Below are 288,358 nucleotides of genomic sequence, written 5' to 3'. Positions count from 1 at the left end.
TGGTCAAGTCTTCTTTTTGCTCTCCTATCAAGTTTTATAGTTTTCTTAATGTACACCTTACACTTTCTTATTTTACCTGGCATTTTTAATTTTTATTGTTTTTTATTACTGGCAATTACGTGTATGATAAACGGGTGATGTTTGTATGTTTATTGTGTATCCAGTCTTCAATTTGAGCCCTTTTATTCATTTTTTGGTGATTATCTATGTGCTTACCCAAAATGAATTTCTAATCATGTTACCCATCTGCCTAAAAATCCTTAAATAGCCCTCAGGACAAAGTCCAAATTTCTGGACCTGACATACATTCATTTTTCATGTAAAACAAAAAAATATCATGTGCCTCCCCTGCGCCAGGCGTGTGGAGCACCAGGGATACATCAATTAAGAGACAAAAGTCTCTACCATTAAGAAGCTTACATTCAGGAGGAAATTGTGCTTTGTTTTAGCTCATGCCCATGGACTCATCCCCATCTCCTTTGCTTCTTTATAGGTGCTATGTACTTTAGCGATACTGAATTCATTGTAATTGTGCTGAAATGCTATCCTGTTGGGTGCCTCTTTGCCTTGTTCTTTTTCCACGTGTCATCCTGAGAAGCTCCCTTCAATCTTCCTGACTCATGTCAAGTTCAGTCTCCTCTTAGCAGCCCTCCCTGTTTCCCCACAGAGAGTTAGGAGGTCTCTCTTCCATGTCCCACGCAGCTCAGTGATGGCGTCTTCATTTACATATGACTGTTACTCTACTGGTCCGTGAGTTCCTAGAGGGCAGGAATGGGGTCTTGATCATCTTTTTGCCACCTGGTAACATGGTCTCAAGGAGGTATCTGATAAATGTGTGTCGAAAGCATAAATGTATTGAGTTCGTTGGGGGCATAGCCCAACCGAACATGTCCAGGCAAGTAGCCAAACAGGCTCTGGGCAGGTAGACCACAGGAGTTCAGGGGAGTGGGTAGGCATGGCTGCCTGGGGGAAATGGACCTTGGGGTGGATATTGAAGGAGCTTGAGACTTCCCTCCACTATTCCCACCAATCCCATCTCCTCCTCTCCACCAAAGGGCCTATGCTGGAGGATAAGACCTCCCACCCACACTTCAGAAAGGGGGAGCGAGGGATGGGTCCAGTCTGAGGTTACTGACCAGGCCATGTTGTGTAGGGATGAAGCCCGAGGACAAAGGGCATCTTCAAAACTACGTCGAGGAAACACAGTCCCTGCTCTTGCCAGGCTTCTCCTCCTTGTGGGGGCTGATGTGGTCTGTCTGGGCCTCTTCAGGTGTGACCTTTTGGCAGAAGGAGGCAAAGCAAGCCCCTCAAGGTTTCTCATCAGGAGAAACCTTGTTCTCCGTGAACAGCTTGGTTCAGTTAAGCTCAGCACTGGGGCTTGGGTCAAGATCTTAGTGGCAATAAAGGATCCATCACCCCAGCCTCACTTCAGAGAGGCAGTCTAGCAAATGCCTGGCCTCAGGATCCAGACTCTGATTCCACCACTTATTAGCTGTGTGAGATCTTGAACGTTAAGTCGAGTTGAAAGTGAGTGGCCCAAAAGAGGGGAATCTTTGATCGAGACCAAAAAGTCATTCCAAGAAGATCACTGTGTTGTTAACACCTTGCAGAGCCCTTGGTATAGCATCCTCAGGGTTTAAGGGAGATGGACCAGGTTCACATAACAGCTCTGTGGACTTGGACAAGTGAACTGGCCTCTGTAGGTCTCAGTTTCTGTATCTGTAAAGCAGGGATGCTAATAGCACCTACTACATAGAGTAATTGTGAGGATTAAACGAGCTAATGCATGCTAAGGGCTTGGATCAGTGCCTGGCACACAGTGAGCACTTACATATTTGTTAGCTATCACGACATTATTATAGTTCTGGTATCACATTGTATCTGCTACTATTTTGACGGACCAAGAGAGTATGCAGATAGTCTTGCCACTTTAGGGGCAAAGTTCCATGTGGACAGCATAAAACTTCTGCACTGGGAAAGGCCTCTAGAATCCAGGCTTTATGAAATTAGCACCACTGAAGACTGGTCAAACAACATCGCAGAGAGTTGCAGGATATGGCTTCCTTTTGGGGTCAAGGCAGGTTCTGAAAGGACATCAAACCACAAGGGCGACTTCAGGCTTGCTGAGTAACGTATTGCCTGGAGTCTGTAGAGATCTAGTGTTAGCAAGGACAGGGATTTATTTCTGGAGACTGAGGAACCTCACCCTGCAGGAACAACAGCCCTCCACGTGCATGTCATCCTAGAGGGAGAGGAGAAAGGTGGCACTGGCCTCTCATCGGTGTGTTGGGGTGTTGGGGGTGGGGATGATCTGGGACTGGTATTAGTTCTAAATTCACTTCCAGAGCTCTGGCAGGCAGGTGTTTAGATTGCTGGAGCCACCCTCAACAGCACGAGTTTTGCTATTGTACTTCCTTTAAGCCAGGACCCATGGGTTGGGTGAAATTAGAACTGGAACCTGGTAGTTTGACTTTGAAGGGCTCTAGATAGAACTCTGCAGAAGATAGATGTTTGAGCAGACCAGTGCGTCAAGTGGAGAGGACTTCTGCAGGGGAAAATATGGTATTCCAGAAATATGTTTGCAAACATCACTGAGGGCCAGATTGTGAAGGCCTGAAATGCGAGATGAAGGATTTTAAAATTTAAAATGGATGTATGTGTTTATGTATTTGTAAGAGTTCATATGGCTCAAGAATCAAAAGGTATCAATATATATTATAGTGAAAACACCCCCCGACTCCTATCCCCTAGACACACAACTCCCCACTCCAGGGGCAACTAATGTTACTTATGTTGCTTCCAGGAATAGTAAATGCATACAGAAGGAAAAATGTGCATGTATGTATGAATGCATGTGTATCCTTTTTTGTTTTACAAATGTTAACTTTTTCCATTTTACAGTATAGTTTAGAGATCACTACCATTAGTATATAAAAAATTTCCTGATTTATACCTGCATGGTAATCTACTGTATGAATGAATCATAATTTACTTAATCAGTCCCTAATTAATGGACATTTTACATCATTCCCTATCTTTTGCTATTACATATAATGCTCTGACAAATGACTTTTGCAAACAGGTGATTTTGCATGTGTGTGACTATATTTATAAGATTAGTTCCTAGAAGTGTTAATCACTGGGTCAAACAGTAGGCTTAATGTATTGGATTCTAATTTGTAATAGGGATTCAGTGAAACTTACTGACTGAAGAATGCATGTGCAAACAGTATTTAAAGAAACTGACTTCATATATAACTAATTAGTTATGCTAGGTGACGGAAGAGGAAGGAGCCAAGGGTTACTCCAAGTTCATTAATAAAAAGGACAGGGCAGCCAACACTTTGGGCATAATTTCCTCACCCATAAAGACTATCTCCTTCCCATCTCCAATGCCATATAGGCTTTCAGGGAGGTCTCAACCAGACAATGGAGAAAGAACAGAGGGGAAGACAAGTTTCCTGGGTTAGAAATTACTTTAAAGATTCAGAGAGACTAGAGACACCAGTGGATAATGTCATTAATAGAAACAGAAAATTCTAGAGATGGAGTTGGCTTATTAACTAATGGGGATCCAAAATATATTGCCCCCCTAATGGAGATCTCTGGTCTCCTAATTATCTGAGAAAATTTTAACAACAGCAAAAACAAAACAAAACAAAACAAAAACCCTGGGGGAAATGATAAGGTGGAAAGATATAGGGTACATTTGCGTTCACTTTGTTTGGAGTTGGGAGACCTGGAGTTAGAATATTCTGACAATGAATTAAAATGAAAGAGTTTCCAATAGAAAGTGATCCCTGCAGGCTTTGTCCTCAGAACCTGCCATCTCAGATGTGAACCATGACCTCCGCTGCTCCCCTGTCATCCAGCAATGACTGTGTGAAGGCAGATCAAGGTCTTGCTGATGCCACTGCAGCATGAGCTCAGCCTGCAGATGCCCAGCTCCTCAGTAATGTAAGACAGATGCCAAGCCAGCTCAGCTTACTGATTAGCTGGGAACTCCCTTATGGGAAGCATACTTTGGCTAGAATCCTGTAATTCAACCATCCAGTTAACCTTTTAAATGAATAAAAGACAAATACAACAACAGGGCCAAAGCAATATGTCGGTGGTGATGACAGGCAATCCTTTGGGAGGATGAAGAATCTTGGCCCAGTAAAAATAAAGGCCCATCCACATTCTGCTCTACCTCTTGGGGAACAGGCTCTGAAGTACTTAGTGGTGTGTGTGTGTGTGTGAGTGTGTGTGTGGTGTGGTGTAGCGTACGCCACAATACAACTCCACCCAGGAAGGGATTTGACCTGTTTGGCTCACTGTTGGATCCCTAATGGTGAGAGTAACTCCAGGTACATTGTCAGCACTCAGGAAACATTGATGGAAAGAATGGATGCATTTACTGTGAACGAGTGAATGAACGAACACATCCATCATCCATCATACATGTATGCTCTTGCTTATATTTATATATGCCATTACATAACACAAATCGTATCGACACATGGATATCAATTTGTCTTGAGGTTTTCACTCATGACATTAAACCACTTTATAAGTAGCTCTGAATGTGCCCTATACATTTTGCTAGCTCCTTCTCCTTGTCAACCCCTTAAATATTAGTGTTCCCCTGAGGCCATCCTTGGCTTTTCTTCATTCTTTCAGAGGAATCTCGTCCATGGCTTCAAGTATCATCTATACCAGCTAATGACTTCCAAAACACTCTGTAGCCCAGACTTCCCTCATGCCTTCCAGATCTGGGTATCCACCTCACCACATCTCAACATCTGAACCAGATGTCTACCTCAGAGTCTGTGTGTCACTAACTGAATTTATTATCTCACCCCTTTCAATGTGTTCCCTCTCTTTCATTCTGGAATTTGTTTTATAAAAACTAAAGAATAAAAATTAAAAAGAGCATTATTTTTAGTAGCTATCATGTTTATTGTGTAAACCATCACTCTCCATTCTGTAGTAAGTTCTGTTTTCTAGTCCGGAACTTCCTGAATGACGCGCTAGGATTTGCCATGACTAGGTTACGGGTTGATACGCAGGATGACAGTCTTCCTAGCCCTTGGGGCATCTAGGAAGAGCCTGGGACAGCTAAGCACTATGGTCAGGGGACGTAGGATTGTTTACTGCAGTTTTCCAGGCATGCTGCATCATTAAGAGGATGCAGAGGCTCTAATCTTGCCTTCAGTCCTCAAAATCTCCATTCATTCTCACTTAACACATTTCATCGACATCACAGCTAACATTCATGTTGGGTGCCCTTCTCCACAGCAAGATCCTAAAGGTCAAGTGAATCACAAGATTATACTACTCAAATGCCTTAGTGCTGAGGGAATTTGAGTTTGTGGTGGCATCTAGAATTTGGGAAAAAATCTTACCTATCTCTCTGTCTTAGTCCATTTGCAATACTATAACAAGAACACCATCAACTGGATAGTTCTAAACAGCAGAATTTTAGTTCTCACACTTCTGGAGGCTGGGAAGTTCAAGATCAAGGCACAGGCAGATCTGGTGTCTGGTAAAGGCTGCTTCCTGACAGACAGCCGCCTTCTCACTATAACCTCACATGGCAGAAGGGACACGGAAGCCTTTTCTGGCCACTTCTCTAATCCCGTTCATCAGGGCTCTGCCTTCATGACCTAATCACCTTCCAAAGGCCCCATCTCCTAATACCATCACTGTGGTTTAAATCTATGAATTTCAGGGGGACACATTCAGACCACAGCACCAACTCTAAGTAACTCTCATTTATAGATCTGAGTATCCACCGGGACCTGAGGCTAAGCTACTCGCCTTAGATGATACAAATCAGCCCAAGAAGCCGGAAGTGGATTCCACAGTCCTGAGCTCTCCTGCTTTCAGCATTACACCTCGCTGACCCACTGGGGCCTTCTTTGAAACAGAACTTCTCTGTAAACACACAGCGATTGTCTATTAACCTAAGCACTGAAACTAAACATGCTTTGGCCTTTCCAGGCTAACTGAGTTTACTGTCGTGGGTCCTTGATACCTAATTTCCAGACAGAATCAGTGATGAATTAAGTAATTTTCAAATGGTTTATTTTTAGGAGATGATGAAATTCCAGACCTTGGCTTTGATTTTGGAAAATGAATGTTTTTATTTTGCCCCCGGTTGGGTATTTTTCCTTGCCAGAACAATGCATGTCTGCCTCAGTTAAAAGGCCAGCTGGGTGAAAAATTATTTGGAAAGAGTTTATTTTACATTTAAGAATGTAAATAGAGACGTGGTAAATACAAGAATCAAGTGAGAGGAAATACCATTTGGACAGGGACCACCTTGATACCAAGGACTAGAATGGGAAAGTTCAGGCTTACGGGGCGAGGGAAAATATGAATTTGAAGGGAACATTTCTCAAATGCTGAATACGTGGGTGCTTAGAAGCATACTAAGAAGTATTTAGAGCCAACACTGCCCACATCCAGGCAGTGATGTTTTCAATATTTTTATGTAAATCAGCTTAGTAGAAAGCAACACAGGCAAGGAATGTCTTAGAGAAGCTGGTAATCACATGGCAAACATTTTTGTGTAAAATCAAACTTAAATATGAAAAAATAAGGTAACAAAGTCTAGCAAAGAATCATCTTTAGAACGTTCGGTCAAAAATACGTAAATCAGTGCTACTAAAGGCAAAGAACGTCCGCATGTCTGTCTGGCCTCTTTCTCTCTTTCTGTATCTTGTCTTTTATCTCCCCGACTCTCTCTCTTTTAATCTTTCATTCACTTCCCCAAAACTCTGGTCTCTGTCAGCTTTGATGCACCAAGTGCATTTGGATTTATTTCTGTGACTTTGCACAAGGCATTAAATGCAATTCATCGATTGAGACCTCAGACCTAACGGAAACAGGGGCCTTTCTGCTGAGGGCTGAGGCTGCTCAACGTGCCAGCTCTCCCCAGCCAAAGCCTCCTTAGGACAGGTTCCTGCTGAGCGTGGGAGCCTAGCCAGAGATCACACGCAGCCTACAAAGCTTATTCCCGCCTTTTGAGAATTGTGTCTGTTTTTCAAAGGAAGAAGACCTCAGTGGCTTCCAGTGCTATCTTTACATGATGACTCACCTGCCTTTTTGGCCTCTACTTTCCTGTTTCAATCAGTCCTGCATCTCCAACTGTTTCTGCTGCTTCTTCAAATGGTGTCTGGTACCCAGTCTGCTTTCTACCCTGCACACATTCCCGGCACAAACCAAGGCAAATCTGTGGCTGTTCCCCTAGGCTCCCCTGAGCCATTCAGATCTCGGCTCTTCCTTCAGTCTCCTGGGCCGGGCACCTCCTGGCCAGCCTGACCAAGCAAACAGGACACAAGCTGCCTCAGCTCCACTCTCGAACAGACCCAGAATCACGCAGGCCACCCCAGCAGGGGCGTTTCAGTGTCGAGAGGAGTCCAGGAGTCCAAAAGCCTCAAGCTGCTGTCTTCATGAACACCCCTTCTCTAGCCTCCAGCTTCTTTCTGCACTCCCTGCCGTGCTTTCCAGGTCCCCACTGGGACATGAGTCCTGACTCTTATCTGAACCCTTGCCAACCCTCTGTCCTCAGGAAGCAGGCCTTTCTCTCATGACTGGCCTGCCGAATTGGATCTCATTGGGTTTTATTCCCAGCCCAAACGAAGGGCAAGTTTGGTATGTCACTTCAAATACTGGATATTAGACCATCAGACATCCCATCAGGAGCCTGCCCTTCAGTCCAGCCAGCTCTGCCGTCCTGACTCCCCACAATCTTATCCTTCTTCCCTCCCCAGCCTATGGTCAGGATGCCAGCACCACCCAGGGGTTAATCTGTCCACATTAGCTGACTGGTTTTCTAGATGTACACAGATGGGGTCACCGGTCTCATTCTTCACCTCCCACAGTCCATTGTTTATGCCCATCTTTCCAAAATGCTTCTGCTTTTCAAAGGGAGACTCCATTTTGATGGGGATTACTTTGACCTTCTTGGCAACCACTAAAAACATGCTCCTTCCCCCTTGTTCTCACTAAAACCTTCCCCCACGACCTGGTTTTCTCCTTGGAGAAAGAAAGCAGTCTCCCCAGGTTCCTACAGTTGCCAGATTTAGCAAGTAAAAATGCAGAATGCCCATTAATATTTGACTTTCAGTTAAACAACAAATAACTTTTTAGTATAAGTATGCTCCACACAGTATTTGGGACCTATTTACACTGAAAAATTATTTGTTGTTTATCTGAAAGTCAAATGTAAGTAGGCTTCCTGATTTTGCCTGGCAACCCCTATGCCATCTTAAGTGGGAGACAGGCGACAGACAACCAAAATATCCTCAGTGGGTCTTGACGTGGAATTCATGTGTCCAGTGGGGACTGAATGGCTAATGGGAATCACACGGTCATATGCTGCTTCATGTGTTTTTAATCCTCGATAATATCGTAAATACAGGAAGACACAGTAAGACTTTCTTGGGAGTGATGGGACATAAAGGGGAGAGACTTATGACAGAGTTTTCACAACGGAAACCTTTACTTCTTTGCATTTTCACACAGTTCTCACTCCTGGAATGACATCATGGAACAGTTTGGGCCTATTTAAAATCTTACTTCTGCCTTGGCTGACATACGAATCGCTCACATAGGAAAATATTCAGACAGTTCAATGACTTCTCAGCTGCAGATGATAAAAGGTTCTAGCCATTCCAGCCAACCTGGCAGAAAAGTCCAGACCCAACAGCATCCAAAAACTATGTAGAAATCACATGGGCACCATGGGTGTGGTAATAAACAGAGAAGAGAATATCTGCTTCACAATTTTGGCTGCAAGGGACATTCTGGGGCCTACTCTTCTAAGGAGCACTGCTGTCACATGACAGTGATATGTAGTGATGCCACGCGTGAGGCACTTATCTTCTGAGCAAGGGCACAGGAGAAGAGGGGGGAGAGGTCTGCTGCCCTCCAGGAGCTTACATTCCAGTTGACTCAGCAGAACCCGCATCAACTCAAGGCGGATGGGGACGGGAGGGCAGTGTACCCCATTCCTCATATGTCCATAGAAGAGGGAGGCCATCCCCTATCTCCCCATAAGGACACAGTGTTGAAGGAACGTTTCAGGGTGCCGTCCCCCTCTCACTGCCCTGGCTCCTCCTCCTGCCTGGTGAGACTGAATTAGTCTGCTCTCTTCCTCTCTTCTGGACTTGCCAGAACTTAGAGCCTGGGATCTTGCTCTGCTCCTATCCTCTGTGATAACTGTACAGGCATCAGGCCCCAGAGACCAGATTTGGGGGAATGGATAGGAAACCAGAGCTCCTTCCTATAAACTAGTATCCCAAATCTGAATTTTGGCATACCAAATTTAGTATTATATTTAGCTTCTTGTGCCTTTTCTTGATTAATTCAGGACAAAAGTGAGATTAGAGCTTCCACCGGAACCAAAACTTCAAAGTCATCAAAAGAAGCTTTCCGGACTCTAAGGGCAACCTCCTATAAGAAATGACAGGATAAAACAACTATAACCACACTGAGGATTTAAGTACTTGGGGAAGGCAAATTCTTTATCTAGGAGTAGAATTAGGAAAGCCTTTTTGAAGATTTTAAAATTATTTTTTTAAAAATTGAAGTATAGTTGATTTATAATGTTGTTTTAGTTTAGGGTATACTGAAAAGTGATTCAGATATACATACATACATATATATATATATATATATATATATATTTTTTTTTTTCTTTTTCAGATTCTTTTCCATTATAAGTTATTACAAGATAAGGAATATAGTTCCCTGTGCTACACAGTAGATCCTTGTTGTTTATCTCTTTTATACAAGGTAGTATGTATCTGTTAATCCCAAACTGAAGGAGAAACATTTTTAACAAACTGAAATGGATACATGACATGGGTTGATGAAGGACATTTCTGAAGAGGAAACCAGACAGAGACAAAAGTCAGGTGCTGAGCTGGGTTACATTTAGTAAAAGGGATGGAGAACAAAGAAGCTGGCTTGGAGTGGAGGGCTCCCATGAAGGAGAAGAAGGAGAGTGAGTGAGGTTGTGGCCCTGGGACGAGAGACAGCCATGGGCTGGTTGTGTGGGACAATAGTCCAGCCCTCCTGGCCCTACTTAGCCTCCGTCTCCTGGCACCAAACTTGTCCCGGGTGGGAAGGAGAAAATGAGAATTCAGCACCAAGCCACTCGTGCTCTAAGCTGTCATTTTGCCTCCCTGCTACCACTTACTGGGCTTCGCTGAGTCCAAACACACTTCCGACTGGACTATTTCTACATGTTCTCAAGTTTTTTAATTCTTAGTACCCTCATCTAGCAAGCAAGCCTATGTCCCAGGATTTATGCAGAGTGGACTTACATAAACAAAATATCCTAATACAGCAACTGGAACCTAGAAGGCATTCAAATGCCTGGTATTTGCCCCTCACACCCACCTATTTTGGAAAGATAGTGTATATCACTGGAACAGCACAGACTTAAGGTTTAATTAGACCTATTCCTCCTGAATTTACTGCACAGTTTATTATTAACTCCTGCTGTCCTGCACCCCCCACCTCCTCCTCTTTCTCTCTCTGGAATCTCAGTTCTGTTCAGTTTATACAACTCCTGCCATGGACTAGGAGCTCTCATCTCTACAAGCCTGGGCTACTTTGACAGCCCCTTGGGTAGTCGTCTTATCTTTAATTTCTCCTCCATCCCGAGATCACCCACCAACATTTGTTAAAGTAATGTGATAATGTCAATTTCTGCCTGTTCGCCTCTGCTTGAGAATTTACAAGTCTCTGTCCCCAACCATTCTAAGGGTTGGAATGGTCAAAAACATGGATATTACATGTGCTCACTGGGTCAGAATAGGGAACCAGATGAAGACTGGCCACTAGCTGGTCCAACAAAGATTATTAACAAGGATAATTATAAGCACGTAGTGAACACCTGTAGTGGATCCTGGGGTGTGTGCCCAGGCTGAGGGTCTCATTCCCCCAACCACTGCTGGGAAGATTGGTGGCTGGCAGCTCTCAGGTGAGTCTGTCTCTAGGAACTGCTCTCACCTGAAGACAGCCACCTCCCAGGGCCAGACTGTACCCAGTGACTGGTGAAAAAGGAGGTATCCAGACCCTACCTCCTTGCCTTGAAGCAGGACATTTCAGAAGAGCCATCCACACACTAGAGCCCACCCCCAGCCCTGGGATGGGCTGCCTGTGTTGGGACTGCATCACAGTTCAGTTCTTCTCTACCTCCCCACAGCTCTTGCCTCCCGTGCATCATCCAATAAACTTCCTGCACACAAGTTTCCATCTTGGCATCTGCTTTGTAGGGAACCACAGCAATGACAGCATCCAAGGTTAATTAGACTTTAGAGGTTGGCAATGGGTGGTAACTGAGTAGCAGCACCATTATGGGGAGAAATGTGATTAATTTGGCTTTTGACATGAAATACATCCTCTAGACAAATGGAGATACGGTAGTGAATAAACAGGCTGGTGATCTGTCTAGCTAACGAGATTTTCTTTTAAATTAATAGATTTTTGGAGCAGTTTTAGGCTCACAGAAAGACTGACAAAAAAAACCAGAGAGTTTCCATATACAACTTCACTTCCCCACCCCTCAACTTCCCATTATTAACATCTTGCATTAATGTGTACACTTGTTACAACTGATGAGCCAATATTGATACATTATTATTAACTAACATCCATAGCCTACACTAGGGTTCACTCTTTGTGTGGTACCTCCTATGGGCTTTGACAACTGTATAATGACATCTATCTATCATTAGTGTTACCCAGAATAGTTTCACTGCCCTAAAAATCCCCTGTGCTCCATCTATTCATCCCTCCCTCTCCCTGAACCTATGGCAACCACTGATCTTTTTACTGTCTCCACAGTTTCGCCTTCTCCAGAATATCATACAGTTGGAACCACAGAGTATCTAGTCTTTTCAGATTGGCTTGGTAATGAGATTCAGAATCAGCCAGATTTTGATTTGTTTGGATTTGATTTAAACTTCATTTGACTTTAAACAAGATAATAAGAGCTTGGGGGGGGGGCGGTACTTGATTTGCCTTTATTCTTAAATAAACTTATTTTTAAAGCAAACTTTATTATCATTATCATACCAGGGAAAACGGTATCACCTGCTGCAATAGAAGACAATGAGGAAACATCATCTAAATAGATAGATTTAAATTTAAATTGTAAAACGATCATCCATGTGCTATCCAAAATAATCCTTCTCACCGCCTGTTGATGCCAACACTTTACCAAACACTGATTTAGCTATTTCCCAGGGCCCCTTCTCCTCTCCAGCCCCAACCTTCAACTCCACCCTCTTTGATCTGTAGTTTAGTGGCTGGGAAAAGAGACCGAAGGGAAACAAATGTGCTGACTTTAAGTGTCTGAATAGCTGCCGAGGAGAAGGCAGAGGGGAACACTCAATGAATGCTAAGGATATGCCAGGCATTGTGATAGGTGGTTAAAAGACATTATTTGGTCCAAAACCTGTAATTGCCCAGGTGATTGGGATTCTGATCTTCATCTAAGAAATCAGGAAGCCAAGGTTCTGAGGGATTCTAAATTGCCCAGCTAGTTAAGTGATGGAGCAGGGTCCAACCCTGGATCTCTCCCCATCTGTCTAGACCATGCAGTTCATCATGGGGAATGAGATTTGTTCTTTGTTGCTTCAGAAAGCAAAACTAGGACCAAATGTCGCATAAACATTTTCCAGCTCAACAGGAGAACCTTCCCTGTGCTGTTGTGGCCTCACAGTAGAAATAGACTGCCTTGGAAAGTGGTGAGCATCCTTTTCCCTGAGTGTGCAGAGACCACAACTGGAGACCACCTAGAGGGAAAGCCACAGAAGATATGGCTCACTAAATGGGAGGCGGACATAGGAACTCTAAGTCCCTCTGGGGCAAGCATTCCATAACTCCAAGCCTCTGCGGTTCTTTGCGTTAACACATAAACTTCCGAAGAGGAAGGTGTTGACTTGTTTGAATGTCAGCAGAGCATTAAATACTACTTTGGGACACCTCACTCTTTCTTCAAACTATATTCTTTCTGTACCCTTCATTAGGGGTCACATGAAAGATACATGGCATCAAAACAACTGTTTCCAGATGGCCCTGACTAGCCGAATTATTTGGAAAAAATGTCACTGGAAGGCTGACAAGCTTCTGGAGAACGAGAAAACTTATTCCATAAGTCTATCAATACCACCTTGGATAGAGATAAAACAGCCTCCCTGCAAAGAAGTATGTTGAGATGTGACTGGGGCCTTGGTTTACAGTTTAGCAAAAGGCTCTGAGATTAATCTTCTCTTTTGTCGGTAGATATGGGCACTAACTCCAGGATAACACATGGTTAATGTTTTAGCTAACCTTTTAGCATCTTTATTTAACTACCCTTTAAGCAATGAACTTCTGCCTGAGAGTTCCTAGTAATGCTGAGATGGGGCATAAAAAACAGAAGATTCTTACATTACCCCTGTTTTATTGGGTGAACAAGTTCATAGTCGCAATGTATATGCATCTGTCAGATCAGAAAGAAGAACTAAGCCTTTTAGAGCAGACATTTTATGTGATTTGCTCACACACATGCACACACTCAAGCATGCAAATGCATTAAGGACATCCATGGCGATAGCTCAGTTAAGTCACCATTTATTTGAAATAAGTCTTCATTAATAAGTATATACATAAAGATAAGTAAAACCATGATTTTCCTATCCCCTGCTCGGAAAGAACAAGATTCCAGCCATTGGATAACCTAATGCCGTCTCATTATGAGCCCTGATGAATCCAACAGAAATGTGCTCAGATTTCTCTAGGGATTGACCTGGGACATGGGGTTGGGAGGATGAGCAGGAGGTGTGGGGGCCATTGTACAATTAGCTCTCTCCTCAGCCCCGCTTTGCTCCACCAGAGATGGGGCACAAGCTTTAGTAAGGCAGCTTTCAAAGGGATACAGGGTGCAACCATCCCTTTGTCCTAATCGTCCCTGTGAGACAGGATGGAAGAGGGAAGGGCACAGCCATTCAAGGAATGCTACAGCAGTTAACATCAAAATGGTGAAAGATTCAACCCTCAGTAGGCCTTGAGGCCCAAGATGATGAGAAATTTAACTTCTAGCAGATCTTGAGCTTCATTACACGCTCATTGTAATATATTAACATGGTGAAAAACACACTCACAGGCACCATGGCAGTCCCAAGGCTAGCCACAAAAGGTCAAAGAGTGGGAAATGGCCAGCTTCCTGGAAATCCCAGCCCCTTCCCCAGGCTACTTAGACTGGTCCTTCCACTTATTAGCATATGAAGCCACCAAGCCCATAAAAACTAGCAACACGGTGCCTCACAGCTGCCCCTCTCCCTCCCTCTTCGGAGACGGCCCACATTCGGTCTCTGGAGTGTGTACCTACTTTTAATCTGAGCACCCAACCCCCACACCTCGTGGCCTTTCTCTTGCCTTTCAGTGTATCTCTCTGAATAAATCTACCTTCACTCAACTGTGGCTCGCTCTTGAATTCTTTCCTGCGTGAAGCCAACCGAGGCCTGGGACACGGCCCTCCTCACGCCCCACATCCGTTCTCCTGCATCACCTGGACTCAGCGTACTGCAATGCTGGGCACTTCTATAACCAAAGCACTCAGGACCAACCTTGGGACTCTCATAATTTCCTAACTCGGACTCACAAAACACCCTCCAATGTCACACTAGAAGTATTATTCCTTGCTAAAAATAGAGACTTTGACTCCCTTCATCCATCAAATATCTATAATACAACACCGAAAATGTAATCAGATGAAAAACGTGCAAGTTGTGTGTATCTTATTACTTGAGCTATGGAGCCCCTTTGGTAACTCACATACACGATTCACAAGGATTTTATAAACCAGCAAAATCCGCTTAATAGTGCACATTAATATTGTTGACATTGATTCAACAAAGTCTTCTGTTGAGCTTCAGAAGAAGCAGAGAGTCCCTATGCTTCAGAATAAACCAGAGAGACTCCACTCGGGGGAAAAGTGAATCCATTCTCCTCTAACCAATGGCTAACACCATCTCTCTTTTTTTAAATGAAAACAAAGGCAATCCACCCCTCTGCCTGGCAAAAGCAACAACATCCAAATAAGGGTATACTGTAATTAAAAAAAAAAAAAACCACTTTCCCACTTGAATTCCTATTGAGAACCAAATGTGGTTAAAATGCTTATGTTCATCGTGGAGATTGTCTTAAATCAGTTTTGTATGTACATAGTACTACATATGAAGTAAATATGCAGGGTAGATTTCAAATTATGGCTGTGCTGGGGAGACAGTTTTTATAAACTGTAGTTCTTGCTCTGTCCCTTCCCCTGCCTTTCCAGCAGGCACTGTCATTTCATTCTCCCTGCAAGGCCCAAGGAGCCAAGGCTAGATACCACCGGCTGCCCTTTGAAGAGGTCCCAAACATTCCTGAGCTGAAGCAAAGCTGTAGCAGTACTCCAAGCAGCCTTCTTGCTCCTACAATACTGATACCAGTGACCCAAGGTGGGAAGAGGAAAGGAGATAAGTATCTACTGGGGAAGGATGGGCCACCGAGCACAGTACATTGTCATCCAAAGCTGACAGCCATCCAGTGAAGTCAAGAGGAATAATTACTCTCAGCCCGTGACCAATAAATGCCCTTTCCCTCCTCATCCCCACCTTGCAGATGAGAAATGATGCTCCAAGACACATTTGTGACAGTGTCAGAATCCCAGCCTGCTATCTGCCTCTAGAATTCATTCCCTTCCCACCACCATATGCTGACTCTATTTAAATTCTGTAGATTTGGGCCGTGCTCAGCGAAACCAGGCTGAGGGGCAAGAAGGGGTTCAAGCCATGGTCTCCTTCCTGGAGTGTATCTTAGTTCCTAGGGCTGCTGTAACAAATTACCACAAACTGAGTGACTTGACACCCTGGAAATGTATTCTCTCATTGTTCTGGAGGCCAAAAGTCTGAAATAGCAGCATCAGCAAGGCTGGTTCCTTCTGGAAGCTTGGAGGGAGAATTCCTTCACACCATCTCCTAGCTTCTGGTGGCTCCCAGTATCCTTGGCGTCCCTTGGCTTGCAACTGCATGACCCTGACCTCTGCCTCCATCACCATGTGGCCTTCTCTCTGTGTCACCTCTGTGGTTCTCCGTGACTGGTGTCTGAAGTACAAAGAGCGGGTTGTGAAACCTCCAACCTATAGACAATGGATCAGAAGCACAGGTGCGACTAGCATCTGAAGGGGAGGTGGGGGTGGAGTCTTACGGGACTTAACCTATGGAGTTTGACGCTATTTCTGGATAGATAGTGTCAGAATTGAGTCGAATCCTCAGACACTCTGTTGGTGTCCAAGAATTGCTTGATGTGTGGAGGAAACCACCTCCCTCCACCTTAGAATTAGGGGCAGAACCACAAATACCACCCTAGACTTTGCCCTGGTTCCAGGCTCCAACTACCCAATGGCAATGGGAAAGGGAAAGGAGAATTTACAAAGCACATGAGTTTCCTTGGAAGATTTCCAGTGCAACTAAAGCAGGAAGCAGGCAGAACCTCATGACGATTTTATTTGGGGACTTTCTGCCACCAGTATAAGTGAGTAAGAATAAGGCGTTTAAAGACTTTCTAAGAAGGCTCATGTATAAAAAAGACTTGCCTGGATTGATTTCAGAAAGTAAACCTAAATTCCATTCCAGGAATTGTATAGCCTTACTAGTTCTGCAGCTTCTAAATAAAAATCCCTGGGACTCTAATAATAAAGTCTTGGTGGTACACATGTCTTTGCAGTGTTTATATTTAGCAAACATTTTCCACTCAGGAGTGATATCCTGCCAAGAATATCACATTCCAATAGACTTGGTCATCTGATGCTTGATGCTTATTTTATTGTTCCCTAAATCATCATTGCCATAGAATCTGGGGCTTGCGATGGAGAAGTGCATTCAATATTTCATCTTTAGTCTGTCTCCAGATTAAAGAGATTGACTGAGGGCCTACTGTCCGCAGTCAATTGAGCCAGACTAAATGAAAACAGGACTTGACCTTTTGGCATGAGATGGGCTTGTTCAGAGTTAGTGAGAGGTATGAGCAGAGAACAAGAAAATGTGGGGTGTCAGCAGTAAAGCCTTTCCGAGGCCTGAGCATCAAGACAATAGGGAATAGGCATAGCTTCTTGTCCAGACAGATCAGCAATACTCTTACGAAGAGATCTGACAGTGACGCCCACAATGATTCAAAGAAGGAAAGAATACAGGGAGGAAGAGGGTGGGGCCTTTTGTTCTGTAGGTGATCGGGGAGATGTGGTAGTGAAAATGAAAGGACCAGGAAGATCTAAAGGATAAAGGACCCTAGGCTCGGCCTGGGTTTGCGTCTACAAGTTGTTCATTCCAATGAGCTCGTTTCCTCATTTATGGAAGAGGGACTCACAGTGTCTGTGTCACTAAGTTATTATGAAGAATAGATGAGATAATGAATGGCACAAAGTAGGCACTGAATAAATGCCTCCAGAGTCTGAAGGCTGCCTCCCAGAGACCCTTTGGGATGAAATCATCCTGCCCTGCTGATTGTATCAAACAGGATTCTGAGTTGCAAGCAGAGAAACTGATCACGGGAGGCAAGGAACTGGCTACAGGAATATTCATCTGCTAATACCATTGCCCAGAAGGTTGAAGAACCAGGCTTGGAAAACAGGCAGGACCAGAAGATGAAGCAGCATTCAGTCACAGCCAAAAATCAATCCAGCGAGATCGCCCCTTGCTCCTGTGCACGGCGGGTCATGCCTTGAACGGCGTCCACTGCCTGGCACTGGACACAGACACCGCCCCTGGAAACCGGTGGTTGCCACTGCTCTCACCCTCATTCTGAATGGACTCCCCACTGTCCCTGCTTCTTCACCTCTATCCCTACTGCCTGATGACAGGTCTGGGGCAAGCTGGCCAAGCCTAGGTTTGATGCCTCTGTCCTTTGGCAAGGATCTGACGTTTTCCATTTCTAGAATGAGAAGTGGCTGATGCACCCAGCCAAGCCTCATAAATGAGGGTTTCCCCAAACTTGGAAATGGATGCAAATGCTGGGAAGCCAGAAAAATGACAAATGTCTATTACAATCACTGACTGGTAAGTGGAGCCATGTGGAGAAAAAAGGTAAAGGTTATTTATTTAGGCGTAAAGCCCAAGGCAAGGGAAATTGTGGTTCTATTTTCAAAAGCTGGAGAAAATAAACAGTTTTTTTTTTTACAGCATTATTGAGATACAATTTACAAGCCATAAAGCTCACCCATTTAAAGTGCTCAGTTCAATGTTGTTGTTGTTTTTTTTAATCATATTTGCAGAATTATGCAGTCATGGCCATAATCTAAATTTAGAATATTTGTGTCACTCCAAAAGGAAACCTCGTACCCATTAGCAGTCACTTCCCACCCCACCCTACGCTCAGCTCTAGGAACTCACTAATCTACTTGCTGTCTTTCTAGATTTACCTATTCTGGACATTTCATATAAATGGGACTATACAATATTTAGGCTTTGTGTCTTGCTTCTTTCACTGAGCATAATGTTTTTGAGGCTCATCCATGTGGTAGCATGGACTAGCACATCATTCCCTTTATGGCTGAATAATAGTCCATTCCAGGGCTATCACATTTTGTTCACCCATTCATCAGTTGATGGACATTTGGGTTGTTTCTACATTTTGGCTATTATGAATAATGTTGCTGTGAACACCTGTGGACCAGTTTTTGTGTGGACATACGTTTTCATTTCTCTTGGGGAGATACCTAGGAATAGAACGGCTAGGTCACGTGGTAAGTCTACGCTTAACATTTTGAGGAGCTGCCAAACTATTTTCCAAAGTGGCTGCACCATTTTATGTTCTCACCAGTAATGTGTGAGTATTCCAGTTTCTTCACATCCTCACCAATAACTGTTATTGTCTGTATTTCTAATTATAGCCATCCTGGTGGGCATGAAGTAATACGCAAATTTTCAAGCTTAGTAATTTGCCACAGATAACCATGAAGCCCTATCCTGATGCACTTAGCCATCACCCACCACCATCATCACCACCACCAGCATCATCATCACTGAGGAATCAAGTTGGTAAAGTTAAAAAATGTGAATTTTTTCCCTCCACAACCGCAATAAGCTTTAAAAAAAAAAAAAGTCTTAATTACATCTTGGACAGATTCTATAGCTTTCCAGACATTTTCTAACAAGATATTAAAAGTCCAGGTCACTTAAACATTTCAATCTCAAATGCGACTTAAATTTCATCTCCTCCCCACCCTACTCTTCTGTTCACATTTGACCCCTCTGCTGGGGACATCTGAAGTGAGGAGAGAAATGGAGATTAAGCAGACACAGAGAGTGATGTGTGGAAATCATAATCAAGTAGCTGAAGGAGGATATGCAAAGGGCACTTCATCTTCCAAGTAAAGGAGGAATGAGGTTGTTCACTCATTTGGAGGGAGGTTACCCACCATCACAGATGACATTCACAGGGCCCTGTCCTCATACACTAAGAGCTTTCCAGGTAGTCTCCTTTTAGACTAGATGCTCAGAGGTTAAGCTCTATTTATTGTCATCTTTGTTTTCTGGATACAGTTAAGAAACTTGGCGAAGGTCCTACAGCTGGTGAGTGCCGAGCTATTGATGCCCACATCTGTGTTCTCACACTCTAAGTACGTAGGACGGCGGAGCTAAGGAGAGAGTAGTAGTTTAAAACAGCCCTTTTGGAGACCTGCCAAGAAGAAATGGATAGAAGTCTTGTCAAGCACTGATGAGAGCCAAGCTGAAGTGAATGGCAGGTCATGGAGGGGGAGGGGGTGGGTCTTTATTGTTATGTGTTGTCTCAGATTCTCTGGGGCAGAAGGGCAGGGATGAGGAAAGTTCATGGTGGCAGAGGTAGGTTTGGAGATTGTTACAGGTGTGTAAGGAGAACAATGGCTGAGACACTTGAGGTGATGGAAAAGGAAGCCCTGAAACAGTGACCAGAGGCCACTTGCTGAATCCCCACTAAGCTCCCTGTGGTCTTGGTGGCCTCCCTAAAGATGACTTACGGTGCATCCAGGCATTTAAAAGCTGTGAAGGCACAGATGTTTCCTATCAGACTCCCCATTCTGCAGTGTCCCCACTCTGAAACTTTTTCTCCCTGCAAGGAGGTACCAAGGACTACATTTTGCTGTCTTTCCTCATTTGATTGAACTATGTCAATAATTTACACATTTATATGAATGAAATCACAGCCATGGCTCAAATGATTTCACTCACTTACACATTGTGCCTAGGGAGGCCATTCAGAGCCAGGGGCTGGTTTAGCAATGGCTTTATGGGCTAAAAAACTGAGAAACTTGGAAATAAATCTGAGGGCATCACAGTCATGGTCTAGAATCTGCCACATCTGAGCACGAGGCCTCCTGGCCAACTGGTGACTCCCTCCCTAAGGCTCCTCCCTAGGAAGGACATCTTCTGTTCTTCCTTTCAGCCCCTGGGAACTTGCTTTTTCTGCCCTAAGTGCCATCTCAGGCTCCCATAGCCAGGAAGCCATTTATCTGTTCTCTCAGAGATGTCCCCTCACCATTGTCTGAAAGCTGGAAGGCTCCCAGGGTAAGTTCCAAGACACAAAGTCTGGCCCAGGAAAATTTCAGAAATGGTCAGTGTGGGCTGAAGATGAGCAAACCCTTTCCCCATGATGTTGGACTACTTACGACCCCTGAATATTTGCACGACCCTTAGTCTGAGATTGAATTTCCCCAAACATGAGTGTAGAGGCTCAGAGAAGATGAAAACTTCCTGGGAAATAAAAGAATATGAGTTTTCTGGTGTCTAAGGGTTATCTAGCCAAATTAATATCCTCCATAGATTAATTAACTAAAATACTTTCAAGTTATCATCCAAATAAAGAATACTTTTTTTTATCTCTTCAACTGTTATGAAAGATCTTCACTGTCCACCACCCTGAACCATTTATGAATATTTAATTTATACATCTAAGGTTTCTGTTCCATGAAACACAACCACACAGCATAGTCTTTCATACTAACACAAACCATCCTCCTTTCTTTCAGATAATGTTTTATTTCTTATTTGATAAATAAGCAAATTATTTCCAGGGGTTAATCAGCCATAAAATTCACCAGAGGATTTGTCCAATTCCTACTTTCTTTATATAGAACAAAGATGCTATTTTGAAAAAAAGTACATACCTATGAACTTTTCCAAAAATGCTGCCATTACAAAATACCATTTAAGGCATTTTCAGGACACAACGGAATTATCAGAAAAATATATTGCCTGAAACATACTGGGTATGCAATAAAAATGTTCGGAATGAATGAGACTACTCCATGATCTCATATATTGAAAACTTAGGTAATGAGAAAAATACCTCTTTTTAGTCACAACACAAACACACACCTGCTCCTGAAACTGTTCTTGCCAGATGAAGTCTGAAAAATATTTTTATGATGAGTTACATAATGCAGAATAATTTTCCCTGGGAATACTGACCTGAAAACCCACAGCATTGCAAGAGTTATAAATACGCATACATACATTTGAATTTCTAAATTCAACCAAATGAGAAGTGTTTTTAAGAAATGATTTTTTTAAGTTCCATTATCATGCCCAAGGATTTATTTTATAGCCAGAAAATGTGGTAGATTTTTCTGTTGTCGCCAACTATCATGTTTATATCCCAATCTTATATTAGCTCATAAAATTTAATACTTACTGCAAAATCTTTTAAACATTCCCCTTCCCGGCTATAAAAAGTTGCATTTCAGCCTAATTTTCCATGTCTACCATATGTGATTTCCTATACTTTGTCTTTGTTACAATTCCAGTCATATTATTGACTTACTGCGTTTTTGCCAAACACGTTCATGTTTTTATTGTCCAATGAAAGGATAATCTCATCTGGTATTAAATCGCACAGACTGAAAATATAAGATGGCAGAGGTGGACAAAAAGAAAATAGGAAATAATGCTCCTCCTTTCCTGGCTTTTCTTTGCTCTACATCTTTAATGAACCCCAGGTGTGACAAAGACATCCAGCAAAAATTTTCAAATACATATTTGAGGAAGATGAGAACTTTTTAAGTAACCTCTTAGAAATAGCCCAAACTCTCCAACGAGACACTGGAGGTGTAACTGTGAACAAGATATATCGTAGCAGAACTTTGAGAGGTTGTGAGACAGCTGAACACCGGAGATTGATACAACATTATAAACTGACTACACTTCAATAAAAATAAATAAACAAAAGACATAAAAATTTTTTTAATTATATATGAACAAGAACAAAAAAGAAGGACATTGAGAATCTTTAAAGGGTTTGAACAAACAGTCATTTAAAACACATTCATCTGTAAATATCTAGGTTGGGTGCAGAATGAATTGGGTCATATTTACATCTCTTCCTTAACATTCGAAACAATCTTGTAATATATTATAAAAGTAATGCTTGTTCACAGCTGAGATTGGAAAATACAGAGAAAAAGCAAAATGGATATAAACATCACTCCTTTATTCCATCACCTAGAAATAACCACTCATTGTTTTGACTTATTCCTTTCTGGCTATGTGCACATCACTGACTCACTTGAGTTCTTACTGTGCATACTTGCTTTCTTTCTTGCTATCTTAAGTGTTTTCTCAAATGTTTCTTCTTTGAAAGTATGAATTTTAATAGTGGAATAATATTCCACTCTATGATTTCTTTAATAGATTTAATCATCTAATTTTGGAATAGGTTGTTTGCAATTTTTTATGACTATAAGTAATGCTACAATAAACATCCTTGTACAAGAATCTTTATTTACATCTCTGACTAATTCCTCAAGATAAAATTCTGAAAAGTGACAGTACAGATTCAAGCAGCATAAACTGGTTTCAGGTTTTTTATTTATACAGTCTAATTGTCCATCAGACCATTTATACCACTAATTTCTGTGTGTGAGTCTTTCTAACCTCATTCTTGCCTCATGAAGTTCTATAGTTAAAATATTTTGCTAGTTTAGTTGGTGAAAATGGTATCTCATTGTTGATTTGATGGGCTCATTCTTTTAAGAATTGTCTGTTGGGGTTTTTTCCCCATTTTTCTATTGAGCTATTTGTCCGTTATTAATTTGTAAGAGCAGTCCACCCTTTTCTGTCATACATGCCACCATCAAGCTGTCATCTGTAGCCTTTCCATTTTTCTTGTGCTATTTCTAGTGCACAGTTTTCAAATTTTGTGTCGTCAAATAATATAAACATGCATATACAATATATAATGTTACTTTTTACACACACACACACACACACACACACACACACATTGTTTCTCCCTTCCCTTTTTGTACATTAAAAGGACATTTGCTTACTATGTGACTCTCATTTGCTTACTGTCTTGCTTCAGAATGAGTCAAAACTCCATGGGGCTAGGTACTACACTCACCACTGTGTGCCCTGATGTTTAGCACGGAGCCTAGCACGTAATAAGGATTCATTAAATGTTCACTGAATGAATGGAAGATCTCTGGCCACCTCAACAAGATGCATTCACACCAATCCTCCCATCCTGTGTTTCCTGAGTGGACATTACAAATGTGGCAGGAGTGAGAGGGGGAGGGGAGCTGGTAGGGTGAAGCACTTTGAAAGAACACTTTGCCTGTCTCCAAAGGCAGCACTCATTCAATTAAAGGCTAAAAGCAAAATTTTTTGGTTGTTATACATCCTGGTCTTAGGGATGAACAGGGAGAGAGGCATGAGATATCTTCTATTATGTTTTAGCTGCAAAAAGTTACTTTATCCAGTCACAGCCACTGTTCTATGAGGCAGAGATGATGCGTGGTCTCAGGTTTCAGGCCTGTGCACTGTCATCAGTTTCTGTGTTGAAGCCCTAAGTCCAAGCATGCTTGATCTTTAATGTAATGTATGCTTGACAGCAAACATGTGTGTGTAATTTGTAACCGAAGGCCAAGTATAACTAATAATAGTGTGATGTCTATGTGATCATAGGCATAAAGGAGGCAGGAAATCCGTCATAATGAATGCAGTAAAATGAATGGTAATTAAGTTCAAGTTCAGAAAAAGCACACTCATTTGTATGAAGAGACTTGGCAATTTGAGATAATTTGGAAAGGGCCAGGTGGAAGTTACCATAGCATTACTTATAAGAAAAGCATTTACTAAGTAAATTAACAAAATTGCAGAGAGAATCCTTAAGATACAGATAATTAGATAATTTTTAAGCATTCACCAAAGACTTCAAAAACGTATGTTTCTATTTAGAACACTGACATGCTGATTTTTAAAAATGTAATCTATTTTTGAGGGCAAGAGAAAAGACTTCTGATGAATAACATTCTCCTAAACCTAAGTTACTTGGTAGCACTAATGGTTTTTGCTTTAACATTGTTGACATAATATAATTTAATTTATTTACACGGTGGAATATTAAAAAGATGGAAGAGTGTATGTAGTACATGGTACACTCTTTCTTCTTTCTTCCTACCTCACAGACCCCATCTGGTTTGGAGATCATTCCGTATCAGTATACAGAGAGTTTTGCTTCCCTCTACTTAATGCCTAGGTCATACTCCATTATATGGGATGCTACCATTTAATTAGCCAGTCCCTGTTAATGAATTTCTTAGACTGGATTCTCTAGAAGCCAAGCCCAACCAACATGGGAATTTGTGTGCAAGCGATTTCTTGAGAAGTGCTTTTGGAAGAAACCCATACAGAAGCCAGGGAGAAAAGATAGGGCTGGGGAAGAAGCTAAGATGTGATTTTAGTCACGTCCAACTTCAGCCTGATCCCATGGGGAGCTCTGAAGTGCGCATGGCACCAGGAAAGAATGTTGAGCTTTTGTCCTGCCATGTGTGTGAGACATTGGCTCTGGGCTACATCCAGGAGTAGCCTCCCAGCCATTTCCAGGGAACAAGGGTCCTTGTCAGTTGTGGATAGTTCTCTGGAGAAGGATGCAGCTTTAAGGCATTAATAGCCAACACTTGCAGCAACTAAAGATGGATGTTCTAGCTTAGAAAAAGAAATCTAGGTGGAGCACCACAACAGACATTGGGTCCTTTCCCATTTTGCAAGGACATGCAATGCTGATACTCTCATAGACATATGTCTTTGTATATGTGCCAGGACCACTGAAGTGATCAATGCCTAGAAGTGGATTACCTGAGTCAAAAGCTATAAATGTTTATAATTTCGGTGGGTATTGTCGAGTTGCTCTCCAATTGACTCTCCTTCCCAAAGCAAGAGAGAGTTTCTATCTTCTCCCACCCTTGCTGAAAATGTGTTACCAAATATTTCAGTCTTTGTCAATCTGACAGAAAATTGTTGCAGCTTTAATTCACATTTTTCTTACTATGAGAAGTTCTGAATATCTTTTAGTATGTTTCAAAGCTATTTTTATTTATTTTTCTGAGAACTGCCTATTTATGCCCTTTGCCCATTTTTCTATTTGGCCATTTTTTTTTTAACTGAATTCTGAATGCTCTTTATACTAATGCTATTAGCCCTTTTGTGGGGGGGCGGGAACAAAACTACATGCATAGTTGACTTTTGACTTTGCTTATGGTATTTTGCAAGAAAATAAAAAATATTAAAAAAAATAAATGCATCATTCTTTTTAATAGCATTTCAATTTTGTGTCACATTTCTCAAGGTTCCATGCTTTTAAAAAATTCTCTAGTAATTTTTTTTAAATTGACATTTATGGTTTTATTTTTTACATTTAAACCTTTGATCCAGCTGGAGTTTATGATGGTGTAAGGAGTAAAGTAAGAATCTAACTTTAAAAAAAATTTTTTTCCAGGTGGCACGCACTTGTCCTGATGCTATGCATTAATTAATTAATCATTTCTTCACTAAAATGAAATGGTGCCTTTATGATAGAGTAAGTTTCTTTATTTGTCAGGGTGTATTTCTACACTTTCTTTTTTCACTTATGTTTTCATTGCCTAAGTTTGTCTCAGTAATAGACACTTTAAATTAAGGTTGTTTTATAATATCTTTTAATATGTGGAGAGTTAGTCGCTGATTATTGCCCTTCTGTTTTTAGACTCCTCCTCTCTACTCTGGTAGATTTATTTTTCCTTTTACACTTGAGAAATCTTTAGTGCTTCTTTTGGCATTACTTTAAATTTATCGATTAATTTAGGGAGGATCTGGTAATATTGAGTATTCCTTTCTAAGAAAAGGCATTTGTTCAATTAAAATTTTGCATCCCTTAATCATGTTTTGAAGATATATATATATATATATATATCTTAAATATTCTTGTTAAGTTTATTACTAGATATTTTATTTATCACGTTGCTGTTGCAAATGGGATTATTTTTCCATTATACTTTCTAGCTGATTGTTGGTCTGTGTTTCTTCTTTGTAATTCCATAAATAAATGTCTATAAATGAGGTAGATTGTCAGTTTCCTGAATTCTGAATTAAAGAGCAATTGTGTGTGACACATAAGAAAATCATTTGGAAGTAATTTAAGAAGCAACTGTGTGCGATATGTAAAAATTATTTTTCTTAGAGGCCCATTTTTTTCTTCAGGGAAATGTACATGACAGAAATTTTCACATTTTTTTATTTTAACCAAACAGAAAAAGTGTTAAAGTATCCATCTGAGCACAATGGTCCAGACTATACATAGCTTCTAGCATTTAAATTCTCTTGGTGTTTTGAGGAAAGTTTCATGAATTCATTTCTTTGTTTACTTAATCATTCATCCAACCAATAACTGAATACCTACTAAGTGTTACAAACTGGGAATACTGAACAAAACAGTCAAACTCCTCTTCTTATAGGTGATGTAGTCCAGTTGTGGGGTAGGGGTCGAAAATAAGTAAGTAAACAAATACATCTACAATAAAATATCTTATAGTGTAAGTATTATGGAACAGTTAAAAGACATTGTTGTGGTAAAGGGTGGAATGAAGAGGGGATGGAGGGGAAGTGGGATCCTTTAGATTACAAGGTGAAGGAAGACTCTTTGAAGAAGTGATATTTGAGCTGAAGCTTGAATAATATGAAGGTGTCAACTATCTCAGGACAGAGCTTCCAGGTAGAGGACCCAGCATGTGCAAAGGCCCTAAGTCATGAAAAAGATTGGGTACCTGAGGACAGAAAGGCCACTGCAGCTGGAGTCAGTGAAGGAGAGAAGGGTGAAATGATGCGTGTTGGAGTCAGAGACATGGGGGCCAGATCACAAAGGCCCTTAAAGGCCATGCAGAGTACACACTGTTAGTTTCTTACCCAACATCCAACCCTCATCCCCCCATTTGGAAAGAATTTCAGGTGTCTACACCAATTCCAGCTCCAGCAAAGCATCCTCATCTCAGCCCATCTACACACAGCATTTCCCTGGTGGCAGCCACTAGTCCCAGATGCTCACATGTCTTATGTTGGACTGACAGGTTCTCTCTCTCCTCCTTACTGAGGATAGAAGCATGCAGCCCAGTGGTTGGCACCTATCTCCTGATAAGGAAGTAAGTCAGCTTTAAAACAAAGCTAACCCTGATGAAGGCAGACCCCAGAGACAGCAAGACCCTGGATCTTAGAAGACATCCTAGGGCTGTCATTGTACCAAGCCTGACCCACCTATGGACTTCCAGATTTATGACAATGCATTTTCCTATCACTTAAAGCTCTGTTAGTCAACTTTTTATTTACTTGCAGCCAAAAGCATGGATTTTATCTATGTACAGTGGAAAATCATGAGATAATTTTAAGGATAATGTCATGATCTTACCTATATTTTTTTTTTTTAAATCACTCTAGCTACTGTGTAGAAAATGGATTACAGATGGACAAGAGTGGAAGAAGAGAGGTTAGTTATACAGACAGGAGGTTAGGTGAACTAGTGTGGTAGCTATAGAGACTGACAGAAGTAAACAAACAGAACCAGGATATATATCTTCTTCATGCTTTATTGAAGGACACTTCTAGTGTTTATTAAAGCAGTATGTAACACCAAGCAAGGGATTCCGGCCAAGCCACGGAAGCTTCAGTTTCCTCATTCATAAAAGAGGGATGATGCCCTACATATCGCCCCATTAAGAATTATACACACTAAGGAATAATAAACCTATACCAAATAGTACTTAAATTATCTAAAAGGGTTAAAGAAATATACAAAGGCTGGTGACCATCAGTACAGAGTTATACAGTCCTTAGTTACACCCTTACATAAACTGAGGGTCCATTTGGCACTTAATGTATATCTGTTTCTTTGTTCAGCAACTGTTAAATTTTTTAACTCATTTGTACCTAATATAATGCACTATTTAAAAGATTACAATATACCTTACTTTTTATTAGTGTAACAAGAACCAGCCAATGCTATTTTCCCCTGGACTTTTTTTTCCTATTTTAATTTTAAAACATTCGTCTTAAAATTGGAGACCATTTCAATGATACATGTCTCTAGAAATAATGGCTCAGTCTCCCAATTAAAGAAAAATTGGCACATTGTTTATACCATTCTCTGTAAGTAAAAGCTCTTCTTCATGCTGTTTCACATATTACTTTATCCCTGTTTGAGGACTCAGGTTCACATAAAAATTGGTTTACAAGCTAAGTAACCAGAGAAACCAAGAGAGGTTCTATCTTTACAAGCTAAGTAACCAGAGAAAAGTATAGCACAAATATATCCAAGAGCTGAATACAATTCTACCTTCAGGGCAGCAAAGCCATGAGAATTAAAGCATTAGAGGGAGTAAGGGAATTATAATGAAGGAAAGTAAATTAACTGAGATTGAAATGACTAGTCATTTGCCACTGTCACCATGATATTTCAGGTTTCAAAATGAGAAAAACTACTGCAAAATAGACCTTTGTATTTGACTGTAATCAAAAGAACTATATAGATTTAATTTCAGGAGCATTAAGAAGTCCAACCTACTTGATCCAGATAAAAATAGGAATGGTGCTGAGAAAAGAGAGGAAGAGAATGTTCAGGGGGAAAAAAGTTTAATCATAGTTAAGATGTTATAGATATGTTTCTTGTCTTCAGATTTAAAAATTATTTCTGAGACAAGTAGGTCTGGTTAAAATGGAACTTATGAATTTTAGATTAATAAAATGGGGTGGGAGTTACTCAAAAAACAACACATCTTCACAGGATGAGGGAGACAGCAGCCAAGCTGAATTAGGGTAAAGAAAAGGAAGAAAGTTTGATGCGGTGACAAAATTATTAAAGTTTAAATATTGAAGAGTAAGTTTTGCTTTGATCCAAGATATGATCTGATGGGGACCAGATTTGCTCTTCTTCCTTAAACAACTAGAAAATCAGACAATGTGTATGAAACAAGTTTTCATACATTGACAATAGGGAGAACAGACTGTGCTCTCTTAGGGAAGGACAGCAAAGAAGGCAAGCCTTACTATTGCATCAGCTAACTGACTGAAAGCAGAACCCAAACAGAGCCTGAAGGTCTCACTGAGTTAAGGGGCCCAGGAGATTCAAAAGGTATGCAGAATTTGCTGAGTACAGTGCCATAGAAAAGGGAGCTGCATAGATAGTCAGCACCAAAGATCTGCAGAGAGGTCACCTTGACTCTTCGACTTAATGCTTGTCTGGCTTTCCCAGCAGAAAACTACCCTAGACTAGGAAAAAGAATCACCAGAAAGGAATAGGGAGAATTGTTCCTGGAGATCACACAAGGCTATTGAATAGTTTGTTCCCAACAGACAGTAGAAAGACCTTGTAATATAAGGGTCTTGGGTAGCTTGCTCAGAAAGGTATTGCCTTAGCTGTGGGGCCAAATTAGTTCTAGACAAAATGCTGTTCTAGACACACTCATAAAAATCTTAAAGCCAAGACTTCATATGAGGCTTGGAATAGAATACCAACTTATTCCATGTAACTTAATTATCAACACTATTTCAAGGAATACAACAAAATGCAGGAACCAACAACAGAAAATTTGTAATGCCTGGCAGCCAATCAAAAATTACTAGGTAAACTAAGATGCAGTAATATATAACCCAAAACTAGAAGAAAAATCAACCAATAGACCCAATCTAGAAATGTCAGAGATTATGCAAGTAGCAGACAAGAAAGTTAAAACAGCATTATAAATACATTTCATATTTTTCAAGAAAGCAGAGAAAATTTTAACCAAAATGAAGAGAAAAATGGATAATATTAAAGAGACCCAAATGGAATTTCTAGTGATTAAAAATACAATGTTTAAAATGAAAAAATTTCACCATATGGGTTGAAGAGTAGACTAGACACTCTAGCAGTAAAAACTATCCAAAACAAAGCTCAGAAAGAAAAAGTCTGGGAAAAAAAATTAACAGGTCCTCAGTGATATGTAAGATAACACACATACAATTAGAATTCCAAAAAGAAGAGGTGGAGTATGGGAAGAAAATTTACTTTAAAAATAAAGACCAACTTTTTGTCAAATTTGATAAAGTGCTAATCCTATCGATTCACAAAGCTCAGTGAACCTGAAGCAGTATAAAATTTAGTAACAAAACAAACAAAAACAAACAAAAAACAGACCAGGATACATCATAATCAAGTTGCTAAAAAACAATAAGATTTTTAAGATAAAATGCAGCCATAGAAATGAGACATATTACATACAAAAGATCAAAGATATGACTAACATTTCATCAGAACTATGATGGGAAAAGACAATGGAATTAAATCTTTAAAGTACTAAAAGGCAAAAAAAATGGTCAATCTAGAATTCTTTATTGTTGGACATATCTTCCACAACTGAAGGTGAAATACTTTTCAGACATACAAAAGCTAAGAGAATTCATCATCAACAGATCTGCTCTACAAGAAATACTAAAGGAACTTCTCAGGTGGAAAGAATATACATTAGATAGATATTTGGAACTTTAGACAGCAATGAAAAACAACAGAAATGGGCAACATGTGGATAAATATAATTTTTTCTCATTTTAATAATCTTTTAAAAATAATTGGCTATTTAGAGGAAAATAATAACAATGTATTATGGAGATTATATCAAATACAGAAGTCAAATGAAAGACAACAGTGCAAAGATTAGGAGGGTAAGACTATAGTATAGTGTTCTAAAGTGTTACATTATTTGTGAAGTGGTATAATAGGATTTGAAAGTAGAATGTGATAAGTTAAAAAATGTATGTTGCAAACACTATGGCAATCACACACACAAAAATTAAAGAAAAATGTATATAGCCAATAAAGGATGTGAAATAGAATAACAAAAATATCAATTAATCCAAAAGAATGCAGGAAAAGAGAAAAATTAAAAAATACAGATCAGATAGAAAACAAGTATCAAGATAGTAGATTTACCCCAAACCATACTGATAATTACATTAAATACTAACAATCTAAATACCCCAATTAAACTACAGGGTTTACCTCATCACTTTATAAAAAGTAAGAACCAAGTTTGTGCTGTTTACCATCTCCCCCACTCAAAAAAACTAGTTTAAATATAAAAACACAGGTTAAATGTAAAGTAATGGAAAAGATGTAATCTGGAAACACTAAAGAAAACTGGAATGACTATATATTTTTTTAACATTTTTTATTGATTTATAATCATTTTACAATGTTGTGTCAAATTCCAGTGTTCAGCACAATTTTTCAGTTATTCATGGACATATACACACTCATTGTCACATTTTTTTCTCTGTGAGTTATCATAACATTTTGTGTATATTTCCCTGTGCTATACAGTGTAGTCTATTCTACAATTTTGAAATCCCAGTCTATCCCTTCTCACCCTCCACCCCCCTAGTAACCACAAGTCTGTATTCTCTGTCTGTGAGTCTATTTCTGTCCTTTATTTACGCTTTGTTTTTGTTTGTTTGTTTGTTTTTGTTTTTGTTTTTTAGATTCCACATATGAGCGATCTCATATGGTATTTTTCTTTCTCTTTCTGGCTTACTTCACTTAGAATGACATTCTCCAGGAGCATCCATGTTGCTGCAAATGGCATTATGTTGTCGGTTTTTATGGCTGAGTAGTATTCCATTGTATAAATATACCACCTCTTCTTTATCCAGTCACCTGTTGATGGACATTTAGGCTGTTTCCATGTTTTGGCTATTGTAAATAGTGCTGCTATGAACATTGGGGTGCAGGTGTCATCCTGAAGTAGATTTCCTTCTGGATACAAGCCCAGGAGTGGGATTCCTGGGTCATATGGTAAGTCTGTTCCTAGTCTTTTGAGGAATCTCCACACTGTTTTCCATAGTGGCTGCACCAAACTGCATTCCCACCAGCAGTGTAGGAGGGTTCCCCTTTCTCCACAGCCTCTCCAGCACTTGTCATTTGTGGATTTTTGAATGACGGCCATTCTGACTGGTGTGAGGTGATACCTCATTGTAGTTTTGATTTGCATTTCTCTGATAATTAGTGATATTGAGCATTTTTTCATGTGCTTTTTGATCATTTGTATGTCTTCCTTGGAGAATTGCTTGTTTAGGTCTTCTGCCCGTTTTTGGATTGGGTTGTTTATTTTTTTCTTATTGAGTCATATGAGCTGCTTATATATTCTGGAGATCAAGCCTTTGTCGGTTTCACTTGCAAAAATTTTCTCCCATTCCGTAGGTTTTCTTCTTGTTTTACTTCTGGTTTCCTTTGCTGTGCAGAAGCTTGTAAGTTTCATTAGGTCCCATTTGTTTATTCTTGCTTTTATTTCTTCTAGGAGAAAATTTTTGAGATGTATGTCAGATAATGTTTTGCCTATGTTTTCCTCTAGGAGGTTTATTGTATCTTGTCTTATGTTTAAGTCTTTAATCCATTTTGAGTTGATTTTTGTATATGGTGTAAGGGAGTGTTCTAGCTTCATTGTTTTACATGCTGCTGTCCAGTTTTCCCAACACCATTTGCTGAAGACACTGTCTTTATTCCATTGTATATTCTTGCCTCCTTTGTCGAAGATGAGTTGACCAAAAGTTTGTGGGTTCATTTCTGGGCTCTCTATTCTGTTCCATTGGTCCAAATGTCTGTTTCTGTACAATACCATGCTGTCTTGATGACTGTAGCTCTATAGTATTGTCTGAAGTCTGGGAGAGTTATTCCTCCAGCCTCTTTCTTTCTCTTCAGTAATGCTTTGGCAATTCTAGGTCTTTGATGGTTCCATATGAATTTTATTATGATTTTTTCTAGTTCTGTGAAATATGTCCTGGGTAATTGGATAGGGATTGCATTAAATCTGTAGATTGCCTTGGGCGCTGTGACCATTTTAACAATATTGATTCTTCCAATCCAAGAGCATGGAATATCTTTCCATTTTTTAAAGTCTTCTTTAATTTCCTTCATCAATGGTTTATAGTTTTCTGTGTATAATTCTTTCACCTCCTTGGTTAGATTTATTCCCAGATATTTTATTACTTTGGGTGCTACTTTAAAGGGGATTGTTTCCTTACTTTCTTCTTCTGTTGATTTATCGTTAGTGTAAAGAAATGCAACTGATTTTTGAACGTTAATTTTGTAACCTGCTACCTTGCTGAATTCTTCAATCAGCTCTAGTAGCTTTTGTGTGGACCTTTTAGGGTTTTCTATATATAGTAACATGTCATCAGCATATAATGACAGTTTTACCTCCTCTTTTCCAATTTGGATCCCTTTTATTTCTTTCTCTTGCCTGACTGCTGTGGCTAGGACTTCCAGGACTATATTGAATAGGAGTGGTGATAGTGGGCATCCTTGTCTTGTCCCAGATTTTAGTGGGAAGCTTTTGAGTTTTTCACCGTTGAGTACTATGCTGGCTGTAGGTTTGTCATATATAGCTTTTATTATGTTGAGATATGTTTCCTCTATACCCACTTTGGCGAGAGTTTTTATCACAAATGGGTGTTGAATTTTATCAAATGCTTTTTCTGCATCTATTGAGATGATCATGTGGTTTTTGTCCTTTCTCTTGTTGATGTGATGTATTACACTGATTGATTTGCGTATGTTGAACCAGCCTTGTGTCCCTGGGATGAACCCCACTTGGTCATGATGTATAATCTTTTTTATGTGTTGTTGGATTCTATTTGCTAAAATTTTGGTGAGGATTTTGGCGTCTATGTTCATCAGTGATATTGGCCTATAATTCTCTTTTTTTGTAGTGTCTTTGCCTGGTTTTGGTATCAGGGTGATGGTGGCTTCATAGAATGAGTTTGGGAGTATTCCCTCCTTTTCAATCGTCTGGAAGAGTTTGAGAAGGACTGGTATGAGTTCTTCTTTGTATGTTTGGTAGAATTCCCCGGTGAAGCCGTCCGGTCCTGGACTTTTATTTGTAGGGAGGTTTTTAATTGCTATTTCTATTTCCTTTCTAGTGATCGGATTGTTCAAGTGTTCAGATTCTTCTTGATTCAGTTTTGGTGGACGGTATGTTTCCAGAAACTTGTCCATCTCCTCTAGGTTATCCAGTTTGGTTCCATATAGTTTTTCATAATATTCTCGTATGATATTCTGTATTTCTATTTTGTTTGTTGTAATTTCTCCATTTTCCTTTCTTATTTTGCTAATTTGTGCTCTCTCTTTTTTCTTCTTTGTGAGTTTGGCCAGAGGTTTGTTGATTTTATTTACTTTTTCAAAAAACCAGCTTTTGGTTTGGTTGATTTTTTCTATGGTCTTGTTAATCTCTATTGTATTTAATTCCTCTCTGATCTTTATTATTTCCTTCCTTCTGCTGCTTTTTGGGGCTTTTTGTTCTTCTTTTTCTAATTCATTCAGGTGGTGGGTTAAATTGTTTATTTGAGATTGTTCTTCTTTTTTGAGGAAGGCCTGTATCGCTATAAACTTCCCTCTTAGCACTGCCTTTGCTGTGTCCCATAGGTTTTGAGTGGTTGTGCTTTCATTATCATTTGTCTCAAGGTATTTTTTAATTTCAGCTTTGATTTCCTCATTGATCCATTGTTTTTTCAATAACATATTGTTTAATTTCCATGCTTTCCTTTTTTTCTCCTTTGTTTCTCTGTTGTTGATTTCCAGTTTCATGGCATTGTGGTCAGTAAAGATGCTTGAGATACTTTCTATCTTCTTAAAATTGTTGAGGTTTCTTTTGTGCCCAAGTACATGATTGATCCTGGAAAATGTTCCATGTGCACTTGGAAAGAATGTATATCCTATTTTTTGGGGGTGTAATGCTCTGAAAATATCCACCAAATCTAGTTTTTCTATTGTAGTATTTAATTTCTCTGTTGCCTTGTTTATTTTCTGTCTGGAAGATCTGTCTAGTGATGTTAATGCAGTGTTAAAATCTCCAACTATGATTGTATTCCCATCAATATCCCCCTTTATCTCTGTTAGTAATTCTTGTATGTACTTAGGTGCTCCTATATTGGGTGCATATATATTAAAGAGTGTAATATCCTCATCTTCTATCACTCCTTTAATCATTATAAAATGTCCTTCTTTATCTTTCTTTATGGCCTTTGTTTTAAAGTCTATTTTGTCTGAAATCAGTACTGCAACACCTGCTTTTTTGGCTTTTCCATTTGCATGGAATATCCTTTTCCATCCTTTCACTCTCAATCTATATGTATCCTTCTCCCTAAAGTGGGTCTCTTGTATGCAGCATATTGAAGGTTCTTGCTTTATCATCCAGTCTGCCACTCTGTGTCTTTTGACTGGAGCATTTAGTCCATTAACATTTACAGTAATTAATGATAGATGTGTGTTTATTGCCATTTTGAACTTATCTTTGCAGTTGAATTGGTATATCCTCTTTGTTCCTTTCTTCTTCCTTTTGTGGTTTGGTAATTTTCCTTTGTATTATCATGGATTTTATTTAATTTTTGTGACTCCTTTGTAAATTTTTGGCTTGTGGTTACCCTTTTTTGTAAATCTATCAACCCATTACTATAACTGTTTTTATTAAACTGATGGTAACATGATCTCAAACCCATCCTACTGTTAAAAAAATTTAAAAAAGAAAGAAAAAAATATTCTATATTTCCCTGCCTCCCTCTCCCACTCTCAGTGATTTGTATGCCTTCTTTTATAACTTCATGTTTACTTTATTTGTAATTCATGAGTTATCACCTTTCCAGTTGTGTGTTTCTCATTTCTGTAGCATCCTGCTGCTTTTCTATTTAGAATAGCCCTTTCAGTATTTCTTTTAGCATGGGTTTAGTGTTGCTAAACTCCTGCAGCTTTTTTTTGTCTGTGAAACTCTTTATTTCTCCTTCTATCCTCAAGGATAGCCTTGCTGGATAAAGGATCCTAGGCTGCATCTTTTTTTCATTCAGGGCTTTGAATATATCTTGCCACTCCCTTCTGGCCTGCAGTGTTTGTGTAGAGAAATCAGCTGAGAGCCTTATGGGGGTTCCCTTGTAACTTACTCTTTGCTTTTCTCTTGCTGCCTTTAGAATCATTTCTTTATCCTTGACTCTGGCCATCTTGATTATGATATGTCTTGGTGTGGGTCTATTTGGGTTCTTCCTGTTTGGGACCCTCTGAGCTTCCTGTACTTGGATATCTGATTCCTTCTTTAAGTTTGGGAAGTTTTCAGTCATGATTTCTTCAAAAACCTTTTCAATCCCCTTTGATCTTTCTTCTCCTTCTGGGACCTCTATTATGTGAAGATTGGGACGCTTTATATTATCCCATAGGTCCCTTATGCTATTTTCATTATTTTTTATTTGCTTCTCTTGTAGTTCTTCTGAATGGGTGCTTTCTATTGCCCTGTCTTCTAGATCACTAATTCGTTCCTCTGCATTATCTAGTCGGCTTTGCACAGCTATTAGATCATTCTTCATCTCTGTCAATGAGTTTACCCATTCTACTTGGCTCTTCTTTAGAGCTTCAATTTCATTTTTGACATATTTTATATCTCTAAACACTCTTTTAATTCCTTCAGCAATTCGATCACTCCTTTTTTGAAATCTTGATCTAGTAGGCTATCGATGTCTATTTCGTTGATCTTTCTTTCAGGGGATTTCTCTTGTTCTTTTAATTGGGAAAGGTTTTTCTGCTTCTTCATCTTGCTCATACCTCTTTGGCACTGTGGTTTATGGAGTATCAGTTGTTTATTTTGGTCCTTAAGGATTTTATCTATCTGATGCCTATTTAGGAATAGAACTTAGGAAAAAAAGAAAAAAAAAAGAGAGAGAGAGAGAAAGAATTTTAAAAGAAGGGAGAAAGAGGGTTTGAAAACAGTGTATAATGAATAATAGAAGAGTGAGTTGAAGCAGAGTATTAATCGGGTTGAGACGTCCTTTTGAAACCTTTACAAAAAAAGGGGGGGGAGATGAATAGATGTATTTGAAACCTGTGTCTAGTCAATAGCAGGACATCAAAACCCAAGAGAAATAGAAATGAATTAAGAAGTAAAGATTAAGAGAGTAATAGAAAATAGAACAGGTAAAAACAGATTTAAAAAAAAAAGGGGGGGGGGTTGTCGGTGTTCTCCTGGAGTCTGTGTGCTTTTAATGTGAAGTCTTTCTGTCTTTGTCCTGTTTTGGAAGCTCAGCTTGCTGTTTTCAGAGGCCCTCCATTGGCGCCCTCTTCTGTGCTGCTCCCAGCACCTGTCGGCAAGCAGATCTGGAATGACTATATTAATAACAGACAACGTACACTTTCCAACAAAGACTATTATCAGGAAGAAAAAAGGGACACTTTATAAGGATAAAGGGGTGAATTCAACAAAAGCAGTAAATGTGTATACACCAAATAATAGAGCTTCAAAATACATGAACCTCAAAATTATAGAAATAAAAGGAGAAATAGACAAGTCTACAGTTGTATTGGTGATTTCAATACTCTTCTATCAATAGTTGATAGAAAAGGTAAACAAAAGCAGGAAGGATATAGAATTCCTGAACACACTATTAATCACCTTGACCTAAACGTCACTTACAGAACATACTACCCGAAAGTGGCAGCTATAGATTGAATGTTTGCATCCCCCACAAATTCATATGTTGAAATCTACCCACCAAAGTGATAGTATTAGGAGGTGGGTCACTGGGGATGTGATCAGGTCATGAGAGCAGAGTCAATATGAATTGAATCAGTGACCTTATAAAAAAGGTCTGAGAAAGCTTCCTTGTCCCTTCTACCAGTGTGAGGACACAGTAAGAAGTTGGATATCTGTAACCTGAAGAGAGCCTTTACTGAACCCAACGATGCCAGCACCCAGATCTTGGATTTTCAGTCCCCAGAACCGTGAGAAATAAATTTTTCTTGTTTATAATTCACCCAGTCTGTGGTGTTTTGTTGTAACAGCCTGAACCAATTTAAGATACACATTCTTTTCAAATGCACATGAAACATTCACTGAAGATGCTAAATTCTGGTCCATAAACACACCTCAATAAATTTAAAGACTGAAATTTGACCATAATAAAATTAAATTAGAAATCATTATTAAAAGAATATCTTTAAGAATCCCAAATATTTGGAAATTAAGCAGTACATTTCTAAATAACTGAGTCAAAAAAATAATCACAAAGGAAATTAGAAAATATTTAATTCTTTCATTTCAGAAATGAAATGAAATGAAAACACAACACATCAAAATTAGTGAGAGGTGGTAGCTAAAGCAGTAATTAGAGGGAATTCATCAAACAAAATTAGAGAAGATAAGTTTAAAATCAATGTTCTAAGCTTCTACTTTAAGGGAATATGAAAAAAAAAAACTAAACCTAACTAAACAAGGATATGAAATAGAAAAGATAAAATAAAAAAATCAGTGAAATAAAAAACAGGAAAACAATAAAGCAAACTAATGATAGCTTTTTGAAAAAGTCAGTAAAATTGATAAAACACTCGCTAGACTGAGAAAAAGAGAAGACACAAATTACCAACATTAGTAACAAAAGAGGGGAAATTTCTCAGAGATCCTACAGACTTTAAAATAATTAGGGAATATTTAGAAAACTTTATGGCAATGAATTTGACAATTTAGATGAAATGGGTAAAGTATTTGAAAGACACAAATCATCAAAGATCACTCAAGAAAAAATAACTAGCTGTATAGCACTATAGCTATTAAATAATTTGAATTCATAGTTGAAAACATTCCTACAAAGAAAATACCAGGCCTAGATGGCTACTCTGGGTAAATTCTACTAAACATTTAAAGGACTATAAAGCAAATTCTACATGAATCTTCCAGAAAATAGAAAAAGAAGTAACACTTTCAAGCTCACTTTATGAGACCAGCATTACTCTGTTAACAAAACAATCTTAAGACATTGTTTCAAGAAGGAAACCACAGACCTTTGTGCACATGGATGCAAAACTCCTTTTACAGTGTTTAGCAAATTAAATCAACAAATACAGAAAAAGAGTAATATATCATGATCAAATGGGGTTCATTCCATTGGGTTCAAGTGGGGAGAAAGGCAAGGCTTAACATTCTTAAATTAATTAATTAATGTAATACATCATATTAACATGTTCTATAAAGAAAACCAAAGGATAATCCCAATAGATGCAGAAAAATAATTTGACAAAATTCAATACTCATTCATGAAACTAATTCTCAGTAAACTGAAAGTTGAAGGACACTCTACAGTTCAATACAGGGCACCTATCAAAACCCTATAACCACATCATACCTAATGGTGAAAAACTGAATGCTTTCTCCTATGATCAGGAACAAGGCAAGGGTATCTGCTCTCACTACCGCTATTCACCAGTTTACTGGAAGTTTAGTAGTAATGAAACGTAAAGAGGTAAAGGATAGAAATAGGAAAAGAAGAATTAAAACTGCCTTTTTCAAAGATGCCATGACTGTTTATGTAGAAAAAACTATGGAATCTACACAGTTGGTGGGAATGTAGTTTGGTGCAGCCATTATGGAAAACAGTATGGAGATTCCTTAAAAAGCTAAAAACAGAGTTACCATACGATCCAGCAATCCCATTCCTGGGCATGTATCCAGAGGAAACTCCAATTTGAAAAGATATATGCACTCCAATGTTCATAGCAGCACTATTTACAGTAGCCAAGACATGGAATCAAATGTTCATCAACAAATGATTGGATAAAGAAGTTGTGCTATCCTTATACAATGGAATACTACTCAACCATAAAAAAGAATAAAATAATACCATTTGCAGCAACATGGATGGACCTGGAGACTGTTATGCTAAGCGGAGTGTAAATTATAATCTCAATTTAAGAAATCTATGAAATACAGATAAATTTAACAATATATGCAAAACCTACATGCTGAAAAAATTTAAAAGTTTCACTGAGAGATGTCAAAGAATACTGAGATAAACAGAAAGGTATACCTTCTTTAAGGATTGGAAGACTCAATACTGTTAAGATATTAGTTCTCTCCGGAAATGCCACTTCTTGTGATGTACAAGACTTGGATGTAAGTTAGAAAAAAGACATTGCAATAGAAGAGATTTCTTCCAACATCTTAAAGAATGTTACAAGGAGGGTGTATTTCTTAGTTCCAAAGGACTGAACGAAAAGCAAAGGATGAATATGACCAGGAGAGGAAAGTCATCTCAGATACAAGAGTTTTTTAATGGCCAGCACTGACTGCACAGAGCACGAGGGTCTTATGATTTCAGAGTACTGCACACTTAGACCTCTTCAAATAGAAGTAGGAAGACCAGAATTTGGAATGGTAGGGAGAAAATTCCTAAATTCGGTGGGAGATTTTACCAGTTCCTTTCTAAGCAAGTTTTTTTCCCTCATCTTCCAGGATCCATGAGGCTATGTGGTAAATAAATATAATTAAAGTTTTTAAGGAGGAAAGAAAATCAAAGGAGAGGAATTTTTCTACTCCACTATTCAATTAGATCCTGATCCAATCTCATTTTCCCCACTGTCTCAGCTTTTGCCCTGAGTTTATAGTTAGGGGCAGAGCATATGAAGCACTGTGTGTGTGTGTGTGTGTGTGTGTGTGTGTGTGTGTGTGTGTGTGTGTGTGTGTGTGTGTGTGTGTGTGTCTGTCTGTCTGTCTGTGCTGTGCCTAAAATTCAAAGTGATACAACATTCACGCATCTCAGAGATCTAAGTGCTTTGGAGGAAAACATTTATATATTTTATATTGTGGTTATATTTTAACCTCCTCTGATTTTATGCCAATAGCAAATTTTTCCAACTACTCCTTCAACTTTTCCCCCTTCAAGATTTTCCAGGCCCCTCTGAAGGCACTTAAAAGCCATTTTTATAGCTTTTGTTCTACAACACACACATTCATTCTTAATTCTGAGAAGCAGCCAGTGTTCTCATGCTGAAATCGGGAGAGATACCTCAGACAGGCCGAACTGCTGCTGCAGAACACATAACACATAAAACTAAGATCTTGTTTTATCTCACAATTGTACAGGACATGTTCATAACCCTGTAACCAGGTCCAGTGTGTGTTGGGTGCCCACAAAGGGAGAGAGTCTTTGCAATGTACACAGTTGTAAGTTTCACTTGTTAAGCAACTGTGTACTTAGCTATTTAGAGCATTTAATTCTGGGTCTCCATGTACCCAGTGTAATTTTATCTTTGAATTCGGTTTGGGGGAGAAAAATCGTAAATTTATATATGAGAACAGTGGCAATGGCATATCTATTACAACCTGTGAACATGATGTGTTCTGCCTGATTATGCAGTATTAAGCTGTAATGACTAAAGGAACACAGAAAACCATTTCAAAATTATGAAGAATTTTAAAGCCAACTGGACTCATTGAGATTGAGAGACGTAAGTTTAGAGCAGAGATCAGATGGGCCTTTGCAGGAACATATGACAGGGAAAAGAAAAGAGAGTTTCAATCTTCCTTTTAAGCCAGCATCCAGAAAAGAAAATGATTTATTCCTCCAACTTCATAATTACCAGGATATAATTTACCTGTAGCTGGTTTCTTTTGAGGTCTTTTGCCAAATATCACATATTTTTAAAGTACATGTTTCTAGATTGTGAACTAAATTAACTAAATTGGACACAAGCCAAGGCAGGAGGGAGTGCTGGTGTGCAGTGGGCTGGTATGGGGAACGGTCTTGTGAGGATAAAAATAGGACTGTCCTGCTGACCAGGGATCTCCCTCCCGCTGGGGGAAGCCTGCTCCCTGGCTGAGCCCAGGCTCAGCGCTACTGGATTAAGAAAACAGTAAGATACTCCTAATGCCTCCACTCATGTGGAAGAAGCTCTATTTCCATGACACTCCTGGCCTCAGTCCACCTCTCACTCACTCTCCCCCTGGGAGTCACTGGGTTGAGTAGTGAATTTGGTGGCGGGAATTTGACATGCATGACCTTGCCTCTTTCAGAAGTGGGCTGGGCCATAGGGAGGCTGTGGCTTGCTCAGCAGCCCCGGGGACAGCCTCTGTCCCCACAGCAGGGTCCGGTGTAGCCTGAGACTGGAAGGTTAAGGGATTTAGCTGTCTCACACTAAGCCACGGATTCCATCTTAGCCTTTACTAGGAGTCACGAAGGTGATATTTTCGGTTTCTATCTATGGATTATTTTGTCTCATTTCTCAATTTGCTCAGGACTCAGCAAATCGTAGAGGTGCTATTTAATGTCCCCTCTTAAAGACATATATCATACCTATCTCATGTCATGACCTCAGAAAGACTTCGAGGAAGGTAGAATTTTTGTTCATCTTCACAGATGAAAAGCTGAGGATCAGAAGGATGAAGGGACCCAGAGTCAACCACTGCCCTTGTTTAGTGAGTTTTACCACTGCTGGCCCTCTGGTGAGAATGTGATTCTGCAGAGCCTACAGGAACCCTGAGGGAGGGACAGAACCGTGAGGTCTTTCAAAGGTGATCATAGCAACTCGAGTCTCAGATGCACACAACTGATGATGACAGAAGGATGCATTTGGCTTCACAAAAGCCACCAGGGAATTTGCCTCTCCTAGAGCATTTCTATCATTATGTATTATCCTCCCTGCAGTGCCTCATTTCTTGGCAGCCTGTTGAGTTGGGCCATTACAGACTTTTTCAAAGTAAACATTTATTCGCCTTTTATTCCACCCATGAATTTTTGTTAGCACCTGCTTTGGTTCCTTTTGGAGGTTCTGAGGGGGAATTGGTTCCATGCCTCTCTCCTGGTTTCTGGTGGCTGCTGGCAGCCTGTGGCATGTTCCTTGTTTCTTGACTTGTAGCTGCAAAAGCTCCAAGCTCTGCCTCCTTCTTGACATGACCTTCTCCCATGTTTCTCTGTGTCTCAACTCTCCCTCTGCCTTTTTCTTCTAAGGACACCCAATATTGCATCTGGATCTCACCCTACGTTTGGGATGATCTCTTCTTGCGATCCTTAACTTAATTACATCTGTGAAGACCCCTTTTCCAAAGAAGGTGATTTTCATAGGGTCTCGGGGTTAGGACATGGGTGTATCTTTTGCAAGAACTGCCAGTCATCCTGTTACAAGAAGGAAGTTCAGAAATAAAGTCAAGATATCAGAGGAGAAGGAAGGGCACTTCACCAATAACAGAACTTCTCCATTTAGTGCAAAGTACAAAATGGTACTTGGTCAGAAGACCCCAGGAACCTGGCAGGGGAAAAACGTACTGATGCAGCATAAGATACTCCAAATAAAGCTCAAGGGCCCTAAAAACTACCCACACGTGACAGCAGTCTTGAGTGGGGCAAAGACAATGACCCGGATCCTATCCAGGCCATAAAGTCTTATGAAGTCAACTGACCTTAGGCCAAGCTTTTCTCTCTCTCTCTCTCTCTCTCTCTCTCTCTCTCTCTCTCTCTCTCTCTCTCGGTCTGGAAGTCTTCATTTATAAAGTAAGCTAACTGGACTAGAACACTTTTAAGCCCTATTGATGCCAATATTCCATTATTCTGTACATTCAAAGGCCAAAGATGTACTTAAATATGTGATTATATGGAAAATATGTGTTTGATAGATGTAACTCTAATGAACCCTGTACAAAGCAATATTTTTCCTAGAGTGAGCAGAGCAACGTGACCGAGAAACATCAAAACAGTACACATTCTGAGAAAGGGTTCTATTCATACCACTCTGATAGCTAGCATTCTGGTCATTAAAGTTTACAAATTATGTTTTGAGCTACATTAAACTCCCCACCTTCACGATAAATCAGGGTGCAGTTCATGAGGATAAACAGAGGCATGGCACGGGTGACAGCTCCTTAATTGCCTTGACTAGTCTAAGAGAACAAATTTGGATCAAATTTCTATGTGTTATTAACCCTCTTAAGTTTGTGATTTGGGAAAATTACTGTGAACCACTACGATTATGCTTAACAAGACTCTGACAGCAAAGCACTGCTTCAGATGAGCACTGTTAGGTTGGTCACAGACAGCATTTAGATGCCTCTGTCCCGGTTAGAAATTCAGAGTCACCTGAATTCTTTGAACAATACTTCCACTGGGGATGCGGAGAGGAGGGTTGATTAAACGTAACTTTAAAAACTCAAGATTCATTAGGCTGTTCTGAGAGGCTTCTCCAACATCCCTACCATCTAGTGTTCAGGGACTGGGATGAGGCACACCATTGGTATGTAGCTTGAAGGCAGCAGTGGTATATTTTTTTTATTATGATTTATTGAAATGCCTTCCAATTTCCAAGTGTACCTTTTTACTGATGTGTAGTTGGTTTACAATGTTGTGTTAATTTCTGGTATACAGCATAGTCATTCAGTTACACATGAATATATTCCTTTTCATATTTTTTTCATTATAGGCTATCACAAGGTATCGAATACAGTTCCCTGTGCTATAGAGTAGGACCTTGTTGTTTATCTATTTTATGTATAGGAGTTAGTATGTGCAAATCCCGAGCTCCCAATTTATCCCTCCAGCTGCCTTTCCCCTCTGGTAACCCTAAGTTTGTTTTCTATGTCTGTGAGTCTCTTTCTGTTTTGTAAATAAGTTCATTTGTGTCCTTTTCTTAGATTCCACATATAAGTGATATCATATGGTACTTTTCTTTCTCTTTCTGGCTTACTTCACCCAGTATGACGATCTCCAGGTCCATCCATATTGTTGCAAATGGTATTATTTTATTATTTTTTACAGTTGAGTAGTATTCCATTATATACATTACAATTTCTTTTAATCACTTGTTGATGGACATTTAGGTTGTTTCCGCATCTTGGCCACTGTAAATAGTGAGCAGTAGTATTTGTGAACTATGCATATAATAAGTCTAAAACACTTAGCTCTGTAATTGAATTCTCAACCTGTCTTTTCTGCCTTCTCTTTTGCTGCTCCCCTTCCTTCTGTCCTCAAGCTCAAGTCCCTCTGAAAAATCCACCCTTCCCAGAAAAAACACACTCCATTCGCCCCAGTGCCCTTTGCCATGCTGACACTTTAGTCTGCCTTTCTTGACCTTGTCTCATGATTAGACCTGTACGTATCTTCCCACCTGACTGGACTGTAAGCCGTCTGCAGGCAGGAGCTGCTATCTGTTTCATCTCTATATCACCCACTGTGCCATCGAGTTCTGTGCGATGCCCGTCATGACTTATTATGCATAAACTCTCAACGACATTTAAATTGCATTGTTGAATGTGGGTAACGTACACCTGAAAGCTTATTGTATTAAATGACATTATATCCGTGGCATACCATAAATACGAAAGGGGGGCTATTAGATAGAATTCTGCCAGAAATTAGTAATGACTCTCTCTCTTTTCTATTTGATAGAATATTACAAAGCTAAGCAGATGATATATTGAAGATGTTTTGACTTAATCAAGGCATTATATTATATTATATCATATAAACTTTTTAATTTAACATTTACTCGGCTCCTGTATCGTGGGGAAGCTAGTGTGCCCTCAAAGAGTTCACAGTCCACTGCAGGAAGAAGAGACAGTAGGTGTATGAATACAAAGCATTGTTTTTGCTCATTTCTTCAAACCAACAGATATTAAGTAGGGACAATGTAGGCAAAAAACTGCGCTAATCAGCAAACTAAAGCACATTGATTATTAGTGGTTTGAAATGTACTTAATATTCATATAACTGTATATTGAAATTTTTCCGTTTCCATTTTTCTTATGTTTATCTTTTCTTCTGCTCTCAACATTGATGAAATCTAATTTTCCTTCACTCTTCATGAACTTGTATAGGGAAAAAAATTACATACTTATTTTCACTAATCTCTAACTGAAATTTAGTTTTTTTTTCCAGTTATGAATGTTGGTCATAAGCCACAGGCGGATAAGCAGTCCCTGTGACTTTGTCACCAACGGAAATCACAGGTATGTTCATGCTATATCACAACTGTTGCAGTCATGTTGAAACAACTGGTAACATTCATCACAACTTTGAAATCAATTGTGGTTATTTGATCTGCTTTGGGCTTGGCATTTAATGCATGAATAAAAAGTACATGCCTTACTATATCACAAATTTAAAAAAAAAAATTTTAATGGCTATATTTCAGTACAAATGTTTTTTAATTTTGTAATCATACACATTTTATATGATTCTTTTAAGGAATCCATAGGCTTAATCAAAGTACCAAAAAGATCTGTGGTACCAAAAAAAAAAGTTTAAGGACCTTGATCTATGCTCTGATAGTAGTTATTCCTAACACACATCTGAGATCTTTCTCTGAGGTGATGTTCAAAGGCGGGGCTGAGCTTTGGAGCATAACTGCACATGGACTATTCTCCTGCTATGGAACAGTGACAGCAACAGGTGTGAGAGCACAGTCTGTGATCCCCCATGTGACTGTCCTGCCCTGATCGCCCATGAGAGAAATCAGACCCATCTGCAAGTGAGTCTGGGCCTGTCTGTGTGTGTGTTTTGGCTTCGGTAACAGAGAATGCAGTTTAAACATAAGCTGCACCGTTTGAATCAAAACCAAACCATACACATCACAGGCAGGAGGGAACTGACCCAGCAGACCCAGGTGGAGCCAGAACCACCCGGGAATCTTGGTGGACCATGAGGCAAATGTGAGTCATTGATGAAAAGTGGTTAGTTCCCAGAATACATGTCAATAAAATATAGAATAACTAACATCAGCATGTAAGAGTTGGGAAAAAAAATCTCTCTTCCTGCACGAATCTAGAGAGATGGGATTACATTTTACAGGTGAACAATTCAAAAGGAACAAGGTGGTACAGGAAACAGCCTGCCAAACGTAATTAGAGGAGTGATGCTAGAGTCTAGTTCTCTATCTCCAGTGACAATTTCTCATTATAAAGATCATCTCTTTCCCTAAAAGTACTGAAATGCTCTAACAATCAACCAGAGGAGCTTCTTAACCTTTGAGGGGTGCATTTTAAAATGTGGGCTCAATTGTAATCGAGAGAAAACTCCAATTTCAAAAAATACACGCACCCCAAAGTTCACAGCAGTACTATTTACAATAGCCAAGACATGGAAGCAATCTAAATGTCCATTGACAGATGACTGGATAAAGAGTTTGTGGTACATGTATACAATGTAATACTACTCAGTCATAAAAAAAGAATGAAATAATACCATTTGCAGCAACATGGATGGACCTAGAGATTGTCATACTAAGAGGAGTAAATCAGAGAAAGACCAATATCAAATGATATCACTTGCATGTAGAATCTTAAAAAATGATAGAAATGAACTTATTTACAAAACAGGAAGAGACTCACCAACATAGAAAACAAATTTATGGTTATCAAATGGGAAGGGGAGTGAGGGATAAATTAGGAGTTTGGATTAGCAAATACAGACTACCATATATAAAATAGATAAACAAGGTCCTACTGTATGGCAAAAGGAACTACATTCAATAGCTTGCAAAATCTATAATGAAAAAGAATATATGTACAACTAAATCACTATGCTGTACACCAGAAACTAACATGACATTGTAAATCAACTATACTTCAATAAAAAAATAAAAGTAAATTAGTGCTAAAAATTAGAAAGTGTTTTTTAAAAAAGAATGAAAAAACATGTGAAACAAATGGTACTTATTGCATACATACACACATACATACATACATACATACTGTCAACAGGACGCCCTCCACAGCCACAGCCTGGTAATATGTAATCCAGAACACTCAAGGCAAGAAGTAATAACAGAAAGCTCATGGAGTTCCAGACACATAGAGACCTTGCCACCAGTAACACAGACACAGCCCTCAGAGGACTTTTTGGTGCATGGAGATTTCTGAAATGATGCTACAGAGATGAGAAGGGGCTTCTGTAATCAGGTCTACCAGGACAGATCTAAATGTAAATCTGCCTTTGCCATACTGCATTTATCAGAATTCTCACCTCAAAAAGCTTTTACATGTTGAATCTTACACTTAGATAAAATATTTCAAAGCAAATGTTATTACTCAATGAAAAAAAATATATTGATTCCCAGCCACCTATGAATTAGCATTCATTACACTCATCAAGCCAAACCATCAGCAGTATAATTAAATTTTGGCTTACCTCAAGCCAGGGGAAAAAAAGGCAACTATAACATTTGGGCCAACAGTGATTTCCTCCTCCCAGAACTTTAATTTCCTCTGTCTACACCTTGTCTCAGCTGGACACTAGGAAGGCCCATAGATTCTCTCTGCTGGATAAGTACGTGCCCCGAGAAAGGGCATCTATTTGAAAATCTTAATGATTATAAATGAAACCGAACATCATCAGCTCCCAGTTCCAAGTGCTTTGTTTTTCTTAGATTGAGTGTAAAGCACAGTAAATAATAAGAAAGGGAACTGAAACAGAGATAATCTTTTTTCATCCATTCTGAAATGAAATGTGGATCATATTTATTTCAGAGGTTTTAAAAGGGCATGAAAATTACAGGTGATACACTGGACAGAGGTTGTTTGAGGAACTACTGCAGTGGCTGGGACCTGGGACAGTTTGCTGCAGTGCTTGCATCTGGACAAACATCTCCTTGAGCAACAGAATACAAAGAAACTATAAGGGACTAAAAATAACTGCAAGCATGGGCAGTTGGGGCAAATTACGAAAACAAGACACAAAAAGGCCAAAACCCAACTGCCACTTCTGAGGTGCCAGGAGAAAAGCAGGGTATTGAGCATGATCCCTGCACACAGCACCACCACCAGTTATTTGTTTTCACTCCCTTGTGCCACAGCCTTGCCTTAATTTCTCCTCTGGCCTCTTATCAATCTCTATTGATTAAAGAGTCTGCGAACCCAGGTCGGTAACATAAGTAAGAGGACCTATGGAAATAGTCAGAATCATTTAAGTATTTAGCACCAATTAAATGCCCCTTGCTTGATACTTTGTTCTATAAAAGGTGATGCATACAGTTGTATTGTCTTCCACTTTCAGTGAGGGGGATTGCAAGGAAATTACCATGAAAACTCTTGTGAATTTAATGTGGGATCATAGAGCATCCACAAGAGAAATTTCTCTCAAGCCTAGGACCTAAGAGAAACTGTTTTCTCCTTAATAACTAGTTTATCTATCTATCTATCTATCTATCTATCTATCTATCTATCTATCTATCTATCTACCTATCTATTTATTTTGGCTTAAGTATTTTTTAATCTTGTAACCAATTGTTTTCCATCTTTGTTCTGGCCACTGGCAAGCCTAGAGCCAAATTTGCAGCCCACCTTCAGCAACTGAACAGAACATATGTGACATGCATTTGCTGTGTCCTAATCCTGCTCAGCTTTATATTCCCAAACCTAAATTTCCTTTTATCTTGATTTTATCACCCATTTTTGTATCCAATTGTATTATTAAAATAAAAAACACATGCTTATTACAATACATCATCTCAAAGCCTTTTTAGAATGAAGCTGTTTTTACTCGGTTGTTCTGTTAATGTTATTCATTTTAATGATTGCTGTAGTTAGGGTGTTGAGGTCTACCTTAAAAAGGACAAAGCCAACCCCATCCTTAGTTTGGCAAGAATTCTATAGCCAAGTCAAACCTTATGTTAAAGCCAAGGTTATATATGATCCCTACAGCAGCATAATTTCACTTAAGAACTAAGGGATCTCCAAAATCTCTAATTTGGGTCTTCTGAACCACAGAGTACGTGGTTTGCCAACAAATTTACCTGTTCCTCTCTAGGTCCACTGCTAGGAACCAGCTCCTCATTCTCTCTCCAATACTGATCTCAGTTGCTTTCTTCCCTTAAGAATACAAATGCATTCACGTCTTTCTCATGAACAAAAGAAGCTTCCTTTGATCCTATATAACCTTCTAGCTACTGTCCTTTACTTTCAAAGTCAAACTTCTGGAATGACTCTTGTGACCCTACTTTGCCCCTAACATTCATCCAGCCCGTAGGACTCTCACTTCTACCCCAATCATGCCTCTGAAATTTCTTTGCCAAAGATAACCAATGGATAACTAGTACTCAATTCCAGCAATCAAGTCTCAGCATTCATCTTACTTAATCTTAATACTTACATTCAGCTTACATACTTACTTACTTCCCTAATCTGAAGCATTTGACACCGTAAACTATTTTCTCTTTCTTGAAGCACTTTACTTCCTTGGATTCTAAGACACCACTCTTTCCATGACGTCTTTCCATCTCTCCTCTGTGTCCTCCTTGTTTGTTCCTTTTCCTTTTCCTGTACTTAAAATGTTGGTGCTCCCTGGGGATTTATCCAGGGCCCTCTTCTCTTCTTTCATCCATATGCTTGACTTCAAATCCATATCACCTCTGACTTAAACTCCAATCACGTGGCCAAGTTTATACCAGTTATTCCCTTGGATCTATTTGAAAAATCTGAACGATTGTAATTAAATTTCAAAGCACCTCAAATCTTAATGATCATAATAAAACACCACAGGAGCCTCAAACTCAGCATGTATAAAACTGAACTCATCATCTGTCATCTAAATCTGCTCTTGCCTCCTGTAGCCTCTCTCTTAATGAAGACACCAACATTCACCCAATTATCTCTTCCTTGACTTGCAGTACTCTTCTTATTAGCTACACTCCAATATTACAGTGGACAAACAATAATTCCTCTGTTCCCTGTTTTCTTGGCGTGGCAGTCATTGAATATAGGCCTTGAAATGAATAGAGATAAAGCTGCCTGGTTTTCTGCCTGTACAATCAGGCAGAGAGGGAGGCAGGGAGAAGTCTCTTGACCTTCTTTAGGGGATGTGAGGCTGCTCCCTTTCCAGAGGCACAGAATGGGTAAGACGCTGAATTCTGTCTTCTTCTCAATTCCACTGGCTTCATAATTCGTGCAAATTCCTTCCAGAGGGGGATTATAGGTCATTTGTCTCAACTTGGGCATACTCGCTGCTTACCACAAATTTTGATTTCCTGTACTTTCACTATCATTTAGTTTGAAATATTTTCTGATTTCTCTGTGATTCCTTTTTTGACTCTTGAGATATCATCTAGTATCATTTTCCTTCAGCCTGAAGAAATTCCGTTAGCATGTTTTTATGTAACATGTTCATGCTGGTAACAGATTCTCCTGCTTTTTGTTCACTGGTGAATGTCTTTATTTTACCTTCATTTGTAAAGAATATTTTTTGCTGGATATAGAATTCTAGGTTGACATTTTTTTCTGTAAAGATTTCCTTCTGCTGTCTTTCACTCTCAGTATTCCTAAGTCAGTCATTATTTTAATCACTTTCCTTCTATATGTAATGTCATTTTTACTATGGCCCCTTTTAGAATTTTCTCATTTCCTTTGGGTTTTGTAGTTTAACTACAGTTTCAAAAAATAATAATAATTTAAGAAAAAAACACATTTAGGCATATAGTCAACCTAAGAAAGATCACAATGACAAAAACAGTGAACAAAATTTATAATTTAGCATTGGATAATAACCTAAAGTATAAAATAAATATCCGTAAGTCCATGCTGATATAGATAAAAGATTGAATAAATAAATAAATGGTGGAGAAAAGATAAGTCTCCCTACAGAAGAATTCCAAGTAAATTATCCAGGTACTTTCCCCTCAAGGAGGTGGAGCTTAATTCCCCGCCCTTTGGGAAAGGAAGAAAAATAACCTTGCAAAGAAGAAACTTAGCAAACACTTCCTCAACCAGGTGATCAAGGCTAGTACCATCTGTGATAAGTCATGTGTGTTTTTAACACCTTTATTGTGGTGTGGTTCCTGTCCAGTAAACTACACATATTTCAGATGTATGATCTGATGAATTTTGATAGATGTATACACTCATGAAACCACTGTCACAATCAAGGGAGCGAACATGTCTGAGTGACAAGTCACGCTGATAGTGTGTACCCGGGGATGACGTGGCGAGACTGGCACTTCACCTCTGTGGTCTTCCTCCAAAAAGCCAGAACTCCATTCTAACCAGGAGGAAGACATGGGACAAACCCAAACTGAGGGAAATTCTATAAAATACATGATTAATACACCTCAGAACTGCCAAGGTAATAAAAACCACACACAGTCTGAGAAATCATCACAGACGAGAGGAGGCTAAGAGACATGATGACCGCAGCTAGTATTCTTAGAAGGAAACTTATAACTTGAAATATTGATATTAGAAAAGGAGATCTTTTAATGATCTATGTTTCATTTCAAGATGCTGGCAAAAGAACAAAATAAACTGGAAAGTACATAGAATAAAAGAAATAAAGAAAGGAATGGAAATCAATGAAATGGAAAACAAACAGTGAAGAACCCAGTAAATCAAAAGTTAGTACTTTGAAAAGATAAACAAAATTGATACATCTTTACAAAAACTAATCAAGAAAAAAGAAAATACAAATGACAAATATCAGGCGTGATTTCAGCAACATCACTATAGATTCCTGGGCACATTAAAAAAAAAAAGATAATAAGAAATATTATGAAAGACTTCCTGTCGATAGATTTAACAACTTAAGATAATACATGCAAATTCCTTGGAAAATGCAACCTACTGAAAATTACACAAAAAGAAAGTTAACATATGAGTAGTCCTTTTCTTAACTAAAGAAGTGGAATTTGTAATGAATAACCTTTCAATCAAGAAAAATTCAGCCCAGGGAATTACACTGGTGAGTTTTATCAAACATTGAAGGAAGACATACTACTGCTACTGAATTCTCCCCCCGAAATAGAGAAGGAAGACATCTTTCCCTACTAGTTTTATGATGTCAACATAACACTGACACCAAAGCCTGGCAAGGGCATTGCACGAAAAGAAAACCACAGGCAACATCTTTCATAAATATAGATGCAAAAACCTGAACAAAATATTAGCAAAGAGAATACATATGATTGTCTCATTAGATCTAGGAAAGAGCATTTGACAAATGTAACAGCTGTTCATTAAAAATAACAAAAACACAATCAGCACACTTGAGAAAGAAAGGAATGTCCCAAATTGGATAAAGGACATCTGTGAAAAGCCAATAACTAATTTTCAATTGTGGAAAAGACAAATCTTGTACCTTCCCCTGATGCAGACCTATTTATAAGTTTATCATTTAAGTGTGGGTGAGGTTTCTTCATCAGGTGCAGGTCCAAGCTTCCACTCCAGCACTAGGGAGACTTCAGGCAATGATACTTATTATGTCTGCTCTCTGGTTTATGCTCCTCCACCCTACAGATCTTTAATTCTATAATCAAAAGCAGTCACAACCTAAGCTTTGAGAGTATCAAGATAGGCCCCCAGCTGTTGATGCCTACATGGTACCTGCATCTTAGTACCACCTAGAATGTCAGGGTCTAGGGATACGGCTTAAGACATGACAGACAGATGTGTGCTTTGGAAATGAACCAGAGCTCTATTCAGTTTCAGGGTGACATCACCAAGATGGCGGTGTGGGAGACACGAGACTCTGTCTCCCAGTGAAGATCAACAGTTAGACAGCTATCCATGAAAAAAAAAGTAGCTATTGGAGAGCTCAGAAGTCTACTTAAGAAACTTCAGTAACACAGGGGAACAAAAATAACCAAACAAACGGGAAGGAAGGGCAGCTTCATTTTGTCTGCACCAGCCTATTCCCCAGGCTGGCTGGCCTGCTGGCACTGCTCAGTGCCAAGGGAATGTCCCAGCTAGACAGAGCCCCCCTCACTGAGAAAGAGAAAGCAGGGTGGACAACCAGCTTCCCTCATCTTTCAGGGCACACATGAAGGACCTGTTAGGGTTTCACCCCATCGAGAGACCGGCAAAGTGGAGAAGTACAGAGACAATTAGGAATAAGGAAGAAAAGGAGGGGCTACCCATATCGGCCAGGCAGTGGGAGTGACAAGACACAGATACACATTTTCGAGGGAGGCCTTAAAAAGAGTTATACACACACACACACACACACACACACACACACACACACACAAACCCTAATCTCTGTTTTTCCAGGGCATGACACTCCCTCCTATTCTTCTTGCACTGAAGCCATATGCACAGCACCCTGATACGATATAATGCTTCTAATTTTAAGACCTCGAGTGAAATTAACAGAAAGGCACATTTTGCAGCTGACACGGGCTGGGGGAACACAAATCAGGAGCCATTAAGAACTGTGCTTTAATTTACACAAGTGTAATTAGATTTGGAGAGCCATCCTTTTATTAAGCAATCAAGAATCCATAACTAAACCTTGTTCTGTACAGTTTAATTCTCAAATATATATTGTCCTTAGACTATTTAGCTCCAATAACAAGGAGAGAGTTTGGGGGATAATTGCCATCTCATGTACGTGAAAACCCAACTTAATAACAAGTTTGAATTAACCTTTACGAAATAGGTTGCTCTTCCCTGGCTTTCAATAGTAAGGATCTCTAAGTTGGTCAATCTCATTCAGAAAATGTAAAACCACAAGCTTCTTGGTCCAAACATACTATATTCATATGCATATGAGTATCATATTTATAGAATCATAGCTTGATATTTACACTAAGATTTTACTGATTTGCAGACACCGAGGTAATCAGATTCACAAGTTATTTTTTAAACACTAAGGAACTAGCCAAAGAAAAACATTTTTAGATTTTAAATTATTTATGACCCTCAAACTTTTCAAATTTGTATTTCTTAAAATAAGTGTACATTTATTTACATTGTAAACACGTTTTTCACAGCCACTTATTCTGCCCTGACTTTCCAAAAAATGTTTTATTTATCCACATGGAACCGCCCTGTGATGCCAACTAAAATGAAGAACCTGGTTTTGCTCTGTAACTGGCCTGTTTCACAGATTGCTGGACTCGAGTTCATAGGAGCAACCCCCTAGCAGGAGGGCTGTACTGGGGGGGGGGGAGTATAGAAGGATGAGACCGTCATTTCTTGCATTATATGCAGTGTCTCAGCACTGTGAACATTGCTCCTGGAAGTGTGGTCTCCAGACCAACAGCATCATTATCTCCTAGGAAGCTTGTTGGGAATGTAGACTCTCCCAAGTCCCACTCAGACCTGCAGAATCAGGATCTGCCTTTTCATGCTGTCCCCAGGGGATTCATTATGCATCAGGGCGCAAGTCTCTGAGGAAATGAGCTTTTATTGTTGGTGTCATTAACTTTAAATGCTGGGCACTTCTGCCTCTAAAGATAAGATAAGGGAAGCATCAGAAGGATGAAGAACTTCCAAATTGTTTCTAGATCAACTTCTTTAGTGCTTCCCAGTATGACTCATAGGTACAGTTAAGCAGATCTTAATGCTTTTCAAAATTTAAAGGATTTGGACATGATTTCAACAAGGATGGCTAAAACAAATCAAGTGTCCAAAAAGGTTTAGCAGTGCCCGGCAAATCTTCCTGTGTTTTTGTCTGTTTGTTTGTTCTGTTCCGTTTTGTTTTCTTTGCATTCTGTTCTCTGTTTTTTTCTGCTGTGCTTCCTTGGGGATCCTGCTTTGCACTGTCATCTGAAAACGGAGTTTCTGATTCCTCAAGGGGGCAGACGTGCACCACAATACTGTTGTATGAACCATCATGGAGGGAGCCTTAGCCACAGGCTCATTAGTGCAAATAAAAACATTTGAAGACCATCCATTCTTCAGTCTAGTTTTAATATTGGGATTGGCTTGGCTAATTTTTTTTTTGAAAGTGACTTAAGCACTTGTCAGGTAACCAGTCCAGGCATTAAAAACAAAAATGTTTTTAAGCTAAATTAATCTCAGGGGCTGAGTCAGGCTGGGATCTGGGCGTCACGTAGGATCTCTGAACTCCTAAGAATCACTTAGGCTCTTGTCCTCTTGCCATGGGCTTCACACAGTATCTCATCTACCTTCCCCTAGCATAACACTTAGCACACTTTATTATAATTACTTAGCCAATTATACTTGTTCCTCAAGGATTGTGGCTTCCCTAAAGGCAGGAACTACATCATATTCATATTTGTACCCCAGGGGCCTAGAACAAGGCCTAGCACATAGTAGGTACTTAACAATTATAAGCTGAAATGAATAAATAAATGAACACAATTGACAAAGAAATGGAGGGACTTAAAGCAAGATAAGCAGTCTAAACAACTTACTTTCCAAGTAGGAAATACTTACAAAAATAGAGCCTACACAGACATAGAGAACAAACTTATGGTTACCACTGAGGGGAAGGGGATGGGAAGGGATAAACTGAGAGTTCGAAATTTGCAGACACCAACTACTATATATAAAATAGATAAACAAGTTTATACTGTACAGCACAGGGAACTATATTCAATATCTTGTAGTAACCTAGAATGAAAAAGAATATGAAAATGAATATATGTATGCATATGTATGACTGAAACATGCTGTGCACCAAAAATTGATACAACATTGAAAACTATACTTCAATTAAAAAAAGAATGCAAAAAAAAATAGATGGAGTCTAATATCTTTCATTTGGAGCCCATTCATTCAGAACTTATAAAATATACCTTTTGATTAGAATATACTCTATGCTCTGGTGCTATCTGTGAAGAAGAGTAAACAAGATGGGACAGATTTTATTGATTTGGTAGGAATTTAGGAAGCATTCCTTTATGTACTATTGATTAGTGAAATTACCATTTCTGTTTAAACAGTAGGTCAAATACTATGAAGTTCTAGTCACAAAGCAGAATTTTGACTAGCACAGTTTGTCTTATAATGAGAAGAAAGAAATTTTCATTTCTTTAAATAAGATAAAATTCTAATTGAGCCTCTCTGTAACTGAGATTGGTCTTCCCTCTGAGGAGTCAAATTTGGGGGATTTTTATTATAAGTAATAAGAGAAATGACATTTTCTACAGGAAGCAAACGAACATGTTGGTACCTGGTGGAATTGAAGCTTCTCCTTCTCAAATTCATGAGTAAGTGCTTAACGAGTGTCAACACCAGTTTCATATTTTGGAGCCTTGAGCTCCAATGGCCAGAATATGCAGACAAAAACCATCAAATTCTGTCCTTCTATCCTTTGTAAGTTAGGATCCCAGCTAGAAAGAGATGGCACATTCAAACTGGATAACTGAGGGGAGCTTAGCAAAGGGACTGCTTTACAAAGGCATGGTCAGAGTGAAGAAAAACCAACAAGGATGGTGACGCACCAGGGCCTAACAGAGCAGGGAGGCCATCGTCACACCTGGTCCAGGAGAAGCAAAGGCGGGGGGGAGTGATTCTCAGAACTGGGAGAGAACTGGAGCTATAGCTGTAGCACAAGGCTACAGGCAGGGGCTGCGGCCTTCAGAGAAGGAAAGCAACCCACTTCCCTGTGAGAAAGGAGATCATAGAAGAAATACGCTGACCTCACTCTCCTTTCACCCTTGGGTCTCTGGCTGGTGCCTTCCATTGAGCCAACCCAACAGAAAGTCAAAGGGCAAGAGAGCCTAGTTGATGTAGACCACAGAGATCAGCCTGCGAGGGCACAAAGCAGTGGGGGAAGGGTGGAGAGCAGATCTGATGGGTGACACAGAACATCCACCCTTTACAAAACTCTTCCACTACAAGTATTTATGATCTCATTCATAAACCTATTTTGCCATATACACTCCTAAGAATTGATTGAAAAAAGACATGTATAACAAATTTTCCAATAACAATGACATTTGGTAGTTCCTAATATTATTTTCCCAGGAACCCATGATTCATTGATTCAGTCACTCAAAGATACGGTAAAGGCAAGTTTTCTATTTCCCTGAAACCTGCTGAAATGAACTAAAAGAATGAAAAATTGGAAAGAAAAATGTGTCTACAATGAAACTTGCAAAGAGCAAAGACTCTCAAATCACAGACTATAAGAATTATCTGCTAAAAAGAGTAAAAATTCGATTCAGTCAATGGACAACCCTAAAAGGTGATCTAGATTTTTACACATCTCAATAGGTTTGCAAATTTCTGTATAATTAAGGAGAGAGTTCAGAGAGGCCCAGCATTGGAATGGTGAGGCATGGTGTGAGCAGGTCACGGGCAACATGGGAAACAACTGTGTGGAGGGGCTGGTTCCATACCAGAGTGGTGCAGAAAGTGACACTGAATTTCTTCCTTCTTCACTATCTGAGAAAGCCTGAAACTTACCATCTAAACATAGAGAACTAGTCTGGAGGTGAGAGATGTAAAAAAAGAGAAGAAAAATAAAAATTACCTTTGTAGATGACTTGCAGTGTTTGGGATGCTAAACAGAGTCAACTATGTAGTGATAAATAAGTACTAAGTAGCTGTGTGTCCCTCCAACTCCAACACACACACAAACACACACACACACACACACACACACACACACAAAGTGAGATGAGATGTGTGAGTCTGGGATGCATGACCTGAGGGATCCACTCACTCACTACAAGGCATTTTTAAAACAGAAGACATTGTAAAGTTGTAAGAAATTTTTATGAGACAAAATATTTAATCCAAAGTCACTGTCTGCCCCAAACACTGCTCCTTTCCTTCCCACTTATTCTTGGACAAATAGCAGTTTTGTCCAGGATTACCTCCATTTGGAAATGGGTAATCAGTGCAAAGTTGTCAACCTGTGTGGATTCTATATACTTAACTATTATTTTTAAAAAGAGAGGAAAGATTTACAAGCAAAAGACAGATAAATATATTTCAGGAAAATGACAAGAAAATCGATGAAATTTTCAGATAAACACTTCTCCATACATTTGAAGAAATTAAAGAAAATATGAACCCTCTAAAAAATACGTGCAAAATGAGCTGGCAGAGTCAGAAAATAAAGTGATGATAACAATATAACCATTACAGAGGTAAAAGCTACATTAGAATGGGTAAGAACTCAACCAATATTGCTAAAAAACAGCTGCCTAGAGGATAGATTTTAAAATGTAACAAAAACTCATGGGAAAATCAGGAAAAATGAAAGCAATTCAAAATAACTATGGAGGGCAGTGAGTAATAGATGTACCTGTTGTAGGTAATAGAACAAACAATTTTTTTTAATTGAAGGCCAGGAAGAAAACACCTTTATAAAAAATAAACGAAAATATGAATCTTCAGATCAAAGGAACATACCATTTTCCAGGAAAAACTGACACAATGACTTACAGTGAGAAATATCACAAAAAAAGATGCTGCTACACTTTGATGTTTAAAAATAATTTTACCAGCAAAAGACCAAAAAAAAAAAAAAAAAAAGCCAGAGGAATTAATCAGGCTAGCCTCAGACTTTTCCAGAGAAACAGTCAATGCCAGAACACAATGGAACAATGTTTTATAGGATTATGACAGGAGGGAAAACATGATTCTATAATTTTATACACATGCAATAGGTTTGTTCATAAAAGCAACAAAAAGGCATTCAGAATATAACACCCTTGGGCCCCATTGGAAAACAAAGCCTTCCAACTGAACACTAAATCAACACGACCACTGGTGAAAGGGCTGGTGGTGATCTGGACTCCATTTGGATCCCAAGGTGAAAACTAAGCCCACAAAGCATGGTCCTGCCTCAGGGCCTTTGCAACTGCTCTTCTTCCACAGTGGGTCACCCTCTCACTTTGTTCAAGCATTTATTCAAACTCACTAGCTCGGAAACCAGCAGGTTCCCTGACTACTCTATCAAAAGTAACTCTCCCTTATCGCTCTCCAGTCTCCTATTGGTTTTTAATTTTATAGTTAACATTTATCACTTCCTGGTATTTATATATATATATATATGTTTTTTTTCTCCATTATTAAATAGAATGACTGTGAGGGGAAGATCTGTTTCAGTTTTGTTCACTACTGTAATTTCAGTGCTCAGCACAGTGCCTAGTACATAAATGACACTCAGTTGAATGAACCATGAATTATGAATTCATAGTTGAATGAATTATGTTTACAGTTCAACATTGCAAATGTTAAAAACTTTGAAAACGTAAAACTCACACTATTAACTGCAACAAATGGTAAATGGAAGGCTAAGTGATGGTTGCTCATTTCCTTAACTGTCCGAGTAAGGAATCAATCAAGTCTAAATTTGACAAACTTGAACAATGTAAAAGAGTTCCCATGCTATGTTCTCTTTGCCTTTTGGCTCCCAGACTGTTCTAGAGGAGTGTCTGGCAAAGCCTGTAGGTGTGGTATCAAATTAGTAACTGCAGGTACTACACAGTTCATGCCTACAAACACATTGATCTGCTACTCAACCCAACAAAGAAGGCTGCCAAGTACAATCACTTAGGACCCTCTTAGCTTATTATCTAGACTTCTTTCTCATTTTAACTAAGATGCTCTTATTCTATTAAAACTAATCATTCTCATGAATAAATGATTGTGTTTTTATTTTCACTCTGTCATTTTAGATGAGTGAACTTGGCTTATTCAAAATGCTCAGATATTGGCAGACAACAAACTCTCTGGCTTTTAAAATGGATAATTCCCTTCTCCTGTTGCAGACACCTGCAGCATTCTGGTGGCTATGACACATTTTCTGTGCCATTCATTTTAAATGAGGAAAGGTGCAAAAATCTCTTTGGTGGCTCCATTGCATTTAGCCATCTCTGAACCGTCTTCCCCTTGCTGCCAAAACTCCAGCCACATGACCCTTCTTCCAGTTCTTCCAACTTGCTGAGGTCTCTTCTGCCCCAGGGCCTTAGCACATGCTGCTTTCTCAGCCCAGAGTGCTTCTTCTCTCTACTCCTCAGCTAGCTAACTCCTACTCATTCTTTAGATCTCACATTAGATTTCAGTTCCTCAGAGGGGTTTCACTGACCCCCCAGTCTAACCTATATCCCCTTCCTGCCATTTTCTCTGGGTTTTTTCCCTTCATGGCATTTATTGCACTCTGTATTTAAAGATCGCTTGTGATTACTGGTTGAACATCTATCCCTTCATGAGACTATGAACTCCAGATGATGAAAATCATAACCATTTTGTTGACCAGTGCTAACCTCCACAAATATATGTTGGTTATATAAAAAATAAAATCAGGAAGTGAATTTTATTCCTCTTTTTAATTTGCTTTCCTAAACATAAGTTGGACACAGTAAGTAAGGAGAATTGAGTCCCTATCTAACTCCTATTTAAAGGAGGCTGTCCTACCTGGGATGAGATTTAGGGAGGGTTTAGATTGAGGGGAAGAACAAGATATGACATACGGGAAATTTCAAGGTAGGACAGAAAAAAAGTGGTATTCTGAAAGGGGAAATAAAGAGTTAAAAAGGGAATGGCATTAATGAAGCAAAGGAAGTGGGGTAGAGAACAGACAGTCAGTTAGAAATACGGGAGGTTAACTGGAAGGCAAGGAGGGCTTTGGAATGTCACTCAGGAATGGGAAAGTCGGGGCCAGGTCCACTGGGGAGAAGGAGGCTGGTTGAGGCACCAACCGGGATCCCGGAGGAGGGAGGGGGGAGTGTGATGGGACAGGTCTTTGTTCACAAGGAGTTTCAGGCGAGAGACAGGCACACCTGGAACAAAAGCTTAGCAAGGGATGGAGAGGAAATGGGGGACGGTCTGAGGAAGTAAACGTACAGATCCTGTATGCCGTTACACAGTTACTGAACTCCCATGTTTTAAGTCTGGGAGATACGTTATACATTAGAGTATTAATATTAATATGAGACTGTAAAGATGAAAATTGCTGCCCCAGCAAATAACCAGGGTAACTTTTTAACCTTACACAGTGGGATGACTAGACTCATATTCAGTCTCTTATAAAAGACAGTCTCCATGTCAAGAAAATGGCAACGTGGAAGGGGAATGGAGCAGGCCAGGGGCGCGTTGTCCAGTTTGTGCTCTGTATCCCCAAGCCTGCTGTGTCTTCTGGTTGATTCTCCACATCTACAAAGGCATCTTAGGAATTGTGCTACTCTCAGTTGCCCTTGGGGCATTGTAGTTTTTAATCAATTGTCTGGAAAAAAAAAAACAGCTTGGTGCCAACCTGACACCCCATAAATGTCAATGGAAAACACTGGAGACCATAGTAATAATGATAATAGATACTATTCATAGGTAATTGGCATTATTCATTGAGTTTACTTTGTGCCAGGCTCTATTCTAAAAACCTGGTATGTATCAACTTGTTTAATCGTCACAAAATCACAGGAAAGAGTTATTATTACTATTTCTGTTTCCAGCAATGAGGCCCAGAGAGGCTGACGTCATTCAGCAAAGTGTAAAAGGACTCAAACCCAGCAAACTGACTCCAAAAGGCTTAATCATTAGCTCCTTAAATTCGTATACACCATACAATTGACAGAGCTCTTTAGAAGAGATAGAAATATTATCTGATCCTCTTAACCCTTAAAAGTGGGTAAGGAACATCTTTATCTCCATTGTATAAATAAGGAAACTGAGGCTCAGACGACATCAAATTACTGGTGTAGGAAATCAATAGCACTTGAACCAGCCAAGGCAGGGGCTGAAATCTACAACTCATCACTGCTAAATGCCACACCATCTCTCACTTCTGCTTTAGCAGCCTTGTTGGTGAGGATTAAATTGCATCTACACAATCAGATATGCAGGGGGTGGATAAAAGCTGCAACTAGGGTTTATTGGGTTTGGCATGAAAGCCCTGATACTTGAAAACAGGGCATTATCTACAGGCTGAAATATGATTTTCATACAGCCTCAATGTCAGGGAGTACCCGTGGGAAGAGAACAGGAGGAGGAGAAGCTGACCAAGTGAGCAGTTATCTAATAGCTGGCTCCCAAAATGACCCTTTCCTGGAGCCTGTCGCCTGTCAGAGTGGCTCTGCTGCAGTAGCAGCCTGAAAGAGTGACCAAAAAAGCAACGTAGGGATGCAAAGACAGAGGAGAGATGAACCCCAGTCTGAACCAGCACCGAGGCCCTGTATTGTGTCTTTTCTGGTTAACGCCCCTCTTGCCTTCCTGCCCTCTCTTCCCCACCCCTCGCATGCGGTGCCCACTGTGCCAAACGTTGTAATTAAACCCCGGCTGCCGGTCCTACGGTCTGTCTCCTTTCTCAATTACCCCAGGAACAAATCAATTATTTGGGGGTCCTCATGGTTTCTAGTAGCCAAGGCATTGCAGCTCTGGCTCGTATTACCCACTAACTCATCATCCTTCCATTACACGCTTCACACTGAACCACACTGGCTTCTGATCCGCAGTGACCACCCCCCCCCTCCTTTTTTTTAAACTGCAGTCCAATAATGCTGACATGGTTAGGAATCGGAAGTAACGGCTATTGCGGCCAACTCCCTGAGTAGCGGAAGCTTAGGGCAGGGACGGGGAAGCCTAGAACGTGCCTCCCTCCTTAGCAACATCATCCCCTCCGGAGGCCCTGCTGGCCAAGAGGCAGCGGCCAAAACCACGAATCCCGGGGCTCCTACCCCTTGGCTCCTGCCACCGCGGCTGCTGCTATAGAAACGCCAGGCATACACCTGCGGCTGAAATTAAACACCCATCCCAGACCGGGATCAGAGCCGATCGGCCTGCTGCCTCGGTCGCCATGGCAACACGCGGAGGGGAAGGCAGCGAGTGGCGCGCGCGGCGCGGGGATACTCACTCCATCTCCGGGCTCTGGGAGGCCGGGCGTGCTGCTGCGGGGCTCACCGGCGCTGCTGGCCTCTGCCGAAGCCGGGCGCTCTGGCCGCGCCGCGCGCGAGGTGGTGCCGGGAGCGTCTCCCCTCCCTGCCCGCACCCCCTCCTCCCCTTGAGGGTTGAAAGTGAACGCTCAGGCTCTCTCAGCTCCCAGCCTGCGAATAAAACGGGAAGCAATTGGATAATGTTGTTCGCTGGGCGCTAGACAAGCCACTCTACTTAAGTGTTTGGGGAGGGAGCGCGCAGGCAGCTGCGCGCCGGGCAGTGTGGCCACCAGCGCGCAGGGCCCGGGCGCCCGAGGCGCCAGGTGCGCCGGCGGCTCCCCTGGGACAGGCGGCGCTGCCTTGAGACGCCGGGAACCGGTGGGAGGGGCAGATGCGTGGCTGCGGCGCGTGGCACAGCCCAGAGCGCGCAGGGAAAACGATTGAGTCATTGGCAAGGTTGCACTGGGCACCCATTCGGAAACGCCATTGTGCCAGTTGAGCGGGCATATGTCTGAGTTTCCCAAGGGAAACTCCAGCTGCGCTGCGGCGCGTTAATGCGGTGTTCCATCACTTTGGCGACCCCACGCCCTTCTTACCGCTCCACATTCTGCATATTCCTGCCTGCCAGGAAGATATTGTCCAGCGTTACTTTCCCTAGTTGGTTCTTTGAAAACAATCGACATATTGAATATGATTTCCCAAATTACCATGGCCCCACCCCACAGTTTTAAGCCTCCCGGGGCATACAGTCCCCTCCTACACCCCCTCTGAGAATCCTCCGCTCCTAACGGTTTCCCGAGTGGGAACCTGGCTCCCACTCAGGTGTCCTACACCTGCTGCAATGAACAGTAGGTGAGACAAGTTTCAGGCTTTCATCTTGTCTCACTGCCCGGCCCTTCAGTGAGTAAGTGTCTGCTGGATGCTGAGGATGCAGCTGTAAGCGTGGCCGTCACAGTCCCTGTCTTGGTGGAGCTCACAGGCTAATGTAGAAGGACAAAGCACAGAAATAGAAAAATAAACATATCACAGGCTGAAGATATTGCTATAAAAACTAAGTAGTAAAATGCTGTAATGAATGTTTTAAAATTAATTTCTGATGATGACTGCACAACTCTTGAATAAAGTAAAAAGCACTGAATTGTACATCCTGGGGAAATTTTGTGGTTTATGAATTATATCTTAATTAAGCTGTTTAAAACAAATACTCTGATGGAGAATAAAAGGGAAATGGACCTGCTAAGGGAAGGTGTTCAAGAAAGCGTGGGCACACACGGGACTGGCCTGAGAGGTGGGAGGCCTGGGATACAGGGGGAGGGCACTCTGAGAAGCTATCAGCTTGTTTGGTGACTCTAGATAAGAAAGTGCTACCCATTCAAGGGACTGAGAGGAAACCAGTGCAAAGTGGTCTGGGTAGATTCACTCCCTTCCTTTCCCTCTGGAAAGTAAGCGACAAAGTCAAGGCCTGTGAAGATTCACAGAGATGTTTTATGGAAAGAGATTCTAGATTTTCTCCTATTTCTATTCAGAGAATCCAGTGTGAATTTAGAGATCGTGAAACCCTCCCTCAACCCATGTGCCTCTGCAGATGCCATCCTGTCTTTACTCTTCCCCTTCATAGTCAAGACGCTTGGAAGGGTTGCCCATACTCTCTTGCCTTTTGTGTTTGGCTTCTTTCACATAGCAAATGCTTTTGGGAGTTATCTGTGTTGTTGTGTGTAGAGGTAGTTCCTTTCCGTTGCTCAATAGTATTCCATTGCACAGATGTGCCAAATGTATTTATCCACTCACCAGCTGATAATTTATATTTAGATTGTTTCCAGTGTGTGTCAATTACTAATAAAACTGCTATATACGTTTGTGTACAGGTCTTCATGTGAACATATGTTTTCATTTCTTTTGGGTCAATACTAGAGTCACTCCTGTTTTGAAGCACTGTCTTCTATGACGCCACACTGCCTGGATGCTAGCTACCCCGTATCTGCTACTGCTCTCTTAAATGTTGGCATTCTGCTGGGTCTAGCTTTAACTCTTCACTTTTCACTGCACATCCCCGCCCTATGCAATTTCATTTACTTCCATGGCTTTATTTAACCATTTACATGGTGCTTCCAAAACTAAATCTCCAGCCCTAAATTTCAAAACTGAATATCCAAAGACCATATTAACATCTTCACAAACACCTCAAGCCAATTATGTCTCAAATTCACTCATCAATTTCACCTGTAAATCTCCTCCTAATACCCTGCCTACCTATCTTCACAACAGGAAGGGGAGTGTCTGCACGGATACCTGGGCATTGTCTTTGATTCCTGACCATCCTGACTTGTCCTCCCCAGTCAATGAACAAGATCAATCCGGGCTTACCTCCTGAACAGCCACAGAGCACATGCACTTCTCCCTATCCTCACTGCTGTTAATAAAACAGCCTCTCTCCTGGCTTTCTGGCCTCCTGTCACATCTTGTTCCTACCCATTCAATTGAACAGCTGGAGCAATCTTCCAAGAATGCAAATCTAATCATATATCCCCTTGCCTAAAACCTTTCCATCGGCATCTCTTTAAGATAAAGGTTAAATTGAATTATAGGTGCACCCTAAGTTTTTTGAAGTTAGTAGATTAACTATTATAATTTTAAAATGCAATAGAAAAACAAGAATTAATTCATTTTATAGGGCTGGCTTATACTTCTTATTAAGAGTCATAAATACAGCATTTGCTGTATTTAACTTTAGGGAAAAAAATCACATGCTTCAGAGTCAAACGGACCTTAGTTAAAATTCCAGTTTAGTCATCTACTAGCTTTGTGATTTTGGACCTATTAGTTAATTTTAGTCTCAGGTTTCTTTACCTATAAAATGAGGAGAATAATTCTTAGCTTTAAAGGTTGGTTTGAAAATTAGATACAATGTATATAAATTACCTAGTATCATGCCTGGTACTTAGTAGATACCCAGTAAACAGTAGCTATAATAAACTATCATGATCATCATCATCATCACATCATAACTTTCTGCTGAAATCTCTAACATTTTAACACCCATCTTTATGTATCTTCATAGTATTCCGTTGAAGATGTGAAGTCAGTACAGACATAGATACTTAAGTGACCAATTTGTTTATTCTCACTGATTAAATGAGAATGTTACACTAGATGTTACTATTTGTTTATTCATTAAAAATTTACATATATATAGCATAGCTGCAAAATAGCAGGTATGATTATGTGAATCCGTTGATACACATTCTCTGATAGTTTATTCATTTAAGCTGAGCTCACTGGGTACTCCTAGCACACAAAATACATGTTAACTGACTTGGAAGTCAATAACTTAACAACACTACCTACCTGAAATTTAGTCTAGAACCAGGAAATAAACAAAACAACAATAATATCATAAAGTCCAGTCCATAAGCACTAATTCTTTTTTAATATATTTTTATTCTTATTTTTTATTGAAGCATAGTCGATTTACAATGTTAGTTTCAGGTGTACAGCAAAGCCATTCAGTTATATATATATATATATTTTTTTCAGTTTCTTTTCCATTACAGCTCATTACAAGAAACTGAATATAGTTCCCTGTGCTATACAGTAGGTCTTGTTGTTCATTCTATATATAAGAATGTGTACCTGTTAATCCCAAACTGCTAATCTATCCCTCCCCATCCCTTCCCCTCCTGGTAACTATCATTTGTTTTCTATGTCTGCATAAGCACCAATTCTTAACATTCTTAGGGTCATAACCTTCTTGAGTACCTGATGAGAACTGTGTACCCTGCTTCCAGGAAAAACACACAGGTGTCACAAACCCACATTTTGCTTAAAATATCAGGTGGTTTGTGGACCCCTGGAGCCCATCCATTGTCTATGGACCTCAGGCTAAGCTTTAATTGTCTGGAGTTTGCAACTTGCTTGTACCTACTCTGTTTTATATTTATCCTGTGATGATCTTGTAAGAGTTACAATTACTACCATCTTGTAGATGAAGAAACTGAAGCTTAGAGTAGTTAAATAACTTAACTCAGGTTATATTTTAGTGAAAGTCAAATTCTTTATCAACAGAAGCAAAATCTTCAGCCTTCTGGTCTAAAAACAGAATGACCAGCTCTGAGAGAATACCTACCAGGATTTTTATATAAGGATTATGCATAAGCTTTAGAATAGGAATTCTTAAACTGGGGACCACGGTGGACTTAGGGAATCTGCCTGAGATTATAGGCAGAATTATGGGTTGGGGTGTGTGTGAGGATAGAGATTAGGGGTCTATAACTTCCACTGTGAACTCAGTGTTTCCTAATTCAAAACAAACAAACTCATAATATGACTACTTTCGATATAATTCTGAGCATATTTGGTTAAATCGTTTCGTGGTTCAGTAGAAACAGAAACACAGACTTTGAAGGGGTTGGAGAGGAACAGGAAAAGTGTTACTTCAGGCAGTAGCAGCTAAAGGTGAGGAAGTAAAGTGCAAAAATGGGCACAGGACAACAAAACAAAACAACAACAATGTCGGTTTGGAATCCTTCAGTGTAGGAACAAGCAACCCTACCCATCACAGTAGCTCCTGAGAGAATCATAGGATAATCATGTCCCCTACTTTGTGTTAAAGGCTAAATAGGCTTTCATACAGCACAGGGAACTATATTCAATGTCTTGTAATAACCTTTCATGAAAAAGAATATGAAAACGAATAAATGTATGTATGTGCATGACTGAGACATTGTGCTGCACACCAGAAATTGACATATTATAACTGGCTATACTTCAATTAAAAAAAAAAGATTAAATAGGCTTTCAAATGTTTCCATTTATATTCGATTGTTTATGTTTATATCTTGCCTAGGCTAAAATGTAGTTACTTGGAAAGTATATTCAGTGTTCCTGTTCACTCTCCTTCCTCGTCAACTGGATAAATGGAGATACTGCTATCATTTCCAGTCTAATGGGGGAGGAAGAAAATAAAAATAAGCACAATCATTTTGTCAAGCTAAAGGCACGACTCCAATACATCAACAAATGCAAAGCAAACCACAGACTGACAATTAATACAAAAACAGCAGTCTTTTAATTTACTTGGCATTACTGGATTTCAACTGTCTGTACTCTAAGAAGTATGACATCCTGTGGAGCTTTATGTACTTTTCATATTTTATAATGTGAGTCACACTACCCTTTTACTTCCATGTAAATGATGTCACTGTTAGAGAGATACAGGGAAGAGACATATCTCTAACAGAAACTGGTTATTTGTTCATCTTATCTAGAGCTGTGCACATTGGGGTGGGGGTTGGGGTGTGGAATGAAATAATTTACTGAGTTTCGTTGATCTGCACACCTCCAGCTTGGTTTTATAGGGCTGGAATTAATATCATGGCGTCGCTATTAGCCTTCATGTCTCACTCTTTTTCCACCATTAATACATTTTCTCTGAAAATACGTCACCTCAAGTGGCTTCTTATAATTCTACTGACACTGGGTAAAACTAGCCCATAGACTGTGACAGGAAAGACGTCAGCAAAATGCGAAGAGCTCTTTTCTTGGGTTAAACATGGGCAAAGGTTATCTCTCTTCTTCATAGTCTTTCTGTTGCTCAGATAAGACACTAACAGCGCAGACTTCTGACTCATGGGTGATTCTGGCAGTCACGGTCTATCGACAACGGGAGGGGTTCTGGGGGTTACCTAGTCCAACAGCCAACACAGACTCCTACCATTGACCTGGGATCATCCTCCTTGTTGAAATACATTTATTGTTTTCTTTCAGCTCAAAAAGCTGAAAAGGCCTATTTGTTTTTTGTTTTTAGATTCCTCTCACCCACCCGCAAGATGACGTATGTGTTCAGAACAGCCCATGATTATGCGTGTACAGATGTAGCAAGATCACTTATTTCACCACTGCCAAGTCTGACCTACGACGGAAGATGAACAATGACCTCTCAGAGATAACCCAGTGACACCATGGACTCATCAAAGGGACTCTGCCAAGGAAAAGCTGCCCCTTAACCACAAATGGGAGGGGAACCAGTCCAAAGTCACCCAGATACATTTCACATTGCTTAAGCTGAGAGCCAGAAGAGCTAGATGATGTTCAACTGCTACAAGGCTATTAATACTTGACTTAGTATTATCTCATCAGCTCTCCTAGGCCACCTAAAGCTGGAGAAGCTATTTGGTTACTTGGCGGTATCTTTAAAGGTAGGCTTATGTACATCATCATTAAATATTTTCATCTCCTGACACAAATATTAAATGTCAACATTAAAAGTAACACTACCTAAGATGGTAAGACTTTTTCAAAGAAATTTTATATGCTTTGAGAAGGATCATTGGAAAGTTGGAAACCATTTCTCCTTTCTGAGCATTGAAAACTTGGATTTATTCTTGAGGCAGAATGTTCTTTTGTTTTAGGAAAATGTGAGGAGAACATTTACGTATATGAATGCAATCAAGTACCTGTAGAAAGTAAGCTTGATAGGGACAGGGATTTATTTTTCTATTTTGTTCACTCATATGTCCCCTAGAACAGTGTCTAGCACATAGTAGGCTCTTCATAAATATTTGTTGAATAAAATAATGAAAATGTCCCTCTTGAGAAAGACCTCAAGAAGTTGTAATTTCCTGGATATCTCTTTTGTCAGACCCAAGTCTTTACAATTGATGGTTCCCATAGAAATGTTTCTTTCTCTAAGTATGCATTGACTTCCCTATGCCTGTATAGTGTTGTTTGTCTGTGTGTATGTGTTGTTATCTAAGGAATCAGGAACATGACTCACACTTGCACACGCAGGCACACACAGGCACACACACATACACACAAGATAGTCAGGGAAAAGTGCAGATTTGTCTTCTCTTCCTTTGACGCTGGAGAAAATTTTGTAAAGGAACTAGATAATGCTATAGGAGGTACAGCTTGGTCTAGATTGTCAATGTTTCCCCTACAGTATCAATACTCAATAAACCTAGACCTTGGGACTATGTGGGGGACCAAATATTAGGTTTAACACCTTTTAGGGGCCCATAGGACAAAATCATATCCCTACAGGTAAGGTAGGATTTCCAGTTAAGGGAGAAGATACTCTCACTGTCAGTCATCCTGAGAATGGGTCAACCTTGGGATGAGAAATCTGAACTGCAGAGAGAGGTGTTAACAAAGGGTAAAGGAAAGATAGTGTCAGATACTGTGGTAGGAACCGGGACTACAGTAACATATGAGATATGGTGTCTGCCCCTTTAAGAGCTCACAGTTTAGTGGAGGAAAGGCATATAGATAATCAAAATACACTAAATGAAATACAGTGTTATAAGTGTGATTACAAAGGTGAGCGTGGGCAGAGAAATAGAGAAATCTTGCTAAAGAAGTTGATGCCTAGGCTATGTCTTTAAGGATGAATAACATTTAACCAGAAGTGTGCATCTGTGTCCATGTCTGTGTGTATCTCTGTGTGTCTGTGTGTCCAAGGAGGTAGGAAAAAGTAGTTAGAAGATTTTCCAGAAAGAGAGGCTCACAAAATCAAGAACAAAGAAATAAGAATCAGCAGGAAGATGTCTAAATATTTCTGCTGGAAAGGGAGGTAAAGAGAAGGACCACAATATCACTCAACTCTGGAGGCCCCAGTTACATACAACACAGTATAATAGTGCCCCCTGGAGTTGTGTAATGCAATGGTCCTGAAGAAAGTGGTTAAAGATGAGGCTGGAGAAAGGTCACCAGAGGACCTTGCCTGCAGAAGCTTAACAAAGGGACAGGATGACGTTGGCAAACACAACACCCCTCCTTACCTCCAAATCACAAGCAGAGCATTGTAATTGGAGACACTTAGGATCTCTTTATGATTCTATGTCCTTAAAATTTGGGGGACATACACAGAACAAATAGAATTGTTTTTCATGACTGACATGGTTGATTTCAACTATAATCATAATTGATGTTCTGTTACATTTCAAATACTTTGGATTTTCCCCTCTCTAGGATACTGAGTTGCAGATTGTGATGTGGAGGAAGGTGTTATCTGCAAGTTGAGTGCCATGATATTTCCCACTCAGTCTTACGCTATTGCTGCCATGTTAAGTTGGTAAGCTACCGGCATCTCATGACAGTGTGGAGGATGGATCTTAGGATGGACAGCTGGTTAGAAGCCTGATGCTACAGTTTAGACAAGAGATGATAAGGTCTCCAATTAGGGCAGCCACCGTTGGCATGGAAAGGAAAGGGAGTCAAGAAATATGCCAAGATGCAGAATGTGTGGGTAAGAGAAAGGCATCCAGCCTGATTCTCATGGCTCAAATGACTCAGTGAAAGGTGATGAGACCAGCTGAGCCAGAGCATTCAACAGGAGTCCACAGGTGTCTCTGGGGAATTCTGACCTCAGCAAACAGGCAACTGATCATCACTTCCCTCTAGACCGGGACCACCTCGTATTTGGTTGTGTGACCTATGAAATGCATTAAGCTGCTCACAGGAGAGCTATGCAGAGAAGTCAGAAGAGGAGAAGAAGTATCTGAGGAACCAACTGAATTAAATTTTCTACGATACACTATTTTGGAGAGTGGTGAAAATGTAGTATCAGAGGGCTCAGGGGAAATAAGTGCTATCACTGATTATTCAAACGTTGTATTTTTGATTATATATTAATCTAGAGAACTAGGTAAGATGCTCTCAATAAGAAATCACTTGATGGGGGGAGGGTATAGCTCAGTGGCAGAGTGCATACCTCGCATGCACGAGGTCCTGGGTTCAATCCACAGTACCTCCGTTAAAATAATAAATAAATAAATAGACCTAATTATCCCCCTAAAAAAAAAAACAGAAATCATTTGATTTTTCAGGTCGCAAACTTTCCATCGTTAGAAAGACTGGTAAGTTGGGCCAGGCATCCTCTTAGCTAGAGTTGCTATTTCTCCCCTGTTAAACCTCTATTCTCAGGTACAATTTTTAAATGTCCTCCTTTGAACCAAGTGAACTATAGCAACTTTTCTGTCTGAACACCTTTGTCAGTTAGGGTTAAGTATCGTCCTCATGTCACCTGAATGTCTTATGCAAACCCTGTCATCATAGTTTCTTGAGCTCCTCAAACACAACAAATTTACTTCCATTCCACTCATGCCAGCCATTTTCTCTAAGATGCTAGCCAAGGAATTTTTCAGTGAGTTTTGCAAACTCAGCACCCAGAGACCAGGCATGTATTTTAAATGAGTAAAGAGGTCTGGGTAGAGGGACAATAGGGAACTGTGGGGATGATGACTCCAACCAGGAGTCTCTACACCATCTGTTCCTACCTCTACTTATCCCCAGACAACTACCACCATGTAGGAATACAGGTCTGGTGTGTCCAGATCTGAATTTTCTCAAGGAAAACAAGTCTTTATTTTTGTATAAAATCTCCCCCAAGAAAATGGTGAGCAATTACTAAAAATTTTAAAATAACCTTGTGGATCAGAGGCCATAATTTGGCCCTTTATAGTCCCTGCTTTAAGGGACCAGATGTGATGGGTTTGAATTTCACAGACCACATGGATGTTTCGTAGGTTTCCTCCAGTCACACAATTGGCTAACCTGGCTATCTAGTAATGGATGGGCAGCAGGGGGCGTCCTCTGAACTTCTTTAAGAGATGTTGGTTGTTAGGAAAGAGGAGAGGTCGAGGCATACACAAGTTTTCTTGAGGGAGTTATGGGTTCCAGGACAGGTCAGAACAAGCCACTTAATGAGCCTGTAAGGAGATGAGTGACGGAGAGGAGTTAGGATACTTCGCATCAAACTCAGAGGTCCCTAAAGCTTCTCTTCCTTGAGATGACTGGCTTGAAGCCCCCTCTGTTGACTGTATGTAGATGTGATATACATATGCCCCAACTGTCAGACCCTCTGCCTAGGATGGAATTTCTGCCTCCCAGGTTGTCCTTGAGGACTCCCAGACCTACTCCCCAATTCTCCAGGCCTTGACTCATGATTCTACTTAATGTTATAGATAACTTTTTCCCTGGCCATTCTCTTTAACTCGACTTGCAGCCCTCTCTGCCAGTATCTTAAGCAACTTACAAAGATGAACTTGAGCTAAGTGTATCTGTCTCCAACAACACAAATAAATTCCTTCCTTTTAATTTTCCATATTCATAAGCACCATTTCCACACCGCTCCAAAACCAAAACATTAGAAAATGTTTGAGACGTTAAAACAAAAATAATGAGCAGGGAAGGGGCTGAGTCTGAAAAGTGAAATTGATCTCAAGAACCCCAGAACCTCTTCCAGTCTCACAATCCTCCCATGGGGATTCACATTTCCATGGAGGGTACTTAAGGACCAAAAATATTATAAAGCTCCCTTCTTCATCAAATGAATCTCTAATGCTCAGATTTCAGACACTGATTAGTCTTGGGGAAAATATTTGGGTACTGGGTAGTCTTTCAAATGATACCAATTTTAAAATGAATATTAAAGTTCCAGTATGAAAGAGCAGATGGACCAGATCAAATAGAACATCGTACAAATCACAGGATTCTCCAATCCAAATAAAATGCTAACAACCAATGCTTTTTAGAATGTTCTGGGCATGGACACCCTGTGCTACAAGGCAAAAGTGTTCTAGAATATGTTTTGCTTCTGCGCCATGTGCCTTTCAATTTCCTTGTGAAAGCAAAAGAGACCTGTACCCCCATCAGCACTGCGGGAACCAGGGCAAGAACCAAAGCAAGCGCAGACTGCCAAGTCTAAGCAGGGGTGAGGGGAGGACGCAGACTCAGGGACAATCTGAGGTCAGAACCAGCCAGCAAACTTGAGGAGAGGCAAGGTGAGAATACCAAGAAACCCAAGAAGAATATATAATCTGATGAGTGGCTGGATCCAAGTACAAGGAATTGGAGATGACTAGACGCAGAGACAAGCAAGTCTTGTGGGTCCTCCAGCAAGCATTTCACAGGGTGAGAGCACAGGGGGAGAGTTCAGGTGTGGGCTGTGTTGCTGTTATTAGACTTAAGTGTAAAGAGTAATAAGCTCTTCCAAAATTTTGAACAGTTTTCATTTTAACTACACCCATAGCCCATTCTGCCTTGCCAGAATCCTGGAGCCCATATGGACAATGGTTACTTGTTGGCATCTCAGATATTTGGGGCATTTTTCTTTAGTATTGGCTTGAATCTTAATAACTGATATTTTTGTTCAATTATTGGAGTGCCTCTAATAAGTCATTACTTTTTTTTCTTTTATTTTTACACCATATCACAATCTCAACCAATCCTTAAGATGTATCCACTATTGGTAGAGATGTTAATGTTTCAGCCTCTGGTAGGTGACTACCTGAATAGAATGAGCTATATAGGTAACTATATCTATAATAAAACATTTAAAAGTTATAGTATATCAGAACAAGGTATACCTTGGTTGTTTTTAATATATGAGGCATTATCAAATAATATCATATTAGGATTACCATCCAGTTGAATACCAGCCAATTCAAAATAAACATGGCAGCACAAATTGGAGATTGGTCACCTATACACAGATTAAACAAATAAAAGAAATGGAAAGATATCTCATGCTCTTGGATTGGAAGAATTAATGTTGTTAAATGGGCAATCTACAGATTTAATGCCACCCCTATCAAATTATCTAAAGCATTTTCACAGAACTACAACAAATAATCCTCAAATTTATATGGAATCACAAAAGACCCAGAATTGCCAAAGCAATACTGAAGAAAAAGAACAAATCTGGAGGAATAACCCTCCCAGACTTGAGACAATAGTACAAAGCTACAGTAATCAAAACAGTGGTGTTGGAACAAAACAGACCTATGGATCAGTAATAGAATAGAGAGTCCAGAGAGAAACCCACACACCTACAGTCAAATAATCTTTGACAAAGGAGGTGAGAATGTACAATGGAGAAAAGACAGTCTCTTTGGAATGTGGTGCTGGGAAAGCTGGACAACAGCATGTAAATCAGTGAAGTTAGAAAACTCCCTCATACCAGACACAAAATAAACTCAAAATGGCTTAAAGACTTAAACATAAGACAAGACAAGAAAAATCTCCTAGAAGAAAACATAGGTAAAATATTCTCTGACATAAATCATAGCAATGTTCTCCTAGGTCAGTCTACCCAGACAATAGAAATAAAAGCAAAAAATAAACAAATGGGACCTACTAAAACTTACAAGCTTTGCACAGCAAAGGAAACTATAAACAAAACAAAAAAACAACCTACTGAATGGGAGAAAATATTTATAAATGATGCACCTGACAAGGGCTTAATTTCCAGAATATATAAACAGCTCATACAACTCAATAACTAAAAATCAACCAACCCAATCAAAAAAAATGGACAAAAGAACTAAACAGAAGTTTCCCCAGTGAAGACATACAGATGGCCAATAGGCGCATGAAAAGATGCTCAATATCATTAATTATCAGAGAAATGCAAATCAAAACTACAAAAAGGTATCACTTCACACTGGTCAGAATGGCCATCGTCAGAAAATCCACCAACAATAAATGCTGGAGAGGGTGGGGAGGAAAGGGAATCCTCCTACACTGCTGGTGGGTATGTAATTTGGTGCAGCCACTATGGAAAACAGTATGCAGATTCCTTAAAAAACTAAAAATAGACTTACCATATGATCCAGCAATCCCACTTCTGGGTATATATCTAGAGGAAACTCTAATTCAAAAAAATACATGCACCCCAATGTTCATAGTAGCACTATTTACAATAGCAAAGACATGGAAACAACCTAAATGTCCACCAACAGATGATTGGAAAAAGACTATGAAAAACTAACACAACATTGTAAATCGAGTATACTTCACAATAAATAAATAAATAAACAAACACAATAGAAAAAAGATTGAACAATTACGTAGATACATATGGATAACAGGTGTCAGGTTTCTCAGTGTCAGAAAAGGAAGTAATATAGAGAGGGAAAAACACAAAATAAAATTTGGGGTGTTGGGTTGGAATTGGAGGTATTGGTGCTAACTCATGGTTTTTCAATTGATATATAGTGTAAAATATAATTCACGTTTTATGGCAAGACAGGAAAAATTCAAACATAAGAGATTCTTCTCTGCCCTTTGGCCTCCTCTCTGCCCCTACTGTGGACTGTGTATCTGCATTATGCATGGACCAAACCTCCCCGCATCGGCAGGAATGCCTGCTCTACCATAAAGAGCAACATTTGCCTAGCATCGACAAGACATCTCCTTAAAAGATAACACTCCTTCTTGATCTTGTAAGCGGTCACATGACTCACCAGGATGACACAGATCTGGATGATGTCAACTGTCAATAATACATCATTTGATGTACAGCCCTCTCTCTCAAAAAACTTATATAACTATGCTTTGATTTCTAACCAGTGGAACAGTTCTCAGAGCTTTCTGAGATGCTCTCCCTGGGTTATAATTCTCAAATCTGACTAGAATAAAAATTTTAAATTTTTTTCAAAATGAATAATGTATTTATTTTTCAACTATTATACCCATATAATCTCAGCATTTTTATTACTTGCTATCTTTAACCAAAGCAACCAAATTTTTTCCCCAGACACAAAAGAACTGAAACAGAAATGCAAGGAACTATAAAGCTATTTTTGTCCACAAGAAACATTATATATTTCTTTCTATAATGAAATTACCTTTAAAAATTTTATTTAGTTGAACATATGATTTTGTGATTTCATAAGTTTAAACAAAGTGATTGTAGGTAATCTAACCAACTAAACTGATAGAACTTAGGAAATTCAAATTAATTAGACTTTTCATGAAAAAATACATCTAAGACTGGCATAGAGGGAAGAGAGAAAGTCATTTTTAAACAAATTTATTGTCAGTTTAATTTTTAGAGTCATTTTGATTATGAATATTTTAAAAAGCTGTTTTTTATACCTTTATATTATATGTAGAATCTCCAAAATGTTTTAAAGCAAATTTTTCCATTTGATTTTCTAGGCTGGTACCTAAGGCTATAAATGAAATTCACACTTGCCTTTTTTTCTGACTTACAGATTTAGCAAAAAAAATTTCTTATACAATCAACATATTTAAATTATACTTACAATCTTCAGTTTTTCTTCTTTCAAGTTTATATAAGCACTTAATATTTTGAAATTGCTTATTAAAGTTAAGTGGAAAGGTGTTTGCTCCATTAGATTTTGAGACCTTATAATCTAATTTGTTAACTCGCTAGAGGTAGGCAAAATATGTCTATTTGCTCAAAAACAACTTCATATTTATAAAGTGGGAAATTTTATCAACTTTTTTATAAGTTAGAGGAGCTAATTGTGATAAGCAGCAGATCTTAAGGTAGAAATATAGGCACCAATATTTATTAAGGATATTGATCAGTTCAAGAATGAAAACATATAATTAACCACCATTTGCTCCTCTTGGGAAACATAGTGTTGAAAATCTGTGTAATTTTGCAATTTTCCCTCTGAATTTATCAAAATAATCTTTCTCTTTTTTTCCCTAGTGTCCACATTCTCTTCTTCCTTCCTTCCTTTCCTTTCCTTTCCTTCCTTTCCTTTCCTTCCTTTCCTTTTCTTTCTTTCTTTCTTTCTCTTTCTTTATTTCTTTCCTTCTTCCTTTCTTTCCTTCTTCCTTTCTTTCTTTCTTTCCTTCTTCCTTTCTTTTCACTATAGTGATAACCTCCTTTCTTTAGCCTTATTTTGTAAATCCTGAAGAAAGTAATTTTGGCATTATTCAATTGTTAAAAAAAATGAAAGCTGATCATTGAATGCTAGGGATTCATCCTCCTTTTAATTTTGGTGCAGGAATTTTAACTCTAGAGATACTTGCATGATTGGGTCCAGAATAAACTTTTATTTATTTATTCAGAAGAAGCCAAACTGACACAAACCAAAACACATAAACATAGAAATCTATCAGAATTAAGAACACCACCAAAAACTTTTCAACCCTGTATTCAAGTGCCAGGAACAGCCACACAACCAAAAATAGGTCATGGAAACCGGATTACAGATTCCCTACCAGCTGCAATTTGACAGAAGTCCCTTAATGGTCAGGTTATAGAATTAAAACCCAGATGCCACCATTGCTGCCACCAGGGTAGATTAAACCCACCCTGTTCAACTAGACCAAGAACTAGAAGCAGAAAGACATGCAGCCAAGAATCAGTTCAGCGTGAAAGTCAGAGAGCCCAATCGCCACACAAGACTTATTACAGGAACCAATGAAAGATAAGCTGAGGACCCAAAGGGTCTAGGTCCCAAAGAGATATGGACCAGATGTGCTGTAATCTACACATTTCTGTGGTGGGATATATCACAGTGGAGCCTCCAGAATAACAGTCAAAGAATGACTCAAAGACATACAGTAAAATTATTGGCATACTATCTAATTGTACACAAGGGAAAACAATAATACATTAATTTCCTCTAAAAATGAAATAAAAATAATACAAAATAAAATGACACAAACATGAGAAAGAGAGACTAGGTGAGAAAAAAAAAACCTCCAAGTCACTTTGATTTTCATGCTTTGGGTAAAATATGAGCTGGCAGCCAGCAAAAAGATCTGTCAGGGGATTTTGCCCTCGGGCAGCCAAATGGGTCATCAAAGGAATCAATTTCAGTTATTTGTTTAGTCTCCAGAAGACTTGGACACAGAAAAAACAGGCAGTTTCTGCATTAAGTCCTGCTGTGTATCCTTTGCCAGCACTTGCAACTCTAGGTCTGCACCATTTCCTTATTCGAATTGCTCACTGAAAATCAAAAAGTTAAATTAAAAGAAGCCAAGGCAATTCAAATTTCAAATGAAATTTTAAAAAAAAAAAAAGCATTTCCACTGTTACAGGCTGTTGTAGGTGCAGGAAGTCTTGATTGGGCTTGCTTTCACCCATCAAGACTGCCTCACCACCCATGACCTAGCCTTCCTCTCCACGGTTTGCAATCTTGCCATCCTGTTGACTTTCTTCTCCAATGTGTGCCTTCGCTGGCTACTCTTAAGTTGATCAACTCGCTTTGGGTTTCCTGGGACTTCCCGGTTTTAGCACTGAAAGTCCCGCACCTGGGGAAACCTGTCCATCCCAGGCATAGTGGGACAGCTGGTCACCCCAATACTTTCCCCTTAAAATGTAAGAATGTGTCCACACTGCAAGGCTAATTAAGATTCAAGAATGCTGCACTTTGAAGAGGTTTCTGGAAGCATCTTGCATTTTCTATTAAATTCTTTCACTAATTTCTTTTTTTTTTTAATGCGATACCACATACATAAAATAAACTTTACTATTTTTAACCATTCTCGGGTATACAGTTCTGTGGCATTAAGTACACTCACATTGTTGTGCAGTCATCCATCTCCAGAGCTTTTTCATCCTCCTCGACAGAAACTCTGTGCCCATGAAGCACTAACTCCCCATTCTCCTCCCCCAGCCCTTGGCAATCACCATTCTACTCTCTGCCTCCGTGAATGTGACTACTCCAAGTACCTCATGTAAGTGGAATCATATAATATTTGTCCTTTTGTGCTTTTGGTAATTTCTTAAATTAGAAATTGAATTTTGCTGGTTTTCAATTATAATAACTTAAAAACACCCAGCTGTTGACTGAGCGCTATTAGCAAATGAAATCAATATATAACTTGTGGTTTTTTGGCCCTCTGCTCATCTTTAAAAACATATTTAGAGGATGAATGAATGGATGAATGGCTCCCCTATGTCTGCCCCAAAACTTGGGCAGGCCCCAGGACTTTTGCCGGGCACTCTTAAGGAATAGCTGGTCACTTTCAGTTACAAACAAAAATCTTGATTTCAAAATCGGGGCACATTTGATGTCTTATCAGAAGTCTTGCCACCTTATGACTAATTTTGGGGGTGCTTTGTGTTTGTATGTTGATCCCTACGGGGCCTCTTGGTATCAGTAATACTCCTTTTAGCATGCACACATTGAGGAAAGAAGAAAGCAGATGGTTGGTCACCTCCAATCACTAGCAAATCTAATCTAAAAGACATTGAGCAAAGGCATTTGATGAGAAGCCAGTTGAAGTCCATCTACCTCCATACCTAGGCTCTTCCTTTACCTTTAAAATACCCAGGACTTGGGACCTGAAAGTTTGAATTTCCTTGCACTTATTACACACTGTTTTTTAATTTTTATGCCAAAAATAAGTTCATGTTAATAACTAGACTACAAAGATATAAAAAATAAGTTAATAATTTCCCACAACAATCTCATCTCCAATTCCCTTAAGGGGGAAAAAAAAACATTGTTAACAGGATGTAGTCTATCTTCCATCTCTTTTACTTATAAAAATATTACATCACAGTCAGACAGAGAAAGACAAACACCATATGATACCACTTCTATGTGGAATCTAAAAAAAAGACAATATATATACTTCACTAAAAAAACAAAAAAATTTGCAGCATAGAAATATTACAGATCTGTAAATGTACATATAGATGAATGTAATTATATTATATTATATTCATAACCTTGTACCTTGCTTTTTTTCTTTAGCAGACCATAGACTTCTCTCTTTGAGACTTTATAATTCCACACTTTAGTTTGTTTTCCTCAAGAGAAAACAATAGCAGTGGGTACTCAGGGTGTGATTTAGAGGCATAAATATAGAGGAGACATTGTCTGGTTGTCTAAAGCTGGCATTATTTGTGTAGCTGTGAAAGGCTGCTGACTTTCATTCATAAAGCATAGGTGACTATGTTCTTGAATCAAAGAAAAAAAAGAAAATGAATGAATGCTCCTTAGATGAAGTAGATGAATGACCGAATTAACTAGCCGAGGGGTTTAATTTCGGCTTTCAGCTTTTCCACATCTAATAAGCATTGCAACCATTCCACCTGTGGTCAAAAATAATAAGTAGCTTGTATTGGTCTGTGATTATATATCTGAAATCAATGAAGGGAAAAACAAATCGTAAATTCATTCCCTGGATTTTTCGTCTTAACAGTTTACACGATCTCTTTTGCCTAAGTCCTGCTGTTTCTAAATGGTGCTTTTTAGACCTTCGGCATCTGATATATGAGGACTGCTAAGTGCAAATGCAGACTCCTTGGCATTTTGACCCCCCCTGGATCAAACAGAATTTGCATTAAAAAATATTTTCCCACGTGATTCTAACATAAACTAATTTGTTTGAAAACTACTCCTAGGCTTCCCCATAGGCTCAGAGATTTGCTTTTATCTTTTAAAAGATTCTAATCATCTCTAGACTTCAGATTCCTAACACCCCCTCCCCTCCATCTCCCAAGGATGGAGAGGAGAAGAGGGAGCTTGCATACTCTTGGGTCCAACCCAGTGCAGGCAGGCTCTGGATAGCCACTGGGTTCCCAGAAGAACATGCAGAAGGATCTCCTGATTGGATTGGGTTTAAGACTTGCCCTTGACTCTTCATGTTCAGACACAGGAAATACTAGTTCTGAGTCTGCTGGGACCCTAACAAGCATCAGAGATCAAATGCTTTCTGTCTCTAGGAAAGACCAGAGCAGCATGCAAACACCTTTGTGGATGCTAAGAAATGCCATGAAGGGAGAGAAGAACAAGGACCAATAAAGCCAATGACTTTGCCTTTTGCACCTTGTCACTCTCAAGACTTATAGCCAATGACTGCTCTTGAATGAGTAAAGGCCAACATGGGTATGAATGATTGGATGACTTTTGTATTTTTTTGGTGAACAAAAACAACAAAGCAACAGCAAACAATTTTCTAATCCCTGAGATTATTGCCCACTTGAAAAAGCCATATGGGTGCTTTGTATTAGTCATCAGTCAGAATGTCACCTGTACCTTATAGTAATGTCTACAAGGAATGCTGGTGGGAACAGATTCAATAGGCTTTTAAACTCCAGAAGGTAAAAGCGTGCCATTCCCTGGAAATGCTTTGTCAGGGAGCCACTGCTAGGGAAGAGCTCTGGAGCTGTGTGGGTATCTGATTCAGAGTCTCACAAACACAAAAGAGAAATAGTAAAAACTGAGAAGAGCCTACATCAGAAAGCTGCCCTGAGCAGACACATTACTGCCCACCAGCTAAGCTCTAGACTATTCCGTCCAACCTCAAGGACTTTGAGCTCTTTCCAGGTTCTAATTTGACCATACATTTTCCCCATTAGGTTGTGATAAAAGGAGGAATGAAAGAAAGTAGATTCTTTGGAGAGACTGGAAAATAAGATTTCATAGGGAAAATGAGAAAATTAGCTGAAATAAAGACATACACTTGCCACCAAAATATCACAGTTTCTTCAGGTATAACTTGCCTGCTGAAACAAGCCACAAATACTTTTGAAACTCAGGAACATGCAGCACATTCTTTATAAGAGGGTATTACTGTGGCTCCCTCAACAGGGGACCCTGTCCTCGTGGTGGGCTCAGTGTAAGAAAGCTCTCAATGTTCTCCACCCTAGTATTCACACCATTGAGTTATCCCCTCCCCTTGAGAGTGGGATGGACAATAGAACACAGCAGAGGTGACGGGCTATCACCTCCATGATTATGTTAGAACCTCCATCTTGCTAGTTTTCTGTATTGCTTTTTCAGCTTGCGTACTTTGATGAAAAATGTGGCCATGTTGGCGAGGTCCACGTGGCAAATCACTAGGGCAATCTCCATCCAACAGCTAGAAGGCATCTGCCACCCTCCGTCAAACAGTCCTCTGGGAACTGATTTCTGCCAACAACCTGAATGAGCTTAGAAGTGGATCCTTCCCAGTTGAGCTTTCAAATGAGACCACAGCCTCAGCTGCCAACTTGATTTCAGCCTTGTGAGAAGCCCTAAAACAGAGAAATTGACTAGCTGTGCGCAACTCTCAACCACAGAAACTGTGAGTAAGTAAATTGTGTATCATTTTAAGCCACAAACTTTGTGTTAATTTGTTACACAGCAATAGATAACTAATGCAATCCTGACCCAAGATAAGATATCAAGGTAAGACTGTCTGGTTTTCACAGTTCTGAATAATTTCCCTTACTGCCCTTGCCCTTGCTGAAGCCTGTGAAATAAGACACACTCTCCCAAGCTGCCTATATCCAGCACATATATGACAACCTCTGCAGTCACTGAGAGGTGCCAATGGGGAAGTCATTTTGAAGGGGCAAAACCCACAAAGGGACCAGAAAGACCTCCCAGGCAGGACCATTGCCTTCCCGCTTTTGCACTTCTATAAAATGGCTTGCTTCTAGGAAAATGAAACTTACTCCTAAAATTCCACTGGTTCCCCAAAGCTCACTCCTGATTGGTCCATTTCTAACACCTCATTTGCATATGGCACGAATTTAATTGAAACTTAAAACCCTATGAAAGTCTGTGTAAACCTACAGACAGGGTCCAGAGTTTGGAGCATTAACTCCTCTGGGCCCTCCTGTGTAATAAACCTGAGTTCTCCAACCCTCCGAGTGTCGCTTGGTCTCTCGATGGGATTCAGGTTTTTGTAACATTTCAGTCCATGAAAAGATATTGATTTGTTAAACTATAAACTAGTATTGGTTTGTGTTCTAAAGAGCCTTTTAAATCTCAGAGAAGAGGGTGATAAGTTAAGTGCTATGTCCACATTTTCAGTCAAAGGCTTCAGTTATAAGTAATTCCACATGGTGCAGCCATCAGCAGTATGCAAGGAGGTGGCCATATGAAATAAACCTTCATTTGCTTGAAGCCAGGATTTATACTTTCTTTAAGATGAGATTCACATCAATGCATGTACACACGACTGTTTTTGTGGGAGGGTAGATTAACTGAACCCCCTTTTCGATTGCATCAGCTTCTTTTTTAATGTAGTGACGAATGGATTCAATTAGACGGAAACCATATTTGTGGTTGACATATCAGTAGTGTTATTTCTTCCTACAGACTTCATAATGCGCCATGACTAAAGGCATTGCCTTTCCTTACTGTCTATCCAGGTTATCCTTGTAGGCAGCTCTCTGACCAGAAGACTGTAGATGATTCTTAATGTGACACCGGTATAAAGGAAAAGAGAAATCCTCTGAGACACTTGCCAAGAGACAAGTTTCTTTATTCTCTTTTTACTCTCCAGGCCTCCCTAGACTCAGCTGACCAACAGAGTGTAAGACCTGAGTCACTGAGGGCTTCTCTTTGTTAAATTTGTACACCCTCATTGCAAAGTTTGGGTGAAAACAAAGCCATCTTTACCTCTGTCACTAACTGTAAGTTCAAGGGTCCCCAAGATCACCCTTAGGTTTGATAATTCCCTAAAAGGACTCACAAAAACCACTAAAAGCAGCTATACTCACAGTTAACAGTTTAATACAGCAAAAGGATGTTGATTAAAAGCAGCTAAGGAGAGAGGCACATAGAGCAGGGTCCAGGAGAGTCCCAGGCATGGGACCTCCAGTTGTCTTCTCCCAGTGGACTTATGCAAGCACTGCTTATTTCTCACAGCTATGCTGTGTGACAATATGCATGAGCTATTGCCCACCAGACAAGCTCACCTGTGTCAAGGGTTTTAATTGGGGCTCAGTCACATAGACATGGCTGACTGCCCATGTGGTCAACTTTGGTCTCCAGAGGTGAAGCTTATACCTCGTGACCCAAGGACCTCTACTAAAAATCACATTGCTAGCAGAGAGTATCTGGCATGGACAACAGTCCTAAGGTAAACAAATCAGGCAGGACATTCCAAGGTCTTAGAGTTTACCTCATAGGAGCCAAGGGCAAAGGCCAGACCTCTTTGGGGAAGAGGTTAATCCTTTACTGCATACTACACCAAAACCTACCTAGACTTTTCTGTTCCATTGGCAGAACTTCTCTGTGACAGCCCTCCAAACTTGTGAAGGAAAAGCCGGGCTGGTCTAACAAGATAACTCACAAGTCTAAGAATGTGAAAGAAAAGCTGGGCTGGGCTAACAAGATAACTTACAAATCTAAGTATCGGAATACTGATCTGAGTTCTGCTGGACTAACTTGTAAATCTAAGTTAATTAGTGTTGGTTTGCTGTTCATGTTTTTTTTTGCTAGCCAGCTGGGTTTTCAAAGAGACATATCTGGCTTTGGAATGTTGGTTTGCTGCCTCCCTGCCTCCACTTTTGTGATAATGATGCTGCTAAAGCTGTTCCATGCCTATTGGCCGAATACCCCAAGCTTGTACTTTACCCTATAAAACCTCATGCGCACGTCTTGGAGGTGCTCAGAGCTTCAGAGCAGAAGCCCCTCTGAGCCCGCCGGCGTAATACATCTGAGTACTCCAACCCTCCGAGTGGTGCCTGTTTCTTGGCTGGCCTGTCGTTTCCGTAACAAACTTACCCCTCCCCAACTCTCTTCCATCCTCCAGAACAGCACCAACAACTACACAGGTGGTTAACACCCATCACCCTAATCCAAGCCACCACGATTCTCACCTGGACTATTGCAACCAAGCATCTCCTTGTCTCCAGTCTTGCCACTTCCCAGGCCAGTCTCTGCACAGTACGGAATTCAAGTCATTCCTCCTCTATTTAAGCCCCACCTTCCCATCCCCCAAAGACATTCCTTCACACTTAGAATAAAAATTCGTATTCCTTTTCCTGGCTTACAGAGCCCTAAATGACCACACTGACCTCCTCTCCTTCATCTCATATTTCTCCTCCTATGCCCACTTTGCTCTGCCCACTCTGGTCGTTTTTTCTCTTCCTTCAAGCTTATTGCCACCCTAGGGCCTTTGCACTGCCTATTTTCTCTGCATTGAACCTCCACCCTTAACTTTCCCCAAGATTATCTTCTTGTTATTCAGACCTCAGCTTAAATGTCACCTTGTGGTGTCATCATGCCTGGCTATTCAATCCAAAAGAGCATCCACTCAAATTCACAATGACATCCAAGACATTTAGCAACAGCTATTATTTTTCTGGTTGGGTGGTTTGTTTACTCCCTGCCTCCCACCCATAAAAATGGAAGATCCACACAAGCAGGGACCAGTCTGCCTTTTTCCTACCTGTATTACCTGCTTTTAGAAAAGAGTCTAACACATAGTAGGTACTTAATACATATTTGCTTGACAAATAAGTGTATGCCCTTTTCTTGAAAGTCAACTGGTAGCCACTTGTTTATTCATTCATATATTGAATCAACAAGTTTTTACTGAGCAGCCGCTATACAAAAGGCCAGATGTAGGTGAGTCTAGGCGAAGCCTGCCCTCAAGAGCTTAAAGGAGTCTAACAGCAGAATCACAGAACAGAATAGACAGCACTCATCTTTGTAACTTCCACCACACTTAGCACAGTCTTGGGAGCTCGTGAGAATGAAAGGACAAAAGAGGACTCTGCTAAAATGGAATTAGAAATCCAGAGGGAGGAAAGCGTTCTTAAAGATGAAAGGGTCAGGGAAGACTTCGCATAGGATTTGTGTTGATGGGAAACAGGGGGCTCAGCCCTGTAGGTAACAGGAGCAGTACAAACAGAGGCCCAGAGGTAGGAAAGGATACCTCTGGGGAAGATCAAGTAGTTCCATTTGGAAGAAGTATAGGGCATGTAAAGGGGAATTCTAGGAGAGAAAGCAGGGGAGGTTGGTTGGGACCAGAATCTATGTAAGGCCCTATAATTACAACCCTAGACAATGCAGAACCGCTGAAAGTTTTTGAAAAAGTACTTACCATGACTGAGACTGTACTCGAAAAGGACTGAACTCAGGCAGGATCAGCTTCATGACTGTGCAAACTATGTCATCACGGAGAACTCCAAGCGTAGAAGGGCCCTGTGCTGGACTGAATGCATTGCTGTCTGTCCTTGTGTTGAAAGGTTGAGTAATTGTTTTTTAGGTTTGAGTGATTTTGAATAAGAGGCCCTGTATTTTCATCTTGCACTGGGACATTCAATTATGTGCCTGGCCCTGAGCACAGGAAAGAGTGATTATAAATGATTAAAATGAGGGAGAGTCAGGAGGTAAGGAAACCAGATAAGAAACCACAACAATAGTTCAAGGTAAAGCTAATGAGGACATAAAGGGGGGTAGCCTTCCTAATCTTAGTGCTACCGAATGCAAGTTTGTGTGCCTGATGCACCATGACGCCAAAGAAACCAAGACGTCAGAGTTTGGAGCAGAGAAAGGTTTATTGCAGGGCCGAGCAAGAAGAACGGAGCGGCTCAGGCCCAGCAAAATCCTGAACTCCTTGAAGGGTATCAGCAGAGCACATTTAAAGGCCAGGTAAAGGAGGGGGCGGTCACAGGGTACGTGATCAGCTCATGCACAATCCTCTGGTTGATGTTGACAGAACAGGGCCGTCAACACTATCAACCCCCAGGCGCCAGAAGGTCTTGGGGCCACATGCTCTCAGTCATCAATAAGTTAATTTCTTGCCTTTGGTGGTGATTTTTAGCATCTGCAAAACTCAGGAAATATATACGAGATAGTATTATCTGGGTACTCTGGAGAGGAGCTACAGCTGAGGATATGGGAGAGGAATCTGTCCCGGGAAGACTTCACAGGGTCCTGCTCCGGTACATTATTAGAAACTGTAAGTATTTAGGGGTAATAAAGAAAGCCTTGGGTTATAGACCCAAGGATATTCTTTGAATCCCTTAGCTCCAAACTACATAGAATGATTCCTAATTAAATACCTAAGTCAGGAGGAAGTTGAAAGTCTGTAGGAAGCAATTGGAAGTTTTTAAATAGGGATATCACATAAGATTTAACAAATATTTATTGAACACCTGCTATGTGCCAGGCATGGTGGTAGACTCATAGTTACATTAAAGTAACTACAGTGACATGAAAGCAACTACTGAGAAGTCATGCCAGGTGCTACCCTGGCTGTGGCCTTTTCTCCAGTGTCTTGTACATTAATGTTGGATGGTTCTGGCCATTTTGGTAGAACTGCTATAATTATTAGCAGAGAAAGGTACCTGTCCTCAGAATGAGTGTATTTTCTCTTTGATCTAAGTGATATGAGTTACAATTATTATTCTATCCAAAAGAGACATGGCAATAATATGAACAATCTTAATCTATAAAGCTTTTTAACATTTCAAAATATTTTCATATATAGTGTCTCCTTGATACTCACCAATAATCCTATGGAGGTAGCCCAACCAGGGGGTTATTACCAAAACATTAAGATAAGGGAGCTGGGCTCAGAAGGTGTAAGTGATCCACTCAAAAGTACAAGGCAGTAAGTGGCAGGTTTAGCCTCTCTATTCCAAACTCCTAATAAAAGTTTACCTGGTTTTTGCCTAAAATATAAAGGCTGAAATTTCCAGATAAGACTAACGTGTAGCACAGGGATCTAACTCACTGCATCAGATCCTTTGGGTTCTACACATGGTGGGTCTGCGTCCCCCTGCTCCTTAAAGTGAGGTGTGGCCGAGTGATTTGCTTTGGTGGGGTGAAGCTTTAGAGTCCAGTACACAAGTGGAGACCCTCTTTCCCTCTGCCACTTAGGTGATGGCTACTCCTTCAGCCTGAGCCCCAGAGCCCCCAGCTGACCCACAATGGACCCAGCCAAAGAATAAACCGTTGTTTCATTGAGGTGTATTGTTACCACCGCATAACCTGACTTACCCTGCCTGATACACTACACAGAAGGGCTTACGTTCAAGGACCTCACTGAAATGACCAAAGAACCATAAATATAGGGGGAAATTGCATCTCTCTGGAGGCTAAGGAAGAGAGCCATCCATAAGCCGTAAGCTTAGAGGAATTTCAACAAGATAAAATAAGTTTAAGGAAGGATAACAAGGGATGACTCAACACGTCTTTAAATAAATTAATAACCTAGAAATGTTTACTTTTTCATGCTGAACAGGGACATGGTGGGGAGTCTGCCCTTCCCCCACCCCCAAAACAATAATGCTCTCCAACTTTTGGTTTTGGAGAAGAAAGTACCTTAATAGTTGCTGGTGGGGCATGCTGCAGCAAGCCCTAGCTTTGTTCCAGAATGCATTGTTCTGCTCTCCCTAAGATAACACACAGCATGCACACACACGCAGAGCAAACCAGAGCCAGCTCCCCAGGTGGAGGTGCTGGCGTGTGGTGACTGAAAAACGACGTGCGGGATCTGACCGAGCACTGGATGATGGGCACACATGCCGCCTGTTTTCCGACCAGCATCCATATGGTCCTTGTACACAGACACTATCTCTTGAAGCCAAACTTTGAAGCATGAAAACAGAAACATATTTGGCATCTCGCTGTTGGCCTTTAAATCACAGAGGATAAAAATAGCAATGACACAATGTGAAATGTTATTCACGTTCTGGGTAAAAATGATGTCAGAGTGAGAGAACCCATTCAGACTGAGAGGGTAAGCCCAGCACACAGGGAGTCGGGGAGGGAGAAGTGGTGGGGAGTACTGGGTCACGGAAAGGACAAACAAGTGCTGAAAGCAGAAAACCAGGAAGCAATCCCTACCTCCCCCATTTAGCAGCTAAGTTACCTCGGCTAAGAGTCTTATTAAAGCTCAGGTTCTTGATCAATGAAGACAATAATACCTGCCACTGAGCACTGCTGTGAAGGTAAAACAAGGTCATATGTGTGTGGAAGTGCTCTGTAAATTATGTTCTGGTACAAGTGGTAATTGTTTATCTTTGGGCAGGACTGAGTGTTTAAAAGTCCCTTCTTGAACAGCAAAAGCTGCCTCTCCTATCTCATTAAGTGTCCTAGTTCAGTTCCTGAGAGTTGACGTATGTTAGATATCTGAGTAATAGGGAAGAAAGAAGGAAAGAGGGAAGGAAGGAAGGGGAGGGGTGGCGAGGGGAAGGAAAGACTGAGAGAAAAAAAGAAGAAATCCTCATTTTGCCCATTGGAATCATACAGATTTCGTTTAATTCTTCTCCTAGATAAAAATTTATTTACGTCCTCAGCCTGGCTCTAGTGAACCATCGACTGGTTTTCTAAGATTTGCAGCCTCCAACATAAGAAAAGAAATACAATCATATATACAGTTCCCAACAGCCAGGAGGCAAAAAGCAGACCCACCATTCAAGAGAAGTGCCAATATTCTTAGCAGTGAAGAAAAGAATCTTCCCAAGAGAACAGTGTGAAAGGAAAGCATGATGCCCTCAGTACAGCTCTTCAACCAACAGAACAAGATGCTTCCACAAGACTTCCTGTGTGCTGGGCTGTATAGGCTGAAGGCATCCAATCAAGAAGAAGCTCAGTAAAGCTGACTTTCCCTGCTGTCAGGACAGTGCAGCCCACCTTCCCGGCCTCTTTGATCTAGTCTGACTCGAGGATATATGACAGATCATCTGGAAGAGGGAATAACCATCATGTCCTTCAAGCAATGATCCCAAGTATCGTTCAAGTCCCCACGGTGCTTAGCTCTGCCAAAGGGTATGTGAAACAAATTGTGTTTAAGAGATCGTAAGCACAATACTGTGTGACCAAGAACTCTTGGTTGACCTTGGAGGGAGAAGACGGCACTGTGAAGACAAATGTCAATTTGCTTGTCAGAGATAAAATCAAAACCCCTAGAAGAGTTTCCTGTCATGTGAGCGGAACCATTTGACAGAGGTCCCTCTGAGGCTGATGGATTCAAGGAGTCAAGCCATTCTACCTTTATTTCTGCCATGGAGTTTTGCCCACAGGATAAAGACAAAGATTTTTAAAAGGCTGAGATTAGGAATATGCAGAGATGAGAGCTCTGAAATGCAGATTATTCACAGGTATATGACATAATAAAATATTTTCCCAGAAAAGCCGATGCATAGAGTCCTTACCTTTCTAGAAGAGGAGCCACACAGAAGAATCCCACCCCGCAGGCGTGCGCCAGGACTGGCCAGCGCAACCAGTGTTTTCATGACGTGGTTGGCTCACCACCTTGATGGCTGGCCCTTGCTTGTGCATGTCTCCCTACTTAAAACGGGGCAAACTTTGTGGGCCAAGGAAGTATTTTCATAATTTCCTGATGGGAAGTAAAGCTGAAGCTGGTAAAGGTCAGATGGACTGTCATTAAACGGGGATCGTGGGAGAGACAGGCAAAAAAAAAGCCTCAAAACACATCACTAGAGAGAGGCATTAGATCATGAAACTGGCAAGGGGGAGGACAGGGAGCACCATTTCTCAGTGGGGAAAAACGAATGATAGCAAAAACAACCGCTAATAATTTGGGGGGACATTTTCTACAGTAAACACTGAGTGAACCCCTCTTCCTGCATGACCTCAATTAAGGCCAAAATTTACTCTAGGAATTAGACACTGTGATTCTCTCCACTTTACAGATGACGCAGTTGAGGATGAGGGAAGTTAAAGAACTCTTTCAGAAGCGGGGTGAGGGGTGCAGGAAAGCAGATGGACTGACAGTGCTGTGACCTTCCTCCGGGAGCATGGCGTTCCTTAGCGGAGAACTACAAACGTCACCAGCAGAGGGCTTATAAGGGGCGCTCTTCAGAGAGCTGACAACATTCACTTCTCCAAGGGAGCAGGATTTAGATTCTGGAGTGCTTTGAACATCATTTATTCTCTAGGTGATGCTTTCTTAATAAGAATGGTATCATCCCCAAGGGGCAAAAACTGGTACTTGGGATCCGAAGTGGGTTGACTAGTGTCCCCCAAAATTCAAGTCTAACTGGAACCTCAAGATATGTCCTTATTAGAAACAGGGACTTTGCAGATATAATTAAGGTAAGGCATGAGATGAGATCATTCTGGATGAGGGTGGACTCTAATCCAATGAACGTGTCTTTATAAAAGACAGAAGAGGACAGACAGACCTGGAGAGAAGAAGAACACAGGAAGACTGAGGCAGAGACTGGAGTGATGCAGCCACAAGCCAAGGAACACTTGGAGCTAGAAGCAGAAAGGAAGGAATCTCCTCTAGAGCCTCAGGAGGAGTACAGCCCTGTCCACACTCTTAATTTTGGACGTGCAGTCTTCAGATCCAAAAAAGAATATATCTGTGTTAAGTCATCAAGTTTATGGTACTTAGTAATGGAAGTCCTAGGAAATTAATACAGGGGGGTGAAAAAATATTACTTTTTTATATATATAAAACACACGCACATATATCTACACAGTATGTATATAAACATACTTTTATATTCACACAATTAAATTTCACAGGAGGAGGAGGTAAGGGGGAAATGTCTGGAAAACCTCCTGACTGGGTTATAATGAATAAAAGGTTAAGCAACACCACTCTAGGCTGTGAAGATTTAAGAGGGATGCTAGGGGAGACGGGGACAATGTTTTAGTCAGAGGCTACTTTTGACTGCTCTTAACATTGTTCTTCTTGTTCTAAGGAACGCCATGCTTGCCCCTTCCCTCTCCCTCACTGGCAAATAGCTAAGCACAATATGGAGCTAGACGTGAGATTCCTTCCGGGCAGGCTTAAAGGACCCCGGCTGCCTGATCTTCTGATAAAGCTACAACTGAATTCTGATGCAGAACAGAGCAGGCTGAATCCCAGTGGGCCTGGCAGGGAGGAGGTATTGACATTTGGCAGGGATTCTTGTTTGTCTGGGTGGATCAAGGAGGTGAAAGTTGGTTTCAAGAATCTTCTCATAATAACAGTTCCCATGTTTCTGACCCTTACTACTTGCCAGGCTCTGTGTTAAAAGACTTGCACACATTATCTCACTGAACACTCACAAGAGCAGAACTGCTTTATGATGGGATAAACAGTGGACATGGGGTGAATAAAGACTGAACCACCCCAAAGAATGTCTGCCAAGAATCAGAGGAACAAGAAAACCACCTAAGAGTACAGCCCGGGTTATACTATTATTTAAAATAATAATAATACTGAGCATTAGTCACTTTTAGAGTTTGCTAGGATATCAACTCACTATTCCGAAAACGGACAAAAGGCAAGCATTGAGCATTTATCCTGATTTTCCTGTATGAGTTGTATTTCAGGCTAACCAAATAGTTGATGAGTAAGTTGTTCTTTATAGAAGAAGTCCAGATAATACGAGCCAAAGAAATGATAGAATTAAAAAGACCACTTTGCAACCCCTAATGAAATAATGCATCTCAACAGCAATCATTGGTGAATGTTAAATCATTGAGATGATGGGAAATTTTTGAATGGATGGTTGAACCTACTTGAACCTACTCATCATCTTCGCATCACACAAAAATTGGAAGAAATGGAACATTGCATGCATCAATGTGAGGCACAGGAAGTATAGAGAAAAATCTATGAATTATTTCTTGCCAAAATAATTGAACCTGAATCTAATAGAGTTTCTAGACATAACTTCAAATCTATAGAAAGCAGGGGAGATTGAGGACCAGGAAAATGAGTTAGAGATCACAAGAAACAACTAGCCAAGTCCAGAATGGAGGACATTCTGCAGGAGAAATGATCACATTTCTTCCGCAAAGGAATGGAATGACAAAGGGGAAGCAGGGGGATTGTTGCAGATTAAAAGAGGCTTCAGAGAGCAACTGCTACTCATTTTTCCAGTTTACAGCCTTTTGAATACATTACCTTCCCTATGAAAACACTCTCTCTTCCAAGGTGGCCCAACCCACCTTGAAGCAGGACTCAACACTTCATCCAGGTCTGCAGCAATAAATACCCTCCACAAGCTGGTGAGCTATGTAAACTTTACCAAAGATTTTGTGCACTGAAGGAAGGATTTCACACCCCACTCATCCCCATCCTCCACATGCCTTCTCCCAAAAGCCCTTCCCCTTGGCTGCCCTCTGTTCAGTCTCCAGCTTTCTCCTGGAATCCCAGAATGTCAAAGATTATTATTCCAAGGGAGACTTTGCCTTCAGCAACACAGGAATATTCAACCACTGCCATTCAATGGGAAAGTCATAAATTACAAGTGATTCTTTCTATCACACAAACTAAGGCCTCCCATTCCTTAGACTGCTACACAAACAACATATTTTCCATTTTTCTCACTTTCCTAGAGAAACATTTGAATTTCTTCCGGTTCAGTTTTCTCTGTCTTCATGTGTGGAACCCAGAACCAAATGTAAAATCCTGGTCTCAGCTGAAAAAATGGGCCCTAATCTCTGCCATTCTAATGAGTTTACTGATATGGTCTAGGGTCCCCAAAACTTTTATAGGGGTCACTTTCCACCAGTTATTTATGTTGAGATTCCTGGCAACAGAAATTCTTCTCATGCATTCTTCTGTTAAACCACATCTTTCCCCCTTCCTATACTTGTGGCATTATTTTCAGATTCAAGGGTTGAGATCTGCAAGTTCTTCCTAATAAATATAATTTTAACAGACCAGTCTAGCCAGTTAACTTTTCTCCACTAATCCACATTCCTGATGAGTTCTGCTGATCACCACATTATTTTCTAAATGTTCCCGAGTAGGATAGTTGAGTGTGCTTCAGTTTTTCCAAGGATCACATCATGCTCCTATTCTATAATTTCTGTAAACCACCGTTTTTCTGCCCTGACATACGAGATTCTATACAAGGAGTACAGGTGATATATTACTAAAGAGGGTCACGTATCAGGAAGGACATTAGACATGGTAGATACTATAGATTTGAGCACTGGATATTGCAAAAATCATTCTGGCAGAAGGTTGTAAAGTGCCTTATTCTTTAAAAATTACAATAATTTTCCAACAGATTGAAGCAAAGTATCTTGAGGTGCCTTTTGCTAAATCACACAAAGGCTCCATATGGGCCAGCGATGGTTCTGCTGAAAATTGTGTTAACTCCTGCTGTAGACTGAATGTTCGTATGCCCTGAAAATTCTATGTTGAGCCCTAATCCCCAAGGTGAGGGACCTTGGAGGCAAGGCCTTTGGGAGGTGATTAGATCATGAGGATAGAGCCTCACCAATGGGATGAATACCCTTATCAAAGAGACCCCAGAGAGTTCTTTGTCCCCCTCGGCCATGTGAGTACACAGTGAAGACCGCCGTCTGTGAACTAGGAAGAGGATCCCCGCCAGACACTGAATCTGCTGGCACCTTGATCTTGGGTTCCCAGGGTCCAGAACTGTGAGGAATGATTCTTTTATTGTTCATAAGCCACTCGGTCTATGGTATTTCATTATAGCATCCCCAATGGACTAAGACAACTCACCTCTGATCTGCTGACAACACCAATTTTCTATAATTTCTCACAGATGGTTGACAACAGCTTCAGAGGGTCCTAGTTCCACTAATCTCTGGAATACAGCTCATCTGGGCCTGATTCTCACTATTTCCTTACCAATATTTGGTTGCAATCCCCTTCTACACACTCTTTGTTCTACCCTTTCCAGTTTGAAGACCATATCCTTGAGAGAGGATGGAGGAAAAGACTGGAATCATTCTGCCTTCTTTGTCAACAGCCTCAGGGCCAAGCTGTGACCATGTCACTCTCCTTCCTTTATGTACCCCGGGGTCCTCTCCCCCCAAGCTTCCTGTCCCCACTCTCCTCCCACATGTGATCCAGTATCCTTTGCTCATTGTCCAGGGCTTCCTCTCTGATCCCATTTCATTGATAACTCCATTGATTTGGCTTCAGTTCTCACACCTGCCTCACTGCAACACAGCTTAATGTGATTATCAAGTTTTTACCCCTCTTTTTAAATCAATGACCTCTGTTACTGGGTCCACTTTCCCTTCTCTACAACACCTAAGTATAATTTTTTTCTGAGTCGGTTTCCTGTTCTGAAAGACCTGCCTTTCAGTCTATTAGGACTGCTCCCCAGCTGGCCTGTGACTCGCCCTGGCAGCAGCCTTCCTTCTGTGGCTATAAAAGCTTCCCTGGAGGCAAAGCTGTTACTACACCTGGTAGACAGCATGCGCTGAGAAACCCAGGATTCGTCTCTCTTCACTCGAAAATTCCCATTGATTTTTTCCCACAGAGACAATAAAGCCTTTCTACCATAGGTCATCAATGCCTTTCTTCTTCCTTTTTTTTTTTTTTAAATAAAGTCACCTTCAATTGGTCACATCCTTGGAGAAATGTTTTCCTTCAAGCTTTCTCTTTCTAGTTTTGCTGCTCACATTTCCTATGTGGTCCCCTCTGTCAGGAAAGCCACTGTTTATTATTAACTTAGTTGGGGGTTGCTGGTCAATGTCACAGCACTTCCTCAAGTCATCAGAGCTGTAAAATTATTGAGGATGGAGGACCCCAATTGTAAGATTTCGTCCTAGCAAACTGACACCCTTTCACTCATTCATTCATTCACGCATGCATTTGCTCCCCAGGTTTGTATGAGGGAGTGACTATATGGCAAGCACGAAACTGAACAAACTCACAATCTCCATCATTAGAAATCTGCAGTCGTATTTCAGATACAGCTGGAGCCCTGTGTGACTCCATTTTGTACATCAACTAAACCATACTTTGATAAACAAAAGTCTTTTAAAACAATTCAGGTCATTATCGGTGGCAGGCAGAAGACCAGGTTCTCATTCCCCAGCCAAACATCTTCACATTCCCTTGCACCTCTCCCTCACTCTCATCCTGTCAGAACTCTCCTGGGCACTTCAGGTCACCATGACAAACTCACCTGTCACAGAATAGCCTCCCCACCTCAGCTACAAGCACAAAGAAATCCAGTATAAAACACACAGGTTCCCCCGCCACCCCGCTCCCAAGTAAGGAGCTTTTATGTACATAGATGAATTGGAAAGAAGAAAGGCGAGATATGATGAAGGGGAGATATGCACTGCTCAACTCAGGGGCAGAAACTAAAGCCAGGCAGTTCACAGGAGGATGAGAACCAGAACTGAACTCGAGTGGTTTGGGAGGCTAGGGGACAAAGAGCAAAGCCTTATGTTTTTGCAAAAAAGAGAGGATAGACTGGTGCCTCACACACCATGCGGGAGCTGGGAAGGGTTGCCTTGTAAGTGTCTGGATAAACATTTAAAAGCAGCCACAAAGCAATCGGCACCATTAAGTCTGCATGTCAGAAGGGCTCAAGGAACAGTTTGTATTTTGTGCCAGGAAAAGCAAACATCTTGGATGTTATCTCTTTGGGGATGAGAGGAGCAGCCGCGTGATGGACAGAGGTCCACGAGGGAGCTGTCGTTCTCTGTCATTTTAGCTCGTCTTATCCCTGAGGTCACAGGATGCCACAGTCAAGGCTCCAGGCCCCAACATGAACACATCACCAGCCTGTCCCCTGTGTGCTGGCATTGGCCCTGGGGTGGGCTTGGGGCTGAGCCAGCCCAGCACATATTTGCTTTGTAGTGTAAACCTGAACTGGAAATGAGACCACAAAGCACGGGACATAGTGGGGAGGAATCCTCCCTTTGAATGGTGCCCGGAAGTGACGGCACCAGGCAGTGCAGTGATGACACGCCAGGTGGCCCTGAGAATTGGCAGCTCTGGCAGCCTTTGGAGGCTGACCCCTTGCTCTGAACGTCACTGTGGGTGCTTGCGGCCACAGCAGGAGTGAGGTATCACTTTATGACGTCTCACAGGCAAAGCGACCAAGCCATTCCTCCGAAGGCAGGAGAGAAGTTCATGGGCAGAAGATTAGAGGTGGCAAAAGGACCGACAGTTTAATTAAAGAACTCATGAGAGATACGCCCTGGGGCACCTAGAAGTGTCTTCATTAACCTCCAGCTGAAGACCAAGGTGTCAGATTTATAGGACACAAGATGAGACTTGCGTGGGAGGGTTTCCTACGGAGACGGTGTGCTAGGTCCCAAAGACGAAGTGGAAAACTCTAAGCCTAAAGAGAAGACTGTGGGAGGGAAAAAGAGAAGGGGGTTTGGAATGAGGTCTGATCAGCACAGGGAAACTGTGCTAAGTGCATGGTGGCAAGCAAGGAAGATGCAAAATAGAATCATCATTCTCTGTTTTACCTCTGCTGCCCTCTCTGTTATCCAGCTTTGGGCACTGACTTGAACTCTTGCAGGAAAACACCTGGTCAGATCTCCATCTGAGGCAAAGGGCTTCTGACAGGCACCAAGTGAATCACTAAGCAGAGAGGAGAACTGAGCAGCAGACAGCCTCAGCCTAAAAGGACAATGAGGCTGATTCCCCAGGTCCATTACCCACTCACCCTCTCCTCATTGCCCCCAGCCTCCAAGAGAACAGCTGGAGACCCCCATGCAAGACACATGGGTCCCTCCCCCTTCAAACCCTGGGTATGTTCTCTTTGGTCATCATATTCTTACTAAAAAACTGGATAAACCAAAGTTTCACTAAAATAATGTTCAAAATCAGTGCATATTCCAGCATATGCTGCAGGAAAAGCCCAGATTTCATCACACTCCAAACCACCCCTGCCTGCCATGAGAGCACGCAGAGGTGCAGAGGAAAGCCAGCCCTATTTGGAAAGCTTAGTAATTACTACGGGAACCTATCGGATGCCAGGAGCCTAGGAAGACAGCTTAATTAAGCCCCAGCTCTGACAGTTCCGATTGGGAAATTGAAGACCCAGTAACCGGGTGCCTTTCAGGCAACAGTCTGGTCCTTTTGTTCAGGCACAGGGAGCGTCTCTTCTTTTGCCTACAACAAACAGGAGGGCTGTAATTACGCAATGTCAAACTGCAGCTGACGTGCTATTTTGGATTCTGTATTTTCCTGGAGAGTTTTCCAGCCAAAAGGATGGAATGCCCCGCTCCCTTGAACGGTGGCTGTATTTAAGGCACTCGAGGCCTGTAACACTCTGCAGCCCTAATTCTACTTCTCGTGGTGAAGAGACGGTTAGCAGCCAAAACCCAGCGGTTTACACTGCAGGGGGCTGTAGACGCCTGGCGTGTCAGTTTCCTAGGGCTGCCATGACAAAGCACCACAAACTGGGTACCTTCAACAACAGAAAATTACTGGGGGGGGAGGGTACAGCTCAGTGGTGGAGCTCATGCTTGGCATGCATGAGGTCCTGTGTTCAATTCTCCATACTTCCATTTAAAAAAAAAATTTTTTTAATAAATAAATAAACTTTACCTCCCACAACTTAAAAAGAGAATAAAAAAGAAAAAAAATTTTTTTAACAAACAAAAACCAACAGAAACATATTGCCTCACCGTTCTGAAGGCTACAAGTCCAAGATCAAGGTGTCAGCAGGGTTGGTTCATTCTGAGGGCTGTGAGGGAGAACCTTTTCCAAGCCTCTCCCCTAGCTCCTGGTGGTTTGCTGGAAATTTCTGACATTCCTTGGCTTGTAGATGCATCGTCCTGATCTCTGTCCTTATCCCCACATGGGGTCCCCACTCTGTGCGTGTCCATCTCTGTGCCCAAATTCTTGCTTTTTATAAGCACACAGTCATATTGGCTTAAGACGCACCCTAATGACCTCATCCCAACTTGACCATCTGCAAAGACACTGCTTCCAAATGAGACCCCACTCATAGGTACCAGGTACTAGGACTTAAACATCTTTTGAGGGGACACAATTCAACCCATAACATCTTGGTTCCAATGAAAGCTTATGTGGATGCCCCTTATGGAGAAAAAAAGACAAAAGTAGACCAAGTAGGGCTTCTCTGAGTGACATGAGGGTGCAAAGTGCCCCTCAGTCCCCTGCCCCCTTCCTACAGACTCTAAGAGGTCTCTGCAGAGTATCAGTCAACTTCCCCTGGTTTTAGAGCAGCTAAACTGAGAGAAAGGGGACCTGGATTTATTTTTCCTTTTTTTTCAAATAAACATGTGTTAAAGACTTATTTAACCTATTAATAAGAGAACTGGTAAGGTGTTACAACCAGATCAAAGGATTCAAAGAGCACACATAGCAAGGCAATCCGGAATGCTGAGATGAATTCACAAATAAAAGCTAAACTAGTCAATACCCACAGTGCAATAACCAACTGCATCTCCACTGGACAAAATTCATTTGCATTTCTATGGGCAAGAATCATCTGCATTACTATCAGTTTTCCACAAATGACAGTTACAAAAAAGCTCAAAGGCAATGAAAGGTCCAGTTAACCACAAAGTGTGCATTAGACAAGACACTCTGTAGTCTTTTGGGGCCATTTCAAAGTCTTTCACAATTTTTCCTGGTAGAATATATGCCTCCTAGGTGTCAGGACCACCTGCTCACGTATCAGCAATCACCTAAGGCATTTACATCCACGAGGGAGTTGGGGTGTGTGCTGGTTGGGGAGGAGGTGTCCTCCTTCAAGCCGCAGAACTGTTAGGGCGGCCCCTCTTCTCTGCCTCACCCACTGCCACCCCCAAGGCCCCTGACAGCCAGGAAAGAGGAATTCAGTGATTACAGGGCTTCCCTACATCTCCCTGGGACACCAGGCTTTCTGGAACGCAGCACCAAGCTTTCCTTACCGATCTTTTGCCCCTGTGGCCAAGTCCTTCCCGTGCCCTGTCCCTAGCCCCCTCAACTTCTCTCTCCTCCTCCATCACACACACCAGGGGTCAACCTAGCCCTGGCCAGGCATCCTACACTGGAAGACCCCCACCCAGTCTCAAGATCAACCTTGCCTGTCATGCCTTCCAACCACTCTGAGCTTTCAAGCTGAAAGTCTGACACCAGAGACCTAAATTTTTCTGATTCACTCAGTGGCTATGTGACATACATGACATCATTTCCCTGACCTTCAACTGCCTTGATCCTAAACTTCAGCATTACTATGTGTACGAATGAGAGTGGAAAATGCTGTGGTCTTCCACCCAGATCCCCTCTGGGATCTACAAGGGTGCGTTCATCCCCTCCCCCGGCCTCTGCCACCACAACCATCACCCCCCTGCTCACTGCCCCTCCCTGGAAACCACCCTCTGCCAAAGGGAGCTGCCTCACCTGTGGTTGCGACCCCTCCCTGGGAACAGCCAGCAAGCAATAACAGGTCCAGGTTGGGGAACAAAAGCTCAGCCCTCTTACCTCAATTTGGAACATCTCTGAAGGGCTGCCTCAGTTTCAGAGCTCCCCATGGGATCACCTGAGGTCTCTGCTGCAACTAGACCACAGCTCAACTCCTTCTGCCCCGTCCGGCCTCTTTCACCCCCTTACCCGAGAGCTCCCAAGGGCACCATCCAATAAATGTCTTGCACCAAAGCCTTCATGTCTCAGAGTCTGTCTCCTCAGAAGCTCTATCCTACAACAACGAGGTGATGTCAAGCATCTAGTAGGGGCTCAAATATGCCACCAGCGAGTTATGTGACATTCATCACGTCACTTCTCTCTGGCCTCAGTTAGAAAACTAAGAAATCCCTAAAATGTGGGGCTTCAGCCCAAAGAGTTGCTCTCTTTGACCATCAACATTCTAACAGTTAGTTGCTGAATTCACACACAGTAGAGGGATGGGTGTGTGTCCGGGAGACCGCCATGAACCCCACCACAGCCTGGGCTTCACAAACTCGCAGTTGCGCGCCGATGTCGTGATGCGGGCAGAGGCAGCCTGGGTAAGCTGGCTTAGAAGTGGAGCGGTGGGCGGGGGCGGCTTGTCTTCTGCCTGCTTGAAGTGAAAATTCCACACTGCGGGGCAAGGGGGCACTGCCCTGACTGAGCAAGGTAGGCCGGCCTGAGATTGTTTCCCGTCCGCATCCTGCCAGCCTCCCAAAACTGATATCACTGGGAAGGCTGGCATCTGACAGAGTCACATTCTCCTAGGTGAGCATCATCCCTGGCCAGGCTGTCTGCCTCCCAGATAAGGGCTGGGATCTTGTCAGTCAGCCACTCGGCAGCAGCCACACTCGGGGTGAAGTTTCATTTCTTTTTGGGGTCACGACTTCTTGCTCAGCGATGCCCATGAGCAGGACATGGTGGAGCCCTCAGGGCCTTGACTAGGGGACAGAAGGGTCCTGAAACTCACATTTCTCATTCGTGCTTGAGATTGAGAGGGACTTTGGGAACCATCCAGCCCATCAACACGGGTAGAACTGTACCCCCAACCCCTTCCACATACACTTCCTACCACTACCTGACTGAGAGTCTTGACACTTCATTCCCAAGGAAACGCACATACAATTCAAGCTTACATAGATCTGCTTGTTAATTGTGAGACTGTGGGCTTATTTACTAAAAGTGAACTCCAAAAACCTCATCATCTTAATACAATAAAAGGTTATTTGTTGCTCTCTTGAAGTCAAGACAGGTTTTACTGAGCAGTGGTTGTCCTCCAAGATGTGATTCAAAAGCCAGACTCCTTCCAGCTTATAGTTCCAACATCACCTTGCTTGTCTGCACAAGGTAGAGGAGAAGAAGAGGACATGGAGGGAAAGAGATGTGGGAGGATTGTGCAGGCCAGCCTGGAAGGAACACGTGATGCCTTTCACAAGCAAACCTCTGACCAAAACTCTGTCCTATCACCATGCAGAACTGCCAGGGAGTCTGGGAAATAGAGTTTAGCTGTGTGCCCCCAGCGGGAAGTCAGTGAATCCCTGCCACAGGATGATAACCTCAGAGGCTTGCTGTAGAATTAAATACTAAACACTCCAGGTGCACAGCGAGTGTTCAAGAGACATTAATTGTTAACTGCAGCAGGTATTAACACCAACAGGGCGACTCTGCAGGTCCCTGGGAAGTGGCTGGAGATGCTGCTTTGCACATGGGTCCAACAATACCCATGATAAACTCACAGTGATGAACTCGAGCCCACACTTCTGAGAGCAGAAGGGAGAAGGAGAAGCTTTAGTTCTGAGTTAGGAGGAAGTTAGTGGGTGCTCTCATCCCACCTATCATGCTGTGACCAGTTTCTCCCTAAAATACTCAAAGGCCAACATGACTTGGAACCACAAGAATTCACGATCCTTCCAGGGACTCCCAGGCTGGCTCTAAGAAGGATGCATATTCTCCCACCACTTTGATGTTGGCCCCACTCCTTGAGAAATAATAACCCTGGCCTTACTACTCTAAAGATATATTTGCCTCTTCCTTATTTCAAAAGATCTCCATATTATCCCAAATCCCTCTAACTAAGACATTTAGGACAAAGGCTCCATGCTCAAATTTCTTCTCTGATTTCCAAGTTTCTCTCTCAATAGCAAGACAGAGGAAAGGGATTGTATTAATGCCGATGTACGGAAAATGAACAAAAACAGCAATTATTGATACCCTCTGACTGCTACATTCCCGGCACACGTGCACGTGTACACACACATGCACACACACACAGATGCACACGCACAAGAGCAACATCAACAACTCTTGGCTGCATTTGTTATTTAGACTTAGGGGAATAGAGACAAAAAAGGAAATGGAAAAGGAGGGAGGTGGGGAAAAGGAAGACAAAGTATAAGAAAATGATGACACAAGTTCTTTGGAGCTATTTGCTGTATATGTCGTGAGTTGTTGCCCCACCCCTGAATAACTTTAGTTCTAGTAATCTAGGTTTATTTCAAGATAAGCACCTTACAGCAAATAGGTTTTTAGAGTTGAAAATGCAGGAAAAAAAGAATAAGATGATTTTGTAAAATGCATTGGAAAATATCAGTTTGCTGGCTGATGCAGAACTTCCAAATGTTGGCTCGTTTTATTATACAAGATCCAAAAATCCTGTTTGTTAATATGACTACCAGTCTCATCAGAAAACTTTTTAAATGTTGAGAAGCTGTCAAGCTCAAGGTGGCAGAAACAAGTTTTCCAAAATTCTAATTTTTGCTTGAAAACTTGTATTTTTATCATGGGTAACAAACACTGTCAGTTGTTCCCCTCGAAGTGACAGGCTCATTTTGTTCATTTTCAGGAAAATATCTACCAAACACCCTAGTCTGAATAACCAGTTTGTCTGTCAGTCATTCTTGCAAATAAAAATGGTGTTCCATGAAAAACAAGCGATTAATTGAGCTCTCAACTTAAACACGCTCAGTATGTCAACTCTATGTGTGCGTGTGTGTGTGTGTGAGTGTTTTATTATTGTATTATTTAATTATTTTATTTTGGTGATGGGGGAGGTAAATAGGTGTGTGTATTTTTAGAGGAGGTACTGGGGATTGAACCCAGAACCTTGGGAATGCTAGGTACACACTCTACCACTGAGCAATACCCTTGCCCTTGTATGAGTGTTTTAGAAAGATTATCCTGGATGCTCACTGAAGACTGAATTTGAAAGACACTAGACTAGAGGCAGAGGGGTCATTTAGACGGGGCCTGAACCCTGAAGGTGAGAACAGACTGGAAAGTTTCAGAACAGAGGTATACTCTTTTTAAAGGAAGCAGCATTTATACAAATGGTGACTACGAGATACTTCTAGGCTGTGCTGACATTACTGACTTACAGGATCGAGTGGGTGGTGACAGGGAATCACCCAGGTGGGGCCTACAGAAGGAAGTACAGATTCAGGGTGAAGGCCTGTGGGATGGTGAATTTTGGACACATCAACGTTAAAGATGTCTGGGGGATTGCAACGTGGAGGGGTTCACTAGAGAGTCAGAAAGCAGAATCTGAAGCTCAGGGAGAGGCTTTGACTCAAGACAACCATCATATCTTGAATGCAGCAAAGGTACTTCATGTAGACCTCAGCACTCAGAATTTCTTTTTAAATGAACACAAGGGTCAAGATTTAATAAAATTAATAATTTTTTTTTTTACCACTTCCTTAGGTCATCCTTAAGTGAAACTGGCAGGTCTATTTTTTCACTTCAAATGGGTGGCGGTACAGGGTACAGTGATGACTCCCTGATTCCTGCTAAGGACCCCGTCATTTTACACACCATTGGTTTCCCACCATCAGTGCAAATCTCAACACCATGAAATTGGCAAATAACATCTTCATGTTATTATGAAAACACCTTCATGTTATTATGAAAACAGTTTTGACTGCAAAGAACCCCTGAAGGGGTCATGGGGACTTTCATGGGTCCTCAGACCAAACTTTGAACAGCTGTTACAGATCATCGGCCACTAATTCCAGCTCCCCCAGCACACCCACCCACTCCCAGGCACCCAAGTACCTACAGTTACAGGATTTAGGTATAATATCCTTAATGCACACTTTTACGTATGGCTCTGTCCATCGCTTATTATTTTTACATTTAGATAAATATCACGCTGTGCATGTCTTTTCACAATGTGCTGTCTTCACACAATGATGTGTTTTGAGCCTTACCCAAATTGATTCAAACAGGTCGAGCCCACTCTCTTAACTTAACTGTCTAGTATTTCATGAAATGTATTACCCCATTTTACGTATCCATGCCTCTATTCAAAGATTTTTTTATCCTTCTTTTGAAAATATTAGTCTTACTCTATTTTTTTTTTTACATTTTTAAGTAGCGCATTTTGAACTGTATAGTGAAATGTTCCATACACAGAAAAAGCTGCAGAGAACATGCATGTGTTGCAAAGAATAACAGATGAAGGGAGCTCCAAGGACAACAGTGCACTCACACCCCTGAAAGAACCTCATATTTGGCAGGGACTGGTGCAGACGGGCCGGGGTGAGTGGGTCTGCTTTCTCACTCATGAGTTTGGCAGGGCTTCAGGTACCTCATGAAGACATAAAAAGACGTCATTCTTGAAGGTTACGAAGAAACTTGCTGTTTTACTCACAGACAAGGCCCCCCTTCTCTGGGACTGAAAGATACACAAAGTCTCCCTGTTGCCCCTAAAGCGGGGCTCAGGTAGGAAACAGGTCATTTTCCACTGCTCACTCCAGCACAAGGAAGTGCAGTGATTTTTTTTTTTTTTTTTTTTTTTTTTTTTTTTTTTTACTGCTTTTCACATTTCTGAGGTCTCCAGGTTGTACTGTAACAAACAAGTGATTGCCTTTTTTGGCAGTTACGAGAATTTTCTGCACTTTTATTTTGCAAAGTGGTTACTATGTAGTAGGTGTTTTTGAATTTCTTTTTCAGACACTTCAAAGAAGGAGGGGAGGTTCTGAGGTTGGAGTTGGGGTTCAGAGGAACAAATGTGGACTTTGGGGTGGATCTGAGATAAGTGTGACTTGCTTTCTGTGACTCGGTAGTTGTGTGACACTGAGAAGGTCACACAGAGCTTCTGAATGTCAGTTTCTGCATTTGTCAAGGGACGTATTCCTCGTATCCTCCCTGGGTGACCACACCAGACGCTGCAGCCAGAGTGCCCCACACAGTGGCAGTGCACAATAAACGACAGCTGTGGATGCTCACTCTTGAGTCATGAGAATTACACCAGGATTTTCTAAGGAATTATTCTGATTATCAGAATTAAGGATTTGACTTGAATCTAAAAGTCTGAGAAATGTGATAACTACAACTTAACTCTTCATTCCTCCTGAGCTGCCATTCACACTAAACCTTCTGCCATCGGCTTCCAGGCCGCCCGCCGCTCCTCGGAACCTTTCCTCCCAAACAAGAGATGACGTCATATGGCGGAACCCAGTGGCGCCTCTGTGCCCTCGTCCTACTGGACCTCCCCATACCTCTGACAGTACTGACAGCTCACTGCTTCTTGAGAGGCTGCCCTCCTTGTCTACTGCGACCCTTATTTCTGCTGGCTTTCCCCAGCTTCCAGGCAACATCGTTCAGGGACGCCCACGTGGCAGTGCTCCTCGGGGCTAGGTCTTCAGTCCTCATCTCATTTCACTTCTCATTTCTCTCCCTGAATGATCTCGTTTGCTTACACATGCAGATGAGACCCATATTTCCATCTCCAGAACTGGCCTCTCCCCGAGCTTCGGATTTTGCTTTCTGACTCTCTAGTGAACCTCTCCACATTGCAATCCCCCAGACATCTTTAACGTTGATGTGTCTAAAATTCTCCATCCCACAGGCCTTCATCCTGAATCTGTGCTTCCTTCTGTAGGCCCCACCTGGGTGATTCCCTGTCACCACCCACTCAATCCTGTAAGTCAGTAATGTCAGCACAGCCTAGAAGTATCTCATAGTCACCAGTTGTATAAATGCTTCTTCCTTTAAAAAGAATACACCTCTGTTCTGGAACTCTGCAGTCTGTTCTCACCTGCAGGGTTCAGGCCCCTCCTAAGTGTCTCTAGTCTAATATCCTTCAAATCCAGTCTCCAATGAGCATCCAGGATCATCTTTCAAAAACATTCACATACACACACACATACTGAGTGCCAGCTAGATGTGACCAACATAATTCATCAGCCAAAAGAGACACTTTTGATCGTGAGAAGGTGTGCTATGAACAATTACACTGGAACAACAGCTAAATCGTGACTCTGCCAGGCGCTGTGCTAAATGCTTTATATGCCAATACATTGATCAGGTAGTTGTTATTATTATTATTATTACTATCACCATCAATTACAGATGAGGACTTAGAGGCTTACAGGGGTTAAATGTCCGGCCCACGAGCACATACCGTGAATCCCAGTTTGCGTAAGTGGGATTCAAACTCAGCCATCACCTGACCCTAGAGTACATGCTCTTAACCACTTCCCTATGCTGATCATTATCATTTTCTTATTAAAAAAAAATGTTAGGCCTTCCTATCAATTTCACAGCAAAGCTTTCATGGCCTGACATGACCCCTGCCCTCTCGCCCACCTCCCCTCCTATCACAGGACCCATTGGCTGCTTCTCACCTCAGTGCACTTGCTCTTTGCTTTTCCCACAATTGTTCGCCCAGATCATAATCTAATTCCTTATACTCCATCAAACAGCTCGTGTGTCACCTCTCCATGTCAGATGCCCCTCCCCTGGGCCCACTCAGCATCCTAGGTACGTGTAAGTCAGGACACGGATTCTACTGTACTTTTCTACTTCCTCACGAGCAGTTTATAGTCTTCTTCAAACTGTTGTAGTTGAATGTTTTTGTCTATTTTCTTTCGAATATCCCTGTTTCCTGATGAATCTGTTTAAAACTGTAATTTTCCCCTCTAAATATTATTTTGTGCCTCATGAATTTTGACACATGATGAGCCCTTCAACCTGAGGATTTGGGGGACTTTTGCTTTTGATTTGCTTTTGTTGTTTGTTGGCTTCCAGAAAAAATGGAAAGTTGTTTAACTCTTGTATTGTTACTGATTTTTCATTTTATTGCATTATGATCATAGAACATAGTCTGCATGACATTGACTCCTTTAAATAAACTGGACGTTTTCCCATGGCCTAAAACATGGCCAATTTTAATAAACATACAATGTGTGATCAAAATGTACATATTCTATGGTGATTATCAAAAAGGTAAGGTATAACAAATGTTGGAGAGGATGTGGAGGAAAGGGAGTCCTCATACACTGTTGGTGGGAAGGTACTGGTGCCCACTATGGAGGACAGTAAACAGGTTCCTCCAAAAATTAAGAACAAAACTACCATATCATCCATCTATCTCACTTCTGAGTATTTATCTGAAGAATATGAAAATACTGATTTGAAAAGATACACACACCCCTATGTTCACTATTTACAACAAGCAAGGTGTGGAAACAATCTAAGTGCCCATCGATATATGAATGGACACAGAAGATGTGGTTCAATCCCCAGTACCTCCATCAAAAAGAAATAAAGAAACCTAATTACCCCTCTCTCAGATTTTAAAAAAAAGAAAGAAATGACTGCTGCTATCATTATTACTTTTATTACTACTATTACTATTATTTTCACATCTTTCAGATCCTTCATATCTAATAATTTTTAGTGCTATTCTTACTTGACACTTCTAGTAATAGATACTGAGTGTTTCCAGTTTGTGTGAGCATAAACTAGGCGAATTCTTCAAAAGATATGGCTTAAAGAAGAGTCTATTTTTAGTATACTGAGATAGCTACTGTGCCTGTTCCATGAAATAAATAATAATTAGCAAAACAGCTGCTGAAAAGCATGCCACATGAATTCATTCAATGTACTGTTATAAATAGCAGTTGAAAATGTTTGCCCATTGCGCCCCCTTGTGAGAGATCAGGAAAACTACCTTTACTCTACAGGGTAGTAACTTTGAGCTTTATAATTCAAAGTGTGGTCCTCAGACGAGCAGTATACGTGCATCACATAAAAGCTTGTTCAGACATTTAGATCTCAGAGTTCACTTCCAAATCAGAATCTGCATTTTAACACTCTCCCAGGTGATGTATATGCACACTGAGTTTGAAAAATACTGGTACAGAACATACAGTAAAGACTTACTTTCTTTATTCAGGAAACAGGTATTGAGTGCCTTATTACTGACTGTTAAGTACTGTACCAGGAACTAGAAATACTAAGATAAATATGATTCTTTCCATACAGAAGTTTGGGTCTAAAATCCTGTAATAATTGTGTACTTCAAAAAGGTGAATTTTATGGTATGTGAATTACAGCTCAATTAAAAAACAAACAAACAAAAAGAGTATGGCAAGTCAAGAATCATAGAACTGCTCTAAAACCCAAAAGGAAAATTCCAAGAAAGCAGCACAGCACAAGAGAGTGTAGACTTTGGAACAAATGGACCATATTCAAATCCTACCCATCCAATGAACACTATAGTACAATCATGTACGGAGTCCCATGGTACACAGAGAAGAGAACGAACTTTGATCGAAAGAACTGAAGGAAGCTTCAAGGAGGAAGAGGCATTTGACATGGACCTTCATAACTATGAATTTACCAGGTAGAGAACACTGGGCAGAGTGTTCCTTTCTGAGGGAATGCCAAGAGCAAAGGCACACATGTTCAAAGGCATGTGATGGATTAGAAGGATGCCAAGTCCTTTGGTATGCCTTTAGGGAGCGAGTGCTGGTACAAGGGCAGTTACCCCAGGGAATTGGGTTATGGGAAATTCTCACTTTCTAATACATACATTTCTATACATTTTAAAAGTTACCAGTGAAACAAGACAAGAACAAGAAGTGTCTAAGATTAATTGTCTATAAACTTCCACCAAAATAAACAAAAATAAGAGCAGAAGTCAATGAAATAGAATACGGTCAAAGAAAAAAAATGTTACTTAACACCAAAAGCTCATTCCATGAAAAATATCTACAAATTTGACGAATCCTTAGCCAGTCTGTGCAAGTTAGAAAGAAAAAAAACCCACAATTACCAATACCAGAAATGAAAGAAGGGGCATCACTATTAAGTTTGCAGTCATTAAAGGGATAATAAGAGAATATTATGAAAAGATTTTTGCCAATAAACTTGACAACTTAGATGAAACAGACAAGCATCTTGAAAGATACAAATTAATAAAACTGACTCAGGAAGAAACAGGAAATCTTAGTGTCCCAATATCTGTTAGTCTAAAACCTTCTGTCAAAGAACCCTCCAGACCCAGATATCATTACTGACTGATAAATTCTATCGAGTATTTAAGGATGAAATAATACCAATTCTCCACAAACCCTTCCAGAGAGTAGAGGAAGAGAGAACATTTCCTAACTCACATTATGAGACCAATATTATTTTGATACCTAAGTCAGGCAAACACATTGCAAAGAAATGAAAAACTGAAACCACTATCCTTCATAATATGAATGCAAAATCTGTAACAAAACTTTAGCGGATCATATGCAGCTTTTCTTTCTTTCTTTTTATTTTTTTGGGGGGAAGTAATTAGATTTACTTATTTATTTTATTTTTAGAGGAGGTACTGGGTATTGAACCCAGGACCTTGTGTATGCTAAGCATGCTCTCTACCACTTGAGCTATACCCTTCCCCCACCCCAAAACTTTAGCAAATCAAATCATGCAATGTATAAAAAGGATAATGCATCATGGACCAAGTGTTTGAATATTTAACATTTGAAATTCAATTATCATATTTCATTGTATTAACAGATCAAAAAAAGAAAACCCATTTGATTTGTTCAATAAATGCAAAAAAAAAAAGTATTTGACAAAAAAAAATTTGTTGACAAAACATAATACCAATTTCTCATCACATTAAGCACACGTGTAACACAGACTCAGCAATTCCACTCCTGGCTGTTACCCAAGAGAAATTAAAACACATGTCTACACAAAGACTAGTATGTGAGAGTGGGATTTGAATTGTTCACAGCAATCTTAATTCATAGTAATCAAAAACTAGAAACCATCCAAATGTCCATTAACAGGGAAATGGATAAAGAAATTGGATAAATGAATTGAATTACAGCCATACAACTGAAAACTTCTCAGCAATAATAAAAATGACCTGCAGCAACATGGATGGACTTGGAGGGTATTATGCTAAGTGAAATAAGTCAGACACAGAGAAACAAACACTGTATGATATCACTTAAATGTAGAATCTAAAAAATGTAACCAACTAGTGAATATAACAAAAAAGAAGCAGGCAGAGACATAGAGAACAAATTAGTGGTTACCAATGGGGAAGGGGGAGGGGCATCATAGGGGGAGGGGATTAAGAGGTACAAACTACTATGTATAAATAAATAAGTTCCAAGAATGTATTGTACAACATAGGGAATATAGCCAATATTTTATAATAACTCTAAATGGAGTATAACCTTTAAAAATTATGAATCACCATATTATACACCCATAACATAATATTGTACATCAACTATACCTTAATTTAAAAAAAGGAAATGATCTATGACACATGCAATGGTGTGGATGAACCTCAACACTCCTATGCTGAGTGAACGGAGCCAGACATAAGACTACGTTACGGCATGATTTCATTTCTCTGTAAAAAAGACAAATCCATTAAGACAGAAAACAGATCAGTGGATGCCCAGGACCAGGGATGGAAGATTGAGAAAGGGCACAGGGAATATTTCAGGATGATGAAAATTGTTTTCTATTATTAATCATGAGACTAATTACACAAGTGTATATGTCAAAAGTCACCAAATGCACACGTAAAATGGATGTATTTGACTGTAAATTATACCTTAATAAAAGTGATTTTTTTACAAGTGCACATCCATAGGGGTTTTCATTGGAAAAAGAAACTGTCTTGGAGGGCCTCACAGCTACTGGGTATGAGTCTGAGCTGGACCATGGAATGCTGTGGCATCATGGGTGAGGTCAGAGAATCCTGTGTGCTGGAGCTCTGGTGACAGTTTGAATCCTAACAGTCATACCGGTGCAGTGGGCGCCGACAGTGCTGCTGATGTTGCCAGTTCAGTGAAATGTGAAGGTCTCAGAGCATCAGGGGCTTTCATTTACACTCTTCTACTTGGTCATTCACAATCGTTCCCAGAGAAGCAAGATCTGCCCGGCTACATGGACAAGGGGATCGAGTCTCCAGCCACTTTGCCAGGAACCATCCCCCCACCCCCGACCAGTGCGGATGTAGGGCCTGCGGTGAAGAGGGATGAAAGGGGAAGCATCCAGAGGTAAGGAGAATGTAGCTTTGAGAGCAGAGAGCCCAGTCTGGTGCCCAAAGCTGGCTAGAAAGGACCGTGCACCTCTTAGGAAGGAAGTGGGAGCCCAGGTTCACGGCTCAGAGAACGGCAGAGAGACACGAGAAGGACAGCGTCTTCAGTGTCCTTCCAGGGGAACCCAAATGTCAGGGAGACAGACTCTACTGTCTCAGTCCCTGCCTCCTCAGAGCTTCCTTCCCAAAGCTGCCTGAGCCAGGTGCCAGCCCCTGGCACACACCTCTTGCCTGGGCCACTCTATTCAGACAGAGAACTGCTGTTTCATCCAACTGGGTTATTTCCTATGCTCCCTTTTCCAAGTCTTGATGGCCACCTGTGGTCCCTGGCGTTAGAAGGGTGGCCTCCCCCACTCTACTGGGAAGGAAAGTGCAGTTCTGGGAGGTGACATCCAAGTTATGAATTGGACAACTTCAGGTCCAGTCAGACCCGAGTTCAAATCCCGTTCTCCCACTTACTAGCTGGATCAGAAGTGTACAAATCCTTAAGGTCTCTGAGCCTCCTTTGCCTTAACTGTAAGATAGGTACAATGACTGTGACATTGTGCGGTTGTCCTAAGGGGTTACACAAGACACCTTTCTCTTTCTGGCTTACTTCACTTAGTATGACGATCTCCAGGTCCTTAATGGTTTTCTGACCCAACCAGCACCCACCCTTTTCCAGCTGTGTGACTGACGGTGGTGGTGGTGGTGACAGCAGTAACAACAGCCCCAGAAATAATACTGTTGGCTTCCTTCCCACCCTCGTTAGATGTAGCAAAGGGTACGCAGCAGAGCAGCCAATGGCCACAATCGTCGGAGATCTAAGCCCACTCACAGGAGCCACTGGAACAGTGACTGTCACCATCTCCCAACCCAGAGTGTTCTGCCCGCCCTGACACAGCAAGCAGGGCAGACTCGGGGCTGGGGTTGATTTTCACAGGTCCCACCATGCCTGAAAGAGCCATCGCAGGCAGGTACATGCACAAGAGGCTTTCAAACTCCAGGCCCAAGGTGTCCCTTATCTAGAGCTGACACCCTGCCCCTGTCGTATCAGTAACAGGCCCCTGGCCACCCCTTCCAACACCAGCCAACTCCTTCCTCCAGGCTCACGAGACACAGGTGCTCAACCCCGGATTACTATTTACTTCATCCGGATAAGCTTTGCTCATCAGAATGTCATGAGCATCAAGAGGCAGCTCGAAATTCCGGCAACCGGAAGGGATTCTTAGGTCATCTGTGTTGAGCCAAGACCCCCAGGTCACATTCCACCAGTGTTCCTGGCTCAGTTCTCATCTGTGGTCACAATAAAACCAAAACTTCACAGCCTTCTACCCAAGTACCTTTCTACGTACTTACTACGAAAACTGAAAAACTGTCTGTATGCTGACACTACAGATTTATCGTATGATGCTACTCTTCAAATAATATTTTAATGGCTCACTTGTTGAGCACTTACATTGTCCCAGGAACTGCTAAGTGTTTGAAAATGCATGGTTTCACTTAATCCCCACAACATCCCATGAGCTGATTTCCATTATTTATCCCTGTTTCACAGATAGGGAAATGGAGGCTCTTGGACTTTTGAGTCTAATATAGCAGAGGGATTTGAACCAAAGTCCATCTGTTGTTCTAATTATTATTCCCACAACCATCTTATCATCATTGGTTATAAAGCAGAAGGAAACCTTTTCTCTTAGCCCCAATGCTGTGGGTACTTTGACAATTGAGACACATGCTCTCCTATTAATATACAGTTGGACAAGTGTCCTTCTCTGTGTTGACAATGTGGTCCTACCCTTCAGGTACAAGAGGGTTAATGTGGTAGTAAGTTACTACCAGAGAGAGTAGGAAAATAGTTGTTCAGTTGAAACACATCGCCGTTTTTGATCCACCTGTGGTATCCTGATGCATGATGGTACTATCCTGTTAGCCAGGTGCTGCAGTTAGCTGGGCTTTGACCCTGACGGCATCACCTGGGCTCAGTGCCCTGCAGAGTCCGGCTGAGGATCTTGTGAGGCAGAGGGGGCTCTCAGAGTCTCCTGCCTCAACTTTCCTGGCTGTGCTCTGATTCCCTTGTTTCCCGTGTAACTCTGGGGGGTTCACTGGGATGCTTGTATAAGCATGTGGGGAAAAAAGTCTTAAGCTCTTTCCAGAGAAGAGGCTACACCCATTCTACAGGCTCCCGGTGCCTCTCCATGAGGCTGGATTTGGTGGGAGTGGGGAGTGGAGGAGGAGGACTTTATGACAGCAAGACAAATGAGGTGCCCCCTTATTCAGAACCAAATATCCTACTGATTGGTGTAGGGCCAAAATGAAGGTGCTGAGAAAGCCCAAGGAAGGAGAGGTGAGGGAGCTGGGGCAGTGCAACAGGTTTCAGAAGCAGAGAGCCTTAAGCCAAGGGGCAGAACTTGGGTAAGAAGGACATTGCTGGCAGAGACAGATGAAAGATTACACTGAATGCGGATCAAAGGGGAGAGGCTGGAGGCATGAGCTGTAGCTGAGGGCTCCGTGAGAGGCCGAGCATGGGGGAAGAGTGGGCCTGGAGTGGGAGTCAGAGTGGGTGGTAAGGAACAAGGCTGCACCACGAGCAAAGTGGCTTCCCAGGAAGACCAAACTCACAGGGTGTGCAGGATAGAGAGGTGATGGAGAGGCTTGGGTGCAGGAGTCCAGTTAGGAGATCCAGTTCTGTCATCTAATTCCAACATGCAGGGCTTTTCCGCACACCAAGCGATTCTCTGGCACCCACTGGGTGTCCTACCATTCAACTCAGTGCGGACGCCCCCAACTCGGGGATAGCATCAGTCCCACAGATGCAGGTCTCAGTCCTACAAGACTGACCCTCCTCTTTCCCACTTGAGACACCAACTGCAAGTCCAGGTTGTCACCTGCACTTCTGACCCACCAGCTATCGATGGGAGCTTCCCACAACCCCTCCCCAGGTTTGATTAATTTGCTATAGTGGCTCACAGAACTCAGAGAAGCATTTTACTTACTAGATTACAGGTTTATTGTAAAAGGATATAACTCAGGAATAGACAGATGGAGGAGATGCAAAGGCAAGGTGTTGGGAAAGGGCTCGGAGCTTCAGGCCCTCTCTTAGCACACCACTCTCCCCAAATCTCCAACCCAAGAGCTTTCTGAACCCCATCCGTTTGGGGTTTTATGGTGGCTTCATTACATAGGCATGGTAGATTACATCATTGACCATTGGCGTTGGAGGTCCAGGGAGGGTGGAATTGAAAACTTCAACCCTCTAGGTGGTTCAGTATATGCAAATCAATCAATGTAATATATCACATCAACAAGAGAAAGGACAAAAACCACATGATCATCTCAATAGATGCAGAAAAAGCATTTGATAAAATTCAACACCCATTTATGATAAAAACTCTCACCAAAGTGGGTATAGAGGAAACATATCTCAACATAATAAAAGCTATATATGACAAACCTACAGCCAGCATAGTACTCAACGGTGAAAAACTCAAAATATTCCCACTAAAATCTGGGATAAGGCTGCCCACTATCACCACTCCTATTCAACATAGTCTTGGAAGTCCTACCCACAGCAATCAGGCAAGAGAAAGAAATAAAAGGGATCCAAATTGGAAAAGAGGAGGTAAAACTGTCACTATTTGCTGATGACATGCTACTATATACATAGAAAACCCTAAGAGGTCCACACAAAGACTACTAGAGCTGATCGAAGAATTCGGCAAGGTAGCAGGTTACAAGATTAACGTTCAAAAATCAGTTGTATTTCTTTACATTAATGATGAATCAACAGAAAAAGAAAGTAAAGAAACAATCCCCTTTAAAGTAGCACCCAAAGTAATAAAATACGTAGGAGTAAATCTAACCAAGGAAGTGAAAGAATTATACACAGAGAACTATACACCATTGATGAAGAAAGTTAAAGAAGACTTAAAAAAATGGAAAGATATCCCATGCTCCTGGATTGGAAGAATCAATATTGTTAAAACGGTCACACTGCCCAAGGCAATATACAGATTTAATGCAATTCCTATCAAATTACCCAGGACATATTTCACAGAACTAGAACAAATCATAATAAAATTTATATGGAACCACAAAAGACCTAGAATTGCCAAAGCATTACTGAAGAAAAAGGAAGAGGCTGGAGGAATAACTCTCCCAGACTTCAGACAATACTATAGAGCTACAGTCATCAAGACAGCATGGTATTGTACAGAAACAGACATTTGGACCAATGGAACAGAATAGAGAGCCCAGAAATGAACCCACAAACTTTTGGTCAACTCATCTTCGACAAAGGAGGCAAGAATATACAATGGAATAAAGACAGTCTATTTAGCAAATGGCTGGGAAAACTGGACGGCAGCATGTAAATCAGTGAAGCCAGAACACTCCCTTACACTATACACAAAAATCAACTCAAAATGGATCAAAGACTTAAACATAAGACAAGATACAATAAACCTCCTAGAAGAAAATATAGGCAAAACATTATCTGACATACATCTCAAAAATGCTCTCTTAGGGCAGTCTACCCAAGCAATAGAAATAAAAGCAAGAATAAACAAATGGGACCTATTGAAGTTTACAAGCTTCTGCACAGCAAAGGAAACCATAAGTAAAACAAAAAGACAATCTACAGAATGGGAGAAAATTTTTGCAAATGAAAAAGGCTTGATCTCCAGAATACATAAGCAGCTCACATGACTTAATAAGAAACAACCAAACAACCCAATCCAAAAATGGGCAAAAGACGTAAACAAATAATTCTCCAAGGAAGAAATACAAATGATCAATAGGCACATGAAAAAATGCTCAATATCATTAATTATCAGAGAAATGCAAATCAAAACTACAATGAGGTATCACCTCATACCAGTCAGAATGGCCATCATTCAAAAGTCCACAAATGACAAATGCTGGAGAGGCTGTGGAGAAAAGGGAACCCTCCTATACTGCTGGTAGGAATGCAGTTTGGTGCAGCCACTGTGGAAAACAGTATGGAGAGTCCTCAGAAGACTAGGAATAGACTTACCGTATGACCCAGGAATCCCACTCATGGGCATATATCCAGAAGGAACCCTACTTCAAAATGACACCTGCACCCCACTGTTCATAGCAGCACTATTTACAATAGCCAAGACAAGGAAACAGCCTAAATGTCCATCAGCAGATGACTGGATAAAGTGGTGGTATATTTATACAATGGAATATTATTCAGCCATCAAAACCGACAACATAATGCCATTTGCAGCATCATGGATGCTCCTGGAGAATGTCATTCTAAGTGAAGTAAGCCAGAAAGAGAAAGAAAAATACCATATGAGATCGCTCATATGTGGAATCTAAAAAACAAAACAAAACATAAATACAAAACAGGAACAGACTCATAGACAAAGAATACACACTGGTGGTTGCCAAGGGGGCGGGGTGTGGGAAGGGACAGAATGGGATTTAAAAATGCAGAACAGATAAACAAAATTATACTGTATAGCACAGGGAAGTATACACAAGTGGTAGCTCACAGTGAAAAAAAATGTGACAGTGAATATATGTATGTTCATGTATAACTGAAAAATTGTGCTCTACACTGGAATTTGACACAACATTGTAAAATGACTATAACTCAATAAAAAATGTTTTTAAAAGTATTTCAAAATAAAAAGAAAACTCCAACCCTCTGATCACATGGTTGGCAACCAGCCCTCATCCTTAAAAGCTTTCCAAAAGTCACCTCATTAACATAACAAAAGACATCTTTTATTGCTCTCACCTCACAGGACTTGGCCCTGAAGACAACTCTCAGAAAAAAAAGCCCACCCAGAGGGGAGCATCCTAAGATTGTCACCTCCCAAGAAAGTCCCTTGGGACACTCTTCACCACCCAGGAATCCTCAAGCATCAGAGATACAGAAGCCCATTAACTTAGCTCTTCCCAAGCCTGTTTCTCAGAAAGTATCCCCTCCCTTCCTGCCTCCAGCTCCAGGAGCTTCCTCCATTACCTGAAATTTCCTGGCAGCTCCACCCTGATCAACAGGTGTGGATTCTCAGGACTGGGACAGAATTATTGGAACATGTTTGTTTAGTGTTTGTGTATATGACTAGGAGCCAAGCTCTATTGGGCCCTCCCACCTGCAGGCACAATCCTTCCTCCTCACCTCTCCTGGGTGATGTCACTTAACACCCCCAGCAAGGCTGAGAGGTTGGTAGCATCAGCCCCAGCTTAGACAAAAGGAAATGGAAGCACAACGAGGTGGCGCTGCTTGTCCGCGTTCACAGGGCTAGGATGTGAGGGAAGCCAAGACCCTCTGTCTTACTCTAGAGCCCAAACTCCTGACCCCCATGCTCCGATGCTGGGCTGTCCGCTAGTATAGCCACGAGCTGCTATGGTTGCTACTTATGTTTAAGTTCTAACGAATGAGAATCAAGTAAAATTAAAAATCCACTTCCTCAGTCGTAGTGGTCCCACTCCATGGGCTCAATAGCCACATGTGCCTAGCGGCTATCACACCAGAGAGTGCACGTATGGAACGTTTCCACCCTCATGGCAAGTTCTCCTGAAAAGCCTGTAGTCTGGGGCTTCTCACTGATACACCCGCCCGGCCCCTCATGCTCATTGCTGCCCCATCCCTTTGCTAAAATAGCCCCAAATGCCTCTTCAAAGCAGCACGACCCTGACCTGTCTTTCTTTTCTTGTTGCCAGCTCTGTCCAGTCTCCAACAGGGTGGCGGGAACCGTCACCACGGAGACACTAGGAGTGAATGAGATTTGAGGGCTAAGACCGCGGCCGGGCCCCCCAGCCCACGCAGGTCCGACAGGAGAACTGCAGTGAGTGAGTCCCCCGCCGTGGGCCAGGCAAGTGGCCGGCTCACTCAGTCTCACCCTGGACATCACTGACGTTTCTCAGGAATCAGAGTGCCCTCCTGGTCCCCAAGCTATGTCACGGCGAGTTGTGCCGGGAAACAAGGCCTCTTTGAGCTTCTGGAGGTTTCAAGGCCGAGGAAGGTCCATTTTCCATAAAGCCCTAGATTCCTCTACACTCAGAGCTTGCATCTGGAAAAGGGAACTTATTCTCTGATCGGCTACCATCTGGTTTCTTTTTAGAAAGAAACTTTACTGAAGGAATGTGCCCCACAAGCTGCCTGTCAGCCCTGAGCGGCATTTTGGAGGGGCCTCCTCTGCCTTCAGAATCACACCCCAAAAAGATACCCAGTTCTCTCCCCTTGTGAATATCCCACTCCCAACACCCAGCATGGAGGCTGGGCCTCCGCTTCCCTGGCTTCTGCCTCTGTGACCTCAGCCCCATTTTGCATCCTGTTCATTTCTGGTCCCAACACAGCCTCTTCCTGGCATCATATTCTTCTCCTGCTGGCCCTGAGTCCTGCTCAGTTTGCTCTTCTGGGCACCCCCCAACCCCCAACTCCAGGGGACTGAGGACAGAGGGCAGGCTCTGCTTTCTGACCATGTGCCAGCTGACCCGTGATAAAGTTAAAAGCCAAGATGCCGAAGTTCTTCCTAACCTGGGGTGGAGTGCACATTCCAAGCCCCCAGCTACAGAGACCAGCTGGTTGGGGCATCGCGACCATGATCTCCCTTTTGCGGAAAGTGTCTCTAGCAGAGAAACTGACCGTGTCCTTTTCTCCAGGTTTGCTCCTCCAGATGAGACTCGGTGTCAGACAGGAGGTTTTTAGTAAGCTCCCCAGGAAGGCCCTCTCTCCGTGCACCTCTAGTGCCCCTCACAGGCTGGGAGGTTAGCACTTGCTTTAGCATTTGGACCTGCAAGTAGCAGGCATTAAGGATCCTTTTCCTGTTTGATAGCACACAGAAAGCAGACAAAGCTTGTAGGAAGAAGAGCAGGATGAGGACAGATATCGCACAGAAAGGTTGACTGGAAGAGAAAGGATTTGCAAAACGTTTGCTGAACAGCCGCTGTCAGCCTGTATTCATTACTATTCTGTTACTGTAAAAGCAGCCCATGCAAACTGATAAGAAAAATTTCAATGAAGACTTTGAAAAAGGGGGAGAATTTATGAAAAGGCAATTCTCACACACATACACAGACACGCACTCAAGGGAACTGAAATGTCTAAAATGGAGTATGTTCAATTTCACCGATAGCCAGGAAAAGAAAATTCAAGTAACTGTGAGAATTCAGTTCTCACCCGTTAGACTGGCAAAAATTAGAGAGGGATCATTCCCAGTGCTGGCAGGATGCTTTGTCAAAAACTGTGAAGGTTCTGGAATGTTTTCCCACTTGCACAGTTTTTGTACTTTACATATGTGGGTACCTCAGAAGCATGAGCACTTGGGTCAGGGAAGAGAGTTCTTTATTGATACAACCAGATCAACAGCCAGAGTTAAGTGCGGTGTCAGTCCCTGACACCTAGACCCACAGGTAATGCTATGAGGGCTGATAGACATTCTCTGGTAAGTGGCAGGTTTCATTCCAGACACAAGGGATGGGGAAAAGAGAAAAAAAAGAAATTATTTCCTCCATTTGTATACAGGAGAGAGGCAACCACACCCCTCCTTCCTTGAAAGGAGGTTTGCCCCCTGAAGGAGGGACAGGAAGGATCCTGTATTCTCATTCTAACCTTTTGAAATGTAAAAACATCTCTCCAAGGGCCAAGTAAGCCCCAGTTGGTGCCTCGGGCTTTTACAACCAAGAGATGATTCCAAGGTCTGGGCTTCCTCCCTTTTGAAATGTAAACACTAGGGAGACAGAGGTCCAGTATTCCTTTGGAAACAGCCTAAGGATCTAGTCCAGGTTATAATCACTTGTCCCATTTGGGGAGATAAGAGAAATTTTATTACCCATTTGGATTACAGGAATTAACAAATGGCTACACATCTAATTCTCGTAGTGTACAGAAGTGAAGGCAAACTTTCTCTGTCTTTATCCTGAATACACTTCTCTGTCTCAAGAGGCCAGGGCATTTTACAGGAGCACTGAGAAACCCAGAGAAAGTTTATTTCCCCAGACAGGCTTGCAGAGAGAAAAGGGCCTCCGTGGCCTTTGCTGATGGAAACACGTATTGCTATAGCTCTAAGGGGAAGTAATCTAGCAAATCTATTCTGACCACTTACCTTAATACTGCAGAAATCCCACTTTATCAAATGTAACAAATAGAAATGAAACTCGAAGTCAAAAGACTATGCACATAAGAATGTAAATTGCAGATTGATAGAAATAGCAACAAATGGAAAACAATTAAAATGCCTGTCAGTAAGAAACGTATAAATGGCTGAAACAGTTACGCCATGAAGTATGTTGTGGGTTTTTTCTTTTTTTTTATGTTTATTCTGTATCTTCAGCTGGAAAGTTTTCCATTATATGCTTAAGTGAGAAAGGCAGAATGGAAGTGGTATATGATATATCTATTTTGTAAAACAATGAAAAAACTTACATATACCTGTGTCATATAGGGACATGATTATACTAGCCTGGAGGAAGATGTGCGAGGATAGATTTTTAATATTACTTGCCTTTGGGAGAGTGGAGATGTGAAAGGAAAGAGGAAGCACAACCGAAAATATGCCTAGCTCAATACTGGCGGAAAATTTACGATATGAAAATCTCTCTGTGATTGTACTATAAGTATATATAAATTGAATCTATTCATGGACAAAGAATAGAACAGGATATCAAGAAATGAAAACATTTCACTTGGGGAGTCAGATTTTATTTATTCACTCAACAAATATATTGAATGTCTACTCTGTACCAGGCACTGTTCTCATCCCTGGAGAGATGGTACTTGAACTCAGAGTTTACTCTCTGGTGTGGGAGGTAAGACAATGGCTTCGGTCAAAAATAAACGTGTCAGAAAATATCAGGAGGTAATAAGTGCTACGATGAAAAATTAAGCAGAAGCAGGACCAGAGAGACGGGCTTGCTGCTCTAAACAGGGTGAGATGACTCTCACCTGAGCAGGGGCCCAGACGAGCAGGGAGGCGATCACGTGCTTTCTCCTCCCCAGGTCAAGCGGCATCGGGCTCTCAGCCCCTCCTTTCGTGGTTTATTTCCAGACCCTCTCTCGGAGGGCTCCAACTAGCAGAGCCCAAAGCCAAACACAGCACTCTTCTGTGTGGTTTAACCAGCGCAGAGCAGAGGCAGTGAGTCGGTACCTAGCCCGCCCCTGGGAACACACACCACATTGTACGTAGAGTAAAATTGTTCCGGAGGCAGGAAGATGTCAGAGTGAGAAATGTGCAAACCCAGAGGCGCACACGCTCTAGATTCCACGCCTGGCTCCCCCACTTATTAGCTGCATGACCTTGAGCAAGTTATTTACCCTCTCTGGGACCTTCTCAATAAAACAAGGGCTAGTAAACCTCTCTACTCTCATAGGAACAATTCCTTGTAAAGACGTGAACGGTGCCTGGTACGTAATCAGAGCTAACTTTCACCGCTGTTATTCCTACTACTACTTATCATTGCTACTGCTACTAGCTTAAGTGTGGGTCCTCTCGCAGTGTTAACACACACTGAACAGGTAGAGTTTGGAGGGCCTGGTTGAAACTTACCAACTGTCGCCACTCTTCTCTTAGAACTTACTTCCTATTGGTAAGGGAGGGAGGGAGCAAGAGGAGAAGACAGGTGGGGCAATATTGCTTTGAATCATGCAGCCCCAGAAGGCTTCCCTGAGGAGGCAATATTTGAGCTGAACAAAGTAGGCAGACAAGATATTTTCATTATTAAGCAAATGAGCATGTATGAAGGAGTATGGACCCAACTTACAGATGCTTTTGGACTCACTCAACCAAATCAATGCAACATGAAATATTTAACATCTGGAATGTTTGTCATGTGATGAATAAAGCAGTTTGGGTTCATGTTCTCTTTTAATCTTTTATCAAAAATATCAGGTAGAAATCATATTTGTATGTCACTGAAATAGATTGTCTCATCATAACACAGTGATTTCATGATGAACCTTGTATTTTTTTTTAATCTGTCAGGTTTTTTCAATAGAACATCTCTGAAATTTTGGTGTAACCCTATCACAGAAGCCCTGTTTATTATTTTGGTCACTCATCATTTTAAAATAAGTAAAGTTACGAAAACTAATTTTTTAGATTTTTTAAAGAGGAATAACATGATTGGGAGAATTCCCAAGAATTCCAAGAAACTAAACCCCCTCCCATTTTTTACCCCTGAAATCTGTAAGGTAAATATCTACCAGGAATTTGGAAACATTACTTTCTAATGGGAGGAGACAGACAGGAATATGTGGGAAAATGAATACTTAAAATGACAGGTGGTGGTTAGCACTACAAAGAAAAAGAAAGCAGGATATGGGGCTGGAGGGAGATGAGGGTTGCTGGTTTAAATAGGGTGGTCGGTGATGAGGAAAACGCATACAGATAAAGACAAGAAAGCTGGAAGCTGGGATATCTGAGGAAGGCTTCCAGCCATCACAGAAGGAGGGAGTGATGGGCCCTGAACTCATGGAGGAGGTCCGAATGAGTTTCATCTCAAAAGCTCAGTGTTTGGGAGCTGTCACACAAGGAAGGAGGGAAAGTGTAGTCCAGGCACCAGGAACTGCACATGCGGAGGGAGGGAAACTGAACTGGCCGGAATGTGTTTCAAAATGGCAAGGAGCTGGGTGTGACTGCAGTGCAGCTGAGTGGCAGATTGCCACACTAAGGAGATAGGACTGGGACAGGTGCAGAATGCCTCACATACCGTGCTTGGGAGTTCAGCCTACAGGAAACCGAGATCATATCCTGGATCTGATCTGGTTAATTTTGTGGAAGATGCCTCTGGCAACAAGACTGATGGACTGAAGTCTTCCCCTCCAAAATCCCTACCAGGACTGTAGCCCAGACCACAGCAGGACATGTTCCAATTTTCCTGCCTTTGCCTTCACACTTTAAAGTCAGCTTTTTCTTCCTGGCAGCACTGGAGAGCTCTTGGTTGCCTATCCCAGCATCCACTTCCTGTCTCTTGCCTAGTAATAGAGCTCTTGGCTTTAGCAGAGCGCAAAGCCGCTTAGAGTAAAAACCTTGTTTCCCAGCCTTGCTCACAGCTAGAGCCAAGCTCCAACCATGAGATGTAAATGGAAGTGCTAGGGAGCTTTGTGGAAATCTTAAGAGACTGCTGGAGCATACCTCCACCCTCTTCCTTCCTTTATACCTTCCTGCTTCCTGTTAGAAAGGTGGTATGATGGTGGGAACCCAGGACCAACGAGATGGTGAGAAACAAGAAAGAGCCAAGCTGGGTCCCCAGTGGCTGTGGCGCTGCCATTGCAGCCCTGACCTCTTACCTCTGACCTCTGTTTAAATGAGAGTCTGTCATATTTAAAGTCACTGTCCTTTTTGAGTGTTCTGTCACTTGAAGCCAAAGCCCTAAGCAGGAAAAGGACATGTAGGGGTTTTTTGGTTTTGTTTTTTGTAAATATCTTCATCTTCCCACAGTGCTGCCTTTGGGGAGGAACAATTCATTCCAGTGAACTGAAAATTTGGAGGAGGAACAAGCCCTCTGCTGAAGCAGGCGTGCCGGGCGAACCTGGTGAGGGATCCCAGCCACAGCCTCCCCCAGCGCTCCCGCATGCTCAGTGCAACTGGTTGCGTCTCTTTTGCTGTCTCTTACTGATTGCACAACTGATTGCCTTATTTGCCTTTGGGAGAAACGTTTACAGGCAGGATTGGCTGGAGAAATAGGGTCACTCTTTTGCATTCATTATTTCTGGAGCACCCACTACGCGCCTGGCACTGTGATGGTCATCTTCAGAACAAGGAAACCAAGGCACCTGCTGTGTCCCGTGCAGATCAGACGACTTGTGGAACAGTGGAACAGTGCGTTCCTCGGGGTTCCACTCAGGGAAGAGGGTCACACTGTGAGTGGGATATTGCCAAACTTGAGCATATCCAGGGTGGTGAATGTCTGGGCCACACCCAAAACTCACATTTCAAAATCTTAAGGCATAAAGGTGAGGGGAATTCCAGGGTGGCAGATATCCCACCTTGGTCTAATCAGAATCTTTTCCCTCCTTATTATGATAACTGTTTCCCCTACTTTGGAGAGGACCTGATCCTTCCCTATTCTTTGTGATTCTGGAGGGGAGTTTCAGCGGCAGTACTCTGACTTCCAGCCACGGGGACAGACATGTGATATGTGACCTGAATCAGGCCAATCAAAGCCCTGCCTAGGGTTTTTGTCTTTTCCCCCTTGGATTGTGAGTTAAAGGATGTGTTTGCAGAGATGGTGATACTCGTATCCCCAACCGTCTGGAGGAAGTTAAAATAATGGAGCAAAACACAAGTAGAAGACAATGCTATTCATATAAGAATAATATGATCGGCCCATTGACAGGTCTGAAGGCAAAGGGTGAAAGGTGACTCTGTATTTCCTCCACAGATCAATGAGTGCACTGTTCTAAGGAGGAAGAAGTTAATCCTATACTCTATATTCTAATGAAAATATTTCATTACCTTGTCACTGGAGGAAATAGAAAAGAAGACCTGGATTTGAGATGACAACATGAAGTTCACTATTGCATCCATCCATCCATCCGTCCATCCATCCATCTGTCCATCCACCCACCCTTCCAACTATCCATCTGTCTATCCATTCAATAATCATCCACTCTCTTTCACTCTGTACTGGATTTGTGTTAAGTGCTGTGTCTGTAAACACAGGAGAACTTGGGCCTCCTCTGTAACCTGAAGAAGTATAGAGGTCTTCAGAGGGAGGCAGACGGATAATCAAAATACCACCATAAATGGTTAGAGGTGTGGGAACAAAGGTGTGTGACTCATTCCATCCCACTGTGAAGGAGGTAGTAGGGAGAGTGAGGATGAGAGTGTGTTAAAATGAGTCCAGAGCAGGGCTGATACCGAGCCATATAGGAAGGAGGTACTGGCCAGGCAAAAGGCAGATGCAGTAGACGTGGAAAATTAGGTCAAAGAGCTCCAAGGCATGGACCACCACTGGCAATTAGAGCAAGGCAAGCGGAAGAGATTGCTAAAACACAGAGTAAGACCGAGGTCAGGGGTTCGACAGAAGCCCATGTAACTGGATGAGCGACCAGGGTCCACTGAAGGACTGTAATAAGGGAAGAAATCTGACCTGAATTTAAGTTTTTATTTTTTAATTATGCTAACAGCAATATAAAAGGTGAATCTGGAGAGGGCATGTTTTTGAGCTTACAATCAGACATGTCTGTTTCTTATCAGCTATATCTAATGTTTTAATGCCATGGTGAACTCTGTATCATTCAAAGCTCTAGAGTCAAAAAAGGACCCAACTAAGGTCCATGCTCTGTCACTCCCTGGCCATGAGCAGTTCATTTAACTACTCTGAGCCTCAGTTCCCTCATCTGTAAAATGGGGATAATAACCCACAGTGTGAGGCTGTTATGAGGACCAAATGAAATCAATTGTGTGAAAGCACCTTGTTAATCTCACATAATCACATTAGGGCAGAGATTTGTTGTAAAGAACATTTCTGTCATGGTATTATTATCAAATAAAATTTATAACATTTAATGTCTATGAAGTGTAACATGGAATTTGAAGATGACAGGATTGCTTTTGGTTTTGTTTTTTGCAGTGACAAGATGGACTAGATGGGGAGGGCTGAGTCTTACAATTACAACAGACCCAGATGACAGGAGATCGTTGGTTTATTGGGAAGGACAAGGTATAGAAGTTCAAACCAGAAGATCAGTAAAAGCGAGAAGGCAGAGGCAAGAAATAAGCACCACAATCCAAAGTCTAAACCAAGCACAAGATTCAGGTGCCCATCTGGGCAACAGAAAGAGGCGATCAGCAGAGATCCAAGTGGAAACCACTGGGGGAGGTGGTATGAGGAGAGTTTGACAGCTGGTAATGAAGAGGCCCTTCTGTAAAAAATTGGTCTTGTTCATGCAAAACATACATTTAGTACCAATTACATTTTAGGGTCTATGGATACAAACTTAAACAAGGTCAGGAGCTTACAACCCAATGAGGAAGACTGACACACGTGAGGTAATTATAATACAACCTGATAAGAGAAACAACAGAGGGAGACACGGAGCATTCTCGGAACAACAGGAGGAGCAGCTGATGCAAGCGAAGTGGTGTCAGGGACAATTCTGGAGGAGGTGATGACTGAGTGGAGTCTTAAAGGACGAAATGGAGTTAGCCAGGTGAACCAGAACGTGGAGGGTGAAGGCACTCCAGGCAGCACGAACAGCATGAGCAACAGCAGGGAAACCCGAGACAGGAAATGTCAGCAGTCCGAGTTGCTGCTGTAGGTCAGGGGTGAGAGTCAGGGAGGGGTGGCTGCAGGTCAGGGAGGGGAGGCTGGAGTGGTTGCTAAGAAAGCTCCCTGGGCCAGCCTAGGGAAGCTGAGACTGCATCCTGAAGGCTATAGGGAGCCATGGAAACATTAAGCAGGTAAGTGATGAGACAGGAAGAACATTACGGAGAACTAAGTTGCTATGACTGAGGGGACAAAGCAAGGGACTTGGGCATGGAGAGAGGTGGTGGACCAGGAAGACACAGAGGAACAAAGAAGGAAGACGCATTAGGCAGAGCTCTCTAGAGAAACAGTATATGTATGTGTGTATACACACACACACACACACATACAGTATATATAAATATATGCAATATAAATAAAGTATATTAAATAAACATAATATACATTTAAATATATATGAAGCATATATAGTTAAAAGCATAAATACACACATATATACACACATATATAAAGAGAGTTAATAAGGGTTGTGAAGGCTGAGAAGTCCCAAGATATGTAACTGACAAGCTGGGGACCCAGGAGGGCCAATGCTGTGGGTCCAGTCTGAGTCTGAGAACCGGGAGGAAATGGCGTTAAGTCCCAGTTTGAGTTTAAGTCCAAAGGCAGGAGAAAGCAGATGTCCCAGTTCGAAGAGAGTCAGGCAGAGATCAAACTCTCCCTCACTCCACATTTTTGTTCTGTTCAGGTCTTCAGTGGGTTAGACGATGCCCACCGCTTTGGGGCAGGCACCCTGCTTTACTCAGTCTACTGATTCAAATGTTAATCTCACCCAAAAACACCTCCACAGACACACCCAGAAAAATGTTTAACCAAATATTTGAGCAGCCTGAAGCTCAATCACATTGACACGCAAAATTAACCATCACCAAGGCCTACCAGAATCCAGGTCCCACAATAGAGCAGCTTCAGCTGCCTGATTAGCTTGGGTGCCGCACTTCTAAGCTGCTACTTGGAGTGAGGCCAAATGGGAGGGGGACCAGAGCCTGGAGAGGGAGTGAGAATGAGGTCAGAGTGAGCAGCAGCACTATTAGAAATTATGATTCAGGTATAAATCTTGACATTGACAGAGATGTCCACTCAATATTGTCAAGTGGAAAGGGATCGCAAGGCAACCTTCCACAACAGGTGTGAAATGATGTCATTTAAAAATGTGTGTATGTGCATATGGGCGGATGCACACACACCTAGAGGAAAGTCTGGAAGGATAAACACAAATATATTAATTGCAGATTTTCTCTCGGTTTTGAAATTCCAGGTGACTTTTACTCTCTTCCTTATATCTTTCTAAATTATCTTTTTTATTTTCACAATTGGCATGCATTACCTTTATAATCAGAAAAATCAATAAAGCTACTTCCATTGTGAAAAAAATAACATTAAAAAAAATCCAAGTGAGAATCCAGCCAAGTCATCCTTTGCTTGCACCCTCAGATGGTTCCTCGTTGATCAAGCTCCTTGACACAGCCCACGGGGCCTTCCATGACATGGCTGCTGCTGTGGGAATCCTCGCTCCTGACCACTGTTCTAACAGGATAACCTCCCACTTTGCACTGTCCCTTCTATCAGCACTGAGCCAGCAACACACCCCTGGACAAACACTGCTGTTTGTCTCTGTCTCTTTAGCTCCCACCCTTCCTTTCTTACCCTAATTCTTCTCCCCTGTTCCTGATGAATGACTGCTCTCCACAAGACTCAATCCAGGCAACTCTCCTCCCAGAAGCCATTTCTTGATCTCACCAGTCTGAGTTTAGCGCCCCTACTTCAGCCTTCCGTTTATGCCAACATCACAGCACCTTCATACTGGATTGTGGTTGCCTGTGCGATACGAGTGTGTGCGTGTCTCCTCCACCACTGGATATGTGTCTCTTTCTTCTGTCTGTCTCCAGGGTTCTGGTCCACTGCCAGACTCAAAAACTTAGTTGACTGAATGGATTTTTTGAGGGGTCTATAAGAACTGGGGTCCAGGTTGTATTTTATCATGGCGGGTAACAGTGGGCTAGTGAAGATTTGGAAAGGAATGATATTAATGATATTAATACTCTAATTCACATAGTAGCCCTCTTCTCCTCTCTTTCTTTTTTTTTTTCCTTTTGTGGGGGTAATTAGGTTGATTCACTGATTTATTGATTGATTTAATGGAGATACTGGGATTGAACCCTGGACCTTGTGCATGCTAAGCAAGCACTCCACCACTGAGCTATACCTTCCTACACTTTCTTTTTTTGTTTGTTTGTTTTTTTTCATTTTATATTGAAGTGTAGTTGATTTACAATGTTAGCTTCAGGTATACAACAAACTGATTCAGTTATGCATATTCGCCTCCCTTTCTTCTCGTCTTTTGTCCCTGCTTTGCTTTCCTTTCCTCTTCCCTCTCCCACCCCTACACCCACCTTCTTCCTTTTCTTTCCAGAGAAGTGTTTCTCACATTTTGATGCACAAAAGAATTTCCTGGGGAGCCTGCTAAATGCAGATTCCCAGGGCCCTGACCACAGTTCTACTGGGGCTCAGGAATCTGCATTTTAGCAAGTATACCAGATGATTCTGATTCCAATTTGAAAAATACTATCTTACAAAATGTAGGAATCTTCTTGTCTACTAACATTAAATGGGGGAGGTATGAATGTGTTACTTACAATACGCTCCATTTCCCAGTCACATTACCTGATCAAATCCACACTCAAATCTGTATCAGTGATTCAGACCTCACACATGTTCTGGGACAGAGAACAGCCTTCTGTGTGGTTTGACATGTGTACTGTGACTCCCAGGTGTGATGCCTCTGTCTCATTACTTATCTAACAACCATCATTATCACCATCCTCACAGCCACAATAACTGCCACTTATTAAGTCCTTACTAAGTGCTAGACACCTTGAAAAATACTTTCCTAGCGTTTTTTCATTTAATATTCACAGCAGCCCTGTGAAGCAGGCACTATCACTACCTCCACCATACTGATGAGGAAGAAGAGATTACGGAGGTTATACCCAAGGTCACAAACTTGGAAGTGATGGAGTCATATGAACCCAGACGATGCACCTGCAGATCCCATGGTCTTCCTACTATGGCTCCTGATTTATTCTCCTACTAAAGATTTCCTATGATGATAATAACAAAAATAATAATAGTATCTCATTACTACTTACATCAAAACTAATTCCAGAAGGAGTAAAGGCTTAAACGTAAGAAGATGAAACTTGAGGATTAGAAGAGCTGCTGGTGCCAGACAAGATGGATAAAGCCCACAGGAACCTTCTTCCCTCTCATCTCTTACTACAACTAAAAACTATGTGCAAGATATAAACAGCAACTAACTACCTGAGGGCTGTGAAAGGTAAACAGAAGAGATAGATAGAGAAAGGGAGTGAAAACTGGGAGCAGTAACCCGTCCAGGGATAAGCTCCCCAGATGTGACCTGAAGACAAGCCCCAGTCATGCAACTGTGCGGTGGCAGGGCAGGGCAGGCAGCTGAAATTCCAATAGGAACTCTGTCTCTCCGACCAAGATAATTGGGGAAAGAGGCCCCTGCAGTCCCAAAAGTCTGTAAGGAACCCCTGTTTCCTTTTTCTCTTGCTCCTTTGCCCTGAGGGTTGCTCCCAGTCCTGGATCTGTGCTGTAGCCGCAAGGATACAGACAAGTAAAATCCTAAGTGAAACCCCATCTTTCTCCAGTACCATATGATGGCACTTATATGTGGAATCTAAATAAGTGATACAAATTAACTTATTTACAGAACAGAAACAGACTCACAGACACAGAAAACAAACTTATGGTTACCAAAGGGGAAAAGGAGAGGTGCAGATGGAGGGATAAATTAGGAGTTTGGGATTAACATATACACAGTACTATATATAAAATAAACAACAAGGACCTACTGTATAGCACAGGGAACTATACTTAATATCTTGTAATAATCCTAATGGAAAAGAATCTGGAAAAAATATATATATACAAAACGAAATCATTTTGTTGTACATCTGAAACTAACACAACATTGTAAATCAACTATACTTCAATTTAAAAAAATCTTTTTGAGCAGAGGATCAGGAAAGAGTCCTGTATGAACTGGATCACAGAGAGGAATCCTGGAGAGGAAAGAGCCAGAAAAAGGAAACTTCTAATTCTGTACATAAACCTACACAAGGCCCAGGCTTACCTCTGCTGCTCTTCTGCCACTGTATTAGTCTTCATATAGGAAAAATATGGGAAATTTTCTTATGACTTTCATGGGTGTGTGGGATGGGTATTACATGGGCTGTTCACTTTCTGCTATATACTTCTGTATTTTAATTTTTACAAGGTCCATGTACTATTATGTAATCAGGAAATAGTACTGGGTTTTTCTGTTCTCACTGCTTAACATGTCTTTCTTCAGCAGTAACCCAGATCTCTCAGTTTCCCTGTGGTTGACACTTACGAACTTTAGAACCCAGGTGATTCCAGCACTGTTCATATACCAGGCCTACAGCTCCATCCATCTCACCACCTCCCCCAGTTCTTGCCTCACTTCTGGCAGTGGGTGGCCACTACCTACTCCACATCAAGGAGCCAACAAATCACAGTTCTCATGTTAGACCTGGCCCCTCTCCTCCATTAACTGACCTCTCCATTACTGCTTTTGGGGGGTGGGGGAAAGACTTTCATTATTTTAATTTCCCTCTCATTTGAATTATGGAGAAAACAGGAATTTACTCCACTTATGAGAAGGAAGAACACTGGACTTAATGTCAAAGATCCAGATTTAAACCATAGCTCGCTCTCTCTTTTAGCAGCTGTGTGACCCTGGACAGCTTATTTTATTCTCTAGGCCTCAGTTTCTCTGTCTGTAAAATGGTTTGACAGGGGAGAGAGAAAAGAGAGAAAGAAAGAAAGAGAGAGAGAGAGAGAGAGAGAAAGAAAAGAAAGAAAGAAAGAAAAGAAAGAAAGAAAGAAAGAAAGAAAGAAAGAAAGAAAGAAAGAAAGAAAGAAAGAAAGAAAGAAAGAAAGAGAAAGAAAGAAAGGGAGGGAGGGAGGAAGGAAGAGAAAGGAAGGAAGAGAAAGGAAAGAAAGAGAGAAAGAGAAAGGAAGGAAGGAAATAGACTTGCAAAGAGTAATATTTCACCTTCTCCGTCCACTAAGGAAAATTCTGTATTTGCTTCCTTGGGCTCTCCCTCTGCCTCTCCCTTCAACCCACTACCCTCCACCCTCAGTGTGCTAAGGATGGTTCTGTCTTCACCAGATTTTTTCCCAGATCCATATGATGCAGATAAAGTAATATTTAGATTTGTATATAAAAAGACAGATTGCTACTGGACTAGAAGAAGGAGATGAGAAAAAAGGAGAAAGAGAAAGAGAGAAAACTAAAACAGGAAACGATTGAAAATGTTTATCTTTTTCAAAAGACTATGCTAGCTCAGTTTAAGAGATTTTGGGTGGGAGCTTGGACTGGGAAAAGAGCAAAGCTGGGTGTGAGACAGACGAACGGATTACAGATAATGGATGGATAGACAGGTGGATGGGTGGATAGATAGATGATAGATAGATAGATAGATAGATAGATAGATAGATAGATAGGTAGGTAGATAGATAGATAGATAGGAAGGACAAATAGGAAGAGAAGGGGAAGAGAGAGAATAAGAAAAGAGAAGATGAAAGGAGAGGAGGAAATTTGCTCTGTGTAATGAGCATACTCTCTTTCAGGCATTTTTGAGAAACAGAAGTAAAAGTTCAAATTATTTCATGATGCCAGGTTGATGTTTCTCAGCTTGCAGTGGTACCTAGGAGATACTGTTAAGTAACCCTGGCTTTATATGGGCCACACGGAGATAACCCTACAATCTCCCACTGAGGTGGAGAAGGTCCCATGAGATCATAGATACAAAATTATAATTGTTTAACTATTAAGTTTCCCTTGGCTTGTCACTTGAATCTTAGTTCAGATCAGCACCAAATAGCCTGGATAACAGGGAAGCTGTAGAACTGTAAAGCCTTTGCTTGGGTCTTTGAGAAAGGCACAGGTGGCACCTTAGACATCCTTCCAATCAGCCAGCACCGCTATACCGGCTTAAATGGTACATGCCTCTCTGAGCCTGCATCTCGCTTTAGAGCCAAGCTCCTTGTCTCTGCCTTTCTCACCAGACTGTGAACATCTTAAGTGAGGGATACAGTCCACTCACCTCTATATTCCCCACCGCAGAGAGACTGAAACATGTCAGGCAAAATAACTAGACTTGAGGCATTAACATTCTCTGTCTCTCTGTTACACACACACACACACACACACACACACACACACACACACACACGGGTATTTGTACCCATGGCTCCTCCCCGAGCCTAAACAGCTAAGACATTTCACCTTTACTGTTTCAAAGAAGGACAGCCAGAGCAAAACAGAGTATAAAAATAGTTAACTTGTAACTTTTGACCTTCAAAGGCTGAGCTCCTGGCAAAATTAATAGATTTGGATGAATACTTGCTGAGCTAATTCTTCCTCCCCACCCCCGTCCCACCCTCTGACCCAGAGGAAGTAAAATTCACCTGTTCTAGAGGAGAGCGTTGGAGAGAAGAGCAAGACACTTAGATGATGCTGAGTGTCCCTGATTGCCCCTCACCCTGGGGGATGTGTGTGTGGTCAGGGACGTGAGATGCACCTGATCCTGGGGTAGAGGGGACCTTTGCCTCACACCAGGTGATACCTGAGGAGCTGGGGGAAATGGTCTCCTCTCCCCACACCCATACAGTGCATGGTAGGAGAGAGAAGATGCGGAATAAAAATGACATAGTCCCAGAGGGCCTGAGACAGCCCTCTGACATTCCCCCCAGTCTTCAGAGTGGCTCAGGAGAGCCCCCACATGTCTCCCGCACTTACCAGGAGGACAGAGAAGCCAGCTGAAAGAAAGTCAGCAGTGCTACAGATGCCTCAGGATCAGGATTTTAAAAAAATAAGCTAGCAACAAATGCTACTATTTACCAAATGTTGGGAGACCAGATGGGCCACACACTTAAACAGCAGTCAGAGTAAGAAGACCCCAGAAGACCATATGCCTCTACCATCTCCATCACATACACACGCACACATACACGCACATACACACACACACACACACATACATACATGCTCGCACCTTTCAATGGCTTGAACTTATATACAACTACAGCAAAAAAAAAAGGGGGGGGGGAGTGGGAGGAACCCCTGAATTGGCTGAGAAGATCTAGAATTGACAAGTTTCTACCACCAGGAGGAATAAGAGTCCGAGAGAGTTTAACTGAAGTTATATAAAAATAAAGCTACCTTTATTTTGCAGATCTGAATTTGCCCCCAAATTCATTCTCACTACAAGTGTTTGTTGATTGAATGAATAAATGAATTGTGTTGTCAGGGGCAGAAATTCTGCTGCAGTACTACACTCTAGATAGAGTAGTCTTGGCTACTCTCCAAGGAAGATGGTAATTACTAACTAGAGTACTGCTTTCTAGTCCTTGCTTGGCGCTTATTATCAGTAGTTCCTTGAGTAACTTGCAAGGCTATTTGGGACTCAGTTTTCTTAGCTGTAAAATGGGCATAATGATACCTTCCTTGCTCTCCTTATAATGTCATTGTGAAAACAAAATGAGATAACACATGTGAAGTTACTTTATATGGATTATAATAAGGGCACGTGGATCACTCCCATCTCATGATCCAAGAAGCAAAAGAAAAGTAACTGAGCTCAAGGACCAGAGTTCTGTAGTATCCCTCTTCTCAACCAAAATGTTTTTCCAGAACTGGCAAGGAACAGCAACGAAGTTTTCCCTGGAGTCACATCAGTGCTAACTGATCAGGACCGCACTCTCAATAATCAGCAGAGCACACTACATCAGGAAGAAATTCTCAGGGCACAAAACCGATTTATTTTCATTGGGAAATAGTCTCTATGACACAACAACAAATTAAGCTCTGGGTGACTATTCCCGTAAAACACGTCCTGTGCTTAGCACTAGTATAGCGTGCAGAGACCTGGTAAAGAATCAGTTAAACCTCTGACATATTCAGTGCGGCTCAAAGACCTGTTTCACAGGTTTCCCCAGAGGAAAACAGTCATGTTCCATTATACTTTGGAAGCTGATCGAGGCAGGATTTTTGAGACAAGTTCTGGGGTTTACAAGACAGATTTTAGCTTTTCTAAATCACTTTTGAAGTGCCATTGGAAGGATTACGGCATTCAAGCCTCGCCAGCATCATGGTGGAGCAGGAGGGATTAACGGCACACGGGCATACGCCGGAAAACTGTAAGTTGCCTTTTTTTAAAAAGCATTTAAAGAAATGGTGAAAATATTGCAGTGTTTACATTCACGCCCATTTTGAAGTGAAAGCAATTGTTAAGCCGGTAAAATCAGAGGGATATTGAAACTGAATTTCCTTTCTTTTATTATAATAGGGCTCTCCTACCAAAAGGGGCGTCATTGTCCAGAAACTCTGTTTTAAAAGAAGTTGTAGAATTGCCAGAAGAGCCTCAAAAAAAAAAAAAAAAAAAAAAAAGAACAAGGGAGTTAATAGTGGAATGTGAATAATGTTTGTAGTTATGCTGCTTGAACTGCATTTCTCTGATGGCAAGTAGGGATGTTCTCAATAAGAACAGTGTGGTTTGGGGGCTAATTCAGACATCTGCATAAACCATCTTCAGTCTCAGTGCCTGAATGACTTCTGTGCCTCAACTCAAGATAAACAGAAGGGATTTTGAGGTTCAGGCAGTATATTTTCAGAAGGCTTGCCTACAAATGAACTTTGGTGGAAATAAAAAACTGAACAAGACCGAAGCAAGCCAAGCGTCAGCGAGATCCCTGGGAGGAACAGGTCACAGCCCGCCGATGCCATAGGTGTGCCAGGAAGTGGTCTGGGGCACTCAGCTAACCCTCCCCATGCTGAAGGCCATTCCAAAAGCAGAGAGTCAGAGAGAAGAGATAACATGAGGGTGGAGTATAAATGTCATGTTTTCAAGACATTTTGCCAGGAGAGAGAAAGAAAGAAAAGGAAACCCAGAAAGTAATGACCGGATCAGGCCTGCCCAGTGACATGTTCAGCTGTGGTACAAGGCGGGACATTTGCAGAGGAAATGCTCTCATGGGGCAGGAATCCATTTGGTTAGGAGACTGCCAATGTTGGACAATTCTGTTTGGGAAGTCAACCTGCAACACCTTTTCTTGTGAAGTATGAGGAGGTGAGAAGGAGGTTGGGGAACCCTCTTTTTAACCTAACCCCCTCCCCTTTCACTAGAATTTTTCATCAAGACCTTTTGTTCTTTTCTTGCTGAAGTTGCTGTCTGAACCCTTAAGCTCCCCTTGATTGCTTGGAAAACATTGTTTTTTGCAGAATACTATGTACTTGTGTGCATTAACGCTTCCTTAATCTTTCTAGAACAGTGATCTCTCAGAACTACTGAATGTGCTAGGACCTTGGAGTCTTGGGGTCCCGCCAAGGTCTTGGGGCAGCAGGGATAGGGGACACCCTGCATTCTGGGCTGTGCCCCGCTCTGCACTCAGCCCTCTCCCCTCAACTCGCTCCCCTCAAATCATACCGGGATTCCACCTGTGAGTTCATATGAAAAAAAGAGTTTCCATTGCTTAAAACAAACCAAAAAAGGTGGAGGGGTCGAATATCACTAAGACATTCAGCCTTTTCATTTGACAAAGAAGGGAATTATGAGTCAGTTAAAGGCAAACCAGCAACAGAAGCCGGGTCTATGGACAACCAGTTCCGCCACACTGGTCTTCCTGTCCCTTTGTCCAAAGGAGTTGGGAGGGTCTTCTTCACCTCACCCACCCTCATCTCCACTTAGCCCATCTCTCATGTTCAAACCCTTACCACATGACACCACATCTCCCTATAAAAGTGAATAGAATCCCTCTGTAGTCAATCCAATTCCACAGACATGTATTGGGCACATTTCTGTGCAGCCCTGTACCAGGTACTGGAGATTGACAGGTGAATAAGACACAGTCCTTGCTCCCAGACATGTATACGGCCTGTTATAATTAAAGGTATCTTATAATTATATTACAATACAAATTCTTTCGAATATATTGTATTACAGAAACAAAAGAGAAAGGGGAAGAAAACATTTTAGCAATTCTTCAAAACATTAAACAGAATTACCTTATGACCCAGTAATTCTACTCCTAGGTACATACCCAAAAGAACTGACAACAGATACTCGAGCAAATACACATAGGTGCTGGCACTCATCGCAACAGCCAAAAGGTGGAAACAATCCAAATGTCCATCAACAGATGAATGCATAAACAAATTGTGGTATATCCATACAATAGAATATTATTCAAACATAGAAAGGCATGAATTTCTAATATAGCACTGTCACCATGCAAATGAACCTCAAAAATATTGTATAATATAAAAAAAGCTAGACAAAGGTCATATAGTATATGATTCCATCCAATATTCCAGACAATGACTCTAGATGTACCAAATATCCAGAAGAGATAAATCCAGGGAGACAGAAAGTAGACTGGTGGTTGCCTGGGGATAGGGGGAAGGACAACAGGGGAGTGACTCCTTAATGTGTACCGTGTTTCCTTGTGGGGTGATGAAAATGTCCTGAAACTAGATCACAGTGACAGTTGCACAATGTTGTAAATGTACTACATGCCACTGACTTGTTTAGTTTAAAATGGTTAATTTTTTATGTGACTAAGTGGAGGGTTCTTAAAAGGCTGTGAAAAAGCCAGGAAGCAAGCTTATAGGATCAACGGAGGATCAGCTCACATAAGCCTAGAATGTCTGTGGACTTTATCCTGGGAGAAGTGGAATAGCCAGTGAGGATTTTTAAGTAGGAGGATGACTTGCTCAGATCTATGTTTTCAACTGGATGTTTTGAGTGGAGGGCTGCCAACACTAGGGAAGGTCTGGACTCATGGCAACTAGACACGTGCAGTCTGCTGGCTCAGTGAGAGATCATAAAGAATGTACTAGGATATAAAAATACCTGCCTGATCATGTTTCAGTTAAGTAATCATAATCATCTTCCACTAAATTTGAAGTCAGAAATATAACTGGGATGAAAATTATTAGCCACAATTCTCTGAGAATCCATTTTTAACACAGTTCAGGCCAATATTTTTGCACATTCTACCAGCTCTGGCACCCAACAGAGCTCTCAAAGCAAAATTAACCTGCTTCCCCTTTCTCTGATGATTACTTATAAAGACTTGTCTTTGAGCATATACTTCACTTAGAAAGAAAACTTGGTTTTGATGACAGCAAACTGCAGTCCAAAAATAGGCTTAGGAAAGGGGCTACAATCCAACATTATTACATTTATTTCCTCAGTCTCAATGTTGGCCACTTCAGCCCATCAAGAAATCCCACACACTGTAATTTCCTTAAAGTTGCCAATGGGATTACTTTACGCAGAGAATAAAGATTTGAATGGAACCAGAACAAAAATCCTATCTGCTCCATACTCATCTAAGGAACAAGTGCAACGTAATCTAGCAGAACCATACAGAATCTATCAAACCAAATTTTGATAAAGCTGGGAATTCAAAAGATCTCTGCCTTGTAGTCAGTGTATCTGCCAGTCAGCTTCCCCTTGACTTTCGTTCCGAGGGAAACCCCAAGACTGAGGAGTTTCCTGGACTCACGATTTTCAGCACTAAAACCAGAACATGTGGGTACCTAGCTTTCACTTCCACCAAAACCTCCAAAATTCCATCTTGGATTGCAGGATCAGTTGCATTTGGAAAGCAAACAAGTAACAGTAGCAGTGAAGAGGAGAGAGGAAAAGGAAAAGGAAAAGGAAGAGGAAAAGGAAAATGCATTCAAAGAGCAAGAATGCATTTCTCACGCATCCTCAGACTCACAACTTCAAACCTGTGTACCATGACAAGGATGTAGCTTTCAGGCCGGCTGCAAGAGAAGGTTTTTTCACCTTCCAAATTATTCACTCAACAAACACCTACTGAGGTCCTACCATTGACCAGGCTTAGGATCAAGTGTCGGGATCCAGAGATGAAGATGTGCTAGTCTGGTCCTGGGAGGTGCTCACGGGCTAGAGGTCAAGTAGAGAAGATGAAGTGGGTGATCGACCAAGTCTTCAGAGCATAATTAATAATCAGAGCTCCCAGCTTCCAAGAGCCAGACCCTTATACACATTATCTGTCATTCTCACAACTACACCTCAAGGTAGATATTATTGTCCCCATTTTAAAGATAAAAACTAAAATAAAAACTGAAGCTCCAAGAGGCGGAACTTACCCAAAACCACCCAGCTAGCAGTGACATGGGCAGGCAGATTTTGAGTGAGGTGCTCTTGATTCCAAAGACTCTGCCTAGTCTCCTCTTCCCAGATCCCTTTCAGTGTGATCAGGGTTAAGATCAAGGTTGTTCAGAATCTACCCCAGCTTGTCTTAGCCTTTCGTCAGAGAGTACTGTATCTGCATTCTGTATTAACAGCAAAATTACCGTATTTTAAACATTGATGCTAATCACAGAGACAGGGTGGAGGAAAGCTAGATATTTCTGTTTAACTAGCAGACAATTGGAAACTGCTATTAGAGGCTAGACCAAGATGGCCTAGGGAGAAGAAAACATCAGGCTTCATGAGACTGGATTTGGCACTGATTTTCTTGGATAAGGTACAAGCAACGAAAGGAAAACACAGACAAATTGGACTTCATCAAAATGAAAAGCTTTTGTGCATTAAAAGGACACTATTAACAGTAAAAAGGCAACCAAAAGAATAGGAGAAAATATTTGCAAATTACATATCTGATAAGATATTACATATCTTAATATCCCAAATATATAAAGAACTACTGACACTCAAGGACAAAAAAAAAAAAAAACTTGATTCAAAAATGGACCAAGTACTAGAATAGCTATTTCTCCAAAGAAGATATATGATTGGTAAAGAAGCACATGAAAAGATGCTCAACATCACTGATCATTAGGGAAATGAAAATCAAAACCACAGTGGGATACCACTTCACATCCATCAGGATGGCTATTGTTTAAAAAAAAAACCACAGAAAATAACAAGTGTTGACAATGATATGGAGCAACTGGAACCCTTGTGCACTATTGGTGGGAAAGTAAAATGGAGCAGCCACTACGGAAAACAGCCTGGCATGTCCTCAAAAAATTAAAAATGGAATTACCATATGATCCAGCAAGACGACTTCTGGCCATATAACCCTCAAAGAAGGGATTTCTTATTCAGTTGGTCTGGGATGGAGCCTGAGAACTGGCATTTCTAATACGTTCCCAGGTGACACTGCTGCTGCCAGTTCAAAGACCGTAACTTGAGAACCACTTCGAGACGCAGCTAGACCTGACAGCCCTTCTTCCTCCTTCACCTGTGACAAGAGACAGACGGCGGCATCTCTCCCAGGTGGAGGCCCTGAGTGCAATTCTGAGGACTCAGATTCTTAGAAAACTCAGGGGATGGAGGAGAAGGAACCTCCACACCAGAAAACCACCACCAGCACACAGCCCATCTCCCTCACAGTGATGGGGGGCCAGGGATTGGACCATATCTACCACCATCATAAGCTTACCAGACATTTCTAAAGTCAAAGAGAAGGCAGCCAAGAATCACCAAATAATCGCCAGTACTAGAGAACAAGAGCATCAATGCCAAGAAAGAGAATCAATTCATAAGGAAGTGGAATTGATCAAATGAAAAGATGCTAAAATAGGTATAATTAATACCCTCAGATAGACGCCAGAGACACACATCCACACATGTAAGAAAGAAGAAGGGGAAGAGGAGGGGAAGAAAAAAAGGGGGAGAAGAGATTGTTATAAACACACACACACAGACACACACAGACATGCACATTGATTTGTTTTTAGGCATTACATGTAGTATACAGAAATTTTCCAATATTAACAGCACAGCTCAGTAAATTTTTACACTTGTATGTATCTTGAAATCACCACCTAGATCAAACCCTGCAGAAGGCTCCCTTCCCTGTTAGTAGCCCCCAAAGATAATCATTATTCTGCCTTTCAGCACTATAGATCTGTTTTGACTGCTTTTGAATCTCATACAAATAAAATCAGCAGTTACGTACTTGTTTGTGTCTGGCTTCTTTCGCTCAACTTTATGTCTATGAGATTCATTCTCCTTATTGTGTGTAGCAGTAGTTTGTCCTTTTTCATTGATGTATAGTAGTCCATTATAGGAGTATACATACATATCACAATTTATTTTTTCACTCTTGTTAGTGGACATTTGGGTTGTTTCCATTTTGACTAATAAATGATATGGCTAAGAATGTTCTTATAACATATCTTTTGATGAACATAGATACTCATTTGTCTTGAGTATATATCAAGTGGCATTATTTGTCTTGAGTATATATCGAGTGGCAACATTTACTTATGTTTAACTTTAGTAAATGCTGTCAACTAGTTTTCCAAAATGGCTGTACCCACCCTCTGTATATGAGAATTCCAACTGCTCTATATCCTGGCCAGGATTAGATTTATTAGTTCTTTTTTGCATTATGACTGGGGCGGGGGTGGGGGGAGTAGGGAGGAAATGGTGGATCATGTGGTTTTAATTTATATTAGCCTAGCAAATAGTGATATTGAGCACCCTTTCATATGCTAATATTCAGATATCCTCCTTTGTGAAGCAATCATTACAGTCTTTAGCTTATTTTCTTAATTGGACTGCATGTCTTTTTCTTATTGATTTGCGAGAGTTCTTTATATATGCTGGGTGTGAATGCTTTGACAGATATATGTGTATTGCTAATGTTCTCTACCAGTCTGTGGCTTGCCTTCTCACTCTCTTAATGGTGCCTTTTGATGGATGGAATTGTTCATAGTAAGTTAATACATCAAGCTTTTCTCTTATGGTTTATACTTTTTGTATCCTATTTAAATTTTTTTTGCTTACCCCAAGATTATGAAGATATCCTGTCATGTTTCCTTTTAGAATCATTATCATTTTATCTTCCACATTTATATCTATGGTCCATCATGAATGCTTGTATATGGTGTGAAGGGTCATTCCCTTCTTCTTTTTCTTTCATTTTTTTATGAATATCCAGTTGACCGAGCACCATTTACTGAAAAGTTGATGCTTTCTCCATTGACTCGCACTATAACATTCATCATAAATTAAGGGTGGAGGGAGGGCTGCTGAACTCTATTTCATTGGTCTGTTTGTCCATGTATCACACTGTCTTGATTTCTGTAGCTTCATAGTAAGTTCACATCTGGTATTGAAAATCCTCATCTCTGTTCATCTTCTACAATGTTGCCTTAGCCATTCTAGGTTTTTTGATCCCATACAAATTTTAAAATAAATCTGCCAATATCCACTTTAAAAAAACTTCTTGGAGTTTTTATTGAGTTTGCATTAAATCTGTAGATCAACATAAGAGAAATTTATATCTTATCCACATTGTGCCTTCCAATCCATGATCATGGTTTATCCCTCACTTTACTTTATTCTCCTTTAATTTCTCTCAGCAATGTTTCATGGTTGTCATCACGCTGGTCTTCGAAATCTTTTATTAGATTTATTCCTAGATACTTTGTGCTTTCTGTTGTTATTGTGAATGGTGTTCTGAAATTTTTATTTTCTGGATGTTTGTTGCTAGCATATAGAAGTACAAATTTGTACATTGACCTCGTACTCAGCTCCCTTGCTAAATTTACTTACTTAGTGCTCTATAGATTGTACTAGATTTTCTTCCTGTTCAAACATATCATCTGTGAATAATAATGCTTTATTTCTTCTTTTCCAATATTCATACCTTTCTAAAAGCCGGCGTAATGAAGTATCATTTACATGCAATAAAATTCACCAATTTTAAGGGTACAATTTAATGAGTTTTGGCAAATGCATACAGTCCCAACATAACCATCACCACAATCAAGATACATAATATTTCCATCCCCCAAAGATTCTTCTCAGTGCCCATTTGCAGAAAGGACTGGGGAGAAAAAAGTCACATTGCTAGTCATATTGCTAGACTGAGTTAATTAGCATGGGGTTACAGAAAACGGGGCAGCTAGACTCTCTGGAAGGAAAGCAGGAGGTGAAGCTTCTCCACAAAGCTGTTCCTCAATCTTTTTTGCACACAAAATCAGTAGGAGGACTCTCTTAAAATCCTACTGCCTGGACTCAACCCCCAGAGATTCTGATTTACTTCCTCTATGGTGGAGTCCAGGCATTGGGTATCTTTTAAAAGCCGCTCAAGGTGATTCCCATGATCGATCAAGGCTGAGAGTAGTTATTTTGTAGGGGAAGGTAGCTTTTTTTAAACTGTAAAAGCTATAGCAACTGTCACTAAAGGGAATTACCTACAAGGAAAAAAATCGCACCTAATCCTACTGCCTTTGCAGAGCAAATATTGTCAGTGCTTTGTCCACAGGAAGACACATTTTTTGCAAAACTCTATGCATTGTGGTCATGCAATTTTCCTTTTACTTTTTTAGTTACCATTATCATAAACTTCTTGCTTATACCCCTACATAGGGAGGCAGTTTAGGGTAGAGATTCTAAGCATGGGCTTTGGAGTTAGATGAACCTGGGTTAAAATCTCAGATTTTTCACTTAAATACTAGGGCTCTCCAGCAAACTCCATAACATATTTGAACTTCAGAAGCTCTAGCTTTAAAATAGGAATAATGGTCCCTACTTCTTAGGTACCTACCTCACAGGTTCATTCTGGGGACTGATGTTTGTGAAGTCGTAACAGCAAAACACCTGGCAGGCACACTTCAGGCTTTCAGTTACGGTAGCTGTTAATATCATTGAAATAAGTAGGATTGTCCACTGAAAGGAATGACATTCTAGGGCACTAAATGTCAACAGATCAAGGGATTGGGAGAAGAAGGGACCTCATTCATACTCACCACCAAGGATTCAGGAGGGCTGGGGGAGTGGCTTATAGAAGATGGCTGTGTGTGTGCGTGTGTAAGTGGATGTGCATGTGTGTCCATCCTAAAGTCCTGTGTGGGGTGGAGTTACCACAGTCAAACCTAAATCTGAGAGTAGAAGAATTCAAGATGACCCCTGGATCACCTATTTCAATGCCAACACCATGACCACAAGAGCCATAAGGAATGGAATGTACAGGCCAATTGAGCAAATTCTCTTGTTTTCTCTCCATGAGGCTGAAAAACCAGGCTGACTCCAAGGAGGACTAAGGGAATATCTCTGGGGGTCTTGGACTCATCACAGAAGGTCAGGTGCTGAGGATGGAGGAAAAGCATTCTTGTGTCAGGTGGAGTGAGAGTATCAGGCCATCTGACTCTTTAAAACAATAATAATAATAATATAAATTGATAGAGAAGTGCTATTCCAAGCACTTTCATTAACTAAATTAAATCATTTCATCCTCACAACAATCCTATGCAGTAGGTGTTATTATCCCCATTTTACAGATGAGGAAACTGAGGCACAGAGCAGTTAAGTAAACTCACCCAAGATCACACAGAAAATGGTAAGAGTCAGAATTGAAAACCCAGGGACCATGTTCTCAACCACCACTGTACCCCAAGCAGATGAAGTGAGTCATATTAGTTATAATTAAATTTAAATAGTCTTTGTGAAGATACCATATCATATTTGCTCAACCATTCCCCTTTTATTTAGCATTTCCCACTCCTAGCTGTAGCAAACATCTTCACGCATATAGCTTTTCACGTCTGTTGAATTATCTCAGGATTCTTTCCCGTGAATGGCGTTACTGGGTCCAAGGAGATAAACAGTGTTATGGTTGTTGCCACATACTATTGGAGCGTTTACCGAACAGGCTGCACCAGTTGACAAGAGTCAGTAGCAGAGTACCACTTTCACTGCCACCTCAAGCAGCATGGGTAGAATTATTTGTATAAATAAAGAAACATTTATAAAACATTTTTTAAAATTTTATAGCCACAACAGTTGGAAATGTACAGAATCAGGCTTGCTGGCCAGCTACGCTTCTGGGAGTTTTCCTTTATTCAAGGCCTCTCCATTCACCTTACCTGAAGTTGAACCATTATCCTCCAACAGGCCAGGTCCTGGACTCCCAAAGCATCTGGAACTTTGGAAGGTGAGGGGAACATACGTTTGGCCTTTCATCTACAGCACTAAATGCTACCCCAGTTTGGCTGGGATTTCTTTCCCACTATACCAGCTGGCCCTCCTGCGTGAACTGGAATGACATTTAAGCCAGGCGAGCTGTCCCCCTCGTCACTGAAACCAGTGCTTCTCAGACTTAACTGTATCTACAAAGCACCCGGAGATCTTGTTAAACTAAAGATTCTGATTCAGTAGGTCTAGGGCCGGGCCTGATGGAACAAACTCCCAGGTGCTGTTAATACTGCAGATCCTAGGAACCTAAATTAAATTATTTAAACTCCTTAAATCAGACAGCAAATCAAACCGAGGCAGTCCCATCAGAACCTTCTAATTTCATCTCTGCTTCTGACAGCCTCCAAGTCCTTAGTCTAGTCGAGCCCTCTCTGAGCCTCAGTTTCCCCATCTGTACAAGGAAAGAATGAGACTGGTGACTCTAAGTCCCTTCTGTGGTTTTTGTTTCCATCCTGGACATCTTTAGCCCATTCATATTCTCACATATTTATTCAACAAACAACATTTTAACTCAAAGGATGGGGCACAGGCACCTTTTGAACACGAGAAATGTAAGAATGAACAATTTAGACATAGTTGCTGCTTTTGTGGGAGCTCAAGTCTCATGAGGAAGACGAGGAAATTGGAGTTGGAAACAGAATGAGACGTGTCCCGGTAGGAAAAGTGCAAGTTGCTATGGGATAGCAAATGGATCTCACCCAGACTGATGAGGATCAGAGGAGACTTCCCGAAGGCAACCATCCCTAAGCTGAGCCCTGAAGGATGAGAGGTGGGATCCAGGTGAAGCTGAGCAAGGGGAGTGGACTGTGGTCCAGGCCCAGGAGAAGGCGTGGCAAAGGCCCAGGGCAAGAAAGAGCACCGGGCTTTTGTGAAGCTGGGAGAGGTTCGTGTAGGCAGAGCGTGGAGGAGAAGTGGTGAGAGAGGAGCAGGAGGGATGGTAGGGTCCAGAGGGTCGAGGGCCTGCAGCGCCATGGACATGGACATTTTCCTAAAGGGCATGGCAAGCCCCTGGAACACTTAAAGAAGGGGTGGATTTTAGGAAGATGGCTTTTGCTCCAGTGTGAAGACTGGACAAAAGGGGACAAGCTCAAATATGAGGAAACCAGGAAACAGACTGGCAAGAGTTCAAGCGAGAGATGACAAAAGCCTGGACTAGGACGCAGCAGTGGGAGATGGTGGCTTTGGATGTACCAAGGCAGAGACAAGAGGTACAAGTGACAGGTCTTGGCTGAAGGTGGAGGATGAGGAGTTGGAAAAGCACAGAAATCTTTGTGGCTTACAAACCAACATTCATTTCTGGTGCATGGGTCTGTGAGTCAGCTGAGCTCAACCTATCATAGCTGGGCTCAGCAGCAGGCCCTAGGTCAAGCTCAGGTCTACCCAACGAGTCTCCCATTCTGGGACCCAGGCTGAAGGAGCTGTGGCTATCTGTGGCCTGCTCTTCCTGTGACAGATGGCAGGAGCACTGGGGAAGCAGAAACACAGGTGCCTCCCAGCACAGAGCCACCAGCGCCTCACGAGGAAGGGCCACATGGTCATTCCTTCATTCAAAGCAAGACCTGTGGACAAGCCCAAAGTGAACGAGGTGCAGAAGTATACTCTGCTTCAAGATGGAAAGGAAGGGAGAGTATGTGCTAAACAATAAGACAGCCTACCACAGGGAATTCAGCACAACCCCTGGATAGATGGTGGAGTCATTTACTGAAATAAGGAACACATAAGGAGGGGGACTATGTTTTTGGTTAGGAATGCAGAAAGAAATGGATTCCACCCACATTGAATGGAGTTACCAGTGAGATGCTCAAGCAGAGATGTCAATGAGGCAGCTGGATAAATGGTCCACAGCTCAGGAGAGAGACAGGGGCTCAAGACTTGCATTTGTGAGTCACCAGCGCGGGGTTGGCCGTGAGAAGGGATGAGATCATCCAAGGAGAATCTGCAGTTAGAAACAGGGCAGAACCCTCGGGAACTTCAAGGAATGTTCTTGGAAGAGAGGCCCACGAAGGAGACTGAGGTGAAGCCAAACACAGAACAAAAACGTCGAGTTCTGAAAAGAGGGAGCGGGCGAGAGTACCAAACACCAGAAAAGTCCAGAGGGTCTGAGCACAGGGAACTGTGTCGCTCATGCTGGGCTATCAGAAGCTAGACCCTCAGACAGCAAATGGAGGAGTTAATTCAACAACCAGCCTCCTGCCTCTACCTCTGGAACAAGGCAGGAGACATCCACTGCTCTCTCAAAGTAGATTCACGTAAGCTTTTTATCAAAGTACAACATACGCATGGAAAGATGCACAAATTTTAAGTGCACGTAAGTGTACGGCTCAGTGTATTTCCCCAAGATAAGCGCACCGTGTACCCAACACCCCAGCAGTGCCCCAAAGCCCTCCCCTTGTCCCCTTCACGAAACCCCTTCCACACCCCAATTTTGAAAAGAAGCCGGTGTCATGTGCGACCAGCTGGGAACCTTGCTGAAACTGAGGCTCCCAAGTTTCAAACTCAGAGCTTCCTGTGCTCACTGCTCCCCCACCCCATCCTCCCTCCAGAGGGCTCTCTCTTTCCCTGATTCATTGCTCCTCCTCTCCGTTCATCATCCATTCAGCACATTTGAGTTGAGGGCCTGGGTGTCACACACTCCTCCATGGGGCAGAGAGAGAATCTAAAGGTGAGTAACCCCAGGCCTCGTGCTTCAAAAGACAGACATGTCAACAGGCAATTACCAGACCCTGTGATGCTGTGGTAATAGAGGTGGTGCTGTGTGTGTGGGTGTCGAGGGTGTACATGCAGGTGCACTCAGGGGGAAAAGCATGTCGGAAACAATTGAAATTGTGGAGGCAGGATCAACAGGACTTCTAAGTCTTTGCTGGGGTGGAACGGGACTGGCTTTAGCTTTATGTCATGGACTTTCGTAGCTGCCCTTCATTGCTCACCACTTGGATCAAGCACAGGCAGCCTCCTTCCAATCTAACCAATCGCACCACTGACAGTTCTGTGACTGGACAGTAGAGGGCGTTAAAATACTGTGCTTGATACAAACTGCCATGGCTTCTATAATCTAAAAGGAAACATTTTCATAAAGGCTCTGCAAGAAAATGAGGAAAGAGATGAAACCCAGAGAGGGGAAGAGATGTGCCCAGGATCACACAGCTGCTCAGTAGCAGAACAAACCCATTCTCCCAGGCCCATGCAATTTACTCTTTGATGTTCTAAATTTTCCAAAACTTGCAATTTGTATAATTTAAGGATGCTTCCAGAAACATTATTCTTTTTCCTTTTTTTTTTTTTGCCATGATGTAGAGGTATATTTCAGTTTATAAACCTATTCCAAATATAATGTATATTTGCTTTCTCTTTCTTCCTAAATCTGAAAATGGTGTCAAATTCCCTGGGGAAGTATAGTGGTTCAGTGCACACCCATGCTCTGTAATAAGTCTGGGTTTGACTTGTAAGCTCTGCCTTCTTCTTGGTATGACCCCAGATGCGTTTCTTAACTGCTTCCAGTGTCTCCATCCTACTCTGTCAAATGGGGCCATGATCACACACATGCCACAAGAAGCTGTTGTCAGGGTTAACTGAATGCAAATGAAGTGCTCTGAACAATTCCTGGCAAGGAGCGATGGCTCCATCAACACGGGCTCTTACTCTCAATCTCCTGGCTGAGCAGCGCTGGTCAGCCACTCCGTGCTGTGTCTGGGTGGGTGAGGAGCCCAGCCATGTGTCCTCTAGCCTGTGCAATCAACAGGCTTGTTTGGTTTCAAGTCCTCATTCTTCCCTGTTGTTATGGGCTGTGTGACCATGAGCAAGTCCCTTCACTGCCCTGGGCCACAGTTTCCTCATTCCTCAAACAGGACTGATAATATCACTATGATGATGATGATGATGATGATGATGATGATGATGATGATGATGATGTCTCCTAGTGCAGCAAAAACTCCTTTTAGGTCAATTCAACAAATATTTTCTGATGCCCTACTATGTCCTAGGCCTAGTGTGGGGTCCTGGGGAGAAAGAGAATCAGTCAAAGCCATGTACTTGAGGATCTAGTAGTGAAGCGGGCTAGAAAGGCTGGTGATCATACAAATTTACCAGAGACTATGGTGAATACAAGAGAAGGAGCACTAGTTAGAGGGTTCCAGGAAGTCTTCCTGGAGGTGGTGAAATCTCAGCTGGCTTTTGAAGAATGAATAGGAGCTTGCCAGGCTCATCTTCCTTTAAAGTCAATGGTGATAGTTTGTGGAATCAGGAGTCCTAAATGGGGGGTCTCTAGTACATATCATTCTAAGCTTTTCTTTTGTCTTAACCTCATGGACCTCAGGCCCAATACTCCAAGCAGTCTCCCTCTTTTTTTCCCTTCCTTCTGAGGGAGGCAGCAAGCTGGTGAATTAAACCTGCTTTAGAAGAAAAGAAGCTCAAACCACAGCAGTTTGGAAAAGGTGGGAGGCCCCCGCCCACACAGATCACCTGGAGGCAGGTCACCCTGACTAGCACCTGTCCCAGGGGAGCATCCCACAGCTCCATCTCTGCCTTCCAGTAGAGAAGCAATGAAGATCCCAGCCTCTGTTCCTCCTCCAGGCAGCCACACAAGACATTGCCATTCACATCTTCGTGATTCTATCTCTGCCTGAATTGTTCTTTCTCATCCTCTCCCTGCCCACCCAAATTCCACGTCACCTCCGGGAGGCTTCTGTTGCCTGCCACCCCGGCAGAGTGGTCCCCCTCGCACTTCCAACGTGACCCAGAGGGACATCATCATCACCCTGTATTCTAGGCTCTCCATCCCATTAAGCAGTGAGCTCTCTGCAGGCAGGTACTGTGTCTCAGTCACTTTCTGTACCCACAGCTCCTGGCACAGAGCGGGACTCAGAGCACCTTGCTCGGTAAATGTTTGCTGAATTGAATCGGACTGAACTGAACTGAAATCGTCCCAGATTCCTGACTCTTTCCAGTCAGTGTTTTTGGTTGTCTTGGCAGGAAGCAGAGGGCACCCTCAAAGAGGTAACTGAAGAGCATGTAATGAACAAAGTATTTAGAAGTCTGGGTAAAGTGAAAGGAAATTAAGATGGTGAAGCACCCAGAGACCGGGTTACTGCCCCTAGGCCTGAAGAATGGAGGAAGGGAGCTGGTGTAGAACTTGGCCAGAGAGGCAGCCAGCAGAGAAAGGCCACCCGACGGGAGCAGTGGATGCAGCCACTGCCAAACCACAGCATGGGGGGGTCACCTCCCACTCATCTCCTGCTGTCACCGCACCCCCATTGGTTGAACCCAAACGGAAGCCAGAGAAGAAAGGAGCCAGGGCGGGTACAGGCCACAGAAGGCAGCTTCCCTGGGCATGGAACAGAGTGAATAAAAGCAAAGAGCGGATCGGGATGGGGAAATGGGGGATACCCAGTACAACTGGTTTTTCCCAAAATATCCTCCACATTGCATCAGCATCAGAATCACTTCAGGAGCTTATTTCTGAAGCAGATTCCTAGGCTCCAGCCCAGACCTACTAAATCAAAATACCGATCGATGGGGCCTGGGGACCTGCATTCTCAGGAAGTTCCCTCTCACCACCCAAGGCAATTATGGAAATCACCCAAGGACCTCTGAAAAGTATGGGATTATGGGAAGCTTGCACTTGGTTCATTCAGAATGTGAACCTACAGAGTCACCCCAGGTATGGGGTCTCCTGATGCTGGTTCTCTATCCACGACTCCCAAGGCCCAGGACGCCTAATTCATTCATTCCCCCAGCATCACTGAGGATGTGCTAACGTCTGGGCCCCATGGAGGGTTCTAGCAACACAAAGGTGAACCAGGATGGTTCCCACCTGAACATCCTAGAGGCATGCCGTGTAGGGATTCTTCTGGGGGCTCCAAAAACATGTCTACCAGCTGGGGATGACTCCTCAGTGCTTCTGCAAGCACTGGCCCAAATAATCACCATCACACACATGACACCCAAATATACCTCTCTCCTGAGTTTGGGTGTGTAGCTGCCTAGAAAACATACATATGGAGGCCCCACAATCCCCCCCGGTCCCCATGGCTTAAAGGGACTCATCTTCTAACCCCCGACCAAGGCTCCCAACCTCAAGGAGAGGTGCCATCAGCCACCCTGTTGTTTAAGCAGAAACCGGGCACCATTTACAACACCTCTCCCTCCCCACCCCACCTCCAGTTCCCAGGTCTATCCATTCGTTCAGCCTCCTAACTCTCCACCTCTTCCCTTCTCTAAGCTTCACCCAGCACCTCAGGTCATTTTCATTTTCCCCCTTTATTACCCAATGACCCAACAAGTGTCCTCGTCCTTCCCAAGTCATTGTTGCCAGAGGGATCTTGCAAATATGTCAGATCCGAACGTGTCACTCCCCTGCTTAAAATCATCGATGCTCCTTGGTGCCCTGGGGACCTAGTCCAGACTCCTTACTAGTACACAAGGCTCTTCACATCAGGCCAAGCTTGAGTTTCGACCTCATTCCCACACTTCCCACCCCCTCCCCGCCCCTCACACCCTCATCGTAGATTTTAAGCTCATGCACTTGCTCACCTTCTCCCTAGAACGTTCTCCCCCTGCTATACCTGGTCAATTCCTCTTCGCCTAGCAAAGGCATCTCAAGGGTCATTTTATCCTTAAAGTCTTCTCTGACCCACCAGACTGGATGAGTCTGCACTCCCTCAGTATCTTGCTCTCATTTCTGATCGATTTTATCTCACCAGCTGGGAGTAGTCTGTCAGTCTCTTCCATTAGTCTGCAACCTTTCTAAGGACAAGGACCAGTTGTGCCTAATTTGCCTTTGTATCCCAGTGCCTGACAGAGTGCCTTCCAGTCACCACGAGTGGGTGGATAGGGAGGTAGACAGATACACTGAATTAGTAGTAGTCTCTTGCATGGAAAAAGATCTTCCAAGAGAAGACCTGGGGCCAGCTGGTTTCTGACAGGCATTTCATCCAGCTCCACAACCAGTGGAGTGTACCGTGCACTATACCAGGCTCTGTGCCAGCACAACAATCTAGAACAATGTCTCCCGTCGAGGACTCTTGATAGTAGAGGAGACATTGTCTTAGTGAAGCTTTTTCAAGCTGCAAGGAAAAGATATACTCAGGTTTCTCAGATGCTAATGAAAGAGCTAGATTAAGATACTTTCTGCATAGAAGAGTTTCTGGTATGGAAGTAAGGAAGTATGAGAGCCCCCCCCACCCTCCCCCCTCCCGGCAGCAGCCCAGTCCCTCTGGAACAATGCCTCCAAAGCGGGGAGGTCACGTAGATGTCATGGAGCTTAGAATGAAAGTGCTTTGTGTCAGTCAGCTTTTGTCCCAGTAATGCTGGATAATAAGCCACCCCCCAAAACTCAGTCTCTTAAAACAACAACTTGTTTGCAGTTTGGTTCTACTTCACGATTTTCTCACTACTCTGGGACCAGCAGTGCACCTGGGGCCATCTTTTTATGGCAGGAACAGAAGTTCAAGAGGGACCAGTTCAACCACACGAGCCTGCTGCACGCCTCTAACTGCATCACGTCTGCTAACCTCCCATTGGCCAAAGCAAGTCACATGGTCCAGCCCAAAGTTCAGCAGGGAGAAGTCCAGCTACTTCTAGTGGAAGGAACTTCAGGGTCCCGTGAAAGAGCTTGGGTGCAGAGGGGAGGGAAGAATGGGGATCGATGCAATCTATACAACCCACCACACTCCGCATTTTTCAGAGTAGAGTTCATCTTAAAAAGAGACATTAATGACTTCATTTTTTTGTCCTCTCACATATAAGCTCACATAAAATCAAGGACTTTGCTCTATCCCCAGAACCTAGAAGAGTGCATGGCAGACAGTTGGTGCCACTCAATTTGTTGAATGACCGAATGTCTCTTGCTGTCTCCTCCTCACATTCTCACTTCCCAAGAGATGGCGTCTGAGGAGATAGGTTTGTCACCATCAAAGACTGTGTAGGGTGCAGACTAAGGAGCCTTGGATTTTATTCTGTGAGTAAGCCTCAGGGAGCCGTTGTATGATTTTGAACAGGGGAGTAACATGTTCAGACCTGTGCTTTAGCAAGATTAACCTGTTACCAGATTCCAAGAAAAAACTGAGAAGAAACTGGGAGGCTAATTGGGAGGCTATTTATAGGAGCCCTGGTGAGAGATAAGGAAGTCCTGAAGTGGAAGGTGGACTTAAGGATGTCCCCTGGGACACCTCTACTGTGGAGGTAGAATGGAGAGAACGTGTCATTTTCTTAGATGACAAGACATTGAGGTGTTGAGGCTGGCAGCCCAGGCAATGGGCAGATGGTCAATGGATAAGAAACAGGCTTGTGGGATGGGGTTTATCTACTAGTTTGGGACGTGTTGAGTTTGAAGCGCTTGTGGGACATCCAGCTAGAGGTATCTAATAGGCACCAGAAATTCAGAACTGGCCTTCGGAAGATATTTCTCATGAATAGCTTAATCTATTCATTTATATCAAATATCACATTTACATATAATACGTCCGTAAACTCTTCTAAACCTGCTGGGTACCCCCACCAGCTACAGATCAGGTAGGCAAGCAGCTTGTGGCGAGTTGTTTGGCTTTCAAAAGTCTCAGCATGGAGAGGAAACTTGCAGAGGACGGCAGCAGGACATCAGAGTCAGAGAGAGACATGACCACTGCCAGGCATAAGCACCTTTCTTCCTCTAGAATGTTAAACCCCACCAAAGACAGCCCCTGACTTTCACACAATCAATAAATATTTATTAGTTCCTTTTCCATGCCAGGCACTGTGCTCAGGGCCAGAGACACCAGGATAAATACGGAAAAATCCCTGCCCTCGAGGTGGGGGAAGGGGCAGAGACTTCCAGACTTAGGTAAACGCCACCAAGTGACACAGGACCTTGGATAAATGTTCAGTGGGTGTTAGTAACAGGGGCTGGTTGATTCTGTCTGACTAGAGGGTGGAAGATAGTAACAGACACCAAAGTTCAGGAAAGGTCCAGGTGAGTGGGGATGAACAATGACAAAGAACATTCCAGATACAGAGCATAGCTTGAGCCAGGGCTAGTGACAGAAGTGAACAGAAGTGACAGGAGACTGCATTAGCCTTTTGGAAGGGCTGACACTTGGGGGCAGCAGGAGGGGAAGGCCAGGGGCCAGGGGAAGGAGAGACCAACATGATTCAGGACTCAGGGTGCACAGCTTTGAACCCCAGGTGGAGGAATTAGAAGTGTAGCCAGGATTTCCTGTCCTTGAAACACTTTAAATAGGGGTTCCAAAAGTCTGGCTTTCCCTTCCTTAGGAGAACAAGAGAATGCACAATGAATCCTGATTGATTATCTAAAAATAGATAAAATATTGGAATCCCTGGCATGATATATTTATGATCAGAGACGAGTCATGTGCGTGGTGTGTTCAGTGTGGAAGCATCATCACTACCTCATCTAGTTCTCACGGCATCTGAGAGGCAGGTGTTCCCAACATCTCATTGGCAGATGAGACCATTAGACTTAGAAGGAGTCCCTCACAAACACTTCTCATGGTTATCACAAAAACTTTTCTTCAAAAAGCCTTAAAGATTCGCGCGAGACTGTCTAACTAAGGAAGTGTGTCTTCTCTGCTCTCGGGAATGAGAAAAGTGTGTTTGGCTGCCAAATGACCTTCGGAGAATTGTGCTGGTTGGGCCAGTGGTTTCCAAATGCCCTTCAGACTGTGGATCAGCTGCACCAGCGTCACCCAAGAGTTTTCACTGCCCAGGTGACTCTGATTCACAGTCAGCTAGAAAAGTGGTCATTTTGGCCTCTTTCAGTTGCAAGGATACCTTGAGGCCATAATGGTGAAAACGTGTCCCATACACCTTCTGCCTTGGCATCGCTCAGGCAGCTTAAGAGTCATGCAGTTTGCTGGGCCCAACCCAGATCAAACAAATCAGCATCTCCAGAGATGGGGCCCTGGAATTTGTTTTTTTAAACAAGTTCCCAAGATCTGCTTGTTCATTTACTTACAGATATCTCTTAAGGTCTTATCTATGCTGGAGTGATAGACATCATTCCAGGAATGGGGGTGTAATGGCAAGCAGGACCCACAACATCCCTCCCTTAAAGATACTCACATTTTGATTCTGCTCTTTGGATGCTGGGGTTTGACAATTCCTGCCTTAGTATTGCTGTATGACTATAGGGACCAACGTGGAAGATGGAAATCTCAAAGAATCCCAGAATAGACAGTCAGCTGGGCCCAGGCGAGCCAGGAATAAAAGCAGTTTGGGAACGAAAGAACGCAAGGCAGAGGCCTCAGCTGCAGAAGTCTGGTTGTGGCTGCCCCAGTTACCTATTGCTGGAAACAAACCACTCTCAAGACTTAGTGGCTGAAAACGATGGTGTTTTGTTTTGTTTTGTTTTGTTTTGTTTTGTTTACTTTCTCATGATTCCGTGTGTTGGCTGGGTGGTTCTTCTACTGGTCTTCTCTGGGTTCAGCCGAGACAACTCTGGCATGACTGGGCCTCTCTCCATGGAGTCCTTTATCCAGGGCTTCTTAATGGCATGGTGGTTTCAGGGTTCCATGGGGGTCACCCCAGTGGGCAAGTGACTTAAATATCGACTTGTGGCATGTTCGCTGATGTCCCATTAGCCAAATCAAGTCACTTTGGCCCGGCCTATGTGAGAGGGGACTACACAGGTGTATGGACACCAGGAAGTCACCTCTTTGGGGGGTCATTAGTGTGACATTTGACCACAGTTCCTCTGGCTGTCTCTTGCTCTCGGGATCTCTTTGTGCGTCTTCTCACTTCTTTCCCTGTGTTCTCCTGTTTAAATTTCTACATGAAGGAATCCAGTCGATCTTGCTAAGCGCTTCCATGGCTCATGGGCTTCCCAGCTCTTGGGGATGCTAGGACTCAGGAGGACGCCTGCAGGGCTGGGGTAAAGGAGATGAGAAGGAGATGATGGGTATCTTAGGCCTCATACTTAACCCTCCCATAGAACAGTCATGAAATTCCCGTGGTCAGTGCCATAGTCACCCTGACATAAAAATATCCTCCTGTACCATCACCTGCAAGCAAAGCTGAAGTTCTGTGTCTGCTGTGGGTTAGGGAGATTTTTAAAAATACTTCCTTCATAGTTTTGAAGTGCTATGTGTATGTGGCAGAAGCTATGAAAAATATGAAGAAGAAAATTAAAATCACCAGTTGCTCTAGACTGAATTTTTGTAGCCCCCCTCCCCTCACATGTATCTGTTGATGCTCAATCCCCAGTGTAATGGTATTTGGAGGTGGGCCTTGGGGGTGATTAGGTCATGAGGGTGGAGCTTCATGAATGGGACTAGTGCCCTTATAATAAAAGAGAGCTCCCTCACCCCTTCCTCCATGTGAGGCTGACCGTGAACCCAGAAATGCATCTTTACCTGGCACCAAATCTGTTGGCACCTTGATCTTAGATTTCCCAGCCTCCAGAACTGTATGAAATAAGTGTTTGTCCTTTATAGCCACCCAGTCTATGGTGTTTTGTCATAGAAGCTGGAACCAACTAAGACCCAATCATATCATTACCTAGAAATAATTATTCAACTTCTTAGTGAAACTTCTTTCAGACATTTTTATGTGCGTAAATGTTTTTCTTCATGAAGTATGCTATGAATACACCTGTATGTCTTCATCTAAACTGCATCACTAGCATTTTCTCATGTGAAATAATTTTGAGTTATATAACCGTCAGTGGGCCATAACTATTGTACATTCAGTCAGTTCCTTATTTCATATTTTTAGCAATGATCAACAGTGCTAAAATAACCCATTTCTGTTCATAAGACTTTATCTGCATTTGACTAGATGAAGTCCACATTTTTTTTTCCTTATAAAGCACAGCTTTCAAGATTACTTCAGTTGCTTAATAAATAGCTAAAGAGATATTTTTCCTCCTGGATGGGAAGGATACTTTCCTCCGCTCCATATGCCTAGCCTGGCTTTGCAGAACGGGCCCACTTCCTCCCGCTGGACAGTCCTTGTCTATCCCCATTTCCGTGTGGGTGCGCAGGACAGCCAGACTGGGTTGGGTTCTCAGTGACTCCACCAAAGCTGGAGACAGAGCTGTACATGTTCCCACGGTCACCTCTTTATCCAAAGCATGGAAAACTGACTTCATAACTGGCACAGGCTGTGTTTGGGTCAGGAACCCAACATTAACTGCAAAGACTGACCTCAACCCAGGGAACTTGAGAAGAAACTAGATAACACTGTTGGGAAATTATTCCCTCGTCTGAACTGGCAATAGAAATATGTACTAGTATTATGCACTTTTTTTTAGGCCACTGAACCAAGTGTAATGGAAAATAATACACTGGCCTTAGTAAATCAAGGGAATTGGCCTGACTTGAGTATCTCAGTAAGGTGATCCAATTTCCACTAGTTTCCTCTCACATCACACTCTTAGTAGGTTCCAGGTTCTTTCTAGGCTCCCGGTATAAGAAGACACGATGTGAGAGTTCACAGTTGGGGTAGCAGACTTGCTCAATGGCACATAATGTGTTCACTGTGAATTTAGTGGAATCTAAATGCAGAAGGAGGGACCCAGAGTCTGCCGGTGCAGTCAGAGAATCTGGTTCCTCAGACTGTACAAAACTAAAGGATGAAGCCTGCCCTCAACGCATCTATTCTACAGCGTGAAGATGAAACATCGTTACGAGTGCTGAAAATTGGCCAGCTTCCCACATCTGAGACTGTATATGATTCTAGATTGCAATGAAGTTGAAACCATGAGGCACTAAGTGGGGTTTAGTCCCCCACTCTATTCCCTGGTAATTTCTATGTTGGATTTTACTCACCCTGTTCTCCCTGGTCCTGCTGCCTAAAGACGCAGCTCACAGAACCAACTCACTCAGAAACTCAGGTAGACAACCAAGGGGTGTATCCTTTACCTGTAGACCTTCTGCCAGCACAACTGGGTGACTCCCAGGTGTGAAGACGCAGGGGTGATGTCCTAACTCCTTGAATTGTTGCAGGTAGAAATTGAGAGTGCATAGTGATAGCTAATCAGAGATTAATAATACCTTGTCTGGGACACCACTGATCACATTGCTCCCGTATCCACCTACCTACATATCTATTTGTGTCTCTTTTCTATCTACCTAATGGTCAATTAAGTATCAAGCTCAAGAGCAAAACTCTGGACCTTACATATACTATAACTCTTCTTGCTCACTGCAGAAAAGCAAGCGACTTTTCAGAATGGGCTCATAGTCTTCTGTATACCTTACTTAGAAACTATAGTGTCACAGCCCGAGTAGCATCAGGAAGATCTTAGGCCCCGTTAATGGGATTTTCCAAGAGCCTTTCAAAGGGATAAGTGCGTTAATAACTAAATGGAAGTCAAACTGAGATGACTCCTGGGGTACAGGAGTTAGAGAGCTTATAACCAGTTGGGATAATCCAGGAAGAGGTAGCTTGTGAGATGGATCTTAAAGGATGGGTAGGATTTCAAGAGGCAGAGATGGGCGAATGGGTTGTTTCAGCAGGTTGATGTGGGTGGCCTTCCTCATCCTTCAACAGGAAACAAGGAAAAGGTCTGTGCTTGTGCTTGAGCTGGGATGACCAAGGCTGGGCAACATGGTGGCATCTCTCTCTTCTCTGAGAGAAGCCCGCAGAGATGAAAACTTGGAGACAGAGTAACATTTTCTCATACAATAGCTGGAGAACGTTACCCTGAAGGGGAGGTTTCGGATGAAGAAGTACAGTATCTGTGTAGACTTCGGTGGCCGCCCCATGAAGTCAATCGCCATGCACACCTCAGGCATCTTGGCAGGAAATCATATGACTCTCATCAACCCATACCTCGAATGCAAAGATGACATGCCTTTGGAACTCTGCTGTCTCTGACTGAACACAGATTTCTTTAACGTCACGTGTGACTCACGTCTACATAGGCGTCATTGGACAGTTTGTTTGGGCTGTGATGCAGTAACTGTGTGTACCCTGGAAACAATGAGAAAGACATCCCAGCAGGACACCAGGGCGCAGTTGAGGAAATCCTGTGATGTGTCATCGATGCAACGCTAGAAGGTCACCAGAGCACAGGGCAGGCGGAACAGCGTCCCCGTTCTTGAAATGTCACCAGGGGGTGGGAGCACAGTTTTCTCCCAGGCCCAGATCAGCTTTCCAGCGTCTCACAGAGATGAAACGGCCAGCCAAGCTGAACAGGTTTCAGATGACCGTCTTTTTGTGGATGCAATTTTCAGTTGAAACCTGGGTCATTGATGTTCTCCATCTTACCTCTCTGGCCTTTTTGTTACCAGTTGTGTCAGGTAAACATCATTCTCGATCTTAGGGTCACTGCAACGATTTTTCCTTCTCTTTTATCTTCATCCAAAGCTTTTTTTTTCTCCTGTTTCATCTCAACTCTTCCAGGAATAAGGGTTCTTGACCTATGACTGTTTCTTTCAAGCAAGCTATAAATTGTCACGCCCTGGTCATAGTTACAGCCTTGACTTGTCAAGTAACCTGTGCTCTGCTTAGTTGGCAAAATTTAGGGGGAGTCAAAAATGTAAGACAAAATAATTTTTTTAAATCATCATTATTATTACACTATTATTTTTTTTCCAGAGAGAACTGGTTTGTTTTGAAATAGGTTATATGTCCCACAGTAGATAATTCAGGAGGTGCACAAAGGTTTATAGCAAAAAGTAAACACCCGTCCCTCCCCTGCCTGACCTGTCTAATTCCTCTTCGGGAGGTAATGACCTTCCTTGTTTCAGTTTTGTGTGTACTCTACATACTTGTGTGTTTATTTTAAGGTCTACTCCTCTTAGCAAACATTACCACCACTATGACTACCACCATCACTGCCTCTCCTCTCCAGTCACGTGGTTAGCTTATTCCTGGCCCCAGGAGAGCAGGGTCACGTGGATGGAGTCAGAGATCCAAGGTCAAGAGCAGGAAGCCTGAGAGCTCTCTATTTGCCTGTAAGGGATGCACTCTATCTCCTCTTTCCCTCTCCTTTCACACCTATATGTGTGTACCTCTTTAAGAAGCTGATACTCTGGTCCTTAGTCCCGTTCATCCAGTATCAGTCTCTTGGTAAAATTTCCCATCCTCTTAGTTCACTACTCAGACCATGTTCTTGGTGTGCATACACTGGAGGCCGCAGGACAGAAGTTATAAAACTTCAGTGTACATAAGATTCTTATAGTTAATTATAAAATGCAGATTCCTGAGTCCCACAATCAGAGATTCAGAAGGTCTGGCCTGAGGCCAAGAGTCTGCTTTTTCACAAAGACTCCTTCTCCCAAGGTGATCTTGATATGTGGGTTCCTGGATCAAACTTTTAAAAATGCTGCCTACAGTATTGTTTCTGACTCTTTTCCCCAGAGTCTTCTATGAAGGAAATCCTGAGTGTTTCCTTTATCATTGCTGATTTTTCATAGCCATGACCTATGTGTGGACTCTCCTACCTCACCTGGGTGTTTTTCTCTCTCTCCTTTGGTTGTCGGGCATATGAACCTTCAAGGTGTGGTTGGGAGACTTAAACCCATTCTCCCTGGATTTTGTAAGCTGACACCACTCCTTTCAGGGCAGGCCATGGCTTAAATATCTCCAGCCACAGTTCACAGTTCAGGACACCGACTTTCACTCTCTGCATTTCTCGTTGTTTCTCTTCCCTTCAGAACCAGATCTCAAAGTCCCTAGACTAACGTTTCCATTTTACATGTAGCAGCAAATCTGTGTGATGGTTGATGGGGCTACTATGGTCCTTTTGGTCCTCTGGCGTATCTACAGCATGTGCACCAGAAGGGTGTTTTTAAAACTCAGGTCTGTGTATCCCTGAGGGTTCACTCAGGTGTTCTTGAAGGTCTGAGAACCCTCTGAAATAATCGTTCAATGTTATTTTTCAGTTTCTATGTTAATATTAAAAATAAATGTGTAATCTGGATCCTAGGCTGCCTCCTTTACAATGGAGGGCTGCTGTATGATTTCGGTTCCCCTATTCAAAGGGACAATCTAGCTTTTGATGTGTTGACAAGTGCATATGGCAACCATTACATTGACTTGGCTTTCGTCTCGCTCAGACTGAAAGGCTGAGTCCTTCCTGGGGGTGACAAGGGGAGGGCCCTCAGGTTCTGGCCCCTGGTACCTCTTTGGCTTCATCCCGTGCAGCTTCCTCCTCTTCCCCCACCAGCCTCCGTACTCTAGGTAGGCTCCCTTAAGGGACTTTGTACTGCATACTCCCTCTGCCCAGAAGATTCTTCCCCCAGATACCTGCATGAATAACTCCCTCATCTCCTTCAGGTCTTTGCTTAAATATTTGCTTAAGTGATTAAATTTCTCAATCCTATTTAAAATTGTAACTCCCCACCCACCCCACCTCCATCACTCTCCTTATCACCTTTACCCTTGGTCTGTACACATAAAATAACATTCACTTATTTATCATGTTTGTTGTTTGCTTTCTGGCTTGCCCTAGTAGAATGCACACTCACAGGAGCAGAAATTGGTGTTTATTTTGTTCAGCATGTCTCCCACGCATTTAGAGCAGTGCCTGACACACAGTAGGTGTTTCATAAATATCTAATGAATGAATGAATGAATGAACAACGATCACCTCCTCTCTGCTCTTGTACTTGTGTTCAATTTGCTCATCAGTTTAACAGACAAAACTCCTCCTTGGGCAGTGATAATTTGCAATGGAAAGACATTCTTCAACAGCTAAAACTTTACACTCAAAAATTTGTGTTTCTCAAAGTGAGATCCATAAGGTTCAAGAATTCTAACAACACAAGCTGAGAGGATAAGGGGGGGAGTCCCAAGTCAGACTAACATGTCTCCGCAGGCTCCTGACTTGATCACTGACTGTTTCTTCCTCTCCCTCCCTCCTGGACACCACTGCACACCTGTGGACAGGCCTCTGTGAAAGGAACCTCTCACATTTTTGTACGGTTCCAGAGTAGCCATTTTCCCTCCCTTTGCCTCATTTTCTTTGGCTTGCCAACTTTCAAGTTTGTTTCATTTCTCCTGATAATAGAAGAAACACACTTACCATAAAAGAAGACTTAGGGAACCATAAAAACATAGAAACAAATTGATGCCCAAAGAATTGAGATTCCCTTGATCTGTAAAAGATACCTTCTGTATTTTGTATCTCTGCTTATGAATGCAATACTCAGACATAGCCATCATTCATATTTTGATGCATTTCTTTCTAGTCCTATTTCTATTAAGTTGGAATACAGGAAGTTGCTGGCGTTCAACCATTGCTGACCTACAAAATGGCAATTTTATATCATAGAACCTCAGCATTCACACAGTTGAAGCCACACCATGCATATAATCTTACCTCCTATTCTTTACACTTGTCTTTATAACAGCACCATTTGCCCACATATTTACCGATGCTTGGGCCTTTCCTGAGCTTGCATTAACAGCACAAATAATTGATGAGCATTAGCATCTCAGCTGGGAGCCCTGCCTTGTAAATCACTGAAAACAGTCCACGTGGTGCCCAGACTTCCTGAGCCTTCATATGAATGACAATCAGTGATTCTTCCAGGAAATTCTTTCTATAAATGCCCCCAGCCAACTGCCTATGTGCAGTACTTGGCACCATATTTTCTGCCTAAATGGCAGCTTCTGGGAATGCTGCTAATAACTATATCCAGTTGTTCACCTCCTTCCTCTTAACTTGTTTGAATCTGGTCCTTATCAGTGATGCTTATTGGGTTTGTGGCATATCTTCCTCTCCAACAAAATGACCCTCTTTGGCCTTTCGTGTTCCTTGTTGTTTGCTGAATGGTTTCTGGGCCAGGCACAGTCTACTTACCAGCACAATTAAAAGAGAGAGCGGGCTCTTCTTAGCTTAGCAGCAATAGGAGGGCCGCTTTCAGGGCCCTGGCTTTCTATAGGCAAACGTCATCAGGCTATTAGGTCTAGGTCTTACTTTTTCATCACAGCACAGTCCTGAGGAGCCCACGGACCATGTGGTTCCATTTGGCTGGGATTCTGCCTCCAAATTGATTGCCCAAGAACAGTAACCCATTATATGAGGCTTGGTATAGCCCCGTTTTTGACTGGGCCTCTACTTGCTCTAGATCTGGCTAGGTTCAAGCATATAGACTAAGAAGATTATGTGTCCATCCAAAGGCCCTATTTGCAGAAGGTTTGGGAGCTTATGATATAAGATCAACTGTCAGTGCCGATAATAACATCACGCCACTCCTGGTGCAACAGCTTAAAAGGAGGGACTTCAATATTTTGGCCCCAAGAATAAAACAGTAACAGGAGACCCGAACATTTAAAGGTAATCTGTAGCCTATAAACACATCAAAGGGCAGAGAAAATAAGGCAAAAGACACAAAATGAAATGATATGTAGTTCTTCTTGTGATCAATATGGTAAGCTACCCCACAGAGAGGCACCATTATAAAATCTAAAACCCTGGCTTCTAAGTCAATCCAAGTTGCATTCAAATTCTGACCCTGTCTCTTACTAGTTGTGAAAGGCTGCTGGATTGTTTCCTTTCCTGTAGAACTGAGCTAAAAACTTCCACTTTACAGCGTGACTGTACAGAGTATGTGTAAAATATGGGATTATTGTTGTTATGATTGTTACTAGACACACAAAACTTCGAGAATTTTTGATTTTATCTTTTAAATGTTTATCATGGCAAACACAACACCGTGACAATAAACTTAAAAAGAAAAATCAACCTCACTACCCCAAATCAGACTATTTACATTTCCCCATGTTTCCATTCAACAGGGTATTTGTGTTTTCAGCTTTTTTTCACTTAACATTGCACTGTAAGTTTCCTCCTGTTGCAACATGGTCGAGTTTAGTGTAAAATCGTTATTATTTCAACAAATATACCATAACCTAATTAATTATCCCTCTATTTGTGAGCATTTATTTGGGGAAGATTCCTTTTGTTTTTGTTTCCGTTATGGTGATTTGAAATGCACTATTTTTAAAAAGATTCAGGTCTTTCCCTTAGGTGTATGGATATTTTTTAGCTCGAATTTGAGAACATTGTTTAAGCTAATGACTGTTGACTGTGAGGAAAGGAAAGGTAGCTTCAGCCTAGTTTCTAGGGGAAGGCAAATTGGGACAACTCCAGGAACTCATGTTTACTAACCTCGGTTTCCTCATCTAAGCACTTGACAAACTGGTATGAGGATGACAGATAGCTGAGGTAAACACTCAAGAAATGGAGCTTTAAAGTGGACTAAACATGCTCATGTCCTTGGTTTCATTCTTCCTCACACACTGTCCAAACGGAAGTGGTAGGTATTCGTATTATTTGAGGCACAGAGTGGGTGAGGTGCTTACCCCAGAACACACAGCCGCTGGGAGAGGACGGAGAATGCCTTTCGCGGATTCTGAATTCCAGCTTTCCCTCTGGGCTTTGAGGAAAAATGCCCCTAGACGTCACCCTACTTAGAGGCGGGAACCCAGAACGGCTGAGGGTCCGGCGGGCTCTGCGTGGGGGGCGTCGCCCGCCCTCCCAGGAGGCCCCTCCTCCCGGGCGCTCGGGCTCCCGCCCGGCTCTGAGCATGCCCAGTGCGCTCCCCGCCGTCCCAGCGGTGCTGGGCGGGCGCTGTCGTTCCAGGTTTTGCTTGCGACCCGCGGTCGGGCGCGGGGCGGGGCGCGGGGCGGGGCGCGGGGCGTGTCCTGTTCCTGGGATTCCCTGGCTGGATTGAAATTCCCCCCACGCGGCGCTCCGGCTGCGACCTTTACCGGGGTGCTACCCAGAGAAGTGCAACTTGGGAACCAGAATCGAAGTCTGGCACCACGTGTTGCCGGCTGCCGCCGAATGACCCCGGGCCGACTAGGCCCCTGGACCACCGGTCAGGACTGGATGGTTCCAGTGACTATTCCATCCCTTCATTCACATATGCATTGAATAAATAGTTTTTGAGCACCTACTGTGTGCCAGGTGTTGTTGTAGGGGCTGGGACACTGTAGTGAAGACAGGCAGGGCTACAGCCCCAAAGCTGAAATTCCAGAGGTGAATACACAATAAGAAGTAAGCAAATCAGGGAAAAGGCAGTTGCCGACCTCCTGCTGCCACTCAGCCCTGCATGGTATTTTATTGCCTAAGCAGTCCTTGGCCTTAGCCTCTGCACTGCACTATCTGATCCCTCTGCCAGGAATGCTATTCCCAATTTATCTGCGTGGCTGAAACGTCACCTCCTTAAGGGCTCGATCTGACCACTTCATTGAAGATTGCACTCGCTCCACCCCAACGAGACCCCAAGTCTCCTTACCCTCGTTCTTTTCCCCTCCTAAAACTTACACCTTCTACTATGTAGTTTGCTTACACACATGTTTATTGTCTATCACCTGCCTCTCTTCCACCAAACTCCAGCAGGGGACAGGATTTTTGTCTGTTCACCACACGTGAAGAATCAGAGTAGATGATCAATAATTATTTGTTGGATGAATTAATGGATAGTGATAAATGTGAAGAAAATAAAGTGAGGACATGGAGAGTGTCTAGGAGCAGGGGGCTAAGTTAAAAGGTGGTCAGCGAAGGCCTCTGCAAGGAGGACGTAAAGTACAGTGAGAAGTTTCGAGCCACGTGAAAAGCTGGGCAAAGACGTCCCACACAGGAGAGGACAGGTATGTGCAAACGTCCTGTGACTAAACAAGTTCTGAGTGTTTGGTGGACAGAAAGGTGCTCATGGGGCTGCAGGAAAGCAAGAGAACAGATCAGGTAAGGGACCCATAAGCCTTGGGAAGAGGTTTAAGCCTGAAAGCTTACTAGTGGAACGAGGAGAGCACTGCATTGGGAGTCAGCAGGACCCAAGCTGGGCAGGACTCCTCCTCATTTCAAAGATTTGTTGAGCGCCGGCTGCTTGACATTCCTAGGCATAAAGTCACTGGGGCGGTTGGACCCACAATAGGTGCCCAATAAATGCTTGTGGAACGAATGCCTTCGTGCATGCGCGAGGGGACACCGGGCCGCACGGAACTCTGCAGGAAAGCCCCAGTGGCCTTGGAAGACGCGTCCGAACGCGCTGGACCCGGGTGGGGGGCGGGGGCGGCCCGCAGGAGAGCCCGGGCTCCCGCCCCCCGCCCGGCGCGCGGGCCCGTCGCGGCCAGCCGGGCCGGCGGGAGCCGCCCGCGGGAGGCACTGGGCATGCTCAGACGGCAGCCAGGTCGCGCCGCGAGCGAGCTTCCGCGCCGCCCGCACGCGCGACCTACCTGGGCGCCCCGCGCCCCCGGATGCTGCAGGTACTGGCCGGCGCGACCCCCGCGGGCCGGGGGCAGGGCGCGGGGCGATCCGGGGCCCGGGTCGCGATCGGCGCCGCCCCGCCCCCACCCGTCCCCAGCCGCGCGGCGAATGCGCGGGCGGGCTGGCGGACGCGGCGGCCCCGGGTCCCGGCGACTCGTCGGGGCGGGGAGGGGGCGCCCCGGCCGCGCTCACCTGGCGGGGCCGGGGCGGGAGGGAGCCGGCCAGGCCGGGTGGGGCTCTGTCTGGGGCGGGAGAACGGCCGGGACGCGGCGGCGGCGGCGGCGGGGCGTGGGCGTGCGCTCCGACCCGGCAGGGACGGACGCGACCCGCGGAGTCCGAGCGGCCGGCGATCCGGGAAGGCCCAGCGCCACCGCGACCCCAGCCCCGGGCGCAGAGTGGGCACACAGCCCGCGGGGAGCCAGCCAAGCTCGGCGGCCAGATCTCGGCTCCCAGGGCGAATCCGCCTCTCGGCTTTCAAAGATGGCATTTCCTGGGCCTGGCACGAACTCCAGCGCCAATAAATCCTCGCTGTTCCGCGGGTGATTTGGAGTGATTTATCAGGTACCTGCGGTGAAACAGCTGCAGTGGGGGAGTGTATGTGAGAGCGCCCAGTCCCCCGGAAATTCCCATTTTCAGCAACCTGAACTTACGAGAAGTTGCGGTTGCCTTAAAAATTCATGGGAAGTTGAGACAACTTGACACCTGGGTTTTCCGAGGTGGTGGAAAAAGCTTGTGACTTGGAAACCGGAGACCTCCGTTCAGGTTGGACTCCCCCTTGGTCAGCTGGTGACCTTGGGCGAGTTATCTAACCTCTCTGATCCTTGGTTTCCTCCCCTGCAAACAGCCGGTAGTAATGCCCACCTCACTGGGTTGTTGGGTGGATTAAGTGGGATAAATTATGTGGAGGTGTTTGGCACCGTGCCCAGCACAAAGCAAGCGAGCAGTTGGCGTGATGTGAATTTAATTCGTTTAGAGACCCTCGTGGCTCCCATTTCACCAGGAAATTAGAATTAGGAAAGCATCTTCAGGGCCTGGTGGCAGAGTGACAGACCCTGTCTTTATGCCCAGGAGAACTTCTACTGAAATCTTTGGAAAAACAATTTAGCTGAATTGTAATTGGAGAGCATCTTCTTTAGAAGCAGTTTTATACATTCAGAAACTCCAGAAGTTGGCTGTTCAGCTTTACTTCCAAAAGAGCTGTTTTGCAAGATGATCCATCTTGCAAATGTTTAAGCAGATGATGCTTGAGAGTAAAGCCTGGTTAGGAAGATTTCTGTTCTAAAAAGCTCCCAAACCCAACTTTCAGTGATTATTTAGATGAGGGTTTTTTAACTTTGGCACTGTTAACATTTGGGATTTAATAATTTTGTTGTGGGGCCTGTTCTATGTGTTGTAGGATGTTTAGCAGCATTTTTGGTCTCTACCCAGTAGATTCCAGTAGCAATCCCTCTCCCTCAGTTGTGCCAACCAAAAATGCTTCCAGACATGCCCAAATGTCCCCTCTGCCCCTTGGGGGGGGGAGCAAATTTTCCCTTGCTGTCCCTTTAGAGCCACCAATTCAGAACCACCCTGCTTTCTGTCATTAGCCTGAGTTGTTTGAGAATTTCATCTTATGTTTTTACTGTGATAAACAACCTTTGTATAGCCTTGTAGAACTGCACAATGTGCATCCACATGCGTCGACTCTGGTATTATTCCCGTTTTACAGATGAGAAAATTGAGGCTTTGAGCGGCCAATTACATGGGATGTGGTATAGCTGGGCTGTAACTCAGGTCTTCTGGTTCCACAGGCAGGTCTGTTTCTTCTGCATCAGGCTGCTTATTGTACGGAGACTTCCAAATAGATGGCCTTCCTGATGATTAAATCAAGATGTAAAGTAGATTGGGAGCTGGAAACCTTTCTGACTAGTTGAAAATTAACAACAGTAAGCTATTATCTGACAGAGAGTAGGTCATTCTAGTTAAATATTCTAGTTTATAGTGAGCTCCCATAAATCCCACATGCAGTTAATGGAATACCAATTTGCAGAGAATTAGAGTAGAATAAAACATGCCTAATACTCTGTATTGATCCTGTGTTTTCTCTGGTGATTTGCCATCTCCTAAAACCAACTCATGTATGCAAATTAGACATTAGCTGGAATGTAAAAGTTCAAGTTACTAAAGGCATCTCAGAGTGGCTGGAGTGGCTGAGGCATTCTATTCAGCAAGCATTTATTGAGCCGCTTCTATAGGCAGATGCAGTGCTGGGCGGGGATGTGGAGTGGGCCAGTGGACTCCACTGAGCCCCGGGATGCCTGGGGAACTTCTCTGCCAGGAGAGGGCAGGCACTCAGGGACAGCTTAGGGTGGGAGAAAGAACCTCAGTTAACACAGAGTCATATTCAGTATCCCACACTGCTTCACCGTCCTTTCCCTGAGCCCTCCTTTCCACATTTTATCATAGAGAAGTAATTCTGGTTGCTTTTAACATTCCCATTCAAGTGTCAGGAACCTGGTCAGAGACGAATCTTATCCCTGAAAGAAGCTGGGGTTCCAAGCTGGTAATTGGTCTCAGGGGATTGAGACCGACTCCTTGATCGTTTACTGAACTGGGAGGTCCCATGTGTATTGTTTAATTTAAGGGTGGTCCCTCTCCCCTCTTGCAGATGAGGATGCTGAGCTAGCAAAGGTGGTGTGGGACCAGGAGCAAGAGGGACACACTGGGACCTTCTGAACCTCAGGTCCAAGCACACAAGGATTCTGTTTTCTAAAATGGACATAACCTGCTAGAGGGGCTTGGTTTTGGGGATTGAAGGGAACAGGAAAACATGGACCCTACGTCCATCCCCAGGGTTTGTGGCATGCTGGGAGGGGACCGGCCTTCTGTGGTCCTTCCCTCTCTCTCTAGGGGAGTACCTATTGACCATAAAAAAATTCCGTGCTCCCCTTCCTTCCATCAGACAACGGTCCTGGAAAGCAGGGCCATCCCTCTTCATCTCTTCTCAGGGGCTGAAGGCAATCCCCTGGCCTTGACGGGCTGGGCAGGCGGGGCAGCCAGCTGGTGTAGCTTCCCAAGCCTAGGCTCTTCTTACCAGCTCTAATAGAGACTAGACCAGACCTGGCCAGTGTCCACTCTGCACTGGGTCTGGGTCCCAGCAACTGCAGACTCTGATCTCACAGGTGTCTCCTTTCATCTACCTGAGGACGAACTAAAGGGAGTGCTTGGTAGGTCCCTGGCTGAAATCTGATCAGGTTCTGGGTTCCAAGACCCCGAGATCTTGCATCTACATAGCTTTTGGTTATGTATCCACCTGTAATAGCCTTCCGCCTCCAGGGGAAGACCAGCTGTGAGCACAAATTTAACAACAAATTCAGACCTTTATTGAGCCTATCCTGTGTGTCAGGCCCTTGGGTTATAGAGATGAATGCTGAGCCCCTGTCTTGGAAGGATTCATGGCAGAGTTGTGAAGACTGACGTTGTGTGTGTGTGTGTGTGTGTGTGTGGGTATGCACCTGGGTGTGCTTGTGCCAAATATCTATCTATCTGCTTTAAAGGAGGGTACAGAATTTGAAAAAGAATATATGTGTGTGTGTGTGTGTGTGTGTGTAACTGAATCACTTTGCTGTACACTCAAAACTAACACAACATTGTAAATCAACTCTACTTCAATTTAAAAAGAAAAGGATATAAATCTAGTTGCAAGAGAGACCAGGGGAGGCAGCCATTCATTCTGATGGACATTTGGGACCACCATAGGGAGTAGTTGGCATTTGACTTCAGCCTTTAAAGTAGGAAAAGATGCTAGTCAGGGGACAGACAGAACAGCCGATGCAAAGACTCAGAGGCATAAAGAGACCTCTTGTATTTCAGGAGTGGTGACTCTTCCCAGGTCCAGCCTCTTGACCTTACTAATGCAGGACCCACCCCCTATAGTTAGTGTACCCCCCCATCTGTGAACAGGGATCTGGCCTCACTCACCCCAGGAGTAAATGCCCATTCTCCTTGTTTCCCCTGCATAGGAGCGATGCCTCTGGGCTGTCTCAGGCATGAGCACCGTCTGCCAGGGATACCTCTGGTTTTAGTTATTAAACACTGATGTGGTACTTAGTGGCTGTCAGGCACTGTTCTGAGTGCTGTCCAAACATTAACTCACTCAGTCTTCGTAGCAACCCTTGGGCCATGCTGCCTCCCTGGGTACGTGTCCCTGGGTAGGCAGGTGGGGGCAGAACTCATCTCCCCAGTCTGTGTCCCTCTCTGGATAATGCTCTGATCATGGTACAGCTTCTCCTGGCTGCGGTTCACATGGATGTGCCGGGAAGCAGCCGAGTCTGAGAGTGGTGATGGAGTGCTGACTGCCCCGGATTTTTCTCCCTGACCCTGCTTCCTTTAGGGGGCCAGCAGGGCTCCACTGACTATATTTTCTGAACCAAAGATTGGGATCTGTCATCTCAGAAAGAATGTTTGTGCTGCGTCTTTGTGCAAGAGGAGGCCTGGGAGGTGTTGTTTGGATACCGAGAGAGTGGAATTTTTGAGACATTTCGATGGTTTATGTGGAAAGTTAGGACAGAGGATTTGAAATTGGGATAGTCCTGGAAAATTCAGGTCCCATGATTTACTGTCAGGATACACAAGTTTTTAGTAAATATTTAAGCAATGTGTAGTTTGAAGTGAATTTTCCATACTGAGGCTATTGGAGCCTCCAAAGGGAATAAATTGTACCTTCTAGCTCCAGCATCTTGCTAATATTTACCAGCCCCAGTTTACAGATGGGATGAGAAAACTGAGGCTTGGAGAGATTAAGTGACTACAAAAAGGGCACATTGCTCTACGTGGACAGCCAAGATTTGAACTCAAGTCTGTTCCTAGACAAATATTTGACTGTAAAATGAGGATAATAATAGAACCTGTTTCCGTTAAATTGACCATTTGAAAGGAACTAATGACTGAAAACCCCCTAAGGCAGTACTTGGCACGGAAAAGGGTCCCCTCCCCTTTGTGGTCGGGCCCTTGACCCGCAGACGGGCGCTCTGTTTAGCAGTCGATGCTAAGAGTGCTGTCTCCAGTGATGGCCTGCTCCCAGGGCAGCGCTCCAGGTCCTAGCTCACAGGGCTAAAGGGATATTCCAAGGGGCAGGAGCCAGGCCCAGAAAGGGGCCAGGGCCAGCTGGATGCCGTGTTGATGAAAGGCACTGGTCTGACTTGGAGAGAAGGGTTCGAAGACCCGGCCCTGGGCCCTGCTTCCCTCAGGTGAGTCAGCCTCAGTCTAGACTGGAGGGTCCTGGTGAGAGAGACAGCCAGCAGCTGTCAAACGTCCCTGGACCCGAACCCCTGGTGGGCCCAGAGTGAGGAAGATGACAGCCTGAGCTCAGGCCTTGCCCACTTTCCCCCCTCCCGCCGTCCCCGCCCCCTGTCTGGTTATCCAGTTCATCCATGGTTGTTGTAGAGAATGAAGGTGTCAGAGAGCAGAAGAAAAATCATTCACGATGTTCTTCACGGAGGCAGCCCGCATCAGTACCACTGCTACGGCGGACCCTACGTGCTTCTCCTGTGCCAGCCTGTTCTCTGCTGCGGCCAAGCGGGTCTTTCCAAACCGCCCCCTATGGCTCTTAGAATAGAAGACAGAACTTATGTTGGCCACCCCACCGCAGGCCCCTGTGTGTCTGCTTTGGTCCCCGTGCTTTCACTGCTCTCACCTCACTTGCCACAGAGCCAGTGAGAGCCTGCAACCTTCGTGTGTCTCTTCCCCCGCCAAATTGGCTCATGCTTTGGGCCTTGGCTCCACGATTGCAGATGCTCCCCCCCCCCCCCCCCCGCCGCCTTACTGATGTGGGTAAAACTGCCGGCTCTAAACACTCATACCACCAGAGCTCTCTCCTTTTACGGCGCTTTTCACAGTTGCAATTTTGTGCTTAATGAGTGTAATTGTTTGTATTAGTACCTGTCTCCCCAGCTGCACTATGAGCTCTGTGAAATCAGGGTCTTTCTTTCTTTAAACACACACACACACACGCACTTTTTTTGAGACATTTTTTTCCTTGTGACTTTTTATTTTGACCTAATTCAGACTTACAGAAAAGTTCTAAGACTAGAACAAAGAACTCCCATATACCCTTAACCCAGATTCCTCAAATGTTACCATCTTAACACATTATTTTATTATTCTCTCTCTCTCTATTTTTTCCTGAACCATTTGAAGAACGTTTATAGACTCTTCCTTTCCCCCTGAAATACTTCTGTGTATTTCCTAAAACCAATGACATTCTCCTGTGTAACTACGGTACACTTTTTAAAATCAAGGACTCAGTGTTGATACAATACTGTTATCTAATCTACAGCCCTGCGGACTTTGCCAGTTGTCTCAATGGTGTCCTTTGTAGCCAGGAAAACCCCAGACCTTGCGCTGCATGTAGTTGTCATGTCTCTTTAGTCTCCTTCAGTTAGAGCAGTTCCTCAGCCTTTCTCTGTCCTTTACGACCTTGACATTTTTGGAGGGTACAGGCCAGTTATTTGGTAGAATGGTCCTCAATTTGAGTCTGTTTTAACTCACCATTGTGTCTTCAGTGCACTGAAACATCAAACGCACTCCGTTAACATCTGCTGAGTAAAGATGGAAGGAGGTGGGAGGGAAGAGTCAGCAGGTTGTCTAGTTTCCCCCTCTCCCACTGCTTTCCTCACTGAAGGGTGCTGTTGTTTAGTTGTTACCATACTGTGCATAGGTTTGAACCTTGCTACTTTTATTTTTATGCATTTTTTAGTTGAAGTGTAGTTGATGTATAATGTTATGTCAGTTTCAGGTGAACAACATAGTGATTTGACATTTGCATACACTGTGGAATGATCACCTCAATAAGTCTAGTAACCACCTGTCCCCTTACAGAGTTATTACAAGTAGTATGGACTGTATTCCTAAAGCTGTGTATTACATCCTCGTGGCTTATTTATTTTATAAGTGGAAGTTTGTACCTCTCAATTACTTTACCTGTTTTGCCCAAGCCTCCCACCCCACTCTCCTCCTGCAACCACCTGTTTGTCCTCTGTATCTATGAGTCTGTTTCTATTTTGTTTCATTTGTTCATTTGTTTTGTTTTTTAGATTCCACATATAAGGGAAGTCAAGGTAGTTGTCCTTTGTCTGACTTATCTCACTAAGCATAATATCCTCTAGATCCATCCATGTGGCTGCAAATGGCAAGGTTTTGTTCTTTTTATGGCTGAGTAATATTCCATTGTGTGTCTATATACACACACATACACAGATATACCACATCTTTATTCATTCATCTATCCTGCTATTTTTTACAACACAGCTTTCCCCATAAAAGAGAGTCTTCTTCTGGGGATAGTGAGCCCGCTGTCTCTGCAGGTGTACAAGCAGTTGCTGGGTGATGGTTTGTGGCTTGGCAGGGATGCTAGAGAGGAGAATGGAACATTTGAGGAAGGCAGGATGCAGCCTGAGTGTCCGTGCCAGCACTGAGCAGCAGCCTTCTCCAACAGTGGCTCTGACTTCACAGGCCTAGGAGCCCAAGAATAAGATAACTAAAGTGTGTCATCCAAACCAGAACATTTTGAGAATAAATGAGGGAGGATATTAATAATTGCATCTAATCAAGTAGCCTCAACTGGGGCTACCCTAGACACATCAGGATGTGTGGTCACTCTACCTAAATGTGACTTTGAGGTTGGAAATCAGTGCCAAGGGATCAGCTTAGGAAACCCTCTAGCACTAGGACTTTTCTACCTGAACAAAGACAAATTAATCTCCCTGGCATTGCCTGCCAGGCCCGTGTTCTGGCTTTGGCCCCCTCTGTGATTGCACCTTCTTTGGCGTGCCCCTCCCAGCCCTGCTCCTGCTCCACCAGCCTTGTTTCAGCCCTCCCCTCCCCTGCTGCTTCCTGCCACGGGGACTTCGAGAACCTGGAACATCACTTACTTACCCAGGCTGGATGCAGGAGCAGGGATGGGGTCTGTGATGGATGCACAGGGGGAAGTGCAAGCCAGCTGTGCTTCCTACTGACCCAATTCTAATGGAATCTAAGAGCCAGGGTGTGGAAGTGAGGTGGGGCAGGAGACCAGAGTTTCCCTAGATCTTATCTTCTCCAACCCCTCCCCCGCAGGGCTGACACTTGCACCTGTCTTTTCTTTGCAAACACCCAGGTCCCTCTCCCAGCCCTAGTTCTGAGATCAGAACCGAGTCGCTGGCCTTTGGCAGAGGCAGGGAAGCAGCTGGCACTGGGGACCCAGAAGCAAGAGGATGGGCATTGAATGACTAAAAGGTGCAGACAAGGACTTGGATACAGAGAGACGAGGCAGGAAACCAGCATCTAGGGATTCCGGTAACAAGGCCAATACAGGGCCATTTATCAGGAAGCCTCAATATGCAGTACTGAGTGCCCAGACACTCGGTCACAAGGGGCAGGCCCTGCGATCAGATTAATTCAGTTCCTTAACTCACCTTCTGCCTGGCAAAAAAACACAAACCCTGCCTTCTTGGATTAAAAAATATAGGCCTACCTCATTGTGTTATGCTTTGCAGATATGATGTTTTATTACAAATTGAAGGTTTGTGGCAACCTTGCGTCAAGCAAGTCTCTTGGTGCCGTTTTTCCAGCAGCATTTGCTCACTTTGTGTTTCTACGTCACCCTTCGGCAATTCTCGCAATATTTCAAAGACTCCACCAGTAAGAGATTATGAGTCACTGAAGGCTCAAACGATGATCAGCATGTTTTAGCAATAAAGTATTTTAACTTAAGGTACGTATATTGTTTTTTAAAGACATAATGCTATTCTACAGTTAGTAGACTACAGTATAGTGTAAACATGACTTTTATATGCACTGGGAAACCAAAAAATTTATGTGACTTACTTTATTGCAACGTCTGCTTTATTGCAGTGTTCTGGAATGGAACCCACAGTATGTCCAAGGTCGACTTATATTGTAGGGTGAAAAGAGATTTGGGGGGGAGGCATCCCAGTCATGTGGACTTCAAGAACACGGTCCAGTGCAGTATGGTGTTTTTGTAACTCTAGGCATTGGTGGCTGTAATGGTAAAGCCAGTTAGTGAAGGAGTTTCTAGTTGTTAGAATGCAGGATACTAGCACTTGACTGAACTTTGGAAAGTTTTCTAGTTAACTATAATATTATGTTTACTGGTCAAAAACGTCTCCCACTCGCCCCCTCCCCTGGCACAGCTGTGTAAAAGCATTGAGTATGAGGTCATCTTTTGCAGGACAGAGAGGATCACACAGTGTCTGTGGAAGGGACCTCGGAAGAACCTTTTCCAGCTCCCTGTCTTTACAGATGGGGAAACGGAGGCATGTCCGGGGCACACATATAGTCACAGAGGAGGGACTGGTACCCACATCATAGTTTCCAGCCTCCCAGATCTTGTGTGTGTTTTCTAGGTGTCATCTAAGGAAGTTTATTAAATGGACTGTATATTTCTGTAATTTTGTTAACACCCTTTGGCATTTCTCTTACTATAGAAATAAGCTGAGTTGGCATTGAAGCAATTATGCATTTCTTGCACTTTTATGTAGAAGTTGCTAGACTAATTTTTTTTTTTCATTTTCATGCAAAGAAGATGATATATACCTTCTGTTGAATTTCTATATTCCATACTAGTGTTTCTCAAACTTTAGCACATCAGAATCACCTCTTAAAACACAGGCTTCTGGGTCCTACTCCCGAGTTTCTGATTCAGTGAGTCTGAATCAGACTCTCAGGTGGGGCCTCAGAATTTGCATTTCTGATAAGCTCCTTGGTGATGCTGCTTGTCCAGAGACCAGGGACCATCCTTTGAGGACCTCTGCCCCAGGCCTAGTGATCGTTTCAGACAGTGTGCTCTGTGCCTTATGGTCAGCTGGGCTCTCCCTCCTGCCGGCAACCAGCCTTCCATCCTCCCCTGTTGCTCCCACACCAGCCAGCCTGACTTTTCCACTCTCCGTGGGTCTCTATTGCCCTCCCCTCTCCAGATGACCCCACCACCGTGGCCCTGGGATGCTCAGGGCCATCTGGAGGGAGCCTCCTCACCTTTCCCCTCCCTCCTTCATTTTCTGGCTCTCTCCTCTTCCTTCCTTTCTTCCAGTTTGAGAAAAGGAGTGTCTCTGGCCCAGGCTTACCTCTCCACTTACAGTTGAAGACTGTTGTCCCATCACCTGGGGGAAAAAAGCCTCCAAGCCTGGCCTCACCGTTATGTCAGCACCCTGTTACTCCCTTTCACTGCCAGTCCTGCTGGGGGAGCAGTCTACACTCGCCGAAAAAGATCTGCTCTTACCTCTCGTGACACAGACATACCGTTCAATTCCAGGAGGTCAGGTTTTCTATACCTATAGTAGAAGAAAGACATAGTTTTAAAAACTGTGGTAAAATACACATAACATAAGATTAACCATCTTAACCATTTTTAAGTGTCTATAACAGTTTGGTGGCATAAGCACATCACATTTTTGTGCTTCCATCACCTCCGTGTATCCACAGAAATCTCTTCATCTTGCAAAACTCGCCTCTGTACCCATTAGATACTAACTCCTTATTTCTCCCTCCTGCCCCCGGCCCCACTCCTGGCAACCACCCTTCTCTCTGTCTCTATGACGTGGACTACTCTAGGCCCCTCAGATAGCTGGAATCATGCAGTACTCGTCCTTCTGTGACTGGTGTATTTCAGTTAGCTTAGTGTCCTCCAGGTTCATCCACGTTGTCACATGTATCAGAATTTCCTTCCTTTTTAAGGCTGAATAACATTCCGTTGAAAGTACACACATTTTGTTATTCATTCATCTGTCAGTGGACATCTAGGTTGCTTCCACCTTTTGACTATTTGCAAGTGATGCTGCCATGAACATGGGTGTACCAAAGGACATAATTTTGACCTAAGAGAGCTTGCAAACAGAGGTGAGGGGTTTGGGCATTTATTTAGCTAGCCCATCGCAGCTTCATCTACTGCCTACGTCCCCCAGCCTGGCGGCCCCCAGGCTTCCCCTCCTGCCCCTCGAGCAACACTACCCTTGCTGTGCTGGGACACAGAAGGGACCAGTCACTTGTCAAGACGAGTAGCCGGTTCACACGACTCAGCCCATTTGGTCTCTGTGCCGATGGCCTCGTGCTGGGGCTCGTGTGATGTGCCTCCCCTCCTGTCTCCGTGCCTACCCTGGCTCACCCTCTGCTGTCCATCCCCTTTCTTTTCTGCTCTTACCACCCTGCAGGCCTTCTTGGGTGAGCACACTCGATCCCACCCTCAGGGGCTCACAGGCCTGTTCCAGCCTGGCCATCTCTGGGCAGTTCAAGTTCTGTGGGTATTACATCTGAACATCGCCCCCTGAGTGCCCTCTGCACGTGCATGTCCAAAGCAGAGCTCTGCACCTTCCTCCTTAAAAATGTTCTCTCCATAAGTGACACAGCCTTTCGGCTTAGAAACCCTCGGGTCTCTGTTCAGTCCAAGCACCCCTGCACTGGGCAGACCCGCCCACCACAACTCAGCCCCTCCTCCAGCCCGCCCTTCCTCTCCACCCCCCCCAACCCCTGCTGACACTGGGTCGGTTCACACTCTTCTCCCGTTTGCCTCCACTTTGCCTCTCTCCCCAGCGGGCCCCTCACGTCTAAACCTGCTTCACGGTGTTGCCTGCAGGTGCTCCCTACACAAGCCCTGGGACCTCCTCTCCTCTGCAGGTTCCATGTAACCTGCCTCCAGCTGGCTTACTTTCCCCATCTCTCCCCCCAAGCCTGCAAACCATATGCTCTAAGGCTGGGCTCCCTGCTCCCTCCCCCACCCACTTTAGTATTAAAATGCAGATTCTAATTTGAAGGGTTGGGGTGGGCCCTGCCTTCTGCGTCTCTAACAAGCTCCCAGGCGGGGCTGAGACTGTGGCCCAGAGACCACACGTTGTGTTGCTGGACTCTAGATCTGTGTTTCGCAGAGTGCTACCAGCATGTTTTCAGTCTATAAATAATGCACGAATTTTAAAATTTTGTTTTATAACTTTAATGTTTTCTGTTTTCAGCAAAATTAATGTTAAATTATTTTTATCATAAAGCAGATACCTTGTGGCAGTGATTATTTGCTACTAAAAGACATTTTCAAAGACTAAGAAGGGCTTCAGTTTCTTAAGAGTTACCCTGTAGGTCCAGCTGCACGAATGTATTGGGGGCAGTGAGAATGTTTCCCCACTGAAGGGGTACATACTTAGGGTCGGGATCACCCTTGTGTCCTTCCCTAGGGTAGAGACTGTCCCTTACTCAGCGCCATCCCCAGGGCCCCCTCTGGATGTGGGCTGAAGGGGCAGGAGGCCCATCCAGCCCGTCTTGGAGGTGAGGGTGGAAACTGGTGATTTGATGTGGGAGGCTGGGCTTGGAAGGGGAGCCTAGTCACAGGACCGGAGGGGAAGGGTTCTTGGCAGCTGGGCCTTGCTGAGGGGCACATAGGGCCGTATTGACTCTTAACAGGGTTTTGCTGGGGAGGAGCCATTCAGGAGAAATCGGCTGGTGGAGGTGTCCCTGGGGGCTGGGCTCCCACCTGGAGAGGAGAGGGTGGGCTGCCTGGGAGAGTCCAGCTGCGCTTGCTGCTTCAGGAGGGTCGGAGCCGCATGTCCCACATGGTGAGGGGTCAAGTTCATGGGCAAGGGAATGCGATGGACGTCAGGGAAAGAGGTAGCCCTTTGGGGCCAGCCTGCTCCAAGAACGTCATTGCTCCTGTTGCCTCCTAAGTCTCAGCCCTGTAGTCCGTCGCTGAAGGGCTTCATGAGCTGGCCGCTGCCTGCCTCTCCCACTGGTCCTCTGTTACTTTTCCCCTCATCTCTAGGTCCCTTTAGGCCCCAGCCAAATGACTGTCCCTGGTGAAGATGCAGGTGTGCCTCCTCCTACCGAGTTTTCTCCGCGAGGCCGCCGTGCTTACTGTTACCCTCTTGGTGCAGCCAGGGGTTGTCTCCAGACCCCCCTCTTACTAACTCTGTGACCCCCGGGAGCCTCCTGACATCTGGATTTCCTCACCTCCACGGTGGGAGTGACAGGCACCCCCACCTCACCAGGTCGGGGGGAGACTCCCCGGTCAGGAGGGCCTCTCCTGGTGGCATGTGCGAATTACTCAGGAAAGACTGGTTCTCAGTCACTGCCTGCCATCTGTCCCTGCAGTGAGCTTGACAGAAGGACCCTAGGATGACATTTGTCCAAGGTGGAGCCCAGGCCTCAGATGGAGAGAGCTGTGACCCGAATGCTGCCCTGGGCAGGGTGTGGCTGGGCGGTGCTGTGGCTGGTGGGTGTGAAGGTCAGTGGGGCCGAGGGGGTGGGTGCTCAGGAGGTGGGCTGTCAGCTCATTGCTGGGGTGTTGGTGGCAGCTGGCAACAGAGTGAATTGGAGGAAGCTGAAGGCCTGGGGGAGCTGAATTGGGGCGGAGAGCAGGGCCTCTCAGATCTCAAGGCGCGTATGAGAAGATTCGGATTCCGCAGGCTGGGCTTGGGCCTGAGTGTCTGCATTCTCACCAGCACCTGGGGATGCTGATGCCGCTAGTCTGGACACCGCTTTGAGGGGCGTCGGTCAGGAACGTGACTTAGGTGGCGAGGCTCCTGGAGAAGAGCATGTAGAAGAAGCAAATAAGCGCAGCTGCGTGGCTTTCTGCCCGGCCCCGGGGAGCAAGTGCACCCAGGTGTCTGGGGTCCAGAGGGTTAGGCTTGAATCTGAGTGTGGGTGATGGACAAGGGGCAGTAGGGGCCCCCACCGGCTTTGGGATAAGTATTGAGTGATTTGATTGTGCTGTTTGATACTCCATCCTTCAAGGTCTAGTTTTGCAATTAGCATCCCCTTAAAAGCTGTTTCTTTCTATCCCGGGCTGAGCTGAGGTCACACCCTAGACAAGGCCCCAGCCACCAGTGGCACACACCTGTCTTCATAGCACTTCCCCCATGGGAAGGTGATTATTTGATTATTCACGCATCTCTCTCTGACTCGCCTCTGAGTTCCTAGGAAGCAGGGACCTGAGACAGCCCCTTACTCACCTGTGAAGCCCAGCACCCACCACGGTGCCTCACCATAGCTGGGGCTTATTAAATGCCTGGGGCATCATAGAGGGATGAAGGCAGAATGTGCATGTGGAAAGAATGCATCAAGCCCTGTGACTGAAGGAGCAGGAGGACCGAGCCCTGAGCCGGGTGCCTGGGCGAGTGTTGTATGGATGGGAAAAGATGGCGTAGGGAGTCCGCAAGGACCTGGAGTGAAAATGCTGGAAACGTCTTCAGAAGGTGTAATAGGGTCGCAGACAGGGTGGGCACTGGGAATTTGGATCTGGGCATCAGCTGTAAGAGTTGGGCTGTGAATGTCTTCAGTGGTGGAGGGTTCAAGAGGGGAAATGGAAATTCCAGCCAGGATCCCAGAGCAGACCTGCTTTTCTCCGCCCCTCAGGAGAGGACAGGTGTCTAGATTTATGCAGATAGAGGATAAAGAAATCTCTCCCTGTGCATCAGGGTGCCGTCAGCAGAGCCTCACAAGGCTGGGTGGAGCCAGTAGTTGGGGGCCCATCACATGGTGAGGGTTTGAGACACTCAGAGCTGTTGGCATATTGAATCAGCCTCAAGAGGACCCCGTGAGGGGAGGGGTCCCCTGAACCTCGAGTGTCCTGTAAGGTGGGGACCACCAGCTCACTGAGCCCTCAGAGGCCCCTGGGAGTTGGGTCCACCTCACTTTCTTGAGGAGGAAGTGGAGTCTCAAAGAGGTTCAGTAACTTGCCCACAGTCACACAGCTGGGGCGTGGAGAAGTCAGGCTGGGCCCTGGGTCTGTGGGCCAGGAGAGTGTCAGGCGGGGCAGCCCCGCCTCAGAGTGGGATTTCTGGGGGAGGAGTGGCAGGTGTGGCGGCAGTGTTAGGAGGGCTGCTGGTGCCAGGTGCTGGGGGCAGGCCCAAGGAAGAGGAGGAAGCAGGGTTGGGTGAAGGCAGGAAGGGTGAGGAGGTGACCAAGAGTCAGGGGTTGGAGGTTTAAGCAGTTACACACCCTGGGCACCAAGAAAGCATCAGGGGACAGCATTTTAAGTTCTATCCATTTGATTTTCTGAACTCATTGCTCATAGAAAACTTAGGTAATTCAGAAAGGTTGAGAGAATAGAAAACCAACAATCATATTTTCACCATCTAGTGCGTTCCTTTTTACTTTTATACTATGACTGTTACAGTTGTGGTCACACTGTAGGTACAGTGTTGTAACTAGTCTTTTTTTTTTACTTAATATTCTAATCATTTTCTGTGTCGTTATAAAGTCTTTGTGGACATCCTGTGGCTATTTTATGATTTACTTAACTGACCCTCTAAGGTTGGAAATCAGCTTTTTGGTTGTAATTTTTAATGTTCGGTCACTGGGAGGAAAATCTTTGCAAATAAAACTTTCATGTCTGGATGTATCCTGATAGTAGGTTCCTAGAAATGGAATTACTGGGTCAGACCACCTCCCAGCATTGTTGGAATGATACGCCGTTAGCAGTGCAGACACGAGCCCTCTGGAAGTGCAGGTGTGCCCATTAACTGTTCTTTCGTGTGTACGTGTGTCTCACAAGCATTTATTAAGCCCCATTTTCCGTGGCCAGGACAGCACAGCCACAGCTGCAGGAATCGTGGGCTCGGCTCAGACGTGTGGGAGTGTCTGGTCGCACACCATGTCCCAGCCCTGCCGCCCCTGTCGCAGGCCCAGGAGCCCAGGACAGCCTGTGGGCCTCCGTGGCTGCAGGGTCCAAGCAGTGCTCACCTGTGAGTCTGGAGCTGCCTGCCTTCCTCTCTGCAACGATTAGTGGCAAGGAAATACTGGGTGTGTCGTTCCCCATTTTGTCCTTTTATCCATGCCATTCGCAGAAACTTACCAGGCACCTCAGGCTTCCTGGGCACTGTTCCAGCTGCTAGGGTACAGCAGTTAACTAATTACATCCCTGCCTTTAAGGAACTTCCATGCCAATGGGAGGTAGGGACTTGGGAATTGGGAGGAAACAAGCATATTTAATATGTCTAGTGGTTATAAACACTACAGAGAATAGAGGACAGAGAGGTGAGTCGGGAAGGCCTCACCAATAAGGTAAAGTTGGAGAAGACACATGAAGTGGGGGAGAGAGCCAGGTGGAGGACGTCTGAGGGAAGGGTGTTCCAAGCAGAGGGAACAGCAACTGCGAAGAGCTGAGTTGGGAACAAGCTTGTACCAGCCAGGTACAGGGAAGGGGGCAGTGAGGCCAGAGTGGCGAGAACGGATGAGGAGGACAGGGAGAGAGGCCCCGTGTAGCAGAGTGAGATCCAGGACCCAGGGCTCATTTTTCCATTGGCAAGTTTGGGAGCCAGAGAGCCACTCCCACCATTTGAAGCAGTTCAGGCTAACTCGTGCCTTTCTGTTGCTTGTCTCCAGTGGGTGATCCCACCAGCCTGGGTTGGGTGGGGAAGGCCCTGGGAGCGGAAGCCCAGGCTTTGGGAGGTCACTGGCTCCATCAGTTCTTCAGTTTGCTCCTCTGTGCAGTGAGGGACTTGAGTTAGGAGATTGGTAAGGACATGTTGAGCTTTCCAGGGCTGGGACCCTCTGCCCTCTCCTTAGCTAAGTGCACAAGTTAAATCCTACAGATTGTTTTAGTTGAGCTAATAGGAGCGTGCAAGTGCAATTGTTGATACGTGTTTAGTCTTTAATATGATTAGCCTATCAGGCTTGCTTTGTTACAAACTAGAGTCTCTCAGCCAGCTGTGGGTGGTGTTTCGGTAGTGATGAGAAGCAGTTGGGGGATGGAGGATACTCCCCACCGCTGCCTCTGTGGTTTATCCACTCAACCCTCCACTCATCCCACAGGTAATCATGGAGCACCTGCTGGGTACCAGGCACTGGGTCCTGATTTTTAAAAGACCCAGACTCTGCCTTCATGAAGTTCACGGTCTAGTCCAGCAAGGCTAGCTCTACCAAGGATCGTGATGGCAATGGTGGCTCCTACCTCATGCCATACACAAAAATTAACTCAAAATGGATCAAGCCCTAACTGTAAGAGCTAAAGCCATGGAACTCTTAGGGAAAAACAGGGATAAATTTTCATGACCTTGGATTTAGCAGTGGATCCTTGGATATGACACCAAAAGCACAAGCAACAAAAGTAAAATAGATAAATCGGACTTCAGCAAAATTATCAAGAAAGTGAAAGGCAGCCTAACAAAACAGGAGGAAACATTTGCAGACGCTATGTGATAAAGGTTTAACGTTGAGAATGTACAAAGACCTCCTGTAACTCAATCCAAATTAAGGTAAACAACCAATTTTTCAGTGGGCAGAGGACTTGAATCGACATTTCTCTGAAGATCTACAAATGGCCGGTAAGCACGTGGGAAGATGCCTGACGTCATCAGTCATCGGGGAAGCAGGGAGACACCGCTTGACATCCTACTTGGATGCCTGTTGGAAGTATGGGTAGGGATGTGCAGAAATTGGAACCCTCTTCCATTGCTAGCAGGAACGTAAAACGGTGCAGCCTCTGTAGGAAAGTTTGGTAGCTCTTCAAAAAGTCGTGCAGAATTATCATATGACCCAGAAATTCTGCTCCTAGTTTATACACCCAGAAGAATTGAAACAGGCGAAGGCAGATACTTGTACAGAGATGTCATTGCAGCACTGTTCACAATACCATAGCCAGATGGTGGAACCAGCCTGAGTGTCAACAAACGAATGGACAGACAGAAGGTAGTCTCTCTAGACAATGGAATATTATTCAGCCTTGAACAGGAATAAAGTTCTTATATATGCTACAGCTTGGATGAACCGTAAATGTTATGCTAAGTGAAATAAATTAGTCACAAAAGGACAAATATCGTATAATTCCACTTGCATGAAATATCTAGAATAGATACATTCATAGAAAGTAGATTAGAGGTTGCCAGGGGTTAGGGGAGGGAGGGAATGGGGAGTTATTGCTTAATGGGTACAGAGTTTCTGTTTGGAGTGATGGAAAAATTCGGGAAATAGATAGTGCTGATGGTTGCACAACATTGTGAATGTAATTAATGCCGCTGAATGGTGTGCTTAAAAATGGGTGAAATTTTTATGGGTGACACATTTTATGTTCTGTGTAACTACAATTTTAAAAAGCCGTTGACGGTAGGGGAGTATATTTGTGTGGCTGGGGAGGACGTTGTGCAAACTCTCTGTATTCTCTGCTCAATTCTGCTGTGAACCTGAAACTGCTCTAAAAGAATAAAGTCCATTAAAAATTAAAAAGTAGAAAAAGACCAGAGCAGGTAATGCGATGTCTGGGAGGACTATGACTCTGTCAGGAGCCGCGGGGTCTGGGTTCTGCTCTGCACTGGGCCACCTTGGTCATGGTCCTTGCTGTCCATAGCCTGGACCCCTCTTCTTGATGTGGGAGCCAGGTGAGATGACAGGTGTAGTCTCTGGTGGGTCCTGGGAGGTGGTCAGGACATGTCTTCCCATCCCCTTTGAGTCCATCCTTCCCAGTGTAAAACAGTTGTTCTGCCTGGTAGAAAAGACAACAATAAATCTGGTGGTTTTGCCCAAATTATCTCTGCTCATCTCTCATGCCAGTCGCTGTCAGGTGGTGGTCTCTCCCTTCATGTCACCTCGTGGCCACGCGTCTTTGATGGTGGGGCTCGCCTGGGCACCACGTCCTGATGTGCGTGCCTGTGCTTGTCACGTGCCCCTTCCTGCTCTGGCTTGCTCTGGGTTCTTTTGGAAGTCTGAGCCCTCCTAGTTAGAAGTCATCCGAGCCCCCAGCCACGGTAATGGTCCCACTTGGTGGGATGTGGTAAAACCGTAACAAAAAAATGCCAGTGAGGTGTTTGAAATACCTGGACAGATGTTTCAGCGTGAGAAGATGGGAAACGGTAAGCTGTTGATTATGTAGAGGTTACAAGTACGCCTTAAAAAAAACAAACCTCCCCAAACAAGACAACGCTGTTGGTTTTATTTGACGTGAGCGCCTCAGAGCCCACCGTTCGTAGCAGCTGCTCAGCTGAGCTGCCCTCTCCTCCTTCCCCTTCAGGGTCAGCCCCCTTCCCGTGGTCAGCGCCAACTTGTTTTTTTCACAACCATGGAGGTAGGTTCGGCGCTGCCCGAGCACCTCCACAGCCATATAGAAGAACCACAGGGTCTAGATGCTGCGAGGCTGACCTGGACCCTCCTAAAGACCCAGGAACCACCCCCCACCTCAGTGTGTCAGTTTCTCTGCCTCGTGGCTGTCCTCATGAGACCCTTGGCTTGGCGCTGGCACGTGTGCGCCACTGGTGAGCTGCCAGGGTCTAGTTGAGCTCAAGTTTATTGAGAAGCCCTGTCTCCTGGGTGCTGCAGTGCACCCCGGCCTCCATCAGGAGTCCTCCCTGTTCTGAGATCCCTGGAGGCAGGTGCCGTGGTGGGGGTGGGGGGCACAGGCTTGGGGCTGGCTAGCCACGGTCAGGATCTCCCTGGAAGGAGAGCTGTTGGTCACAGGGTAGGAGAGGCCCAGCCCAAACCCAGGGCCTGGCCTCAGGAAGTGAGCTGGCCCACTCCTGCTCTCTCGCTGTTAATCATTAACCTGGGGTGGCTGCCTGTCGAGCTGGAAGGGCCTTTAGACATATTGTGTGCGCACTCCAGCCCACGCCTTTTGTAAAAGTGAGAGGAAGTCACTATGTTTTCACAATTCTGAAAGACACATGTTCCACATTTTCCCTTTTCTGAAGTCATGATCTTCACAGTCAAAAGGGTCCTTTGGGTGTGCTGTTCCTTTAAACTAACGCTGGTGAAACACCTGGTAATTGTCATCTTAGAACGGAGGGCATATGGTAATGAATACCCAGTCATTACTCAGGTTTCTGATGTTGCAGAATTAATTCGAGGGGAAAAGGTTTTCTAGACCATTTCCTCCCTAAGAGGAAATTTACCAACATATGAGCTGTGGGGAGTGTTGATGAAGATTATCTCAAAAGGTAAGAACGTACCTTCAGTCAGTAGATCGCAGAGACAGTAGTGGGTAAGTGGGGCCTTTTCCCTACAGCGAATCGCCTATAATTTACCTTCCTCCTGGCCGTTTAGGCGAGGAAACTCAGTGGGGAGGTGTGTGATGCCCGTCACCCCATTTGGTGGCTGACTGTGTGACTTGAGCAGGGTTCTTTGAGTCTCATCTACCCATCTGTAAAATGGGAACAGCAGTGCTGCCTGCCAGGCCCCATCAGAATGAATGGAGCTAGGGGTAATGGGTGTGAAAATATTTGGAAAACCCTGAAGCCCTGTAAGACCCTTGGTTGCTCCTCAGGACAGGAAGCCTGGGATTGGGAACGGCCCAGGGACTAGGAGGGAGGTGCGTGGAAAGGGCTGTGGTACTGGAACAGTACTCAGAGGAGCTGATGTTAGGTGTGTGGTGGACCAGGCCCTCTGCTGGGTTATGTACAAGATTGCTGCTCCTCAGAATTACATGCAGATGGGGAAACAAGACTTTGCAAGTTAACTTGTCCAAGGTCCTATCAGCTTGGGAGTGTCAGAGGAGAGACTTGAACCCAGGAATGGCTTATTCCTTCAGACCTGTAATTGGCCCTGGCCTTTTCAGATCCCTGGCCTCCCGAAGCCCCCAGGCAGCGGTGTCCCTGATCAAAAGGCTGAGTGCTCCTTGAAATCAAAGAATGGATAGTGTGTTGGCATTCCCAGTTCCCAGCATACGGAAGGCCTCAGTGCAAATAAATAAATGCAACGAGATACATTATTTTCATTCCATTACTCCTAAATACTTCTCTGATTAGCACTTTATAAGTTTAAGAGTTAATGTGATTTCTTTTCATTACTTTTCTGACCGTCCCCCACCCCATCTCACCAAGTCAAAGCCCAGGAAGTTGGACTAGGCTACGTAAATTATACATTTTATCTTGCTCTCTAGACCTGCTGGCATCCAGCAGAGTTACTGTACCTAATATCACCAGAGATAGCCCTACGGATTTAAACCTTCCAGCCAGGGGATTTTAAAGCTGGAAGGAGCCTTAGAGGGCTCTAAGCTGGGAAACTGGGCTGAAAAGAAATGGAGTAGTAACTTCCAGGTCACTTGGCAGGTTAGTGACAAATGGGGTGATGTTTTGAGGGGGAGGGGTTGGAGGGTATTTTTCTGTGTTTCCTTGAGATAAAATTATGGCGAGGGCTGCTGGTGGTAAGGTTTGGGTTTCTCTGGCCAGGCTGCTGCTGGCTTCAGACTCCTTGGCAAGAACGGAGTTGGCAGGATGGTCCAGTTGTGAGATTCCAGCTACTTGGCTGGGATGCGCTGCGATTAGCGCATCTCAAACCTTTCAAAGTGACTTTAGTTGTTTTCTTTTCTGAAGGCTTCTGCTGCTTTTGGCTGTAAAAGGGGTGGGGGCTGGAGCCTAAGATAGAAACATCGTGGGCTGACACCCAAATGGGCGTTGTCTGTGCCCCGAGGGCAAATATTAGCACAGTATTTTTGTGAAGTTTATGCAACTTGATTCCTGTCCCTGTAGAGTAAATTTATTCCATCCTGTTTTGCAGTGTGTTTCGGGCCCAGTGGATCTATTCAGAGGGAGAATGAGAAGAGACTGGTAGCTAATTTTAGGTAGAAACTGCTCGATGTGAGACAGAGTCCATTGTCTGTATTTCGAGCTTTCTATCTTGCTTTTTGTCTGTTCATATTATTTTATCCCCTATTTCATAGTTTGATGGGCCATTTGCTTTTTTTCCTCCAAGACTGAGATATCTGTTTAGAATTATTTCCAGTGAAAAGTCCATGTAAAAAATCCAGTTTTGAACAGTGCTACTCTGGGAGGGGCTTACATGTCAGTACCTTAACCTTGGCACTGTTGAAGCAGAAGCCATAATAGAATCTTGTCCTGGAAGCTGGAAGTTCGTGCCCTTCCAGTGCAAGCCGGCCCTCTGCAGCCTGCTCATTAAGAGTCTTATCCACCTTCTCTGCTTGATCCCTTCTAGGGACGGGGAGCTCTCTCCCTCCCGAGGCAGTCCCTTCCATATTTGTGCAGCCTTGACTATTCCAAAACTCTTCTGTTTTTTTTTTCTTTCATTTTCCATCCATTGATCCCTTGGAATCTAAAATTATCAGTCCAGTGATGGTAGTGGTAGTAAGGACCATTGATTGGGCCAGTTGACATACACGTTACCTTCAGTGCTTAAATAACCTTGGAAAACAGAATTTCCCCCTTCTATAGATAAGGGGAGGGTGAGTGACCTCTGCTAAGTATACACAGCTGAAAAATGGCTAAGCAGGGGTTCCAATCCACATCTCTGCCTGACGCCACTGCTGCTGACCCTCCCACAGCCTCACACCACATCTTGATTCCTCTTCTGCAAGACAACCCCTTGGATTTTTGAAGAACCTCATCTCTTTCCTCCGATCTCTCTAGGGTTTCAGTTATTCCTACTGGTAAATCTGTTTCTGTGGGGTTCCTGAAATGGGCATGAGCCTCCCCTCTGGGCCTTTGCACATGCGGTGTGCAGTTCCTGGACGGCCACTGCCTCCACCTGCCCAGTTCCCTGTGTCTTGCAAGCATCTCTCCCCCAACCCCATGGAGCCCTTGTGGGCTGGTCCCACCACCCACCCAGCCTACCCTGCTGGGTCGGGAGCCTTCCTGCGTTCTCTGGCGCCGTGGGCTCTCATCCCTCCTAGAACTTGAAACTCCATCCCCTCTGTCTTCTACAGGCCCCACTCCCTTGGCCTGGTGCAGAGCAGATGCCCGTAAGTGAATATTGAGGGAGTAAATGATCCAGAACTCCTCTGCCGAAGTAATGACAAAGGCCGGAAGGAATCATAAACAAGATGGATGGGCCTGTGAACTTGCGGTCCTAGTCCCATTCGGGGATTCAGCTCGGAGGCTGTTGGGACAGCTTGTCTGGTGGCGAGTCCCAGAAGTCGTCTTCCCCAGCATGGTTTGGTTCACTTCCTCCAAAGGGGGTGTCATCCCCTTTTTCTTCCAGGCTTGCTGGCCTCTGAAGTTTTTCTGTTCACCGAGGTGGCACATAAGGGGGGAAGTTGAGTGGTCACTGTTGAGACATGCCGAGGGGACAGGGGAGAATGAGCCCCAGCCTTCTCACATCCCTGCAGCCCCTGCCACACCCAGAGCATCCACGTGCACGGAGAAACAGCCCCGGGGGACCTGGGTCCTGCGAAGTGTGTGGTTTAGCTCTGCACCACGATAACGTTTTAAAAACTTGTTTTTTGTAAACTTCTAAAAATCTCATTTAAAAAATCTCGTGAAAATGATATTAAAATTTGAGAGTGGTCACCTCCAGGGTGGGGGAGTCAGGGGAAGAGTCCTATTTGGAAGTGGAATGAGGGGGCTCACGCCAGCTTTTTTTTTTTTTTGAATTGACTTACAATGTTGTGTTAATTTCTGGTGTACAGCATAGTGATTCAGTTATACATATATATATATAATACATATATTCCTTTTCATATTCTCTTTCTTTATAGGCTGTTACAAAGTACTGAATATAGTTCCCTGTGCTGTACAGTAGGACCTTGCTGTTTATCTGTTTTATTTATCATAGTGTATATCTGCAAATCTCATGGCCATGCCACCCTGAACGCACCCGATGTGGTTTGCCAGCCCTCTTGAAAGCAGCATACACTTGGGATGTGGGCTTTTTTCCTTTGGTGATACTTCAAGAAAGAGGAAGAAGAGAAAGGGATGACTTCATTTAATGTCCTCAGGTTTTACGTGTTATCTGGTCACTTGGGAGCCAGCTGTGGGTTTCAGGTAGCTGGCCTCTCATCACAGCCCTGGACACTCAGCTCCTGGGATGGAAGAGGTTGGTTTCCCTTTATAGCAACATTACCTTTGTCCCAAAACTGCCTGCAGCTCCCACAGCACTCTTTGTCTTGCCCTTCAGGGAGCTTAAAACTGCTTCTTGTTATCCCCCTAGTATCAAGTATAACTTTTATTTTGTTAGTTTTGCAAGTGTCATGGTGTCGAGCCTATAAATAAACCCGGCTCCATAACAAGAAAACTATTTGACATTTTGAAGTTGTATGAGAACAAGGGCGCTAAATACAGGTCTCCGCTGGGACACAACTGATCCTGCAAATCACTCCACCCCGCTTCCCGGGGGCTCCCCGTTGGAGATCCACTCCCAGAGCAAGTTTACAGGATCTGTGGAATAAATGATTCGGTCCCACCGTGGTACTGCTGGAGTATTAGGATTAAAAATTGCAAGCTAATTTGCGTATTGAGCTGTGGTGTTAAGGTGACTTGTGTGAGCATTTTCTCCCAGGTGGTGAACAGTGTGAAGTCAGAGTTAAAAACTCATAAATGCACTCACAGAAGCACTTTTTATAAATAAAAGGTATGAGACACTTTTATATATGCATACCCAAATTAAAAATAAGGCTTGTGCACCAACACTTCGATTATTAGCTATGATTATTATACTCATTACTGGGCTTAAAGCTTTAAATAGGTTATTTAAAAGTTTTCCGGTATATAGGCTCAGGATAAATTAGTTTATTGACTTTACTGTTGAATTAGCAACATGAAAATGCCTCCCTTGATGAATAGATTTTTTTTCTAATTTAGCAAATGTTCAGTAGTGATTATGTTTACATTCTAAGCTGGTTTTTAAGACAAGTCAATATATTTATCTTTGTATTATTTTGCTAGTGTTACATTTTGGAAATTAAAGCCAAGTAAGCAGAGAGAAAATGGCAGAAGGTAGTGTTGATTTACAAAAATTATTTTCAGGAGGAATATTAAATTCCATATGCCAGTTTATGGTAATATGGTTATCAGCTGTACATAATTTAAAATTAATGAAGTGAGAGCTTTTCTAAGATATGGGCACTTTCACGAGTGAACTAAAATCACTAGTTTTTTATTAGTTGGATTGAGTTTTATTAACATTTGCAAAACCTAATAAATCATGCAAAATGCATGTATCTCTTTTTCTTTTCTTCCTTATAACAACAGTATTTAACTCCCACCCATTTCTGAAAGTGTGCCTAACAGAAGATACTGTGGTCTCTTGTTTTATAACTTGGGCATTATGAATTGTTAAGAACTGCCATCTGAAACATGTGAACTAATTTGAACAAGTCAAGACCTCTGGTTACAAAATTCTGCATGATCGAATCCTTTTTGAACTGAGTTTATTTTCACGTTTTTTTCTTCCTCTGCGCTGATTCCAGTAGCGACATACGGACTGGAAAGTCTGTTCCTGCATCACTGTCTTAGAAAGTGCTTCGCCAGACTGAGTGATGGGGCAGCTAAGCTGTAAAAACCCTTTTTGGCTCTGGGAAGTGACTTATAATACAGACAGGAAAACTGACATGTGGTACCAACCTAACCAAGCCCCTGACTGTAGGCACAGACGGTCAAAAGATAAAGGAGGTACCTGGTTGAGAGTTTTCCACTGCCTTCGTGCTCAGTGTCCTTTTAGGGTGCTTATTACAAACGCAGCTTCTTCCTGACAGCTAAAGCAAGGCAAGGTCCTGGTTTGGCTCCTGGATCAAGGGGAAAGAAAGAAAGGACATCATCAGAACGATTCGTAAAATTGTAGTATGGACTGTGTATTAGATAAGTGCTTTATCAGTGTTAATGTTCTCAGCAATCATTGTACTGTGGTTATGAAATGTCCTTGTTCTTGGGAAACACCTGCTAAAATATTTACAGGTAAAGGGGCATGATACCTACAACTTTCAAGTATACAGTAAAAAGTAAGGGGGCTGATGTATGTGCAGGAGAGAAAGAGAAAGGTATGTGGCAAAATGGTAAGTTCAATCCAGGCCCCTGGGGATGGACAGGAGTTCTCTTTTTGTCTTGCAACTTTTCTATAAGCTCAAAAAAATTTTTTTTCAAGTATTAAAATGCAATTTCCTGGGTCCTTACTAAACCAGAATCTCTGTGGGTGGTACCCAAGAATCTGTATTTTAACAAGCTCCCCAGATGATTCTTAAGTACACCAAAATTTTATTTAATTCTCTGGTTAAAAAGCGTCTCCTTTTAACCGCTGTCTTCTTCCTTTTTTTTTTTTTTTTTAGCAATTTAAATACTAAGTATACATTCTTACAGTTTGATCTGATCTTAATCTAGTGCTTGAGAAATGATAAATCCCCATCCAGGTGCATGTAAGTTTCTTCTTTAGCAGAGAATGTCCCACTGACTTCAGAGGAGCGTAAGGAACACTTAGGCCCAGGCTTAGAACAGATTGGAGCTCGGAGCTGCCCCGTGGGAGGTGCAGCCAAGAACCAGAAAGCATTTGTTTTCCCATCAGTGTGCGGTCTAGTCTTGAGTGAGTGATGCGAGTGATTATTAAGGCCCTGATCTGCCCCCACCCAGCCAAGACTCCGTTAACCCTTAATGCAGCCCAGGTGCTGTGTTTACAGTGAAGAGGAAGAGGAAGCAATGTTGGTATTAGCAGCTAAACAAATAAAGCGTTCATCTTAAGTACGTTAGATACTGGTATTTGGGAATCACACAACTTGAGTCATCTGTCTAGCATGACTGATTCTGTATGAGTGTTTGTTACTTTATCATGCTAGAGAGGGCCCTCTTCTGCTGGTCAGACACTTGTTGGAGCTCATAGCCACACAGACACACAAAAAAGAGAGAAGAGAGCTCGCCTGAGTTCACTAGGGAAATGGAGGGAACTGGGCCACAGAGAAGGCCTTCTCTATTCTGGGAGACTTAACTAAGCTGAACGTGGGTGATAAACGACAAAGGAGCGTCACTGTCCACATTTCCCTTTAGGAAGAGCGAGGAAAGCGGGAAGTCATGGTAGGGGGTGAAGTGTGTTCCTCTGGTGGCCACTAGGTGGTGGCATTGGCCTGGGTCAGCTTGATGAAGGTTCAGTTTGATTCACTCTAGCAGTTTACTCACAGATTAGGTGTTTATAAATCAGGACTGCTTTCTCCCCTCTCCCCACCCCAATTTTTGCGCTTTTCAGTTAGAGGTCTAGTTCTTATTTTTAAAAACAAGAATATGAAATAACTTTAACACTTCCTTTTAAAATGCTCAAATGGAGTTGGGTTTCTTTCCAGCGTTCTCTCGGGGTGAAGACTGCTCCTTTCCCTTCTTCCTGCCTGTGGTTCCTTGGCTTGTGAAAAAACAAAGGTCCCCCGATCGGTGTGTAGACCCTTGGGAAATAAAGCATCCCTTGTTCCCTGTGTCAGGCTCTGGGACAGGTGACAGAAACGTGGTTACTCAACCCTGACCTTGGGAACTCGTGTCCCACGTGCCCAGAGCAATAGGTTCCTGCTTCTGGGTCTGCTGAGTTTGTAAGGTGTATCACATCTATAAAAGCTACGGGAACGTTTGTATATCCCTGTAAGTATTTGAAATCAGGATTGCCCTGCAAGATCCAGAATCTACAGTCGGTACCTGAAGGCCTTAGAGCTCATTAGCATTATTTTTTGTTTGGGGCACATTATGTTGAGACTGAGATTGTCTTTGCCAGTAATTTCTTTAACTCAGGTTCACTGCGGGAATTATAATTTATAATATTTCACAAGCCAATAGCCTACAGGATCACGTCTCTTAATAAGCCAATAAGGAAATAATATACTCTAAACCGGTGACAGATTAATTACACGATTGTACCAGGCAATGGGGAGATGAAAGAAAACATCCAAGTTTACTTGAGATGTACCTTTCTACAAGATGGTTCTAGATAGTGTCCTTCCGACTACAGCTGCCGGTTTAGGTCCCTTGCTGCTGGGGTACGTAGCTTACGGGCGACTGCACGGGTGTTGGCAGGCGAGGTCGGCTGCTCCCAAGGTTATTACTGCAGGAACCGTTCCGTGACTGGCACCGCTGCCTTCGAGGGGTGGCCTCACCAAGGCAGAAACAGATGTCCCTTCTCTTCCTGAGACTGCTGCATGGTTTACCACCACTGCTGACCCGGAGTAGGCTGGCCATGGCAGGAGTAAGTGTCCCAAGCCCTTTGGAGAGCATTTCAGATGAGCAGAGAGTAGACTTGTTCCGGCCCAACGCTCGAGTTTCGGGTCAGCCTCTTGGTGGTTAGCCCGTCACGAGATGGTCCTCTCCACTCCTGGTGCAAGAGTTGGATAAGCAAGTCCTAACGTCCAACTTCAAAGCCATTTCATCAAAACAGACTATTCAAAACAAGTTCAAAGCACAAATAACTTGGTCGGAAAACAAGCTTTCAAAGCTTGGATGTGAAATCATCAGTCAGTATACTACAGGTTGTTAACAAAATGCCAGGCAAGGGTCACACATTGTATAGGCACTCACACGTGCTGACTGTAGGGCTCATAGTATGTACTGGGCCCCCACCGTGCACCAGGTGAGATGTTGCCTCATTCTATAATGGTTTGCAAGTATAATCTTTCATAAAAACTATAATCACAGTAGAAGTTCTGTTGTTATTGTGTGAAACATATTCTAAAGCCATAACTTTTTTTTTTAATGCAAAGAACCATCTTGGCTTCCATGTTGTCAAGTGCATCTGCTAAAGCTGAAATCGTCTGTGGTTGGAGAGGCCAACGTGTTCCTGGTTGGGTTGTGGCTTTGTTTGGAATTAAGAGGCTCATAAAGGAAGCCATAGAAACCCCGAGTTCCCCAATTGCTGTGGCACAGGAAACAGGGCTGTTAGTCAGCATCCATTGTCCTGACCGGATTGTTTAAGATATTATTTCAAGACAATCGGAAAACACCACATGGCTCAATTATGTGGTTATTCAACAGCAGGCTGCTCTTGTCAAGGTTTGCTTTGGGAATAATTGTGGGAAGAACATTTCTGTGACTTTCATGAAAGTCCGCATTGTAACGTTGTTAGGTCACAGCCCTTTATGCAGCAACCACAGACCAGCGTGAGGGCAGAAAAAGCAGGTCTCTTCTGGGTTGCTGGTCTCCTTGAGTTTATCAGGAACTGGCTACCTGATTATGCTGGAAGCGCAGCACCATTAATCCTGGTTAAGTTAGTGAGCCCCATGGCACACATGCTGGCACCGGACACGCGGTGAGAGCAGTGTGAAAACCAGCCCTACGATTGGCGTGTCTGCGCACGTGGCTTTCATTTGGAGGCTCCTGCTTGAAGTCACCTTTAGTTTTTTTTTCCATCCAGAGTCATGGTGTGATTTGCTCTCAGTTTTCGCCACCCTGAGGAACTGCCCAAGTCTTTCACACGAGGACCCTCAGCGCGTGGCTCAGATTTCGAAGAATCCATACAGTTGTCCCTCGGTGTCTGCAGGAGATTGGTTCCAGGACCTCCCCTCCCCCGACTTGGACACCAAAATCTGAGGATGCTTAAGTCCTTTATATACAGCGGCTTAGTATTTGCATATTCTGTACATGCTTTTGCATACGTTAAGTCATCTCTGGATTACTTATGATACCCAATGCAATGTCAGTGCTAAGTAAATAGCTGTAAATATGACATAAATGCTATGTAAATAGTTGCAGGCTCGTGGCAAATTCAAGTTTTGCTTTTTCCAACTTCCTGGACTTTTTTTTTTCCTGAATATTTTTGATCCGTGGTCGGTTCAGGATGCAGAACCCTTGGATCCGTAGGGTTGCCTGCATTCTAAGTCCAACCATCTGAAACACACCCTGAGGTTCCTTGAAAACCTGCTCCTCTAGCTGTTGCCCGCCTGGCCCTTTCTTGGAGGGCTTCCCAGAAGGAATGTCATTCTGCGCCACACCCCAGGGCGCTGAATCACCACCTATGGGTGGGGCAGGGACAGGCGTATTTTCTGAAAGCTCCCCAGGTAGTTCTGGTGTGCACCTCCCACTAAGAGCCACACTTGTAATGGTTCCATTGTATCTTTAAAAAAATTTTTTTTTATTATAACCCACCTGAAATTCTTAGACAAGGACTAACCAATAAATTTGACATTTAAAATTCAGTGCGGTTAAAGCATTACGGAACACATTTGTTGTCTTTTGATAACTTTCGGTATTACTCAGAAAATGCATCCCTGCTTCTGATGACATTTTCATTGGAAAGGGCAAGGTGGAGGTGGCGGGGTGGGTGGAATTTTGTAAGTGACAATAAGTTCCCTTCCACTGCCGGTCCCAGGAATCTTTTTTCTTAACATCAACATTCATCTGCAGAAGAATGGAGGTCTTGCTGGAGCTTCTTAAGGACCTGGAGGGACAAAGGGCGCCCTTCTGTCCTGGATGTATCTTCTACACGCTTTCATCTCCCTTATGTTTTTGCTGCCTGCAAAACAAAAGCTGTGCTTTTGTGGTTCCTGGAGGCTCATTTCTCCCTAGTCCTCATCCTTCCCTTGCTACTGATTTCCAAATCCTGATCTCTGGCCCTGCCCTGACACTTCAGTGCTGCTTTTCTGGTTCTACGTGGTGCCCCTCACAGTGTGGCGCCTGGAGCAGCAGCCTCGCCGTCGCCCCAGTGTCTGAGACATGCAGGCTCTCGGGCCCTACTCAGCCCTGCTGGAATCCGAGCCTGCATCTTAACAAGATCCGCAAGCGATCTGTGTGCATGTTACTGTGTGAGGGCACTGCTGTATGGGGCATCCCCACTCGCATCCCAGCCTTTGTCCTGCCTGCTTCCACCAGTCCAGGTTTGTCTATCAGGTCGTGCTGTTTATTTCCAGACTATAGGTCTTAGCTTCATTTTTCATTTCCTTTATTGATTTAGTCACATGTTTATTGACTGCCTGTCACAGCTAGGTGTTGGGGATGCAGTGAGCAAAACCAGACCTGATTCCTGCCCTCGTGAAGCTCAGCTCCTAGTGGCAGAAGCAGATATTAAATACATCATCAGTTGTAAGTGTGAAGTTATGGTGAGCCCTGTAGAGAGCCTGTAACACAATTAAATGAGTAGTTAGGGATGCCAGGAAAGGCTTCCCTGAGGAAGTGATCCTCATGCTGAGCACTGAGGCCTGAGTAGGAATTAATCGGGTGAAGAGGAGCAGAGAGAGCTCTCCAGGCAGCAGGAATAGCATGTGCAAAGGCCTGGCTCATGATAGAAAGTTTGCAGAGAATTAATTTTTAGAAGAATATTAAACTGCTGTGAAGTCCTTCGTCTTATCTGCCCTTCCACTCAGCCTTGTCGGATTTACACCTCCATTCCTAAGCCGAGGAGCTGGCCTGGACCCTTGTGCCTCCCGCCTGCATGATGTGGCCATGTGCTCAGATGCATCCCTCTGTAATCTGTTAGTCTAACACTTCACAGTGGCACTCTCTAGTAAAAACACTTTCCTTACTGTTCCCCGAATATACCAAGGTCAGATTTTAAACTGCTCTGTAATTCCCTCTTCATTCATGTATTTTTTTTAAGTAAACTTTATTGAAATACACATACCAAAAAAAAAAAACCCCACAAATCACAAGTGTAGAGCTTGATGAATTTTCACAAAGTGAGTATACTGGTGTTATTAGCACCCCAATCACGAGATGAGCATCCCAGAGGACCCCTGGTCACCCCTTCAGTCACTCCATGGAGCAGTGACTGCTGTCCTGTCTTCTGTTAGCATTGGTTATTTTCTGAGCTTTATGTGAATAGACTGATGCTGCAGGTAATCTGTTGAGTCTGGCTGCTTTTGCTCAGCACACTGGAGGAGTTCATGTTGTTTGTCACAGTGGTTCACCCACTTCCTTTGCTGTAGAGTTACACATGGTGTGACTGTCACCACAGTTTATCCACTCTGCTGACAGGCATTTGGGTCTTGTCCACTTTGGAGCCATTATGAAAATTCTTGTGCATGTCTTTTAGTGGATAAATGTGTACTTTTCTATTGGGAATGTGCCTAGGAGTGGAATTACTTCACAGAACATGCATGTGTTCAGCTCAAGCAGATACTGCCTAACAATTCTCCAAAGTAGTTGCACTGATTTTCTCAGGAGCAGGGCCCGAGGGTTCCAGCTGCTCCACACCTGGGCCAGTTGTTGGCTTTGTCAGATTTCATTGCAGCCATTCTGCTGAACGTGTGGTACCATTGCTTTGAGGTTTGAGTTTGTATTTGACATCTCGTGTTCCCGCTTCCTACCTAGTTGCTTATTTTTTCTCTTATTGATATGTAGGAGCTCTTCACATATTCTTTGTGGATGTATATTGCAAATACCCCTGTGGGTTGCCTTTTCTTTTAAACAGTCTTACTCAATAGCTGTTCTTAACTTAATGTAGTCTGATTGATCAACAAATGGCTTCAGATCCTAAATCATTTTTATACCACATTTAGTTCCATATAAAACGTTAGGAGTAGAATACATAAATATATAAAATAGGAAAACATTAAAAATTGAAATCCTGGGGAATATAAATTAGAAGATTAGACCAGGGAGATCGTAAGACACACAAACAAGCCATATAATTCTATGAACGTGTTATAATTGACCAATAAATATGGCTTAAAGCTGCCTGGAAGTCAAAACTTAAGTGGAAACATGGTCTGTTATCTGGCTCTCATTTATCTGAGCTCTTTGGGCAGTTTTGTGAGGGGGCCAAGGCAGACAGGTGAGGGATGGATGGACTGTGAGGTCCATTCACGTAGAACTGGTAACTTGCACATTAGAGCTAACAGGTATATCTTCTGCTACAGGTTATTCAGCGATAGTTATGACCTCCCGGTTACGTGCGTTGGGTGGAAGAATTAATAACATACGCACCTCGGAGTTACCCAGAGAGAAGACACGGTCCGAAGTCGTCTGCAGCATCCGCTTCTTAGATGGCTTGGTACAGACCTTTAAAGTTAACGTAAGTTCTCCACGCTTAGTTTTTTCTGAATTAATGCCCCTAAGAACTATTTTTCATCTCTTGGGTCAGAAAATGAAGAGAAATCATTTTCAAGCAAAAGCTCAAGATCTCAGGTCTTATATGTTGAGATTGAACAGGAAATACCCTTAAAACCTTTGTTCACGTTCTTGCCTCCACCTGGCGTGTCTCTCCCCCTCTTCTGTGTGACGTGAACAGATGTTACTGCTTCTGCGAAGTCTTTGACTTCCCTGAGCTGATTCTCCAGTAGTGGTGCCCTGTATGTGCTTTATTCGAGCCCATGTCACACTGCGTTAATAGTAGTTACAACGATCGGGTTATATGTCACTCTTTAAGCTGTGAGCTCCTGGGGAACAGAGTACTGTCGTTCCCCCTGTGCCCGGCACATGGCACACAGCCGGTGCTGGTTAGCTGTGCCTGTGGTACGTGGGTGGGTCCTGTCTGGAGGGGGGTTTGCCTCCCAGATGGCAGGGCTTGGGGAGGGCTTGGCTTCTTCCCCCTCAAGCCTGTGGCAGAGGCGGGGCTGGGAACGAGGTCTCCAGTCCCACGTCAGCAGTAAGATGCTTGAAGAGTGGCCGTCGCTGCTGCCTCGCCCCACCCCACTCACCACCTGGGTGTTCGTGACCTTTGTCTGTCTCTCCCATCCTCTGGCCAGTCCTAAAGGGGTCCCCTCCAACCCTGGACTGGCTGCCAGCATCTGCCCCAGCCTGGGAAGTTCAGTGTGCGAGGGAAGATGTCAGAAAGAGCGGAGAGGGTACAGAAGAGTCAGGGGGTGATAGGCGACCACGGGAAGTTAAAGGGCAACAAAAACTGGCCCCTACTGGGGTCTCCCCGCAGCCCCTGAGTTCGCCTCCCGCTGACCCCAGGTCGCTCTGGATCTTGATGGCTGAGCAGGAAGAGAAGAGGGCAGTTTGCATGAAGTCACTGCATGGCAAGTCCCCTATTAAGATCCCAAAGGTTTACTCCAGTTGCTGTAAACTGACAGCTTAGTTTAGACCTGGCTTCTTTGTTAAAATGTACACCGTCTGTCTTGGAGCTCTTCCTCAGCTACTATCTCCTTCCTGACAAGAGCATGAGTATTTATTCAACAAATGTTTACTGAGCACCTATTGCGTGCCAGGCTTTGTTCTGGGTACAAAGAAGAAAGACAGCAGTGAACAAAACAGAGCAAAACCCCTGCCCTTTTAAAGCTTACATTCTTGAGGGAGGAAACAGACCATAAACAAATGCGGACTGTCAGGTGGTTGCCCGTACATAGAAGAAAAGTCGGGGTGAGGAGGGTGGAGCGTTCAGGGCAGGACAAGAGGTGGGGTTGTCACTTTGTAGAGGCAATTAGGGAAGACCTCACTCATAGAATGATGTTTTGGAGGTGACCTGAGGGAAGTAAGGTGAGGAACCATGTGGTTTGGTGGAGGAAGCACATTATTCCAGGTAGAAGAAACAGCAGAGCAAAGGCCCTGAGGCGGGGTCCCTTTACTGTGGTTGCACAACAGCCTGGAAGTGATACAGGAAAAGCAGATGTGGGGCAAGAGGAGGGCCGTGTCCCAGGTCTCGGTTGAGCCCCAGGGACATGCCCCATCAAGTGTGGGTCCTTGGCTTCGTGCAGGAAGGAATTCAAGAGCGAGCCACAGTTGAGTAAAGATAGATTTATTTAGAGAAATACGTACTACACAGCGTGTAGGCTGCTTCAGAAAATGAGAGAAAGGCCATGAGGTGTGTGGGTTGGGTGCTCAGGTGGAAGTAAAAGTAGATACAGACACTCCAGGGAGAAAGTGCAGGCTGTCTCTGAAGAGGAAAGAAGAGGAAAGGTAGCCATGAGACGCTGTGTTGCCAGTTTTTATGGGCTGGGTAGCGGGAGGACCATTCCAGCTGCCCTGGGGAAGGGGCTGGGATTCCCAGGAATTGGGCCGCCACCCACTCCTTGACTTTTTATGGTTAGCCTTCAGACTGTCATGGCGCCTGTGTTATTTATGTTATTGATCGTGCTAATATGTTACAATGAGCGTATAATGACGCTCAAGGTCTACTGAAAGTCAAGTCTCCCACCATCTTGAGCCTCAAGGCCTACTGGGAGTTGAATCTGCTACCATTTTGGTGTTAATTGCTGTGTCATTCCTTGAATGGCTGTGCCCTGCCCACTTCCCTCCTGTTTCAGAAGGGTTTGGGCTAGAATTGGGGGGAGGGGGGGAGCAGGACGTGAGGTCAGAGAGATAACAGGTGCAGGGTTTTGGGGGTTTTTTTTCCTAACAGCCATTTCAAAAGATTTTCTTTAATATCGTAAAATATTTTCCTGGACAAGAGAGCTAGCAAACGCACGGGCACCAGTGTGCTTTTTGACAAGATTATCCCCTACGCCCACATCAAAGTGGACCTGAGAGTGGAGAAATGAATACAGCAGATGGTACAGAGAGAAAAACACCGATAACAAGGATGGAATATAATAATGTGCTTGGCTATTTTCCTGTGTCACGACAAAACAAAACATTTTGGTGCATGCAAGTAGTTGATTTTTCCTCTTTTCCATTTAAATATGGAGGAAAAAAAATTTTTCTATAATGTGTGTGTGTGTGTGTATGTTTTTACCTTTTTAACATAACTTTTTTTCTTATTGGGAGGTTGTCGGTGGGGGGGGTGCATAGAAACTTGTAGGTCATTCTGAGGGCGCCGGCTCTATTCTGAGTGAGGCAGAGAGCAGTGGTGGGTTTGGGCAGAGACCTAACGTGGTCTGACTCAGGAATCACTCTGGACGCTCTGTTAGTATTAGACTTGGCTGGGGGGGTGGGGGGAGACCATTAGTCTATGGGAGAGACAATGACAGTTGGACAGGGTGGGAATGTGGCTAAGAGTAAACCAAGTCGGGAAATATTTTGAAGGTGGAATTGGTGGGATTTGCTGATAGATAGGATTTGGGATGCGAAAGAGGCCCCAAGGTGACCCCAAGGTTTTTGGCCTGAGCACCAGGCAAGAGGGAGATGCAGTTTATGGAAAAGGAAAAGGCTGGGATGGGAGCAGGCTTAGGGGCAGAAACAGCTGGTTCTATTTTGGACATACTGATTTGGGGGATGCCTGCACTCTACGTAGAAATGGCCTTAGGTATGCAAATGAGGAGTTTGGGGGAAGGGTCTAGGCTGAGACACCTGTGGGTGTTACCCAGGTAGAGACGGTATTTCAGGACCACCTGAGGAGGGAGTAGACAGAAGATACGAACAAGATTCGAGGTTTGGTGTTTAAAGGTTGGAGAGAGGAGGAACAAGCAGGACCATCGAGGGAGATAAGAGGAGACCAGGCGGGAGTGAGGATCCCATGTAAGGATGTGTTTTAAGGAGGAGGAATGGCGAGCCCTGTGAACTGAACGAGGAAGGTGTCTACCCAGAGTGATGGTCACGTGAAGCCCCAGAGGAGCCTGGCGTTCTGGTTGCCCAGTCGTCCTTGGTGATGAAGGTCCTCCTCAGTGATGAAGGCCGTCGTCCTCAGTGATAAAGGTCATCATCGTCGTCAGTGCTGCCTCTGCCGCTCCCCACGCTTCCAGCAGCCTGGTCAAGGCTGACTCACCCTGAACTTGAACTTGAGGGCCAGGTTGCAGCCTAGAATCTCCATCACTTTGTCTGTTTCTGCTCGTAGGGCTCATTTGCACCGTCTCGTTCAGGTTCTTCAGCCCAGACTGTCTTATGACCGGGGTGGGCGTCCTCCGGGAAGCTGACCTGGCAACAGCTGTTCTTAGCTCAGCCCAGAGAGCAAGCCAGTCACGGGGAGTGACCCGGGGTAGCCAAGACAACCTCTTGGGATGGGGGCCAGGCTGGGAGGCCTGTTTTTAGTACAAACGTATCCATACTGTATTATATTATATTTTAATTCCTTCTGAGAACTGGGTAAGCCATGGCAATACTGGAATGGCTGAGTTATGCGCTCCACAGGGGAGAGATGCAGGTGGGAACATGCAGGCTCTGGCTTCAAACAGACCATCCGCTGATTGATGGCACAAGGCATGGAGCCTCCAGGAGCCTCTGCTCATGAGCTCAGGCGATGGTGTTAATGGCCGTGTGACATTGCTGTAAGACTGGAGGTCATATATAGAAACTGCACAGAATGTCGTGGCTGATCCTCGTAGATGCCCAGTAGGTTATAGTTATTAATAAAACATATTAAACATAATATAAAATCATACAGACAATTTCAACAAGCGTAGCAGACGGCTCTTTGCATCATGAGCTATCTCATAATTTGCGGGGAGACTATCTCATAATTAGGAGTACGTGGACCAGGTCATCTCTTCCACGCTGTCCTGATTCCCTCGTGATGGAAGGTGATCTGGGAAGCCAGAGGAAGCAGCAGGTGCCAAGGCCCTCGCTCCAGCAGGAAAGGGGGACGTGTTCAGGATGTAGGCGTGTCTCCTGTTCCCACACTTTAGACCAGATAATATGACTGTGCCTGGGAAGTGGCTGCCGGAGGGGGCCTGGCAGTTATCTAACGCTCCCTATCCTGGTCACCGTGACCTGTTTTCAGGTACACCGTCTGCTCTCAGGCACTCAAAAAAGCTACCTTGGCTTGTTCTATACATGGTCTATTTCTGACTCATATTGCCCTTAAGTTAAATGGCTTGGTTCAAAGGATTCTGGAGAAGTCAGCCTGTTAAGGTAGAATTTGCGATTTCCCACCCCTGTGCCTTCCTGCTGGGCCGGCTGCTTGAAATGCCTTTTCTTAGCTCCTGCGCCTGGAAGAAAGGCCGGGCACTCAGCCCTGTCCCCATCCCAGCCCCAGGTCAGGGGCTGCTTTCCCTTGTCCCCAGTGGACTGGCTCGTTTGTGTCAGCCTCTCACGTGTTCCCTGTGCCCTGAGTGCCCTGTTATGGTCGCTGCTCCCCTGGCCGGCCTCTCTGGGAGGGCAGGACAGGGACACTTGTTACAGCTCTGTCTCCACACCCAGCACGACGCCTGCTCCATGAACACTGAGTCGTGAAGGTGGCTGAGTCCTGCTCTGGACATGAAGGGTGGTTGAATGTCCCTGCCAGCTTCTCACTTCAGATGACGGGGAGAAGGGAGGCAGATAATCCTCCAGCGGGTCCCCTGCCAGGTCACTTGGAGGGTGTTTTGAATGGCGTCTGAGTATTCTTAGCCGTCTTCCTTCATGCTGTTAGTAGAGTTTTCTTCCCAGTGTAGGCTTTCATGGCTCCCAAGGAGCCAACACAGACCGACATGGGATTAGCATTTTGCAGTAGATAATCCGTGAGTAGGTCACGGAGAGCTGTCTGTCATCAGGATATCTGAGTTATCCACTTTAGACATTGTCACTTGGGAACCTCAGCTCAGGGGCAGGAAGAAATCTTAGAAAATTAAATTAACCTCATTGTCTTAAATCATATTTACATAGTTTATCTTTGCCCCATTACCGTATGTACCATGTAGCTTCTTACCTTGAAATTTATTAAAGGCTTTCTTCTTGTAGGAATAGGTATGTGCATAAAATCTCTGCATGTTTTAAGACTTTTTTGCCTGCAATAAAGACTTATAAACACCAGTTCTTAATTCATCTTAAAATTTTGCCCACTCGACATCCTTTTTCCTAGAAACAAGATACCGGTCAAGTTCTCCTGGATATGGCGTACAATCACTTGGGTGTGACCGAGAAGGAGTATTTTGGTTTGCAGCACGGTGATGACTCAGTGGACTCTCCTGTGAGTACCCTCCCTTGAAGACCTGCCGGGCTCCTGCAAGGTTTGGTTTTATATCTTATGTTTTCTCGCCCAACAGAGATGGCTTGAAGCAAGCAAACCCATCAGGAAGCAGTTAAAAGGTGGGTGTGACCTTCCCGTCTCTAGGTGTTAATGTACCGCGGCCCATTTCTCTCCTCCCGCCCTCAGTGTACCGTAGCAGCTGGTACCTGGATTCCAGGTGGTCCGGGAGACGTGAGTAATCTGACTTCTCCCTGTCTGACTTCTGAGTTAGCAGAGATGCTTCCAGATCAGTCCCCAAGCAAGGGTCCTCAGCCAGCTGTGGCCAAGAAAGAGAAAGGGGAGAGAAGGCAGCTGAGAGCCAAGAAGGCCTCAGTTCTTTTTACAGGAAAGAAAGGGGAAGAAGCATGGCCTTGTTTATTAGCCTAGTGTGAGAGCCAGGATGGGAGAGAGACACACACACCCGCCTAGTGCAGAGCTCCATTCTCTGGAAGCTAAGGCATAGGTAGGTAATGTCACAAATAGACACGTGAGTGTATCCCAGTGCTGCAGGTTAACTCCCAGTTAGGTGGGCTTTCGAACCACACCTCACCTCCACCCTCCACCTGGTTTTCCAGCATCACACTCTGTTCCCCTTTATGCACCTTATGCCCCAAATCTGGCTGAATGTAGGGCCACACATATGCCTCTGTGCCTTCCCTCGGTCTGTTCCCTCTGTTGGGGATGCTTTTCCCTCCCACTTCCCTGTAGCCAAATCTTGCCATTCGTCAAAGCCCCTCGGATCCCATTTCTCTAATAGAAGCCCTGACTCCCTCTCCCCTCCCTTGCATTCGTCACTGTCTGCTTTGAGCCTTAGAGCACTCTGTCCTTCACCTCATAGTTAGTTGTCTTTATCTTCCTTGCAAACCTGCGAGCTCTTTGAAGTCAGAGCCCCTGTCGCGTCCTCTCTGCATCCCTCTTGGTGGCTCCATACAGGAGGTGGCCAGGGGATGGTTGAGGGGTGAAGGCAGGTGGATCTGTACGTACGAGTGCGCACACCCGTGATGCCACATTCCCCACCTGCCCCTCCCCGAGGTGGGAAGGAGTGGAGATGGAGTAGAGACGGGAGACCTGGCTCTGATCCCATAGCTTCCCTCACTGGAGCCAGGGCCTCGGTGCTGTTTCCCCCGTGAGTGGTGTCCTTAGCATTCAGAAGTACCTCAGGGTGCCACAGAGCCGCCTACCTGCCCCCGTTTGAGTTCACACCCAGGCGTGGACAGGTGTTGTCATTCTTCCCCTCACTAACTCACTCTTTCAGCAGACATGTCCCAAGCTCGCACTCTGGCACGGCACCGGGCTACACTCGGGGAATCAGATCCAAATCAGATTTGGACCCTGCCCTCAAGGAGCTCACAGCCAAGTGTGGGGACATAGACAAGGGGAAAGACAGTCCTGGGATAGTCCTGAGCACATGACAGGATGCTCTGAGTGACAGAGGAGGACAAGAAAGGTGAGAGGCATGCCAGGGCCACAGAAATGACAACTTAGAGCAGGGGAGGGAAGGGGAGCCGAAAGGGCATCCCAAGGCAGTCCGAGGACTTAACTATCCCCTGATGGAGAGGTAGTCAGCCTGCAACCAGAGTTAGAGAACCACCACTGGTACCCAGGCCTCTGGACAGAGGTGCATATATAGGTGCGCACACACTATTAGAATCTTTGATTCAGGCCGGAGGCAAAGACGGAAGGTACCACTGAGAAGCGGGGTGGGCAGAGCTCAGAGTGAACTAAGGTAGAGATGAGTGAGGGGAGCAGGGTGGAGAAGGCTTGAGTTTCAGAGAGCAGGAAGGTGCTGAGCATGGGCTAGAAAGGGCCAGTGAATATTTCCTGAGTAATGGAGAGGAGTGAAATTGACATGAAGAAGAGCATGGGGTCTTGGTAGCACAATCTGATCTCCTGTTGCCACATCCAGTGAGGGGAGTGGGCTCATTCTGTCCTTACACATGAGTTGACTCTTGGTGTTGTTGCAGAAAGCCATACTTGCGTGTATTAGCTGTGTGATGTTTGCTAGTCTGTTAGTCATTTTTAGAATTCACTTTGCATTAAAAGTACGAATTATTTTCCAGGATAAAAATAATTTTGAAATGTGGCACTGCACAACCAAAAAAACTCAGTGCTAAAGTCCTGGTGTTGTCATCGGCTGTGTGTCCTAGGACAAGTCACTTACATCACTGAGACTGTTGGCTTATCTGTTAAACAGTGCGATTGACAGCACCCTAGCCTACTCCCAGTCACAGCGATGTTTAAATTCAAGAATGTGCATGAAAATATTTGAAAAGTATGAAATCATTATATATGTGAGAGATTATTTCTTTGTGAGTTTTGCATAGCCTGACTTGACGATTTAAAAAATTCCTAATGCAAATAATGGAGTGCATTGTTTGAACACATGTTTAACCCTAAGTTAAACATGTAATAGGAAGTAGATAATACCTCATTCTATGCTGATGTTGCAAAAATATCTTATTTCTCATAGTCTTGGAGATTTCTGAATTAATTTAATTAACTTATGCACTCCTTTTTTGAAATTAGTCCTTTTACTGATGAAAAAAGCTGTGGTCTAGTGAAAAATGCATCACTTTTGGGAGAGTAGCCACTTACATACATTGACTTTTTTAAAGGGAAAATTTAATTTGTTTTTGAAAAATGTTGTAGGAGGTTTCCCCTGTACCCTGCATTTTCGAGTAAGATTTTTTATACCTGATCCCAACACACTGCAGCAAGAACAAACCAGGTAATAACTTTTTTTTTAAGTTTTCTATTTAATATATAAAAATGAGTAACCACTAAAAATGTACTCTTCATTTTATCACTGTGGCCAAATACTTCATTTGGGTGTAGCTGCACCAACAATTAAAGATCCCAGGAAGAGGGGGGGAGGTGGGTGCACATGTTGAAATTGTAATCGGCGAATCAGTTTTCAGGCTTGGGCCTGCGACTCTCCCTTCCGGGCTTGGCGCTGTTCCCAGCACACTCCCATCCACCGCCTCCCACCCGCCCCACCGTCCATCCGGCCTCTCCAGCCCGTTGAGCACCTGTGTTCAGAGAATGGAGTTCTTTTCTGCTCATGCAGGCAGGGAGTTTGTGAAACAGTCATCTACTGATCACACGGCACAGTGTCCCTGAAGGGCTAGGGTTGAGCTGAACTGAGAACTTTGTATGAGATCCCCAGTCGGTGGGAGCTGAACAGAGAGCGGGCTGGGCCGGCTCCCGGCCTCTTGAGAATCACGAGTTGGTGATGCAGGCGGTCTGTGAAGCAGGTAAGGGAGCAAGCACTGCCATCCCTGTTTACCCCTCCGGGCCTGGCCTGGGTCCTGGCCCCGCTTGTGTCCCAGCACGTGGATTTTATGGGTGGGGACCTGTGTTTGGACGGAGGGGCAGGCACAGGAAAGTTGTTGCCGTTCCAACATGGACTCGGTTTTTTTCCTTTTTGTTTTTAAAGGGTAATCACATCACATTGTAATTTTTAGTATGTTTAAAGGCCAAATATCAGTCTGTTACTGTTTTGTCTTCTTTGTAGACCTCTTCCCTGTGATTTGACTTGTGTTTACCATTAAGTTAAATTTTAAGCCTGCATTAGATGTCCCGCAGGAGTCATTGGGTAACCATGGGGAGTACACGTGGTCCTTGGAGTTTTCCCCATCACAGCTCCTTACGCTGGTGGACTCGGGTAGTGTAGGGAGGCTCAACCCAGCAGGTCGGTTCATAAGCCAGTGGACGCAAAGTGGTGACATGATCTATGAGAATATGTTTGAAATGACCCTACCAGAATTTCCCCAGGCTATCACTGAGTATCAGATTCAAGATTATTCAAGAGATGCTTTAAAAAAAGGGATACTTTAAAAAAAATGTATATATATATATATATATATATATATAGTTTTAATTAGTGGGGCTGTTTTTATCACAACCACACAGAATATATTTTGCTTTATAATGCATTACACAGATGTGTGTGTGTGTGTGTGTGTGTGTATATATATATATATATATATATATACACATGTATAAGTTGCTGAAGCAGACAGTTCATAAAACAATACTAAGCACAAAGCACTCTTAAGTTTTCTGTTTCCTTCTTCTAAATGCCAGTTGTGGCTCATTAAATTGATTTTACTACCAACAGAAGGGTTCCTACCCCAAGTGTGAACTGCGCTGCCTAAACTAGTGATTGTCATCCGTCGCCCCATCTCCTCCCTGAGATGCTGAGATCCCCAGCGTACCTGAGCGAAGGGGTCGCTGGCGCCAGCCTAATGCAGGAGCCCCTCTCCAGTGCCCCGTGGTCGTTGGGCTCCACTTCCGTACCCCACAGGAAGGAATCTTCCTCTGAGCCTTCCTGTCATTTGAGGGACAGCTGAGGAAATACAGGGAGTTCAGGATGGAGCGAAGCCTCGGAGAAATGAAGGCTGCTTTTCAGATCTTCAAAGTGCTGTCATGGGAAAGGGAGAATTAGATGTGCTTGTTGGTAGAATTACAGCCGGTGGGTGGAGGCTACCGAGAGGCAGATTTGACTCAATAGGAGTAGCAGACTAGGTTTTGTTCCTACCTAAGTCCCAGGCAAAATTCACTTTGTCTGGCTCCCTCCTTAAAGTCACTGGTTCTGGACTGACTCCCGACCCCATCACCCACCTCCCATCTTAAGATGGGTGGTACCCTGAGTGTGGAGCAGATTGTAGTTGTCACCTCCTGGAATGTGGGCACCCGATTTCCCTTAAGACAGCCGGAGCCATGGCAACACCCACCCCTGTGCTGGTCCAGAGCTGGGGAACAGCCAGGCCTGCAGATCTTCTTCCTAGGCGGGGCCAGGCTTCCACCATTAATTCAAGAAAATATTAATTTTGTTTTGTTTCTACTTAAAGAGTTTTACTTGTATTCCTGGCACACAGTATCTTTTTTTTTAATTGAGGTAGAGTTTATGTACATATTACGCATAATGTCTTTTTGAGGCCCCAGCTCTGTAGCCAATTCAAACGTTAAGTTCCCCTTTAAAGAAATTTAGCTCTCAAGGATCAAAGAAGGAGTAGAGAGGTAGTATTTGTTGTTTTATGTTTGTTTGCTGAGGATCTAGGCAGGGAGGCATTCGTCGCTCTCTTTCTGAAGTTGAGGTCATGGATGGGGTTATACTGCAGGAATGTTGACTACATTTCTGAGGTCAGGCACACCGAGCATCTCTCCCTAACGACTTCCTTTATTCTAGTTGCTAAATGTCTCCTTGACCGCGAGCCTCCACGTCTGCTGTTTCTGATAAATGTAGACTATTCTAAACAGACTGGTAAGCACTGGCGGTCTCAGGCTCCTTCCAGGTTCCTTGGAGGTCTCCTGAGTTTGGGCATCATTCCACTGTTGACTTCTTTGTGTATGATGTCCTGGGAGTGACTCAGAAACGTTGCTGACTATGTGACAAGGTAGCGTTTGCTGAGTGGCGGTCACAGTCTCCTTTACGTCCCGAGGAAGACATACTGATCAGCTGGGCTCGTCAGGGAGCGTCCAGATTTACCACTGGATTGTCTATAATTCTCTCCCTGCTCTTCTTTCTCTCAGTAGCATTACAGGATGAGAGAACACTTAATTCCGGCCAAATGTCAGCTTGGATAAACATAGAAGCAGACTAGGAAGGACTGAGTGTGTTCTCCTAGGTGGGAAAGATAGAGATTCCAACATGGAATAAGCATGAGTCAGCAAATACACGTCCCCCGGTGTTCAGCACGTCAAGAGTAGTTGGCGATAATTGTAGTCAAAGTAATATCAGAGTTAGGAGATTGATCCTAAAATTTTTAGTCTTTAGATGCCTGAGAAATTGGTAGCATAGTCAGATTTTTTTTCGCAGCAGGAGTGTCCAGGTTAAAGTAAGACATAACTGACCCCATAAAACCTATCTGAGCATCTGTGTCCTCATCAGTAAAAACCAGAAATAGTGGTACCCACCTCACAGAGTTACTGTGAGGTTGAAATGACCTGAGAAGTGATGAAGTACCACACACAGCCCAGAACTGTGCAAACAGGGGATTGTAACCCCCTGTGAAGCATTCACATCTCAAAACACAGGTGCCTCGACCTTTAAACATGGAAATTAGAAGGAATAATGAGATTGATTTGTCTAAACTGCCAAAATTCTCTCTCTCCTGCCCCTGAACACTTCTGCTGCATCTGTGTTATATTTCAAGAAGTTTCCCTTTTGTCATCTTGGCCAGACGCTGGAATGTCTATCCCATGTGAATCCGGGTTTTAAAAAAGTGGGAGCCAGCAGCCAAGTGTCACATGGATGCCGGGTCCCTAAATATAACGCTTTCTGGGGCCCTTCCCGACCTGCACAGCGCTGTTGGTGCTTTCTGATCCCTGCGCCCTGGATGGAGGGTCCTGTGACTTACCAGGAACTTACCAAGTTCTGCCCACAAATCAAGTCCCGGGTTTTGAAGCGACGTGGCTGGGAGCTCACAGCCAGGCGCAGAATTCAGCTTGGAGGCCTGGCCGCCCGTGGTGGACTGAGGTTGATGCTTTTGCTCGGGCCCCCACAGTTCCTGGGGCACAGGAAAAAGCCCAGCTGGGTGTTTGCAGCCCAGCCAAGGAGGCGTCTTCATAGACCCTCCTCCTCTCAGGAACTTCACACAGAGGGAACGTGGGTGCACAAATGCCGTGTTGAGAACAGCAGCCCCTTGGTGTGCGGGGGCCGCCTGTGGGTCTCAGTGCTCTCGGATGCCCCGAGTTTGAGTGGGAAAGTCCAGGGGGGTCGTGCTCACGGGCAGCGGCACCAGCTGATCGGACATCAGTGGGCTGCTCTCTGCCCGGCCATCCATCCCTAGGACGGCGTGTGCTGGTGGGAGGCCGCCTAGAAATCGCCCCCACCCATCAGCAGCCACACCAGCCACTGTTCCTGAATGGGGCTGCTTTGCAGTGTGCAAAACCAAGTGTCACGTCTGACATTTTAGACAGAGATGTGTGTTTTGTTTTTCAAATGTGCAGGTCTTGTTCTTGACTCATCCCTTTTTTTGTTTGTTTGTTTATTTCAATTTGAGTATTATGAATTAATGAAAACAATTATTTCCTAGGCATTTGTATTTCTTACAACTGAAGATGGATATTTGTGAAGGAAGGTAATGAGAATTTTGCGTTCTTCTTTTCCTGTCAGTTGCCCCAGACTACTCAAATTCCTGGTTTTAATCTAATGAGCTTGCATTTCTGGTAACAGTATTCAATGTAAACAACGAATGGATGTTGAAAGCAGCATCCTGCTTGACATTTTGCCTGGGACATCTGTTTCTAGCCCGGTCTTGATTTAGAGAAGCTGAGGATTTGATAAAGGTCACTTTTAGTTGTTCTAGTTTTATTACAAAAGGTACAGTTCTCTTTTCTGGTAAAGACCTGAGAAACTTTAAAGGGAGGGAGGGAGAGACCCAGAATGTAAAAAAGAGTTTTGTCCGGGAAGTCAAGTCAGGCCCGATTTAGGTCCCCTCTGAGCCCCGTGGTACCTAGAGGAGATGCCTGTTTTCTCCGGGAGACTTTGCTTGAAGCAGGAGCATCTGCCCACGGTTCAGCACGTCTTGTGCATCAGGACCGTCTCTGTGGCTGCAGAGTGTCTGAGCAGCTCAGGGAGGGAGGGCAAATTCCAGGCAGAGGTCCCTGAGCCACCTCCTCTAGATCCGGAGTTTTCTTTGACTTGTGGGAGACACTGCAGCTGGTAAACGGGTGGGAACAGCCACACCTTGCTCCTACTCTTCCCTCCTCTTTCCTTTTACTGAGGAGCGTCTCAGAAGCCTCCACTGTGCTTCTGCGAGGGAGCTTGTGGTCTGGCTGGGGAGATGAGACAGGAACCCATGAAGCAGTTGGGACCAGCAGGGGCAGCAGAAGCCCCAGCAACAGGGACCCCAGCCTAGATTTCACTGAAGCCCGTCTTGGTGGGAAAGTACACGCTGATGTTTGCTCTCCCCATGGACTCTCTTGAGTCTCCAGATGAATAAGATGGCGAGAACCCCTAATCGTATCTCCAGACGTGGGGAGAGCATTGAGAAGTTCCAGCCAGAGCACGTGGTTACCTGAGGAAAGATGGGGGCCCCTCAGATAGGGAAGGCTGCCCTCATGTGCATGTGCAGCTTCAGGACCAACCCGCAGCGCAGCAGACCAGAAAGGGAAGCCTGGGGAGACAAGCAGATTAGTCAGAGAGGTGGCGGGGGGCGGGGGGGGGGGTGACATATCTCGGGAACTTCATGGGCTGCCATGGAAACTGCAGGCTTTTTCCACTTCCCACAGGGTTGCTGGGAAGAATGTTTTTAAAATCTGTGTCCCCCCCACCCCCACCCTGCAAGCCCTCACTCTGCTGCTTCTCTTCAGCCCTTTCCCCAAGCGTTCCTCCGCCCAGCAGTGCTCCCTGCCCCAGATCTGCTGGCCGAGCTCCTAGGCAGACCGTGAAATCCGTGTTTGAATGCAGAGAACAGAGATGATTCAGAATACGACAGAGACAGAGACAGAGTCATTGGCTGAAACAGGGTGCTGGGGAGGGCAGTGAGCTTAAGAGGAAAGACGGAGAACAAGTCCAACCCTGGGTTCATGGATTTCTGGTGGGTGGCGGGGAAACTGAGAGGTGGACGGACCATTCCCTCTAGACGGGAAGTTTCAGGAGGGCGACTAGGTCTAGGGACCTTCAGTCATTGTAACTAATTTAATTAAGTAATTTAGATCTGAGAGGAGTTTCAAAATTCAGAATACTTTTCTATTTATTCCTTCTAAGAGGATGTCACCCTTCTAGAAAGTGGGTAACCAGAATGAGGGGGAGGGTAGAGCTCGGTGGTAGAGCACATCCTTAGCATGTACAAGGTCCGGGGTTCAACCCCCAGTACCTCCATTTAAATAAATAAATAAGCCTAAGTACCCCTCAAAATTAAAAAAAATAAATAATCAGAATCAACAGAACTCAGGGATTCAGTTAGAGAAGCCTCACGTCTTTACCAGAAAGAGACAAAGGCTGCCTACTCCTTGATCTAAGAGTACACTTTTCTCATTCCTCTTAGTGATGTGAGCCGACCTTCCTTGAGTAGCCAAAACCCAGCCAACATTAGACCGTTAGCTTCATGGGACTTATATTCATATGTATGATTTTCAGTGTGGAAAAATTCTTAATTTCAGAAACTCTTTCGTATGTTAACATTTATCTTTCCTGTTTGAGATTGGGTTGATTTCATGAAATTCTTTGTTATTATTTGTGATGTTTTTAAATGGTTCATCCAAGAAAAAGACACACGTTACCCATGATCCATGAGTGTTTCAGGCTGCTGTGGGTGCTTGTGACTTTCCTAATATGTTCCTCTCCCAACAGGTTAACCTGCCCTCTTAACTCAGCGGTGGTTCTAGCCTCCTATGCAGTACAATGTAAGTTGCAAAGGATGGACAGGTTGTTCTGGCCGGTATGTTAAGAAACACACTGTCCTCTCCTGTTTGACTGAGTCCCTTCCCCGTCTTGCCCAGGAGTCCGGCTGGGCGGACGTATCTCTTTGGTCGCCCGGCCTGGTCCTCTTTCATCCTCACACTCTTCTCCAGCTCAGGGATGTTGGTTTAGGGGACGTGGGGTTTCCTCCCCAGGGACCCCATGAAACAGAAGATACCTGTTGCACATTACATTTTCCACAGCCTTCGCTCAGAACTGGATTCGACTTCTGTAACACATCCCAGTGGGGCAAATATTTCCACCAGTCACCTCTTTTAGACATGGGAGCTAAGACCCAGATAGGTTTAGGAATTTGCCAGAGATCATTCCTGCTCCTTGCTCAGTGCTGCTCAGAAACACTGCTGAGATCTTAGGCATTTATTTTTAGTTTCAGTAGAGCGGTGGGTTATGTGTTGGCCTATAGCAGCACTGTCCAATAGAAACATAACAGGAGCTACGTATGTAATTTTAAGTTTCCTGGTAGCCATATTAAAGTAAAATGAAATGGGTCATAATTAGCTAATGTATTTTATTTAGCTCAGCATATACAAAATATTATTTTAATATGTAGTCCGTGTAAAAAAAAAATAAGGTATTTACCAAGTCTTTGAAAACCAGTCCAAAGTTTACACTTGAGTGCATCTCAGCTTGGACCAGCCACACTTCAAGTGCACATGTGGCTGGTGGCTGCCCTGTGGGATGGAAAGTCCAGATGGAATTTTCCGTCGAGGTCTGTTTAAGCTGAAGTAGGAACCCACTTACTCCGTTAGCAAACATGACTGAGCACATATTCCGGGTCAGGCCTGTGGTAGATGCTGGGTGAGTATGACGGAAGTGTGCAGAGCCAGATGGAAGGTGAGATAGCACTTCATACTTAGTCAGCAGTGCACCAGCCTAGAACCCGTGCAGAGCTGCGGGTAGCTCGAGACTTAAGACCCCCCCCCCTCCCGGGAGCCCCATGCCCCCTTGGCTTGTTCCCCTCTTGGCTGACTGCCCAAAGGGGAGTTAAGACAGCAGGAGGGACCGGCCTCGGCAGGCACTGGCTGAAATATTCACCCTACTTTGGTCTCAGAAGAGGCAAAGTAGCAAGAGAATGCTGACAGGGACTCCTGAGGTGGCCTTAAGCCTGCCTGCTCCCCAGCAGCAAAGCCAGGCCTGGGAGAGGTGGGGGCAAGGTGGCCGAGTGATACCAGGAAGTGGGAGAGAGACCTTCAGCAGTGACCCCACTCATGAGTGAGCCAAGCCCCAGTGCTCATCTCCCCGGATATCCTGCCTCTCCTCCCCCCACCCCACGCCTACCCACACCGAATGGGAGGCTCGGAAGAGGTGGCACAGACAGCGGCGAGCCTCGGTGGGTCTGAAAGTTCCCCTCTCCTGTGAGACATCTGGAACAGACCCAGCCATGTCGTGTCCCCGTGGGAAGTGGCATGGTCACCAGTCAACCTGGGTGGTCAGTGACCACTAGACCCCGTGGACTCCACCTCTGCGAGGCTGATCTGCCGAGGAGACCGGGCTTTCCCGCATCACAGAGCGAGTTTGGTGCTCAGAGCTAGAGCTTCTGGTTTGAAAGGCAGGAGCACGTGAAAGGGTGTAGCTTTGGATGCACGCTCCGTTTAAAATTGGGTCTCTCTCTGCTTCTAGTGTGATAGTACCTCTCAGTCGCTGCTTTCTCACCTGTAAGATGGGAGTGATGCTGGTGATTGTGACACCTTGGAATATGACTACATGGTTCCAATACCACCTATGAAGGTGGTAACTGGAAACGCTTTAGAGTTGGCCCATCACTGTTAACTGAGTCAGTGAGAACAGGGGCTGAAGCTGTGTTACCTGGGTCTTGGCTCTTCCACTTACACCTACGTGACCTGGAGCCTCTTCAGGCCTCAGCCTCATCTGTCAAGTGGGGATGATTACGGTATCTACTTCATGGGGTTGCAGTGAAGATGAAATGTATTAATATATGTGAAGCTCTTAGAATAGTGCCCGGCACGTGGCAGGTGCTGTTTAACTCTATTCACTGTATTTTCCTGTCTGCCCAGAAGAACGCTGTCTAAAGAACAACCTGTCATAAACAGATTACTTAGAGTGCAAATAAAAATTCTAAGCATCAGTGGTCAGGTTCCCTTCTGCAAAGGACTGATAGGATAGGGGCTAAAGAAAGTTATGAGCACCTAGAAAGTCCAAACTAGCTGCAGTGGAAATATTAGTATGACTATCATGCTAATAATATCATAGGTTGTCTGGCAAGCAGTTCTAAGTACAAGTTTCTTATTCCTCCACCCTCAATTGAATATATACATATACATATTTTACCATATTTCTGTGCATACATTTCTTTAAGATTAATTCTTGGATATGAAATTGCTGGATCACAGAGTAAGCCTGAATTTTATGCGATACCCTTTGCCGGATTGTCCCAGAGGGACATCAAGTATGAAGACAAGCCCACCAGTGGTCAGGGAAGCCAACCAAAAGCACGTTTTCTTACTAGAAAAAAGTAAAGTGATCTGTGGGTAAAGAACGTGTACGGACTTGGTGGTGGAAGATCACTGGTGGCCTGTCTATGAGGGTCAAAGAATGAAGTTTTTGAAAATATGTGTTTGTCCTATAATGTTCTCTGAGCCTCTGCCACGTGCGGCTTCCACACCAGCCTCAGGTTGCACATGTAGAGCCCACTGCTCTCCACAAGAGGTCTCCAGCCTGGTAGGGAGGCAGATACGGACCAGCTAATGCTGGCAGAGAGGATGCACTCTTCTGGGTTTGGGGGCGGTAGCAACAGGGGGAGGTCGGTGTGGAAAAGCTTCCGAGGGACGATCCCTGAGAAGAGCCTCCAAAATCAAGTTGAAGTTGGGTGAATAGCAAGTAAAGGGTTTTCCCAGCAGAATCGCTTGTCTGGCCATACATTTGAGTACCTGGGACATTCTCTGTCCTGCAAAATATAAAATATGAGCAGAAGAATGCATGGAACTTACAAGACAAGGTGTTTCCCGCATAAGCATTTATTTCCTTTCCCGTCTGCTACAGTGAGCTTTCACATGTATTGCTTCCCCACACATAGAAAAGTGTGTTACTCTGGAGTTTAGGGCATGTGGTATATGATAAATAGATAAAAGCATATGGACTGTGATCAGAGTCTAGGCTCCAAGATACCAGCCTGAGCAACACGGCAGGTCCCTTCCTTGAGTCTCAACTCCCTTATCTGTTTAATGGAGGTAAAAGCAATGTCTTTCACTGTGTTATCGAGAGCACCTAGTGGGATGAAGTCATTGGTCATTGAATTCAACGTGGAAACTGCCCTGTGTTTTGCAAATGGTTTCCAAAGACTGTTAAACTTTGTTTCCCCCTAGTGGTCAGTACAGGACATTGCATGGAGTAGCCGACTGATTCCAAGGGAAAACCGGTTCATTGGTCCTGTGTTAAGTTCAGACATTTGTCAGTGATTTGTAAAGAGAGAACCTTGCTGTTCATGTTTGCGGAAAGGCACAGGGATTGGGACTGTTAATATGATGGATGACTAAATCAAGATATATATCATTTGGACCAGGGACCAGCCTAGGAGTCCCTCTGTAAGGTCCCCCTTCCTCTTCCCTCTGCAGTTGCAGGTCCCCAAAGTGATTTCCTTGACAGCATCAGCGCCTGTCTTCTGATCTTCCAACTCCTGTAAGAATGTTCTGTCTTCCCAAGAACTCTGCTTTCAGCTGTGCCAGGGTCCAGATTCTTCAGCCCCACCCATTTCCATCCCATCCCCATGGCCTCTGAACATATCCTTGTTCCCTTTCTTCCACAATTCTCTGAACCCCAGGGAAGTAGGTCAAGAAACAGACAGTGAGCAGGTCATTATGACCTCTCTTCTGTCCACACCCATGGTTTACAGCAGGTTGGTCCAGTGTTGTAACAACCTTGGGATTCTACAGAGAGAGTCTGCACAGTGCCTGGTGTGTAGGGCATGGCATTTTTCTGAGTGGCTTCTCTTAATTTTCTCTATCCGGGGTTATGAGTGCAAATGTTATGATGACCACAGAGTATGGAGCAGGTGTGGGATTAGAATAGCACCTGGATTCCAACAGGCTCCCCTTTGCTCCTAGTGTGGCCTTGGGGAGAGAGAATCCAGCTGGAGCCTGCATGACTACTTGGGCGGTGCTGAGGGTTCAGATGATAAATGTGGACTCTGGAGCCAATGAGAAGCTCAGGTGCACGTGGTGGCAGAACTTCTCATAAGAGTATTTCCAGTTAGTGTTTTTGTTGTGATGCTGCAGATGCTGGTAAATACAGACCATACTGAAAAGACGATTTCCCTTTCGTTCTGTGTTGATAGCTCATTTTGGGGACCATGATTCTTCCATTCATCATCCGGGCTATCTTTCTGATAGTCAGTTCATACCGGATCAGAATGATGACTTTTTAACGAAGGTGGAATCGCTCCATGAGCAGCACAGGTGAGAGGTGGGATGGGTGACCTAATTTGGGAACTCAGGTTGGGTGCTGTCAGCCCTCATGTCCCCGTGTGTTTGATGTCTTCTCTTGCTTTTGCTCATGAATCCTCTTTCAAGATGTCGGGGGTCTGAACCTTTGAGCTCTGATGGTGGCAGATATATTTAGCCTAACTAGCATTTCTGCAAAGTGTGAAATCCACTGAGAGATGGGGGGTTGCTGTGTTCTTTTTTGGGATATTGTTGAAATCAGTTAATTCCTGAAGGAAATGCCCATTTTAAATCTTACTGCCAGGGGAGGGTATAGCTCAAGTGGTAGAGTGCGTGCTTAGCATGCATGAGGTCCTGGGTTCAATGCCCAGTACCTCCTCCAAAAATAAAGAAACAAATAAACCTAATTACTTCCCTCCCCATCTCAAAAAAAAAAAAAATCCTGAATAAATAAATCTGACTGCCCCTGACCTTACCAGGCAAACCTGTCTGGGTTCAAAACTGCCCTCCTTCCAGAAAGGAGCACCAGCCTCCTTCAGCTGCCTTGGGCCAAGCCTCCACTCGCAACAAATTCGCCCAGTTTTGGCCTCCTCTTCCCTTGCCTCCTTTTACTTAAAGCTGCAATAGCTTTGCTCAGGCCAGGTCAAATAAGGGCCACCCTGCCCGAGAAGACCAGGTCTCAAGGGACCTCACATTCTTGGGGAGGCCGTAAAAACAAAGGCCCAAGCAGCTAATGTCCCTTCGAAAAGGCGCTGCCAATTCTCTCTCCCAGAATTGTTTCCCAGGCAGGAGCCAGCATCCTAAAGTAGTACAGTGACGTTTGGAAGTTTGAGGCCGCTGCTAAAAGGATAGATTAAAGCAGAAAGACCCAAAGAGCACATACTAATTTAGCGACTTGGAAAAAGTGGGGCAGAAATTCCAAAAGGTGACAGTCTTTGTCTCTGGATATGGAGAACCCACTCAGCATGAGCTGTTATGTAATAAAGAAACCAGAGGGCTTGGTGAAGTCATACTCAGTGGACAAGAAGAAAAACCTGGTTTCGTAGAATTCAGGGGTTCAGCTGTTTAAGGTGAATAACATAAGGTATTTAATAACCTAATAGTGATGTGAACAAATTTTTTAGATTTGTGTTAATTTTAAGAATTGGTGTTAACATTCTGTTTACTGGGTGAACTCTGCATCTTCTGTCTTCCTCGGTAGTGGGCTGAAGCAATCAGAAGCTGAATCTTGCTTTATCAACATAGCCCGGACCCTCGACTTCTATGGAGTGGAGCTGCATGGTGGAAGGGTATGTACCCTGTAGTTCAAAAGTTATTTTGATTTTGATTTCTGAAAGTTTGAAAGCTTCTTGGAAACTGTCTCTTTTCCAGTATCATAAAAAACACCTTTTTTTTTAAAAGATACTTGAAAAGTTTATAAAGTAATACTGAGTTTTTCTGGATATTTTTATCCAGTGGATTTTGTCATGTTTGCCTTCACACTTGAAGACTTTTTTACTTTAGTAGGGGTCAGGAGGGTTAGAAAAAAGTAATTTTTATAAGACCATCTCATATTATGGTTAAAGAAACAAAAAACATAGAAATCCATTTCCTAAGTGACTTCTTTTTAAAACAGGTTTGTAACTCACATACCATGCAATTCACTTTTTTTTTTAATTCTTTTTTTTTTTTTTTTTTTTGGCAGCGGGGAGGTAATTGGGTTTATTTATTTATTTTTTGGAAGAGGTACTGGGGATTGAACCCAGGACCTCGTGCATGCTAAGCATGTGCTCTACCACTTGAGCTATACCCTACCCCTACAAGTGACTCTTTAATGAACCAAGTTAATCTCAGTGATGCTCAGATTAGAGCTAATTAGTTACTCAAATATGATAGTTTTTTTTTAATCATGATGGTATGAGTATGAAAATCAAATATTTAGAATTGGTTGTGACTTTTTAAATAAAAATGACTAACATCTATCGTCTACTGAGCAATTTCTATCTGCCAGATACAGTAGCTTATTTATTTCCCACTGGAATGCAGTGAGTTGAGTGTTGTCATTACCCCCATCTTACAGATGGAGAAACTGATACTCAGGGTCTTCTAAAGGTCACTCAGCACATAAGTAGTAGCTTCAGTACATGACCCCCGCACTGTCTAATTGACATTTGACCTTTACGTAATTGGCCCACGTCATATCCAAAGGAAGCAAATACTGGTTAAACACCTAGTATGTACCAGCCATTGTTTTAGATGCTTTCCTATGTGACCATAAGGTCTCATTTAAAGATTATAGCAACCTTGGAAATCAGTGTTCTAATCATCCCATTTTACAGAGAAAACTGAAGCTCAGAGAAGTTGAGTAATTAACCAAACTTGGCAACTATATAGATTTTTGCAATTCATAGAAACGCTTTCATATCTTTTGTGTCACTTTGGTCCCATAGCTGTGCAGTTACGGGATATGGGACAAGATTTGACATAGGTAATAAAGTAAGAAAAAGATATGGGATCTTACAAAACATCAGCTTTGGTAGTCGACTGTTCATTTTATTCCATTTGCAAGTACCACTTTGTCCGGTAGAATGCTATGGAGCATTCATCTATTTCCTTATTCAATTTTTATTTTATTTTATTTTATTTTGCTTGCTAATTTTCTGTCCCACCTGCTTAATATTTCTGTATATTCTGTTACAAAGTATCATGTTTCAGTGCAACCCTGGTTTTCACCTTGCAAATTTAGTTTTGCTTTAAGCGTGTGATTTCAGTTGGGTGCCCGATAGTGATTACTGTCTGGACTTCCCACTGTATCAGCAGTGTTTTCTTGGTCCAGTTTCTCCAACTCCCCATGTTTGTATTGCTGTTCATTAAGTGATTTGTCCCACTGTCTCTTAAGAGGCGAAAGGGATGAACATTTACTACACCTACCACATGCCAAGCCCTGTTCTACATTCTTTACGTGTAGTCTCTCATTTCAGCCTGAAAAAACTCTTAGAGGTGGGTTCAATAATCCTTATTATACAAAAGGGACAACTGAGGCTTTAGCCCAAAGCAGCACAGCTACTAAGTGGCAAACCTGAGGTTCACACTGAGTGGAGGCTCTGCTCCTTCTTGAAAATCACAAATATCTGATTGGGTAAACCAGGATGGAGATGACTGAAGGGGAGGAACTGTTTTATTTTAAAAACGTTCATTGCTTGTTCTCAAACGAGTTTAAAACACCTTGTCGTCACTGTGTCTTCCTTTTGTTATCTTCATTACCTACAGCAGTGCCTAGCGCATAAGCTCTTAATATGTATTGACTGCATTGGATTTATAAGCTTTATTTGTTTCTTCATGGGGTTTAGAATCAGCCGTTCTATGCTTCATTTTAATAGCTAAAGCCTTTGCAGTGATGGGTGTTGAGATTTGTTTAAAGCTGTGTAGGGGACGAGCCTTTTCAGATTTTAGCATGGATTCTGTTATTAATTGTTGACGATGGAAAGGCGAATGTTCAGTTCTGTGATTCCATGGAATGAATGAGCTTGCCTGGTAACTTTGTAAACCGGTGGAACCCAGATGTGGCTGTCAGGCGATGTTCTTTCACTTGAGAAGAATTTGGTGCTGAGTACTTATATCTTAAGTATCTGTTTAGAGGAGATTTTTGCCTTTTTTCTGTATTATTCTCCTGTTAGAGCTTACACGTAGTGCTATTTATAAAAGCGTGGGTGCTTGAGTTAGCAGAGGGCAGAAGCACGACAGTAACACGCTATGAATCTGAGATCTTCCTTTTTTACAGGATCTGCACAATTTAGATCTAATGATTGGAATTGCTTCCGCGGGCATCGCTGTGTACCGAAAATATATTTGCACAAGTTTCTATCCTTGGTAAGTGCAAACTGGTTCTAATTATTTTCTGAATCATGCTTTAAAAATATGCTGAACAAAAGTAATGGTACCTCTAATTTTAAACTTTTATTTCTAAAGAAGGAACAGAGACTTTCTCCCAAGTTTTTACCTCTGACCTCTACAAGTGATCCAGATCCACTACTTGGGAAAATTAGTTTGGTTTTTATCAGCATCCCCTTCCCCATAGTTACTCTTGTGGTTTGGAATACTCTGTGGAAACGGGGATAAAATGGCATAAGGCAGGTTTTAGAGTTAAAGAATCCTTCCTGGGCGGTACCTTACAGAATTCAGAGACCTTCCCCTGGGCAGGAGCTGCATTTTCAGTGAAATTTCTTAGTTGTTAATTGAAATTTTATCAAATGCCCGATTCTGGTCTAAAAACTTAGGGAATCCGACAGACTTGAGTCCTTACCAGTCTGAGAAAGGCAGTGCTCTCCCCACTGTTCTGAAGGCTTCCTGGTGGAGGACGTAAGAGCACAGGCTCAGCCCCTGGCTCCATGCATTCCTGGTTGAGTGATCTTGAGCATTTAGGTGGTGGCTCCCAGCCTCAGTTTCCTCATCTGAAAACTGGGTATAATGATCACGTACCTTTCAGGACTGTTGCAAAACTTAGCAGAGGGGCTGCTTGTAAAGCCTTAAGTAGGGGGCCTGGTATATGTATATATATTTTTAAAGGCTCAGTTAATGGTGACTATACTTGCATTACTATGCAAACAATAGAGAGGCTACTTGACACGGGGCTATTAAGTTCCAAAGCAGCTGGGACGTGGAGCTGGTCTCTGTCCTCTTTCAGCTGCTCCACACTGCCCTCAGCTGTCTTCCCTGGGTGCGCACCAGCTCACGCAGAGCCGCGGTGTCACAAAGCAGCTGACAGCAAAGGGAGCAGGCTGCCCGTGGTCCTTGTTATTTAAGAGCTACATCATAATCCAGCGGCTCCTTATGTGATCCTCAGCTTCCAGCAGCTTTGTATGGGGTTTGGCCGAGGCGATGGGGCCACCATCATTTCCTCGCCAAAGCCAGCTCTAGGCAGCCAAGAGCCCCCAGGCATCGTGATCACGGACTAGAGGATACCCATCGAGAGGCGTCAGCTGCACCCTGGCTGATCCCTGATGTGCTTTTCGTGTGTTGTGTTTTATTTTTTGCAGGGTGAACATTCTAAAAATCTCTTTCAAAAGGAAAAAATTCTTTATACATCAGCGGCGAAAACAGGTGAGTTACACCTATGCTTGCTTTGGTTCTTGTGTTTTTCAGCCACTTCTGCTCTTAGCCCTTCAGCAGGTGAAGGAATTTGCCGCATGTAAAACAGGGAAGAAAGGGCATGGCTCACAGTGGGCATCGGAGTCCAGAGGGCCCGGCAGTTCTCCGTGTACTTTACTCTGCTTATCTGGCTGGAGAGATAACTTGCTTTGGAGTCGGAGACATGGGGTTCAGATCCTGGCTCTTCCCCTCTCCAGCTGGGCGGGTAACTTCACCTCCCCTAGTCTGGGTTACCTCATTTACAGAAATACAGCGATGCCCACTTCTCAGGGGATCCTGTGGATTAGATAAAACACCATTGGTCAGAGTACCTGGCAGAGCCCACCTCAGAGCAGCAGGAAAGGGCAGCAAGGTCAGTTCCTTCCCCTGATGTGTTTAAAATGCACGCTGGCCTTGTGGGTATGTGTCAGGAGGAATCCACAGCTCTCGGGTTACTCATCTTGGCCTTCCACATGGGGAAGAGCAACTTAGCGGTCAGAGGACCCACAGCCCGTGCAGTGGAACAGCTGGAACTTGAACCCGGCCGTTAGGAATCAGAGATGCCCACTCTTTCCGTGACACCGCGCTCTGTCTTGTTATGCTTGTGTGTTTTTGCTTACCGTCACTACCTCTGTTTCCCAGTTTTTCAAAGATAATATGTCCTTGAAATGGCTCCACATTGCAGTGAACTCTTAGAAATGAGAACACCAAAGCTCAGAGCAAACTAGGACTAGAAACTGGGTCTCCGGATCCCCAGATGCAAGACTCAAGCATCCATAAAAACAAACAAGATGGTAATTTAACATAAGAACAGAAAACCTCAACTCAGGTAGGATGAAGGGAGGGCAAATAATCAAAATAATCATTAGGAATGAGAACTAGATTTAACCCTGCTTTGTTGGAAAGCCAATAGAGAAATCCAAAGCATTGTAAGGTTCCTGTTGTTTGATGAGTGAAAGATTATTTCTTTCGGGGGAGAGATTTTTCCCAGAGCTAAATTTTAAAAGGATCATAACAGACAGCCCTTATCTGGTTGCTCCAGATATATCCAACTTAGAAACGCAGGCACATGTGAAATGAAAGCATTCATGAGAGACCACAGATGATAAAGAGCAGGCTCTGGTCATCTCTGTTACCGCATTCATAAAGATGGTTCACAAATACCGCGCCTGAATATCCCCATAGCCCTGGCTCGTGGCCTAAGGTATGTTGAAGCCAGTTTCCTGCTGTCTGCCGTATCCTACCCGAATACCACCAACGCGGGCATCAAATGCTTGAGACCTTGCTCCTGCATCTCTGCAGATGAAATCTCTGCTATGTTTTTCCTCCCAGACCGAATCCAGGGAACATATAGTGGCCTTCAACATGTTAAATTACCGATCTTGCAAAAACTTGTGGAAATCCTGTGTCGAGCACCATACGTTCTTTCAGGCAAAGAAGCTACTACCTCAGGAAAAGAATGTTCTGTCTCAGTACTGGACTCTGGGCTCTAGGAACCCCAAAAAGTGAGTATGCTTTACAGGCAGTCTCCATGCTAAGCTGAGAGGTAAACACGTCCTGATCACCACTGGGGAGGGGACATCCTCCGGGGAAGGGACGGTTCGGTTCCCCACCCAGGGTCCCCCCGGGCAGTGGAGCCAGAGCTGCTGCCAGATCTCTGAACCATGAGTGAGCATCTCTCCGGAGGCGGCAGTGTCTCTTCCACACACACTCAGGTACTTCTCTTGTTCCTGTCATTCACTTCTGCCTCCTAACTCTGCAACACTCAGCTCCTGAGCAGCTGGAATTACAGTGGTTCCCACACCACGTCACAGTCAGGGAGGCACATGGCAGTGTCACCTTGGTGCCATTAATACCGCCTCTCCCAGAGAACATTAATTCCATAAGATGCTCTGTAGTGGAGGTGGGGGTGTAGCCCAGCGGTAGAGTGTGTGCTTGGCTCACACGAAGTTCTGCGTTCAATCCCTAGTACCTCTGTTAAAAAAAAAAAAAATACTCTATAATAATGAATGAATAGAAATAAAGATTTCCAGAGTCAAGTGACTTTGGCACACAGGGCATACGACAGATACGAAATAGTAACAGTAATAATTACAGCTGGCAATTATGAGTCTTACCTGTACCATGCACATTCTTCATTATGCTTAGTTCTTACAGCAACCCCATGTGTATTATTATCCGGAGGAATGATACTCAGAATATTCAACGACTAGTACGGTAAATGAAATCTATAAACTTTTAGATTAAAATTTATTCTCTAGATCACGCAGTTTATATTTTTGTGTATTTTTTTTATTCTGACTGCCATCTAAAACAAGAGTTAGCAGAAATTGCCTCAAATTATTAGCATTTCTAAATTGTCTGGTTTGAAAAGTTATTTTTGTGATTTTTTTTTTCTTTACTGATGTGGCTGTTACTCACAACATGTTGTCCCTGTCTGAGCCGTTAGCGGACATGTGGGGCTGTATCACACTGTGCTCCAGTGGCTTTCCTATGACACTGATAATCATTCAGAAGCTTTCTAGATTGAATAAGCAGTAAACATCTATTGGTATTAGTGACAGTATTTGTGGTGCTAAATGTTCTCTCTCAGCTTCTGATGAAACAAGAGCAAATATATTTTTCAAGTTTTTAGCTTATAATACCATCTGGTACTTTCATACATTCGGTAGCTCTATTTCTGAACACTCCAGGGACATAACTTACTAGAATGTAGCATTCACTGTGGTGGGACCTGATCCCGTGGACCAGCTGAGATATGGCATAGTGAGCAGCCGAAAGCTTGGATTCTCTTCCTGAGAAGCCTGGGTTTAAATCTGACCTATGTCAGCTTTAATTTAATTCGCTTCTTCAATTTCTTTATCTGTAAAATGCAGGCGACACAGAGGATTTTGGTGTTTTTGTTTGTTTGGTTGGTTGGTTGGTTATCCATTGTGGCATTAAAAAAAAAAAAAGAACTTCCCCTATTTTGGTGGCTTAAAGCAGTAACCATTCTATTATATTTCAAGATTCTGTGGGTCAGGCATTCGGGAAGAGCTTGGCCAGATGATTCTTCTGCTCCGTGCGGTATACATGGGCTGGGGCTTCTCAGTGAGAGGCAGCCGTGGGCTGGGCTGGGCTGGGCTGGGCTGGGCTGAGGGTCCGGGATGACTTCTCCCACATACCTGGTGCCTTGATGGAACAATCAGAAGGCCGGACTCATCTGGCCCCCTCGCCCTCTCTGTGTTCCCAGGGCCTCTACTTGTGGACTCTCACAGGGTAATTATATTTCTTTCCCAGAGGCTCAGGACTGCAGGAGCCTAAGGCAGGAACGGCTGGTCATCTTCAAGGCTAGACCTAAACCTGGCACAGCTACTCTTGGTCAGAGCAGTCCTAGGCCAGCCTGGGTTCGAGAGCCAGAGAACTTGCAGCCATCTTTAATCTGCTGCTGGGGGTCACTTGGGACACTAGAGGTGGCTCAGTGGCCACAGGTCATCTGTTCTTGGGCACCAGTACCAGCTTCAGCGCAGTGGCCAAGCCCATCCCTCACGACCTCCACTTCACAGATGGAGAAACTGAGGCTTAGGTTACTAATGTGATTGCCCAACCCCTAGAGACACAGTTGCACATTTGCGTATTAGGCCCCCTGAAAGCTTCCACATAAAAGAAACTTGTTCAGTATTTTCCAAGCTGACGGGACAATGGAACACTTCTTTTTCCAAAGAGCACCTATTAATAACCTGTGACACATACTTTGGGGAACTGCTCGGTTAGAGCTTTGAATCATCCCGCTTGCTCCCCTCGTTCCGATGCTGTGTTTTCAGTCAATGGTAATTTGGTTTCTGATGTAGATTCTCATGCCGATGCTGCTGTGAGCATTTTGAGCAGGGTGACCACCGAGTTTCTCATTGTAAATTAGCACATTGATATTCTAGAGGGCGTGTTTCGTGTTACCTACGTTCTTTTGGTTTTCCTGTCATGTTTTTTGTTGGTTTGTTGATTTTAGGCTGCAAGGAAATGTGTGGAATGTTTTCATAAGACATTAACATGTTGTTTAATGTTTAGAAATGCCAGAACTGAGTTTCCCCCCAAACTGGCTTCAAACTCCATCCTCTCAAATAATTCATTCTCTGACGGGTCTAGATAGTTGAGATTTAAATTCTCTAGGTATCGATAAAATTCAAAAGGAACCTTCAGGGTGGCTTATCCACAGAACATGGCCTGAAACTCTGCTGTCTAAGCATATTTTCTCAGGTCTCCTCCCAACAAGTTACCAGTGATTTATAGTGACAGCTTCTGCCAGCTAGGATGACAAAGAGCACCTGGTAGGATGGTTAGTGTTTGTACTCACGCCACTGTGAGTGAAGTGAGAATTCCTTGACTGTATTTCCGTGTTACCCTGGAATTCCTCATCATCTGGTAAGGTTTGGTTATATTCTGAAAGCAGTTTTGTTCCTTGCAGTGGTAAGGACAAGCAAATATTTTCACCCAAAGAAAAGAAGTGAGAGAAGGAGAAGGCTGGGCAGAAAGCAGTCTCTTCTGACCTGTGTACCCACCGGGAACCTTGGCTGGGGCCATCAGGGTGTTCACCATCGTCAGCGTCGGGGAGGGAGTGTGTGTGGACTGTTGGTTTCGCTTTTGCTGTCACTTCATTCTCGCTGAACATGTCTATGTAGAAAGTGAACCTGCATCTGGTTTTTCAGGTCTGTAAATAACCAGTATTGCAAAAAGGTGATTGGAGGGATGGTGTGGAACCCGGCCATGCGGAGATCATTATCAGTGGAACATTTAGAAACCAAGAGTCTACCTTCCCGGTCTCCTCCTATTACTCCCAACTGGTATGTCCTCCTTTTTTTGTACTACCTACCAGTAAACTCTATCTCTTTTAAAAATAAAAACTCAACTGAATAAATTTTTTACAAAAAATCCCTAACTGTAAATGGCCTAGGATCAGAGTTTACATTTGCATGCTTTGACTCTTGCAGGAGTGTTTTTGTGAAATGCACAAGTCTGGCTCACCATTTTCCTTAGTATATAATGTTGGGGTTTTTTTTTTTTTTTTGGATAGTTATTTTGTCTAAATAAATTTGAGCAGGGCAGCCTCCTGAAATTCCTCTTGAAGTTATATATAATGCATACTAGCATATTCATGTTTTGAGAAGTCCTGCGATAAAGAAGCACGTTTAACTTTATTTGCTCTCATGTTTCCTGTTAACATCACACAAAATAAACTTCGGGGAAACCTAGTAAAGGTATGTAATGTAACTGATGTGGGGGTGCCTGACCCTCAGCAGCAGTAGCAACTGCACAGAGGAAGGCAGCCTGCCAGCTTTTACGATGATGGACTCGGCTTAAAAGGAAGGAAGGGGCAGTTTGGCAAAGTGGGGAGGGCACTGGGTTTGTAGCTGGAAGAGTCAGACTCAGATTTTGGTTCTTCTGTTCATTAACACGTTTCTCTACCTTTCTGGTCTCAGTCCTTCCATCTATAAAAGGGTTGAAATAATGATGGAATAATAATGTACAAGTGCTTTGTAAGCTATCCAAAAAGGACCAGGTAGAATAATAATAATTATTACTATTATTATCATCATCATCATCATCATCATTATTTTATTATAATGTTCCCCAAAGACAGGCATCATCAGGATGGGAAACCAAGCCAGAAACATGGCCCCAGCTCCACCCTGAAATCAGAGTATGGCTTTCTGCTCACTGCATGATGGACAGGGTGGACCTGTAAATTCTCAAGGAGTGATCTACCGGGACTAAGGAGCATTCCAACAGGCAGGCTGAAGAAAGCAGCAGGGCCACTGGGCAGCCTGACCTGCACTGGGGCCGGAGGCTCTGGGCAGGGATGGTGATGGTATTTAGCGTTAGAAATCGTAACGCAACTGGGTAGATTGGTTTCTTGGTTTCCAAGATTTAGGCACTCATCCTGTAGTGGTAAATTTATGCCACAAAGTGGCAGCTTCATTTGTCTGGAAGTCCCTCGGGCAGCAGTGCCAGGGCCCCAGCGCAGGGCTAGGATGGCGTCCAGAGGAGCAGCGGGATTTGATGTTGCCACACCTGGGGCTGGAGTGCTCCACTGCTGTTTATGCTCCCCTCCTGAGGAGTCACAAGCCTTTCTGCTCTCCTTTGGACACAGTGTTATTGATTATCTGGGCCCAAGGGGAATCGCAGCTAGTGGAGGTCCTGACGGTCCCAAGGAGAAATGGCTGACAAGGAAGGGGAAGGTGGAAAAACAGGGCAAATAAAACCGAGAAAGCTCAGCAGCCTGAGATCACCCACCGCAGGTGCCGGTGCCCAGGGGCTGCCCCCGGCGTCCTGAGGACATTGCCTCTTTTCAGTTATTTTTCAGGAGCCAGGTAGGTACAGCTGAGGCTCAGAGAGGCAGTGTGACTTGCCTCATGTTGCACAGCCATTGTTACTGTTGGAGACACAAGGTGGTGCTGCGATGGCCATCTAATATGTCACATAAGGGATGTGTTTCTTCCTGGATCAAGTGAAATTTACATGAGGGGATGTCATTGAAATAAGGTTTGAATTTTGCCAAAAAGCTTACTTGGGCTTCTAAACCTTTTCTTTATACTGTTCAAATGAATCAGAAAAATTGTCTGATCAGCAGGCAGCATGCCTATTTATGCACTGAGAGCTTGAGTTCTCCCAGAAGACTAACTCTTCCTAAATCAGTACTCATCAACTCCCCAAAGGGCAAAAACCCGGCCCATCTGCCTGTCTCTAAAACTGAGGGGCTGTACCACTGAGCTAAGAGTATTGGGGACCTCGTGGTCCTTGGTGGATTCTAGAGTAGTAATGGGTTAACTGGCTCTTAAGTTCCAACCGCATCAGCCAAGGCATCCTTAGAAAGGTCAGGGTAGAAAGGTAGATCACGGAAGTCTGATCAAATTCCTGAGTGGATTCTGCTTTCGGCACTTCACCCTGAACCTTTCCCCACCAGGCGAAGCCCTCGGCTCCGGCACGAAATCCGAAAGCCACGGCACTCTTCAGCGGACAACCTTGTCAACGAGATGACGTATATTACTGAGACCGAAGATGTGTTTTACACCTACAAGGGCTCCCTGTCGCCCAGAGACAGTGACTCCGAGGTTTCTCAGAACCGAAGCCCACACCGAGAGTAAGGAGCTTCTGTCAGTCTCTTTCTTGGTAACTGCTCGTCTGGGCTGTTGAGGAACTGGCTCAGGCCTGATGGCCTTTTAGGAGGAGGCAAGGGCCAGAGGCTGCAGCCAGCTCCCTGGGGTGCTTTGCTCCCTGCTAGGCTGAGAACATAAATCAGACCCTCCCTCACCAGCAGAAGGAAAGCTGTGTGCCTGGGGTCGAGACCTTGCACTGCTTTTTGTCAGTGACCTACTGTCCATACTTGTCACCTCTCTCTCTTTTTTTTAAATTTTATTTTTTTAATTGAAATGTGATTGATTTACAGCATTAGTTTCAAGTGTACAGCAAAGTGATTCAGTTATATATATATATATACATATATATACACGTATATTTTCAGATTCTTTTCCATTATAGTGTTAGCTCTCTTGAATAATGTTCTCTCCAGTTCATGAGCAAAGCCAGCTTTAAACCATTTCAACCTGAGGAGTATTTACCCAGAGGTTGTAGCCGTGTTAACTGTAGTGGTACTTCTCTAGATTCTCAGACCGCTGCAGGATTCCCCATCCCTGATAATGTGCTTATTTCTAGCTGTCTATGGAAAGCCTTCTCAGAACCACAGTATGCCCTCAGGGTCTTTGTTCTCTTTTTGTTTTTAATGAATAGTTAATATAAAGAAAAAACATGCAGAGAACAACTCTTACTCTCTTCGCTGAATTTTTGTCAAGGACGGTTTGCATCAAATTCTTTTATGTTCCTGCTTTCTGTTTTTTAATGAGACAAACTCCCTTCACATTTTAAGGTCAGGGAAAAAATATGTCTCTCCTAAAATCCTGGCTTGAGTCTTTTTATTATTCTATATGATAATATCTAATCCACTAGTTCCCTTTTTGACTTGATTATCAGGGAGCTCAGAATTGCATTAGCTTCTCTTAGCCCAGGTTTCTGGTATAGTCCCTGCTCTTCCTTCCTTGCCTTATTAATGGGTCTTATTTTTCTCTCTGGTTTTAATGAATTCACTGTTCTACCATATCTGCACATTTTAGAGTAAATGTGAAAATCATTTTTTGGAGTGGACAAGACATAAATCATTAAAAAAAAATGACCTAAGTATGACAGGAATAGATCATCTATTAGGAAGTCAACCATGGTCATTGGGCATCCATTCTGTTAAGTCCCATACTATGCCCAAAACATAGAAACATACAATGCCTCCCCTAACAGCAGACGATTAGCAAGAAGGCACTTCAGCTAATCTGCACATTTTTACCACTCCAGCTACTAGGCTTAAAGCATTAACTGCATCCTGATTGTACTCTAGGCACCACAGGCAAACCACAAATCTCGCTTCCCACTTACGTGTGAGGTTGCTTCCTCTCCGCTGTCCCTGACCGCAGCAAACATGGTTTCTAGCTTCTCTGTGCTTGCTCTTAACGCCTCTGGGTAAATACTCCTCAGGTCGCTGTTTCCTTGTGGCCTGAATTTGGATGATGCTTTTGTTGCAATGATCACTATCTCTTGCTCCAACTTACACCCCCGTTGAGGCTGCAGTGGAAGGTGTGAGTTCCTTTGTGTGATGCTGTAGTTTTGCAGATCTAGCACAGGGCAGGAGTGCAGGCATGCGTGACTTGAGCCAGTTTGAGTCTGCCAGGGGCTGTGTCGCTTTGGTGAGAGGAGAAAGAGGGTTTAGGGCTCTGATCGAGGGCTCAGGGATGCCCAGTCACATCCTCCATGTGAGATCCTCCTGCTGTCCCATCATGGAATTGGGGAGTGTCTAGACCTTACTGTCCAGTCCACTAGCCACATATGGCTATTCAGATCGAAATCATTTAAAATAAGACAAAACTTAGGTTCAGTTCCTCAGTCACACAAGCCTCATTTCAAGTGCTCAAGGACCACGTGTAGGTAGTGGCTACCATATTGGACAGCACAGATCCAGGACAGCTCCAGGTCCTGGGTGGAGGAGAGATGAATTCTGACCAGTGGTGTGTGGACGTTCTAAAGGGCTACACTCATTGCCGAGTCCAGCAGCACACTTTCTACACTCTTTGCTTCTCACTGAGGGAACGTGAAGGCAATTTAGACAAGTCTTTGCTTTCGGGGGCCTCTGGGCCAGCTGGGCAAATAACACATTGTCAGCCTTCATCATCACACTATGGGGCTCTATCACTTTGGTGAGAGGAGAAGAGAGTTTGAGGAACTGAGGGTTCTGAGAAGCCTGCTTCCATGTCCTACATGAGATCTCCCCTCTGTGGTCTGCAGCCCCACGATGGAATTACAGAGCATCTGGACCTTCACAGGCCGATACGGCCACACACGTGTGGCTATTTAAGTCTACGTTTGTTCAGACTAAATTGAAAATTCACTTCCTCCAGCCCTGTGTGACTTAAGTAACGTGTGACCCCACTCACCCCTAGGCATTGCACATCGGTTCTTTCTGAAATGCCCCTGTGAGAGCTCGGAAGACACGTCGTCCTGGGGCGCTTTGCATTGCAGCGAAATGTTAGAAGCAGCAAGTAATGGTGATCCAAAGGCAGCCTTCTTTGCCGGGCGAGCCAACTGTGGACAGTTCCCAGGCTCCCTTAGCAGCTGTGCTTTGCAAGTGGGGCAAACAGTGAGAAAAAACGCAGCCCCTGCCAGCTCGCTTAGGTAGGGAATCGCTTCCTGCTGGCAGGAAGCCGCCTTCTGCTGGGTCTTCAGAGGCAGCTGGCCTCTCTGAGAATCCAGGGGCCCTCCATTGCCCAGGGCAAGAAAGGAAGGTTCTTCTGTACTTGGAAGAACCATGGTGGTTTCTTCATTGAGTACAGTCATTCCGAGAGGGATTGGTTCTAGGACCCTCCCAGGTACCAAAATCCACAGACGCTCAAGTCCCTTATGTAAAATGGCAAAGTACAGATTGGTCCTCCGTAACCACAGCTTCAGTTCGATCCATGATTGGTTGAATCCGTGGATACCAGGGTCAGATGCAGGGCTTGCAAAATGTTTAAGAAGCGTTTGACGTGTGTTACCCGGCAAATTAGTGTGTGTTGAGAAGCAAGAAGAAGTATTCTGTTGGAGAAATCAGATGAATGATATCACAGGCAGCGAGGAGGGCTCCTTTTGGGAAGAAGAATGAAGTGTAATGTTCTGTGCTCGTGGGAACAAGAGAAAGAAAGAGAAAGGAGGAAAAAGAGAGGTCTGACTCTGGCTCCAGACCGAGTGGCGGAGCTCAGGCTCTCTGAACATTAGCCTCGGGGATGAGTCACCGCCGTTTGTTCCGTATTTATAGCAGCACGGCGGCGTTTATGAGTATAGTTGGCAGTTTGCTTTGTGCCCGAGAAGGCCGTCCTCTTGTTCCCCCCTCAGCCACTCTGCGCTCCTTCCCTCACCTTGGAGCCAAGGCCAGAGTCTGCGGAGGAGGAAGTTTCCGAAAACAGAAGCAACCCACCTCCCAGAAAAATGAGAGGGGGAGCGTCCCAAAGGAAGAATGACTTTGCAGAGCAGAAGCTGGAGGAAAACAAGTTGGAGGGCAGATTAGGGTTGTGTTTGAAGACCTTCTCCTCGGAGCGAGTGGGGCCGGGGGCCACTGTGATGAAGCCTTCGCTATTTGCTTCCCTCCCTCAGAGCCTGCCTTGTTCCAAGGGCACCCGGCAGCTGTGAGCTTTTATTTCAGAACTTCTGTGCACAAAACAACATGAATACACTTAATGCTGCCTAACTGTACACTTTAAAAATGGTTAAGATGGTCAATTTTATATTACATGTGTTTTACCACTATTTAAAAAATGTTTTTAATAGCTTCTGTGCATTGGAAGGAACTTTGGGAATTCCTTCCTTCAGCCGCATCACCAGTGTAGGAATTCCCTCAGCCCTGTCACCCCGTCACCTCTGTCACCCGCTCACCCTGCCGCTGCTGGGCAGCCCTCCTGCAGCGTGGCGGCCTGCTCTCTTGTTGGACAGCCCAGTTGTCCTGTGTCTCCTCAGAGGAGACCAGCCAGCTGCAGGGTTTCATTAGGAGTTTCTGTGTTTATTTTCCCTGTACCCTGCCTGCCCTTCACTCGGTTTTGGGCCACTTGTCTGCGGATGTCTGATGAATACCTTGAACCCAGCCCAGCCCAGTCTCAGCTCATCATCTTCTCACCCAGCATGTGGCTCTCCTGTGTCTTGCTAAGTGGGGCCTCATGTCTGCACTACTGCCCAGTGAGCATTTGTTGGAGCCTCAAGCATCCTCAACTCCTCCTCTTCTTCCAGGAGAGGAAGAGAAAGAGGACTAGGGTCTCTCCCAACCTCAAGCAGCTCATAGACCCAAGAAAGAAATGCCACTTGGAACGGCCTCTGTTCTGTCACCACCAGAGCAGGAGCCTTTTGGGCGCCCAGTGAGAGTGTGGAACCCTCAGTGGGAGCTCGGCTTCGCTTGGCTAACAGGCTGGGGGCAGGGCTGGGCGGGGGGTCTTTGTCATTGTCTAGGGTGTGGGAAAGAGTGGTGTAAAAAGCATCACATGAGAGCTTTTCTGCCATGGGAAACCCTGCCACTTTAACAGTGCTTGTCTTCAGAGAAGTGAATTCTGTGCTGGCTTTTGTCTCCGAAGCCTCCCGCACTTACAGTTCGGAAGCATCTGCAGACGCCCGTTTGTCTGCAGTCAGTCAGTCTGTCTCTGCCCCTTCTCCCCAGCGAGCTGGGGGTGGCCAGTCACTCCCTGGCTGCTCTGGCTCCCCAATGGCAGTGACAGTTCCCCTCCTGTCTCAGGGGCATTCCTCTTACTCCTGCTCCCTCTTCCTACCCCTTTCTTCCCTCCTTTCACAGTTGCCCCCGGGACCCCTGGTTCCAGGGGTAGCTCCCTGTGTCCCTCCCACCCCACCCACTGGCTCTCCCTCCCTCAGTCAGACCTCGCGTCCTACCCCAAGGCGGGAGGAAAGCCACTCGGTGCATAGTCTTCCCTCCTGGCCTCCCTGTGCTGCATCCTTCTCGGCATTTGATGGCCTCCTCACCATCTGTCTGTCCATCCCCCACGCTGAGCAGAACGTTACTGCAGCCTCCAGGAAACATCTGCACCCAGTTGATCAGCCCCCAAAATATAGTCGCGTTTAATAAGTTATCACCTAAAAGTAACCTCTCCACCCCTCCTTAGAAAGCAGGATTGGGCACAGATGTTATTTTTGGTACTCTGGGCTGTTTGGGATAGACCATCACATTTTATACTGAAAAAGAAAAATGCCTTAAAGCCTTGTATGACATCTTCTAAATTCTATATAGTGTGATTCTAAATTCAAAATTTAGAAATTAAATAAATGTAATGAACACAAAAATATATGACAGTTTACTGCAAAGTCTGTTCTCTTCTGCTTTGTCACCTTGCTCTTTTGTTTACACGCTCGTCACCCTTTCCATCACTGTCACCTCCAGATGCTTCCAGACGTCTGAGTAGGAATGCTATTTGCAGCTTCACGTTAAAGGTTCAGCTCCACCCCAAGAGCTGGAAATAGCATTTCCTAAAGCCCTTTGGCTTTATCCTGTTTAGCAACTTCCAAGCAGTTTCCCTTTCTGCCACTGGGAGGTGCTCTTGTAAACATCAAAGCTTAACCAAGTTGCCCTACTTGGGGAGAACTTTTTTTTTTTTAAGCTTCCTTTTGAGTAAATCAGTCTCATTTATTTTCATTTATTTAGCGTACGGCTTCAGTTCCCAAATAGCGTCGCTCTTGAAATGCCTTCCCATCCATAACACCCTTCCCTTGACCAGCAATTTAAAAACCTTAAGGCCAAACTCTTGTTTGGAAATAGCTGTTTCTGCCCTAGTCCGTCACTGAGTTTTTGTCTTCAAATGAATCGAGACTGTGAATCATTCTGTGCGACTCTGATAGAGATGTTATATTTAAAGTAAGCTAATTTGAACTTGCTGGGAAACAGAGAGGAACTATTTTGATGAAAAATCCAAGGTCCCGAAATAAAGGTTTAGTAAGAGGCAGCAGCGACTGCCTTTTGTCAGTCTGTTTCACTGACTGTCTTTTGTCTGCTCCCCTTTCCCGTCTCTTAACCTCGAATGAGACGAGAGTGTGGAGGAGTCTACAGAACAATTCTCTATTCTGAAGGCTTTTTAAGGCATCTTTTGCTAGGCCTCTGGCTCTGGAAAGGCCTAGTGTGGGTGTACATGATGCAGAGAAGTTGTGTGTCCTACATGGTGCTGGTCCCTGTAGTCCTGTGAGGTTGGACGTGGGAGGTCTGAGGAGCAGACTTGGTGTGGCCTGGAGAGGGGACAGGTGCTCAGGGACTCACATCCATCAGACTACTCTCCATCAGGTGAGGGGACAGCTTTTGACCACAGAGGTCTGTTCAGTTCTAACAGTCTGGAATTCTTGACGACAGCGCTATCCAGTAGAACTTCCCACGATGACAGAAATGTTCCGGAACTGTGCTGCCCAGCTAAAGAACTTTCTAATCTTAATTTCAGTAGCCAAATGGGACTAGTGGCTGCCATGTTGGACCTGCGCTAAGATACAGAAAGACCTGTATTAGAAATAAAACGTATGATCTCAGTGTGGGCAATTACTGGATGTCACAGGCAAATAATGCAAACTAGAGTTAATATAAGTTGTCCTGAACATGCAACGTTGGTCCCATTTCCCTTGGGTAGGGAACAGTCCTGTGAAGCAGAGCTGTCAGCAGGAATGAGATGGAAGGAAAAAGCATTCAGAAGGGATGGAGACGTGTGCATCCGAGTGAGCTTCAGTAATTAAGCACAGAGTAGCCGGGCACTTGTCCCTATCACCCTTCTAAAGCAGCTAGGAAGGCAGCTGAGTTTTCAGCAGCTCCTGGCACCGCCCTACCCTCCTGCCCCTCTTCCTTGAAACTAAAAGTGGTGGTGTTTGGGCCAGATGGGGGCATGGGCAGCCCATGCACTCTGGGTGTGCCTGAGCCCTGGTTTTGACCTTTGGAGCTCATCTAAGGTTCCAGGGATTGGTGACGGCTGTGAGAAGCGAAGCGCCAGCAGTCAGTAATGTTTGCTTTGGTAAAATACTAATCCCGTTATTAAAATGTCTCCTCCTTCCCCACGACGAAGGAGCATATCCAAGAATAACCCAGCACAAAGCTGCCTGACCCGGAAGTCATCCAGTTCTGTGTCTCCGACTTCAAACGCTCCAGGCTCCTGCTCGCCGGACAGCGTCGACCAGCAGTTCTTAGAGGCCTTGCACAGGGTGACCAAAGCGGGCTCCGCCGAGGACTCCAGCCAGTACTACTGCGACAAGGTGCGTGGGCTCGGGGTCCGCCGCCGACCCCGCCAGGCTTCCCGTGCAGGGGCGCCTCTCAGGCAGTTCAGTGGTTGTGACGCAAAGGGAACAGCTTGTCTCCAGCCCCTGGAGGGAGAAGTAACGCAACTGATGATTTTCCGTCATTTTGCAGAACGATGGTGACGGCTACTTAGTCTTGATCCGCATCACGCCAGATGAGGATGGAAAATTTGGCTTTAATCTAAAGGTATGCTGTGGGCAATTGTAAGGGCGTTTTATGCTCTGAAGCACTCTTTACATGACTTTTTCACTTCCGTTAGAAATGTGCCACATACTTAAGGCTACCGAGGGAAATTGGCTCGGCCCTCAGAACAGGGAGCTTTTTATGTGGCCTTGGCAGCTGTCGAGTGTCCACTCTGTGCTTGGCGCCTGCTGTGTACTTACTTATATTTAGTTCTTCTGTCAAGTGGGGAAGTTGGTATCTTTAAACCTGTTTCATAGTCACACGCTGAGGCTCAGAGTGGGCATGTGGGGTGGTGAGCAGATCTACCCCCGAAGAGGGGTATTAAGAGACCCCTCAGCGTCGCTAAGAGAGAACAGTGGTTCGAGGACAGGGTGGTCCCCCTCCTCTGCTTCTCTCTCGGCAGGCTCTACAGACCGTGGCCTATGGGCCAAAATCCCATCTGTTTTTATAAAGTTTTATTGGAACACAGCCACCTCATCCATTTACAAGTGGTTTGGCACTACAGTGGCCAAGCTGACACAAAGCCGAGATGGGTGCCATCTGGCCCTCCACACCCCTGAGCAGAGTGAGCGCGGGTGGGCTTTGCTGCCCACCCCTCAGCCGCCGTCACGCGCTCCCTCCTGATACCCCAGCAGCCCTGCTGACCGCCTGTTCTCAGAGGTCAGAAGCCCGCACGGCAGGGGACCCTTCTACAGCTCCTCTCCTCCGCTGAAAGCTCCCTTTCCAGCAACACTTAGGGGCTGTGTTTTCCGAGTTTTCCTGGGGGCTATTTGCATTTCTTGCCAGGAGGCCACCTCCTCCAAGTGCACCTTTAGTCCGTGAAAAGTGGGGGTGGCAGGGGAGGGCTTCCAAGACCCACAGGGTCAGGAGCCTTGTCGTTCTGAAAGGGCGCCAACCCCTAGGATTAGAAGTTCGAGTTAAGGTTAAGCCCTCCCTTGTGTCAGAGATGCCTGCGTGTCTTTGTTACTATGAATGACTCAAGTTTTTTTTAATTTTTTTTTAATTTAAATGTTTCCAGGGAGGAGTCGATCAAAAGATGCCTCTTGTGGTCTCGAGGATAAACCCAGAGTCGCCTGTAAGTAAACGTGTTCCATGATTTCCCAGGCTTGCTTTCCCCTAAATCTAACGGCTTTCTATTTCTGTGTCCTGTTCCTTTTTCACCGGCAGCAAGGAAGGGTTGTGTGTCAGTGCATGTGCAGATGGGGAGAGAGCACGGAGTTCATCTTGTCCAGAAGCGTGCTGCTTCATGTGGTCCTCACGCTGCGGCCCCAGCATCACCTGGGAGCTCATTAGAAATGCAGACTCTCAGATCCCACCCCAGACCTCCTGAGCCAGAATCTGCATTTTTAGCCGGATCCCCGGGTGACTCGTGTGCACGTTAACACGCAGAAGTGCTGCTCAAGAGAAGGGAACTGAGGGATAGAGTTTGCAGTTTCGCTCCCTCCGAGTGGGCTCGTGGGCCCCCTACCCCTTCCCACCACCGCCACCCCCACCCTGCTCTCAGCCCTCCGTCTGGGTCCCCGAGGCATCCAGGAGACGATTCGCTTTTTTAAAGTTGTAAACACCAAAGAGTCACTGTGCCTCCCAGGAAGGTACCAGCGTGGGGTTTTCCTCTTAAGCAGCCCTTAAGCGAGTCGTTTGCCTTTGCTTGCTGCCCATGGCCTCTGTGAGTTAAGAAGTCTCTCGTTCCCACACAGTTCAGTGCATCCCTTCTCTCCGTGGTGGTTTCTGCCTTTGGGGCTCTGCTTGCAAAGGCTCTCCCCATCGCAGGATAGATAAATGCTCACTTTTAGCCGACAGAGCATTTTCCGGCAGCACGTGGAGAAAACAAAAGATAGCGGAGTTGTAGTCATTGTGACGTTACAGTAGCAGGTGAAGCTTGGCCACGCAGGAGAAATGGCCGCAGTCCGTCTTAGCCTTCCCTGAAATGTTTCGTGACTTAGATTCTGAGCGGCCCTTCTTTAAAATCCCACAACCAGCTACCATGTCAACACGGCAGTGGATGTAAAAATAAAGACGGTGATGCCCGAGGGAGAAAGGGGAACTTGGTCACGGTCTCAAGTATCTGGGCCCAGAGGTGTCAGGTTCTCCCCTTGAGGACCGTGTCATGGTAACGGCAGAACCTCGCTCTCCCCCTCACGCAGGCGGACACCTGCATTCCTAAACTGAACGAAGGGGATCAAATCGTGCTCATCAACGGCCGGGACATCTCCGAACACACCCACGACCAGGTGGTGATGTTCATCAAAGCCAGCCGGGAGTCACACACGCGGGAGCTGGCCCTGGTGATCAGGAGGAAAGGTAACGGCCACCCGCAGGGGAGGAGCCTTAGCATGGAGGGCCTGCCCCAGCCCAGCCGTGGTTTTGAGATGTTGAGCTCATAGCCAGCATCGGAGAACCAAGGCCTTTCCCACGACAACCTGATGGCTGACTTCTCACTTGAAAAATGTGGCGATCTGCCCACCCGGGGCCCTGCCCTTCGTGGCCAGTCCTCCGCAGGTAGGCGGCACCCACCCACCCCTTTCTGCACAGGGTGGGAGCCCCGCAGTTCCTCCCAGGCCTGGCGGGGCCCACATCACACCCTCCTCTTAGCTGCCTGGCCCTGCTTGCATTTGCATATTCAGCCCTTTCTCAAAGGACCAAGTTATACTTTATTCATGTGCATTTGGTTCCGTTGGAGAGGCGGCAAGCGGAGTCCGGCAGCAGGCTAGCTGCTTCGGGGCTGTTCTAGCTCTGCCTCCTGCTGGGTTCAGGGACCTGGAGCAAGTGTCCTACCCAGGCTGCGGCTCAGTTTCCTCTAGTGTAAAACGAGGGTAGTGTAGTCCCTGCCTCCCTGAGTTCCTGTGGAGATAACGATGCTCATATTGGAAAGCTCTGAGGGTGCTGCCCAGTTCTTGACAGGCACGTGAAGGGCAGCCCCTGTTGAATACCATTACTATTATTGTTGTTGTTGTTGTTAAAAAGCGGTAAGCCGAGTCCTTGAATCCTCCTGCCCAGCTTTCAAATACTGAAGGCAAATGAAGTCTGTGACTCAGGCCCCAGCCCTGCATCTCTGCTCTGGCCTCACAGTCAGTCGTTGGCACAGCCCACGCCCTGCATACCTGCCTTCCTGCTTCCCACCAAATCTCCCAAGTCCAAGTGGGGAGGGAGTAGCTCCGGGGTAGGGTCCCTGCTTAGCATGCATGAGGTCCTGGGTTCAATCCCCAGTGCCTCCACTAAAAAATAAATAAACCTAATCACCTCCTCCCTAAAAGTAATTAAGATTTTTAAAAATTAAAAAATAAAATAAGATTCCCAAGTCCAGAGCCACCCAGTGCTAGCTCTCACCCAGCCTTCTCCATGAGGCCCTACCAGGTCTCTCCAGATCCCCGCCCGCCTCCTCCCACCAGCCCATCCTCACCAAACCCAGCTCCGTGCTCAGCACACAGTAGGTGTCTAGTGACAGTGGCTGATGTCCCTGCAGCGCCAGCAGAGTGCCTGCCCTGTCTTCATTGCTTTGCACAATTATCCTCTTCAGTTCTAATAGGGTTCTCATAAGTTAGTGTTCTTATCCCCAAATAAGGAAGCTGCAGCGAGGTTAAGTCGCCCTGCTGCCGTGCCCGGGAAGTCTGTGTGATGGTCTGGAAGGAAGGGATCCAGCGATTGGGAGCAGGCCTCTTATCACACGAAGTGCCCTGGGACGTGCTGGCCAATACAGAGAGCCGGCGGGAGAGGAGGGCCAGGGAGGGGAGTCCTCCGCCAGCACCTGTTTGAAGTGGGGAAAACGGATGTTTGTAGACTGTTAGAGCTTAAAGGGCAGTGCCTCTGGTTTTCTGTAACTGTCATGACAATACATTTATTTTAAAAATAAACATTTCAGTAAAAAATGAGTTGACTGACAGAAAAGTAAATAGTAAGGTGGGAGTAGCAGATAGGACAGAAGTCGCAAAGGTCAGCAGAAGAGCTGAGCTGCTGTGGTCAGCGAAAAGAGTGTGGTCTTCCGGGTCAGATAGGCATGGACTGAATTCCCGTGTCCTGTCCTGAGAGGACAGATCACTTTGGACAACTCTCTTGCCCTGTGAGTCAGTTTCCTCATCTGTAAAATGGGCATAGTGACAGGTGGTTCAGCATGGTGCAGATGCGGTTCAACTGTGCAGGAAAACACAGAAGTTGTTCCTTTTCTTCTCCTTTCCTGTGATCTTAAAGGCAGTAGGGAGTCATTGGAGGCTTTTGAGTAAGGGAGCCACTTCCCGTTCTGGGTAGAAAGGGAAAATTCAGAGATGATCCCCAGGTTTCCAGTTTGGGGGACTGGAGAAGGAAGTGGCCTTGGCCGGAAAGAGGCACGTGGAGCTGGGGGGTGGGGAATAGTGTGCATGGCGGGGGAGGGGCTGGGGCTTGTTTCCATCCGTGCTGAGTCTGACGTGAAGGGAGTGGAAGCACAGAGGAGACATTAGGACTAGAGGTGTTCACTAGGCAGCCTCGCGTGTGGCGGCGGCCGTGAGCTGGAGATGGACCGACCGAGCTCTGTGGGACAGTGGTGTGGTGGGGAGAGCGCCTGACTGCACACCTGTTTCCTGGGAAAATACCTGTTTTTAAGGGTGCAAATGAAAGGGACATGAGAAGGAGAGAAGGGCGAGGGCAGAAGGATAACCAGGTCAGAGAGAGCAAAGGGGGGAGATCTGTTTTCTCTGAAAGCGTCCTTTCCCTTTCTCTTACCTTTGGCAAAAGCCTCTGAGTCCTAAACACCGTCATTTAAAATGAACCAGAAAGATTAGTATGTCATTTTGTATAATTAGCACATATTGAATCATTCAACAAGAAGTAGTGTCTTTGGTGAAAATGATTACCATGTGCTTAATCATTTAATAATATGTTTTAAACCATCCGCATTCAGGTGTCGTGAGTGTAATTTGTGGGGAGGAAACTGATCACCCAGCACACGGTGCACAGGCCAGACACACTCTTTCTTGTCCATACAGCTGTCCACTCATTTGCCGATATCAAATCTGAAGACGAGCTGAACCAGCTTTTCCCAGAGGCCATCTTCCCCGTGTGTCCGGAGGGTGGGGACACGTTGGAGGTGTCCATGGAACAGCTAAAGAAAGGCCTCGAAAGCGGGACGGTGCTAATCCAGTTTGAGGTAAGAGACCCCGAAGGCCGACTCCCGTAGCCTGGACCCCCAACACCTCCGTGGGCTGTCCGGCTGCTGCTGGAGCATCCAAGTCTCCAGCAGCCGTGCCCATCGAGGGACCACGGAGAGGCTCAGAGCCCCAGGGAGAGCGCGGGGGCGGGGACGACAGCCCGTCACTGAACTCTGCCTCACCCTTCTGTTCTAGTAACTATTGGTAGTCATGGAGAAATGTGTCGGGAATCAAGGAGGTGGGACTCTGAGCATCTTTAGCTGCCAACACAAAGGCTCAAAACACCCGGCAGTCGAAGGTAGTGGAGAGGCAGTGTGGGTGAGCGCTGAGGGGTGATGGAGGAGCCAGGCCCTGACCCCACCAGGCACACGCTGTAATTTGGAGCACTTAGTCTTATCCCATGAGGGCACAGCGGCTTGACTTCCCAAGTCCCCCAGAGCCATGTGAACACAAGTAGAAACCAAAGCCAGACCCCATCTTCTTTCCCTGGGAGGGACCTCTCATCATGGGATTGAGACTCTTGACAAAGACACATGCAGACACTTTACAAAACAAAGTCGGACCCAAGGAGACTCGGTTTTCAAGTCAGTTTTACTCATCACTAACAGAATGAAAATAGAGTGTGTTTGTCTTCCACATTTTTTAAAGATGGTAGAAAGCAGAGTAGTTCATGCAATAAAAGATAACAGAAAATCACAGAGAAGCATAAAGTAGGCTGATAAGAGAAAACTGATTATGATAAATGACACCATTCACAGTCTGGATTCACAAGTTGGGACAGAGCGTCTCGGGTCGGATTCAAAAGCAGAAATCTGCACTGCATTGTTTATTAAAAAGCCACATAAAGGAAAAAGTCACAGAAGCAAAACTAGGAAATTTGTCACATGTATGTGACTGCATATTGATTCAGGAAAGCATGAGTAATGTGAATATCAAACAAGAAAGGTGCAGAGGCTTGAATGAGTGAGAGGTTTATTTAACAATGGTGTAAGGAATAGAATGTAAGTAAAATACATTATTAGAGAAATGTGTATTGAATGATAGTAGAAAGTAAAACCCACGAGTGAAAGGTGAAGGTAACTGACTCTCCCCCCCAAAAAATCAATAGGGAATTTTGAACTTAACAGCCTTGACAGATAACATAGACAAAAAATAAGTTCGTATCTTGTGGAAATGAGATCAGGATAAGAGCATAGGAATAATATGATTACTTGGGTAGAAATGGTAGACATATACTGAATGTGTACAGAGAGAAATAGCCCTTTTTTCCAGTAGCCTGCAGGAGGCTGTGTAGGCTTAAGATTTTAAAGGAGGAAAATGTAGAGGCTGTGTTCTCTGGCTTAGCTTCGCAAAAAAATTCAAAGTTGAAACATACATTTTAGACAATAAAAATCAATATTTTATGACACTCTCCAAAATAATTTAAAAAAAAAACACTCTGTAACTCTCTTAAAAGCCAGTTACAGAATATATCAGTAATGGAGAAATTGGAGGGGAATAGCGAAGGGGAATGGCACTGTGGAATCATTGATTCATTCATTCGTTCATTCAGCAAGTGTGTACTAGGTATTTACCGTGTGCCAAACGCTGGATCCGGATCACAATGAGGGAAGGAGAAGGGGGTTTCTGGCCACAAGGAAGAGAATCTAATTTTGGTATATTTGTGGGGTTGAATCATCATAAGTCCTAGAAACAGCCAAAGACCAAGATAGGACAAGGTTTCATTACACAGAGTGTATGTTCTGTAGGAACTGGAGGTGAGAGGGTTCCAGGAGGTCCCCTGGGGTGAGATGGGATTAAGTGTGGAGGGGAGGGTGTTCCAGGAAGCTCACAGCCTGAGTGCAGACTAAGCTGAGGGTGTCAGGTAGGGAAACAGGCCTTCCCAGGAGGAGCAGCGTGGCCAGGAGCCCTGGGAGATGCTTCCAGGGGATGGAAGCTCAGGAGGAACCCGGTCTCTTTGATCAGACTGTCCACCAGGAGGCGCTGTGGTCTCTCAATGAGGAAAACGAGGCGCCGGGTCAGGAACAGCGCTGCAGAAAATCCCCTCCTCTCGGGTGGCTCCCCTGTCATGTTTCACATGTGGGGATCCCACACCAGATTTTCCTTGAACAATATTCATTGAAATTCATTAGGAAGATTAAAAATGCTTCAGAAAGAAGTACCCACCTATCCCCCTGTGTTTTTGACTTAGTGTTTCTCAAAGGGTGACACCCTGATCACCTGTATGGACATCACCTGAGGACCTTGTTAAACGGGCCCAGCCCACAGCTACTGAATCAGCTGTGATGGGAGGGAGCCTGGATATTGGTTCTTAAGATCACCAGGAGTTGTTTTTTAGTTAAAGTATAGTCAGTTTACAATGTTGTGCCAATTTGTGGTGCACAGCATAATGTTTCAGTCATGCATACACATACATATATTCGTTTTCGTATTCTTTTTCATTATAGGTTACTACAAGATACTGAATATAGTTCCCTGTGCTACACAGTATGAACTTGTTGTTTATTTTATATATAGTAGTTAGTATCTACAAATCCTGAACTCACAATTTATCCCTTCCCACCCCCTTTAACCCCTGGTAACCACAAATTTGTTTTCTATGTCTGTGAGTCTGTTTCTGTTTTGTAAATAAGTTCATTTGTGGCTTTTTTTAGACTCCACATAGAGTGATATCATATGGTATTTTTCTTTCTCTTTCTGGCTTACTTCACTTTAGAGCTTATGCTTGGACTATTAGAAGAAATAAGAAATGGAGAACCTAGAATTTTTAGGTTTAAATTTTAGTATGTAGACATTTTCTTCATTTAGGAAATGTAAACATTTCCTAGAAATTAAGTAGGAAAACCTTCTTTTTAGATAAACATCTTTTGCAGAATTCCAGGTTGGAGTAGTTAACAGCAGAGCTGCTCTGCGATGGAGCTGATGGGGTACCAGGAGCCCTGCCTTTCGGTCTCTCCACACGGCCCCCCAGGGATCCCTAGTCTCTGGAACGCTACCTCACAATCACTGTTGTAGGTAGGGAAGGTGTCCTACACAGCTGCTGGAGGATGGGAATATTAAAGGCAGACGAATCAGACTGGAAGCTGACACAGAGGGAAACCTTTAATGCACACTTTCTCTGTGCCAGGGGCTTTCTATGCATCATTTCACAGAATCCTCAGAGCCCGATACAGGTGCTGTCGTTAGCCCATGATCCCCAGATGGAGGGTTGGAGTCTCGGAGCGCTTACCTCACAGTCATGGCACAGCTTGCCTGGAACCCAGGCGGGCTTAGCTCACAGGGCTGGTTCTCTCAACAGCTGTACAACCTTCATGTAGTTATAAGGGTAACAACAAGATGCTATTTCCATGTGAGAGTTCCGATTAGAATAGGACAACATCAGAGCTAGAAAAGATCTGAGATGCTGTCTTGAGCAGACTTTCAGTCCTGGCTCAGCCACTCACTCCCTGTGCGACCTCAGGCATGTCCCTTAACCTCTGTGGCCTCTACTTCCCCATGTATAAATTGGTTATCTCCAGGGTTAGATGAAATAACTACTTAATTCATGGTCTGGTGCATGGTAAGAGTGCAGTAAAAAGTAACAACTATCATCATTTATAAATAGAAGCTCCAAGAGCCTAAGAACCTGCGCCATCTCCAGACGAGAAGTGGTCCTCAGGGCTGTCTGACTCGAGTCGCAGCTGTTCTGGTTCCCCACCTGCTCCTCCAGTGCCGTCAGCAGGTGTGCAGCTTGGCTGTTGGGGGGCTGTGCTCTGGACAGGAGCCGGAAGTGGGCACTGGTTCCTAGCACGCCACCCACACCATGGCACAAAAAGCCCGCCCTGGGGTGGTGGCTGGGCTGTAGACAGAATCCCTCCCACGATGACAAGCTGGTTTTCAGCAAAGCTTGCTTTGAAGCATGCTTTCATTAATGGAATTCCCCTGCGCCTCCCATGGCTTTCAGTAAACAATTACAAATGTGTTCCAGAAAGCATTTGGTCCCAGCTGTACTAAAATCACACTTAATAATTAGCATTTCCATAGCACTTTGGAATCTACCAAGTGTGTTTCACATATGTTGTCCCAGTAGACTCTCACAGCAATTCTGTGAGACAGATGTGGCCACAATTATTAGGATCCCTCTTTTATAGGTGGAGAAAATGAGGCTCAGGCTAAGGGACTTGCCCACTGTCACCCAGCTGGTGGGAGATAGAGCCAGGATTAGAATCTCTGCTGAAAGTCCGCTGTCGGAACTCACCAGGTGCAACCCAGGTCTCCACCCTGCCTCCAATATGAGCCCCTCCCTCCAGGAGCTGCACTGTGCAAGCTCTTCAATGTGAGTGGTCAGGCAGCATTTGTGATTGGCCTCAAACTGCCTGAATACTGTGTTCAGCCAGGGTAGGGCATCCCTCTGTCTCTCTGTCTCTGACTTGGGGTTCACACGGCTCCAAGTCCACGACCACCTCCAGGATGCTCACCTCCTCTAAGGAACGCATTGATTCAGCCCCAGGGTCATTCCTTCCTGAGAGTAACTTGTGGGTCATTTCACGTTTTCGCTGAGTTGAGCTGTCCATTTAGGCAAGGGAAAGGCTGTGCATTCAGTATCAACGGCCCTGGGTAAGAGCTAAGTGCTAATGCTAACTGTCCTTTGAGAACCAGCTTCCCAGCAAACAGAGGCCCCTTGTGCCCATCTTCATCCAATGACTTTGCAACATCCCTGCCTCCTTGCCCACTTAAGACCTCTCTGGAGACTTGTGGAAAACAGTTGATAGAAAACGAGGAACATCTACCCTCCCGCCTCCTGAGACTGATGAGTTAGAGCAGCGGCTACAAGGCTTCACCAAAGGTCATGTCAAACTCAGATGCACCCCCTCCCACCCCTCCCACTGCAGCATCTTCCCTCTTTACTAAGACCAGAAGCCATCCTTCTCTCCTCTGACCCCTGTTCTTCCTGAACTCGCTCCTGCATCACCCATTATAGGATACAGCATTAGTGTCAGAACAAGTGACTCGCTGGCTCCTGTGATCATAGCAGTTGATCTGGAAGGACGAAGGTAGCTGAAGACTTAACAAGAGGTTCACAGTGACACATGGAGGTTTACCTTCAAGGCTAGAGCTCATACCAAAAAAAGTTTTAAAAATAATTCTCCAAATTTGTTTTAAGAAGGGAAAACGTTATCAAGTATAACAGATGGAATACAGGGAGCAAACAGTGGGCTTTGGAATGACTGTGTGTGTGGACATTACATTTCAAGTGCTCAGGCCCCATTTAAAGGACAAGGGCTAATAAGAAAGTATTGTGCTGCAGATAAATTTATTTGATACGTATCTATGCATTTCTATCCGATAAAGCCCAGGGTATACATGTTTAAAACTTTCAAAATACTGCTGTAGTACTGTTATCTTTTTATTTTATTTCAATACTTTACAGTCCTATCAACGAACCATTCCTGCTAAGATACATTCATATACTAATTGTGATTAACGCCTTCTGAGATCTGTGCTTTTCTGCTAGACCATCTCAAGTTGATGACATTTACATTTTTGTTGTTGAAAAGAAAGACTTTTTACCTCCAGGTTAGCTTTACTGACTGTTTTCACTTAACTGGATTTCGCTTCTATCCACCTAGTCAGTTAGAACCCAAATGTCATTTAGGGGAATTTGACCGACTCAGACGTTCTCCTCCTCCCAGAATCAAACCAAAACCTCCAATAAATCATGAATTTATTTCTGGAGGGAGCCCAGAGAGTCCATTAAAGCTTGCAGATATTTAAGAAGTTATTCAGCGGCTATTTGATGTTACAAACTGAAATCGTAAAGATGATCAGCAGCTGAGCTTTAGAGAGAAGTTGGAAGTTCTCAGCATTTGGTAAATATATAAGACATAATTATCATTACCAAAAATCTCTGTACTAATTCTCTCCTGATGACTTCTGTGCAGTTTGTTTAATAAAAGAACTAATAGGAGGAAAACAGACCAACAGAGGCTGTTTACAAAACAGATACAATTTGCAAAAATATACAGGGAAAAATACCATTCAGCCTCCCTATTCAAATTGCAAACACATTTTAGTCGATGATGTTGGCCACAATTTGGTCAGCTAACCATTCTCATTCACCCCTGTAGGGCAACTCTACTCTGTACAAATGGAAGTCCTCAAATATATGCTTTGATGCAGTCACTCTGTTCCTAAGGAGATTATGGCAAGAAAGACTTGAGAGCAGTCTAATTAAGAAGTAGAATAAAGTTAAATTATGAAAAACTATAGATTATTGAGCCAGTAAACATCATGTGTATAGAGAATATTTAGAGTATTTAAATGACACAGAGAATTAGACACTATATAATAAGCTGGAAAAAAAAAACAGCCTTTAGAATTACGATGATATTTCCCAGAACGCTTGGGAGACATGAGATCCTCCGTGGCCAGATTAGCTTGAGAAATGCTTAACTAATCAGAATTAAATAAACTTACACACTTCAGGACTTGTCATCTTGGAGACTCCTAGAACATAAGATGGTTTGTAGTATTCCCCAGCTCTCTTTGCCCTTGAAACTTTCCCAGAGCAATACCTGTTAGCATCTTCCAAAATGCTTGGGTTCCGTAAAACAGAATGGGAAGTGCTGTATATAGTTTCATCTCATTTTTTGTTTTTAAAAACCTAACATATCTGTGTGTTGTATGTGTTTACGTGTATAATTATGGGTGTTTAGATACATGTGTGCATGAAAAAAATAAGCTGGAGAAAATACATGAAAAGGGTCATTTCAGGGTTGTGAAATTACTGGTAATTTTTTTTTCTTTATATTTATCTGAATTTCTCAAATTATTTGCAAAAAAAAAAAAATTACTTCCAACACTGAAAAAAAAAATTGTGTTTTTAAATTTCCGTAAAGTTAACGAAAACGACCAGTGAATAGTGTTTCTCTCTGTAGTTCAAAGTGGGAAACATAGTTGTGTAGAAAAGAAAACTCCAATGGGCAGAGGAAACTTTGGGAGGGGATGGACGTGTCTGGTGCCTTTAGGGTGGTGATGGTTTCACAGGTATAGACTGATCCCCAAACTCATCGAGTTGTACGTTAAATACATACGCTTTTAACATGTCGGTCATACCTCAATAAAGTGTGGCTTCAAAGAGAAAAAATCTCAAGCACTGGAGTCAGATCTGAGTTCAGCCTCCCGTTTGTAATCTTGAGCAAAGCATTTAATCTCTGTCTCTCGCTAGCAAAATAAGGATACTATTAATACTCTCACAGAGCTGTTGTCACCATTATATCAGGTGCAGTACAAATGTGTCTAGTACGTGCTTGTAGATATACAAAGATGGATTTAACTGAATTTTTGGCTAGTGATTGCATGTACAGGGAAATACCTCCTTAAGTGAAGTTTACCGTGTATTGGAATAAATTTTTTATTGTGAAAGTATACTTCTGAAATGATGAATGAAACAAACGCTCCTGTCCTTAAGCAAAAAATATGATTCATTCCATTACATTGGAGGGGAATGTTTTTAGACTAATGTACATGATTTCCATTTAATTTTTAGTCATAGTTCTTTTTTTTTCCCCTCTACTTGGCTTTTAGCTCTTGTCAAATAATTGTTACAAAGATGAGGTTTTACTTACCGTGATCCATTATCTGTGACTCACACCCCTTCCTATGACTTGTTTTCTCCCAAAGATCCTCATATTAAAAAAAAAAAAAATTACTGAAGAATTTAGTCAGTTTCTCATGGGATTGTAGAATTTCTTAGTGGGGAGATTTTTCTTGTAATATATCATATGCATAATCACTTTTAAATGTTAAGATTTTGTTCCTGTGAATGGTAAACTTTCCCGTTAAAGTACGTTTCCACACTCTGCACAGCTGTTTTCGGCAGTGTTTTGGGGTTGTTGTTTTTTTTAACTTCTCTATTGGTCATATAGCAACTCTACAGAAAGAAGCCCGGTTTGGCCATCACGTTTGCAAAGCTGCCTCAAAACTTGGACAAAAACCGATATAAAGATGTACTGCCTTGTGAGTATCCGGCGTGAATGCCTCCTCCTCCCTCCCCCCACCACTGAGATAATGTTTCCTTTTTTAAAACAGATTGTCTGGTATTCTGGAACGGTTTTCAGTGTGTCTGTAAACACCACCATCTCTACTGCAGCCATTTCAGACTCTGAACAGTTGGGGAATAGTGTTTATGCTAATGAGGCAAGAGGTGCAGATGGGGCTGGGAACTGAACTCTTGTTTACTTCGTGTGATAAAAATAACACTCGGAATAATCGGCAAATTTCTTTCTCCCCCACAGATGACACCACCCGGGTATTATTGCGGGGAACTGAAGATTATATTAATGCGAGTTATGTGAATGTAAGTTAGAAATCTGGATCTTAAGAAAAAGCACATGAATCGCTGTAACAAGTCTGACAGCGGCATGTGTGGTGCTTTGCGGTAGACGGAGAGCTTTCTTGTTCACTGCCTCATTTCAGTACCACAACAGCCGCTGAGGGAAGGCAGAATAGTCCTATTCTGCAGAGGACGAAACGAAGGTTCAGAGAGGTTAAATAATTTGGAAAGTCTCAAAGCTAACAGAAGATGGGACCAGAACTCAGATTCTGTGCCTCTGACTCCATCTTGTTTTTGTTTTGGCCGGTGGTATGTAACTTGTAACTTGCTGGGGTTTTCCCCCCCTGTTACAATTGTACATCCTGCCTAAAAATAAGAAAAAATAAAACCACCTCTGGGCATCTAACCGCAAAACAAAATGGAAATGATTTCATACGTCATGGGGAAAAGCATTCATTTCACTCTGAAAATGCACCTTGGGCAACTTAGCCTCTCTGAGCCTCAGTTTCTTCATCTAAACCAGAGGTCAGCACATTTTTTCCGTAGAGGGCCAGACAGTAAATATTTTGGTTTTTGCAAGCCAAGAGACAAAATTGAGGATATTAATTAGGGACTTATATAACCATTTTAAATGTAACCATGTGAAAATATAAAAAACCACTTTTCACCTGCAAAGCAGCAGTTAAATTTGGCCCTTGGTGCATAGTTTGCCACCTCCAACTGAAATGAGCAGACGACTTTGCAGGTTCTCGGGTTAGAGCATGATACGAAGAACTACCAGTAAAAATGAGTCTTATCAATGAGTCCACGTATTCCAAAACATCTGTGAGGTTCTTTGACCTTCCCTTCAACATGCCTGGTGTCTGGAAAGCAGAGAGTCAGAAATGATGGGGGCAGTTAAGACCATTCAGTCCAGAAGAGAGGAGTGGCTGAGACCAGGACTGAGGAAGCCGTTAACCCAAGCAGCAGCCACACCGTGAACTAGGCACCTCCACTTACCTTCCCCGCCTAAGAATGAGTGCATCATGATGCCACCTCCAAAGCTCAGCCCGTCCTGAGTGGTCTCTCACAGAAAAGACAGTTTAGAAGTAAAAGCAGAGCAGAGTGAGAGGGGGACACTGAGGACAGTTGCAAACATTTTAACATTGAACGCTGATCAACTCAGAAGGTAACTGTGTGGTGATGTGTTCATTAACTTGACTGTGGTAATCATGTCACAGTGTATATGTATGTCAAACCAGCATGTTGTACTCCTTAAGTATACAATTTTTATTTGTCACTTATACCTCAGTAACGTTGAGGAGGGGGCGGTATTGATCAACTCAATGGCACAGACATGGGCAGCCATGCAAAAAGCAGAGAGTAACAACAGTTGGTGGTATAAGCCTGCGTGATTTATGCTTCAAAGAAAATAAATAGAGTTTGATAGAAAACTCTGCATAGGGAAAGATACAGGCATGAGGAACGGCATATGCTGCTGAAAATGCAGGGACGCAGTATTGCTTGTATTCGGATACAGCAGTGAAGGTCGTTTAAACTCTTCTGCCGTCTTGTAGGTCCGCGTCTGATTATCACCTCCTGACTATCATATAGTTTTATCTTAAACATCTAATGCTAATATTATTGTCAAATATCTTTGAAGCATTTTTTTTAAAACAGCTTTTTCTTTGATTTTTCTTATTGGCCGTAAATTGATCAAGATGTTATTGTGGTGTAATGACAGTCACCAACTTGAAGAGTTGAAGGTCCAGTTCCCTGTCCACCTTGCGGCGGTAACAGATTCTAATGTCTTAACCGTCTCTTGCCAGATGGAGATTCCTGCTGCTAACCTTGTGAACAAGTACATCGCCGCTCAGGGACCCCTGCCACATACCTGTGCGCAGTTCTGGCAAGTAGTCTGGGATCAGAAGTTATCCCTCATCGTCATGTTGACGACTCTCACAGAGCGAGGGCGGGTAAGTGGCTTGATTTCCAGTTCATACGTGTGCACATCACACTGTGCTCTGTGGAACATGAATTTCGGAGCTGGAAAAGTTCTTAATTGAGTGTCACGTTGTCCAGCCCCTGTGTGACCCGTAAACCTCCTGTGCAGAGCTGCTGATGGACACCTGCAGGGACGGGATGCTCAGCGCTCCTGGCCTTCCCGAGCTCAGGAGTGGTCAGACAGTCCCTCCCACTCCTGGCTCGGATCCATTATAACAAAGCCAGGAGGCATTTCCCCGTGTCTCACCTGCCCCGGAACCCCTGCATTAGCCGTGGCCTCACCCACCCAGGACAAGTGCTGGTCCTGAGAAGAGCAGCGTGAGTGCCCGGTTCACAGTAAAAAGTAGGAGAAATGACCTCTGCCAGCCACTACTTGTGCTGCAGCAAAACCCGATGCCAAAAAGAGGTAAGAAGGGCTTAATTAGGAGAGTGATGGGCACCGTACTGTGCTCAGCCCGATGTGTGTTCTCCATAGGAACAGCTCACTGATTATGTAACAGAAGTCAGTGTGCAAGGGATGCTGTGAATCATGAGTGCTGTAACGTCTGCTTGCATCTGGATATCTTCACTGAAACACATTCCAGAGGCAAATATAAATTAATTTTGAACCATCTGTGTGCCACCTCCTCCCTGGCCTCTCCTGGGCATGTAGCTCAGAATGCCAAATTGATCTGTGCTGAAAATGAGAATACAGGATTGGAATAGATTGTATGTTTGAGGAGCTCAGTCTACCCTCTCACTCAAAACAGCAAACTAAGGATTCCTGCTAATTCTAGAGAGCCCCGTGGATTGCAGAGGGCTTTCACGCGGGTTGTACCAGGCAGATGGCTCCCCACCATGGGTGAAACACTTCCAGGGTCCATCCTTGGGTATGCAGCTCTGATTTCTGAAAAATCCCTGCTCACAATGAGCTGAAATCCACATCACTTTGAACCTCCACCCCACCTGCTTCTCTTACCTGGAAGACACAATGATAAGTTACGCTTCTCTTCTGTGCAGTGCCCTCTCAGATATCTGAAAACGATCTTCAACTTGTGAACGGTTACAAGCTCAGCTTCCGTTAAGCTTGTCGTCAGCGGAAACTGTCTGGTCTTTGTCTCGATGTTGCTGTCGAGCCAGTTTCCCCATTTTGTACCGATGCACTTGACTCCTGCAATCCCCATGCAGCAGGCTGGTGGGGCTCCAGAGCAAGACGACCTGGGCTTAGAACAGGTTCCTCTTGAGCAAGTTACTTACCCTCTCTGACCCTCAGCTTTCCTGTGTATAAGCTGCAGATAACAGTGCCCACCTCGGAGGGTTTGTGAAGACTGAGACGGTACACGTGAAAAGCTTAGAGAGTTGCCTGTCACAGCTGTCTGGCAGGTGTTAGCTGTTCATGTGAGTGGCCAGCATTACCGTCCCTGGGAGGATTAGCCACCACACCTGGCCTTTGGAGTGCCCTCGGGCTCTTGGGTTTCCTGTCTGTTCTTCTTTGTGTTGGCTATCACTCTTAGCATCTTGTCGCTCAGTTTTGATCAGAATCTCTTCACATAAGTCATTGTTTAAAAATGTAAAGGCCCTCAAGGGGCAGTGGAAAGCTCCTTCTAGAATGCTCTGGGTCAGAGGCATCGAGGGTTCTCTCTGGGGAGTAGTTTGTTCATTGTTCCAGCTCTGCTCCCAGCCCTGGCCATCTGTCCATCTTGTCTACCCAGTTACCGTGAGACCTCTCAGGGGCTTTCCTGAAATCACAAGGCAGCAGGTCTGTGGCATCGCCTGATCTCCTCATCTGAAAGTCTTGTTTTTGCCGATTTTTAATTTTCGCTTATATTGTGGTTTTTGTATGTGCATGTTGATTTTTCTAATCTTATTTTGAATAGGCAGTGAAGTTACTGGGCCCTTATTTGAACTTAAAGAAGCCCAGCTGGCTCCCAGTCCTAGCCTGTCCTCTCTGTTTTTCTGGAGCGCCCACAGCTGGGGTCCTGGGTAAGAGGGCAGACACTGGGGCCAGGCTTCCTGAATTCAGATCCTTGCTCTGTTGCTTCCTCCCTGTGTGGCTTAGGAAAAGCTACAGACGCTCTGTGTAAAACGGAATAGTAACGGTACCTGTCATGGGCTTGTGGAGGAATTGAATGAGTTAATACAGGCAGCCTTCTTAGAACAAGTGCTTGGCACACGGGAAGTGTCATGCAGATGTTAACAATAGTAGCTTGGGTACCACCTTCATTATTGCCAGGACTATATGATACATATGTATTTTATTGTAGTATTATTTATAATTTTTTCATCAAATTGGCTCACCTTTTCTTGCTTAAAAAAAAAAAATTCCTTTGAAAGATATATCTTAAATGGAAGCCCAGTATCATTTGCCATAGAAAGAAGGTGTATGTCAAAAGGCGAAGACGACTGAGCAGTGTTATTAAAATCTAAGTAAATATTCTTGCCTTCCAGGCTCTGGACCTGAGGCCTGCTCGCCCATACCCTCGCCTGTGCTCTCCTGAAAAGGGAGAATGCTAGGGAGATGATGTTAAAGCTGTCTTAGACCCGAATTCGGACCCTGCCCACGGCACACGTGGGAAAAAACACTTTCCCACCATGTGGTTCTGTGCCTTTTACTGCAGGCCTGATCCCTTCCTAGTCTGCCACCACACCCTACACCTCTCAGGCCCTGATCTGGGCCTTTCTGGTGCTTTAGAGATGACAGATGTCAAGTTTATGGCCTTGGCATTTCCAGAATCTGTCAGTCTCTCCATCAGAAAACTCTGCCGTGTTTGCCTGCCTGTTTTGTGACTTCTGGGGGCCTGGACGCTCCAGGTTTCCTCAGGAGCTGTCTGTGGAGGTGCCATTCTCCGAGCTCCCAGGATATCCCAGCGATGCTACAATTCCTTAGAGCCGACACCTGCACCCTGGGGCAGCCCAGCGCTGTCTCCCTGCCAGTGCTGGGCTGCCCCTCCCCTTCAGAGTTGGCTCTGCCCTTCCCGGCTGTAAGTCATTCTGCTCCGCAGAGAAAAGAGAGCCCCAGTGGGTGTGGTTAGTGATGACCCATCTGCCCTGGCTGGAGCCCTTCCTCCCCCTTGCTCTGCCTGCGGCAGCTCCGGAGAAAAGGCCCTTTCTTCCATCCAAGGGGCCTGGCTTTCTCCGGTTGTTCTTACAGGTCCTGCCCTGAGCACGTCCCCCTCCTCTCTTTGGTTGGTTGGTCTCCGAACCTGAGCTCCTCTGAGGTCTCCACATGACCTGGTGGGTTTCTTGGTTTCTTAGCCCTTTCTTCCTGGTTGAACCCTTCCGGCCGGTTCTGCCGCACTCCTGCATTAGGGATTCCCATCTCCCGTGAGTCAGAGCGTTCCTCTCACAACCTCTGGCTCAGGGAACTTACCTCTTAGTTATCGATGGTTGGAAACCTGTTCTTCTCAAATCCAGGCTGCATGTTTCCTCCCTCTCTTGTTACAAACTCTCCAGTGGCCCAAACCCTTTATCCCGAGGTCCCTCGTCTGGTCCTCGCCACCACCCACGACTTCCTCCTGATTAGGAGGCAGTCACTGCAGGCCTGCACCTCTGCCCTCTGCCTTTTCTGAGGCGTGCAGTTCTCGGTGTGTCCCGCTGGCTCTCTCCACTATAATGCATGGAGCAGAGCGGGCTCCCCTCCCTGAGAGCCCCGTGCCGCCTGTGGTTGGTGGGGCGCTCCTGCCCCAGGACTGCTTTCATTCTCCTTCTTTTCCCTCCTGCCCAAAACATTCTTCATCATGCTCTCCCTTCGGGCTCATGGGTTTCCTCCATGAGAGGAAACAGAGCTATGGGGTATAGCCTTTCCATTGAAAAAGTTGTTCTCCTTCACCTTCCGTCAAGGATGTTTCTTTTGGGGGAAGAGTTACTTTTTACCTTTATCTGTGCCCCAGTGCCTGCATAGACACACACCTGACACAGGTGGAGCTCTCTGAGCCTCAGTTTCCTCAGGTGCAAAGCAGAGACAGTCTGCCCCCTAAGGTGGTTTCAAGGCCCAGATAAAATGACATCCGTAGAGAGTGCCGGTTAGTGCTTAGCACATGCCGATCAGAAGACAGCAGGCTGCAGCACCATCTCTCCCCATGGCAGCAGCCTTCGTGGGGAAACCCTGGCACAAAGGCGGGAAGGACCCTGCCCAGGACCACACACTCGGCTAGTGGGATGCATTCACCGGGAGGGAAACTCGGCATCGCCACATACTTCATGCTGTTTCCACTACACCTCCAACGCCGTGAGATCCAGACAGACTGAAAAATCTAAATTTGATCCAAGGGTAAAGAGAGTCCAGTTCTGGTCAGATTCACTGGGAGTCTCTGGAAATAAGAGAGGTTTGTGGCTCTGCCCTGCCTGGGTTCATCACTTCAGGGAGAAGTTACCCCTCGGTTGTCCTGTGGGTAGGGCCCCCCCCCCCCCCAGGAGCCTGCAGCAGAGAGCTGTGCCCCTCCCGTCACGCAGGTGAGGAGGCAGATACCATGTGCCGGCCGGCAGGTGTCGACCCTGCCTCAGGGTCTATGGACAGCAGTCCTTCATGTTCGAGAGTAGCTGGGAAGTGGCCACTAACCCACATCCCCAGGTTTAAGGTTTACAAGCAGATTCTTAACTCCACCTCTCCAGCAACGTGCTTTAATTTCAAATATTCACTGTGATGTTTGAAAGAATAGAAAAGCTCTTTCCAAATTATGTGCGTCTGTTGGTTTATACCCCCTTTCAGCTGTGAATGTAATTTTTACACAAGCTGAAGCAACTGTAGGCTTGGAGAAGTTTTTTTGAATGAGTCAGACTTTGACTGATGGAACTTATGATGGGATGGGCAGCTTGGCCCTGAACGTTGCTTCAAGGCTAGAGGCAGGAGCGAGACGGCTACAGAGCAAGGTTCAGGATTTGGAAGCAAGAATAGAAAACGGGAGGGGCCAGGGGTTTGGTTAGTCAGCCAGCAGGGGAACCACAGCAGCCCCAGACCTGGGGCAAGTCGCTTAATCCCGCTGAGCCCAGGTTTCCTCCTCTGCTGTCTGGCGAGTCTCAGCTCCATGAGTCAGATACAAAAGCAACGACGGTAGTGACAGCCACTGTTGACCTGCCCCCCTCCCCCCGCCCTGCAGTGGACCTGGCACTGCACACCATCTCTCCAGCCTCTGTCACCATCCGGGAAGCAGGTGCCGCCTGTCTTTCGAGTGAAGGATGTGAAAATCAGAGGTTAAGTAGTAGTAGATTCAAAGTCATACGACTCACAGGTGGAGAGGAAAATGATTCCAGCGGACTTCTGAGGAGTCTGGCTCCCAAGTGTGTGCTCTTCAAACAGCTGCGCCTTGAGGGGTCGGGGTCTGGAGGGGGAAGGAGGGGTGAGGCGGAAGCAGGTGCTGGGGGCAGAGCAGGGGCTGAGGGACTGGAGGGGACTCGACTGGGGTGCAGACTCCATGTGTGAGGCCCCTCGGTTCTTCCAGCAGTGGGACCCTGGTGACGAAGAAGAGAAATCTGTGCCCTCCTCCAGCTCCGGCCGGTATGAGAGCTGTGGCCTGGCCCCAGGCAGGCTGACCCCCATCCCGCGCCCCACTCTTCCTCTGCCCACCCCCCCCAGAAAACAGACACAGGGCAGATCGGCCTCACCTGCCCTTTCTTTTCTCCCAGCAGCTCTCGGAGTATCTGGTGTGAGGAGAGCCCTCTGGCTGACGCCCGACCCATCCATCCCGTTAACCGTTCACGTGTGCCACCCCACAGCCAAGGTTAACTCACACCCGCTGGTTCCCTTTGCAGACCAAGTGTCACCAGTACTGGCCCGATCCCCCCGACGTCATGGAACACGGCAGCTTTCACATCCGATGTCAGTCAGAGGACTGCACCATCGCGTACGTGTTCCGGGAAATGCTGGTCACCAACACCAAGGTGAGTGGTGCCCGGATGGTGAGCCACCCAGGGGAGGGCGCCATTTAGAGGCAGGTGGTCTGGGGTGGGGCTCTACTTCTTGTCCTGCTCCACGTTTCCACCTGGTGAGCACTTCAGTAAATACGCACGATAGCCTGGAAAAGAGCCAGCACCCGTGTGCACAGCACTATTCACAGCAGCCGACAGATGGAAACAGCCCAAGTGTCTACTGACAGATTAATGGAGAAGCAAAATGTGGTGTAATCACACAATGGAATCTCACTCCTCCTTTAAAAAGTAGGACATTCTGACACATGCTACGGCGTGGTTAAACCCTGAAGACATTACACTGAGCAAAAGAAGCCAGACACAAAAGGACAAATTCTGTCTGACTTCTCGTATACGAAGTACCTGGAGTAGTCAGTTCATAGGCACAGAAAGGATGATGGTTGCCAGGGCTGCGGGGAAGGGGGATGAAGCGTTAGTGTCTAATGGGCACCGTGTTTCAGTTTGGGAAGATGAGACAGTTCCAGAAACAGTGGGCATGGTTGTACAACACTGTGAATGTACTTAACCCCACTCAACTGTACATTTAATAACGTTTAAAATGGTAAACTTCTTCTTATGTATATTTTGCCCATTAAAAAAAAAAAAAAAAAAGAGCCAACGTGCGTGGCCCTAGTAGCAAAACCCACTGGAGGGAACAGGAGAAAATTGCTATGGGTGGAAATGGAGGAGCAGTCAGGCACGAGGTGGCCTGGAGGTTGGGTGTCTGGGGGCGTGGGTGGGGAAGGGGGGTTGGAATGGGCCGGGGCCACAGCAGGGTGGTGCCCGGTGGGCAGAAGAGCGTCTGGAGACAGGAGCTTCCTGGTTGGAGGCTGGGGTGGGGCTAGCGTCCTCCTGCCCACCTGCCCACCGTCCACATAGACTCAGCAAGACCACCCCGCATCTTCTGCAGACCGGAGAGGAGCACACTGTGACGCATCTCCAGTACGTGGCATGGCCTGACCATGGCGTTCCCGATGACTCCTCGGACTTTCTGGAATTTGTAAACTACGTGAGGTCCCTGAGGGTGGACGGTGAACCCATCCTCGTTCACTGCAGGTACTGTGGCTCATTGGTTTTGTTTTTTTTTAATACTCATACTCCTTGGTAAAGGCCTGGAGAAAGTTGGCAGACACCAAACCCACCTAAATCCCTCAAGATTAGATATGCTTTCACAAAGCTCTGTTTACTTTCTTTCTTCACTCTGTCAAAAGATTTGGAATCTTATGAAAGCACAAACTTCTGAATGCAGCGCAGGCCTGGAGAACAAAGTCTCTCCCTCACCTTTCCCTCTGTTCCGAGTCGACTGACCTCCTCAGTAGATGCGAATAAGATGGGGGGTGGAGTTGGCGCTGAAAGGTGGGTTTCTTCCCATTGGTGTTTAAGCCCCGGCCAGTTCGAGAGCACAGCCTGAGTGTGTGTTTTGTGTTCTTTGAAGGTCAGGGGAGGAAAGCTCCATCTGAGTAAACGTGGGAACTGGCGAGGAGCTGAGCTGGGCTGTGCAGAAATGCTGTCTGAGCAAATCTCAAGTGTCTGCTCCTCTCCCCTCCAGTGCTGGGATAGGTCGAACTGGTGTGTTGGTCACCATGGAGACAGCCATGTGCCTGATTGAGAGGAACCTGCCCGTTTACCCACTGGATATTGTTCGGAAAATGCGAGACCAGCGCGCCATGATGGTGCAGACATCAGTGAGTAGACATCCAGTAATAAAAATAGTAACGATGGCGAGGCCTGCACAGAGGGCTTTGCTGGTCATGAGACCGAGGATCCAGGGGAACTGAGCCACTAGCCCACGGTCACAGAGCTTGTCAAGGGCTGAGCAGTCCCAGCACCCACCCACTCCAGCCTCTGCCTCTTATTTCCCTCCACTTCCGCTGCCTCCATGGTTTGCATCCTGCCGGCCACTTGGCCAGGAAGCAGCCCTGGTTGCATTCTGCGTTGTTGAGCCACTGTCCCATCATGTGTCCATCAGAAGCAAGCCAGGTCACCCTACCTGCCTGTTCCTGGGCGAGCCTTTTGGCTCAGCAGACGTTTCACACAATCCTTCTCTTTCCTCCTCTGGGCTCTCTCCCATGTATGTTAGCCTGGGTACCCAGAGCTACAAGAGGGGCAGTGGGGTGGTGTGGAAAGCGCATGATTCAGGCTCCTCCACGTACTGGGTGACCTTGAATAGTCCCCTTAACCTGTCTCCAAGCCTCGGTCTCCCTGTCTGCAAAATGGGACCATCCCATATTCATTCATTCATTCATTCATTCATCCATTCAACGGATAATTGCACAAACAGGAGTGACCCGAGCTTACATCTAGTAGAATTGGATCAGTTGACCATAAATCTCAGCAGCAGTGGGAGAAGTCCAAGGGGAGTCTAAGAACTCAGAAAGAGCATCAGAAGCTGACTTTGGAAAGACTCCAGGCCACACACCCCCAGTAGACGAGGAGGATTAGCAAAGGATGGAGTGGGCTTCCACGTTGCAGCCAGCTCTGGGTACTCACAGGCTCATAAGATTCCTCCAAGTTCATAAGATTTCTCTTATGATGGTGAGCTCTTGTTTTAATTTCATGTCTACCCACGATCTCTGGTAAAGAGAAGAAAAACCATGTTATTAAGGCTGGTCTCTGCCCTGTTTTGTGATACAGAGGACCTAGTTAAAAAAACTTTAAAGTGCAGCTTCTTGGCACGTTTTCCTAGCTGGGGCAGCTCAGTCTAAACACTTTTACTCACCCTGTGCTCATCACTAAAATACATCTCTTAGGTGTTTGTTAATATGAAGAACCTTATCCTGCAGAATGGCTTTCAGTGGCTTTCCCTTTTGAAGACAAAATCCAGCCTCTTTACCTCAGTGCAAGGCCGGGCAGCCTATGCCGCCTCCTTCCGGCCCCCCTACACTAGGTGTTCAGGCAGGACCTGAGCCCTGACCACACTCCTCTGAATGGGCCGTCCTGGCGGAGCTTCCGCGCTGGTGCATTCCCTGGAATGGCCACCCTGCAGCGACCCTCACCCCTCCCTGACTCCCCCAGACGGCCAGTTCCTCCCTCGGCCATGGCTCCGTGCCCCTCTGCCCAGCCCTCTCTGGGAGCAGCCCCCCGGCCCTCACCACACAGACTAGTGAGCTCACAGGTGTGTCTTCTCCACTCTGTTTCCCTGATGTAGCCGGGCGCCCGGCTGGAGCCGGAGCTCAGGGTGTGTGTGAAGGAGGGGAAAGAAGAACCGTGTGCCTGGTGTGATGCAGCCTCCACAGGGCTGCTGGCCGGCTGACGGCTCTCTTTTCCTTTCCAGAGCCAGTACAAGTTTGTGTGTGAAGCAATTCTTCGTGTGTATGAAGAAGGCTTAGTCCAGATGCTGGATCCCAGTTAAGACAACTGTGAAAACGTTCATTCCTCTCTCCCAAGGGCGTCCTTCTCTCTGGAAGCAGCAAGAGGAATTTGTAGGCTGTGGGAAAGGAATGAGCGCACTTGAACCCAGGCACTTTAAATTTCTGTAAAGAAAGGGATCGTGTACATAAGAACCGTGTAGATAACGCATGCGGCGATGGCACCTGTTAGGCCCGCTTCTCCTCCGGAGAGGAATGAGCAGAAGGGGATCTCGGTTTGGGGTTCGTCCTCATGCCTTCCTCCCTCGATGTCACCGTATTCCTGTAAACCACATCCTTGGGCAGTTGAGAGGGGACGCCAGCAACGCCGTTGACCTCCCGGAAACCAGACGGTGTGGCTGTTCAGACTTGCTTGGATGTGTTGCGTGTATAGGACTGTAAGGGCTGAGCTTTCTGTGTGTCTGGGAGGAGCTGGAACAATCAGCGTTCCCTGCCCCGATGCTAAGGAAACCCCGTGAGTGTGCTCCTCAGCGGGGGTGGGTCGGGGTCAAGCACAAACTGTGCCTTTTCTGCCCTCCCTCCCTTTGTCCCGTCTCCCCGCCACTTCCGATGTCCCGGCTTCTGAGACTTTGCGGCCACGTGCCCTGCTTGCTCCCTGCATTAGTGACCTTCCTCAGGTCCACACGCAGTGCCTGACCCGGGTGAGCGGTGCAGGTTTCTGGGGAGTTTTCCGTCCGGGTGCTGAGAACGCGGACTCCTGGTGTCGTCGCACGGGCGTGCTAGTGTTCGGAGCAGGTGCCTCTTGCCTCTGCTTGCCTCTTGCTGTCCACTCAGAACCCAGGACTGGAATCATCGACTACTGAATCTAGTACATGGAATGCTGCTACTTCAAGCTATTACACTTGAAACATTACGATTTTCCTGAGGGGAGATGGGATGTCATCTACATAGTCAGAATCTTTGGCCCTTCTGCGGAAAGATCTAGTCACTGAACCATGGGAAACCCAGCTTCTAGAGGGTTGCGTGTGTGTGTGTGTGTTTGTGTGTGTGTGCACGCACGCCCACGGGTGAGTGTTTCTCAGGAATCCTAACTTGATTCAAATTACAGTTGCGTTTATATAATGAGTCTCTGTATAGTAGAACAAATGTGTGCATTCACTATCAGTTACAATGGTCTCCGTTTCATTTCAAAGGAGAGGATCGGATTATCTGAATATAAACACAATTTGATGTTAATTTATTCTAAGTACACCATGATTTTGATTGTCCTAAAGAATTCTGCCTTTGTTAATACTGTGTTAAATTTTTTTTAAAATTTGTGACAGGATTGTAGCAAATTATTATTTAAGGAAAATAAATTACATAAAAATTCTAATGTGGTATTTCTAAATAGCGGTTTTCATGGATCTAGAAGAAGCAGCTAAGTAAGTAGCCAGTTTCTTAACAGGATTTAGAGAAAAAGGATGGTTTCCTGTGATAGGACACTGAAATGTGGCCATTTTGGTGTTTAGCAGACCAAAACTAGACCAGTTGCGTAGTTTCCTGGTCCCAAGATGGATAAAGACCCTTATGGTAGGAGCCAGGTTTCTAAAGGTTCTTTGTCTGCAGACCCGGCATATTTATGGCATACTTCCCATCTTTTCTGCACCGATGTTTTACTGCTAAGTGGCAAGGATGGGAAGGAGATGTTACACAGTGTTGTAACCCACACTGTGAAGCAGGAGACCACCGGAGCCCCTCCTTATCAGCGTGATGCCGGGCTAGCAGAAGGAGGCAGGGAAGTTTGGAGCTAAGGAAGGGGGCAGGGGGCTTGGCTTCTGATCCCGCTCAGCAACTGTCCCAGGGCCTGGTCGCTTACAAACTTTACCTCCATTTCCTCATCTGTAAAATAGAAGAAACAGATAATACTGAGGGCTTTAGGTTGCATATGAGGATTGAAGCAGATTTTTTCATCAGCTGGAATCTGACACTGCTCTGGATGAATTTCTTTGGAAAGTTAATATATCGATGATTAGCCCCCAAATCCGTGAAACAGAAGTAGAATCACCAAGATTTTCATAGGAGAAAATCGCTTTTCTTCTAGAGAGAACCAAGGGCACAGAGGAATATCCTACAAGTACTTCTGTTCAATCTGGACTCAGAAAGTCCAATCAGCCAAGCACCAAAGAAGAGGGAAGACTGACATAAATTCAGATGCCATCAGGATATCGAGCAAATCATTGCCATTTGGTAAAAAGGCGTCATCACCCTAGGTGCAAAAAGCTCGTGAGATCTAAATGTGTTTGGAGATTTGTGTGTGTTCGTTTTTTAAGAAACAGATTGTTCATTTTGGTTGCAGAAATGCTGCTGTTATTGTTGATATCAGTTTCTAAAAAGGTGGCAACCAGCCTTTTTCTGCCACCGTGCAGGCCAGTAGTTCAGACTCAGCAGATGTCACCAGGAACAAAATCCATGAAATTCTGGAGAAGAACATGACAAGAGAATGCTCTAAAGGAACAGAGTATGCAAGAAGACATTATAGATGCTACCCATTAAATTCTGGAGCTCAAGGCTCCTGCTTCACCACCTTGTACACTTAAGCGATTATACCTAAGGAGCCCTTTTTAGCCCTAAGTGACGAATTTCATCAAAATCAGGATAAATATTATTTACCTGGGAAATGTGGGTGTGAGTGGAGAAGACATTTATGTCCTGTGTTCTGGTGTTCTCGGAAGATCTAATTAGGCACATCGATGTGCAGGCGTAATCAAAATGGGAATTACTCTATAGAACCTGCACTTGGTGTTCTGACTTTCTAGAAGACGAGATTCAACTCAGTTTGGTTGGAGGAGGTGGCGGGGGCGGGGGTTGGATCACAGTCTAGTTCTGGTCTTTCGTTCCTACAGTAATTTATGCTTAAATTTGCTTTGAGACTAGCCTGGATGCTGTTGCTGCTAAGTTGCTGGTTGACATTTTGTTGTTGTTCCTCTGAAGTTATCATTTGAGGGCAAGCAACAGCTCTTCATCCCCCAGAGGCAACAAAGAGGCAGCATCAATGGGGAAAGTTTGTAAGAGGCAGGACTTGGGTCTAGACTAGACTTAGGCAAAACGTGTCACCCTCGGCCCTCACTTTCCGTATAAGGAAAAGGGGGGAAGTTGGGCTGGACTGGACGGGCTGTGGTTCTGTCAACATTTCCCATTGTGGGAGTCTGAATTCCAGGGAATCGAGATTAATCCTAAACCAAAGCCTCCAGTAATCCACTGGAGAGAGATGTATCACGTTTCTGGGACTTGTCCCCAAAAGCCGGTCCCTCAGACCCTGGCTCTGTTGAATGCAAAAGCAAAGATCACTGCTCTCTGGTTCTTGGATCCTAAACTGAGAATAGTCTTGATAAAGAAAGAGAGACTCTGACCTCAGTCTGGGCAACTGAGCATGGGGGAGTCTGATGGCCGGGCTGTCCCGCATCTACAGTCATGTTCTGTCTGGAGTAACCAAGGGATTTGTGTTAAGTCATGTCATTTTGAAAAGTATCTTAATGGATTAGCAATATTTTGTCTATAAATATGGAATGTTCTTCATTCTGACCTGTTCTGTCAGTGACTCTACTGAGAAACAATTTGATCAATATAAAAACATTCAAGCTATGCAACACTGTTACTGCCTGTTGACGTTTTTATTCTAATGTCTTGATTTCTGGAAGTGTTTTCTCATTTTGTTCGCTTTTTTTTTTTAAGTAAATGTTAACTCTCTTGGAGGAGAATCCTCTCTGCCCATCTCCACCTTCCCTCTGGTCAGAAGCATGACCCTGGACAGCCTTGACCTTGTGTGGCAAGTTCTAGATCAGAATTAGGTTCAGCTGTCATAACTGTAGCTTACAAAAAGCAGACATTTCTTTACCCTCTACTGTGCAGAGCTGTCAGGTGGTTCCATGAGCCCTAGGGCCCCAGGTTCCTTCTAACTGGTTGCTCTGCCACCTCCAGGATGCAGCTTTTACATTGAGGTCCACGATGGTGGCTCTAGCCATGTTCACATTCCAGCCAGCAGACTGGAAGAAAGGGGAGGAGAGAAGCAAGACCCTTCCCTTAAGGCTGTGTCCCCTGGATGTACCTTTCATTGATCTTACAGTGATCTTACCTACTGCAAGGGAGTCTGGGAAAGGTCGTTTTTATTCCAAGAAGCCATATGTCTAATGAAATTCAGGAGTTCTGTTTCTGAGAAGCAAAGAAAGAATGAGTTTGAGGGACAATTAGTGGTCTCTGCCATAGCTCAACCCTTGGATGTCACCTTTCTTGCCTCCCATAGAGCTCATTCCTCCTCTCTCCAAGGTAGCCAACCCCGGCTCCATCTGGTTATGGTACAGAACTAAAGCTGAAATCATGTTTGGGTGATTTGTGGTCTTTTCTGTCAGCGCTGGGCGGCTTCTTACGGTCTAATGACCTATAAACTCAAGACAAGTTATCTTCTCCCAACACAGCCCATAAACAGGAGGGATGTAGAAAGAGGAAAACTGCCATTGGAAACTCATTTGTACAAGGAGAAAACAGGAAACACTGCTGCAAGCAGTTATCCGAGCCCCCTGCTGGGACAGTGAGGACGCCTCTGGCTGGCCATCGAGTCCCTTGGATAGTCACCTCTGAGCCCCTCTCTGGGAGGGACTCCTTGTCCGTTGAGCTCCATGGCCACATCCAAGGCGGGACTGCAGGGGGCACCCTTCTGAGGGACAGCACAGCTTTTGTGGCCTGCTTACTCCTGGGGCAGTTGGGGGCGCCCAGGGGTTGTGGTTTCTCTGCCAATAGAATTCCACCAAGTACCCACAGCTGAAGGTCTGGTCTAGACTGGTGTTCTGTGCTCCACTCATGCCTCTTCTCAACTTCAAAGTTTACCCTTGGGCCACCTGGCAGAGAAGTTTGGGTGGGAAGTCAGCACCTCAGTCCGATCTTCAGAGTTACTGGTTTGCGTTTTCTGGCAGAGCAGTCTTGAAAATGGCTTGCTGCCCCCAGCCTTGTCTCCTGCTAAGCCTGCCACTTCAAGGCCACTGCTCTTAATAGCTTGGTTTGGAGAACAGAGGCAGTTGGCATTTTCTATGCTTCAAGATTTTAATCAATTTTGAGCACAGGCTCCAGACAGTGCCTCCCTTAGTAAAGCAGGATTGCCTTCCATCTCTGCTGCAGTCTGTCTGGCTCTAGCCCCAGTTCACCTCACTTTTATGTGACTTTGTGAAAAGCAACAAGGAACAACATTCACACTTCTGGCACTCTCCCACCATTTCCTCTACTGCCGTGACTTCGGTCAGCACATGGTCCACCGGTTTCACCAAATGTTTAGCCACTATGTAAAAGACAATATTCTTGCCATCCACTGCCTACCAATCCCACTAAGCCAGTGCTACATCTAAAAAGATGTTATTTGCAGCATCCCATTTTCAGGTATCAAATTCTGAATCCAAAATCCAAAGTAAAGGTGGTTGGAGCAAAACAGAAGTTTATTTCTCACATAAACACAGGAGTCCAGTGCTGGTACAGTAGCTCCACGTTTATTGGGACCCATGCTCCTCCAACATGGTCACACTGCTATCCTCAACATACACCTACACCTCATAGCCCAAAATGGCTGCTCCAGCTCCATCCATCACATCCACATTCTAGCCAGAAGGAAAGAGGAAAAGTGGGAAAAAAAAGAAAGAATACCCTTCTCCTTTAAAGATAATTCCTAAAGTTCCATATACTATGATTAACAGAGTTTGCCAGAACTTGATTGTATGGGTACACCTAGCTGCAGGGGAGATAAGAAATGTAATCTTTACTCTGGATGGCACTCTACCCAATCAAAATTCAGGAGTTTTATTATCAAAGAAGGAGAAATTATTACTAGGGCACAATTAGCAGTCTCCTCTGCAGATTCATTGACTTCAAATCTCCTAAAGGGCTGATTTATGAGGAAATACACTGCTCAGGACCCAGCACACAGGGACAGATCCAATTATGTCACTTAAGCAAAACTGACCCTGCGTCTTGAATAGCACTGACAGCTCCTAACATGATTGGCGCCCATCCATTACATACACAAATCATTTGAATAAGAATACACTGACAACATAAACGTAACCTCTTTTCTAGAAACCCCAAATCCCCACCCATTCCACACCCCCAAATTATCCAGATCAGTCTTCTTCTTTGGCCACCCTTGTACCTTCTAAACCTCTGAATTCCTCTTGTGGTTGAGGAAGGTGCCAGAATTTCTCCTTAGGCTGCCCCAGGGCTCCCAACATCATTGTCCGAAGTGGAGGAAGAGCCAGAGAAGACCTGTTGGAACCAAGAGGCGGAGGTCCGGGAAGGGATGGTGGCAGTGAAGACAAGGTAGGTGGTCGCAGCCCAGACAAGCCAAGCAAGTATGGCTTGATAACTGATGGGTGTGTTGAGGGAGGGGCCAAGGGTGGGGCTAGTTTCAAGATTGGGCAACTAGGTGGGTGTGAGCATGGCAAAGAAGAACTAGGTGTGGGGAGGATGAAGAGATTGTTCTTTGTGTCTGAGGAGTCTCACACAGCTATGTCTGAACATGAAAGTTTATTCTTTTTTTTTAATGAGGGGGAGGTAATTAGGTTTATTCATTTATTTATATTTGGATGAGGTACTGGGAATTGAACCCAGGATCTCCTGCGTGCTAAGCATGCACTCTACTTAAGTTTATTCTTAAAAAGGATGTAGATGTTTCTGGGTCCTCAGCACCCCAAACAGCCAAGGAGATGTCTTCTGTGCCATTCTTGTTTAAATTTTAACCCATTGGAATGATTTCTGTAATCAAACCTAGTTATTAAAATAATTCATCTGGGGTAAATTTGCAGCTTAGTGTCCTCAGGCTGCAATAACAAAATAGCATCAACTAGGGGGCTTAAACAGCAGACATGTATTTCTCACAGCTCTGGATCCTGGGAAGTCCAAGATCAAGGTGCCAGCAGACTTGGTTCCTGGTGTGAGTTCTCTTCCTGGCTTGCAGACAGCCTTCTCTCTGTGTTCTTATGTGATGGAGAGAGTAAGCCCTGGTGTCTTCTTTTTATAAGGGCACTAATCCCGTCATGGAGGCCCCTCATGACCTCATGTAAACACAAATACCTTCCAAGGGCCCCATCTTCAAATACCATCACATAGGAATCTGGGGGAGGACACAATTCAGTCCTCTGCAGCAAGTTCAAATTTCATCATTATAATCAGAGGTCCAAATTCTCTCTTAGCTTCCTTCCTTACCCCTCCTCTGTCTGCCTGAATTCTCAAGGACTTCACTCTCCTCTAGAGCCCCAAAGATAAGACAGGCTGATGGGACACCACTCTGGGACTAAGGAGAGGTCCCCGACACTGGCCCCGACGTTGGCCTCTGCTGGCTGGTGGTCTTGGCACAGGTGCTATGCATGGTTTTCTTTAGTAGTGTTCGTCGTTACTTAACGTGAAGAGACACCACCCACAGGAAAGAGCTGTATGGACTCTGTCCAGAGTGTGAGGTCACCATGATCTAGACCTCTGGGGCTCCGGCCAGGAACTTAGCTCTTAGATTTCACCAGGACTAGGTGCGCGGTTTTGGTTGCAGTGAGAGACCTACCTGTCAAAGGCAGAGGCGTCTAAATGAGAACAGCCTTGATAGTAATCAAGGCCAGTAAGTCAAGTTTCTAAACAAAAAGCATGCATGTTATTTATAAACAAACCATACAAACTCAGAAAACTGAAACAAAAACAACTGAGAAATGCCTGGAAAAATACATTCTATAATAAGTATTAAAGTTATAGCCTTTCATCCGTCCCTCATCCCTTGTATTAAATCCTGGTTGTCCTTGGTAACAAAGAGCTTGGAGGAATTCTGTTTTTGGATTATGTAGGCATTGTCCAGAAGCACAAGAACACAAGGAGCAGAAGAGCTGATCCCTGCCCCACAGACGCCCCCACCTCCAAACTCCTTTACTTCTATCTTTCACTACTTCAGTAAATTGGCAAGCCCTTCCCCACGAATTATTTTATCATCTTTCTGTCTCATTCATCTCAGGAAAAGCTTTCCTCTCTCTCTTTTTCGTTACACCAAGAACTTAAGAAAAAAAACGTTCACAACAGGATTTTTCATAATGGATTAAAAGTGAAAACCATCCACATGTCTATCAGCTGTTGGATGGATAAATAAAATCTAGTCCAGCCATACTGTGGAATATTATTTGGTCATAAAGAGGAAAGAAGTTCTGATACATGCTACAACATGGATGAAACTTGAAAAACAAGCTAAGTGAACGAAGACAGACAGAAAAGGTCACATGTTGTATGGTTGCATACATATGGTTGTTCAGAAAAGGCAAATTCATACAGACAGAAAGTAGATCAGAAGTTGCCAGGAGCTGGGAGGAAGGGGAATGAGGAGTGACTACTAATGAGTTTGGCGTTTCTTTTAGGAGGATGATGAAAATGTTCTGAAATTAGAGAGTGGTGATGATTGTACAATGTTGTGAATAAATTAAAAACCATCGAATTGCAACCTTGAAATGATGAATTTTATGTTATGTGAATTTAATCTCAATTTTTAAATTGTTTAAAAAAAAAACAACAACACTAAACTAAAAATCAGTGTCATCAGTCCCCAGGAGGCAGAATTTAAGTTGTTCAGAGGGGTAGGTTGTTGTAGACGTCAAAGCGATAACATTTGCAATCCCACCAACCGAGAAACTCCACTTCTGGGACTCTGACCTAAGGGGAAAATTTAAGGGTTTTGTCTTCCGATATCAAGACAGTTTTAAAATATGTTTCTGCAGCGAGGAATTTTTATGACAGTGAAAATTTGGAAACAGCCTCAATCCTCATCACACTGGGTCTAGTTCAAAAGTTTGGTGCATTTTTGTGACAGGGTCCTGTGCAGCTCTGAAAGTTGATACGGGAGCTGCAGATGTCCGTACACAGAATCCATGATATTTTGATAAGGAAGAAACTCAGGTTACAGGACAGTATCACTATGTGACTCTAACTTTAGATAAAGTCAGTATAACGTGGTGGCTAAGAAAATAGATTCTGGAGCCAAACAACCTAGCTTCAAATCCCAGCTCCTCACCATCTGCCAGCTTTAAGTCTTTGGGTTAGATCGCTGACTCCTCTGAGCCTGTGTTCTCTAACTTTTCTGTGCTTTTCAGAGCTACCGTTTTCTCATCTATAAATTGGAGATAATAATACCTGTTTCACAGGGTGGTTGTGAAGACTGAGATATTATGTGGAAACCAGGCCATTCGTGGCACATAGTAAGTGCTGGGTTGGCTGCTACTGTTTTAGATGAATAGATAGATAGGAGACAGAACAAAGACTTAGATAAAAGACCAAAGAGATGGATAGACAGATCAAAGAGACAGATAAAAATAGATCAAAGATAGATAGATACATAGATACACAGATGATAAGGAAAAGTCAGGGAGAGGGTGGGGGACGCCAGTATGTTTAGAGTGGGTGTCTCTAGGGGTGGGTGGTAGGTGGAGCTCCTTTTCTTTTTGCTGATCGGTATAGTCTAACTCTCGTAATGAACATGCGTGACTTTAAAAATCACTGTATAATTTTTTAAAGGCTGGAATATTACTACTGACGCACATATATTGAAGAAGGGAAAAACATTAAACTTGGCAGTGTAATTCAATGTAAGAAACAGACTCTTATTTCTCCTTGTGTCAGACAGAATTCTTCTGATTCCAAGTGACAGGAACCCAACTCAAATTAGCTTAAACCAAAAAGGACGACTCCTGGGCAGGACCCTAGGGCAGTGCCAGAATGGAGGGAAGACTTCCGGAAGTAGGGCAGCTCACTGGAAGGATTGGGTCCTTGGATCCTTTTGTTTCTGCTTCTCTTGGCCTTCATCATCTTGATGCCTTCAAATTGCTGGATAGACGGCAGATCCTTGGAGCTCAAAGCCAGAAAAGAAAGATGGCATTTCCTCCACGCCCACTCAGTGCTGCTCAGGGGGGCATTCTGATTGGCCCAGGTCAGGTTAAGGGCTCACCCCTTGGACCAATCACTATGGCCCTGGGGTTGGTCAAGTGAGTCACAGCCCCCACCCCACGGAACTGGACTGGACTCAAGGGGCGACAGGAGCATCTCCCCAGAAAAAAGAAGAGTTACTCAGTTAACTCTAGAGCGCCCCATTTGGCCCTATGATGAACCTATCACCGGCCAAAGTACGTGACATGCTGACGTCACTGCATAAACGCCTGGAGAGTGTCCAGAGGCCTTCTCCAGAGCCGCAAAAGTTATCAAGTTCCTGCCCCATCTTATTCCAATTAAAACTGTATTACCTCAAGGACTGGTCTTCAAGAAAGACCTTTCAATCTGTTTCCACTTTGATTTACATCACCATCAAGTGGTAGTCTACTGGTTAATGTTGCAAATATGATGTGGCTTAAATGGATAAGTCAATTTGGAATTCCAAACCTTCATAAGAAAATGATCTGTTCTAACACAACTCTTTCTTTGTGAGCTGGGGACAGCCTGTGTTTGCCCATTACTCTAAGGTGGGAGAGTTTTTGCCCAGTTCTCCCCATAGTGTCTTCTTACTCCCCCACTGGCAAGAATGTGACAACTTCTATCTGTAGCAATTCCTGCAGCTCTGTCTTCTCCTTTCCTCATATCCGCATGCATTCCCAGTGGTCCAGGTCCAGCTCCAATGCCTTCTCCTCCAGGAAGCCTTCCTTGCCTGCCCTCTTCCTGAACTGGAGCCATGTTTCCCCCTCTGGCCCTCTGAGATGGCTTGGAATACCTTGCCTCCCTTGTATTTGAGTTACTGGTCATGCTCATCTTATCTCCCTACTGGAAAATGAATCATGCATGGTTAATCACTGTGCTCCTAAAGACAGACAGACAGACAGACAGACAGACACACACACACACACACACACACACACACACACACGCCAATAAATGCCTGTTGAATGGATGTAGGCCAGTGCTCTTTACATAGCTGATCTCAAACGGGGCTCTGTGCTCCCTAACACTTTTCCTTTTCTGTATTGCTTAACGCCCTATCATCCTTATCCGCACGGTAAAAAGTTTTCAGTATATGTGCTGCTGAAGCGAGCACCCCCACAGTAAGAAGTTTTTAAAGGGGGTAGGGGAGAAGAAAGGAAAAAATTTCTAGATCAGATCACATAAAAATTCAGAACACCATGAACATAATAAAAACGCAATCAAGAAGCTGAGAAAAATATTTGCACCAAATTTGACAAATTCAAATAAGAGATGCCATATTTAGCTTAAACTTGGCAAAAATCAGTCATGTTTTTCAAACGTATCTAATGACAATTTTATTGAAAATATTTGAACATAGAAAAGCCTAGAACATCAACAACATTTTAATAGTGACTAGACCAAAAATTTGTGATTATGAATTGCTTTGAGTTTTGCTCTTTTCCAATTGTTTGTAATAATAAATAAGCATTATATATATAATCATAAGAACAAAATAACAAATGCTACCTTTTGCTGAATTTCCTATATTATAAGATAAAACTCCATGTTGGTAAGGAAGTGGTGAGCTGAAGCAGTCGGAGCATAAATTGGTACCACCAGGTGAGCAGTACATATTAAGTACATATTAATGGTATACATTAAGTTCTTTTAAAATGCTGATATTCTTTAGCCTAACTTCTATTTCTAGTCATGGACTCAGTGATTGGAATAAAACATGACTAAGGAAAACTGCTTTCAGTCATTGACTCTAATCATTAGAATAAAAAGTGACTAGGAAATCAAACAGTGATGAAAACAATGGTTTATGTACAGCACTATCCATTGCAGAGCTTCCTAAAATATGAAAAAAATTGGAAACAACTAAGTATCTACTATTGAGGACATGGGTTAAGTAAATTATGATAAGGTCATATAATGGAATCGTATGCAATCATGAAAATGCCATTTATAAAGAATAGTTAAAATTAAAAATGATTATGCTATAATGTTCAGTGTAAGATGCTAAAAAAAGACCTAGGTAAATAGTGTGCTCTCCAAGGTACATACATGTCTATGTGCATACATGAAAAGGGGTTCAGAAGATTATACCAATATGTTAACAGTGAATATCTCTGAGTTTATGAATTATGGGTAATTTTAGGTTTTCTTCATAATTACTGTCTTTTTTACAATCAGGAAAAAAATTTTTTTCATAAATGTTCCCATGATTTTAACTAGCCATCGATTGCTTTGTAGTACAAGCTAACTTCACAAATGCACTTGACTTTGACCCAGCAGTTCAACCATTAGGAACAGATTCCTCAGGTGTATCTGATTATTCACAGCCGCATTGTAATGGCCAAAGATTAGAAACAACTTGAATGCTTCTGTTTAAGTAAATTATAATGCAGACCTACCATGGAATCTTCTATAGTCATAAACAGGAATGAGGAAATCCTTTATTATTTTGTCATTATTATTAGTCTATACTTATATATTGTTCTATAATATTAGCAGAAGTAAATATGCCCTACTATTATAATGTTGTTGTTATTATTATTTATTATTATTCTGTACCAATATAGAATGTGCTCCAAGATAGTGTTAAATGAAAACAGCAAGATAAGAACAAGGTGTAGAGGAAACTTCCAAGTGTGTAAAGGGGAGAAAAGAATATGCATTAATGGAGACAGACTGTCTTGTATATAACCCTATCTGTAGACACTTGCTCCTATAGGCACAAAGTAACTCTGGATGGTTGCACAAGAAACTAGGAACACTGGTTGCCTCTGAGGGAAGGACAGAGGTGGGAGAGAGATCTTTTACTCTAGACCCTTTGGTACCTTTTGAATCAGGAACTGTATTGCCTATTCAATGTTAAGTAGTGCATACAATTAAAATCAAAATGAACAACATTGTTTCCTTAACAACATTGTTAAGAGCTTGGACGGTGGTTTCAACTTGCCTCAGTTTAAATCCCAACTGCATTGCTTGGTAACTGTAAACACTGGAGAAATTTCTTAATGGCTGTAAGCTTGGTCTCCTCATAAGCCACATAATGGAGGTGATAATAACACCTGCCTAGAGAGATTGTTATGAGGATTAATGAGATTATTAAAAGAGAACGAAATGAGCTAATCCATGTAAAGTGCTTTATTTTATACCTAATGTTTTACTTTTATTCTTTGACTGTCCTGGGGGTGGCCCATCCACAGGTCCATTGGAATATTCCCCACCTCCCAGTAAGATTGTGCAGATCAAATGAGTTAATATAGTTGAAATCCCTGAAACAGTGCCTGGTTCGTAGGGAAGTTTAACAATTATTTTCCACAGAACATACTTTAAAAAGACATTTCCATTCTCCCCCTCACATCTCTGAATTCATCGGCTCCCTTTATTTCAATAATTTTATTATAGCTTTCCTAGAATGTCTGTGTAGATGGACACTTTTTAAGCCTGTTTATTCTTTTCTCATACTATTCTTCTCTGGCTTTAAGACTTAAAGTATCTGTTCCTTCCTTTTTTTTTTTTTTAATCTCTTCAAAAATTTTAAACCTGTTTGTTTTAAAGCTTCTTTCATGTTGTTTTATTGTTTTTAGTTCTTGGGGTACCAAGTCTGCTACCTGTGTAGCTGCTGACAGCTTGTGGCCAATTTCCTCACTGGTTGTAAATGTATTTCAAGGCCATCTTCCTGGGGCTTCTGTGAGCACCCTGGACCCCCAACTGTGGAAGTGTCCCTATCCCAGGATTTCAGGGATCCTCAGGTCCCCCAGGTTTTACCAGTTCTGGACAGGTTTTTACATTAATTTCTCCACTTGGAATCCTCATACCATATAAGTGATAGGAACTCAGACCCCACGTCCGTCCATGGTCCAGAGTCGGGAGGTGGGGTTTTCGGGTTCTGAAGCAGCCCTCGTGACTCCTTGCTTGTTTTGGGTGGGAACTCATTTTCATCTCCCTGAGAGCTCATGGAACCTATGGCTGGACTCCCCTAACAGGCAGGTATGAAATCTCCAGCCCCAACCACCTAGCTTTAATATCCTATTAGCCCTGCCTTCATCTCTGCCACATCAGCATTGTGACACACTTTATGGAGGGGGAAAGATCCATGAATCCAGGACTGTACTGATATCTGAAAAGAGGAATGGGCCCAGAAGCTTCGAGATGAGTCTGGGAGAAGGAAACAGAAAGCTTCCAGCATTAAGTAACTTCTTGAAAATACAGTTTTCTAAAGCAAATGACAAAGCCCTGTAGTAAACCTCAAACACCTCTGCACTGAAAAGAAATGGAGAGGAAACATCCCCAAAATGTTAACTGAGCTCGTTTTAGTGTTAGAGGGATGAATAACTTTTCTTTTTGCTTTTCTGTACTTTCCACATTTTCTATTCCCCTCACCTTGTAAAAAAGAAACCATAAGCCATTTTTAAAGCGGTTTTTCATGGTGATTATTTTGTTACATATAGAAATATTGAATCACTAGATGTCCACCTGGAACTAACAGAGTTGTAGGTCAATTATACTTCAATTGAAAAAAAAAGAACATATAATCACAGTATTCAAATATGTTCTGCAGTGAACAATATTTACATTGTTATAATGATGCAAACAATAACTGATAGAATTAAAAGTATGATAAAATTTGGAGAGGATGAAGGAGAGGTGGAGGTGTTACATTTACCAATCTAAAATTGCTTTTTTTCTTTTCTTCTTTTTGTATCTATATGAAATGACAGATGTTAACTACACCTATTGTTTAAGTTATTTCACAATATATATAAATCAAACCATCATGCTGTACACCTTCAACTTATACACTGATGAATATCAATCATTTCTCAATAAAACTGGAAAAAAATTAAGTGGCTTTCCAATCAGCTACAGGAGGTTGCCAAGGTGACAGTATTGGACCACTTCCTCCCATCAGATGTTGGTGGGAAATCAGGGAAGAGCTGAACAGGCCTTTGCTTGGAGGTGGAGGAACTGGGTTGGTGCCCCAGCTCTGTCATGTGGTCCCTGGACCACTCATGGAAGCAACACCTCTCCAAGTCTCCACTCCTTGGCAAATGAAGATTTGTTCATCAGTTGACTCATTCTGAAGCTGCTTATTGAACACGTGCTATGTGCTTAGCACTGCTGCAGGAACTGGGGTTAGCATAAAGAACAAGACAGATGCACACTGGAAGCTCACGTTCTAAGGCAGCACTGTCCCATAGAACTTTCCAGAATGGTGGAACTGTTCTGTACCACCACTGTCCAGTATGGTATCCACTAGACACACAGGGCTTCTGAGCACTGAAATGTGAGGAGTGCAACTGAGGGACAAAATTTTAAAATTTTATTTAAGTGTAACTAAATTTAATGAGACACAGGAGGCTAGAGGTTACAGTACTGGACAGCATCGTGAAAAGCAGATAATGACGCTGCTTGCCGTATCGCAGTTTGTGAGAGGATCAAACCAATGTAAAAACGCAGCTGTGGGCATCCTCAGAATTGAGGCTGTATCATGCCTCCCTCTGACAGAGCAACCTGCAGGAGGAAACTCAGCTGTGGGGACTTTTGAGACCCGGAGGCTGTTGTTATGGGCAAAGGAGATGGAAGAAAACACTCCAATTGGCCGGCACGTGGTCTGGGAGCACCTGACTCACGGGCAAGCTGCGGTCTCCCCGTGGAGCACAGCATGTACCAAGGGAACAAAAGGTAACTAAATCTGTCCCAGGGACACCTGACTGCTTGCCGGCTCCCTTTTCTCTCCTGCACTTGGCCCCGGCTCCCTTCACTGCTTTCTTCCTATAATCCAATATCTGGAGGTCAACTTCCCTTGAAAACAAGCAGGGCCAGCCCACGTGGCTTCATTCCACACATACCCACTCTTCCCTCTGTCTCCCTCAGCCCTTCATTCCAAATCAAGCTGGTGTTCTCCTCGGCTAAGAACACAGGGCAGAAGCCCTGCCTCCCTGCTTTGCTTGACACAGCGTTCTGACTCTTGCCCTTTCCTTTCACCTGGGTTTTCAGGGGTTCGTGTGCACTGAGACCACCCTTTGTAAATACACCGGACTCCCTACTCAGAACACCTACCCATCCCCCCACTAGTCCTGCCAAAGGGGAAGCCCTTCCCCGTAAGCTTTCCCCGCCCCCTACTCCCCACAACCACAGCTGATTGGACTGGAACTGGGCCCCAACCCAAAGTCAGCCAATCTCTAGGTTTGCTGGCAGCCTATGAGGTGGCTTGACTTGAAAAGGCGAGCGGAGCCAATCAGATGCTCTCTTCTAAGGACTGGTATAGAAATAGCCAGAGAACGCGGGAGGTGGCAGTGGGAGATAAAGTTGAAAAGAAGTTTTGAGATGGAGTCAGGACTACCAGAGGTCATGGAGAGCCTGGGCTTGTCAGGAAGCAGTCCTGCAGAGAAGATGCAGAGGAGTGGCGGAAGAGACGAGAACAGCTGGCCTCAGTACCCTCTAGTTCCAGCCCCCAGCCCCTGTGACTGAAGACACCTGAGAAATCTCTTGTGCGGTAACTTGTCATGTATCATAGATTGAGTTTCCTGGAAAGAGGTCTGAGAAGGAGGGTTGAATGCAGAGGAGTGACTGGTGGGTGCTTTCGAAAGATAAACAAGAGGGTGAGGAAAGAAGGACTGGATTGGGGAAGAAAGATGAAATTCAGGTGCAACTGAGCCTCAGTTGACCATTCGGGCAGTTCTGGAGCCAGTGGCCCCTCAGAGGTGCCCCAAAATTGAAGCAAAGGGGGCTGGGCTTTTTACCATGCATTTGCCAATCATTGGCCATAGACCACCCGGAGAAGGGAGCATAACCTGGAGGCAGGCAGTTCCCTGCAGCTGAAAGCAATTCCCACTGAGGTGTGGGGATGGAGCCATCAACAGCCACTCTCCCAGCTTCCGGGGTATGGGTGTGAGGGCACTAAAAAGGGCATCTGAGTGGAGCAGCACAGTACCCAAGTGATGCATCTCACCACACACACTTACACATACACACACTCACACTCATAAAGTCACACTTACTGTTCCTCGAGGGCAGAGATTGTGTCCTGTTGTGTTTCTCACTTCTCGCCTAGCATAGGGCACAATTAGATTTAGATTCAACAGGTATACGTTGAGCCTCTATACTATGCCAGGCATTGTGCTAGGCATACTGTCTGGATTATCTCACAGAATCCTCCAAATGGTTACAGAAGCAGAAATTGAATCTCAGAAAGTAACTTTCCCAGCCAGCCAACAAGTAAGGGCAAAAGTAGAATTTGAATCCAGGATTTGATCCAGGGTGCTTGCCAAGACACCATATATGGCCAAGATAGCTAATTGCCTACCGATTCTCTTCTTTTTCCTTACTGATGGAGCCCTGATTTTATTTGAGGATGACTTGTGCTCAGCTAAAAGATAACATTTCCCAGCTCTCCTTGCACTTAAAGGGTGGCCAGTGAGACATAAATAGAAATCATTAGGTGAGACTTCCAGAAAGTTCTTGGAGGGGAGGCATTGACTCAACTTGAAGACTCACCCTTTTCCCTCCTGACTTTTTCTCTTCTCCTTGCAAGTGGACATGATGTGTGAAGTTGCAGCAACCATCTTGGGGCTTTGAAGATGGAAGCCACACTCTCAAATTAGCAGAGCAGAAAGACGAAGGAAGCCTGAGCTATCACAGTTTTCACATCAGTCTTAGAAGCCCCATCTCCATCTGTTTAAGACCTTTGTGTGTTTAGAATCTATAGTTCCTTATGGATATATTAGACTTTATTATTCTGTTATCTTGTAGATACAACCCAACGTTGCATCTGGATTCCATGGGCCATAAAATTGCATGCTGAAAATATACTTTTGCCACAGCAGGGAATTCTAATAGGCAAATGAGAAGGTTTTTAGAAAGTATTAGAATGCTTAGTTCCCACAGTAGCGTATGACACATTTCAGATCAAAGTAGTAATAGTAACACCTTACTTTTATTTAGCTCCTTGTGGAACGTGCATTCTCTAATTTGGTCTTTTTAACAACTGCGTGAAGTAGACAGGGAAGTAGCTACTTTCACAATTTATTAATTAAAGAAACTAAAATTCAGAGATAACAAGTCAGAGAATCTTCAAATCTTGGGACAATAAAGGATCTTAAACAGTCAGATCCTGTCACTTTTTTTCCCCTACAGAATGGAATCCATACTTTTTAGCTGGCATTTAAGGACTTTAAAAATAGGATCCTAGCCTTTTTGTCTTCTCCCAACAAGAATCTGTATCAGATAGTATTGCTCCCAGCTAAAGGAGAAGAAAATGGGTTTGACAGTTGAAACTTAGCCTGGGTTCCCTCTAAAAGTGGAGACCAAGAGAATTTGAGTGCAGATAGATTATTTGGGAGTTGACCACAGAAGAGTGAGGTTCAAGAGAAAGCAAAATAGGGAATGAGAAAAAACAGTTTAAAGAATATGTTATTATGTTGGTCACCATTAGGACCATTGGGTCTCAGTCCTGCCAGGCCCCCCTAAGGAGCACACAGAACTCTTCTTGGAATTGTCTACTCTAGAATCAACAACAAGTGCATCTCCATTGACTCCCATCCTCCACTATTTGGTGTTTGCCCCAGAAAGCCTTAATTCCCCCACCCTTCTGGGCTGCACGTGTGTGGATGCCAAACATCCCACGTGGTAGCATTGGAGAAACCTTGGAGCAGAAAAATGAAAGACACGTGACTTGTCCCTGAGGTGAGATGCTGTCAGACCAAAGTGAATGAAAAACCCACACAGATGTCTGTTTCCAGTTCTAACCAAATAGGATCCTACTGGACACATTAGCCCTCAGGCAACAGCTATAAAATCTGGGCATGATAAAAATAGCAGCTCCCTGAAGACACAAGATGGGGAACAGAATCAGGCGAATTCTGGCACAGAGTAAATGTGCAAGGGGATGGGGAGTCATTACCCAGTGTCTTCCTGTTTTCATTATGTCCAGTTTATAATGTAAAATCACCCAATGTGTGATGGACCAGGAAAATGGAACACATTTTCAAGAGAAAAGAAAATCAACTGAAAACAACTCCAAGCTAATCCAGATGTTACAATTAGAAGACAAGGATTTTCTTAAGGGCTGTTTAAGCTATTCTCAGTGAAATAAAACAAAATATACTTTCAATGAATGAAAAGATAGAAATTCTCAACAGAGGAAGAAAAACCAGAAGGATTTTTTTCAGGTGAAATGAAAATTCTAGAAATAAAAAATCACAGTGTTTAAATGAAAATAACAGGAAAGAGAAGTAAACTTGAAAATAAGGCAATAGAAATGATATCATATGAAGAACAGACAGAAAAAAATGTTCTTTAAAAAAAATAAGAGACTCAGATGGTCTAACATATCAAGTGGTCTAACATACACATAATTGGGGTTCCAGAAGGAGAGGAAAGAAAGAGAATGGAGTAGAAAAAGCATGTGAAGAATGGCTGAAATCTTCTGGAATTTGATTAAAAACATAAGCTTATGGATTCTGAATGCTCAGTGAATATCAAGCAGGATAAACATGAAGAAGGCTGTTCTGAGCCACACTGTAGTCAACTGTTTACATCCAAAGATGAGGAATAAATCCTGACAGAGGGAAAACGTTAACAATAGATTGCAAACAGGGGAAAATGACTTTCATTGTAGACATCATGATTGTGTACACAGAAAATCCTAGGGAGTATACAAAAAGAAAAAGAAAAAAGGTATAGTGGATTCACCAGCAAGATTGAAGGATTCAAGTTCAATGTACAAAAACCAATTGCATTTCTATGTACTGATATGAACAATTATAAAGTGAAATTTAAAAATCAACTTAACTTACAATACATTATAATGCTACTATAATCAAGTTGGTATGGTGCTCACATAAAGATAGACAAAAATCAGTGGAACAAAAATAGAGATTTCAGAAATAGACCCATTCTAATGTGGTCAATTGATTTTGACAAAGATGCCAAGATGTTTAAAATGCAAGAAGGATAGGCTTTTTTGCAGTTGTACTAGAATAACTGGATATCAATACAGGAAAAAAAAAAAAAACTTGACCCATCTATCAAACCATATGAAAAAAGTAACTCAAAAGAATTCATAGACCTAAGCATAAGAGCTAAAACTAAATCTTCAAGGAAATATAAAAGGAGAAAATCCTTCATGACTGTGGACTATGTAAAGAACGCAAAAAACACAAATTTTAAAAGAAAAAATGTTGATTAAATGGACTTCATCAAATTGTAACCTTTTGCTGTTTGGAATACATTGTTAAGAAAACAAAAAGGCAAGCCACAGACTGGGAGAAAATGTTTGCAAAACATATGTGAATGGAATCAGAGGTTTAGAGATGTGATGTGGTGCGCAAGTATCTGATACACACAACTTTAACAATGCAGGTTTATTTTTCTCACCTAACAAGAAATCTAGAGATGAGAAATTGATGACAATGGTTTGGCTATTCAATTATGCCATCAGAGACACTGACTCCTTCTCGCTTTTCTGTGTGCTATCCTTGGCATGTTTTCTTCATCCTCCTGTTTCTTTCCTCATTGTTCAAGATGGCTGCCACGGTTCCAGTCATCACATCATCACATAAAACAGGAAGAAGGGAGAAAGACAAGGAGCCACACCTACTGCATCTCTTTCCTTATATAATGACATCAAGAGGTTTTCCAGAAGCACCCTTCAGCTGACCTCTGCTTAGTCTTTATTGGGTAGGAAAAAAGTAACATGGCCATCACTAGCTTTAAGGGAATCTGAAAAGTAAGGAACATAATTGTCATAACTGGCCTCAATCACTTTGTCATGACCACCTTGGAAATTACACTACTGATGCCTCAAATAAAATCAAGGATCTATTAGCAAGGAAGAATAAGGGAGATTATATTGGGGAGTCAACTTACAGTGTCTGTCACTTCACCCTAAACTTTATCTGTAAAGAACACTTTTATTTCGCAACATATTCCAAGCTCTTCTATAAATCCAGTTCTTAACATCTGCTGCATAGAATCATGGAATGATCTCACTCTTTGTCTTCACCTAACAAACTACTTTCTAGCCTTCAAAACTCAAGACAATTTTAGCACAATTATATATACACACACATATACATATTTAAAAACTCAGGTCAGACATCATCTCCTTTGGAATGCCCATCCTCCCTCCCTCCCTCCTTAATGTGGATTAAATATTCCTCATCAGGAATAATGAACTCCCCCCAAAACACACCTAGTGGGTTATCTATGAAGCTAAAAGCCAGCTACTTCCTTTCTTTCTCACAATGTGGTACCAAGTCAAGAATCATGTCTCAGTGCCTTTGCATTTCCTGATTCTAATCCCTGCCTGATGCTCAGTTTTATTTCTGCCATTTGATTCTTGAAGACACCCTAAAATCCTTTAAATTCTTATGATAAATTTCTTTTTTGTTTATGCTAACTCAAGCTGGTTTCTGTTACCTGAACCCAAAGAGTCATAATTAATACATGATCCCTTGCTCACTGGTATCAGAGCATTTCCTATGGGGGCAGAGAGAGTGCTCACCAAGTGAGCTTCACCACATTTCCTGGCGTCCAGGGAAGTTAGCTTAGGGGTGGCCATGTGACTAGTTGTAGCCAATAGACAATGAGCAGAAGTGATGTGTGTTTCTTACAGACCAAGGCAGTTAAGACCCAATGTACCTTTTCCATCTTCTTTAGCCCACTGCAACAACAATGTGTCCCCCAGTGTGTGGCTATAAAAAGGAAGAGGGCTTCCTAATCTACTCTGGACTTTGAATGAGCAAGAAAACAAATTTTTTTCATGATAAGCTACTGAGACTTGGGCAGGGGGGCTGTTTGTTGCAGGAACTACCATTAATTACATTATTATATCCATTAAATTATAGCTATATGTTACTGATCTCTTTTATTAGAATATGATCTTTTTGAGGTCAGTAGCATGTGTTCATCTTATAACGCCAACACCAGCCCCTACAGGGCCTGGGACCTGACATGTACTCATTAAATGTGTGTTGAATGAATTACAAATGCATGAATCATTCCACCCAATGCTTCAACTCCTCAAGTGAACACTTACTAGTAACCCGAGGAGTCTAGAAACTTCTAGAGCTGGAAATTGAGCCTAGAATCTTTGAACTCCAAGCCAAGGGCTTTTTGTGGCTAGCCATCATCATTGTGGATGGACGATGAGAACTGTGAACTAACTCCAGTGTGTGACAGTTCAGCAGACAGGCCGTCTGTGTGTAGCTTTCTAGGACAATTATTCTGGAAAGTCATTTCTGGGAAAGAGCCCAAGAATTTATACACAGCAAAGGAGAGAGACTTCTTTAAACGTTGACTGCTTGTGCTGCTCTGGTCATGAAACTCTAAAAACAGCACAAGTCAGAAGCCTCCTAGGGGACAGGGGAGCATCTGTCCTTTCAAAACTCTGGACATTTATGTTAAACAATTTCTCTGTAATCAACAAAGGGGAAGAGGAGCAGGGGAAATTTTTAAAACCCCACAATTAGGCTCAAAAAGTCAATGCAAGTTCAGGGTGGGGAAACTAATTTTGTCACAGCTGTGTAAGTGTCTGAATTAACCACAAACTCAGGAATAAGAAAGATAAAGTTTGCTTTGCTGTTGCCAATGGGGTAGGTCTACTGTGCGTCAGGTACTGAGCTGGACTTCAGGTGCGCGATCCTTTGTTAGTCCTTACAGGAAGGCGGCAAGGTACCTAACGCTCTTCCCATGTTACAGGGGGAGAAAATGGCTTCAGAGTAGTTGTGAAACTGCTGAAGGTCACAAAGCTAGTAAATGGTTAATATAGGATTCAAACAGGCTTTTTGAACTCCAAAGTCCATGCTCTAGGCTTTCAGATGTGGTCAATGTGATTCTTTTGTTTGAAAGTCTCAGACAGCCATTGTGAGCTGGTTGAGACAAGGGACTTTGTTGGTTCACAGAATCCAAGAAGGATTAAATGACGACCCACTGGAAAGACAAGGATAGCGATGAGCTTCCAACTGCCTGAACGCTGCTAGCGATCTGTCACCCTCCACCTCTTCGCCCTTCTTGGGTCCCCTTCATTTTCTCTCTTGCACGTCGTCTTCCCACCACACGTGGCCTGTACCTCACAACCCTCAGCTCCTACCAGGAGAGAAGATGTGACTTGCCTCAGTTCTTGTTTGGAAAATCCCAGGGCAGGAATCTAATTGACCATCTTGGGTCAAGTACCCGCTCTGTATCAGTCTGTTCTGGTCATGCATATGGGTCATATGAAGAACAAGGCAGCTCCTTGGTTGGAGGCAGATAAAGTGTCAGAAAAAGCAAAATGGTCAAAGGAAATAGAAAAGCTTAGAGAAAATATTTGGGAGGCTTGTGGGCAGGGAGGTATTACTGTTATCTTTAAGCCTCTGGGGGATGGTCACGAGGAGAATGGACGAAGTGTTTTGGTCACTATGGGACCAATGGATACAAGTTGCCAGGAGACAGAGTTCAGGTGAAGATTCAGCATCCCCTGAGTGCTCCTCGTGTGCCGGCTAGTATATGAAATTCCTTCATATATAGCATCTCTTAATCCTCACAGCTCTGTCAGATAAATGTCATTACTCCTATTATCCATCTGAGAAAACAGACCAAGATAAATAAATCGCCCAAGCGACAGGGGATTTGAACCCAGGTGTTCTGTCTCTGCTCTTTCCACTGCATCATTCTGCTTTTTCACATACGACCCCCAATAATCATTTCTGTTCAAAGGGAATTGAGATTTTTCCAGGAGCAAGGGGCTGTCCATGCCTAAAAGTACTCCTGCAGGCAAAAGTCAGATGGCTATCTTCCCATGATTTGAAAAGATGCATTTCAAAATGGGAGAGATGGTTGGACAGGAAACCCCTATGATCTGTGTCAGTTTTGAAGCAATAAATTCTTCAAGCCTTTATAAATTCTTTTTAAACCTCTACTGGCTATCCTCTATCACCCTCCAGATCACTCTCTGCCCTTCTGCGCTCTGCTCTGAGCCTCATAATGCCAACCTGTGTGCGTGGAAACATAGCCTTCCCCTGCTTTGCTTCCAGCAGGTTCTGTCCCATCGGGATCCCAGCAGGAGATCAGAGGGGGAAAATGAGTAACTCTGTGAGGTCACCTTGGTGGGCTGTTGTCCCGGCTGAAGGTCACTGCTCCTCTTAATGTGGCCTGCTCTGCACAACCTTTGCCCATTCTCTGTTCTGTTCACTCTTCTCTTCAGCCTCGGGATGGCAACAGCTCTGCCGTTTCTATACCCAAGGTCCTACAGCATCCCTTGGGGTTCCCTCCGCCCCTGTGCCTTTGCAATTAATTCCCTTGTCAATGAACCGCCTCAGACTGCTCTATGTGCCATCTGTTTCCTATTGAGGCCCTGACTTGATAACATAACTTTTTCTAGATTATAAATTCTATATGAGAATTACATTTTTAACATGCTCAGTTTGGGCCTTTCAAGTATAGACTAAAGAAGAAAATAAAAATCACCTATGATTTCACTCCTAAAGATAGCTAATATTTGGGGGCATTTCTTTTCAGCATTTTTCTGAAGACACATTCGTATGTCATTTTTTAAAATGTTTTTTTTAATTTTTGGTAAAATATAAACAACATTAAATTTACCATTTTATCTATTTTTAAGTATACAAATCAATGGCATTAAATACATTCAAAATGTTGTGTAACCATCATCACTATCTACTTCCAGAACTTTTTTTTTTTTTTGGCAGGGGCAGGTAATTAGGTTTATTTGTTTATTTTTAGAGGAGGTACTGGGGATCGAACCCAGGACCTCCTGCAAGCTAAGCACGTGCTCTAAGGCTTGAGCTATACCCTCCCCCCTTCCAGAACTTTTAAAAAAGACTATTTTTTTTAGAGCAGTTTTGGGTTCACAGGAAAAATTGAGATGAAGGTACAGAGATTTCCCATATACCTTCTGCCCCCCACATGCACAGCCTCCCCCATTGTCAACATCCCCCCCGCAGAGTGGTACATTTGTTACAACTGTTGAACCTGCCGTGGCACATCGTAATCACTCAAAGTCCATCGTTTACATTAGGGCCCACTCTTGTGATGTAGTCCTTTCTA

General features: G+C 44.0%; 2 protein-coding genes across 11 annotated transcripts in view; one reads left to right on the top strand and one right to left on the bottom strand.

The window, feature by feature from the left end:
• Positions 1-63,681, bottom strand: part of PALM2AKAP2 (PALM2 and AKAP2 fusion) — a 424,157-nt gene extending 360,476 nt beyond the window's left edge. For all 7 annotated transcript variants that reach the window (XM_031450167.2, XM_031450169.2, XM_031450170.2 and 4 more), the window contains exon 1: positions 63,603-63,681. In XM_031450167.2, coding sequence (XP_031306027.1) covers positions 63,603-63,607 — 5 coding nt within the window. In that variant the 5' untranslated portion in view covers positions 63,608-63,681. The remainder of the gene's footprint in view (positions 1-63,602) is intronic.
• Positions 63,682-135,815: 72,134 nt separating this feature from the next.
• Positions 135,816-267,008, top strand: PTPN3 (protein tyrosine phosphatase non-receptor type 3). 4 transcript variants are annotated; one of them, XM_031450162.2, is made up of 26 exons: positions 135,816-136,006; positions 199,407-199,561; positions 205,142-205,249; positions 205,326-205,368; positions 207,938-208,016; positions 212,329-212,373; positions 214,590-214,642; positions 219,010-219,130; positions 220,317-220,404; positions 222,876-222,964; positions 224,131-224,194; positions 225,554-225,726; positions 228,904-229,038; positions 231,159-231,335; positions 238,351-238,537; positions 238,692-238,766; positions 239,782-239,838; positions 240,908-241,064; positions 243,722-243,882; positions 251,791-251,881; positions 252,160-252,221; positions 254,006-254,152; positions 259,908-260,036; positions 260,974-261,119; positions 261,613-261,748; positions 263,338-267,008. In XM_031450162.2, exons 1-26 carry the CDS (start codon positions 135,958-135,960, stop codon positions 263,413-263,415), a joined length of 2,805 nt encoding a protein of 934 aa, XP_031306022.1. In that variant the 5' UTR covers positions 135,816-135,957; the 3' UTR covers positions 263,416-267,008. The 4 variants fall into 4 exon arrangements, with proteins under 4 accessions (XP_031306022.1, XP_031306023.1, XP_031306024.1 ...); XM_031450163.2 differs by lacking the exon at positions 135,816-136,006 and adding an exon at positions 166,903-166,992; XM_031450164.2 differs by lacking the exon at positions 135,816-136,006 and adding an exon at positions 167,359-167,554.
• Positions 267,009-288,358: the final 21,350 nt, after the last annotated feature.

This window comes from Camelus dromedarius, chromosome 10 (genome assembly GCF_036321535.1).
Source record: "Camelus dromedarius isolate mCamDro1 chromosome 10, mCamDro1.pat, whole genome shotgun sequence".
Lineage (NCBI taxonomy): Eukaryota > Metazoa > Chordata > Mammalia > Artiodactyla > Camelidae > Camelus > Camelus dromedarius.
The sequence above is the reverse complement of the archived record's forward strand: the minus strand, read 5'-3'. Positions and strand labels throughout refer to the sequence as shown.

Coding starts and splice junctions, on each gene's coding strand:
- PTPN3 (XM_031450162.2), top strand. CDS start 135,958: ATGGTGGAGCAGGAGGGATTAACGGCACACGGGCATACGCCGGAAAAC. Junction 220,405..222,875: donor TGGAGCTGCATGGTGGAAGG/GTATGTACCCTG, acceptor CCTTTTTTACAG/GATCTGCACAATTTAGATCT. Junction 225,727..228,903: donor GGCTCTAGGAACCCCAAAAA/GTGAGTATGCTT, acceptor CTGGTTTTTCAG/GTCTGTAAATAACCAGTATT.